We start from the raw sequence: 288,358 nt of genomic DNA on the forward strand, positions 1-288,358 counted from the left end.
AAAGCCCTATGCAATTAAGATGTAATTCCTGATAACCCAGAGCCTGCAGGTACATTCTCAAGCATAGCGCATAAACCCGGGAGAATTCCTGAGTTTTCGACCTTGACAGAGAACTGTAACTGAGTTGTGGGCAAGCACAGCATCCCCTGGACACCCTCGAGGACAAATAGGAGAGCAAAGCTTTCCTGTGTTAAAGGCCACAAGGCCCAGTTACACACTTGTCAGGCACTCCATCTTGGATGCACAGTCTCGGCTGTAGTAACCACCAATCTCCCAATACAACGGGTCGAGAGTAACTGGTCTGCTCATCAATAATTAAGTATAAGGAGTAAATAGAACGTATGGAATGGAATTGCTTCATTAGCTTGAAAAAATATATACCTAAGACTCCTTTTTTATTCCTTTCTCATTTGTATGATAGTATTTATTCAATAAAGATGTCTTGATTAATTTATTCAATTATACCCAGTATATCAAGTCATATTATACATAGAATTTGTCCACAGAGCCAAAAAACTGGCTTAATGACAAATATAACCAAGTAAATGCTTATCTATTTCTTGCTTTTTTTCAGAACCCAAAAATAAACCACATAAGAAAAGAAATTGTATTGCTTTATAGTAGCCCCTTGTTTGGGGCCCAATTAAATATTATTCAATCTCATCTAACAGTATTTACCAAACTTAACTTGACAAATTTTTACTATTTCATCCTCCTCAAAAAACAAACACTTCCCTCCTTGATGATATCCATATTAATGTGTTATAGAGTCCAAAAGGGAAATTCAGAGAATACTTTGAACTAAGAAAACATACTTAAATTAAGTATATGGCCTCCCAGGGTCACACACACACACACACACACACACACTCTCAAATGATAAACAGTGACCTAGAATGGTAAGCTTAGTGTTTTTATTAGTTCACTTGTTACTTGATTTTATGTTTAGGTTACATTTGGATGTGTAGGGAAAGAACTCATTTTTGAACTCATTTTTATAAATTTTAAAATATAATGAATACAGATTCTTCTCTCTATATAATCATGTCACTGTGTCATAGTGCCTACTACTTAACAATCTATATATATAAAAGCCTAAGGGACTGAACAACTGAACAACCAGCCAACCGGTTGCTATGATGTGCACTGACCACCAAGGGGCAGATGCTCAATGCAGGAGCTTCCCCCAGTGGTCAGTGCGCTCCCACAGCGGGAGTGCCACTCAGCTGACCCGTCCAGGTGGCCCACCAGCCCAGTGGCAGCCACACACTCCTTCAGTAGTCCTGCAGGTCCAATTTCCGGAGAACGGGCCAGGCAGGACCAACTGGCGCTGCCTGCTTGATCCCAACAGCATCACCAGCCTCCCGGAAGTCTGCCTCAGGGACCTTGACACTCCACAGGGTCGAAACGGTATAAAAGTGGCCACTAGGTGGCTCCCGACAACCGGCATGAACATCAGCAGGACGGATCCAGATGCCGGGCTGGCAAGGGCATCCCACCACCCTCCCAGAGGGCCGATCGAGTCTCAGACCTCACCCCTATCCCCTTCGGGATGGGCACCAGACACCAGGCTCACAGCACTGGCCCCGAGTGCCGCTGTGGCGGTGCGGGCCTCTCCCGATCAGGACTGATTGGGTGCGAGCCCACAGCAGGTGCAGCGGGCAGGGATGCGTGGGAGCAGCAGGTAGGAGCAGCAGCTGGCATTGGACTGCCGGTTTCGGCCCAATCCCCACAGGCCACGCTGAGGGATCCCACCCGTGCACAAATTCATGCACCAGGCCTCTAGTTGTCAAAGTCTCACACACATAGCACATCATTTAAATTTTTACTGAAAGTGCATCTTTATGCATTATTTCCAAAGTACATATATTACTGTGAACATTTTAAACTAAGCCTCTTTCCAAGAAACTATTCGATTAAGATGTCATTCTCCTTATAAGCAAATTAATTAGCTAAAATGTCCAGATATGTTTTTCCTTTACAACTATATTCTTACATCTTAATTTTTAAAGTAATTTTTCTAATTTTATTTTTCTCAGAAGCAAAGATCATTATGATACAAGACTGACAATAAACAGAGATTTCACTGCAAGTCATTTTTAATTGAAAATTTTATTGAGATAATTATAGATTTATGTGCAGTTATAAGAAATAATAAAGAGAGATCCTTTGTATACTTTTTCGAGTTTGTTCCACTGGTAACATTTTGCAAAACTACAATGCACTATCACAACCAGGAAATTGAGATTATACAATCCAGTAATCATTCCAGTTTCCCCAGTTATACTTGTGTGTGTGTATGTGTTTATTAAGTCTGATAGAATTTTATCATCAGAGCAGATTTATGAATCTACCTCCACAGATAGTCAAGACACTGAATAGTTCCATCCCCACAAGGATGCTTTGTCATATTTTTTCACTTGGCAGGCAGCTATGCTCTGGTAAATGGAAGACACCAGAGTGTTGCCTGCTTTTTCCTATATTCAGTTATCACCCAAATGTGCCTTTTTACAATAGGTGTCCATTTTTCAAATCCATTGTTCATAATCTGTCATCTCAGAAGGATCGAGAGTACAAACTGCAATTTTTTTTAACCAAGTCTTATTTTCAGCACAGCACACCTGCCGCACGTCATCGTCAGAACAGAGAGAACGGGGGCATTTTTAAGATGGCAAAGCTCATCAGAGTCTCGAGTCTGATAGATGTTCCAGTCCCCAGCAAAGTGGGTAACCACAGCCCAGATATTCTCTTGCTTTGGGTCCTGCTGCTTTGTCTCCCTACCTTTGATTCTCTAACCTGTGTTATCCTATCTTCATCCTTACCTATCTTTTAGGAAGATATTGACAAAACTTTTAGAAAGATAACGTCACAATTTTATATTTTGAACTCAAAACATAAGAATTGAAGCCCTTGGTGGTTTGACTCAGTGGATAGAGCATCTGCCTGCAGACTGAAGGGTTCTGGGTTTGATTCTGGTCAAGGGCATATGCCCTGGTTTCGGGCTTAATCCCCAGTAGGGGGTATGCAGGAGGCAGCGGATCAATGCTTCTCTCTCATCATTGATGGTTCTATCTCCCTCTCCCTTCCTCTCTGAAATCAATAAAAATATTTTTTTAAAAAAGAAGAATTAGAAGCCAAGATCTGCAGTTGATACAGACTACAGGTAATCAAAAAGAGCAGAAGAGATGGAGGATGGGGAAAGGGGAATGCTATCAGTAGCAGTGCAAGTCACTACACCTTCACGAAGAAAGAAATATCCTGGCTTAGCAGCAATTTTTAAAGAACATGGGGAAACCAATCAGAACTAAACATGTATGCAACATACAACTTAGGGACATGAACAAAGATGCTGAAGTTAAGAGCCTGCATCTAAGACTGTCAAGCTAACACATCACAGACTGTCCCCCTGTTACAAGCAAAGCTGGGTCCTCAGAGCGGGGTGCATCGTCTCTGCATCAAGGGCGCTTCTACGAGTTCCAAGGCCAGCACAGCCAGGTCAGGGCAGTTGCAGCACCTGGCTTCTCTCAGCCTGTGCCCTTCCCTGGGGGGCAAAGCCACCTTTGAGTGTTTCAGGATTGGATAATAGATTCCAATCTAAAGCTCCAACCCAAAGGGCTCTCATGAAGCTCACTGGAGAAAGACAGCTACTTCCCTGCAAGGGAAAGGCCTGGATGGTCCCCCGACAGATTCTCTGACATGGACAGAGATGCAATGGGATGCAGTTCTGGGACAGCTGCTCTCTCTCTGTCATTAAAATAACCCAAAGGAAGTTTACCCTCAGCTATATTCATTGCTTAATTGCAATTTCAACTAATTATTCCCCTCTGCATCTTCTTCATTCTATTCACAACTAAATGACTATCTACTAACTATCTATAGTTGTGCTGTGAAGAGTAAGAGTACGCAGTGAATAATACTTAATAGCATTCTTTCTACATCTTCATCTTGCATTGCATTTATACATGTTCTTATAATATTTGTGAGACTTACATAGTGTACCCCATATATTTCCAACAGTGATACTAAAAACTTCCCATGTCTCTCTCTCCTTTGCCTTACAAATCAGTTTTATGCTCATATAATTATTAGTCTATGATAACTAACCCATGTAAACTCGTATTCTAAGCTGATATGCCCAACTTTTTTACTCCACTCCAGTTCCATTGGAACTGATAACAGTTCCAAACATGATATGTGTCCATTATCACTTAGTTCGAAAGAGGGTAGGTGCTCCCCAATGGGCTCCTACAGCACCTTGAACTTCCTAGATAAGAGCATTGGTCACCTTGTACTGAAATTGTCTTTCCACTTGCCAGCTAACCCCAGTATAACCTGTCTGTGGAGTACAGAATGTATCTATCTCATACCTCGTTGCCATCCCACTGCCTGTGGTAGGCACACGGTTGTTAAATGAAGGACCATAGGTCCCGTTTGCTCTTTCTGCATGTTGTATGCCTCAGACTCCCGACACCAGTGTAACATGAACAAAGAATTCTCCCCCGCCAATCTGTAGCTAAGGTGCTCAATCATGCCTTAACACACCTGGACCCTTTGCCATGCCTTTTTCCAGCCGTTGCCTTCTTGAAAGTATAACAAATCAAAGGGCTTCTCTTCTCAATAAATCTGAAAAATAATCACCCTACAAATCATGCCAGGTGAATCTCATTAAGCTCTTTTGATGCAGTTAATACTAATTCATTAGAAAAGTCTCCTAAATCCTGACTTTCACCATAATGAAAGCTCAGGGACTCATCAAATTCAACTCACAAAATTGGGCTACTGTACTTTTTTTAAATTTTTTTTTTTTCATTTCAGAGAGGAAGGGAGAGGGAGAGAGTGATGGAAACATCAACTGAAAGAGAATCATTGATCGGCTGCCTCCTGCACACCTCCCACTGGGGATCGAGCCTGCAACCCGGGCATGTGCCCTGACCAGAAATCGAACGGCAGTCTCCTGGTTCATAGGTCGATGCTCAATCACTGAGGATGCCCGCCATGAACATAGTAAAAGGGATGCCACTGACTGAATGAAAGAAAACAGAAAGAAAGATTAGGTGATGGCACATTAAATTTGTGTTGGGGTGGGGGGAAGTTGCTAGTGTTGTAACACAGGGATTGCTTTTGAACTGGCTTTCCCCACCTTTATTAATGACTTTGGGGAGGAGAAACAAACAGCATCCCAATAAGCTCTGCAGGCAAATCACAGCATCCTTCTGTGCAGCGTTGTTAACATTCAGAACTGAGACATGAAACCCAGTCATACAGTCAGATTAGAAATGGAGGCAAAGCAGTAAAATAAAGTCTAGCCTATAAGCTAGTATCTCCACAGCACATGTTATAAAACACCTTTCTGTATTGGGAAGTACAGTCCTTGTAAAGGTATAATAGTGGGAGAGACATAGAAATGTTATAAGAAGCTAAAACGGGATTTACTATGAGTGATGACACCTACAAAAAAAAGGGACTGCCCTAACGGGTTTGGCTCAGTGGATAGAGTGTAGGCCTGCGGACCGAGAGGTCCCAGGTTCACTTCTGGTCAAGAACATGTACCTTGGTTGTGGGCACATCCCCAGTAGGGGGTGTGCAGGAGGCAGCTGATGGATGTTTCTCTCTCATCGATGTTTCTAACTCTCTATCCCTCTCCCTTCCTCTCTGTAAAAAATCAATAAAATATTTTTTTTAAAGGGACTGAAGTGTGGGTGGTATAAACACAGGCATCTAGTCCCACTTAAAAGTGATGTGGTCATCTCAAAAAGGACCCAGAGAATCAGCGTCACAGTGTTGTGCTTAGGACTGTTGGTAAGAAAAATAAAGTAAATTTACAAGGCAGAAAGTAATAAAAATGTTAAAACTTGAGGAATAATTTATATGGAAAGATTTGAAAAATCAGATCTGTGTTGTTTGCCTAAATAATGACTTTGCAGAGGTAATACTATCTAATGATATCTATAGAGGGTAAATATTTAAGGAAACAAAAATTAGAGTGATATGAAAAATATGTATGTATATATAAATTGAGGGGAAGAATGAAATTGAGGGGAAAAATTATAATGCCTGCACTTGGATTTGGTAATAGTCTTTCCACAGACATCAAGCAAACTCCACCATGGGCTAAATCTAAAGTCTTATATTACATGTGATTGGGAGGTATTTTTATGGTACAAAGTAAAATTATAGATTCTTCCTTTTTCATAAATAACTAAGGTACATTTCCCCATCCTTTATTCTTGTACTAAACACCTATGTTTCCCAACCTGTATTGAAGTTACCTACCACTCACAACCTGAAAATGGAATATTCAACACGACTGCCCAAATATTTGTCAGGTGGGACCTATTCAAGTGTTGATACCAAGGTTGGTGTTAATATTATTACAACAAACTTCCAACAAGCCAGGTTTACTCAGTCTTATATAGAATTTACTGCATAGAACAAAGAAAATTCAGACTAGAGTAGCAAGTGGTATCGATGCTGTTTTCCAGGTTTCTTCTTTAAATTCCATTTTAGCCTAAGTTTTGGCCACACAATGTGCAATATGGCCCTAATCTTTAACCATTTGTATGCACCGCAGATATAACTAAAATAGATTCTAATGATACCAGGCTTAATTTGTATGTTAAGATTTCATTTTTGTACTTACTACTAGTATAGAACCCAGTCCCTACTCTCAAGAAATTAGAAAGAATGGTCATGTACATAAAAAATAATTCATGAATATAAGCTAGGACAGAATCCTCAAATAAATGGGGAAGAAACCAGTAAGTGTCTCATTAAAAGTCAAAAACCAAGATTTTTGGGGGCACTAACCGAGCCCAAAGATTGAGGGGACACTTTCAGGAAGAATTTAGACTCCTTGTTGTTTGTTTGTCTTTTTTCGCCAATGAATATTCAGCACCTAACCCACTGAAACAACCGTTAAAATAACTGCACCTCCTCAATCTACCCATTCATACATTCAGTACCTGGCTGCATGCCTACTATATGCATTATTTTAAAAAAAACTGGAGATACAGCGATGAACAAAATTATGTCCTTGTTTTCATGGCGTTTACATGAGGAGGGATGAAGCATATTTAAAATGTGTATATAAAACATGTCTGGTAGTAAGGGGTGCTATGAATATGGACAAAGTAAAATAAGAAACAGAGAATAATGGGGGTGCCATTGTGAATTAAACAGTCAGAGAAGACTCTTCAAATGACAGGGTAATGTTAAGAAGAGGCTTGGATAAAGACAGAAAGTGAACCATGGAGATACCTGGTGGAAGGGCATTCCAAGCAAAGGGTACCATAGGTGCAAAGGCCCTGAGGCAGAACCATAGCTACCTGGCATCTTTGAGGATTTCGGAGATGGGAGCATGATAGGACTTGGGATCAGGAAAGTGACAGGTGACAAGATGCTTGAAAACCTTGCTAGCTGTAGCAAGATATTGGCTCTTACTTTGATCTGAAAACCACTGGGAGGTTTTTAAGGAGATGAAAAATCTTATCCACCTTGTGTTTTAAAAGGCTTACTCTGGATGCTCAGTGAAGAGTAAAATGCAGAGGGCAGCCGTGAATAAATGAAAAAAAAGTAAAGAGGGTATTTCACTAATTCAGGAAAATGATAATGTAAAGTGAAGTAGAGAAAACAAAGTGGATGTGGAAAGAAGAGGTAAGATTCTAGCCCTGGCCTACGTGGCTCAGTTGGTTGGGTATAGTCCCATGTCAAAAGGTTGCTGGCTTGATTCCTGGTCGGGGCACATGCCTGGGTTGCAGGCTTGATTCCCAGTGGGGGACGTGCAGGAGGCAGCCAATGGATGTTTCACTCTCACATGAATGTTTCTCTGTCTCCCTCTCCCTTCTTCTCTCTCAAAAAATCAATCAAGTATTCTTAAAAAGAAGAAGAAGAAGATTCTGTTTGGCCAGTGTGGGTCAGTGGTTGAGCATCAACCCATGACCAGGAAGTCACTATTGGATTCCCAGTCAGGACACATGCCCAGGTTATGGGCTTGATCTCCGGGGGGCTGGGGGGGGGGGTGGGGGGGGGGATTGGGTGTGCAGGAGGCAGCCGATCAATGATTCTGTCTCATCAATGTTTCTCTCTCTCCCTCTTCCTTCCTCTCTGAAATCAATATATAGATAGATAGATAGATAGATAGATAGATAGATAGATAGATAGATATTTTTTTAAAAAAAAAGATTCTAAATGTAGCTTAATAAGTGTTTGCTGATTGGAGTCTGAGAAGTAAATAGGAGTCAGGTGGGTTTTCCGGTCTAGCAATTGGTACACTGGAGCTGCCATAACTGAGATGGGGAAGGCTGCAGGCAAGAGCACATGCATAGGGCCTGGGACTGAGAGTGGGGACCAAGAATTCTCTCGTGCACAGGTAATGTTTGAACTGTATGTAGGTCTTCCAAGTGGCAGTAATTAGCAGGCAGTTAGGGACATGAGTCTGGAGTTCAGGTTGTGATTGAGCTGGAGATACACACTTGTGATCCTTCATACATAGATGACATTAATGCCATTTTACTTCCTGAGATCACATAGGAATGAGTGCAGAGAGCAGGAGGGCTGAGGACTGAGACTTGGGATACTCATTAAAATGTCAATGTTTCCTTTGCATGTTGAACCTATAGAAATCATGAGACAGTAGTCAAATGCTGAAACTCGGCTCCATTCATAGTAAAACAAAATTCCTATTTTTATCAGGTCACTGAATGGCATTGAAAGTTCTGCATTTTTGCAGGGGTCACAAATATCCTAAGAAAGGTTAAAACCTAAACTCAGATTGGTGGCCAAGACTGCCTTCCTTGACCTTCCCAGTAGAAAATAACATTTTACCTTTCTCTTCTGGTTAAAAAAAAAAGAAGAATTTTTCTATTAACGTTGGTGATCATCTGTTTTAATTACTCAAAGGCAGGCAGGATGAATTTAGATTTAAAAACACAAGAAGAATATTTACCTCTGGAAAAGGTGAGTCAGTATTTCCTGTGGTCTTAAGTCATCTTTTAAAAGATAAGTTATGAGACTAATGTGATCCTATTCATTTATCTAGCCTTTCCTTGATAGATAAAAATTTTATACAAAATCTTACTATACTGCAAGGACACAAATGCATTCAATTGCTAACTCCCAGTCCACTAAAAGTATCAATCAAGGGAATTTAAAGATTAATCATGGAAGATGGCGGCATAGGTTAACACCGGAGTTTGCTGCTTTGAACAACTACTTCAAAAGTGAAACTAAAAGACGGAACGGACATCACCCAGAACCACTGGAACGCTGGCTGAGTGGAAGTCCTACAACTAGGAGGAAAGAGAAACGCATACGGACACTCAGAGGAGGCGCAGTGCTGAAGTCAAATTCTGAGGTGCGGAGTGCGCGGAGCGGGCTGGCGGCGGAGGGCGCGGTTGGCGTTTTCAATCGGGAGGGAGTCGCAGACTCTGAGCTCCAGATACAGGGGAGTCTTTAGGGACCCAGACTCAAACGGGAGAAGCGGGACTGTCTGGCTTCGGTCAGAGCGAGTGCAGCTTTCTCTCTGAGGTTTGCAGCGGGTGCTGGGACTCAGAGAGGCAGAGCCCCTGGGGACAGGATTGAGAGCGGCCATAACTGCTCTCTCCAGCCCACCCTGTTGATCCTGTGCGACCCGCCCCGCCCAAGCCCTGCACAGAGGCATTTGCCGGATAGCCTCAGCAAACGCCAGATTAGCACCTCCCTAGAGGACAGAAGTTCTCTCACTGCTGACACAGCTGATTCTCATAGCCACTTGGCCTGGAGGTCAAACCCTCCCTGGAATTAGCTACAACAATCAAAATTTAACTATAAAACCACGAACAAAGACCACTAGGGGGTGCATCAAGGAAGCATAACAAAATGTGGAGACAAAGAAACAGGACAAAATTGTCAATGGAAGATATAGAGTTCAGAACCACACTTTTAAGGTCTCTCAAGAACTGTTTAGAAGCCGCCGATAAACTTAATGAGATCTACAAGAAAACTAATGAGACCCTCGATGTTATATTGGGGAACCAACTAGAAATTAAGCATACACTGACTGAAATAAAGAATATTATACAGACTCCCGACAGCAGAACAGAGGAGCGCAAGAATCAAGTCAATGATTTGAAATGCGAGGAAGCAAAAAACACCCAACCGGAAAAGCAAAATGAAAAAAGAATCCAAAAATGCGAGGATAGTGTAAGGAGCCTCTGGGACAGCTTCAAGCGTACCAACATCAGAATTATAGGGGTGCCAGAAGATGAGAGAGAGCAAGATATTGAAAACCTATTTGAAGAAATAATGACAGAAAACTTCCCTCACCTGGTGAAAGAAATGGACTTACAGGTCCAAGAAGCGCGGAGAACCCCAAACAAAAGGAATCCAAAGAGGACCACACCAAGACACATCATAATTAAAATGCCAAGAGCAAAAGATAAAGAGAGAATCTTAAAAACAGCAAGAGAAAGAAACTCAGTCACCTACAAGGGAATACCCATACGACTGTCAGCTGATTTCTCAACAGAAACTTTGCAGGCCAGAAGGGAGTGGCAAGAAATATTCAAAGTGATGAACACCAAGAACCTACAACCAAGATTACTTTATCCAGCAAAGCTATCATTCAGAATTGAAGGTCAGATAAAGAGCTTCACAGATAAGGAAAAGCTAAAGGAGTTCATCACCACCAAACCAGGATTATATGAAATGCTGAAAGGTATCCTTTAAGAAGAGGAAGAGGAAGAAAAATGTAAAGATACAAATTATGAACAACAAATATGCATCTATCAACATGTGAATCTAAGAATCAAGTGAATAAATAATCCGATGAACAGAATGAACTGTTGATTATAATAGAATCAGGGACACAGAAAGGGAATGGACTGACTATTCTTGGGGGGGAAAGGGGTGTGGGAGATGCGGGAAGAGACTGGACAAAAATCGTGCACCTATGGATGAGGACAGTGGGTGGGGAGTGAGGGCGGAGGGTGGGGCGGGAACTGGGAGGAGGGGAGTTATGGGGGGGAAAAAAGAGGAACAAATGTAATAATCTGAACAATAAAGATTTAATTAAAAAAATAAAAAATAAAAAAAAAAATAAAGATTAATCATGATGCTCTAAAGCAGTGGTTCTCAACCTTGGCTGCACATTAGAATCGCCTGGGAATCTTTTTAAAATCCTGATTTCTGGGCCTCATCCTCCGGAAATTCTGTTTCTTTGTTACTAATGCTGTGGCCCCACCCCATAACAAAGAAACAGAATTTCTAGAGGATGAGGTCCAGAAATCAGGATTTTAAAGATTCCCAGGTGATTCTAATGGGCAGCCAAGGTTGAGAACCACCTCTAAAGGGAAAGCTTATTCCCAAATTCTGCATGCTTCAGAATAATTTCACAATTAAAACCCTGTACTTTCTAAGATCATCATTCACTATTTAATAAAGTATAATCCCTAATAACAATAACAAGATTATCGCTTGTTACAAAGCACTTTCATTACCTCACCACATTTAAAAGAAGTCTGCAACAGGTCAGTCATTCATGCGAATAAGAAAAGAATCATTTTGAAAACCAAAAGAAAACAATCATTTTGGCAGACTGCACTTGTTAGTGCGGATCACTAAGTTTAAACTATTTCTGACCCCTGCTGCAGGTTTAAGCCTGGGAATTGTGACTCGATATCATTTGCTCTGTAGATAAATCACAGAAGACAGACCTTCCCCACCCCACGCCCACCCCTGGAAGCACTGGGGGTAGCAGAAGGTTCCTGTGCCCAAGGCAAAGGCTTGCAATTTAGTTCAATCACACATTGGTTAGGAGAATTTTGACAAGCTTCAGCAACAGTAAGCTACCAGTAAGCTTGGCAACACAAAGAAGTTCTGTGAAAAACACTGCACAAAAAGAATCGCAACTTTCTTCCCATCCCGAGATAGAAAATGTCTGTTTCCCAAGAACTGTTCTCCAAGTAGCAAACGAAACAGAAATTCCAAACAAGTGCTTGGATGGGACATGTAACTAACAAAAGGCCCTATCTGCCCCATACAATCCTGCTCATTCCGCAGGACTGACTCAGTGCCTCCTCCATAACCCCTTTCCTGTCCCACGCTCCAGGTCCACCTGCTGACCACATCCTCTCCCCCACACCCCCTGGTGCTGTCTGCGAGGTCCTACACTTAGACAGGGACTTTCCAGTTCATTCTGCGACTCCCACTACCCAGGCCCTGCACCAGGCACACAGGAGGCACTAATCAATAATTCTTAGTTGAACACTTGGAAGCCTTGAAATGCTACAGTCATTCCAACATGGCTACTCCTTTTTTTAAAACCTTTTTGGAAGTTCTTTTGGAACTGACTTTTTAAATGTTTTAATGTTTCCAGTAACAGCAGATCTTGCCCTTCCAGGTTAGATCATATTTCACTTTAGAAACGGTCAAAGGTCATACAAAATCAAGGCTATGTCTCTGTGCATTCTCTCTTCTTTCCCCCTTGATGCTACAGGATGCTCCCTTCTCCTTCCCAGGCCAACTGCTCCACAAATAAGTGTTTTGAATGAATGACGAGTGAATGAGTGAAGTAAATGGAGATCAGACTGCACAAGAGTATATGTACTCAAAAATGAGGGATACAATTGTCAAACTGCTACAACCAGGTTCTGTCCTGACCTTGGCAACCCTTGTCTTTGACAATGAAGAGAAAGGGTGAGCAAGTCCCTACCTATCCTAGGGGCACTAAGCCTTTCCCATTTGTCCAAATAAGATGCCCTTGCAGGTGAGGAATGATGGTGCAGAGAACTGATCCAACAGGTACAAGGAACTTTAACTGACCATGAATTTGACTGGGACTGAAGGGACCAAACTGGATGTAACAAGAAACAGAAATTATTGGACTCATGTCAAGGCAATAGCTGCCATTCATTTCTTATATCTGCTCTTACATCAGACTCCAAATGACTCAGCACTAATAACACATTGACCAACGACACCAGGGACTGTCTAAGTGGCTTTCAAGAGTGTTACTTCCCACTCTTCTGATCTGCCTCACTCTTCTCCTAGGCCTTACAGGGGCCTCCAGCCTCATGGATACCATTTTCTGCTTCCCTAACACCCAAGTCTAGCTCCCCATTTTCTAGCAAGCATCCAGTTTGACTGTGTGTCTCAGAAGTCAGACTTCAGAGTAAGCATTGATGGGAAATCAGGCACAGGGAACAGAGGAGGGGGAAAGAAGATACCACACTGGATTTAGGCAAATGACTGCATTTTATCCACACCACAACCCTTTCCGGTACATACTGTTGTAACCAGAAAACTGGGGCTCACAGAGCTTAAGTAGTTTGTCTAAAACCTCACACCTCTATTGAGTACACAGCCTGGGTTCTGAACAGTTACAGAACTCTAAAGTCCATGTTAGTTCCACTGTATGTGGCCCTAAAATGCAGGTTAAGCTGATAAGATTGACTTCATCATGGGGTTTATTTCTTGCTCTGAAGACCAATCCAAATAGAGCAGCATTTTTTAACCAGAGGGCTGCAAAAATTTTAGAAAACATGCAACACCTGACTGTTTAGTGAGGGGCACGGACCTCTTTTCCTTTAGATTGTCAAATAAAAAGATGACCACAGCCAACACAACAATTCATGCCATCTGCGTGTGCATGAATCAAAATTACACCCTTTTTTATCAGATCAGCAAGATATATTTTTGGGTGTGCACAGAATTTTAGTAATTAGTTTATATGTGCCATGGGACAAAAAAAAAAAAAAAAGGTTAAAAATCGCAATAAAAGAATCTTCAAAATGTTTTCCGAGCAATGGTAGTGTTATGGAAGAAGGCGATAAATTTCCAGGATTACTACTTGATCCCCATTTGAGTTTTTTCTCTAAGCATGAAGTCAGAGTGAAGAAAAAGGAACTAAAGAGGATGGGAAGGTGGGGTGGATCCACAAGGTGGGGACAGGGCTGAGCCCTACACATGTCAACCAGAACAGATGTTGGAATTTTCCTTCCTTTTTTTCCAGACAAATCCAATAATGATATCTATATCTACTATTTAAAATCATCTTGAAAGGTTTGCTCCTCCCGCTTTAAGTAACTGTATAGAGTACATAATTCAACAACAAAGTTATTTCTTTCAATGTTTTCATAATACCATTCAAAGCAAGTTTTTTAGTTATCCTTGGCAGTCAAAAGCAGGATGTCAACAATGTTCAGCATAATATCTGTATTAGAGAAAACACCATGAAACTCTCAAGACCTTGATTATTGGGGCAATAAAAAATTCATGTCCTGCTCTGGTGGAGTTAAGCTTTGGCAGGGTTAGTGAGATGCTTTCAAAGTGAACCAATGAAGTTCCCAACCTGCTGTTACAGACAAATGGCTTTCATTTTACTGTTTGCTTGTGCTTGATAAGGTTACTGGGATTGATTCGGGCTGTTGGCAATACCTTGAAGGCAAAGGATATTACAGCATCCAGTGTCCTCGCAACTCACTATTGCTTTTCTAAGGGAGGTGCTTGTCATTATACCCAAGATAACAACAGAAAATATTCCACTTCTTATCGTATATTAATTTTTCTCTGGAACAGTAAATATAACTACCAGAAATTCCCCGTGAGGATTTCATGTTGATGCTGATGTGCGTTCTCTAAGCTGTAAGCAGACTGCACGGAGATTTCTTTCCATGGTTTCAAGTCTCAGGCCACATATCAAGTCACAGGACAAATATCAAAATATATATTCTCACCTTGGATCTGAGAATCCTAATAAGGATTCTATTTTCTTCTAATCATAAAATAGGATTGTGATGGTCTGAATGTTTGTATCACTCCCAGCCCCTGGAATTCATATGTTGAAAATCTAATCCCTAATGTAATGATACTTTGAGGTGGGGCCTTTGGGCAGTGATTAGCTCCTGAAGGTAGAGCCCGCAGGAATGGAATTAATGCCCTCGTGTAAGAGGCCCCAGACAGCTCTCTCTCCCCTTCCATCATGTGAGGGTACAGTGAGGAGATGACCATCTATAACAGTGGTTCTCAGCCTTCCTAATGCCGTGACCCTTTAATACAGTTCCTCATGTCGTGGTGACCCCCAACCATACAATTATTTTCGTTGCTACTTCATCACTGTAATTTTGCTACTGTTATGAATCGTAATGTAAATATCTGATATGCAGGGTGTATTTTCATTGTTACCAACTGAACATAATTAAAGCATAGTGATTAATCACAAAAACAATATGTAATTATATATGTGTTTTCCGATGGTCTTAGGCGACCCCTGTGAAAGGGTCGTTCAACCCCCAAAGGGTTGAGAACCGCTGATCTATAAGGAAGCAGGCTTTCACCAGACACCAAATCTGCCAGCACCATCATCTTAGCTTTCCAAGTTCCAGAGCTGTGAAAAATAAATCATGATTTCTGAATTAATGTAACTTAGTGCAGCTCAGCATTCTCACTTAAACCACGCTCCTTCATCCAAAGGGGTAGAAGGTAGATGATTAGAATGGAAGATGGCGCAGGACCCAGGACCCCAAGGAAAGCTGCAGGGAGCAAACAGGATAAACAGAGTAGTCGAGATGGAGAAAGTGTGTGGAATCATCAATTTTCCTCACTGCTCCTGGGCCTGGAGTGATGAGCCCAGAAGTCTTCTACAGGGCCTCCGAGTAGCCTCTGGCTCTGCTCCTTACTCTTTTTCCATCCCAAGCATTAGCACAAATAATTGTTGACATATAAATATCTGACTGGGTGGTGGGATTTTAGGAATGCAACACCCAATCTGAATTCTACTCTCTTGGGAGTCATCTGGGTTATCAACCAGTAACCTGAGATTTTTATATTTTTTTTTGGTAGCCTACAGCCAATTTTTAGTCATCTTGACTTTCTCCTAATGCCTAGCTGAGGCTGAGGTAGAGGGTTGACATCAGAAAAGGGAGAAGCAGAGATGGCTCTGATGGGTGGAGCTCTTTAGAAGCAATCAGGCCAAGCTTAAAACCAAGAGGGATCTTGGAACAGCTCTGGAAAGGGCAGCCTGAGAGCAGAGGATGCCTGGGGGGCACCGATGACTGGTCCCCTGTCCAAACCAATCATGTCAACATGTCTGATGGAGGACCCCAAGCAATGAGTTGAGTTTTATTATGGCAAACATACATACCATAAAATTTTCCCTTTTAACCAGTTGTAAGTGAACCATTCAGTGACATTAAATGCATTCACATCACTGTACAATCATCATCACCACCCATCTCCAGAACTTCCTCATCATCACAACCAGAAGCTCTGTGCCCATTAAACATTCCCATTAAGCCATCCCCCACCCCCTGCCCTAGTCCCTGGTAACCTTATGCTACTCCTGTCTCTATGGGTTTACCTATTCTGGGCACTGCAGGTAAGTGAAATACCGTACAATATCTGTCTTTCTGTGCCTGGCTTTACTTCACTTAGCATTGTTTTCAAGGTTCATTCACTTTGTAGCAAGTACCAGAATTTCATTTATTTCCATGGTTGAATAATATGCCGTTGTGTGTATATACCACCTTTGTTCATTCATTTATCCATCAATGGGCTTTTGGGTTATTTCCATCCTTTGGCTATTGTGAACAATACTGCTATTCACAGGAGTGTGTATGTACCCTTTGGAGTCCCTGCTTTCGATTCTCCTGCATATAACCCTACCTATGAGTGAGATCACTGGCTCACACTGTAATTCTGTTTAGCTTTTTGAGGAACTGGTATATTGTTTCTACAGTGGCTGCACCATCTTAGATTCCCAGCAGCCATGCACAAGGGTTCCAATTTTTCCACATCCTTACCAACACTTGTTATTTTTCATTGTTTTAATAATAGCCGCCCTAATGAGTATATACATGTCTTTTTAATATCACTCCTGTGATTCTAGTGTATAACGGGGGAGGGTGGGAGCATGGGTCTGAAATTCCATTATTTATCTAGGTAAAATGGAATAAATTAAATCTATCTTGAAGGGCTGTTGTGATGATGAAATGAGTGCCCATAGAAGGCAATCAACAAATGTCGGTCTCTCTCACCTTCCCTTACATGTCTCCTAAACTTCCTCCCTCGATGTCTAGAGAAACTGAAGTTTTAAACTACGTAGATCTGACATAAGGCTGATTTTAACTTCTGTTTGTGCTTTACCTACAGACCTTGCCACAGATGTCAAATGTGTCCTCCATTATTTCTAACTAGAACTACACCTGCTCCCCGATTTCCTCTCAAATTAAGGACTCATCAGCTCTATTATTAAACAAACAAGGAGCAGCTGCCATGCCTGAGTAACAAGCGGGGTTATACTTTAAAATTACAGCTCTGCCAACACTTGTAGTTTGTTGAATAATCCCAACAAGTTGTCCAGTTAAATTAATAGAATGCTTTGGTACCCCCAAAGTCCCAAAATACTTGGTAATAGCGGCCACAAAATATGTTACAAGTAAAGCATGCATATATATGCCACGTTAGAAATGCTTTCAGAGATAAGCGACAAGGGTGCTTATTTTTAATTAGTGTGTTTGCTTTCATCTCTCAGTCACAAACCATGGCTTATTAGCTCATTGGTTAAACATTCATTGCATGTTCTTTAAAAATGCTGGAGCTCTGTAATAATGTTATTATTAGGCTTCTGAGAGGATCCACAGAAAGCCCCAGGAACCACAAACCAATCAAGGCAACGATGCGATGTCTAAAGCGTTTGCAACAAAACACTGAACCATTGATTTGCAACAGAGCTGGAATCAAATTACATTAAAGAATGGGAGCGCGAGCTGGACTCTCTGCAATGCGTTCTACCACCGTGGATCGATGAAATATTGGAAAACCCAAACCAAGTGTGGCTCACTGCTGTGCACATATCCTATGGTGTCATAATGTGGCAAATCAAAACAAAACAACTGTATAAAGTAGTTTTCAGAGTGAACTCAAAACAAATGTGTTAAAGCAAACAGAACAAACTTGCAATTATCAATTGGCTCAAATCAAAGTATTCACCAGTTTCACATGCTCCTCTGGGTAAATCCCAAACCTCTGAAAGTTGGGCTTTGTGTAAAGTTCTAAAGCAAACAGCTTTTGATTGGCAGGCTTCACCTCCCCGGCCATCCTCCCTTTGTCTCGCTTCCTCCTGGTGTCACAGATGCTGTGAGTGAATCCATCGGGTGGCCTGATGTGTATTGGCCGGTAGGGGAAGGTCCTTCCAATGGACCAACACAGACTGAGAACAAGAGCAGAGCTTCTCAGACTCTAAGGTGTACATGGGCCACTTGCAGGTTCTGATTCACTAGGTCTTGGGTGGAGCCCGAGTCCTACCCAGCTCCCAGGGATGCCCACGCTGCTGACCTTAGCCACCCCTTAGAGTAGCAGGGATACAAGTGAACACTCGCCAACAGAGCAGGAGGGCGTGCCTCATGCCCAGGCAGCCCAGACTTACCCGCTCACCGATCTGAGAAGAGAGCAGTGTGACTGTCACAGGTGAGCACTGGCGTAGAGATGAGGCTGAGAAGATGGCCAAGGGTCAGGTCAGTGTGTTAGTGTCCATTAGGTAGAAGGCTCCGGCTGGGCTCTGGGTGAGCAGAAGTAAGAAAGACAAGCCTAGTTCCTGCATCCTTCAAGCCTGCAGTGCAGCAGAATTACTGTGGGTGGGAAACCATTAAAGAATTCTAAACAGAGAAGAGACATGATCTAATTGAAATCTTTGGAAGATCTCTCTGGAAAAATCAGCCAAGGAAGACCCCCAAAAGAGAGTTTCAGGCTTACTTTACTGAATGTTCCTAAAATCCCACGGGACTTAAAAATAAGAAAGCTATTGGTGATTATTATGGGTTAAATTATGTTCCCCCAAAATTCATATGCTGAAGTCCTAACCCCAGTACCTTAGAATGTGACTGTTTATGGAGATTGGGCCTTTAAGAGGTAATTAGGTTAAATGAGGTCACATAGGTACACCCTAATTAGTGTGACTGTGTCCTTACAAAGTGGAAATTAGGACAAAGACAGAGGGACAACCATGTGAGGCCATGGCAAAAAGGTGGCCATCTATGCCAAGGACAGAGGCCTTGATCTTGGACTTCCAGCTTCTAGAATTATAAGACTATAAATTTCTATTGTTTAAGCCACCCAGTCTATGTTATTTTTGTTTTGGCAGCCGGAGCAGACTCAGACAAGACCTTAGCAAAAGTAGTTCAATGGACCTGGTGAAAGTGAAAGCCAAGTTGACCTGGATAAAGAGTGAAAGAAACATGAGGAAGAGGAGATCGTAAACCTGGAATACTCTTGAGGAAATTTAGGCCATGAAGCAAGAGGACAGATGGCTTGGCAGCTAAAAAGGCATGAAGAGTCAAGGGAAGCATCTCTCCAAGATGAAAGAATGTATTTCTTAAGTGAAAGATTTATACTTAAATGCTGACAGGAAACATCAAGAAGGGGAGAGATTGAAGATGCAGGTGAAAAATGGAAAAGCGATGAACAGAATCCCCGAAAAGTCAGGAAAAGGAGGGACTAGAGAAGCTGTGGAAATCCTGCAGAAGGACTTCGCCCAGAACAGGGCATTCCCTCCAAGGGCCCCGGATTGAGGAAGCTGATGATTGACAGGGAATATGGTCCATGAGCTAATACAGTCACCATGAGAATGACGTGGGCAGACAGAAGTATCTACATTGTACCTATGAAGGAAGAAAGGAGGGTCAGAAAGATGAAACGTTTGCTTGAGGTCACACAGGGGCTACTCTCAGTGTCTGCTTCAGATCACAGGCCTCCTGATATGATGTCACACCAGAAGGGTAGACTGAATTAGAGGCAATGTCAGTTATTATATTTAAAAGTTATAAATTTCTTAGACTTTTTATTCACTAACAAAGTAGCAATTAGGGGGTCAGCACCTCAACATGTTTTGTTCTACGTCTCACCAAAAACAAGTAGAGGTTCCCCTTTCTGTTTATTTGCAAGAGTTAAATAACTCCACCTGGCCAGCAAGGCTCAGTGGTTGAGCATCGACCTATGACCCAGGAGGTCACGATTTGATCCCCAGTCAGGGCACATGCCCGGGTTGCAGGCTCGATACCCAGTGTGGGACGTGCAGGAGGCAGCCAATCAATGATTCTCTCTCATCATTAATGTTTCAATCTCTCTCTCCCTTTCCCTTCCTCTCTGAAATCAATAAAAAATATATTTTTTTAAGAAAAGTTAAATAACTCTGGGTCAAATAGTGAGAAAAACTCAAATTTCCAAGTTATTTTGAAGTGATGAGAATAAAGCTAGCGTAATAATAGGTGAATGAAGTTCCAATTAAGTGAAAGATGATGTTCAAAATAAAAGTTTCACGGGGATCTGAGGTTTGGTGGAGGGAGGGGAGAAACAAAGATGACACAATCAGAAGCCTTGGTGGGAGGCCAGGGGCGGGGGTGGGGGGAACATGAGAAACATCAATTAGAAAAGCTCTTCAGACCCCAGCGGCCTATTAAAACTCTCAGATCCCTAGGACTAAACCTCAACGGGGAGAAACTCTGTAGGAAAAGATCTCCCACTCCGGTGAGATAGCAAACGTGATTTAGGTCCAAAGCTTTCAGCGTTATGGCTGGGAGGTAGCAGTAAAGAAAATGAACTTCCTGCCAGTGATTCTTTTTCAAGCATCGCCAATCGCTGTGTCTGGAGAAGCTATAAAGAGCGTCCAGTCTCCTGTGCAAGGAGTTTGCCGCCGATCCTAGCTTACCTGCGTCAGGCCTGGGGACATGGAGAGCCTGTTCCCAGCCCAGCCTGGAACGGAGAGGAGAGGCTGATGCTATTCTTCAGCCTCAGCAGGGCCACGCGCAGGTGCTGGAGAGATGCAGATTGCTGGAGTAAACAGCTGATGAAAAGCAGAATCTCTGCTCCTTGGCAGCAGGACCAACAGCATCAAGCGCATCTCTTTTGGAGCTTTCCAAACCACTTCAAAAGCTGGTTTTCTGGTGTGGATCAAGAAAGCTAGGCAGCCTGCCCGAGCGCACAGCCACCAGCCAAGGTATTGATGAGGGAAGGCAGCTGGGGACCCGTGCTTCTCGGAGTTGCCTTGAACTCCAGCAGGTGTGGGCAGCATTTGAAGGAAGCGAGTTGATTTCTATGCTCTTCAGCTCGCCAGCCAGTTCCCGAGCCTCCTTGCCTCACCATCCCCCAGCCTCTACCTGCTTCACGGTGGCCTGTCCAGGCTCACTGTCCCAGACTTGTCTTTTGTCCCTGTCAACACTGTGTAGTCCTGCGTCTGTCTTCTTTTGGGCTACGTAACTGACTACCTTGGTAAATCCGGTAAGTGAGCTTTGCGCATGGATGGGTTTGCTGAAGATGAGCAAGCTCAGTTCTGCTGCTTCTGTGTCACAGCCTGCTTACGCTAACCACTGAGACCTAAGTATGAGCTTTTTAGATCTCTATCTCAGTCCTTTGCTTTTTAACTTTCCAAAATGTTTCCTAATTTAACCAAAGAGGGACTCATCTGACGTTTGAACTATTATGGAAAAGCCAACAGGACAGAGAATTTAGAGACAGTCTTTCAGAGCCCCACGAATTCCATGAAGTTTACCAACAAAACTCTCCCCCAGGCTCCTCTCCAAGCTCCAAATATCCACTTGCAGCCACAAAGTGACACTTACAGTTGAAGATTAGTTCCTGAAGACTAATGACTTTGAGGAATCAAAGAAAGAACCCTAGTGAAGACACAGTACAAATGTGGTGGTCCATCCAAAGTCAGAACTGCTGCAAATCACAGCACCATTTCTCCCTAGCTGTGGGAGTCTCAGTCTCTCTGATCCTCAGTTTTATCATCTCTAAAATGGGACTAAGAATATATGTATCAGATTATTGTTGTGAGGGTTGAACATGGAATTATTCCGAATTATTAAATACTAGAGGCCCGGTGCACGAAATTCGTGCACAGTAAGGGGGTCCCCTCAGCTTGGCCGGCACCCTCTCCAATCTGGGACCCCTCAGGACCTCTGGTTCCTAATTGCTCACCTGCCTGCCTGCTCTCCCCTGCTGACCTGATCCCCTAACTGCTCTCCTCTGCCTGCTTGATTGCCTCTAACCACCTCTGCCTCAGCCCCTGTGGGTTGGTGTCTCCGATCTGGCCCCAGCAGCCCCATCACCGAGGTGGCAGGGTTTGGGGCTGCTGGGTGCAGGGACCCCATGCAGGTTTGTGTCTCTGATCCCACGAGCAGCCCCAGCACTGCAATGGCAGGGCTTGGGGCTACTGGGTGCCGGCCTCCCTGTGTTTTTGTGTCTCCCATCTGGCCCCCAGCAGCCCCTAGCACCGCCTGGCCGCTATGGGTGTCACCATCTTTATTGGGTTAATTTGCATACTCATCCTGATTGGCTGGTGGGCGTAGCAGAGTGAGACCAATTTGCATGTTTCTCTTTTATTAGTGTAGACTAGAGGCCCATTGCAGGAAGATTCCTGCAAGAATAGGGCTTCCTGTGGCTGGAGCGAAGCAGAGAAGGGAGCGAAGCCAGCCTCAGTAGCTTGTTTCCCTCCTGCCTCCGCTGCCCAGCTTGCTTCCCTCCCAGCCAGTATATGCAAATTAACTGCCATCTTTGTTGGGTTAATTTGCATATAGTCACTCTGATTGGCTGGTGGGCATAGCGAAGGTATGGTCAATTAGCATCTTTGTCTTTTATTAATGTAGATGTCCATGACTTTTTTTCCTTTACTTTTTTATGGAAAATTTCAAACATGTACAAAATAAACAAACAAAATAGAAATAGACTCACAGGTATAGATACAGAAAATAGACTGACAGCTGTCAGAGGGAAGGGGGTTTGGGGGCTGGTTGAAAAAGATGAAGGGATTAAGCAAAATATGTCATAGGCAGACAACAGGATGGTGATTATCAAAGGGAAAGGGAAGTGGGGAAGGTAGAAGAGGGTAAAGGGCGGATAAATGGTGATGAAAAGAGACCTGACTTTGGGTGGTGAACACACAGTACAATATACAGATGATGCATTGTAGAATTGTACACTTGAGGCCTAATATTTCCAGTATTTAACACAGTGCTGAGCACAAAGCAGGTACTCAGTAAATATTAACAGCCTTCCCAGACCCCAGAGCCAAAGAGTGGGATTTTTGACTGAGGGAAGAGGTGGTTCCCAGCAGTCCTATAGGCACTGGTGGTCTTGTTTACTGCTAAATGATCAGGAAGTAAAGTTTTTTAAATAAATTTTATATATATATATATATATATATATATATATATATATATATATATATAAAATTAAAAATAAATTTTAAAAAAAACCTTAAAAGACAAAAAAACAATTAGGAAAACCAAAACACCATTTTTATGCAAGCCTAGAACTTGGTGAGGAACGAGGCAGAAGACAACCAGGGTCCCTAAGAAGATGCTAAAGGATTTAACCCATAAGGTAACTCTTTCACTATACTTGTTTCCTGAATTTCCTTTTAGATTTCAATTCCACAAAGGAAATAAAATTCGTTATGATAAAAGTGATTAAGGTGGTATCTGGCCAGGGAACAAATCTCTTCATGATGTCTCTTAGCATGAGTATATGTACAGAAAACAAAGCATGGTAAAATAATGAGAGAGAGGGAGAGAGAGAGAGAGAGAGAGAGAGAGAGAGAGAGAGAGAGAGAGAGAGAGAGACTGAGCTTAAAGCTGGAAGGACTCCATTACTAACTCGGTCTAATGACAAAGCAGGCCGGAGACCCCTCCTTCTCCCTGAGCCCGAACCCAAGTCTGAGCTGTGGCCGCTGTGGTGTGAGGAAGGGCCGGGGCTCCTGCCAGACTGGCGAACAGGAGAGCAGCCAGACAGTGGTCTCAGGGATGCCAGGGGAGCCCACCTGAGATTGTTGTTGTTTTTTCTTATTTGTTGCAGTTAAGTGTTTGGTAGAAGAAAGTGGGTAGTCTCTGCTGCCAAAGGATGAGAATGCAGACATGTTTTGCCAGCATTTGGGGGAGCAAAGGGAGTCCCAAAAAATGATGAGACTGTCTCTCAAAAGGAGTAGCTGCAGGCTACCTTAACGCTCCAGCCTGCCCATAACCCTTTACCTGGAGTTGGGAAAGTTCTGCTCTAGCTGTGGTTCATAAAGACCCTCAAACTTGACCGACCATAGCAGTCCATCCCCTGGAGATGACGTGAAAGGGAAGGTACGGAGAGAAGCTGTGAGCTTTCTGTCCCCCGCAGACCAACTGACACATCCCCTACCTCTTACAGAGCTGGTGCGAGGCACCAGCAAATGACACTGACCCACTCACAATACCACAGGACTTTTCCTTAGCTCATCACAAATATCAGAGGCTTCAAAGAATTTTGTGTCTGCATTATGGCGCCCTATGCACAGATTGATAAAGCTGTTACCCAGAAAAAAAGTGAGATTTCAGGAGAGAGGGTGTCAGCATGCTCAGGGTCTTAAAATGCATTCTGGGAGAGTGGTATGTAGGTCCTGGAATCAGAGAGACTTGGGTTCAGATCCTCCCAACTATACCTCTTATCAACTATGAAACCTTAGGCAAGTCTCTTAAATGTAGTCCCCCAGCAACATTAGAAGAGTAAGAGTAGCCAACAATAGGGTTGCTTGCGGATTAAATTAAATAATGTATATAAGGTGCTTAGCATTAGCATTTGTTCATAAATTCTACTGTACAGTTTCAAAGCATATGCTTTGGCCTAGAATGTTATAAACCTCTTGTGATAGATGAAGCTATCAAGTGTCTTGTTGTGTCATTCTGTTAAAATTCTGTAAATATAATAAGGTAAGAATGAAGAAACCCTTAGCAGCGGTTCTCAACCTGTGGGTTGTGAACAATGAAAATACATCCTGCATATCAGATATTTACATTACGATTCATACAGTAGCAAAATTACAGTTATGAAGTAGCAACGAAAATAATTTTACGGTTGGGGGGGTCACCACAACAGGAGGAACTGTATTAAAGGGTCGCGGCATGAGGAAGGTTGAGAACCACTGCCTTAGAGGAAATAGTCAAGTATGCTTTGTTTTTAACAAGTCCGGACAGACACTTTGGGCAAAAATAAAAGCATATTTTAAATCTTTTTCTAGGGGTTACTTTATTTATTCAAGGGATGGCTGATTCTTATTCAGTACAGTGCTACAGACTGCATGCTCCTGTCCTTCTGGAATCCGTATGTTGAAGTCCCAGCCTACCATAACACAGTATTAGGCGATGGGACGTTCCAGAGGTAAACAGGGTGAGACGAGGTCATGAGGACGGGAATGGATAATGGGATTAGTGATCTTAGAAGGAAAAGAGGCTGGAGCTCCCTCCACCATGTGAGGACAGAATGAGAAGGTCGTTGTCCTCAAGCCAGGAAGCGGGTGCTCACCAGATACCAGATAGGCCTTGACCCTGGACCCCCCCCCCCCCCGCCTCCAGAACGGCGAGAAATAGATGTCCACATGTCATAGCAACCAAGCAGACTAAGACATAGGATTTCTTATTTTAGGAACACCGTTTCTTGCGGTTGCCTACCATCCCGAGATGCTGTTTCCTCTCTCCTCCCTTGCTGTACAAGCTTGGGACTGCGGCTCCACGCAGCCAACCCCCAGCCCACACTGAGGAGTCTGTCTCTGCTCCTGCTGGCTGCTTCCCATGGAGACAATCAAAGAATGCTGGCTAAATGGAATTAAGCATCTCCATGCTGCCCGGCCATGTGGCTCAGGGGTTGAGCGTCGACTTATGAACCAGGAGGTCACGGTTCTATTCCTGGTCAGGGCACATGCCCGGGTTGTGGGCTTGACCCCTTGTAGGGGGCATGCAGGAGGCAGCCGATCAATGATTGTCTCTCATCATTGATGTTTCTCTCTTTCCCTCTTCCTTCTTCTCTGAAAACAATAAAAATAATTTTTTAAAAAAAAAAACTCATGCTGCTCACCAGCCAACATCTGCAGAACACGCCTCTGTGGGTTCTATTGGGTCTCTAAGACTACTTATCAGATGGAGGACTCAAGCTTGGCCCAAAGCCCGGTTCCGGTGGCAGCCTCGCCCTCAGGATACGCGGTAACACCCAGCTTAGCACTTAGCACTGAGCACTGAGCACTGAGCACTGAGCACTGAGCACTGAGCAGTGAACGTCTGACCACCACCTCTGGCCAGTGGCCTCTCTCCCTGTTCTAAGCCATCAGCCTGACTTTCCGTCTGCCCTGACCTTCACTGAGAGCCAGGCCTGCTGTGGCCACCAATGACTCAGTCAAAGTCAGACGATGACCTGCTGGCTCCCAACCCAAGGTTTTCCCTCCAATCCATCAGTAAAGGTATTCAAAACTAGATTTGCCTTATTTCCATTTTCTCGTTTTGCCACTTCTAAGAATTCTTCATTTCAAGAATCCTGACCTCCCCACATTCCATAATCCTCTGGAAAGTGACACAGCATCTATGCCGCCCGCACCGTGCAAACAGGGGCTGATTTCATTTTCCCATCATCTAAAAAGCACACAAGGTAATTTGTAAACCAGCAGTAAAATCTATTTAGGAAGAATGCTGATTTGTTTTCTGCACTTTCCAGCACAGAGGTTCAATTTATTTCCTTACCATAAAATGAACCATTCCTTTTTTTAAAACAATCATAGTACATTTTAGAAAGGTTTTAATTTCCTCAAAAAAATAAATAAATAAATAACCAACTTGCAAATTAGAGTGGAAATAGCTTTCTCAAAATGGGCCCAGTTTGCACCCTGTTTGCTGATTGATGACTTCACTGTGCTTCAAGGCAGATGGCTTCACAGCCATTGGGTATATAATATAATGATGTTTTTATAAAGCCATCCTATCACTTACAACATAATTATTATAAATGAAATTATAAGGGGAGATGGGAGATGACTGTAACGGTGTTGAAATTTGAGCTACCTCGTTGCTGAAAATTATGTTTCTACAAGAAAAACCCTATGAATGTCTTCTATGAGGCAAACCTAATAGCACCCTGGTTTAGAGGACCTTGTGCTCTTGGAGTTGGAGGTCATGTACTATTTGAAGGGAAACAGCACCACCTTGTGAACAAATAAGGAAGAGAAACTGGATCCTTTTGCTCAAGTAGTTATCAGGTTGTATTAAAAATAACCCTGTCTACAAAAGAAGTAGGACCCTATTTGTATGTAAGTGACAACATAACTTTGTTTATAGAGATTACTAAAGATCCCAAAATGAATAAATGATCCAAAAATGTATTCAGGGAGACCCAACATCTAAATATAGCTACATGGACTCTTTTCTGAATTCCAAATTTGGGGGGTGGGCGGGGGCGGGGGGAGACAGAAGGCTTTGAATGTACCAAACCTTAAAGACAGACAAAAACCAATCTTTAATGAGGCAGTGTCATTAATGTCTATTCACACAATTCCTAACATATGGATATATCATCCTGCAGAGTAAATTCCAGCAACAAAAGCACAAAAACACTCCTAAACCCCACCCCCCACCAGTCAACAAAAAACCCCCACCCGCTGCCCTCTCACCTGAACACACGCTCTAGCACCCTCCACCTTCACATCTGATCCAGAGAAGCCTGGGTCCCGTTCAGGGAATCTGCATAATTAAAGTTCTTTTCCTAATAATACTTGGGAGTTGTTTGCCTTTTCCACTCCCATCCCTCACGGGTGCACACTGGCTTCCCAGAAGCTACCTGGCCCGCGAGAGCACAAGAAAGTAAATGTGGAGGCGAAAAGAGGAACCACGCTCTCCTCTGAGAAGCCAGCCATTAAAGACATATGCAAAAACATAAAACCATGCCACTCTTCTCATTGTTGTTTTGGAAAATAATCTATATATATAAAAGCCCAGCAACCAACCAGCAGAATGACCAGAATGACTGGTCAACCAGTCACTATGACACACACTGACCACCAGGGGGCAGATGCTCAATGCAGGAGCTCGGCTGACCAGGATGAATGGCGCTCCCACAGTGGGCTGATCCCCACAGGCCACACACCCCCACCAGTGCATGAGTCCGTGCACCAGGCCTCTAGTTATTTTAATAAAATGTCCACGTTAACTTGTAATAGGTCTATTTTCTAATACTATTTTTAATTTCTCAGTCTTCATTTTTTTAATATATTTTATTGATTTTTTACAGAGAGGAAGGGAGAGGAATAGAGAGTCAGAAACATCAATGAGAGAGAAACATCGATCAGCTGCCTCCTGCACATCTCCTACTGGGGCTGTGCCTGCAACCAAGGTACATGCCCTCGACCAGAATCGAACCTGGGACCCTTCAGTCCGCAGGCCGATGCCCTATCCACTGAGCCAAACCGGCTAGGGCTCAGCCTTCATTTTTAATATGGCAAATATAGATAGATATAATCCACGTCAACAAGAGCTCTTTGGGGGCCTCAGTAATGTTTAAGAGTACACAGGAGTCCTGAAGTCAAAATGTTTGAGACCTGAAGGTCTAAGGCACATTCTCTCTGCGGTAGCTTCCACTGCTTCATTTCCTAGAGCTGATCCTTCATCAGTCATCTCCCACCCCCCTCACAAAGCCTTGTTGCAAAGCCCAGAAAGCATTTCCAGACTCCAGACTCCCACAGATAGGGAAGTTCTCAGTATGGTGGGCATTGTTCATGAACACCTTCCACAAAGAGCTTCCTTAATGTCATTGGCCTGTTGGGAACTACTTCCCATCCTCCCTCCGTCTAGCACATATTTTGGAAATGCTCTCTTTCTCAGGACACAAGTCAGCTGGTCTCTGCTTAGAAATATGTCAACTGGAGAAAAGAAAAAACAGGATTCTTTGAGCCTCTGATAAGTGAGAAAATGATGATAGAATATCACATATCTCAATTCCTGTTATCTTGTGACTCTGTGTGATATATCCTCTGTGTATATTAGTCAGTGCTATATGTATGCTGGTGGTAAATTCATAAAGAGCCCAGTGCAGAATGTCCCAGCTAAGGTCCCCTGAAGATGTGCCCATTACAGCCTTCTGAACGCCCCTGAATATTCAATATTCCTATTGAAAATGGCTGTAAAGCATCCGTGAGATAAAGGCTAGACAAGTCAGGTTTCTTGTTCTGTACTTTTTGGCTGCTCACCACCCACTGTCCCCTCCTTCCAGTATTAGCCATTGTCTGAGCTCCTAGATCAGCGGTTCTCAACCTGTGGGTTGCGACCCCTTTGGGGGTTGAACGACCCTTTCACAGGGGTTGCCTAAGACCATCAGAAAACACATATATAATTACATATTGTTTTTGTGATTAATCACTATGCTTTAATTAGGTTCAATTGGTAACAATGAAAATACATCCTGCATATCAGATATTTACATTATGATTCATAACAGTAGCAAAATTACAGTTATGAAGTAGCAACGAAAATAATTTTATGGTTGGGTCACAACATGAGGAACTGTATTAAAGGTTCACGGCATTAGGAAGGTTGAGAACCGCTGTCCTAGATGGAGCCAAGGTCTGTCCCCAAGGCCAGGGGATGAGACGAGCCCACCCCCAGCTGCAGGCATAGGCCCCGCGGTAAGTGGGGGCTGAAATGCAGCCAGCAGCTCAGCTCTGCTCAGCTATATACTTCCTTTCTCTTTCTGCTGAAAAGGTGAAAAAGGAATCACCTCTTGCCCCTGGGGACCTCACAGGGGAGCAGGCTACCTGGGAATGTGCTCCATTGGTTTGAGGTAAATAAGTCCATTTTCAAACCTACAATAATTCCAGAAACAAGACCAAGAATAAATCTTTTACTTTGATGATACAATCCCTAGTGTTAAAATTAAAGAGGCCTTCCATAAATAGATTTGATGCCAATGAAAACACAATTTAGGAGAGAAAGGTCTGGAGATACTTTTTTGTTTTCAAAAAACGTTATCTTAAGGGGGATAAAAGTACCCTGAACGTACATAACTCGTCTATCAAATACCAGGTAAATTAACATGATGCACTGGGTTACTTAACAAATTCATGGAGACAATTGGTTGGGAAGAGTTTTCACAGGAGGCGTTTTATGTCACCTATAAGAATAGGTTTCGCAGAAAGTGTGCTACTCATCTCCTTTGTGAAGAGTGCCCATTAACCCTATGACTGACCCTGTTATTCTGAGCCAGAATGAAAAATAAAATTCATGCTTTTCCCCGATGGGGTGTCACATGGACTCCAGTGCGGGTGCCTGGATGGAGTGGTATTTTAATGGGTCTTCCCGTGGCGGGAAGGGTGGGGTAGCTCTCTTGGGCCCCTTTACTAAGGACACTAATCACCTCGCAAAGACCCTACTTCCAAATACCATCTCATTGGGGATTAGGTTTCAACATATCAATGTAGGGGGTGGGGCGGGGGCACAATATCCAGTCTATAGGGAAAAGGAGGGCTGGATAGTTCACCAAATCACTGAAGATGCTGGCGAACCATGGTAGGCCCTGGGCACCCATGAAGGAACCCAGCTGAGGGGGCAGAGCCAAGTTCATCCCACAGAAACAACCTGCTGAGGATGCCACCTCCAGGATGTTGGTATCTGACACTTGGCACCATGCAGCTGGGTGTTGCTGTGCCCGGGCACCGGCGGCCACAGGCCTGCACTTGCATCATCTCTGACCATCCCACTTCCTTTGCAACGTCCCATCAGGTTCAGTATTCCAGGAAGCAGAGCGTGGTTGAGCCCAGGTCTGTGCCCGCACAGAGCAGCCAGGAAGCTGGAAAAGGCAGCACCCACTCCCTTTCACCTTTGAGGCAGAAGGTGGGGCCCTCCCCGGCACTGAGCTCAGGATTCCAAAGGCCTGCTTGGTAAGCTGTTCACTACGGCACCCCATTAGTAAAGGAAGCAACGGTGAGACAGGAGGTGTAAAATCACAAGTGAGGTCGAAACATACTGTTAGGGGGGCTCCCAGGAGAGATTCTATTTGATTGGGGATCAGAAAATGTTTCGTGAAAGTGGCATTTAAGAAAGGCTTGATGGAGCAGATCTTTACTAACAGAAATAAACAGTAAGGGGGTTCCAGGCTGCTCAGGGGAAAGGAATAGCATAACCAAGTTCAATCTGAATGCAAAGGAGATGGCAACTTAATATCTTCCCATTAAATTCTTACACTGTTTAAGTGGGCCGTCATTTATTTCTGTTATTTGCAATGAAGGCTACAGACGGAGTACACTCTCACGTTAAAATACCGTTCCACCCAAATCCCACTGGAGAAAGTATGGATTTTATTTTTAGTTCTGGCTATTTAATTCTTACAGGGACGTTCCGCCCAGAAGTGGGGGTTGCAATGTGGCAGCAATCTGTAAATTGAAATATTTATTCACTGACTCAACATTTACTTAGAGTCTAATGCGTTCCAGGTTCTGAGATCAAGTGCACAAAATGAGGACGTTCAAGGCCCTGCCTTTGTGGTGGTCAGAATAATGCCCCTTCCGGCGCCCCCCCCCCCCCCCACACACACACACACACCAAGATGTCTCCATCTCTGCCGCCTGTGAATTTGTTACCTTACAGGGCAAAAGGGACTTTACACATACATGAAATTAAGGACCTTGAGGTTGGGAGATAATCCTTGATTATCTGGGGTGAGAAGGCAACCTAACCCCACAGGGCAGTGATGGCGAACCTTTTGAGCTCGGCGTGTCAGCATTTAAAACCCTAACTTAACTCTGGTGCCGTGTCACATATAGAAATTTTCTGATATTTGCAACCATAGTAAAACAAAGATTTATATTTTTGATATTTATTTTATATACTTAAATGCCATTTAACAAAGAAAAATCAACCAAAAAAATGAGTTCGCGTGTCACCTGACACGGGTGTCATAGGTTCGCCATCACTGCCATAGGAGAAAGGCACGTGAATAGATGCAGAGAAGAAAGCAGAAAGAGAAAGTGGGTGGCTGACGTGAAAGTGGTGTACGTTACCTAAGCTGTGACCATCAAACCCTTGCCACAGAAAGCTGAGATGTAAGCTAACGAGAACTACAAATAAGAATAAATGAAGCTAACTAGAAATAAAACAGTAAATAGCAATATTTATGGAGTGCTTACAAGGCGCTGTGCCTGTGTGACATGTAAAAATGCTGAAAGTTCACATAAACTGCGCCTATGTGCCAAAGTTTTAAAAAGTGGTATTTTATTTCTGTAACTGATCTCATTTCACTCTCTCTCAGTAGAGTGTGGAGAAATGCTTACCCTTGCCCATGAAATGCAGTGGGCTCTTTCCCCGTCAATCACTCCTCTGAGCACTCAGTCCATTCAAAGTTCAGTCTCAAGGCTGCTTGCTGCGCGGGGCCCACCTTCTGTGCTGCCCAGCTGCAGAGGCATCTGGGCAAAGGGGAGGGGTGGCACCGGCCTCAGACTCACTCGTCTCCACTGCGTGCTGGGCTCGGGGCACTCGGCGCAGATGTTTGCCAACACGTGGCAACCCTGACTTGACCTGGGCGCGTGTGATCACAAGGCACCGCGCCCTGAGGCTCCGTGTCCCTCTGCAGGCCTGGCCGGTAAGCCCCTGGCAGCCACGGCCTGAAGGAACTCGGGCTCGCCCAGCACACACAGGCTGAGAGTAGAGATGTACGTCTCGGACCCCTCTCTCTGTCCTTACTGCTCTGTCTCTCCTGGGCCACTCCATGCAGCTGAGAAGCAGAGCACCAAGGTGGACATTCTCTGACCTTCCTTTATTTGTCCCTCTTTTCTTTTTTTGTCTGTTTGTTTGTTAATCCTCACCCACGGATATTTTTTCCATTGATTTTTAGAGAGAGTGGAAGAGAGGGAAGGAAAGGAAAGGAAGGGAAGAGAGAGGCATCAATGAAAGAGACACATCGCTTGCTGCCTCCTGAACGTGCCCCAACCAGAGCCGGGCGTCGAACCTGCAACCCAGGTACGTGCCCTTGACCAGGAATCGAACCCAAGACCCTTCGGTTCTCGAGGCACACGCTAACCACTGAGCAACACCGGCCAGGGCTCCATCCTTTTCTGTCTATCTGAGGAAGTCCCCGGAGGTGTCTAGGGCTGGGTACCTTACCAGAGACACAGCAGGGCCCTCTCCTAGTCGCATTCCTTAGGAGTCTCCTCCTTTCTCCAGGGTGGAAGGTTTTCTTCCCTAGTCCAGTAGAAATTCCCTTAGCTCCACCTTTACCTAGACAGCTTGCCAAACTTTAGACAGACATCCTGACTCTACGCCTCACCTCCCTTCTCTTAGAACATGTGCTTTAGAGAATTTTTACAGATGGCCCTAGACTTCAGATGATCCCACTTAAGATTTGTCAACGTTTATGACGCAAAAGCAATAGGCATTCAGCAGAAATGGGCGTGGCTAAGCTACCATGTCCAGAACCTTAGGAGTATCTTTTACTTAGAACAGTGGTTCTCAACCTTCCTAATGCCGCGACCCTTTCATACAGTTCCTCATATTGTGGTGACCCCCAACCATAAAATTATTTTCGTTGCTACTTCATAACTGTAATTTTGCTACTGTTATGAATCATAATGTAAATATCTGATATGCAGGATGTATTTTCATTGTTACCAATTGAACCTAATTAAAGCATAGTGATTAATCACAAAAACAATATGTAATTATATATGTGTTTTCCAATGGTCTTAGGTCAGTGGTCGGCAAACCGTGGCTCGCGAGCCACATACGGCTCTTTGGCCCCTTGAGTGTGGCTCTTCCACAAAATACCACATGCGGGTGCGCATGTACAGTGCGATTGAAACTTCGTGGCCCATGCGCGGAAGTCGGTTTTGGGCCTGGGCGAGTCTATTTTGAAGCAGTGGCGTTAGAAGAAGTGGGGTACGTTCGCTGAGGTCGACCCCTCAGATTGAGGACGTTTTTAGCAAAGGCCAGCTTAGGAGGACCCTAATTAAGTAAATAACAATATACCTACCTATATAGCTTAAGTTTAAAAAATTTGGCTCTCAAAAGAAATTTCAATCGTTGTACTGTTGATATTTGGCTCTGTTGACTAATGAGTTTGCCGACCACTGGTCTTAGGCGACCCCTGTGAAAGGGTCGTTGAACCCCCAAAGGGGTCGCGACCCACGGGTTGAGAACCGTTGACTCAGGATCTTTTCAACTTAGGAAGTATTTATCAGGACACAACCCCATCCTGAGACAAGGAGGTTCTGTAAGTCCCTTCCCTGCCCGGTTGAGATGTGAATCTTTTTTAACGCCTCTGGCCAGTTTACAGCCCAGGGGTGTCTTCCTCAAGGCCCTGGAGCCATCATCCCTTTGAAACATGACCCTTCCTCCCGGTCTCTGCAGGGTAGCAGCCTAACTTCCTGGGTGCCTCGCTCCTAGCGGTAAAACCACCTCCTGTCATGAAGGCTTCAGAAACTTCCTTTTCCTTCGGGCGTAACCAGGGGGCACACAGGGCCAGAGCCTGTAGGACTGACTCACGGCCGGCAGCCTCCTGCAGACCCGATGCCCACGAGGCCTTGCCCCTGGTTTCCAGCTTCTCCTGCTACAAAGGGAGACCGGGTCCAAGCAACCCGAGCACAGCCGCGGGTCCTGCCACCTCCTCCCATGTGCTTCCACCTGCCCTGCGCGCCGTTCACTCCAGCAGCAACAGCGGTAGCCTCTCATCTTCCCCAGCACTCGGCAGACTTTCCAGAGAACCCGCCACACTCGGTATAGTCACCTTCTCAGGTCACATACATGGAACTTCATTATACAGCTACGGCGGCGGGAGAAATGGCATCAACATGCCAGGATTCCCCTCCCGGGGGAACAAGAGGCTGCCTTGCAGGTGGGGGGTAATCACCAGCTATTATTTCCTTAGGAAGGTCACGGGGCGGTGCAGAAGATGGTGTGGAGCGGGGAGACGGAGCGGGAGGTGAGTTATTAACCGCGGGAGAGGCAGGAGCAGGCAGGGGGCCCCGGAGGCAAGTGGCTGCGCTGTGCACGCCTCGCTGAGACCCGCCCGCACCCGAAGACCAACCTCCCACCCCCGCCACCCGGATCCCCGCAGCACTTGTGAACTCTGCGGCCCGAATTCCGACACGTCATTATCTTTCATTTTATTCCCTAATCGTTTCCTGTAGCACACCACGCGGGTCGCCTTAGTTAAAACGCTACAGTAAACGCTTATGTCACTGAAACGGCCTGTAAAGTCCTCCAGGGCCAGAGGATGCTCTGGGCTGCACCGGGAAGGCGGCCCAGCCCGCGGATGGCAGCACGGGAAGGAGTGATTGTTCACTCTCTCTGGGTGATTGATTCGCTCTCTCTGGGTGATTGATTCGCTCTCTCTGAGTGATTGATTCGCTCTCCCTGGCTGATCTCAGGGTGTCCGCCTCGGGGACCCCGCACACCCCGCAGGAGGCTATCCGCACAGAGAAAAGTCACCCGCGGCTGTTATACCCGCTTCGACCGCCGGAGGGCGCGTCTCCCCGGGTTCCCGAACACTCGGCGTTCAGACCCAGCGAACGAGAGGTGACGTATTTAGACCCTCCGCCGCCGCCGTAGCCGGGACTGTAAACAGGAAGTGGGACTCTGGCTGAGCCTCGGCGTTCGGGGAGGAGAACCAGCGGTTTAGCAGAGAGGCCTCCGGCCGCCGCAGCGGGCGCGCGCTTCAGGGGCCGGCGCCTCGTCCCCACTTCTGTGCCTCCCTCGCCGCCCCGCTCGGGTGGAGGTGTTCCGTCCCGCGCCGGAGCCCACCTTTCTCCCGAAGCGTCACCAGGGCCATGGCCGAGTACTCCTACGTCAAGTCCACCAAACTGGTGCTCAAGGGAACCAAGGCCAAGAGGTAGGTAAGGCCGGACGATGGCGAGGCGGACCCCTCTCTGTCCGAACAGAGTCTCCTGGAGGCCGGGACCGCTGTCAGTCATGGAGGCCCCCAGCCGGGGCCGGCGCCGGGAGGGCGGAGGCGGGGAGACGGGAGCCAGACGCCCCGCGCGGGGAGGGGGTGGAGGGCGGGACCGGCGGCCCTGCAGCCTCACGTGTGGCCCATCCCCACCCCTACTCCTCCCCGCGGCAGTCTGGGGGCTCAGGTCACAGCCCCCTGCCTTCGGGATTGTTACTTTCACCGCCGCCTCCCTCCACCCTGTTTGGGTAGGGATAGATAGGGGCTCCAGTAGGAACTCCACCGATGACCGGGTTTGTGATTTGTGGCAAGTGCGTTAATATCTCTGAGCGAATCTTAATCCACTCGAGAGGGGTTAGTGACACTCCAAAATGATTGTCATGAGGGTGAAGGAGGAGGACACGTGCAGGAAATCCTGTAATGCGAGCCTCCCGTGCGGGCGGAGGGCGGAGGGTGATGGAGGTTTTAGGAAAAGGTACCTGCCGGCTCCCATCTCCACCTCTTTAACCGGTAGGTTTGCTGGGCTGACTGTCTGACACACGGTAGCGTTTCCTCCTGGTCGCGGAGATTTAAAACCCAGTTTTGGGTTCTCTTGGGTGAGATGGGAAGAAAGTGTCCGGGAGCAGCCGAAGCCGCTGCCCTGGGATAGGTCTGCAGCTTTTCCTGTGTGAATTCCGGACGGAGGGGAGACTTCCCTTCTGAAAATGTACTTTTTCATGAAAACGCAAACAAATCCTATATAAGAAAAGCCTACTATGCCAAGTGTCCAGTCGTCCGTTCAACCAATCAAATCATAATATGCTACTGATATGCTAAGGCCACTGGCTCGCTCTGATGTGCACTGACCAGAGGGCAGATGCTCAACACGGGAGCTGCACCCGGGGGAGCACCACTCAGCCAGAAGCCAGGCTCAAGGCTGGCAAGCACAGCTGCGGTGGCAGGAGCCTCTCCCACCTTCGCAGCAGCGCTAAGGATATCAGACTGACAGCTTAGGCCTACCCCCCTGGGAAGCAGGCCGAAGTCGTCAGTCGGACATCTCCCGAGGGCTCCTGGACTGCCAGACGGCGCAGGCAGGGCTGAGGGACCCTCTCCAAGTGCATGAATTTCGTGCACTGGGCCTCTAGTGTCTTATAATGATCGTAACTACTGAGCATTAATTAACACCTATGTAGTACTTTTTATGTGCCAAGAACTGTTGTAAACACTGCATATTAACTTTTTTAAATCGCCCCTGGGTTTTTTAAATTATTGCAATATAATTCCCATAAGATTCAATATTTTAACGCACAGTTCAGTGGTTTTTTGGATATTCACAAGGTTCACCCCTATCTAGTTGCTATACATTTTCATCACCTCAAAAGGAAACCCCTTACCCATGAAGCGTTCACTCCTCCCGGTCCCCCTCCCTGTCCCTGGCGGTCACTGGCCTGCTTTCTGTCTCTGTGGATTGGCCTGTTCTGATTGGTTCACGTAAATGTAGTCATACAACATGTAGCCTTTTGTATCTGGCTTTTAGCAAAACTTTCACGAGGTCCATCTGTGTTGTAGCAAGTATCAGTACTCATTCCTTTTATAGCTGAATAATATTCCATCGTGAATGTAGTATCTATGAATATGACACATTTTGTTTATCCATTCAACAGTTAATGGACATTTGGGTTTTTTCACTTCTTGGCTATTATGAATAATAGTGCTGCAAATATTCTTATACAGTGAAATGAGAACAGAACCACCAACATCTGTGGGTCACAGGGAAGCAGTTCTAAGAGGAAAATTTATAGCGTTGCATGCCTATCTCAAGAAACAAGAAAAGTGCAAGCTCGATCACTAACTCTGCATGATGTTGCAGAAGTGAAGGAACCAGGTTTGCTAAAGTAATTGTGGTGATAGAAATGTGTTAGCCTCAGAAGCCACTGAGGTGGTTCATTCTATCCTAGTACAGTGTAAAAAAGAAAGAAAGAGAGAAAGAGAGAGAGGGGAGGGGAGGGAGGGAAGGAAGAAACAAGAGAAAGCCCCAATAAATGATCTAACTTTACACCAAAGAAACTTGAAAAAGAACAAAGCCCAGAGTAGAAGGAAATAATAAAGATGAGAGTAGAAGTAAATATTCTTATACAGTTATGAACATATGTTTTCATTCTTCGTGGGTCTATACCAGGGGTGGGCAAACTTTTTGACTCGAGGGCCACAATGGGTTCTTAAACTGGACCGGAGGGCTGGAACAAAAGCATGGATGGAGTGTTTGTGTGAACTAATATAAATTCAAAGTAAACATCATTACATAAAAGGGTATGGTCTTTGTTTTCAATAGTTTTATTCATTTCTCCGGCCCGCGGGCCGTAGTTTGCCCACGGCTGGTCTATACCTAGGAGTAGAATTGTTATGTCATATGGTAACTCTGTGTTTAACTTTTTAAGGAATCCCAGACTAATTTCCAAAGTGGCAGTGCCATTTTACATTCTCACCAGCAATACAAGAAAGCACATATTAACTCTCAATCCTCACAATAACCATAAGAGTTGGGTCAAATTATTATCTTTATTTTAAAGGTTGGGAAACTGACTCAGTCAAATTTGCCAAAATCACAGAGCTCGGAAGTGATATAATCAGCATTTAAGAATCAGGCGGGCTGGCTCCCGAGTGTGCTCTTAACAGTAACACTATATATACATGATCAGAAATAAGAGTCATGTCGATATAAATTAATAATTTATAAACCAATGTACAGCTTAAAAGATTCTTCTGAGATTCCACCTTGTGATATTTAAAATGCAAATCAGTATGCCTAAACTCATCTATACAAATTATCTCCTGTAGTAAGAAGAAAAAGAGCAAAGAGAAGAAGAGAAAAAGAGAAGATGATGAAGAAACCCAACTTGATATTGTTGGTAAGTTTTCTAAATTCCGAGAAAAGTTAGCACTGGTTGGGATCCTTTTAAAAATATCTTCCTACTTAGAGATAAATAGTAAAAAGAAAGTAGGAGCAGTTTATGACCTATTCATATTTATCTCAAAGTGCTCAAGTATTATTTATGGTTGTAGATTTATTCTCCAGCACAGTAGGTGTCATCGATGCCTTTCCATCATTATCAGATGAAAGCACAGGAGAGAGGAAACAGCTCTGATTTAATAGACACCATTAGACTACTTTTAATAGCCCAGATTCTGATACATTATTTTCAAGTCCTCATATAAATATTTAACCAAATATATTTTACAGAGTATAGTAAGTCCTAACTTAAAGTTGTCGGTAGGTTCTTGGAAACTAAACTGTAAGTGAAATGATGTATGGTATAATGAAACCAGTTTACCATAGCTGATTGATATAAATGAGAGTTAAGTTCCTTCAGCATATTTTTAGTCATAAAAACATCACCAAACTTCTACATAAAGACCCAGAATACTCTACTATTAAACATAAGATAAATACGAGCTATACATACACTTAAGAAAGATGAATATGAACAAGTAAGAGCCTTCTTTTCCAACCCCCTTATTTCAGTTCGGAGTTGCTGGTGGCCAGAGTCTATCCCTGAAGCTCAGGATACAAGGCAGGCACCAGCCCTGGACAGCACGTCCTTCCATCGCAGGCACCCTCCCACACCCTCCCACACTCACTCAGACCGGGACAGTTGAGACACACCGGTTCACCTCACATCGTTGGGATGTGGGTGGAAACCTCAGTACCCAGAGAAAGCCCACACAGACGTGGGGAGAATGTGCAGACTTCACACACACTGGCCCCAGCTGGGAATCGATTTATTTTTTCTCATCAACTTTAAACGTCACATCATTGAACAAAACAATGTTACTCAATGACTTGTTTTATTTTCTTAGAACATGTATGCATTTTAAACTAGTGACTTGTATATCCCTAAAAGAAATATATTCACAGTGAAAATAATTACTTTGTATACAGTGAAGTTAATGAAAATCTTAATTACACATCAAAGTAGCCCATAAATGGCAACAGAAATAAATTGGCCCAAATATATTTAACTAGCCTGTTTTCCAGTTAATTCTTCCATCCTTCCCACACCTATACTTTAAAGCAGTTCTTTCTTTTAAAACTTGGCAGGTTGCATTTTGAAACTTTGTAAGTTATGGTTCCTTTACATTTTATATGATACGGTATAAAGCTAATATTCCAGAAAAAATCTCACATTTTTTTGAAATAGCAAATCAACAGTTCTACAATTAAGATACATATTTGGGTAGATATCTAGGTGTAGAATATCTCTAAGGGTAGGTGAATATTTAGCTATATGAGTTAAATGATAGGTTATCCTTTAAACTCATCTATATAAATTATCTCCTGTAGTAAGAAAAAAAGAGCAAAGGATACGTGAATATTTAACTATATAAAAAGCTGCCACAAATTTTCTAAAGTGCCTGTACCACCTTACCCTCCCACCAAGAAAGTATTAAAATTCTATTCTTACTCTTTTCTCTCAGTTTGTGGTTTTACTTTTCATTTTCTTAACTGTTTTTGGATAAGTGTAAGTTCGTGATTTTTATAAAACCTAATTCTTTTCTATTATGACAGTCACCTTATTTCTCCAGTCTAAGAAGTCCTTGTTTACCCCAAGGTCACAAAGATATTCTTCTATATTTCCTTTTACAGGCTTTATAGTTTGGGGTCTTACATTAGATCTATGACCCATCTCAAATTAATTTTGGGTATGGTGTGTGGTAAGGATCCGGGTTTGGGGGTATGATTTTCCACGTTTGTATCCAGTTGTTTCAGCAGCACTATTACTTTCCTTTCCCCATTAAACTGCTTTGGTATCTTTGTCAAAAATTAATTGATTTAATATGTCTTGGTCTAGTTCTAGATTCTGTTCTATCAAGTTGTGTGTTTCTATTGTTTCACGGATATATTTGTCTTGATTACTATCACTTAACCAAGTTTTAAAATCAGGTGATACGAGTCTCCCAACTTTACACTTCTTTTTCAAGATTGTTTTGATTATTCTAGATCCTTTACATTTACATGTAATTTTATAATCAGTTTATCACTTTCTACATTAAAGCCTGTTGGATTTTCAGGAGAATTGTATTGAATATGGATCATTTGGGGAGACTCAACATCTTAATAACATTGACTCTCAATAATATGCAGTTTTAGTGTAGCTGTCATCCATGTCCTTTTTTATATCCTTAAATATTTCATAACTTTACACTATTATAAATAGAATTTTTATTTTTATTTTTCAATTGTATATAGATATGTAATTGATTCCTATATATTGAGCTTGTAGTCTGAGACATTACTAAATTCATGGATTGTATCATTGCCAATGTCCTGGTTTTGATGTTGTGCTATCAGTAGCAAAGTTATGCAAGAGGTTCCCATTGGGAGAAAGTGAGTAAAGGGTATATGAGATTTCTTTCTATTATTTCTGAGAACTGCAAAATAATGTTTTTAGAAAGTAAGTTATAACAATAGCAATAAGTAAGAACTTTGTGTCAAATCTAAAATACAAATTTTAAATATTGATTTTATTTTTTAGGAATCTGGTGGACAGTAACAAACTTTGGTGAAATTTCGGGAACCATAGCTATTGAAATGGATAAAGGAACCTACATACATGCACTTGACAATGGACTTTTTACACTGGGAGCTCCACATAAAGAAGGTTTGTGTCTGATAGAAGTGATTAAAAGGAAGGCCACGAAAGTATACATTTTATTGCGTTTGTTCACTTAGGCCAGCATCTAACTAATCCCAAGCATATTCCAAAGGAATGAATCTATTGCATTTGACCCTTCCACTTTTCTTTCCTCAACATTTACCTCTTATTGGCAACTCCCTCTTTCTAATATAAAAATTATAAAACATTTTGTATAGTTCCAGAAGGATATCTATGGAAGTCAAAAACAACATGAATAACTGAAATGATATGTAGAAGGAAAAAGAAAACATGGCTGAGTCAAAGTTTTGAATTCCTTTATTCTCCGACTTTTTGCTGAAACTAACCTGGAACACTGTAAACAATTTAAAGTTTTCTCATTCCCTTTTAGCTCATCAGAGAAAGCATTGAGATATGAGGTAATTAGAAAATAAAAAGCAATGACTTTTGGTCTGAATGGCCATCGTTTGAATTAATTAAAGCATTTAATTTTTTAATTATGACATAGTTTGTTCATGTACTGGCTGCATTTTAAAACACAGAGAAAATATCTTGAAAGTGACTAAATAAGCATCATGCTGACCCATCTTATTAAGCATGTAAAACAAATATGGCATTTATGAGAAGATAAAGTAGATCTTGGTAATATAAATACTGCATTATAATTACATCATAATGTAATATTTGTATATTTAATTTTTATATATTTTTTTCATTGATTTCAGAGAGGAAGGGAGAGGGAGTGAGAGATAGAGACATCAATGATGAGAGAGAATCATTGATTGGCTGCCTTTTGCATGCCCCGCACGGGATCGAGCTCACAACCTGGGCTTGTGTTCTGACTGGGAATTGAACCGTGACCTCCTGGCTCATAGGTCAGCGCTCAACCACTGGGCATGCCAGCCGGGCTACATTTAATTTTAGAAGAAAAATACATTTTTTAAAAAACTGTAGGCTATCTTTACATGTATATTTATAACAAATGTCAAATTTATTTCAAAATGTTTTTTCTCCTGTAGTGGATGAAGGCCCTAGTCCTCCGGAGCAGTTTACAGCTGTCAAATTGTCTGATTCCAGGTAAGCTTGAGTTGAACTATAATTAATCTTTTATTATTTTAATTTTATTTATTGAAGTTTTTAAATATATATAAGCCCACAGAGTAACTTTCACTTTAAAAAGCAAAACAATATTTTTGGAAAGTGTATTTTGTGACATTTAATAAAATATAACATTATTTATATATCCAGTTAATATGTAGGTGTTATTAAATTACATTTTCAATAACTCCATCTTTAAAAGAGAAAAGCCCCAGATAAAAGCATACATTATGATTCCTAGCAATATATAATACTATGCTGGGAAAAACGAAAATGTTACCAGTGGTCGGCAAACTGCAGCTCGGCAAACCGCAGCTCGCAAGCCACATGCGGCTCTTTGGCCCCTTGAGTGTGGCTCTTCACAAAATACTGGCTCTTCCACAAAATACCGACTTCTGCGCATGGGCCACGAAGTTTCAATCGCACTGTACGTGCACACCCACACATGGTATTTTGTGGAAGAGCCACACCCAAGGGGCCAAAGAGCCGCATGTGGCTCGCAAGCTGCGTTTTGCCAACCACAGTTATAGACCAAGTAAGATAGATTAGAAAAATCCTGTGACAAAAACAGACCTAAGACTGTTATTACTATGATATTTAAACTCACTGATTAGCAATCAAGAAACAAATAGGAAGGTAGAAGAAAGGAATATTGTTGAAACCAGCAGAGTTGTTACATAGGCATAAAAACCAAAAGGACATTTTGCTCGCTATTTTTACAATCATTTTATAAGCTGACCTTTTTTTATTCTCAAAATGCAAAAGTACAGAATGATGCTCTGTGTAGTAGAACAACTAAATTTCATATTCTAGTAATTGGCTACATCAAGACAATAATGACTTGTGTTATATTATCATTAACCTATACATGAGTATAAAGTTATCACAGGGGGTTGATAAGCTAAAAACATAGAAATCCTATTATTTTAAAAAAAACAAATTAAGATGATTATTTCTATACTTTCTTTGAATGGCCAACAAGTACACCAGACTTTTAAAGAATAAAAGTGGAAGAAGAAAAATCAGTAAACACAAACTTCTTTATATCTTTTAAGAATAAATAATTTGGAAAATATTTGCTATATAATGTATAAGCCAGGGGTGGGCAACTCCTGGCACGCGTGCCAAACATGGCACGCCAGTAACTTTTGCTGGCATGCGAAACCCTTTCTATAATCTTCTATTTACAATTTTTTTCTTAATATCGACTTTATTATTTTTCAGATAAATTCAGTGTAAATAATTTTACATAACAAGTTATCTTAAAGACCATAGACATGGATTGAAGAGAGAGGGGAAGAGCAATATCTATGCCTCTGTCTTAACTCTCTCTGCCTTCCTAGATCCAACCAGTGTTTTGGTTTCATCCACATACACTTGTGAATCTTTGTTCTCAGAGATGAATTTTGTTAAGTCTCGTAATAGGAGTAGCCTGACGGATGAAAGTAGTAGCTCATGCATATCTCTGAAGGTCACGAAATATAAACGTGATGTAAAATCTCTGTCATCAGTGATGCAGCAGCAAAAGTCCCACTGATAATATCAAATTGAGTCATAAAGTTTTCTGTCGGACTGTCAGTGTACATGTATACGTTAAAAAATAAATGTATTTTTCATCATCATATACTGCGTTCTTGTCACTCGAATGAATTTTATTATTTCTTCAAGGTTCTTCACATATGTACACCTTAAGAGAGATCAAGTAGGCGTAACATGTTCTCAAAAAATTAGGGTTGACACACAGAAGAATTTTGAGTCAGAGATTTTGCTGGTTTTGGCACACACACAAAAAGTTTGCCCACCCTGATATAAGCTATAATGCTTGTAATAAAAGTAGAATATGACATTGTATGTACAGAACTACACTTTCCTATATGGTAGTCATTAATCATTTGTGACTTTTGAATATTTGAACTATAGTCTGAATTTTTATGTACATACATATTATTTTTATGTTCTATATTTAATTTTCTTTCTCTCAGTTTTTAACATCTATCTTGTTTATTAATCTGAAGAATTGCCCTAAAATCTGGCTATGGAAAATACCTTGGTATAAATTCAGATGGACTTGTTGTTGGGCGTTCAGATGCGATTGGACCAAGAGAACAATGGGAACCAGTCTTTCAAGATGTAAGTGCTATTAATGTTTATAGAAAGCTTCTTGTCAATGTAAGGAATCTCTTTTAAGGATAAATCAACAATTTTATGCACAGAAAATAACGAGCAGCACTATTTATAATAGTAGAAAAATAAACTTTAAAACATCTATAGTAGAACATTATATATCCATTAAAGTAGTATATTTGAAGAAGAATGAATTTGGAAAATGTTTTCTATATAGTAGTAATATATAAAATATAATGCTTGCGATAAAAAGCAGAATATAAAGTTAGGTATATATATAGAATTACATTGTCCAAAATGTAGCCACTAGCCACATGTTTCCATGATGATAAATTAGCCAAGCACCCCCCAAAAAGGGAGAATTACTTAGACTTGTTCCTCCTTGCCCTGAATTAAAACCTCTGGATCACTAACTTTTTCACTCCAATGAGAAAAACATTTTCCCATTGCACATTGCAGCCTAGTACACACGTGTATAACTGAAACAAGAGTAGTACTTGGCAGTACTTATTTATCTACATGCTTGCACTCTGATCTCTTCTATTCTATCTCTGTTTCTGTCTCTTTTTATTTTTTCCTCAGTACTGGTCAGGACCCACTAAATTCAGTTCATGAACTACTAATGGGTTACAGCCCCTTGTAGATAGATGATCCTACCAATATACTGAGATGCTCATAATAAAAATTGTATCAACAGAAAAGGCTGTTATATAAGGTCAGGATGATGAGTCAGATACTAATGCTCATACAGAACTTAAGGGGCATTCATCTCACTTTATTTGGGGGAAAGACATAAAGTTTTTAAATTTTAAATTAAAGAGAGACTTAAAAGTCCCTGATATAACAAATAAAAGTGGATTGCAGAAAGTAACTAAAAGATCAGCAGTACAGGTTTAAATCACCTGGGAATATACAGCCATGTCCAAGCTCACCCAGGGTCATCCAGATGACAGAAAACCCAGCCCTTGCCCAGCCAGCGTGGATCAGTGGTTGAGCATCGACCTATGAATCAAGAGGTCACGGTTCAAATCCCGGTCAGGGCACATACTCAGATTTTGGGCTCGATCACCAGTGTGGGGCGTACAGGAGGCAGGCAATCAGTAATTCTCTCTCGTCATTGAGGTTTCCATCTCTCTCTCTGTTCCTTTTTGAAATCAAAAATATATTAAAGAAAACCCAGCCCTTGTCATCTTGAGTAAAAAATTAGATCCATGTTATTAGCACTTTCATAACTGGATATAAGGCTATTAATACATTTTTGTAATTATTATGTTTGTGGATATTTTGTTTGATGTTTAAGGTACTCATTTTTTTAAAAGAATCAACTATATACAAGTTATGATTAAACCTTATAATATGTAAGGAAATTTAATTAATCAAATTTATAATCTTGGTTCAGATACACAAGAAAATTAGTTTTCAAAGTTTTGTTTATCAGAATCAGATAATACATTGAGAAATAAACAACGAAAAAGAATAGGAATATTTCTTTCCATGCACAAAGGTCTCCCTGACGTTGATTCTTAAAGTTCCGAACAGTAAACTCAGAGGCCCCAAAAGCTAGCTTTTGTATGATACGGTCTTAGGGAGAAAAATTTTACTTAAAGCACAACTGTTTGAGTAAATTATTGTTATAATTTTTATTGTGTTTAAAGCTATTTTTTTCAAACTCAACTAAATTAGTAATATCCTCAATAGATCTTTTAGATAAAAGGAAATAATTCTATTTGATCTAGTTAGAATTTAGTCTTACTAATAGAATATACTAGAAATATTTATTGTGGTTTTCTTTAAATAATTAGATTATAGGTGGTTTTAGTTTTCTGTATTTTTTTTCCAGGTTTTCTCCAAATTCTTTTTCCTGATTCCTTTTGCAGATATTCTCATAACCATTTTTTATTGTTATTTTATTTAGGGAAAAATGGCTTTATTGGCCTCAAATAGCTGCTTTATCAGATGCAATGAAGCAGGTGATATAGAAGCAAAAAGTAAAACAGCAGGAGAAGAAGAAATGATAAAGGTAATCATGACATTTTTCAATAGGTTAATACATGTCATATATGATACGACTACATCTCTTTAAGATGTTGAAAAGTAAAAAAATAAAATGTTGAAAAGTTATTTCCTCTCACTTGAAAGACTTATTTCATTGCTTTTTATACTGTGCTCCAAATAAGCTTTGTTTTTAGCTATAGATCCCATAACCGATGGCGGGTTTGCACATTGTGGAAGAGAAATGACTGGATAAGCTCCCTTGCTAGTATTTCCATGTATTACTATCTTTTTCTGAGTACATCCACGTTTTTAGCCCTATCTTTTTTTTCCTTATCTGCATTTTTTTTTTATCCTCATCCAGGGATACGCTTACTGATTTGAAAGAGAGAGAATATTGATTAGTTGCTTCTTGTATAAGCCACACTGGGGATCAAACCCACAACCTAGGTATGTGCCCTGATGGGAAATCAAACCCAAGACCTTCTTGGTGCATCAGATGATGTTCCAACTGCTAAGCCAGCTGGCCAGGCTAAAACTTAATATTTTAAATAAATAAATATGAGCACATGATTCCAAAATTTTCAAATACAAGCATATATAAACATACGTCTCCCACCCTTCTACAGCAAGCCTGTCAAACTCGCAGCCTGCAGGCCGCATGCCTCATTTATTTGGTCTGTATTAGCCTTTGAGTTAGACATGCTTGTTCTGCAGCCTTCTAGAGTTTCTGAATAAAAATATAAATGTTTGTAATTTTCTACTTTTTTACACTAAAGTTAGCCTTCTTTATACATTGGTTTACACACTGATTTTTTTTTCTTACTTAACATTGTATTTTGGAGCTTTGCCCTTATCATTACACTGAAAGTTTTCCCTCTCCTTTTGGTTTTTCTTCTTCCTCTCTCTCATTTTTTAATAGCTACATAATATTCTATTTTAGGGGTATACCATAATTGATTTCATCAGTTCTGTACAAATGGAAATTTAGGTTATTTCCAGTCTTTTGCTGTTATAAGGAGTGCTGCAGCACATAACTTTGAATGTGCATCGTTTTGTGGGTGTGCAAGTATATCCGAGGGTAAGCTCCCAGAAGCATAGTTACAGGGTCAAGGGTTATAAACCTGTACAGTTGTTTACATACTGCCAAGTAACCTCTGTAGGGGTTGTACTGACCTACACTCCCGCCAACATGTAGGAGAAGGTTACTAGGTTGTTTGAGTTGTCTCATACTTGATCATCCGTGTTGCTAGTCACTGTATAAAATATAAAAGTATTAACAGAATTTTCAGAGCCCTTGCCCTTAAATTCTGGATCTTTTGATGAATACGTAAAAGTCTTTGCACGCATCTATCCAGTATCTGTGCGTGCTTTGTGTTAAACTCCGTGTTATATATTTGATTTTACTTTTAAATGTTCTTGGCTTTCATAATGCTCAGTTTTAGTCGTTCAGTATTTTTTTCACTTTGAAAATATCACTTACCTTTTTTTTTTTTTTTAATATATTGTATTGATATTTTACAGAGAGGAAAGAAGAGGGATAGAGAGTTAGAAATATCGATCAGCTGCCTCCTGCACACCCCCCACTGGGGATGTGCCCGCAACCAAGGTACATGCCCTTGACCGGAATCGAACCTGGGACCCTTCAGTCCGCAGGCCGACGCTCTATCCACTGAGCCAAACCGGTCAGGGCATCACTTACCTTTTAAAGCAAGAATAACACCAGTAGCTCTTCACTTCATTATTTGGAGTTGATTGGTGGAGAAAGAAATACCACTCTACACAGCACAAAAAATTAGAAATTTCAGAATATTTCTCAAAATTTCATCAAAAGGTATTTTCTCCACCAAAATCTCAAATAATTTTCATCTAAAACTTAGATCTTAATTGCTGTATCTGTCTCTGTTCATTTATGGCAATGGATAGTAAGTGTCAGTCAAAACTTAAGAGATTATAAGAAGTATTTAAAAGGGGTAGATTCCGGTCAGATAAAAACAAATTGTGTTAAGTTAAAAGTTTGGATGTATTTGGTAATAGCCTATGCAAAGTAAAATGCTACTGTCTTAAGCGTTCAGTGTTATGAAATACACACTACCTGCTGGGATAACTAGGTCCTCCTGTGTGCACTTTGAGGCCAAAATTAAATGACTGCCTAGTTGTTTAGCAAAATCTGATCTGCAAAATGTTTTTCAAGTAATTTTCTCTTTAGTGTTTCTGATGCAAGGTTCTAGAGAAACATATAATAGCAATGATTTATATGAATTATATATGTAAGTAAAAACAATATCTAGAACCTGTCTTTTTCTGAAGCTAATTGCTACGTTAATGGTTTCCTTCTTTCGCATAAGAAGTCACCTAGAATGTTCTTGTGTGATAAGAGGGAAAGGGGGGAAGATGAATGTGTACTTACTGGGTTCTCATTTCCAATATCCAGATTAGATCCTGTGCTGAAAGAGAAACTAAGAAAAAAGATGACATCCCAGAGGAAGACAAAGGAAATGTTAAACAGTGTGAAATCAATTACGTGTATGTAGTCTTTTCCTTTTAGACCTACAGATCTGACAATGACGTGCTTCTCAAGGGGCCTAAAATAAAATAACCTGAAGGACAGGAAGAGGCAGCATAATGTAAACTCCAGGACAAAGCACTGAGCTCAATGCTTTTCTTTTTCACAGTCCTTCAGTTTTCCTAATTATCCTTCTAGCTTCCAAAGCTAAGTCACCTGGCCTCGTGTGTCCTTCCTGTTAATTAATAGAATGGCTGTACCGTGTCAGTACAGACTCGCAACCCTACGCTGTTCCATAACCAGGAGATGGACTCCAGCCCGCATTCCATAGTGGAGGTGAGGCGTGTAGAGCTGCCAAGCAGCTGCCCTCTTACTGGGAGCACTAACTACGAGCATCGGTATTTGAAAAGCTGTATGTTACTAAAGAAATATACAGTAATTAGGGTTTTTTAAATAAATGAAAACTTAAAAAATATTTGTAAGTGCATCAGCAATCAGATATAATCAAAGTTTGAGATATTTTTTCAAGAGAGATATTTTCTTAACAGAAAGAAATTTCAGAGCTTCCAAGACCAGAAACTTAAAATAAGTAAAGAAGACAGTAAAATTCTTAAAAAGGCCCGGAAAGATGGATTTTTGCATGAAACACTTCTGGACAGGTATGTATATTTTTACTTATTTCCAACTATGATTAAGTACTCAGTAGAAGTGGTAAATATAAAACCCAATGTTCTTTTTCTCTTTTTTTTAATCCTCAAGGATATTTTTCCATTGATTTTTAGAGAGAGTGGAAAGGAGAGAGAAAGGCAGAGAGAAATATCGATGTGAGAGACACATCGATTGGTTGCCTCCTGCATGAGCCCCGACTAGGGCCCCTACAACTGAGGTACGTGCCCTTGGCCAGAATTGAACCCGGGACCCTCCGGACCACAGGCTGATACTCCATCCACTGAGCCAAACTGTCTAGGGCCCAATGTTCTTTTTGAATTACTTGTAGTTTTCAAATATTTACCTTTATTTCTAATTTGTGGACATGGTAATATTACCTAAAAATGACATCGTAAGTCTGGGAAAAGATCACCAAGAAAAACTGTCTAAATATAGTCAGATTCCAAGTACTTATATATTTTGTTGTAAGAAATTCAGATTTCACTGAAATTACATCATAAGTTTATTTACAACATCTTTTTATAACTGTTAGAAGAAGGCTAGAAAGAAGTCATTTGATTCATTTCAAAATTCAGTTAGTTCTATTAGAGTGACACAGGTTCCTAAAAATGAGATAAATATAGGTCAGTTTAAAAATTACTAAGTATAGCCGAAACCGGTTTGGCTCAGTGGATAGAGCGTCGGCCTGCGGACTGAAGGGTCCCAGGTTCGATTCCTGTCAAGGGCATGTACCTGGGTTGTGGGCATATCTCCAGTAGGAGATGTGCAGGAGGCAGCTGATCGATGTTTCTCTCTCATCGATGTTTCTAGCTCTCTATCTCTCTCCCTTCCTCTCTGTAAAAAATCAATAAAATATATTTTTAAAAAAAAATTACTAAGTATAAAATTAATGAAATTGAAGCACTTTTATTAAGTCAAATTCAGAAGTGTGCAGGATCTTTATCATAGCACATTATTGATACTTATTACTGTTCCTATTTAGTTAAGTAATACTCTGGATTTACAACATTAAAAACTGAGTAGAGAGGTTAAACTTTGAGCTTAACAACTAAAATCAGAGAAGTGCCAGATTAAAGAAGAATTTGCTAATATGCCACTCATTCAAGTCCAGTGTTGCAAAATTAATCTTAAGACATTTCTTCGTATTACTTGATAAAAAAAAAACAAAACACAGTGTATTTCCCGCTAACTAGTTGATCAAGTTATTAACTGAAGCCAGTAAATGATGAAAGAATTTTTCCCAGCTAAGAAAATTAGCATCTAGTTTCTAGTTCTAAGGAAATTAAGAATGAGGTATAAAAATAGTCAGGTTATGAACTCAGAAGAAATGTCCTCTAACTTTTATCACTTAACAAAATCACTACATTGTTAAATAGAAGTTTGGGCATGCTTAAAATCAGAGGTAATTAAAATTGCTCATGTGGACTGAAAAAGCCCTTAGGCACATTTGTTAAAGATGAGGAAAAGACTTTCGTAAGAATAGAATCCATTTAGTATGAAACACTAGAGGCCCGGTGCACAAATTCGTGCACCAGTGGGATCCCTCGGCTCGGCCTGGCCTGCGGGATCGGGCCAGAACCGGTTCTCCAACATCCCCCAAGGGGTCCCAGATTGCTAGAGGGTGCAGGCCGGGACCCCCACCGGTGCACAATTAGGGCCAGGGAGGGACCACGGGAAGGTGGCCAGCTGGGGAGGGACCACGGGAGGGTTCCAGGTCGTATCTGACCTGTCTTGCTCAGTCCCGATCAGCCGGACCCCAGCAGCAAGCTAACCTCCCAATCGGAGCATCTACCCCCTGGTGGTCAGTGCATGTCATAGTGACTGGTCGACCAGTCGACTGTCTGCCCCCTGGTGGTCAGTGCATGTCATAGCAAGTGGTTGAGCCGCCTTAGCATATCATTAGCATGTTACACTTTGATTGGTTGAACAGCCCACCAGATGACCGGACACTTATTAGGCTTTTATTATATAGGATAGGATAAAATTGCAAAGTAAAATTTTAATTAAAATATTTTAATATAAACGGTGTGGTAATATCATAACCAAAATTGAGAACACAGTTTCTAAGCATGGGTTTTTATTTAGTAGCAGTTGACTATATATGGAATGTTTTACATTGGTTAATTTTTATTATTTGTCTTTTTAAACAGGAGAGCCAAATTGAAAGCTGATAGATACTGCAAATGACCAGGGTTTTTTATCTCTGTCTTTTGTTTGTTTTTCTGAATAAAATAATCAGTGGAAGTGTTTTTATAGAGTTCTTGGGTTGTGAAATTATTGCTAAACTAGTAGCAACTTTAACCAGGTTCAGCTGAGCTGCTCCGTGGATGTCCTTTTTCGTTCACTGCAGGGTTTCACATGGAAATGAAACTTGGAGTCCACGGCTAACGCGCCACAGAGTTCTGTTCTTTTCTGATTTCCTGTCATAAGGCAGTGGTGCCGCTCTGTGAAGCTGTTTCTCGTGCGGCTCGTGGGGTCTGTCTTACCGCTTTACGCTTACTGCTTACCCTGCGTGGCCTGATGCAGTACATGCTACTAGGTACTGTCAGGGCTGACCAGCAGCCCCTGAGCGACGCGTGAATGGTTCCTCTGACACACGTTTGTGTGAGAGAGAGCTAAGGGACTGCTTGGCTCGAGAAACCAAACCTCCCCATTCGCCTGCCTCCTCAGGCTTTATAAAATTAACTATTAGGTACTGTCAGTAGGGTAAGCATCCTTGAGAAGACACATCCATCTGCAGGATCCTTTAAGCAAGGACATCTGAAGACTAAGCACAACAATTCCAGTGAACACCTGGGGGCTCAGATTTGTTTGCAAAAGTCAAGGCAGGGGTGGCCACCTTCAGCCAACTCCTGTCCTGTGCCTTCCCACAGGGAACCTTTAAAGGGAAGTTGGAAAGTGCCAGTCCCATCGGCCAGCAAGGCTTTGATTCTACCTCTTCAGTGTTGCCCAAGTCACACACAAGCCAAGCACATGTCCAAACAAGGGGGCTGGGCAGAGAGAAGTCAGGCATTAGGCCACAGAATGGGAACAGGAAACTTTACAGAAGAGCAAGTAGGCTCAGGACAGAAGATAAAAGTAAAACTGAGGAAAGCCCCTCTTTTGGACAGTTTAGCCACAGGATATCTGTGCAGTGCTTTCCTCTCACTTGTGAGATGCGAGGGGAGCTTGCCTGTCTTTTCGAGCTTCCAGATGTCGTCTAACCCAGGTTGTGTATCGGGCCTGGGCGTCCCTGGAAATTCTGCTTCAGAAGCACTGACGTTTCTGGGTATTGAAGTTCTTTGGGAACGGTGACGCTGAGATGAGCTTGGTGTGCAGGATTAAGTTTAGAGAAGCAGAGGGCTATTGCTCGCTCAGGCGAGTAGCAAAGCCCCCAAAGCCCTCATGGCTTTTATTTAGGGAGTACAGCAAACAACAATGGAGTACAGCAGGTAACAATGATTAACAAGCACGCTTGTGAGGTCAGCAGAGCTAAGTTACACATTACACTATTAATTTCCTGTTATACAAGGACTCTTTCCACCTGCAGCAGTGCGCCCTCCCTTGAACTTTCCATGTCCTTATGGACTATATATCACCTCAAGAAAGTTCTGCCTCTAAACAATAAGTCTTGTTTGCAAGACTTTGTTCTGACGTGGCCCGCTTGCAGGCTCCTGCCTTTTCCTGGCAGAACGTCCTCTTCTAGTTAACTTCTCATTCCACGTGTCCAGCTACACTGGGTGTGCACAATTCCACGTTGATGCCCGTGCACAGCCGGGATTGCGACCTGGCCGAAGCTGCCATGCCCTGCCTGGTTCTCGGCCTTTGTATTTACGTCGCCAGCTGTGGTTGCAAGGCCTTCATCAAGGTAGCTGAGCTGCCAGTATCTCCCTTAGGAAGGAGCTCTCACCGTAGATGAGCCAGAACTGGGCATTCCCGTTCCAATAGCTAGACATTCCCCAGCTGTGTTCTCTTTTCTGACCCTCAGATGGGGAGCATGCTTGCTACGCTGATCCTCCAAAGCAGTGGTTCTTGACCAGGGGGTGCTCTGTCTCCCGGGGGACATTTTGCAACGTTCAGAGATAGTTTTGGTTGTCGCACTAAGAGGAGAGGTGCTACTAGCAACTAGAGGGTTTGAGACCAGGGATGCAGCTAAACATCCCACATGCACAGGACAGCAGCCACCACAACAAGGAGTTAGTTCTCCACCCCAAAATGCCAGTCGTGCCAAGGTTGTGAGACTTTTAGTCTCTTCTCTACTTTTGACAGATCTCTGACCCCTTAAAACGCTAGTTCACATTTCTATGCGTAAGAGTCACTTAGGGTACCTATAGATTTCCAAGGCCCATCCTTAGAGATAGCAAGTTTAGGTTTGGGCCCCAAAACTGACATTTTAGTAAGCACTCCTGGTAATTCTAAAGCAACACTACCCTGAAGAATCGAAGTCTCCTCTCTGGCAGCAGCTTGGTCCCTGAGACGGTCTGCCGCTGATGCATTTCCCTGGAACAAACATCTGTCTGAATTCCTGAGTGTAGTGATTCCCGGGTCCCTTGTCACAGCGCTCACCCTCGTGTTCCCCCAGTTCCTGCCCCATTCCAGTGGCAGAACTATGACAGAATGAATTCCTGGCAACTAGGAAGATACATGTTTAAAAAATGCATTGCCCCTCTCACCCTGCTCGTGTGGCTCAGTGGTCAAGTGTCAGGGTTGTGGGTTCAAACCCAGTGTGGGGCATGCAGGAGGCCACCGATCAATGATTCTCATCATTGATGTTTCTATCTTCCTCTCTGAAGTCAATAAAAATATATTTTTTAAAAAATATATGCATAGCCTGCCCTCATGGAGTTTACTCATGAGCTAGTAAAGGAGGATAAATGAATAAAAAAGTCGGTGACAGATAAATGTTCCTTCCCAGTTCCCATCACTGCACTTCCTAAAAACCCCCATTTACAGCACGGAGGTCAGTCTTGGGAGAGTGGCCGGGGTCAAGAATGAATGCATCTAAACTGTCACACGGCCCACATTTTTCCATCTTATGCATGAGGAAATAAGGAGAAATTTTGTTTAAAGCACTTGAAATCTGGCCAAGCATTTTCCTGATTTACCAGTCTACCAATCTTATCTAAAAGAAGGTCATACAGAGAAAGACAAATATCGCATGATTTCACTTACATGTGGTATCTAAAACACAAAGCAAACAGATCATAGATACAGAGAACAGGCTGGCAGTTGCCAGAGGGAACAGGGGAGGGAGGACAGGTGAAATGGGTGAAGGGTAATAAAAGGTACAAAATTCCAGTTATAAATAAGTCACAAGGATGTAATGTACAGTACAAGGAATACAGTCAATAATATAATAACTTCATATGGTGACATGGTAACTGCACATCATGGTGATCATTTGGTAATGTATAAAAATAATAGAATCACTATGTTGTACACCTGAAACTAATGAAATATTGTATGTCAACTAAAATTATTTAAAAGGTGATCTACAATAAAAGCACTAACCAAAGAAAAAGACAAGTATCACATGATCTCACTCATATGTGGAATCTAAAGGACAAAATAAACTGATGAACAAAATAGATCCAGAGACATAGAAGCATGGAATAGACAGATGAATCTCAGGGATTGTGGTGGTTGGTGGATGGGTGGGTGGGTGGGTGGATGGAAAGAGATTAGCCAAAGAATTTATATGACTTAAGTTTATATGGCATAATCCATGACACAGAGTGTGATAAAGGCCTGGGTCTGGGAGAGGAGGGAGTAGGGAGCAGGCCAAAAGGTGTCAATGGAGGGACAAAGAGTGCATCTGTATAACTTCCAACAATAAAGAGAATTTTTAAATCCTTGTCCACCAACTCCAACATCCGGGTCATCTGGGGATCGTTCTCCACTGATTGCCTTTTCTTTTGAGTATGTTTCTTCATATGTCTGGTAATTAGATTGTATTCTGGACATTATAAATAATGCATTATATTGCCCTGACCGGTTTGGCTTAGTGGATAGAGAGTCGGACTGTGGACTGAAGAGTCCCGGGTTCAATTCCGGTCAGGGGCATGTACCGTGGTTGCGGGCACATCCCCAGTGGGAGGCGTGCAGGAAGCAGCTGATCAATGTTTCTCTCTCATCGATATTTCTGACTCTCTATCCCTCTCCCTTCCTCTCTGTAAAAAATCAATAAAATATACTTTAAAAATAAATAAAATAAATAAATAAATAATGCATTATAGAAACAGTGGACTCTGTTTTGTTCCTCTGAATAATTGTTTGTGTAACAGGCAATTAACGTGGTTGAGCTCACGCTCTAAATCCTGTCTCCCCTACGGTGGGCAAAAGGAAATCTCTACGCAGCTCTGTTTAGGCCGAGCTGCTTGGAGTCTGCCCCAAAGCTGTGTGGTTCAGAGATCAGCAGGAGATTGGGGCAGTGTGGCTGCCCTCTAGGTCTCCCCTTTTCAGCAATTCCTCCTCCCTTTCCAGGTTCTTTGGTCACTCTGAACTCTGTCCTCCGATTCCTCCGCTAGTAAAACTTGAGATTTCCATGAGTTTTAATTACTCTCAGTGGCACTGCCTGGGGGTCTGTCCTAAGTTGAAAAGAGTTAAGAATATGATTCCCTTCTCACCAGAGTGAACTCCCCTCCAGTTTCTGCATGCTTTGGTCACTCTCCATTACCTTTAGATAATATTTAATATTTGTCCAAAGTATAAATGTTTGTGTGTGTCAAAGGTTAGTGTAGTGAAAACTACTCCATGACTGGCTCAAACTCTGATATCAAGGACTTGCCTGGGCTTTTCTAGGTACAGATACCCTCACACCAGGTAACCCAGCACCCACCCCAACATGATGGAGTTCCTGCGTCAGGCCCAGGGTAGACACTAATCCGCCCATGGCTTCAACTCCCTGTTGCAGAAATTACGTTTACCCAGTCATTCTAAACACTGATGGCACAGAAGAACATATTAAAATATGCTGGCTTAATTCCAGATTGTATTCACCAAGTTATGATGACAGGATAGTTTTCTTAACTGAGACGGGAAATCATAACTGACTTTCTTTTCATGATGTTATTATTTTATGTTTTTATCCTAATCAAGACTATTAGCCTGAGAGGCTTAATGCAGGTAAAGCCCATTAACATATTTCTGGGCTCACACATATTGAAATCCATTTCATTTCATGAGAAGATTAGAAACCAAAAGAATAACTCCATAAAAGAAGAAATTTCATTTCCTCTTTTCTCACCCATCTATTTGTTTACAAATTTTTTAAAAGTGCACATTTCATGAAAGGAACTTGATGGCGTTAAGGCAGGTTTTGCTTTTTGGCATTTCCGTGTTCTCTACGTCAGGGTGGTCTCTGCCACTATGAGTGTATTTCTGTTTAACTGTATGGCACTAGGGCCCTTTAACTATTACTGAGGCTTCTTTCCTTTGAAGGAGAAACAATAGGCTTTCTTTCCAGTTAGCCGTGCGTTTCAATACTGCCTTTGTGTTTCTCGAAGAATACATATTCTTTTCAGAGCGTACAGCGAGGACTTATAAATCGAAATCTGCAGGGGTTTTCCTTGCAGCGTTGGACGACCTAACGAGGTTCTGGAATCCTGTGCCAAGTGCTGCCGGGAGAGAGCAGGGTGCAGTGCTCTTGCCGGTGTTTATTCTTCTCTCATGGTTTCCTCATTCCGGTCCTCAGAGCAAGTGGAACTGTAAGAAGAGAAGCAAGTAAACAAAGCAGATCTCTGCACTCCCTTAGGAAGGTGGGGACTGAAGCAAGAGTCCACAGTCAGGAATCAAGTCATAACTCCTGACCTTCGCTCCGAACTGCACCTGCCACAGACGTAGGCAATGCGCAGCGGCAGTCACACCGGAGCAAACAGGCAAAGCCTTCCGCTTCCACTGTCTTCTCTCTTCTTCTGTATGATTCCCTCGTGCCTGCCTCACAAGATCAGTCCCTGTTTTCTTCTCCTGCTCCTAAATATATTCCTTCAAGCCATTTCCCACCACCCCCCTTTTTTGTTTTGTTTTGTTTGTTTTTGTTTCTGTTTTACTGATACCAGAAAAAAAAACACACAGGGATCTACCTGGAGAACCGAGAGAGCAGTTTAGCCAGCCACTCGCACTCGTTCAGGCTGAGGCTACCTGTGGTGGCTAAAGGGTGGTGGCCTGCGTTGGAAACGACCCGTGGACCTCAGACCGGCCTCGGCTGTTCAAGGTTCCTCGGCCCACAGGCCCTCGTGTAGATCAGCGTTAAAGCACAGCAGCTGGACTGTGGGAATGTATCCCTTCCTCTTGTTGTTTAGGAAAATAACTTCCCCGGTTGCCTACAGAACCAGAACCTTCCTGCACGCTGCCCTGTTCCTCATTTTTTAACCTCAAAATCCTCTCTAGAAGGCCTTCAACATCTCCCATCACTGCCTGAACCTCTGCCACCTCTGCGCCCATCATCACCCACTGTCCTTTACCGTGTTCCCTTTGCCGCCATAACCTCACGCCACTCCTCTGGGCTCTTTCACAACCCGGAGAAATGGGCGACGACTTAAGCACTTAGCAGAAGGGTAAACGAAAATTTCCAATAAACAAACTTCCTCTCGACCCTCCCATGAAAATGTCCCTTCTGATTTTACGGCTGCTGAATTCTGCTCTCATCCTGGTGTGACTGGCCCTGGAGGATCCCACACCATGGCTCCAGGTCCCAGCTTGAAACTCCTCCTGACCCACCCACCCAGGCCTGGAGCACCTAGTCCCCACCCATGGCCACTGTAGTTCTGCACCGCTGGCCATCATGCCTGGGCCCACCTGAGACCTGGCGCACTGAGCTCCCGTCCTCCGTGCCATTGACTTCAGCACCCACACCGTTGGGACCTTACATTTCTGACTGATGGCTGCCTTCAAAGTCTGTCGCCTCTGTTCCGCTAATCTTTTACTCTACCTTACGTTAACGACAGAGCAGCTGGGTTACACATTTTGCTTTTGCTACACCTTGATTGGCAATCCTCATCGCCAGCTCAGAATGACCCTCTTGGAACATGCTGTCCACCTTTTACCCATTGCACTTTTCACTGTAAAAACTCTTTTTTTCTTTTTTAATCCTCACCTGAGGATATATTTCCATTTTTTTGAAGAGAGAATGGAAGAGAGACAAAGAGAAATATTGATGTAGGAGAAACCATTGCACTTTTCACTGTAAAAATTTTTTTCTTCTTTTTTAATCCTCACCTGAGGATATATTTCCATTTTTTTGAAGAGAGAATGGAAGAGAGACAAAGAGAAATATTGATGTAGGAGAAACCATTGCACTTTTCACTGTAAAATTTTTTTTCTTCTTTTTTAATCCTCACCTGAGGATATATTTCCATTGATTTTTTTTGAAGAGAGAATGGAAGAGCCGAAACCGGTTTGGCTCAGTGGATAGAGCGTCGGCCTGCAGACTGAAAGGTCCCAGGTTCGATTCCGGTCAAGGGCATATACCTGGGTTGCAGGCACATCCCCAGTAGGAGATGTGCAGGAGGCAGCTGATCAATGTTTCTCTCTCATCGATGTTTCTAACTCTCTCTCTTCCTCGCTGTAAAAAATCAATAAAATATATTTTAAAAAATAAATAAATATTCATTATAAAATAAAAAGAATGGAAGAGAGACAAAGAGAAATATCGATGTTAGAGAAACACGTCAATTGGTTGCCTCCTGCACACGCCCCTACCAGGGCCCAGGGAGTAGCCTGCAACCTAAGTACTTTCCCTTGACCAGAATCAAACCCTGGACCCTTTGGTCTGCAGGCCGACACTCTGTCCACTGAGCCAAACCAGCTAGGGCCACTGTAAAAGTTTTGAAGTGTACTTTCTCCATCTTAAACCCTCTGTGTTATTAGATTTAATTTTCTGCAGCTAGTGTTTTACTTCTAAGCCTAATGAATTATTTTCTTTTTAGTACAGTATATAATTAATAGTTATTGAGTTCATAGAATAAAAAGTATTTTACAATCCAATGTTGATATTTTCCTATGCAACAAACATCTTATCTATAAGAAATCCCACATCTTGCCATGTTCCAAGTGTAATCAGGATCCTGTTTTTCTCATTAATATTTAAAAAATTGCTGATTGATTTGCTATAAAGTGTAAATAAGAAATGAAAGATGAAAACTCATCTTGCATGTCTGAGGACACATTTACTACTCTGTCTCCTGCTCCTCCTCCCCGCCCCATTACTGCAACTCCCATGCCGGAGTTGGGGGATGGTGCTGATAGATCTACCACTTACTCCATACAGCCACAAACTGAATACACTGACTGCTCTTTCCTTCTTTCCTGGGATTTCTCCTCTCCTATCAAACCCAAAGAAGTGGGAAGTTTCACCTTGATTTTATAAAACCAGCACTTCCTAGTATAGCAAATAAAAAGCCATGAATGGCACTCCTTATTAAAACAACAAAAGAGCCCTAACTGGTTTGGCTCAGTGGACAGAGCGTCAGCCTGCGGACTGAGGAGTCCTGGGTTCGATTCCCGGATGTGTACCTTGGTTGTGGGCACATCCCCAGCGGGAGGTGTGCAGGAGGTAGCTGATTGATGTTTCTCTCTCATCCATGTTTCTCTCTATCCCTCTCCCTTCCTCTCTGTAAAAAAAAAAAATAAAAAAAATCAGTAAAATATATTTTAAAAAAAGAAATAAAATATCACAGGCAGTTGCAGCTCCTCACAAGCCTTTTAAAAAAAGAAAGAAAGAAAGAAATCAGCATCAAAATGAAGAGGAAACCCACCATACGGGAGAACATATTTGTCAATGATGCATCCGATAAGGGGTTAATTTCTAAAATATATTCAGTACTCCTACAACTCGACAAAAGGAAGACAGACAATCCAATTAAAAAATGGGCAGAGGACCTGAATAGACACTTCTCCAAAGAGGACATACAAACGGCCAAGAGACAAATGAAAAAATGCTCAGTGTCACTAATCATCAGACAATGAGGTATCACCTTACACCTGCCAGAATGGCTGCCATCAGTAAACCTACCATAGAACTCAGCAGCCCGGGTACAGTATGCAGAAGATACAAATAGTTATATTCATCCAGGGTTGCAATTTCACAGAATGGGCAATGAAAGGACAAACAGCAAGAGCATCTAATACACTGGCAAGTGAGGGGCTGAAATGATGGACCACGGAATCTAAGCTGGAGAGGGAAGGGTAGCAAGAAGATTGGGAGACTGACGGGTGGGAAGAAAGCAAATATGCTGCTGAAAGCAGAAAGGCCCAGCAGAGAACAGATGTAGTTGAGTGAACAATCTAAAAAGCTAAGAGGTCAATCTAGACTCTAAATGTAGCTGTTCTTGTGTAAGATAGGTGTCTTTCACTGCAGTCCTTCCTTTTTATAAAATCCTTTAAATCAGAACTTGATGGCTTACCTTTTGTGGCCCATCTACACAGTGGAATTTAGTGTAGTGGTTAGGTATACATGTCTTGGACCTAAGCATCGTTACTTAACCTATGCCTCAGATTTCTCAACCATGAGATGGGGTAATAACAGCACTTACTTCATATTCACATGGAAAATGCATATTGGTTTCCAAACACCTGACTTAAAAACATTTAGAAAATAGGGAGGCGGGGGCAGGGGCGGGGCGGGGGCAGGGGCGGGCTAGAAGAGGTCAATGGGGGGAAAATGGGGACATATGTAATACTTTCAACAATAAAGATTTTTTTAAAACTTTTGGAAAACAATCCATTTGTAATTTGGTGATACCTTATATTATTTTAAACACCTTTTGGTATGTGATGTTAGTACAGTTCCTTTAGTTGTTTTATGTATTCAGAAGTATTTGTTATTGAGTGCTATTATGTGCCAGACATTGTTCCAGGTGCTAACACAAAGTAGCAGACAAAACAAAATCCCTGCCCTGGGGAGCGTACATTCTAGTCAAAAGAGGCCAGATGCTAAACAAATGAAAAAGTAAGTATGTGTAGGCCAGATGGTGATGATGACTGGAGTCAGGTCCAGTGGGGAAAGGAGGGTGAGGAGGACCTGTGGAGCCTTATGTGACATATGATGCTGTGGGAAGGCGTCCAGAACAAGGGGCTACTTGAGCATTTGCCTTGGCCACGTAGGTATATGTGGGAAAGAACATTGCAGAGAGGGAGCACTAAGTACAAAGCTCCTCAGGTAGAACATACTTGGCATGTTTCAAGTCCGTGTGGAAGACCAGTGTGGCCAAGCTTGATGAGAAAAGGTGGAGCTGGTAGGAAATGAGATCAGAGAAGTAGCAGGAGGCTAGCCAGACGCTGGGTGACTTTGTAAGTCATGTAAGATCACTGACTTTCATTCACTGGAGGATTCTGAGGAGAAGAGTGACATGATCTGATTTATGTGGAAAGTAGATAGGGGATGGGAAAAGGCCGGGGAACCAATTATGAGTTTATTGCAATGATCCAGAGGAGAATCGCTTGAACCTATGCAGAAGCAGAAGCAGAAGCGGTGAGAAGTGGTTGGATTCTGCTATAATATATTTTGAAGGTAGAGCCAAAAGGATTTACTAGTGTGCTGGGTGTGTGGTAAGAAAGAAGAGTCAAAGGTGACTGTAAGATCTGGCCTAAAGCAAAGTAGAAAATGAGGTAGGGAAGATTGAGAAAGCAACAATGTGGATTGGGACACAGAAAAGAGAGAAGAGAGTTCGTTTTTAGACATGATAGATAAGTTTAAGATGCCTATGAGATATCCACAGTAGGTGATGTCGAGAAGACAGCTAGATAGAAGAGTCTGAGTTCAGGGAAGAGATCTGCGCTGGGGACATAGATTGAAGAGTCATCGATATAACAAAGGCATTAAAGTCATCAGACTGGATGAGATCACATAAGGGGTGAGCATAGGTAAAGAAAAATAAGGCATCTGAAGACTGAGCCCAGGGCCACCCCTACAGACAGAGGTCAGCTGATCAGGTGAAACCAACCGAGGTTGTTCAAGAGGTAGCCAGTAAGGAAGAGAAGAATCAACAGAAAATGGTATTCCAAAGAAAAATGAAGTGCTCCAATATCTAAGATACAATTGTGGAATTGGGTAGTAAGATAAAATAGAGGCCAAGAACATTGCAAGAGAAGAGGTCCAGAAACCAGAATATTGGAAGGATTGTCTCTGTGGACATTTTAATCACCAAGAATGCTGACAAGAGAAAATTAAAACATAAAAATAAAAAAGAATGTTGACGGGAATCATATTAGAAACAGTGACAGTGAGTCAGGTGTGAAAAACTAGAGGCCCAATGCACAAAATTCATGCAAGGGGCTTGGCCCTCATAACCCCAAAGCCCCAGCTTTGGCTGTAAGGACGGTCGTTCTGCTGTTTGGTCTAATTAGCATATTAGCTCTTTATTATATAGGATATGTCTGAATTGTGGTCAGCCTCTCTCTCTCTCTCTCTCTCTCTCTCTCTCTCTATATATATATATATATATATATCCTATCTAATAAAAGAGAAAGATGGTAATTGGCGTACGACCGCTACCCTTCCCATTGGCTAATCAGGGAGATATGCAAATTAACTGCCAGCCAAGATGGCGGCCGGCAGCCAGGCAGCTGATGCGAACAGGGAGGCTTGCTTGCTTCAGTGACGGAGGACTCCAATGTTCCCCGCCTGACTTGCCGGCCTCTCAGCTGCAACTCTAAGCAACTATGTTGCAAATATAGAAGCTAAAAAAACCCCAGAAACCTGCTTTACTCAGCCAGGCTTCAGCCAGCTGGACCGCAACATTGTATCAAATACAGCCGGTAAACAAAGGCCAGACACCTGTTTTCAGCAGCCGAGGCCTCAGAGCTAAAGCTGGCCCAGAATAAAAAAAGAAAAAAAGGAGCGGTTGGGAGCTTCAGTCACCCGTCAGCCTGAAAACGGCCCTCAGCCCCTCAGCCAGACTGGCCAGGCACCCCAGTGGGGACTCCCACCCTGATCCAGGACACCCTTCAGGGCAAACCAGCCAGCCCCCACCCGTGCACCAGGCCTCTATTCTATATAGTAAAAGGGTAATATGCCTCCCGGCACCGGGATCAGCGTGACAGGGGGCAGCGCCCAAACCCCCTGATCGCCCTGCGGCTCTGTGTGTGACAGGGTGCAAAGTTCCAACCCCCTGATTGGCCCTGCTCTGTGGGTGATAGAGGGCGGCGCCCCAACCCCCCCCCCCCCGCCCCCCGCATGGGCCCCGCTCTGTGTGTGACGGGGTAGAGCCATAACCTCCCCATTGGCCCTGCCCCGACTGTGACAGTGGTGGCACCCCAAACCCCTGATCTGCCCTGCTCTGTGTGTGACAGGGGCAGTGCCCCAACCCCCTGATCCGCCCTGCTCTGTGTGTGACAGGGGTTGGTGCCCCAACTCCCCTATTGGCCCTACTCTGTGCGTGACAGGGGGGAGCTCCTCAACCCCCTGATCGGCCCTGCTCTGTGCGTGACAGGGGGGAGCTCCTCAACCCCCTGATCAACCCTGCTCTGTGTGTGACATGGTACGGAGCCCCAACCCCCCTGATGGGCCCTGCTCTGTGCATGACAGGGGGCAGCACCCCAACCCCCTGATCCGCCCTGCTCTGTGCGTGACAGGGGGTGGCACCGCAACTTCCCTATCGACCCTGCCTTGAGTGTGACAGGGGGCGGTGCCCCAACCCCCCAATTGGCCCTGCTCTGAGCCCGACCAGGGGCTGCACCTAGGGATTGGGCCTGCCCTCTGCCACCCAGGAGCAGGCCCAAGCCAGCAGGTCGTTATCTCCCGAGGGGTCCCAGACTGCGAGAGGGCACAGGCCAGGCTGAGGGACCCCCTCTCCCCCCTGAGTGCACAAATTTTTGTGCACCGGGCCTCTAGTATCTACACTAATAAAAGAGAAAAATGGTAATTGGCGTACGGCACTACCCTTTTCATTGGCTAATCAGGGCTATATGCAAATTAACTGCCAACTAAGATTGGCAGTTAACTGACAACTTGCCGGGGTCCAACCCCAGCGGGTCCAGGGGTCCCCAAAGGTGTGGACGGAGTCGGCGAAGAAGGAATGACACGGAGACAGCGTTCAGTTGATCAGCAGCCTAGCCAGGATCTCCAGCCAAGTTCTGGTCTCTCTCCAGAAAGGTTCTGCTTAGGATCTCCAGCCAGGTTCTGTGTCCATGTTCTCTTGCTAGGTTCTCCAGGTTCTCCAGCCAGGTTCTGTAGTCATGTTCCCTCACTAGGTTCTCCAGCCAGGTTCGGTCCAGGTTCTCCAGCCAGGTTCAGTCACCAGGTTCTAGTCAGGTTCTCTTGCCAATTTCTGTAGTCAGGTTCAGTCTAGGATCTGTTGCCATGTTCTCTCGCTAGGTTCTGTCTCTAGGTTCTGAGGCCAGTTTCTGTCCAGGACCTTTTGCCATGTTCTCTCCAGCGAAGTTCTTCTGTCCCTAGAGAACGTTCTGTGTAGGTTCTGTGCCTAGGTTCTGTCTCTCTCTCTGTCTTCTTACATCTGTATTTATACCAGTTGATTCCAATCCTATCAATCTCTATTTCAAAGGTTAGGGCGTTTCTTATCTCCATTCCAGGGAGTAAAGATTATGTAGCTTAAGCATGATTGTTCGTAGTTAAAGTGATTAATTACCCACCTGGCACTTAGTTAAGAGGTTTTATTCCCTCCCTAACTTCAGGGGAAAATCCCTACCTGGGGAAACAACCTTTCTCAGAGACCTTGGTTAAAACACATAGTGCCTAGAAGGTGAGCAAACATATTAAGAACAGTATGCCATATATGCCAGGTCCCTTGAAACAGCAAGGATGGACCGGCTCCCGGCACCAACTAAGATTGGCAGTTAACTGCCAACAAGATGGCGGCTAATTTGCATATGTAGGCACAATGCAGGGAGGCGAAAGGGAAAGCAGGAAGAAGCCCCCTGCCAATGACAGTGATCTGAAACCCAGGGGGGAGCTAAGAGGTGGGGGGCAGGGCAAAGGAGGCCCTGGGGCCGCCTTTGCCCTGCCCCCCAGCCATGATCTGAGAATCAGGTGCCTTTTCTGCCCTGGCCAGTGATAGCAGGAAGTAGGGGTGGAGCCAGCGATGGGAGCTGGGCAGTCCCAGGAGCTAGGGGTCCCTTGCCTGGGCCTAAAGTGAAGCCCACGATTGCGGGGCCACTGCAGCTGCGGGTCCCCACTGCACGGGCCGGACGCCTCAGCCAGAGGCGTCCTGCAGGGGCAGGGGCGGAGCCCGCGCGATCGCGGCGCCCCCGGCTGCCACTGCAGGTCCCCGCTGCTCGGGCCTAATGCCTAGGCCAGAGGCGTTAGGCCTGGGCAGGGGTGGAGCCTGCAACCACGGGGAGCTGGGGGTCCCCTGCCCAGGCCTGACACCTCTGCCGGAGGCCTCAGGCCTGGTCAAGGGGCCGATCCAGTGATTGGTGATTGGAGGGTGATGAGGGTCAACTCCTCTGGCCGAGGCATCAGGCCTGGGTGGGGGGCGGAGCTGGGGATTGGGGGGATATGATGGTCCCCTTGCCCAGGCCTGAAGCCTGGGTCAGAGGCGTCAGGCTTGGGCGGGGGGTGGAGCAAGCGATCAGAGGGAGATGGGGGTCCCTGCCCAGGCCTGACGCCTCTGTCAGAGGTGTCAGACCTGGGCAAGGGGCCAATCCTGCGATTGGAGGGTGATGGGGGTCAACGCCTGAGGGCTCCCAGTATGTGAGAGGGGGCAGGCTGGGCTGAGGGACACTCCCCCCCCGCCCCCCACACCCAGTGCACGAATTTCGTGCACCGGGCCCCTAGTATATATATAATTGTCTTTTCCAGTTGTAAAGCCCCTGATCAGGAATCCATTTTTTTTTTAATATATTTTATTGATTTTTTACAGAGAGGAAGGGAGAGGGATAGAGAGCCAGAAACATCGATGAGAGAGAAGCATCAATCAGCTGCTTCCTGCACACTCCCCACTGGGGATGTGCCCGCAACCAAGGTACATGCCCTTGACAGGAATCGAACCTGGGACCCTTGAGTCCACAGGCTGATGCTCTATCCACTGAGCCAAACCGGGCAGGGCAGGAATCCATTTTTTATTGCATGTGTATCTTTCATAGAACCTAGTGATCTGCTCGGTCCTTTTAGTTGATCATACAGCACTTCACATACATACACTGTTACTATATTTGCTATTGCTGACTTTTGTTGTCATTTCAGGGTGATAATTCCTCTCCTTACCATCCAAGTTGGGAAACAATTGAGAAATAGACACAGGCATCAGATGGGGATCAACCACAGCTTTACTGCCGATTACACTGAAATAAAGAAAACAGCTCGGACCTGAGACCAAGAAGGGAACCCAACTCTTTCTCCTCTGGAATGACCTCAGACACTCAGTCACTTGACAAATGCAAACTGCCTGCCAAGGGCACAGCCAGTTTCAAACATGAACGGGATCCCCGAGGGCAGGAGAGGAGGGGCTGGGAAGCAGCAGACGCAAGACCTTACAGGGGCTCCGTTCTTTGTCTGCCTTCTCTCCAATCTCCCAGTGACAGCCCTCCGTGATGCTCTCTTTAGTCTTTGCAGCCATGACGTTACCATGGTGTTTTACACGTCTGTTGGAGAGGTGCCAATTTTGGAAGATGTGGTCAAACTACTTCCCCTGTCGCGCTGGTCACCCAGGGCTGCTGTACTGAGCTTACCACTGTGGGCTGGCAGGTCTCAATGCCAGAGCCAGAGAGGCCGGCCCACAGTGACCCTTCCCACCACTTACCATTTAGGTAAGTCACTCCTCCCTAGGGAGGTAAGAATTGAGGGAACTGGAGAGAAAGATGGACGTTTTCTCCCCCAAACATCTGACAGTAGATCCAGGTTTTGTGAGGCCTGAAGCTTATACAATTTGAATGGTCTTCTTTAACAAAACAAAAAAAAAATTACAAGTGCAAAATTAGGTAGAAGGCTAGGAAGAGGCCAGAGCAAGGGAGGTCCTGAAACTGAAGTGGTACAGTTTTACAATAAATCCTCCTCTGCTTTTGAGAAGGTAGAAATACCTATTCTAGTGAGCACATCTGTAAGGATACTCTCAGATACAATAATGCCACCTGCAATCAAACCAACTTGACCTGGATCAAATGATAAAGAAGAATGATGGCCCACGTTCATGAAGAGTCCAGCTGTTGGACAGGCTCTGTGAATGGTTGATCTAGCAGCTTAACAATGTCTTAATGACCCAGTTTCTTCCCATCTCTCTTCTGTGCTGCCCACAGTATCTATTCATCCTCAGGGTCCGCCCTACAGGTTAACAACATGAATGCCAGCAGCAATGGGAACTACCAGCTTTCTTTCCTGTTAGAAGAGAAAGGACAAGAGCCTCAATCACAGGACAAAAGCCCTGAGTTCCACACCATGGCCTGTTGGATTCAATAGTCCCAGTGGCTAAGGTTGAAGTTAAGTACAGGGGCAACAGAGCTAGGAGAACCTTAAAGGTCAGGCCAGGCAAGGCCCACCTACGGAGGTAAGACAAAGGATAAGGATGTGGATCATCCTAATCCTATGGCTGCTGCATAATGGAGGAGTGGAACTGAGGTTGGTGAAGCATCCACAACATTAAACTAGAGGTTAGAGTAAGGAATAATAAGCTAAATGTACTGAAAGTTCTCCAGCCCAGCCAGTGTGGCTCAGTGATTGAGTGTCAACCTATGAACCAGGAGGTCAGGGTTCGATTCCTGGTCAGGGCATGTGCCCAAGTCGTGGGCTCGATTCCCAGTGTGGGGCATGATTCTCTCACATCATTGATATTTCTATCTCTCTCCCTCTCCCTTCCTCTCTGAAATCAATAAAAATATATTTGTAAAAAAGAGAGTTTTTCAGATGTCCTTTGATTTACACCCCGCACCCCCGCCCCAAATCTTAATTTTCCTCTTCCACAAGCCTGTTTGCCAGGAGGGCAGGGGTCATTTGTTCACTAGTTTACCCAGCATATAGAGCAAGTGCTCAAAATTTATTGAGAGGATACATGAATTTATCACAAAGTTATGAGAAACAACTTGTTGGAGCATTAAATAGGTAACTGTAATCGTTTATGTAAAAATGAAAGTATGCAGGAATATAAAGTCATCAACAAAAAGGTTTAGAGATGATTGGATTTGAGTTGACTGGATAAGTCAGGTCAGAAACATGTGTCTTATCAAAGAAAGTGGAAAGAGGATGATAAATGGCTCTTCAAACTCGAACTTGGCTCAGGTATGAGACTCAATCCAACATCAAAAATGTTTCACAAAGAAACAGAAAGATAGCCGAAACCGGTTTGGCTCAGTGGATAGAGCGTCGGCCTGTGGACTGAAGGGTCCTGGGTTCAATTCGGGTCAAGGGTACATGCCTGGATTGCCTGCTCACTCCCCAGTAGGGGGTGGGCAGAAGACAGCCAAATCAATGATTCTCTCTCTTCATTGATGTCTCTCTCCCTTCCTCTCTGAAGTCAATATATATATATATATATAAGATTTGGGGCGGGGGGGCATGTAAATCAAAGGACATCTGAAATCAAATATATATATATATGTTAAAAAGTGACGGATAATTAAGCTAACTATTTTATTTTGCCATTATATGGGGAGGACAATTAGATTAAATGTGAGCACTAAATTAGTAGGTGTGTAATGAAATACCTTGAGCTGAAGGTAATGATTTAACATATTTTTCTATGGAAAAGTAAAGCCGAAAACAAGTACTCTTTCTTAGTGTGATAAAGCTACTGGAGAGAAAGAATTGTGTGGTAATTTTGCATGACCTCTGATTTTCCCATTTTTTACATCTTTCATTCTCCTGAAAATGGACAAAAATCTAAGCTTTGAAACGCAAGAGTACATTTTAAATATACTAAGCCTTTTTCTTTAAACAAAAGTACCGATTGGCAATTACTCTGGTAAATGTTTATATTTAGAACTATGTTTCTTGATCTAGAATACATTTTTTTTAATATATTTTATTGATTTTTTACAGAGAGGAAGGGAGAGGGATAGAGAGCCAGAAACATCGATGAGAGAGAAACATTGTCCGATCAGCTGCCTCCTGCACACTCCCCACTGGGGATGTGCCTGCAACCAAGGTACATGCCCTTGACCATAATCGAACCTGGGACCCTTGAGTCTGCATGCCGATGCTCTATCCACTGAGCCAAACCGGTTAGGGCTAGAATGCATTTTTTTAATATTCAGTTTTATAAATCAAGTCATACCTGTTCTGGTTAATGTGATGTTATTATGTGTGATAGATTTCATTTAGGGTGGGGTAATTAGATTGCAATGATTTTAAATCAAGGCTCCAGCTCAGGAACCTAGGAATGTTAGGTAGGAGATTAGAGAAGGTCCACAGCTTGCCAAGCACTTCAGCTATTCTGATAAACAATTTGATTACCGATGCTGACTCTTGCATAGTAAGCAGGTCACCCAAACCTTATACTTGATGCTTGCTGTGAAGGTAGTATTTGAACCACCCTTCCCGTGGACACAGTCATTCATTTGTCCATTTAAATACTATTTTCTATTAATATGTCAGTATACCTCCAACCATGGCAGGGTTTCCTATGGCCACACGCCTTGCCTTGGCTTTCTGTGCATTTCTAGTATTGAAGAATCGGTTAGGTTAAAAAACAAACAGAAAAAGGATGTATTGTAAGAAGAAATAATGCACAAAATGGTATAATTTTAGGCAAGTAGAATAAATTCTTAATTTGTCTGAAAATCGGATAAACAGCATATAAAAGGCCTTTGAAAGTTAAATGCAAAATTATACGAAAATTGTGCCTAAGAATATTATGACAAAATAGGGTTTCTGCATAAGGAATCTGGTTTTGCCACCAATTAACATCCTCTCATAGGAAAAAAAAAATGTTTGAAGTGCCCTCAGTAGTATTTAAGGTGAATGATCTTTAATCCAAATAGCTATTTATCTCTAGGTCCAACAGGAATTCGACCTATTTACACATTACCCATTTGCCCAGAGTGAAGCCAGGGCTTTTACAATGGCTCCTAATGGCCCATATAATCTGCCCTACCCGCCTTCCCTCTCGGGCTTGTCTACTTCTTCCCCTTCTTCCTTCTGCTCCACTCACGCTGATGTACTGCATTAGCAGGACACGCCAGGCACATTCTCACAGGTAAGCCTTTGCTCCAGCTGCTACCTCTGCCTGGAATCCTCCTCCCTGGGCATCCCCAAGGCCACCTCCCTCACCCCTTTCAAATCTCTGCTCAAACATCACTTTCGCAACAATGCCCACGCCGCCCATCTTTTTAACATTGTGCCTCTCCCTGCTCTTGATCCCCTTCCTCTGCATTTACTACGTGACATTTATTGCCGTCTAGCATCCTAAGCATCAGTAAGATGCTTATTGTCTACTTCTCTTCTAGACTGAAAACCTGATGAGGAAAGAATTGCCTTTTTTGTTCCCTGCTTGGCACACTGTACGTCGACAGTAAACATTTTTTGAATTCGTGAGCATGTCAATGATCTGCTTGCTTAATGTTGAATCAGGAACTCACTTTAATCATGTGTTATATTTCAAAAGTCAAACTTCCTCCTCAAAGAGAAAGACTCATGTTCCGGAAAAAAAAAAAAAAAGCCTAGAAAAAACGCACATACCCCCCAAAACATCAAGTTCTCATTTCCAACAAAAGGATTGTTTTTCTAAGGAAGTAATACAAAATGGGTAAAATTGCAATTTCTCTCTCTCTCTCACACACACACACACACACACAAATGTATGAAGATGTTAGTGACAGTATTCTGGGTTTTATAGGAACGAAAAAACGCTGGTTGAAATGTCAGAGACTCAATGAGAAGGCGAGGATTTCCTGCTGGACTTTTAAGTAACGCATCCTACCAGGGTGACCGAAGGCACGAATGCCAGGCACAGACACCTGTCACCTGCCGCTTTCGGGCTGCCGACCCTCCTGCAGGTCAGCTCAGTCCTGCGACCTGCAGCCCTTCAGCTAGGGGCGAGCACACAGCCGCGGAGGCTGCACACATCCGGGGGAGGGTTCACCCCGCCGGAGTCTAAGTTCCAGTGGTTCTCAACCTTCCTAATGCCGCGACCCTTTCATACAGTTCCTCATGTTGTGATGGCCCCCAATTTCATTGTTACAGATTGAACATAATTAAAGTATACTGATTAATCACAAAAACAATATCTAATTATATATGTGTTTTCCGATGGTCTTAGGCGACCCCTGTGAAAGGGTCGTTCGATCCCCAAAGGGGTCGCGACCCACAGGTTCAGAACCGCTGGCTAGGCGCCGTCACGGAAGCCTCCGTTCCGTGGCCGGTCATCTGCTGCGAAAGCCTAAGTGGGTAATTCGCAGCATGGGGTCTCCATGCCCCCCCGCCCCCCTCCCGGCCCCAGACACCCGAGCCCGTCCAGCGGCCCAGGGTCGGGATGAATAGCCTCACTCACTTCGGGCAAAGGTGGGTTTGTGGGTTGGGTCCGTTTCCTGGGAATTTGGTACCGAGCGGCCCCAGCGCAGCCCTCACCCCGGGCCATGTGAGGATGTTGCACAGTTGGCACCGGGCCGAGGGGAGCGAGACCTCCCGCCTCCTGCCACCTGTGGTCGGACCCGGGAGGCCCCCGCTCCCCAGGCTTCGAAGTCCGCGCCGGGAGCCGCGGAGCAGGATCCCGCCCGGGAGCCACCCCGTCGGGGCGGGGCTGCGGCTCGGCCCAACCACTGCCCGCGGGAGGGGGGTCCGACCACAGCACGGCCTTACCGCCCGCCCTGCCAACCATCCTGGGGGTCCCTTCTCCTCCACGCCGGGGCGGAAGGGTGACTCTGCCCCTACCGCCCTCCCCGCGACACCGAGGAGCGCCATCCCGCCCTCCTGCCCCGTCTCCTCCGGGCCCGGCCCCCCCCCGCCGCGGTGGTACGTTCCGGGCGCGCGTCACGTGGCGGAGGGCGCGGTCCGCCCCGGCCCAGGAGGTGCCTCTCGCGGCCTCTGCGCGTCTCCGAGCGGCGTCGGCGGCTGGGACGATGCTGGGCCGGAGTCGCCTGAGCGCCGGCTTCCTGGCCGTGGCCGCGGCCGTGGCCGTGGCGCAGCACGCGCCGCCGGTGGGTGAGCTCGAGGGTCGCAGGTGCGGGCGTGGCGGGGAAGCGGGGCGTGGGGACACCTGGTCCCCGCTGCAGCTGGACGGGCGTCGGCGGTTTCCTGCGCGGGGGACACAGGGGGTGCAGGTGGAGGGGGCCCCGCTGTTAGCAGCACACCTGTCAGGGAGCTCCTGGGCTCCGCAGAACGGAGGCTGTGACTTACACCCCCATTTTCAGGGGGTGCCCTCGTGCCCCCCGTTCCGGGCGCGCGCATTCTGAACCGCTGAGAAGCGAAAAACTTCCAGGCGACCTGTGTGCATGGATGGCTCACTGGAGCGACGGCCGGCCGGCCTGGTGACTCGGGCGTCCCCGGCCCCTGACGCGGTGCTCCGGGCGGTGCAGCCGCGGCCCCTGGCGCCCCCGCCGGGGCAGTGGGAGCGGCCCGGGCCCCGCGTGGCCGCGCCCCCCCCCCCGCCCACCCCCCGGGTCATGCGGACGCCTGTCCCGCGCTGCGGTTCTTTCCCCGCCGGTGACGGGAACAGGCTGGACACCCAGGCAGCAGCCCGGCGCGGACTCCGCAGACGAGGAGGAAGCGGCCGGGAGGAAATGTCTAGCCAGAGGTCACGCTTTTGTTTACTGAAGCGCCCAGACGCGGCCTCCTGACACCCGCGCTGCTGCGCTTTCATCATTCTCCCCTTTAAAAGCCACGAGACCGCATTTTTCTTGGCCAGTCGATCAGATAAGTGGGACTTGACCTGAGGCTGGAGGAGGATCTAGAACAGCTTAGAGAGGATGCTGACAAGTAGGAGCAAGATGTGTACTCTGTGGCTCTTTTGCTAGTATTTCTCCAAGGAGAGAAGCTTTATGAATAAAACATGGTGGGATTAATATTCAGCCATTGAAAGTTGTTATTAATGGCTGCCCCGGCTCAGGGGTTGAGCATCCATCTGTGAACCAGGAGGTCAGGGCACAGGCCCGGGTTGTGGGCTCGATGCCCAGTGTAGGGCGTGCAGGAGGCAGCCGTTCAATGATTCTCGCTCATCATTGATGTTTCTCTCTCTCTCTCCCTCCCTCTCTCACTGAAATCGATAAAAAAAAATAAATGTTTAAAAAGGTTATGGTGTTAAGCAAGTAAAAGCAGAGTACGAAGGAGTATGCACAATGATTTCAGTAACAGAAGGATGCACGGTATGTGCATGTGGACAAGGATTGGGAGAGTATAAGGAAACATAAAATGAGTGTGTTTAGCGTGGGTAGGGAATTGCTTTGAAGTGGTTGGAATCAGGGGGTGTTTAAAGAAATCATGACTTTGATACCATCCATGCCCTTCAGCCAAACTCCCCAGGAATCACAACTGGTAGTTCAACAAACTATTACTCTTTGTGGGGAGGGAGAAAGCACAGCATGGGTAAGGGGGGGAGGGGGCTCGCAGGACCGGCGTTAGGAAGAACCTGTTTCATAATTGAGAGTTCGGTTGTGTGATCTGGAGGTGCAGCTAAGGGATCGGGGGTTTGCTGTACATTGAATGCTTTTAGAAAGTGGGGCAATTCCCTGATTGGGTAAAGAAGACAAGTCATTCATTTAGCAAGAGAAGGGGGTGTTTGGTATTTTGTGGGTTGCATAGCACCCTTGTTGTCGTCCGCGCTGACACAGAATCATGAGTGGCCTTGCTTTGTCGGGTTTTATGCTGCCTCACTGGGGTGGGAATTTTGGGAGGTTGGTTAGATCCAAAAAGGGGAACAGAAGTGGCCTGGCCGTGGGTGTCCGACCAGCATGTGATCACACTCAGGTCTAGTTGTACATCTCAGAGAAGTTTCAGCTGTCAGGGGCTGCTTTTTTCCTTCTTTCCCAATACTTTACTTTTTTAAGCAAAAGTATTTTAAAGGCTGTTTTTAAAACAAGAAGAACCAGCTGACTCCATGACTTTAATAGTTCTTACCTAGAATAGTGGTTGTCACAGTCGAGCCCAGCTACTGAGGTCAGTTTGGGAAGCTGCTTTCCTAAGTCTTTCCTGAAATGAGAAGGAGGAGAGCATGCAACTAAAATTATTAAGTCAGAATGTTGGCTTTTATTCTGATTTTACAGCCTTCCAATTTTTGTTGTTAAGGTGTTCTTTCTTTTATGTGTGTGTGTTTTTGTTTTGTTTAACATCTCCTCCTGGGAGAATAAAAATTTGGACTCCCGTGTGCTGGGCCCCTCTTAATTGTGTTACTGATCTGGAAAACTCTGGGAGTCACTGGCTGAAAGGATCTTTGGAACCTCATAGAAGTTTAGTGACCTCGATCTCTGACAAGAGTAAGCCGTTTTTTCACTTGGAATCATTTTACATGATACACAGTGTATAGCCACATAGCAACAAAAGCTATTTCAAAACTACTCCTGATTAATGTGAATAATGAGGGCCCCCTTTAAATTACAAACAAAAAACCATTTGATTGGGAATGCCTGTGGGCGTTGTTCCTTCTTGTTTGAGGCTTTCAGAATATAGCATATTTTAAGGCAGGGGTCCTCAAACTTTTTAAACAGGGGGCCAGTTCACTGTCCCTCAGACCGTTGGAGGGCCGGACTATAGTTTTAAAAAAAAACTATGAACAAATTCCTATGCACACTGCACATATCTTATTTTGAAGTAAAAAAAACCAAAACGGGAACAAATACAATATTTGTATTTGCATGCGGCCCATGGGCCGTAGTTTGAGGACCCCTGTTTTAAGGTCTTCCTGAGTCATTCTTTACTGTTGATTCTAGAAGGAGACCTATTAAGGATGGTGGTAACGAGAGTGGTGCAAAAAGTCTGGAGAGGGAGAGGGAGGCAGAGTCATCAGGCTCTTAGACCTTGTTAAAGATTTGTTTTTATTAATTTCAGAGAGGAAGGGAGAGGGAGAGAAAGATAGAAACATCAGTGAGGAGAGAGAATCATGATCGGCTGCCTCCTGCACCCCCCACACTGGGGATAGAGCCTGCAATGTGGGCATGTGCCCTGACCGGGAATAGAACCGTGACCTCCTGGTTCATAGGTCAATGCTCAACCACTGAGCCATGCTGGCCAGGCAAGGGTTTTGGTTTGTATCCTAAAAACAAGGAAGCCATGGATAGTTTTAAACAAGATATGACAAGACAACATTTTCACTTTAAAAAGATCACTTTGGATTGAAAGGGAGCCAGGGTGGATGTGAGGAGACTAGTCCAGGGGAGAAAATGGGGGGACCTTCAGGAGGGAAGTGCCAGTGGAGAAGGAGGGAAGTGGGTCGAAGGGTTGGATGGGGATGAGAGGCAGGCACCTTTCTGAGTGCTCAGCGGGGTGAATGGTGGCATCCCAGGGAACATGGGGAGGGAAATGTTGGGGGGTGGAAGAGTAAAGATCATTTTCATTCTGGTTATGTCAGATTTTCAGCCCGAGTTCGGAGCTCCCCAGCAGGCCTTTGGGACTGGAGCTCAGGAGAGAGATTTGGGAGTTATAGGCGTATTGCTTGAAGCCATTGGAGCAGGTGAACATGGAATAGGTAGAGGGTATAGAAAGAGAAGAAAAGATGAGGCCTAGCAGGTGTGAGGTGATACGTCATTGTGTAAGTGTTGGCGAGGATGTGGAGAAGAGGGAACCCTCATGCACTGTGGGTGGGGATGCAGACTAGTACAGCCACTGTGGAAAGCAGTGTGGAGCTCCCTCAAAAAACTAAAAATGGAACTGCCTTATGACCTAGCAATTCTCCTTCAGGGAATTTATCCAAAAAAACCCTGAAACACTAATTGGAAAAAATATATGCACCCCTATGTTCATTGCAGCATTATTTACAATAGCTAAGATTTGGAAGCAGCCCAAGTGCCCATCAGTAGAAGAGCGGATAAAAAAGCTATGGTACATTTACACAATGGAAATGGAATACTACTGTGCCGTAAAAAGGAAGAAAATGTTACCCTTTGTGACAGCATGGATGGACCTGGAGAATATTATGCTAAGTGAAATAAGCCAGTGAGAGAAAGACAAGTACCATATAATTTACTCATATGTGGAATTTAATGAATAAACTGAGCTACCAAGTAAAATAGAGACAGACTCATAGATAGAGAGCAGGTAGACAGCTCTGTTGGGGGATAAGGGAGGGATTGAGCAAAAAAGAAAAAGAGAACTCATGGACCTGGAGTGTGGTGAATGTGAGGGACAGGGGAGGAGCAGGGAGGTAGAAGAGAGCAGAGAGATGATAAAGGTGATGGAAAATAAAATAATAAAAGCGTAATATGCTAATTAGACCAGATGTCCTTCCGGACAACCTTCCAGACAAAGACGGGGCTGCCAGGGAAGCCTGGGTCCCGGGTGCCAGAGGGAAGCCGGTGCCAGCAGCCGGATGAAGGAAGGCCTACTCTTGCACAAAATTCGTGCATCAGGCCTCTAGTATATATATATTTGGTAGATGAAAACCAAGGGTCCTATTTTACATGTAAGTTTTGCCTTTTCTTAAAATATATTTTTATTTATTTCAGAGAGGAAGGGAGAGGGAGAGAGATAGAAACATCAAAGATGAGAGAATCATTGATCAGCTTCCTCCTGTACACCCCTACTGGGGATTGAGCCCGTAACCGGGCATGTGCCCTGACCAGGAATCAAACCGTGACCTCCTGGTTCATAGGTCAGAGCTCAACCACTGAGCCACACCAGCCAGGCTTGCCTTTTGTTTTTAATAAAACCAAAATAGTAAAAACGAAGACGAGGCCTAGGCCGAGGCTAAGGGACCGATGCATGCAGGTGTCAGGTAGAGAAGAACTGGGCACGTTAATGCAGCAGCCAGCGTGGGAGAGTGAGAGTGTGGGACCGCTAACCTATGCTGATGCCATTGACACATCAGGTGTCTGTTGGGCTTGGCAGCTGGAGCCATTGCTCACCTTGGCCAGTGCCGCGCTGGGAGCAGGCAACAGGTTGCTGTAGGCTGAGGAGAGATCAGAGGGAAAGGAATTGGAATGGAGGAGATGGCTGTTCTCGGTAATAAAGCTGTGCAGATTCCTGAAATGTGTGAACGCAAACATAATAGCTCCGTAATTAATTGCCGAATTGAACTTATTTTCATGCATCAGCCTCTCATATGACATTAGCTACTAAGTCAGGTTTTAGCAATGATTTCCACAGAGTTTTCAGGAATCACGTAAACCCCATCTGACCTGACCAGTTTTCTTGTCAGTGCACCTGCTTGTCCTTAGTATATACCCAAAGGCAGGAACACAAAGGTAGAGTCTGTTCACTTAGTCAGTCTGCAAATACTGCACACCTAATGTGTGCCAACTCTGTTCCAGATGCTGGGAACAGGTATGAACAAGATGTAAGGTCTCTGCCCTCGTGGAGGATTTATTCACATTTCTTTTACCTGAATATCCCTAGTTTAATAGGATGCCATCCCATCCAAAGTGAGACAACAGATGAAAAACTTTGCATGCTTGCTTGAATTTGTTATATATGCAAGAAACATGCCTTTTCTTATTCAGTAGGTGTGTGTCTGCTCTGTTGTACACGGAGAACATGTAAAAAAAAAAACCTCTTTAGAAAATAGTTGTTGAATTAAAGAATTGAATTAAAATTGCCTTGCTAGAATTGTTCAGCTCCTTTTCTGATGGAATGAAGACTGCTGCGAGCCGTATCATTTCTTTACCTTTCATTGCCTTTTTCTGAGCCTGTGAATAAGACAAGAACATGAGGGCTTTCTGCACGTTTTTTGTGCAGCTTTTTCACTAGGTGCTCACTGATTCTTCACGGCTCAGATATTTTAAGGAGCTGTACAACTCCTGTCATTGCTTTGAGGTGTGGGGCATTCAAGTCGCTAATGGAAAATTTTTCCCTTTATGTATTACTTTCCTAAGTATAGTATCTCCTAGCCCAGGGGTGGGCAAACTTTTTGACTCGAGGGCCACAATGGGTTCTTAAACTGGACCGGAGGGCCGGAACAAAAGCATGGATGGAGTGTTTGTGTGAACTAATATAAATTCAAAGTAAACATCATTGCATAAAAGGGTACGGCCTTTTTTTTCAATAGTTTTATTCATTTCAAAGGGGCAGGATCCGGCCCGCGGGCTGTAGTTTGCCCACGGCTGTCCTAGCCTTATAATTAGTTTGTCTTAATGAGTGGGGAGGAAATAAAGACTAATGAATTTCAAAGAGGATCAAGTTCCTATCAAATAACCAGAATGATTAGAGAATTCACTGACCCAGAAAGTGTTCCCAGGACATTTTCAGCACTTCCTCTGGTCTTAGGAAGTACAAATGAGACAGGGGCATGAGAGAGAGATTGACTGAAATTCTAAGTCGCTTGTGTGGTTTTTTTCCTGGTGACAGAGTAGCACAGTATACCGAGCAGACGGCGTAATATGCCTAATCCATCGTGTGTAATCTTTACCTCTCATCTATTTAAATTTGTACTCACCTTGAGGTTGTCTATTATTAAATCCATGTGTAGTTAAATTTGGAGACAGCAAGAAACTTTAAATAATAAATGCGCTCATTGTAATCTATGTGTCTATACATAGATTTTGAAACCCTCTTTCCTTGTAGAAATCTCCCTTTTAGGTGAGGGTGTAGCTGTCTCCACTCCCTCATTAATCCAATTGGTTAAAATGACTTCTTTTTTTTTTTTTACCTTTTATTCTTACAGCCAGATTCTATGCAGAGTTCATGTCTGCATTATAATTTCATATTTATCTATTGCAGCCATGATGATTATAGTACAATATCTTGTTGACCTCAGACTCCTACATGTATGATGGCTAGGTGACTCTCTCACCTTTGGGGCAGGTTGGATCCTCTCCTAAGACTTGACAGAGCACTTTTAACTTCCCTCACTTTTGTCTCCTAAGAGATAAGCCTTGCAGTTTGGTTTTCATATTGGCTTTGGAACCCAGGCCAGCCATGCAGATATGATTATGAGGGAGAGATGAACATCATTACATTTCATTTACTTGCTGAGTTTACTTCCGTGATCATTAAAACCCTGAAGGAAGTGCAGATCGCTCCCTACCAGGAATTAAACGGCGGCGCCGCTTTTATTGCTATCTCTGTGGGAAGCTCTGAGAGAGAAGGGAGAGCTGGGACTGGGGCTCTGGACTCACACTCTCTCACCAGCTCTGTAACCTGCTCATCCACCACTTGTGGAGCCGGGCCTTGCACCCACAACATGACCCCACAGACCCCGATAGCTCGTGTCAAACAAACTCAGAAAGAGTCTGGAGGCTTTAGCTAGAAATAAATGATAAAGATTGATTCATTGGTCTCAGGGTCTGCAAACCATGAACACTAGGCGGTACCCAGAGTGTGCCCAAGAAGACAGAAAAGCTGAGTTCCTCCAGGAAAAGTACGTTCTTGAGCAGAATCGGCCCTGCATTCTGAGCCTTTGGACTGGTCCGTGGTGGTCATCCTCTCGACCTCTGTCTGGACACGCGCACCTTCTTTCCTGAGGCTTTCCGGGGGTGGGCAGAGCGTTAACTGAAGTGGCACAAGGGGAACATCTTTGACCCCTGTATTTCTTTTTTAAATATATTTTTACTGATTTCAGAGAGGAAGGGAGAGAGAGCTAGAAACATCAATGATGTGAGAGAATCATGGATTGGCTGCCTCCTGCACGCTCCCTACTGGGGATCGAGTCCACAACCTGGGCATGTGTCCTCCTGGTTCATAGCTCAATGCTCAACCACTGAGTTACACCGGCCGGGTGACCCCTTACCTTTTTCTCCCTTCTTCCCTTCTACATACTTTACATACTTTTACTCTTGCTTAAGTAAACATTGATAACATGACTGTAAGTGAAAGATTTGTAAATATCGGTCATTGCCCAGTGGACTATGATTACGTTCCTTTCCTGAAATTCTAAAGCCAAGCTTCTGATGGCACTGAAAGAATATTCAAATATATACTCTATTATCAACCAAAGGACTTGTATGCATGCATATAAGCATAACCAATGGACATAAGACACTGGGGGATAGGGGAGGCTAGGGGACTGTCAAGGGCAGGGGGAAAAAAAGGACACATATGTAATACCCTTTACAATACTTTAAGCAATAAAAATGTATATATATATGCTCTATCAAATACTCACACTAATACTGCAGTTTTGTTTCTTCATATCTCTATCATGCCTTTCTTACACGGATTGTTTTCCTTGGAGTTTCTGATTGCTTTCCCTTTTTTTCTCAGCAGCCGAAGGAGCCAAACCTATGCCATACTCACTATATCCTGTATTTTTTTTCAGCTTCTGACTTACTCTCTCAATATTTATTCCATTCATTCTTCTTGAAGCCTACAGAACTCCCATTGTAGCTGGGACTGTTTTCTTATTATTTGAACCATACTTTTCTGATACTACAGTTTCCCCCTGTAGTTCTGGTCGTTTTTCTTTTGCTCTTACATTCTGTTATTAGGAGAGTAAGAATATTCAGTGAGGATGGAAGGAGCATTAAGTGAGGGACCAGTAAACGGCAAAATAAAACAACAACAAAAAAAACCCAGCCCCACCCCTGCAGACAGAGCTGCATGTGGTCTTATTGAGGCAGAAAACGAAGCACAGTCTCTGCCCCTCTCTCTCTCTTTTCACACATGCGCAGCCCCTCAAAGGGTTTTCCTCTGAAGACACTGACTAGATGGTCTGGCAAGGCCAAGGATGGTTTGTGGGCGTTGGTACTTGGGTGCCCAAGTTACAGCCCCGGGGAGTTGGCGGGGAAGATGGGGGGCGGGTGGTACCAGACCCTGCCTGCCAGCCGTTCTTGGAAGGCCTTGTGAGCTAAGGACCGTTTTCAGATTTTTAAGAAGTTGGGGGGATCAAAAGAAGATTACTGTTTTGAGACATGTAAAGATTGCACGCAGTCCCATGTCAGGAACCATAAACGGCATTGTTTTGGAGCACTTCACACTTGTTTGTTTGCGTATTGTCTGTGGCTGCGCTAGCCTTTCACTGCTGCCCAGGTCACTTCAGTGACAGTGAGGCAATTCTAACTCAACAATAAGTGCCACCTGTACCAATATGCCGTGTTATTTTAATCATTTTTAAAAATTGCCAAAGCAAACCTATGATGTCAGAATGAGAAAAGAAGCAAAAATGTTCTCTTGAGGCAAAGTGGAGTATGAGTCATCTTGTTACAGAGCTAGATGGCAAACCCTGTGCTTATGGTGCAGTGACACCAGAGTTGCTATAAGAGTACAAATAGGTGGCATTACAAGATGACGCAGTCTTCACAGCATCGCCACCCATAGGGAAAAAGTGATCAGAAAAACCAGAAAATGTAAAGCAGGTATCTCATCACAGCAGAATTCCTTTGTAAACTTTGAAAGTGAAATGAGGCAGCCAAAGTCCGTCTCCAGGTAGTTCACTGGTTAGCGAAGCCAGGAGAGCCGTTTACCAGTGGCGGCTTACTTCGCATTTGATGGCAGCCTGTAAGAACTGTGTCCTGAGAAAACCTGTTCACACGATGAGCCTTCGGGTGAGAACACTTGCTCAGGACTCCGGCAGCATCATCAATATCAATTGAAGAACAAGGCAAGTGGTTCTTGACGTGACTGTTACCAGTTATTGATACGTATTGGAGCGTCAGTGCCAAGTTGGAGAGTAAGGAATTAGTCTCTATGACTAGCCTGTATGAAACAACTGCAGCCAAGGTTGTTTTCAGAGAAGTTGAGAATGCAGTCATTCCGTGAGACCTGAAGTGGAGTCTGCTGTGACGTGTAACAATTGACAGCGGTAAAAATATGTGTGAAGGAGAAAAAGGCTTAGCTGGACAAATGTATAAAACTTGTGAAAATGGTGTTTAAATGTTGTGGCTATGAATTACATTATCTGTTGGCAAACACTTTATGGAAAACACTTGAATCTATCGTGCTATTGAACAGGTGATGTCAGCCATGAACTTCTTTTGCTCTCATAGACTTAACCACCCTCGTTTCTGTGAATTTTCACAAGAAATAGATGCCGACTTCCCCTGCCACCCAGCAGTTAGACAGGCTGGCAGCAGGAACGCCTTACTGTGATTTTTAAGCTCGGGGCTGAGACTGAGATTTGTGAAGATGCACCTCCTTCAGCCACTGTTATTAAACGTTGAATGGCTTTGGAAACTAGCTTTTGCTAAGTTTATATTGGTTATCAAATTGATATTTAATATCAAATATTTTTATATTGTAATAATTTAGAAACAGAATTTAAATTCTAATGATTGAATTAGCCTTTGGTAATTTGATACTTGATAATTGTTTCTTAATAAAAATCCACCCAACATTACAAGGCAAACAGCACTCATACGAGAAACTGTAGCAAAGTTATTTTGACAGCAGTGAATGTTAGAATCACAGATAATGGCAAGCTACTTTATACATTTCCCAACTATTAGAAGTTAAAACAAGATGCAGAGGCTTCATTCTCACACAGGTTTCCTGCAGAGACCGCTTCTGGGCTCAAACTACAGACCTAGTAGTTCCTTCCTTACTCCTGTTTATTGTGAATTTATCCTCCTTTTTAAAAAAAATTATTTTACTTGTATAAGTTTGTGTCTCCAGAGGAAAGATAAACACGCTTGTTATCTTGAACCTAGTAATTAAGGAATCTTAAATCCATGTGGTCTTTTTTGTTCGTGTTGTTAAGAGCCAATTCTGTTTTACTACTAAGCTTGAACACTCTTCCTTAAGTCTCATTCATTCATTGCCTCAGCAGTGGCCTCCGTGTTTCGGGGCCATCACCTCCAGGTGCACATGTTTGGTAGTGAAGAGAGACAAACATAATTATAATGCAATGCTAAACTATGGTAATGGGGCTGAGCGCAAATGCTGTGGGAGTGAGTACACAGGAGGGATGACTATTTTCATATGGAAAGTAGATGACGACGTCACACACACACACAAGTCAGTATTTGAACTGGATCTCAGATGGTAAAGCCAGAAGTTCCCCCAGTAGAGAGCAGGCATTGTAGACAGAGGGCACAGCGCCTGTATAGGCATGGAAGGGCGAGATATCATAGGACGTGGTTGCACGTGGCTACGCGTAAAGGGGAGTGGCAGGAAGAGAGGCTGGGAGGGGAAATTATGACCAGGTTATGAAGGGCCCTGGACAGTGTGCCCTGAAAATCTGGTTTGGGATGCAAATCTTGATTGCAATAGAGCTGGCTCATAAATTCAAGTAACATCACATTCTAGCAAATAACTTAGTGATAAATCAACCTATTTGACATACATTTCCCAGCACGATATGATATATTTGCAATACAAATGCCACATTACCACACCTGGCACTAGAGCAGATGGAATTGAGACAGAACGTACACTTAGGTTTGAGATTTTCGAAGTTTTTGTAGGAGGAGAAGACTATTAAGAGGCATTGAAATGGTCTAAAAGGGCAAACCATACTTGATTTTGTCTTCATAAACTTTAACAGTTTTTGCAAATTGCCTGTTCAATTTTTTTATTTTCTGAAATTGTACATTTTCTTTGTTTTTTAGTGGACAGAAGACTGCAGAAAATCAACTTACCCTCCTTCTGGACCAACGTGAGTAAATATCAAAACGTGAGATGATCAAAACACATTTCCCTGTGTAATGATCTCATAAAAATAATGGCAGTGAAAAAATTTAAGTCATGCCCTTTATCCTAAGAAAGACAAATTTTTTTTTCCTCAAGTTTGTGTATCATGCATTTGACTAAGACCCTGGTCAAACATGAAAATACCTCATGATTAAAATGCTCATTTCTAGCCTATCAAAATCACAGGGGGCAGGGGTGGGAGGGGTGAAGATTTCCACTCTTCGCTAAATTCTTGTACCTGCCACTAGGCATTTTATTCATCCTCACAAATGCAGAGCTGACCTGGGATTTTCTGTGGTGCCTGAGTATAAACTACCAGGTTATATTGGGACAAAATAGTGTAGGGTCTTACAGGTGAAACATTCCAGCAATAAACCCTGGCATGGTAAACAAATCCATCAAGGGAAACACAGGATTGGAAAATCTAAAGGTACGGCCAATATTTAGTGTATTTAGCGTTCATATTTGTGGTCTAGATATATGGGTGGCTTTCAGATCCTCTGTGGCTGGCTACATGGGTCTGTGAGAAAGACATGAGACTAGCTCACCAGCCCAGAGGGTACCAGGGTGTGTGGGAAAGAAGGGAAAGGTATAAGGCAGGTAACCTTGTTTGCCCTGCTCTTTCTGCTCAATGAAAGTTGCCTGCGGGGCCGGGTGTGTGTGTGGGGGGGGGGGGGAGAGTAAAACTTTAACCAGTATAGCAAGATGACTGTTCGGGTTTTGTAGCCTCTAATTACACATTTTGTGCTGCACTTGCCTACATAGCCTCTGTTCCAGGTACAATGAAACTGTACTACACTAGATTCTTTTTCTTTACTGGCCTTTCTAGAAGGAGGTGCATCTTTGGCAGGAAGTAGTTTAGAACCAGTCAGTTTCCATGTTAGTCCAAAGCCGGCACAGAGTCCAGACCTCCTCGGGGTTGCTCCCCCCAAAATCTCCCTTTTGTCTCTCATCACTAACAGCATGTTAGTCCTCAGTGCCTTGTTGATTGTGCGCCTCACTTGGCTGGTCTCACTGCCCCAATTCATTGAACCTTTAATGAGTAACTTTCCACGTTCAAGGCTTTTTTTCTACTCCCTTTGCGCACCTTTTTTGGGTCTATGAATTGATTGCCCGGCCAACCTTCCCTGCTTTTAACTGGTTCCAAATTGCCCATTGTGTGAGTGTGTGTTTATACATGTGTATACACACATATCCAGATAAACACCGTTTTCTTGTATTTATACATCTACATAATAGAAATATTTTTGCACTGGTATTTCTGCCAGATTCCTTCCTAAGGAAATGGGATTTTGAGAATGCTTTGAAAAGAACAAATGTATTGATTTTGTTTGAAAGTCTGTTTCCAGAATCAAGGGTGCTCTCGTTGTCTATCCGAATCATACGACCAGCAGCTGCTGGTTCAGTTTCATAAAACCTCACACATATCCCCAGGCCCCGAGCTCAGCAGCGTGTTTAGAGAATCAAATAGTTAACTCGTGACAACACAAGTGTAACTGGGAGCACAACTCATGACTTAGGAACTAAGCCGTCTCTGCCGTAGATGTAAGTATAGGTCACGTTTTACTTTAGCAGCCTGGGAACATTGTTATGTATCTAGAGCAATAGTCGCCAACCATTGGTCTGCAGATCACTGGTGGTCCGTGAGGTCCAAAAGGTTGGCAACCGCTGTCCTAGAGTAATCCTTATGCCTCCCAGAGCAGAACACTAATGGGGCAAATGCTGGCTATTTTCAGGCAGTTTTAAGCTGACAAATCACCGAATGGCACACCCTTAGGGGCTATTTCAGTTTTGTAACAAGTGCCAGAAGATAATGTTTCCATAGCAACAGAGAGTAGTTGTTGAATTCATCCACCAGAAAGAAATATGGCCCAGGCCCATTGATGAGGGAAAGATGTTGCTGTGTCCTCCACAGAAATTGCTGTGTGTAAATTGATGGGTAGGGAGTTGGGGGACGGGGTGATCCCACAATGCTTGGGCTTGGATTTACCGCAGAGGAATGAGAAGAGGGAAGTATAGTAGGAAGAAGAAGGTAGTGAGTGAATAGCAAAGGTTTTAGAAGCCATCATGGGAAACTAATACATGTTGACACTCTGGGGTTTTGAAAGATGACCTTACTGAAGCCAACAATGATTTGGCCAAAGTGTTAGACTGTCTAAGCGGCAATGTGACTGAGAAGACCAGTTAGAGAGGTTCCCAGGCTTAGACTAAACCTTTGCAGGGACGTAGGAGGGAAAGCCGGGGCAGGTATTTTCTAGCGGTTATATTCAGGTTACACAGAACTCTAGAACCAACGATTCATTCCCGTATCCACAGTTCACATTAACATTCCAGAATGTTTAATTCTAGTCTAAGATTTCTGAAACTACTTATGATTCTGTACAGTGTAGGACAGAAGCACCAGAAAATTCGCATTTGCAAATTTTGAGTACTAATTTCTCTGTATATTTTGTTGTTATTAATCCTCACCTGAGGATATTTTTCCCATTAATTTTTTAGAGAGAGTGGAAGGGAGGAAGGGAGGATAGTGGGGGGGCGGGGAGAGAGAAAGAGATATGTGAGAGACACATTGATTGGTTGCCTCCACACACGTCCCAACTAGAGCCAAGGATCAAATGTGCAGCCCAGGTATGTGCCCTTGACCAGGAATCAAACCCAAGACCCTTTGGTGTGCTGGCCAATGCTCCAGCCACTGAGCAACACCAGCCAGGGCCTAACTTCTGTATTTTCATTAAGAATATATCTCTAACATATCCATATAGATATAACTCTCTAACCCCCATCAAAAAACTGCCTTTACCATTTCAAGATGATGCGCCTCTCCTTGCAGCTATCGGGGGCCAGTGCCGTGGTACACCATCAACCTGGACTTACCGCCCTACAAGAGGTGGCACGAACTGATCACCGACAAGGCACCTTCGGTACGCTGCAATCTTAAATCTGACTCACTGAACATAATGCATGTATAAGTGAACACTTTATGAAATTCCACACCAATACTTGAAGAATGAACTTTGGATACTTTTCTGCCATCCTGTATAATAATCGCCTGATATGTTAAGTGTCCGGTCATCTGGTTGACCGGTCAGCTGTTCAACCGAAGTGTAATATGCTAATAATATGCTAAGGCCTCTCAACCGCTTGCTATGATGTGCACTGACCACCAGGGGGCAGATGCTACAACTGGTAGGTTAGCTTGCTGCTGGGGTCTGGCCGATCGGGACTGAGCAAGATGGGCTGGACATGCCCTGGAGCCCTCCCGCGGTCTCTCCTCAGCCCTTATCATGCACCAGTGGAGTCCTTCCGCCTTGCCTGGGCCCTCTTGCAATCCGGGACCCCTCAGGGGATGTTGGAGAGCTGGTTTCGGCCGGATCCTGCAGACCAGGCTGAGGGACCCCACTGGTGCACGAATTCGTGCACCAGGCCTCCCTCTAGTTTACCATAAATGATGGTAGAGGAAAAGGTGTCATTCCTTAGAGCTTCTTTTATTTATTTGTTTGTTTGTTTATTTATTATTGTCTAAAGTTTTACATTTGTCTTCTTTTTCCCGAATTGACCCTCCCCACCAGCCGTTCCCACCCCAGGCAAGCCCCCACCGCCTCAGTGCCTGTATCCATTGGATATGCTAATATGCATGCATACAAGTCGTTTGGTTGCTCTCTAACCCCCCCACCCCTACCATTTGTCTCTGGATCTATTCTTTTTCATCAAATTATGTTGATCATTATATCCTTCTTATGAGTGAGATCATGTGATATTTATCTTTCTCTGACTGGCTTATTTCGCATAGCCTAATGCTCTCCAGTTCCATCCATGTTGTGGCAAATGGTAAAAGTTCCTTTTTTATAGCAACACTAGAGGCCCGGTGCACAAAAATTTGTTCACTCGGGTGGGTCCCTCAGCCCGGCCTGTGCCCTCTCGCAGTCTGGGGTCCCTCGGGGGCCCCTTCCACTGGCTGCTGGCACCAGTTTTCCTCCGGCGCCCGGAACCCAGGCCTTCGCTCTTTGCCCAGGAGGGGCCGGTGCAGCGGGCTCAGCGCTTAGCTCTGCGCTGGGGGCGGGGCCGGCACAGCGGGCGAGGGACTTAGCTCTTTGGGGGCTTTGCTCTTCACTTGCGACGCCGGCCTTCGCTCGCTGCACCTGCCTGGGGCCAGCGGGCTTCGCTCCACGCTTGGCGCCTACATATGCAATTAGCCGTCATCTTTGTTGGCGGTTAATTTGCATATCACACTGATTAGCCAATGGGAAGCGTAGCGAAGGTATGGTCAGTTACCCTTTTGTCTATTATTAGATTAGATAGTATTCCATTGTGTAGATGTACCACAGTTTTCTAATCCACTCATCTGCTGATGGGCACTTAGGCTGTTTCCAAATCTGTAAATTGTGCTGCTATGAACATAGGGGTGCATATATCCTTTCTGATTGGTGTTTCTGGTTTCCTGGGATATAGTCCTAGAAGTGGGATCACTGGGTCAAATGGGAGTTCCATTTTTAATTTTTGAGGAAACTCCATACTGTCTTCCATAGTGGCTGCACCAGTCTGCATTCCCACCAGCAGTTCACGAGGGTTCCTTTTTCTCTGCATCCTCACCAACACTTGTCATTTATTGATTTGTTGATGACAGGTGTGAGATGGTACCTCATTGTTGTTTTGATTTGCATTTCTTGGATGATTAGTGACTTTGAGCATGTTTTCATATGTCTCTGGGCTTTCTGTATGTCCTTTGGAAAAGTGTCTATGTAGATCCTTTGCCCATTTTTTTATTGGATCGTTTATCTTCCTTTTGTTAAGTTGTATGACTTATCTGTAAATTTTGGAGATTAAACCCTTATCGGAAATATCATTGACAAATATGTTCTCCCATGCAGTGGTCTTTCTTGTTGTTTTGTTGATGGTTTCTTTTGCTGTGCAGAAGCTTTTTATTTTGATGTAATCCCATTTATTTATTTTCTATTGCTATGACATATGTCTGCTATTTTGCTGCCTATGGAGTCTTGTAGAATTTTTATGGTTTCCTGTCTTACATTTAAGTCCTTTAGCCATTTTGAGTTTGTTTTTATGTATGGTGTAAGTTGGTGATCTAGTTTCATTGGAACTTTTTTTGGTAAATATATTTTTATTGATTTCAGAGAGAGAAAGGGAGGAGAGAGAGAAACATCAATAATGAGAGAGGATCATTGATTGGTTGCTTCCTGCATGCCCCACACTGGAGATTGGGCCAGCAACCCAGGTTCCTGACTGGGAATTGAACCATGACCTCCTGGTTCATAGGTCAGACTCTGAGCCATACCAGCCAGGCCCTTGGAACTTCTTGCTCTCTTTCCTAGCCTTTGCCTTTGTTTCCCTCTCTCTGAATCATCACCTTCATCTAAGTAGTTAGTCAGATGCCCTGTTAAAGATGTATTTTGTTTACTTATTAATATCACCTAATTTTATTTCAAAATATTCAAAATATCACCTAATTTTATTTAGCTACATACAAATAAATCAAAAGTTCTATATCTGTTTTCAGTATATCAATGTTAATCTTAAATGTCAAGACTTGTTTATGTTTCTTATTAATGAATGAATTCATTCATTTTTCAGCTAAAGGTTATGCTGAATTACCTGAGGGATGCAGCAAATATATTTGTTCCAAGTGGAAAACTCATGCAGATAGTGGATGAAAAGTTGGTAAGAAATATTATTTCCTACAATAAATTTAGAAACACACAGTTCAGAAAAGGCTCTGGTATTAAAGGCATAATTTTACAACCTCTTCTAAGGAGCTTGGACACGTTTGCTTTTTTATTCTAGACAACTGTCAAAACTTCGGGGACTGGACATTCTAGGGCAGTGATGGTGAACCTATGACATGCGTGTCAGGTGACACGCGAACTCATTTTTTTGGTTGATTTTTCTTTGTTAAATGGCATTTAAATATGTAAAATAAATATCAAAAATATAAATCTTTGTTTTACTATGGTTGCAAATATCAAAAAATTTCTATATGTGACACGGCACCAGAGTTAAGTTAGGGTTTTTCAAAATGCTGACACGCCGAGCTCAAAAGGTTCGCCATCACTGTTCTAGGGCTTAGTTCGATCAGAGCAGGGACATGAAATAGCGTGGCCAATTTTGGCTGTTAACTGCTCTTCAGTGTTTTTTAAAAGTCTTGATAATTTTACAGAGCAGTGGGCAAAATATACCTATTTCATCTGGGAGTATGGCATTTCCTTCCCCGTAATGTACACTTGGGCTTTCAAGTTCGTTATTGGACATTTGGTGTTTTTCTTAAGTGCTTTGCCCAGGACACCAGAGTTTTCGGGGGGGGGGGGGGGGGGTGGGCAGTTCGTGCATTGAAGGATGCCAGTAGCAGCATCTTTGGAGGCGTAGTACCTCTTCAGTTGTGGCAACTGAAACTGTTTCTGGATGTCACCAAATCTCCCCAGGGTTGGGGTTGGGGGGAGCCACTCCTGGTTGAGAATCACCCCCCCAGATGCCCTGGGCATATTACCCCCATGAGACTGGCTCCTGCCAACCAGCAAACTTGCCCTCCCTCATGCGCATGCTCTCCCAGCCTTTCAGGAAGGCTCTCCCTGTGGTTGTCCTAACCAGACCTCCTCCAAGTACACGTGGGCAGGAGCAGCAGCACAAGTCCCCCTCCTCTGCATGCCAGCAGGGGGCGCAGTGTGCAAAGGGTGCCCAGGCTTTACCATCCGACAACATTGGGGTTTGCGTTCTTTAAATTTTGGATTTGATTGAAGGTTGGATCAGTCACGTAATAAGCTGTGTGTCCTTGGACAGGTTTCTTATGGAACTTCAGCTTTCTCCCAGGGAGAATTTGCTAATGCACACTGTACATGGTGGTTGTAAGGATTAAATGACATACTATATGTAAAGTACAGTGCCTGGATTTGAGAAGTGGTTATTAAATGTTCAGTAAGGCATTGTTGTTTGTTAAATTGGAGGGAATATTCGTTGTGCACTGCCATAGGTCCCATTGCATATAAATATCAAGCTGGTGAAAAATGAGACTTGTACGTTTTATTTATTTATTTATATTTTTAAAATATGTTTTTATTGATTTCAGAGAAGAAGGGAGAGGGAGAGAGAGAGAAACATCAATGATGAGAGAGAGTCATTGATCGGCTGTCTCCTGCATGCCCCCCAACTGGGGATCAAGTCTACAACCTGGCTATGTGCCCTTGACTGGAATTGAACCTGGGACCCTTCAGTCTGCAGGTCAATGCTGTATCCACTGAGCCAAACTGGCTACAGTGAGACTTGTACATTTTAAACTTGTTATCTTATTAGCAAGAGGCTGTGTGAGCTTACATCTTAATCTCATTGCTGGAGAGTAGGTGCAGTTGAGGATAAAAGTATCATGTCCACCATTGAGATTGCCCCTGTGTCCATTGTTTGCCAACAGAATGCATAAAGCGTCTTAGGCCAAGATCAGATATTAACTGTAATAGAAGTTTTCATGAGTGACTAGAATACATATGTTTGCTATGTGGGGGAAGGAACTAGAAATGAGGGTATAATGCCGTTGGCTACAGGGTGAGTTTGCGTAGAGAGATAGGGAGTGCTTCTTGTGAGGTTCCTGTGTGGTGGGCCATATAAGGTCATCAAGTGGAACTATCCCAGGTCCTCAGCTCTCTGGAGAAGAGGGTGGAATAGAAACAGTTTGAGAGTCACAGGTTTCTGCACACTGCCTGAGAACAGATGAGCTCACGGGTCTCAAAGCAGGCGTTACGGTGAGTATGACGTAGATCTTTTAGAAATACATGGTGTAAAGGTGCCTTTAAAAATAAGATCACCTATTGTGGCAGCAGCATCTAGAACAAATTATATGTAAAAGAACCGAAACTCAAAGCAACCCTTTAGGTCGAATGATTGTTAATTTGTTTGGTTTTCAGCCTGGTCTACTTGGCAACTTTCCTGGCCCTTATGTGGAGGAAATGAAGGGAATTGCAGATCTTACTGGCATACCTTTTGGTAAAGTTCATTTCTCAGCTCTTAAAAAATGTAATAAAGCACTGAAAATGTTTTCTATTGAGGTATGATACACATACAGTAAAGCACACAGATCTTAAGTATACAGTTCAATAGAATTTTTAAAATACTTACATGCACGTGATTGCAACTCAGATCAACATACAGAAATTCCAGCCACCCAGAATGCTCCATCATACCCCTTCATAGACAACAGACAATACCTCGTCCCCAGGTGACGGCTGTTCTGACTTCAACCTCGATTCGTTTTGCCTCTTGAACTGCTTATAAATAGAACCAGACAATATGCACTATTGTGTTTGGTTGCTTATACTTATTGTATGAATAGGATATTTGGCTTGTTTCCAGATTCTGGATGTTAAGAATAAACAGTTATGAACATTCTTGTACATGTCTTTTGATGGGCATGCCAAAGCAAAAGCTCACACGGTGATGATAGTCCAACCCTTTCTTAAAGAAGAATTTTCTAATAATGTCATGGTTCTGTATGTTAACCAAAAAATGTCCTATCTTTTCTCATAGGAGAGATTATTTCATTCAATGTTTTCTATGAATTTTTTACCATTTGTACCTCAATCATAGCAGAGGACAAGAAAGGTAAGTATGCTGAGGAAGGGTGAGCACTGCCAAACACAGGGTCAAAGAAGAAACTTCCAAATAAGTGGAATTAGAACGTATGAAATCTAGGCTTGCCATGCAGATTCTGTGTACGTTGCATACAGTGTATGGATCTTGGTGAAGTTTTAAAAGTGGGCTGAAAACTATCCTTACTTTAAGATCATTGTAATGCCCACTGATGTTTAATTCAGACCACGAAACATGGGAAGAAGTGTCTCGGGACTGTCCTCATCGTCTACTCGTACCCACCTTCGTGATTTGATATAAGTACCCACAGGTGCATCATTACCCTGTGCGTAACCCCGTAATGACCCAGCCCTCCCTTGAAGCCCAGGACCAGTCTTCTCCCATCATTTCTCAGCCAAGGGGCCCCAGGTAGCCCCCTCATTTCCCATGTTTTTCTGGCAGTTCCTCAGAGTACAGGGCACAGCGTGATTTGCCCCAGTTCACTCTTATTTTTCACCTGTTCTTTGAGGGGCCCAGGTATTGGTGGCAATGCCCGAAGCATGTTTGCAGGTCACGTTAGGGGAGGCTAAAATAGCCATGTTCGGGCTGGACCCTGTCATAGTGGACCAAAGAATTACCATTGATCCTTTCCCCATATTCTTATCTTACCTGAAACCCTGTGTTCACGGGGATTATGGGGGGATCTGGCTGATGTGGCAGGGACAGCAGTTTGGCTTATGGTGCCAGGATGTGGCTTATTATTGTTGGATTGAATAGCTGTGACTATCATTTAACCAAAATTCAGTATCCAGCTTTAAGATCAATCTTAACTGTCATAACTGCTCCTACATGTCTCTCTTGCTTTCTTTCAATTAGGTCATTTAGTACATGGGCGAAACATGGATTTTGGAATATTTCTTGGGTAAGTAAAGAAAATGGTATCAGTCCTTGAGAAGAATAGGTTTATTACAATGGTGAAAAGTCCCAGGTCACCCTCAAAGTGTGGCCAGAAGTGACAAGAGAGGACTCCTGAGTTTTGAGAGAAGGTGGTACACTCTGCTCAGTTATTGGCAAGTGCATAACTGAGTTGTACCTAGTGAACAAAACTTTGCAGTGTGCTTGAAGGCCCAGATGCATGTCTAGTATATTGCTTCAAAGGAAGAATAGCATTCCATTTTATGACTTCTTGCTCTTTCTGGGGAAAAAAATAACAGAGCTTTATAATTAGACACCTAAATTTGAATCTGGAGTTTGTTATTTATAGACTTATATGTTGGGAGAAGCCTTAACTTCTCTGAGCCTCGCTTTTGTCATGTGAAGAATGGAGGATAAAACCACCCATATTGTTCTTTTTTTATTGAATTTATTGGGGAGGCATTGGTTAATAAAATTATACAGGCTTCAGTTGTACAGTTCTATAGCACATCATCGGTATATTGTATCGTGTGTTCACTACCCCAAGTCAGGTCTCCTTCCATCACCCTTTATCCCCCCTTTACCTTCTTCTACCTCTCCCCACCCCCTCGACATATCCAGCCACATCTGGTGATCTCCGTGCTGTTGTCTGTGCCTACGAGGATTAGTTTTCTTACTCCCTTACCTTTTTCACCCAGCCCCCAACCCCCTCCACCATGATGCCAAGTACTTGTTAGGATTGATTGTTAAGGATAGGTAAAGTACCTAGTATAATGCCTGGCCATCATCATCATATTCATCATTATCATCATTGTTCTTAAATGTCACTAAATTTGTCTTTTATAGGTGGAATATGAATAATAATACCTGGACCATAACTGAAGAGCTAAAACCTTTAACAGTGAATTTGGACTTCCAAAGAAATAATAAAACTGTCTTCAAGGCTGCAAGCTTTGCTGGCTATGTGGGCATGTTAACAGGATTCAAACCAGTAAGGAACCTACCATTACGTAATTTTACAGGTAGCTCTGTGTCCGGCTTTTACTCTCTGAGAAGGGTGTAGTCTAAGGAAATGAGGACCTAAAAGGAATATGAAGCCCCTGTGCGTCCCTTTGTACTTCCTGTCACCTTCGTAGGTATGAGCTCCACGGCAGAGAAGGGTGGAAAGGAATGAAAGTTTCCCAGCCCGTTTCTGGAAAAGCATGTGGCTGGATGTCGAGGGCTGGGAACAACAATCTGGAATCTGGTCCTGGGTCTGCCCCTTGGCACCTCAGGCATTAATTCTCTGCCCTGCAGTTAGTTAGAAAAGTGAGGCCAGTACCATCCCACCTACTTGTCTCATCCACGAGGTGTGAAAATCCTTTGAACTTCCAGAAAAGCTGTTCATACAAGGTGGTATTGTCACGATTATTATCTTTGCATTCCCCGTTACCCAGTCCAGGTCTCGATATACCATGTACAGTGCAGTGAGAGGGCCTGAAACAGGATGGTCCAAGTGTCTGACTTCACTCCCTTGTCTTCTCCTCAGGGACTCTTTAGCCTTACACTAAATGAGCGTTTCAGCACAAATGGTGGTTTTATGGGTGAGTAGACAGCTGTTAAATGAAATGGAAATTTCATAGATGTTTCCAGAGGAGGGCTGGACTGTGCGTTCTGGTGAACACTCTCACCTCTTCCAGCTCCCATGACACTGTGTGATCTCTTCCAGGTGTCTTAGAATGGATTTTGGGAAAGAAAGATGCTATGTGGATTGGGTTTCTCACTAGAGCAGTTCTGGAAAATAGTACAAGGTAATCCATTTGCTTTATTATCATATTTAGTATTTTATTTTAAAACTAGAGGCCCGGTGCATGACATTCGTGCACTGGGGGTTGTGGGGGTCCCTCAGCCCGACCTGCACCCTCTCCAATCTGGGAGCCCTCAGGGGAGCCCTCTCCAATCCGGGAGTTTCTGTCTGTCTTTGCAATCCTATGAGCAAATTGTCTGAGACCCAACTCAGTTTGGTTTGTTGCTCACAGAATAATAGAGGCAGTTTTTTTTTCTTTGCTTCATTGCTGGAGATTTCCTGGAAGTTTTAGGATATCTTCCCTTTAATTTTTCCTAGACACTCTGATTTTACTTACGTCTCTCACCTTTGCTTTCCCGCCATCCCCCACTGCAACAGTAACTTGCTCCAGGCTCACTTTGCTTTAGTGCAGTGGTTCTCAACCTTCTGGCCCTTTAAATACAGTTCCTCATGCTGTGACCCAACCATAAAGTTATTTTTGTTGCTACTTCATAACTGTAATGCTGCTACTGTTATGAATCATCATGTAAATATCTGATATGCAGGATGGTCTTAGGCGACCCCTGTGAAAGGGTCGTTCGACCACCAAAGAGGTCGCTACCTACAGGTTGAGAACTGCTGCTCTAGTGTCTAGGAGATCCATCTGCCACCAGAACTACAATTCCCAGCATTCCTGGTGCTCCCTGTGCTCTGGGCTTCTGCTTCCGGTCCTGGGGCTGCCACCAGAACTACTATTCCCAGAATTCCTGGTGCTCCCCACGCTCTTGGTTTTCCCTTCCTGCTCTGTCTCCGTCCCACAGCCTCCCACTCTGCCAAGTAATCCAGACCACCAGCTCTCCCTCTCTGCTCTCCATCTGGTGGCTTGGGGAGCCAAGTTCCCCAAGTTGCTCCACTCTCCACCGGCTCTCCTGCTCTGCTCTCCACCTGGTGCCTTTGTATGCAAATTAACCCACCATCTTTGTTGGTTTAATTTGCATACTCCTGATTGGCTGGTGAGCATAGTGGAGGGAAGGTCAATTTACATGTTTCTCTTCTATTATATAGGATTATTTTTATTGATATAATTAAAGTGTAACATTAGTTTAAGGTATACAAAATGTTTTGATATTTGTATATATTGCAAAATGATCCCAATAAGTGTAACATCCATCACCATACATAGTTACAAACTTTTTTCCTTATGAGAGCTTTAAGGTTTACTTTTAGCAACTTTAGAATATTCAATCCAGTGTTATTAACTGTAGTAACCATGCTGTACCTTACATCCCCAGGACTTATTATATAACTCAACGTTTTTACCTTTTGACCCCCTCTACCCATTTCAACCTCCCTCCCTCCCCATCACTCAACTGCCTCTGGCAACCACTAATCTGTTCTCTGTACCTATGCATTTTTTTGTGTTCATACTCCACATATAAGTGAGCTCATATGGTACTTGTCTTTCACTGTCTGATTGGTTTCACTTAGCATAATGCCCTCAAGATCCATCCCTGTCAGAAATGGCAAGATGTTTTTTCTTTGGCTGAATAGTATTCCACATTTTCTTTACCCATTTCTCCGCATATGGACACCTGTTACGTTTCCATGTTTTGGCTATTATAAATAACTAGAGGCCCGGTGCACAAAAATTTGTGCACTCGGGACGCGGTCCCTCAGCCCGGCCTGTGCCCTCTCGCAGTCTGGGACCCCTAGGGGGATGTCCACCTGCTGGCTTAGGCCCGCTCCCTGGGGGATTGGACCTATGCTGGCAGTCAAACATCCCTCTGGCAGCCAGGAAGCCCTCGGGGGATGTCTACTTGCCAGCGGGGAGCAGGCCAAAGCTGCAGTCAGACATCCTTAGCGCTGCTGAGGAGGCGGGAGAGGCTCCCACCACCACCGCTGTACTGGCAGCCGTCAGCCTGGCTTGTAGCTGAGCAGAGCTCCCTGGTGGTCAGTGTTTGTCATAGTGACCAGTCATTACCAGTGGTTCTGCTGTTAGGGTCAATTTGCATATTGCCCTTTTATTATATAGGAGTGCCTGGCCAGCCTGGGTGAGGCTGTTTGTAGGCTGGCCAAGCCCCCCAGCAGGGACCCTCACCCAATGAGGGTGTGGCCAGCCTGGGTGAGGGGCTGATGGCTGTTTGCAGGCTGGCCACAGCCCCTTCAGTGTGGGGGTCCCCACTGGGGTGCCTGGCCAACCTGGGTGAGGGGCTGAGGGCCGTTTTCAAGCTGGCTAAGCCCTCCAGCAGGGACCCTCATCCCATGAGGGTGTGGCCAGCCTGGGTGAGGGGCTGATGGCTGTTTGCAGGATGGCCAAGCCCTCAGCCACCCAAGCTCCCAGTGGAGGCTGGCTGGAAGCAAGTATCTGGGATTTATTTGTCTTCTATAATTGAAACTTTGTTGCCATGAGCGGAGACCACAGCCAACTCAGTGCAGGCGGGAAGCTTGGCTTCCTCCATCGCCCGGGCAACCAAGCCTCCTACTTGCTCCAGCTCTGTGACTTCCGGCCGCCATCTTGGTTGGGTTAATTTGCATGCAGTCACTCTGATTGGCTGGTGGGCGTGGCTTGGGACATAGCAAAGGTACGGTCAATTAGCATCTTTGTCTTTTATTAGTGTAGATCCGTGGCTGGCAAACTGCGGCTCACGAGCCACATGCGGCTCTTTGGCCCCTTGAGTGTGGCTCTTCCTAAGCCTTAGGAGTGCCCTAATTAAGTTAATAACAATGTGCCTACCTATATAGTTTACCTTTAAAAAATTTGGCTCTCAAAAGAAATTTCAATCGTTGTACTGTTGATATTTGGCTCTGTTGACTAATGAGTTTGCCAACCACTGATGCTTCAATAACATGGGGGTGCATAATTTTTTTTGGATACTGTTTTCCATAGTGGCTGCACCAATTTACATTCCCACCAACAGTGCACAGGGTCCCTTTTCTCCACATCCTCACCATCACTTGTTATTTCAGGTCTTTTGAGAAAAGTGAGTCTAACAGTTGTGAGGTGGTATCTCATTGTGGTTTGATTTGCATTTCCCTGATTACTGATGTTAAGCATCTTTTTTTTTTCTTAAATATATTTTACTGATTTTTTACGGAGAGGAAGGGAGAGGGATATAGAGTCAGAAACATCAATGGGAGAGAAACATCGATCAGCTGCCTCCTGCACACTCCCTACTGGGGATGTGCCCGCAACCAAGGTACATGCCCTTGACCGGAATCGAACCTGGGACCCTTGAGTCCGCAGGCCGATACTCTAACCACTGAGCCAAACTGGCTAGGGCAAGCATCTTTTCATGGACCTGGTGGCCACCGGTATATGTTCTTTGGAAAAATGTCTAGTAAGAACCTCTGCCCATTTTTTAATAGGATTGTTTGTTTTTTTGGTGTGGTTTATTTTTTGCTGTTGAGTTGCATGAGTTCTTTATGTATTGTGGATGGTAACCCTTATCAGCTACATGCTTTGCAAATAGTTTCTCCCATGTTGTTTTCTTTGCTGTGCAGAAGCCTTTTAATTTGATATTAACTAAAGTCTCACTTGTTTATTTTTGCTTTTGTTGCTTTTGATTTTGGTGTCAAGTCCAAAGAAATCATAGCCAATAGCATTGTCAAAGAACTTACCACTTATGTTTTCTTCTAGTTTTATGGTTCCAGGTCTTATGTTCAAGTCTTTACTTCATTTTGAGTTGATTTTTGTGTATGGTGTGAGATAGTGGTCTGTTTTTATTCTTTTGCAAGTGGCTGTCCAGTTTTCCCAAAGTCATTTATTGAAGAGACTGTCCTTTCCCCATTGGGTATTCTTGACTCCTTTGCTGTAAATTAATTGACTGAATATACATGGATTTATTTGGGGACTCTCTATTGTCTTCCATTGAGCTATATGTCTGTTTATGCCAATACCATGCTGTTTTGATTACTATAGATTTGTCATATAATTTGAAATCAGGAAGTGGGATGTCTCCAGCTTTGTTCTTTCTCAAAATTGCATTTGCTATTCAGGGTTTTTTAGTGACTCCATGTAATTTTAGGATATTTTCTTCTGTGAAAAATGCCTTTAGAATTTTGATAGGGATTGAATCTGTAGATTGCTTTGGGTAGTGTAGAATTTTAACACTATTAATTTCCCAATCCATGAGCAGGGAGTATCTTTCCACTTATTTATGTCTTCCATTTCTTTCATCAATGTCTTACAGTTTTCAGTGTACCGATCTTTCACCTCCTGGGTTAAATTTATTCCTTGGTATTTTATTCTTTTTTATATAATTGTAAATGGGATTATTTTCTTAATTTCTCTTTTGGGTAGTTCATTGTTAGTGCGTAGCTACTGATTTTTGTACATTTTTACCCTGCAACTTTACTGAATTTATTAGTTCTAACAGGTTTTTTTAGTGTAGTCTTTAGTTTTTTCTATATATAATACCTAAACAAATAGCATACCTTTCTGATTTGGATACCTTCTCTTTGTCCTAATTGCTTTGACTAGTACTGCCAACATCCTATCTAATAAAAGAGTAATATGCAAATTAACCATCACTCCCTCACTCTGTCACTCCGTCACAAAGATGGCAGCGGCTATGGAGTTGGAGCAAGCAGGCGGCTTGGGTTGCCCCGGCGATGGAGGAAGCCAAGCTTCCCGCCTGCCCTGGCTGGCCCTGAGGTCTGCTCAAGGCTACAAAGTTTCAATTATAGAAGATAAATAAATCCCAGATACCTGCTTCCAGCCACTGTGGCCTCCACTCAAGGAGGGGCTGGGAGCCTCGGTTGCCAGGGGTAACCCAGGCTTCAAGCAGGGCCAAGGCTACAAAGTTTCAATTATAGAAGTTAAATAAATCCCAGATACCTGCTTCCAGCCCGCCGGCGTGGCCAGCCTGAAAATGGCCATCAGCCCCTCACCCAGGCTGGCCAGGCACCCCAGCAGGGACCCCCACCCTGAAGGGGCTGTGGGCAGCCAAAAAACGGCCCTCAGCCCCTCACCCAGGCTGGCCACACTCCCATAGGGTGAGGATCCCCACTGGGGGGCTTGACCAGCCTGCAAACAGCCATCAGCCCCTCACCCAGGCTGGCCAGGCACCCCAGTGGGGACCCACACCCTGAAAGGGGTTTGACCCGCCTGAAAATAGCCCTCAGCCCCTCACCCAGGCTGGCCACACTCCCACGTGGTGAGGGTCCCCACTGGGGCGCTTGACCAGCCTGAAAACGGCCCTCAGCCCCTCACCCAGGCTGGCCAGATACCCCAGCAGGACCCCACCCTGATCCAGGACACCCTTCAGGGCAAACCAGCTGGCTCCCACCCGTGCACCACGCCTCTATCCTATATAGTAAAAGGGTAATATGCAAATTGACCCTAACAGCAGAACCACTGGGAATGACTGGTCACTATGACAAACACTGACCACCAGAGGGCAGACGTTCAATGCAGGAGATGCCCCCTGGTGGTCAGTGCACTCCCACAGGGGGGAGCTCTGCTCAGCCACAAGCCAGGCTGACGGCTGCCAGTACAGCAGTGGTGGTGGGAGCCTTTCCCGCCTCCTCAGCAGCGCTAAGGATGTCTGACTGCAGCTTAAGCCTGCTCCCCGCTGGCAAGTGGACATCCCCTGAGGGCTCCCGGGCTGCCAGAGGGATGTCTAACTGCCAGCTTAGGCCCATTCCCCTGGGGAGTACCGGGCCTCTAGTTATCTATAATAATAAAAGCATAATATGCTAATTAGACCAGACATCCTTCCAGATGAAGCTGGGGCTGCAAGGGAAGCCCAGGTCCCAGGTTCCAGGTGCCCACCAGTGTCTGGAAGGAATCCTGGGTCCCGGGTACCAGAGGGAAGCCGGTGCCAGCAGCCAGGGGAAAGAAGGCCTACTCTTGCACAAATTTCATGCATTGGGCCTCTAGTGTAGAATAAAATGGGCATCTTTGTCTTGTTACTGGAGGAAAAGAATTCATTCAGCTTTTCACCATTGAATAAGTTAGCTGTGGGCTCATCATCTATGGCCTTTATTATGTCCCACTTGACATGGTGTATGATTCTTTCAGTATGTTTATTTTAAATTACTCATATTAAAATAGAAAAATATTTCCCAGCTTTATCTTCAATTGAAGAATCATTTCAGAATTTTGTAGGTGAATCTCATATGGAATTCTTCATTTGTGTGTGTGGTGTGTGTGTTTAAAGTAAGGAAATTATTTGTTTAAAAAGTTCTGGAGATAGTGCCACTATGAAGGGACCTATACCCAAAATAAAAATCCTGTATAATAAAAGCCCAGTGACCGCAACAGTACAACCAGAGACCAGAACAACCACAGCTCCTCACCCCAGCCAGCCGCCGAGCGGTTAGGGGTGATCAGGGAGGCAGAGTGGTTAGGGGCCATCAGGCAGGCAGTGAGCAGTTAGGGGTCAGCAGTCCTGGATTGTGAGAGGGTGTACACTGGGCTGAGGGGGACCCTTCTCTCCCCCCGCTCCCCCCGCACAAATGTCATGCACTGGGCCTCTAGTTATATAATAAAATGTCCCTTTAAGTCATAATACCGGTTAACCTAGAACAGTGATGGCGAACCTTTTGAGCTCGGCGTGTCAGCATTTTGAAAAACCCTAACTTAACTCTGGTGCCGTGTCACATATAGAAATTTTTTGATATTTGCAACCATAGTAAAACAAAGACTTACATTTTTGATATTTATTTTGTATATTTAAATGCCATTTAACATTTAACAAAGAAAAATCGACCAAAAAAATGAGTTCGCGTGTCACCTCTGACACGTGTGCCATAGGTTCGCCATCACTGCCCTAGAAGTTATATTCTGTGCTGGTGCAGAAATCTTATAATAGCAACACTGCCTTTAGCCAGCACGACATCTAAATGACCTAGAATAAAGGGCCATCAATTCTATTTTTAATGCTTCCCAGGGAATAAGATTTAGTAATCTTCTTTGAAGATCCTCTTCCTTGATTAATAGCCCTAATTTCCAAGGTTTACTCTCTATTCCCTACGTCCTATATATATAGTAATACTACTTCCTCTTGTTCTATTGTTGAGTGAAAGGCATAGACAATAAGGGTGGAAGATTATCTCTTGAGACTGTTGTGTTTGTCCTTCAGCCTAGAGGGGACATTCAGATCTGTGTTTCACCACATGGGAGTCAGAGATTGTTCCTCCCTGAGCCATTGCTCACCATCCTTTTAAAAATGTGCTCCTCAGATACTTGTTTACGCTTCGTTTCTGTAGTTAAAAAACTTCCATTCCAAGTCAACTAAGAATGTTTCTTTTCTACAACATGTGTTTATGTAGTTATGAAGAAGCCAAGAATACATTGATCAAAACGAAGATACTGGCCCCAGCATACTTTATCCTGGGAGGCAACAAGTCGGGGGAGGGCTGTGTGATTACACGAGAAAGAAAGAAATCTTTGGATGTTTATGAGTAAGTACATTGTTAAAGCAAAGTAGAAGCTAAAGCACAGACTGACATATGTACAGGTTTAAGGCATGGGCCTGAGAGGAATCTCTTTTCGTATCTAGACTCGACCTCAAGCAGGATAGATGGTATGTCGTAGAAACTAACTATGACCGTTGGAAACATCCCCTCTTCCTCGATGATCGCAGATCAGCTGCCAAGACGTGTCTAAACCAGACAACCCAGGAGGTAAAGAGCATTCACAGTGTCAGATATAGAAAGAAATGGCCTCATTAAGATTGTATTAGTTCTGGCATTTTGATTTGGCCTTTATGGAGTTTATAAGCCTCATGTTATCTATTATCAATGCATAGTCCCCACCGAGTTTTTGTTTTTAATTTAAAGAGCAAAATTTTGCTGTACTTCCCTTTCTAATTCTGGAAACCATTTGGTGAAGCGAATGATAGACAAGAATTAAAAGGGGAGGAAAAGTCATAAAAAGTGAAACATGAGAACCATTAGCCGTGTTTCTAACAGTGACCCCAAGGGAAATTCATTTAGGGGCTGGGGAGGTTGATTGACAGTGTCTTGGTTTCTAATGACCCATTTGTGTGCATAAGGCTGTTGACGTCTGTATTTAATGGACTGAACAACCTATTTTTATGTTTCAGAATATCTCATTACCAACTATCTATGATATCCTGTCAACAAAACCTGTCCTCAACAAGGTATTTAAAATATATACATATATTTGCTTTTAGGGAAAGAATTTGGTCCTGTTTTATCTTTCCCTGTTATCATTGGAGAAGTCAGAGCTAGAATCACAAGGCATGTTCAGCTTAAGGCTGACTTTTAAAAATGTTTTTGTGTGACTAAAGTAGTAACTGTTGGGACGGAACAAAGAAACGGATCACGTGGCTTGGATGTCAGTTTGGTCAGAGTATTGTTTCTAGTTTTGCTTACCTGGCATTGAATTAAGTGTAGCGTTTTAGCCTGGACTTCTCCCTGTCCACCAGAATCTTATGCTGTACACTGCAACTAGCACCTAAAACCTGACCAGAGTCCATTCTGAGGCAGAGCTTTGTGTCTTGGTGGATTAGGGTGTCCCTTAAACTTCATTACACCCTTTTATCTTTTCCCCGCACTATAGCTAAAAATGCAGTTTCCTGGTCACCCAATGTACTACTAGTCCCCCTTGTGTATTCTGGATACACACCCTGATCTTCCCATTTGTCCTCTTTGGTCCTTCCCCCGCACCCTCCCTAAAATCAGCCTGCCTCCATCACCGCTGCCCGTAGCATTCAGTCCGAACCTGGGTCCTGCAGGAAGCCTTCCTTAAGCCCGCTGACCCGGCCATACTTCTTGTTCGGCCCATGCCATCATCATGAGAGCTCACAGTGGTTATTTACAGATCCCGTGTGCCTCCCGTGTGTATGCCTTTAATCTACATGCCTGCAGAGTGTCCCCCACTGTTTATGGTTTAAGGATAAGGACAGCTAAAGCAAAACTGTTCAGACTCCACAGAACACCATTAGGCTCTGGAAGCTGAAGGCTAGTCTTACAGCCTTGCTGGTGAAGCAGCGTGCTGCCCAGGAAGAGACCTTGCTTCTCTCCCAAGCCTATCATATTCACAACCTGGAATAATAGTCTGTTGAAGTCAGTTTAGATTTTATATTATATAACATTTGTTTTATATACTTACTTATATGTAATATTATATATTCATTGTTTAATATTAACTTCATAAAGCAGTTCCGTAAGAAATGCTAATGTGAATCAGGACATCTTAGAATTGAAAACATCCTCAAAATAAAAATCACTTTTTTTTCAGCTGACTGTATTCACAACCTTGATGGACGTTACCAAAGGTCAATTTGAAACGTACCTTCGGGATTGCCCAGACCCTTGTATCGGCTGGTGAGCACACCTGGCCTACAGAGTGCACTGTGACGTCAAGCGGGGAGCTCACAGGTGGCCCACGAGTGCAGCCATCGATCTCTGACCAAGAACTAAGACTCAGGGCAGCTTCTCTTTCAGGCATGAGCTTGCCCGTGTCTTTGTATGTTTACAATTCACAGGCTATTTGTGCCACAACAGTTGACTGTTCTTATTTACAGATAATTTAAGTACAGCAATCATTTAGAATTTGTTGAGTTTCATTTCACTTTAACATTTGGGGATGGGCAGTTAAACTATCGTGGGACCCACTTCTATAGAATAAAGCAAGAGTCTTGTGGGCGCTGAAATCAGCACATCTGCGTAATAGCTACAGCAAATTGTTTTCCACTTTTATCTATAGATTGGTGCATTTTCCTGTATAGCAGTCTTTTCCTCCTGGTACTAATTGCTACTAAAGTTAATACAGTATGCCACTGTCTCCTGTGTGTGACAGCAATGTTAATTTCACTAACTTTGGAGGGAGAAATACATTCAACTGTGTATTTCTTAATGGGCATACCTGGGCCTTTGACTCTAAATAGAAGTACTTTTTAGGGGTCATGAAGCAATCAGTATGCAACAGTCTTATATACACAGAATGGAGGTGTTTCCTTTTTCATAATGACCCTACCTCCCAGAAACCCCAGGATGTTAGCTTTAAACCGAGGCCCAGGTTCTGTGAATTAATAGTAGATAAACAGGTCAGACTTGTGGAAAATGGGATATGAACCCGTTTTTTTAACCTTCCTAGGGATTATCCACTTAATAGATTTTGAGTTTTTCCTTTTGATCAATATGTATTTTTTTAAACTAAGTAGTTACTAAAAATGTTTTTCAGAAATCAATATATTTATGAAAAATGCTAATGGCACTTGTTAACCTTTCAAACTCTCACAATGAACTGTGAACTGTATGCCGGTTGGGCACGGCTGTATCCACTTCATTTCCATGTCAGTTGTATTCATAATGTCCAGTAAAGCATTGTCAGCAGCCGTGTGTGCTGAGTGTACAGCTACGCGCTGGTTTGAGGGTGGGGGCTCTTATGGAGAAATCAAAGCTACTGAGTGTGTCTGAATGACAAGAATTGTGCAAGTGGGTTATTCAGCTCATGACTGGTTACAGTGTTACATGACAATCCTTGCCACTTCTTTTCCCACTGTTACCAGCCCCGTGTGCAGATGTTCAAAGGCAGCTTTTCCTCCCAGAATGGAGGTGTTCTTGGTTTGTTACCTCAAAATTACAGTGATGCCAGTATTGTCTTACTAAAGCAAGAAGAATTATAAGAGAATTTGTGTTAAAATAGGATTCAATTAATGTAAAAATCTACACTTGGAATTTTGTCCCTCTTATAAAAATGATGTGAGGTAAACTTTTATTATTTTTCTCAAGTAGCCTTTGATACGCACAATAAAATGGGATGCTAATTGTTTCAAACTGATTCCTCAGGACTAAATTAAAGCATATGAAGGTAATCTATAATAATAAAAACGTAATATGCTAATTAGATTGGACAGCCAAACAACCTTCCAGATGTCCTTCCGGATGAAGCCGGTGCTGTGAGGGCTGAGGCAAGGTGCCGCAGCTGCAAGAGCCGAGCCCCCTGCATGAATTTCATGCATTGGGCCTCTAATCCTATATAATATAAGGCTAATATGCAAATCAACTGAATGGTGGAACCACTGGTCGCTCTGACGTGCACTGACCAGTAGGGGCCATACGCTCAATGCAGGAGCCGCCCCCTGGTGATCAGTGTGCTCCCACAGAGGGGGTGCTGCTCAGCCAGTAGCCCTGAGCCGGGCTCACGGCTGGTGAGCACAGCAGTGGTGGTAGGAGCCTCTTCCACCTCCGAGGCAGTACTAAGGATGTCCGACTGCCAGCTTAGCCATCAGACTGCAAGAGGGCACAGGCCGGGCTGAGGGACTCTCCCCACCCCCCAAGTGCACGATTTTTGTGCACCAGGTCTCTAGTAACTGATATTAAAATTTGAAGTGGAGTTGTTCACTCTACTTTAGGATATATAGTATAGGCAGGCCTATTTATATAATACTTTATATATGCTTATGCATAAATAGGTATACATCTAGAACATAAAAAGATGATTAGGAGGAGATGTTTACAAATAGGTTGACAATGGTCCAACTGTAATTTTAGAAATACTGGATAATAATCCTGGACTGGTTGCATCCAAACCAGGGCCTATAATTTCTCCACCTAGTTTTAGGTAAGGAGAAAAAGCAAGGGGCAATCAATCATATGTGATATAATCCAAAGTGAAACTGAAAATTATAAAATCCAAAAAGTTATCTGAAATACTAATTTGTAGCTTAACTGAACTTCATTTATCCATGTCTTAAACATTAGGGGTTGGGAGGGACAGTAAGAGAATGGAAAGAGGAGAATGAAATGGAAGATAACTAGAATGGTGACACTAGGAAAACTCTAAGATCCACTAGAACGAAGGCTCTTTATCTTTAGACCTCACATCCTTATGTAAAGAGGGAAATTACAAAAAGAGTTCAGAGCCAGGACATATTAGAAAAGAACATTTGTTAAGCAAAGAACATATGGAATCAAGTGTGGGTTCTAGTATATCCCCTCCTTCCTGTGCCTTTCTTTCCTCAAACATGGATACATATGTGATGCCTTACATTTGTGTAGCACTCGTCATCAAAACATTTACATGAACGTTGGACAGACTAACCCATATTCCCTTTCTAGGAAAATACTGAATATCCAACAGGTGAAGGAGCAATGGAGATGGAAGAACTCTAATTGTCCACAGTCTCACTAAAAGAGAGGTTTAACACAAATGTTAAATATCACTAATGTGAATTGGCATAGCACTTTATATTTTAAAAGTCTATGACGTTGCCTGGCCGGCGTGGCTCAGTTGGTTGGGTGTTGTCCCTTGCACTGAAAGGTTGCCAGTTCAGTTCCCAGTAAGGCACATGCCAGGGTTGTGGCTGATGGATGCTTCCTTCTCCCTTTCTCTCTTAAAATCGATTATAAAAAATATTTTAAAAAATTCTTTAATGATGTCATTTGATCAATAGGATGGCCTTAAACAGGCTGCTATACTCTGGGAGATATAGTTCATTAAAGGTGAGGATTTTTAGCAATATAACAATATTTACAACTATTATTTATTTTACCTAAATATCAGGGATAACTAACTACACATAGCAAGTCTTAATGCAAAAATATTACCATAGATGCAGAGAGTGGGGTGGTGAGGGTGGGGGTGGGCTGAAGGAGGTCGATGGGGGGAAAAGGGGACATGTGTAATACTTTCAACAATAATGATTTTTTTTAAAAAGATTATTATGAGAACTCTGCTGTACTGAAACTTTACAACTTTTCAAAATAACCAGTTTTCTGTAAATTGCTGGCCCAAAGGTTCTTCTTTTAAAATATATTTTTATTGATTTCAGAAAGAGAGAGGGAGAGGGAGAGAAACATCAATGTTGAATCATTGATTGACCGCCTCCCACACACCTCCTACTGGGGATTGATCCTGCAACCTGGGCATGTGCCTTGACCACAATCAACCCTGGACCCTTCAGTCTACAGGTGTCAGCTCTATCCACTGAGCCAAACTAGCTAGGGCTCAAAGGTTCGTTTATGGATATTTCTGAGTCTGGGCAGATGAAATGAATTGGTAATTAAAACTCTTCTTGTATCTGAATCAAAGTCATTTGTAGGCATAGGATTCTCCGATTCCTTAATCAGAAGCACCAGCAATATGAGGAAAGAACCAGACATGTAAAGACAGCAAACGCTAAAGTAACAATTAGAGTTGTATAGCAAGTTCAAGAAACACTGCCTCTTCCAGGATAGGTGACAAGGCAACCACATTTCTACAGTGAAATAAGTGAAATCCAGAACCAATTATTTTGTTAACAGATCAAGAAATGGGGAAACCAAGATGGCGGCATAGGTAAACACCGGAGTTAGCTGCCTCGAACAACCACTTCAAAAATACAACTAAAAGACGAAACGGACATTGCCCAGAACCACAGGAAGACTGGCTGAGGGGAAATTCTTCAACTAGAAGGAAAGAGAACAGCATACCGAGACTCAGAGGAGGCGCAGTGCGGAAAATACAAAGGTGTGGAGTGCGCGGAGCGGGCTGGTGGCTGAGGGCGCGGCTGTCTGTTTCAATCGGGAGGGCGTCTCAGGCTCTGAGCTCCAGTTCTGGGCGAGTCTCTAGGGACCCAGACTCAAATGGGAGAAGCGGGACTGTCTGGCATCAGTTGGAACGCGAGGGCAGCTTTCTCTCCGAGGTTTGCCGCGGTTGCTGGGACTCTGAGAGGCAGAGCCTCTGGGGACGGGACTGAGAGCAGCCATATCTGCTCCCTCCACCCACTCTGTTGATCCCGTGCAACCCGCCCCACCCAAGCCCTGCGCAGAGCCATTTGCCAGATAGCCTCAGGCAAAGGCTAGATTAGCACCTCCCTAGAGGACAGAAGTTCTCCCACTGCAGACACAGCTGATTCTCACAGCCAGTTGGCCTGGAGGTCAAATCCCCCTAGTATTAACTACAACAATCAAGGCTTAACTACAACAAGACTGCGCACAAAGACCACTAGGGGGTGCACCAAGAAAGCTAAAAAATGCGGAGACAAAGAAACAGGACAAAACTGTCAATGGAGGATATTGAGTTCAGAACCACACTTTTAAGGTCTCTCAAGAACTGTCTAGAAGCCGCCGATAAAGTTATTGAGATCTACAAGAAATCTAATGAGACCCTCAATGTTATGATAAAGAACCAACTAGAAATTAAGCATACACGGACTGAAATAACGAATATTATACAGACTCCCAACAGCAGACCAGAGGAGCGCAAGAATCAAGGCAAAGATTTGAATGCGAAGAAGCAAAAAACACCCAACCAGAAAAGCAAAATGAAAAAAGAATCCGAAAATACGAAGATAGTGTAAGGAGCCTCTGGGGCAGCTTCAAGCGTACCAACATCAGAATTATAGGGGTGCCAGAAGATGAGAGAGAGCAAGATATTGAAAACCTATTTGAAGAAATAATGACAGAAAACTTCCCCTACCTGGTGAAAGAAATAGACTTACAAGTCCAGGAAGCACAGAGAACCCCAAACAAAAGGAATCCAAAGAGGACCACACCAAGACACATCATAATTAAAATGCCAAGAGTAAAAGACAAAGAGAGAATCTTAAAAGCAGCAAGAGAAAGAAACTCAGTTACCTACAAGGGAATACCCATACGACTGTCAGCTGATTTCTCAACAGAAACTTTGCAGGCCAGAAGGGAGTGGCAAGAAATATTCAAAGTGATGAATGCCAAGAACCTACAACCAAGATTACTTTATCTAACAAAGCTATCATTCAGAATTGAAGGTCAGATAAAGAGCTTCACAGATAAGGAAAAGCTAAAGGAGTTCATCACCACCAAACCAGTATTATATGAAATGCTGAAAGGTATCCTTTAAGAAGAGGAAGAAGAAAAAGGTAAAGATACTAATTATGAACGACAAATATACATCTATCAACAAGTGAATCTAAGAATCAAGTGAATAAATAATCTGATGAACAGAATAAACTGGTGATTATAATAGAATCAGGGACATAGAAAGGGAATGGACTGACTATTCTTGGGGGGGAAAGGGGTGTGGGAGATGTGGGAAGAGACTGGACAAAAATTGTGCATCTATGGATGAGGACAGTGGGGGGGTAAGGGCAGAGGGTGGGGTGGGAACTGGGTGGAGGGGAGCTATGGGGGGAAAAAAAGAGGAACAAATGTAATAATCTGAACAATAAAGATTTAATAAAAAAGAAAGAAATGGCCTGTTTATATTATAGTTAGCAACAAGCCGGAAATATGCCATTTAAAGTTTACATACATACAAAAATGTTTTCCACATTAGATAGTAAGAAATAGTAGAGCACACCTGCACTGTAAGAAAATGGTCTCAAGTTTAATAAATCGTCTCTCTGGCTAGTTGATATGTCATTATTTTTCATGTTTTGATTTCTTTTTACATCTAAAATTGTCAAGCCCCAATTCTGGAATAAATTCTAAGCATAAATATGTCAATTTAAATGAAAATGCAATTCAGGCGCATATGCAGGATATACATTTATTAACAGTGAAAAAGCATTTACCCAAAGTGAATGTTACAAAATACAAAGAGTACCTGCACAGTCTGTTGAGCTCACTATGCAAGCATTATCCCAACCTGTGTAGGGTTCTCTCTCATTTTGACCTTTTCTCCCTCTTTTATTTCTAACCAAATTTTTAACTTATAAATTAAGACAGACAGACAGGAATATTAAATACCTAACTCTTTAGCAACAACTACTAGAAAAAAACATATGAAACTAGTTATTTGCTCTCAAGCTCTAGGTATTTTAAAACTTAATTACCTACTAAAATGATTACAGCAGCTATAACATAAGTCAAACAAGTCTGATAAGGTTCATAGGTACTACAGTAACAACTAAGATAAGAGTACAACTCTTCCATTATATCCACCTTTAACATGCATACAGAGGGAGAGAGAGTCAATATGTGAGGCTTGGCTTGAGTATGAAAATGAAGTTTCCCCCTCCTATACAACCTAAAAAACAAACACAGAATTGGAGTATAAATAAAATTTAATTTATTGTTTCAATTTCCCTGAAGCCAAGCCAACTGGATATGAATTCCTGATTCTGGAATGACAGTCTTCGGAATAGATTTTACTCAAGTAGGAGATGTATGTCTCACACAATTCTAAATTAAGTAGCAACACAGTAAATGTCCTCATAGGAAAATGTTCATTTAATACTCCTGATTGGACATTGCAGTTTTACACTGAGGTATCAGGCAGGTAAGAATTTTAAAGAAATACCAACCAATTTTTTATAGGGTATTTGTCATTTTTTAACAAATTTAAAAGATACCTGGAATAAATAACTGTTCACTGGTTCTGTGGAGCCTTACTAAGTATATGGCAAGTTTGGGATCTAAGGTAAACCATCTTTTAAAAGCTGGCTGACTTAGTAATGAAGTCATATAGATTTTCATTACTTAATACTTCATCTCCCTCACTACTCACAGAAGCAACTGCTATGCTTTGGTCTTAAACTATCATCTCAATAGTTCATCCAAAGGCATACATAACCTTAATGTTCTGATACATGAATTTATTTCTATTAATCCACACTTGGAAGAGCTCAGTTTTCCATTGAAAATTAACTATAATGTTACTGTCTGTGCAGAAATGTGCTCTAATTATATAAAACATATTTCTTTTCAGATGGAGACAACATAGATAGGAATAAAATTCTGGAAATTATCTAGTCAGTACTAAGGACGTGTTCTAAACTTATTTATCCAATTTGCATAGAGTATTAATATATATTCTACTATAACTTCACAGATATCTCAGAAACCTTTATAACCTGTCCTACCTTGCACAGGAATAAGATACGAACATTAGACCCAAGAGCAGTAACACTGGCATTACTTGGAAGCCTGCCATAATGGCTAGACTTTATAATAGTGTATTTCTCCAACTCTCGACCACTACCTCTTTGAACAGCCTAATTATATAGAGCAGTATCTTGCTATATGGAATTCAACATAATTTCCAAAAAAGATACTTTACAGGTAAGTTCAAACTTTATTTAAAACTACATTTTAAATTCAACATTACCAAACATCACAATGGGGGGGGGGGGGGGGGTGGAGAGAAAGAGAAAACCCCACAGTGTATCAAGGCTTGAATCTCTTCAGAAGTTAGTTTCTTATGTTAACTGCCATGGGCAGAAATTAGCACACCTATCAAAAATGCAGTGTCAAACTAATATACATTTTTATACAGCTCAAAACAGATGTTTATTTAGAACCATTTTCATATATGCATTGACTATGTAAAGAGAGAGTCAGATGAGCTTCTGAAGACATCTCATGTGCTTTGGGCCCCCACTGTTTCTGAAAAACAAAATAATAAGGCCTTATAAATTACTTGAATCAAAATTTTACTTACTAGAATTTACTTTAATATTTTTGTCTTCCATTAAAATTTTCACTTTTAATATAAAGTTATTACCAAGGAAATACTAATTTACTTTGATACGATAATTCCCTGATAACACACAGTAAGAGTTTTAAAAGAATAGATGAGGGTTTCTGTTTTAAGATGGCAGACTTCTGCCGAAACTGGTTTGGCTCAGTGGATAGAGCGTCGGCCTGCGGACTGAAAGGTCCCAGGTTCGATTCTGGTCAAGGGCGTGTACTTTGGTTGTGGGCACATCCCCAGTAAGAGATGTGTAGGAGGCCACTGATTGATGTTTCTCTCCCATCAATGTTTCTAACTATCTCTCTCCCTTCCTCTCTGTAAAAAATCAATAAAATATATTTAAAAAAAAAAAGATGGCAGACTTCTGAGCAGATACTTCCTCTCTCTCTCTCAACAATGGGTGGGGTGGGGTAGGTGGTGGGAGTGTAAAAATGAATAAATCCAAACCAACAAAGGAAGAGTGGTTCTGAGAGACCAGAGGACAGAAGACACCATCAAGTTCCCAGACGCTGAAATGGAGGTTCAATGTGAGTGGGCCTGGACACACTATGAGATAGGTACCAGTTGAAATGGCAACTAGGCTGAAGACTGGGAAATTAACTGAAGGTTTGATATTTGGTCTGCCCTTCACCCCATTTCTAAAACAAAAATCTTACATGATTTTAATTAATGATAAATTGATAAACAACAAAAACCTTTGGACCTTGATTCAAGAACTGCTCCTTTGAGTGGCCCAGAGGTTGTGCTATTAAACTGTAAAGGAAATCTGGGACTATCACTTGGCACTGCGATGAATCATGTTTATATAGAACCATCTTCAGGAAAATAGAGAAGATTTTGTCGGCCTGCGGACTGAAGGGTCCCGAGTTCAATTCCGGTCAAAGGCACATACCTCAGTTGAAGGCTTGATCCCTGGCCCTGGTCCAGGCCTGTGCAAGAGGCAACTGATCAATGTGTCTCCCTCACATAGATGTTTCTCTCTCTCTGTGTCTCTCCCCATCCCTGTCACTCTAAAAATCAATGGAAAAATATCCTCAGGTGAGGATTAACAACAAAAATAAAAATAAGTGTGTTTACTTTAATAACCTTAATAATGTAAGAAATGATGAAAACTGAACAGAAGGAAAAAGGAAGAAGGAAGGAGTAATTGGGTAATGACCAAAGCTGATGAAACTAGAAAATGTATATTAAAAATAACGAAGGCAACAAACAGAAAACCAAAAAAACCCCAATATGAACATTGAAAGGAGAGGTAGGTCTAAATACCCACTTTCCATTTATGAATGATGGTGTAAGACTGAGTAAATTTTCAATATGATATGGTTAAAACTAATAACTCATACCTGGTTCCTTTAGTGTCTGAGAATTCCCAGCTAATTCTTCACTCTGCATTTCACATATTTCACCAGATAAATGGTTTTCCTGTTCTTCTTCTACCATTTTCTTCCTTAGATCTGCCTTTGGAATGAAAAAAACAAACAAAATCATTTTCATCTTAACATTTGTTATAAAAGATAAGTTTAATTAAAGAGAGCCACATACCTCTGAATATATTGTCAGTTTGAGTGGTAAATCTTCAACTTTCACAAAGTCATCTTCATCAGATTTTTGACTTATATTACCAGATTCTGCTTCCTGTAATATAAACAAATTAGCATTTAATGAAGGCAATCCACTTCATCTCTATTTAAAACCAAAGTCACCCATGCCAAGAGACAAAATTCTATCATCTTTGGTTTTCTAATGTAATTAAACTCTGTAATGAAACAGAAACCTAGAGTTCACAGGAAGGGTTGCACACTTTCAGGTAGGGAACAGACTTTGTGTTTTTGTTTTCATTTTATAAAACAAAGAGCCAGTTTCTATGGCTAAAGGAGGAAATAATTGGCTAAGATAATCAGAAGAAAAATGGTTGGTCCTTGATATGTTTACAGAATACATCAGAGCTGTATCCAGCAGAATCTAAGTAAACATTTACAGACTTTCAATATCAATCTGTGGAAGCTCACCCAGAAAAATGAGGCAGGAATTTAGTACTCATATCTGTGACCAGCTCACACTGGAACCTGAATTCTCTTATTCTCTTAGTTCTCTCAAGTTTTAATAGTATTCTTATCCTACCATTACCCAAGTGGAAACTGTAGGTTTTTTTTTTCTTGAACCATTTCTCACCCATCTCCCATTTAGCTTCTATTCTGTATTTATATGATAATGGAGACTCGTAACATTGCTCCCATGACAACATATTTTATACAGCTATCAGATTCTTCTTCAAAAACCATGACTATAAACATTTCACTTTCTTATGCAAAAACCTTCAGTAGTGTCCTTGCCTCAAATTCAAGACCCTTACAGTGGTTCTCAACCTTCCTAATGCCACGACCCTTTAATACAGTTCCTCATGTTGTGGTGACCCCAACCATAAAATTATTTTCGTTGCTACTTCATAACTGTAATTTTGCTACTGTTATGAATCGTAATGTAAATATCTGATATGCATGATGTATTTTCATTGTTCGCGACCCACAGGTTGAGAATCACTGCTTTATAATCTAATTTCAAGTTAATTTCATGCAGTACTTCATTCAGCAACTCATCAAATGGTAATAGGAATAAATCTAACATGTAACTTTAAGAGTTTTAGGTGCATAATTTTACTGTTAATGAAGAAAATAAAACAGTTGAGAATTACTTTTTCTTCTAATGTTTTTTGAAACATTTTAAGCCCCTTTTTTGATAAATTATAAAAACATAATTGTAAATCTATCTTTAGGAACAAAATTGATGTAAATTTTAAAAATACAGGAAACACATTCCTTAGACCTAAGAGTACATTGTTATAAATCCCTTCATTTTTGCTGTAAAACAAAGTATATAAAACATACATAACCCAAGAATCCAAAAAATAAACCTGTTTGCTGTAAAATTAAATTAATACAAAGGTCCTGATTTGGTAGCATATTTCCTAGCATTGTTTTCTGTCATTCAGTGTATAGGCATAAAGACCCTTTTGCTGCCCAGCTGCTGTGGCCCAGTGTTTGAGCATCAACCTGTGATCTAGGAGATCACGGTGTGATTTCCGGCCAGGGCACATGCCCTGATTGTGGAGCTCAATCACCAATGGGGGGAGGGGGAGTGTAGGAAACAGCCAATCAATGATTCTCTCTCATCACTGATGTTTCCCTCTCTCTCTCTCTCTCTCTCTCTCTCTACCTCCCTCTCTACCTCCCTTCCTCTCCCTTCCTCTCTGAAATCAATAAAAATATGTATTTTTTTAAAAAGACTATTGCTGTCAAATTGTTTTCTTTCCCATTCCAAATGTAAACTTTCAGGTTTATCAAAATTTATGAAATGCTGTAAACAGTTGAAAAGTCATGTATCAGTAGTATAAGAGAGTAATGCTGACCCAAATATCATTATCCTATCAGATCTGAATTTAAAAATGAACTCCCTTCAGTTTGCCACCTAAAACTCATCTCTTCGGCTCTCAAAATTATGAACAGAATAGCTTTTAGGTATTGAGATAGTCACCTTAATCACCCTTCTGTTCAAGTTTAAAATAAGTTTGAATAAGAAATAAAGATATTGACAGTTTCTAAACCTAAACATAAAGGTTGTGTTTACATGCTGAAATGTTAACCTGAAAATAAAGAGATATGCACAGAAATGAAATGCAGAAATATTTGGAAAGGTAAGTGGATACATACATAGTCATTTACTAACACTGGAGATTCAGTATCAGGACTTCCAGCCAGAGAACTGTCAGGAGTTTCTGGAGCAGATTTAACTTCTTTGACTCTAGGCACCAAGGTTTCAATTTCAGTTAAAGGTAAAGGCAAAGCGCTAGGCTGTTTAGATGAATCAGTGGTATTAAGCGAGTCCTTTTGGACAGTACTACTTAGAGGTTGCTCATTTTCCAAGATATTGAGGTAACACGGTTTCATAGGAGCACTATCTTGGTCATCTGTCATAAAGAAAAATCTCTGCATTAGTGTAATGTAACAGCTGTTAAATTTTATTACTACACGAAATAAAGGCAGTATATATGAATCAGAGAATTTAAGACATTTAAGAACAAAAGAAAGGCAACTATAAATTTTCCTTAACAGTTTTCAAATTTAATTGGGGTTGTTTTAAATATTAGATTCCTAAAATCCATCTGATTTCTAATGAAGCAGGAATTTCAGGAGTTAAGCCCAGGAACAGGTGTTGTTTTTCTTTAATCCCCCACATTTTTATCTAAAGATGTCTTCCTTATAGATTTTTTTCTGTGTATTTAGGTATGTCAACTTTTCTTTAACAACTGTTGGCAGAAAACAAAGCCCTAATGTTTTCTACATTATTAGGGGGAGAAAAGGGACATACATTAGGCTCAAAATACCTTCAAACTTACATTAGCTAAGAATATTTTTTTCTTTTCAATTTTTAAGCACATAAATAGCACTTTAAATCATCTTAAAATTGAATACTTATTTAGATTTCTTACCTTTACTAGTAGTGGGTTCTTGTTCTGATGGTACATTTTTGCTTTCTGCTGATTTTTCAAAGTTCTGTTGAAGAACCTAGAAGGAAAAAAAAACAATGTTTTGATACTAAGGCCTAAAACATAGGTCACTATACAGGTGGTTACTACTGTGTGGCTTTTGTCCAACCTGAGACCTTCATGCAAAAGAACTTACAAATATCTTCTAAAAGTATTTCAAGGAGGTTGTGATTGCAATTTCAAGATAACTAAGTAAAAAAGTTTCCTTTTTCTGTAAAGAACCTCAAATACACAGAACTAGGAATATTATGGATTCCACTATTTTTTATTATTTTTTTTCAGGTCAGACTCTATCTTAACCATTTGTACACCTTAAGCATTTATAGACACAAGTGGTGGACCTTTTTAAATTAAATTCAAAATACCGTGGCAGTTAACTGGTTAAATAAAACATACACCTGTTTATGTGTAGACTAGAGGCCTGCTGCATGAAATTCGTGCACGTGTGTGTGTGTGTGTGTGTGTGTGTGTGTGTGTCCCTCAGCCCAGCCTACACCCTCTCCAATCTGGGACCCCTCGAGGGATGTCCAACTGCCTTCTCACAATCCAGGACTGCTAGCTCCCAACCGCTCGCCTACCTGCCTGCCCGATTGCCGCTAACCGCTTCTGCCTGCCAGCCTGAACACTCCCTAACCACTCCTCTGCCAGCCTGATTGATGCCAAACTGCTCCCCTGCTGGTCCAATTGCCCCTGTCCTCCCCTGCTGGCCTGGTCGCCCCTAACTGTCCTCCCCTGCTGGCCTGGTCGCCCCTAACTGTCCTCCCCTGCTGGCCTGGTCGCCCCTAACTGTCCTCCCCTGCTGGCCTGGTCGCCCCTAACTGTCCTCCCCTGCTGGCCTGGTCGCCCCTAACTGTCCTCCCCTTCAGGCCTTGTCGCCCCCAACTGCCCTCCCCTGCTGGCCTGATCACCCACAACTGCCCTCCCCTGCAGGCCATCTTATGTGTTGGAATGATGGTCAATTTGCATATTACCTCTTTATTATATAGGATGATAAAAGAATGGAAGAGGAACTGACCAGGAGAAGCAAAAGATGAACAAAGCTAGGTGCCTTCAGCAGCAGGAGAAAACAAAAACTGAGATTCACCTCATAATTAGAAGTGCCAGATTCTAGAAAGGAATATTGTGGTGGGGAGTTGGTGATGAAAAGGGGGTGGTGGTGGATATATGAATTCGTTTAAGGAAAATGTGGACACCTAGGTTCCTTCCCCTCAACTTCAACAGAAAACAGGAGATTGCATTTTGGAGAAATTAGTAATTCTCAGGCCTAGGGGGGCATCTGGAGTAGGAGTGGGGTATGGAAAGCATGAATGAGGACGGGACAAAGCATCACATTGAAAACAGGATTCAGTGAGTCTATATAATGGTGAGACCCTCAGCTCCATTCTCACATCTAGCTCCAGAATACCAGCAGCCAAGGATATTTTAAAATTTTGTATTCATGAACATGAGAATGGGGAAGCTGTAAATTTTGACATCTTTAAAAAGGATCTGCTTTTAGTAGTTAAGATGGGGGAAATGTGTTAATCTACTCTGGGATACCTGATCATCGTGTTCATTTTCTTCTGTAGTTTCAGTGTTAGCCTGAAGTGAAGTCTGGACATCTACAGGTCCCTCTTCAAATTCTTCTATTTCTTCATCTTCATTCTCATCTTCTCCGCTTCCATAATTAGTCAGTGCTTGAGTTTCAGCTTTGGACAAATCTACGATGGTTAACACAATTTTTGGGGAAATTTTCATCACTTAATAATAGCTACAATTTATTGCATTCTTATATTGTCCAAGTGCTTTTTAAGAAATAAAAAATATTTTTATTGATTTCAGAGAGGAAAGGAGAGGGAGAGAGAGAAACATACATCAATGATGAGAGAGAATCATTGATCAGCTGCCTCCTGCATGCCTCCTACTGGGGATCGAGCCCACAACCCAGGCATGTGCCCTTGACTGGAATCAAACCTGGGACCCTTCAGTCTACAGGCTGATGCTCTATCCACTGAGCCAAACCACTTAGGGCTTGTCCAATTGCTCTACATATAACATCTAAAATCTTCAAAACAGTAAGTACTAGAAAAAACTGTGGTGCAGAAACAAGTAATTTAGTCAGAATTACACTGCAATTCAAATTCAGAGTTGTCAGACACCTAATTCTATAGTCATTACATTTCACCAAACTGTTTTAATAAGAGGCCTATAAAGAACAAGTACATGGCCCTGGCTGGTGTTCTCAGTAGTGAGAGCATCGACCTTTGTACCAAAGGGTGGAGGGTTGAATTCCCAGTCTAGGGCCAGTAGCTGGGTTGCAGGTTCGATCCCTGGCCCAGTCAGGACACATGTGGGAAGCAACCAATCGATTTGTCTCTCTCACATAGATGTTTCTCTCTCTCTCTCTCTCTGCACCCCCACCCTTCCACTCTCTCTAAAAATCAATGAAAAAAATATCCTTGGGTGAGGATTAACAACAACAAAAAAACAAACCAACAAAGAACAAGTGTATGATCCTAGCATGAACCCTTTAAACTTACTAATAGACACTGGACATTCTTCACTTTCTTCATCTTCCTCTTGATCAGAAATATCAGATCTCACATTTTTGGGAGCGTCACCATCATACCTCTCAGATGTTTCAGTCTGCTTAACTGTTTCAGTCTCATCCTTGTCCTAGCCACAAATTAATTTGAGCAATTAATTTCTTAAAGTACATTTTAAAAAGATACATAGTAAGTCTATCATAAAAATTAATAATAGTCATTATCTAATAAAAAACACAAACAATCATTTTAGTTTTGTTTTTAAAAGAAGTAAAGATTTGTCAGAAGAAAGGATATTTGATAATATACTTTGCTCTCAAACATTAAGGTAAAAGCTATTAAAATCATTTAATCTCATTTTGAAAGCATTATTTTTAGGTACAAATTAATTAGCACGTACTCTGTCTTCTGCATCAATTTCTGCAGCAGGTGAGCCATGATCTCCTTCAAGAATCCTTTTGGCCTATAAGCAAACAAACAATTTTAGGGGTAACCTTTCAGCATTACACTTCTGTATTCAGTAAATTTTAACAAAGGCTGCATCATCCAAAGAGTTGAATGCTTCTTAGAAATGTAAATTTAACTTTTATTTAAATCTTTTAAATTAACAAAACCAAAGCAACACTGCCAACTGACATCTCCTTAGATTCAGAAGAGGTATTTCAAATTTACTAAGTCTAAAACAAAAATCTAAATGCCATCCTCCTTTAATCTTCCCAGTCTCAGCAAATGGCCCTTCATTTACACAAACGCCCAAGTGAGGAAGCAGCCTGTACTTTTATTAAAAACATCAAAACCTATTAGAATGCCTTATTGACTCAATCATCAAAGTGTACCTGTTGCTGATCACTCAGCTAGGACACCTCATTTCTTAACTGGACTAACAATAGCCTTATAACTGGTCTCTCTGCCTCTTTCTCTACTCTCCTACAATTCCTGATCAATATGGTATCCAGACAAAAATGTTAAATTGCACATGAGATTACATCACTCCTCTATTTCAAACTTTCCTATGGATTTCTATCATGCTTAGAATAAAATGAAAGGTCCTTATCACAGTTTGTAAGGCTCTGTAATTTGGCTTAATCTACTTCTGTGAATTCACCCTCCTACACTCTCAATTCATTTAATGTGTTCCTGCCTCCCTGGCTTTCTCCCTGTTCTCCAAACTGCTCAATCCTGCCTTAGAGTCTTCACACTTAAGTGCTCTCCTCCCGGAAAGCTCATCCCCTTCAGCATCATTATAAATCCCTTGTCTTTCATGCCTTAGCTCCTATTTCCCCTCCTCAAGACAGCCTTATGAGAATGCCTATCTAAAGAGTCCTCTCGATCATTTATTATGTTATTATCCTGTTTTTTATTTTTATCAAGCTCTAAGCAATGGCTGAAACTTACGTCTAGAATAAAAACATTATACAAAGTGTGAAACAGATGGCTTGACTTTATCTACTTCATATTGAAGGAGGAAAAGTTATCCCATTATATTTTGGGTCTTGACCTGCTTTCCCTTTCAAGATTAGGGAGTCAAGAATAGGGTGCAGATCTAGAGATACCTCAAGTTGAGGGGAAAAACCTCATCCAATTTCACACGTGATCAAGACTAACTTAATATGGTATAAGAAGGTAGAGGGATGTGCAATCAAGTCCTAACTGACAAATGAGTATGTGTGTTGGCTGGGTGATACATATGCCTAGGGAATCTGCTGGGGTAGGCAAGAGCTGCAGCAGGCATCCTCTTCTCTGCACCCTGAATAAGTGACAAGAACGTGAACCTCACAATGCACACTTAGCATCATTTCCTGTCTGCACGCCTGATCTGTAGACACCAATGTTACCACATAGATTAAGTATGGGGCTAGCACATGTACTGATTTATAATGTGATTAACTGGTATTACTTTAAAATGGCTTTTCTGAGGTCAAGTATGATTTTAGTTATGAATAATAATAACTATATTTATAGGCTAATTATGATTACTTCTAAAATAAAAATGAATGCTCTTTACCTCTTTGGCATAAGATTGTATCACTCCAGCTGCTTCTATTTTTCTTTTGCATCTCTGTTTAACAGTCATACTATTATTATCCAAATCTTGCATGAGTTTAAAGAAAGCCAGCTCATTAAACAACACTTCCGATATCTCCACAAGAAGATCCTCTCCACAGTCTTTCAGTTTTCTTCCAGCAAATTTTGCCAGTGAATCCTATTGAAATAACCAAATATTTTAAGTTTACAGTGAATGTCAACTGTGGATAGAGCAATACAAATCTAAATTATAATAGTCACTTAGTAAAAAAAAACAACCAATTTTATTACTTTTTAGTATTGAAAAAAACTCAACTCTATTCAAACTGAAATATATCATCAAATGAACAAGTCTGCTATATTTCAGACACTTCTTAATAAAGCCACTTATCTTTTTCTTTCTTCCTAAAAATATGAACTATGCTGTTTAGAAAACAGGCAAATAACTATTATATCTGGTGTCCCCTCCCTCCAAAAACTATCTTATCTAATACAATCATGGAAAGAAGTACAAATAGTGGTACCTGTGGAAAAAAAATAATTGAACAGATTTCATAAGAAAAAAGTAATCTAAGCTCTAGCTCATGAAAAACTTTCAATACTTTAAGAAAGATTTAATGTACACTACCCTTATTCTTCATGCGTCCCCTTGTGAAAAAAATAAATCAGGAGTAGGATAAAAAAAAAAAGCGGATTTTCTGAGATGTAGAAAAAAAAAAATCTTATTTCCAAATTTATACTTTGGGATTTTCCCAGAATTATGATTATAGTAGGCAAAATTGAGGCAGGAGTACATGGATCTTGATAAACAAAAAGTATTTTTTTTTTAAAATATATTTTATTGATTTTTTACAGAGAGGAAGGGAGAGAGATAGAGAGTCAGAAACATCGATGAGAGAGAAACATCGATCAGCTGCCTCCTGCACATCTCCCACTGGGGATGTGCCCGCAACCCAGGTACATGCCCTTGACCGGAATCGAACCTGGGACCCTTCAGTCCGCAGGCTGACGCTCTATCCACTGAGCCAAACCGGTTTTGGCAACAAAAAGTATTTAAATTACTCTTTTAACCTGATTCTAAAAGGGAGTTATTTCTTCATGTAGAAATAAGCTAACTAAATTTATAAAAATGTATTTATTTAAAAATTATCTTAAGCATTCTTAAACAATGGATAATACCACTGATGTCTTATATTCCTTATAGGTTATATGTTAGTTATATTAAATAGATCCAGGACAATTTAAAAACTACATATAATTTATACTTTAGTCCAAATAAAAAAATGGAAAATTATAGTGATGGAAATTTGCATCAAACTTAGGGTTTTAAAAATTAGCAAAGTGCCCAGTGGTGTGGCTAAGAGGTTGAGTGTCAACCCATGAGGTCACAGGTTCGATTTACAGGCAGGGAACATGCCCAGATTGCAGGCCCGTTCCCCAGTAGAGGGTGCAGAAGGCAGCCTATCGATGGTCCTCTCTCATCAATGTTTCTCTCTCTCTCTCTCAAAAAACAACAACACTAAAACAAAAATAGCAGAGTAATAATACTGTTTGTAAAATCAACTTAAACACAGGAATAGGAAGGAAAAATTTTATAGAAAAATTTTGTAATAAACATTTTTAAAATGTATTTTATAGTTTAGAATAAAAATACACATCATAGAACTATCTCAGTGGGAAAATATACAGATGCATTTAATCACAGAGATTTTTTATTATATGGAGTATGTAAGGTACCCTTACCTAACACAGGATTCTCTCAGCCTTAGCACTATTAACATCTCACTAGATGCTGGATGCCTCCCTGCCTGTTGTGACAAATAAAACATCTACAAACATGGCTAAATGTCTCCTTGGAGGAAAAATGACCCCCGCCCCCTTGAAAATCACTACTGAACATAATTTAAGGTTACTATTACAGCCTAAGAAGTCTCCACAATCAACAGGTGGTTTCTAGCTTCAAAAATTTCCCAGATTGATAAAAAATTTGAGAAAACAGGATAAAAATTTTTCAAATAGCCCTAGCCAGTTTGGCTCAGTGGATAGAGCATTGGCCTACAGACTGAAGGGTCCTGGGTTTGATTCTGGTTAGGGCACATGCCCGAGTTTCAGGCTCAATCCCCACTGAGGGGCATGCAGGAGGCAGCTGATCAGTGATTCTCTCTCATTACTGATGTTTCTATTTCTCTTTCCTTCTCCCTTCCTCTCTTAAATCAATAAAAATATATACACATAAACAATTTTTTTTTCACAGTTCAAACTTGAAATTTCTTAGTAAGAAAAAAAATCAAAACAAAATGTTATTAGAGTTGGGAGAGGCCTTAGAGACGATCAAATTAAATGAAGACACAGGTCCTAATTCAATTTTTTTAACCAGGTAAAGGAATAACCTAAAAAGTATTAAAATGTCACCACAAATAAATGCTAGATGGAGAGCTACTTAAATGTAGAATGCCTGAAATGGCAAAAAAAATCCTAATCAGGTGGTACATATTTATGTCATACAAGTATAAACTCTTACCTGTAATATACTTCCAAGCTGTTTATGAAAGAACTTTACAAACTCTTTGCTCTCATCATTTTCCTGGGTCAGGGTCAACACCATGCGTCTTACTGAAGTCAAAAGCTGAGAAGAGCATACTTCATCCATGTGCTCCTGAGGAAAATCCTAGCTGGTTAGGATATAAACTTACCTATCGCTCAAATAAAATCAATCCACATAATATGAGATTTTATTTTTCTTGCAATAGATGCTTTTCAACTTTCAGATATACATTTGGAATAATTTATTCATAAGAATACCCAACTCCCCAACCCCCCTCTTTACATGTCAAGAGGTTTGCAAATTTTGATTCACCATAGCAGATAATAGCCAGTAAAAGAAACTGCCTGATAAAAATCTTCTCATCACTTTTTTTCTGTACCTTAAGCAGAATTACTCATGCCATAGTTTCCACATTGTCTGTCTTCCTGTCTGCAGTTGAGTTCAACTACTCTTACAACCATCCTCAGGCTTTCTCAATTGGCACTACTGCATCTGGTCTCTATGCACTAGATGCCAGCAGTACCCTCTACCTCCCAAGCCCTGATAACTAAAAATGTAGCTAGACATTACTAAATGATTTGAGGGTCAAAATGACCCCCAGTTGAGAACCACTGTCCTAACTTTTTGAACAGGCTACTTTGGCCTTACAGAGAGAATTCACCACTAGACCCTGTACAGTCTCTTTTCCTTGATCTTGTTTTTTTTGTTGTTGTTTTTAAAAAATATACTTTATTGATTTTTTACAGAGAGGAAGGAGAAGGATAGAGTTAGAAACATCGATCAGCTGCCTCCTGCACACTCCCTACTGGGGATGTGCCGGCAACCAAGGTACATGCCCTTGACCGGAATCGAACCCGGGACCCTTGAGTCGGCAGGCCAGCGCTTTATCCACTGAGCCAAACCGGTTAGGGCTTTCTTGCTTTTGCTTTATAAGCATGTTAAAACTTGCTACAATCCAAATGATGGGTTAGCTTTCCATTGTCACTGTCTTACACATTGAAAAGTACAAGTAGATTGTAAGAAATGAGCCCAATACAACATATTTTGTAGTTTGCTGTATCTGAATGAAAAGACTGGCTTTTCATTTCTAATTTTTTAAATTTCCATTTAAATTAGAATGTAAAAGAGTGCTCTCTCTGGTACAAGTCTTGCCTTCACTTTCCATTTCTTTCTCTCTTTCTTTTCTTTCTGACTGAATTTAGAGAGAGGAAGGGAGAGGGAGAGAAAGAGATTTCCCCCCTTATTTATGCATTCATTGGTTACTTTTTTTCCTTCTTTTTAAAAAACACTTTATTAAGGTATGACTGACATAAAATATGTACATTGAGTTTGAATATTTTCATTCTTGCCATCCTTGTTACTATGTTGGTCTATACGCTCCTTAAAATGTTGTCTAACATAGTTAAGGATATAGCTGGAAAAACTGGCTAAGAGTGTGAATAAACTGGAGGAGTGTTGACTGAAAAATAAAACAAGCAGATCATCCTTTGAAAGTAGCTGTATTTTTTTAACCTAGATCAGTGGTTCTCAAAGTGTGGGAATGTTCTAGAACTGCAAATGTTTTGTTTGGATCAATGTACTGGTTATTTTTCAAAGTCTGTGTCAAATTTTTAAGCTTTCTTGTTTTAGCAGGTATTTTCAAACTTCTCTTTTATCTCTTTGAAAATACCAAGAGCCCTGGCCAGATAGCTCAGTTGGTTAGAGCATTATCCCAAGATGCCAAGATTGTGGGTTTGATCCCTAGTCAGGGCACATACAAGAAGCAACCAATCCTCCTATATAATAAAGGGGTAATATGCAAATTGACTCTCACACCCTCATACAAGATGGCCACCCCCATGTGGTCACAAGATGGCCACCACAAGATAGCCTGCAGGGGAGGGCAGTTAGAGGCGACTGCTGGCGGGGGAGGGCAGTTGGGGGCGACCAGGTGAGCAGAAGAGCAGTTAGGCATCAATCAGGCTGGCAGGGGAGTGGTTAGGGGTGATCAGGCTGGCAGGCAGAAGCAGTTAGGGGCAATCAGGCAGGCAGGCAGGTGAGCAGTTGGGAGCCAGCAGGCACGGAATGTGAGAGGGTACAGGGTGGCTGAGGGACCAACGTACCAGTGCGCAAATTTCATGCACCAGGCCTCTAGTAAATATATAAATAAGTGGAACAACAAATTGATGTTTATCTCTCCTCTCTAAAATCAATAAATCAATAAATAAAAATGTAATCAACGTCTAAAAAATTGCTATTTTATACTCTTTCTCTGATAATTCCAGTATCTGAAGTGTGTGTCATTATTTGTTGTCTATTATTTCTGCATGTTCTTTTCAGGATGTCTCCTTGTATACCTGCTATCTTTGAAAATGTGCTGGAAGTTACTAGAAATAGGGTACGTGTGCATGAATACTTTGATGTTTGAGATATTACATTTCTCTAAAGATTATATTCATTTGCTTTTGTCAGTCACCTGGGCACACCACCAGCCTGATCAATATTGTAGATTTTGTAGGCTGAGGTTCCCTATAACTCCAAGACAAGCTGAATCTGAGAGACATATTCATCTCCAGTTCAACATTTTCTTGAAGGTGGTTCCATTTGGGGTTCCAGTTCAACTGTGGGGTGATTATTCAGAATCCCAGCTTTCAGCACTTTTACACTTGTATCCCTTATACTGCATGTCCACCGACCTCACAGCTGAGATTCACAGGGGTCTCCTTCTAGCAACAAATGGCTTCAGGCGAAGGCAGCCCTGAGTGTTGGAATTACAAACTATCTCTTGCTTCTCTAGAGTTTGATCACTAATTCTTCACTCCTGTTAGCTCTTTGGAATGCTTTTCTTTTCTCAACATTCCATCCAGCTACGTTTTCTATGGAAGAGTGGGTCCTAATTACCTAGGCCACCATTAACGGAATAGTAACCCTTCACTTAAGCTTTATCATCCTCCCTCCAGTCGTCCTGCACAGGTCCTTCCTATCCCGGGGAAGGGAACAGAAGGGAAGAAAGACAAAGAAGAGATGGTGTCTGTTTTTATGACTTTGTTTTAGGGGAGTAGAAACTTACACTTCCTCAGGAAAAGCTACACCTTTTCAGAGTGAGGAGATATGGTTACCTAGAGTTTCTCCACTTACCTAATTTCATATGCTCAATTTATCCCCATTTTGTCTAGTGGGTCACGCGATAGGAGATGACAGTGTCCAGCCACTGGGCAGAGCGACAAAAGAGGGGATGGGTTGACCTGAGGTGTTCTGCTATGGGGCACAAGTGGCTGCTGGCGGCCACTGGACTGCCTGGCACCGGCAGCAGGATGCTAGGCAGAGAAAGCGCTCGCCCAGTGGGAAGTGAACACGAAGTGCAGTGCACATGCCTACGCAGGCCCTGGTTACTTATATGTACCCTGACCCTGACCAGAGGTAGAACCCAAACCCTTGGAATACCAGATGACACACTAACCAACTTAGCTGCTCAGCTAGGCCCACTTTCTATTTCTTGTACTTTTATCTCTGCCCTGTCCATTGTTATTAAACAAAATTAACACACTGTATGTGGGAAACGTATTTATACGTTTTACGTTGACTGGTAGTAGAGCGCGGGACACATATTAATACGTTTTTTAGAGACTAGCGGTAGAATGCAGGTAATGTATAAATACGTTTATTTTTATACTTTTTTATTGCTCTAAAGGGATGCTAACATGCAGATATACGAATTCCAAAGGACAAAATTTGGATCTCTCACACATACAATGGTGAATTATGTATGTACTTCCAGGTATAACAGTAATCTAGTCAACTGCATAGAGTCATCCCTTCACACAATTCTCTGCCTTGCCACACATTCAGTGCGGTTCTAAGAAAAATAATTCAGTATACATTTTATAGTAAATCACAAGTTTCATTGAAAAAAAATACGTAAAACTAAAGTTATCGTAATTTTACTGAACGTTGCCATTTGCGCAAAAAAATAGCAAAAATGGCCCACACCACCTGTTAGCGCTCGATAAAAACTACCCGCAAACAGTGTGTTAATAGTACTGCTTACCAATCTCATACTCTCCCTGTTGGTAGGAATATAAACTGTTAAACCTTTCTGAGGAACAATCTATATATCTTCCTATCTAATAAAAGAGAAACATGGTAATTAGCGTACGACCGCTACCCTTCCCATTGGCTAATCAGGGCAATATGCAAATTAACTGCCAGCCAAGATGGCGGCCAGCAGCCAGGCAGCTGGAAGCGAACATGAGGCTTGCTTGCTTCAGTGACAGAGGACTCCAACGTTCCCCGCCTGCCTTGCCGGCCTCTGAGTTGCAGTTTCAAACATTGTAACAAATACAGAAGCTAAACAAAACCCCAGAAACCTGCTTTCAGCCGGACGGCCGGGATCTCAGACCTGGAGTTGATACAGTGTCTCAATTATAGAACCCAAACAAACCAGATACCTGCTTTCAGCAGCAGAGGCCTCAGAGCTGGAGCCAGAGCTAAAGCTGGCCCAGAATTAAAAAGAAAAAAAGAAAAAAAGGAGCAGTTGGGAGCTTCAGTCACTCACCAGCCTGAAAACAGCCCTCACCCCTCACCCAGACTGGCCAGGCACCCCAGTGGGGACCCCCACCCTGAAGGGTGTGTGACCAGCTGCAAACAGCCATCATCCCCTCACCCAGGCTGGCCAGGCACCCCATTGGGACCCCCACCCTAATCCAGGACACCCTTCAGGGCAAACCAGCCAGCCCCCACCCATGCACCAAGCCTCTGTCCTATATAGTAAAAGGGTAATACGCCTCCCAGCACCGGGATCAGCATGACAGGGGGCAGCGCCCAAACCCCCTGATTGCCCTGCGGCTCTGTGTGTGACAGGGGGTGGGGCCACAACCTCCCTATCGGCCCTGCTCTGTTCCTGACAGGGGAAGGCTCCCCAACCCCCTTATCAGCCCTGCTCTGTGCCTGATAGGGGGAGCTCCCCAACCCCCTGATCGCCCTGCGGCTCTGTGTGTGACAGGGTGCGGCGCCCCAACCCCCTGATCGGCCCTGCTCTGTGTGTGATGGGTTAGAGCCATAACCTCCCCATCAGCCCTGCCCTGAGTGTGACAGTGGCAGTGCCCCAACCCCCTGATCCGCCCTGCTCTGTGTGTGACAGGGGGCGGTGCCCCAACTCCCCTATCGGCCCTACTCTGTGAGCGACAGGGGGGAGCTCCCCAACCCTCTGATGGGCCCTGCTCTTTGCGTGACAGGCGGGAGCTCCCCAACCCCCTGATTGACCCTGCTCTGTGCGTGACAGGGGGCAGTGCCCCAACCCCGATTGGCCCTGCTCTGTGCGTGACAGGGGGTGGCGCTGCAACCTCCCCATCGACCCTGCCTTGAGTTTGACAGGGGGCGGTGCCCCAACCCCCCAATCGGCCCTACCCTGAGCGTGACTGAGGGTGGCATTGCAACCTCCCGATCCGCCCTGCTCTGTGCATGACAGGGGGCGGCGCCCCAACTCCCCAATCGGCCCTGCTCTGAGCCCGACCAGGGGCTGCACCTAGGGATTGGGCCTGCCCTCTGCCACCCGGGAGCAGGCCTAAGCCAGCAGGTCGTTATCTCCCGAGGGGTCCCAGACTGCGAGAGGGCACAGGCCGGGCTGAGGGACCCCCCTAACCCCGAGTGCACAAATTTTTGTGCACCGGGCCTCTAGTATCTAATAAAAGAGAAACATGCAAACTGACCACACTTCCACTACACCCACCAGCCACGCCCACCAGTCAATCAGGAGCAAGTATGCAAATAAACCCAACAAAGATGGCGGCAGCCACAGAGCTGGAGCAAACAGGAGGCTTGGGTTGCCCCTGGTGATGGAGGAAGCCAAGTTTCCCACCTGCCCTGGCCATCTGTGGGCTCTGCTCAAGGCTACAAAGTTTCAATTACAGAAGATAAATAAATCCCAGATACCTCCTTGCAGCCACTGTGGCCTCCGCTCAAGGAGGGTCTGGGAGCCTAGGTTGCCCGGGGCCATGGTCAGCCTGCAAACAGCACTTAGCCCCTCACCCAGGGTGGCCAGGCACCCCAGTGGGGACCCCCACCCTGAAGGGGGTGTGGCCAGCCTGCTAACAACCCTCAGCCCCTCACCCAGGCTGGCCACTCCCTTATGGGGTGAGGGTCCCCACTGGGGGGCTTGGCCAGCCTGCAAACAGCCCTCAGCTCCACACCCAGGCTGGCCAGGCACCCCAGCGGGGACCCACACCCTGAAGGGTGTGTGGCCAGCTTGAAAACAGCCCTCAGCCCCTCACCCAGGCTGACCACGACCCACCAGCAGGGACCTTCACCCCATGGAAGTGTGGCCGGCCTGAAAACCACCACAGGCCCCTCTCCCAGGCCGCCCCATGCCCAAGGGAACCCCCACCCTGATCCAGGACACACTTCAGGGCAAACCAGCCGGCCTCCACCCGTGCACCAGGCCTCTATCCTATTAAAAGGGCAATATGCTAATTAGACTGGGAGACCTTCCAGGAGACTTTCCGGACATTCTTCTGGACAAAGCCATGGTGGCAGGGCCAAGGTAGAGGCGGTTAGAGGCCAAGAGGGGAGCGCAGTTGTGGGTGATCAGGATGGTGGGGGGCAGGGCTGTTGGGGGTAAACAGACCAGCAGGGGGGCCAGTTGTGGGCAGGCAGGCCATCAGTGGGGGTCAGCTGGGAATGAGCAGGCCAGGACGAGGACAGCTGGGGACAAGCAGGCCAGTGGATAGGGAAAGTGGGGACGAGCAGGCCAGCAGGAGTGGCAGTTGGGGGTGATCAGGCTGGCGGGGTGGGGGGAATTTGGGGGCAAGCAGGCCAACAGCAAGGGGCAGTTGGGGGCAAGCAGGCTGGCAGGCAGGTGAGCAGTTAGGAGCCAGCAGTCCCGGATTGCAAGAGGGATGTCCAACTGCCAGTTTAGGACCGATCCCTGTAAACTGGCAGTCAGACATCCGCCGAGGGGTCCCAGATTGGAGAGGGTTCAGGCCGAACTGAGGAACACCCCTTCCCCCGTGCATGAATTTCGTGCACCGGGCCACTAGTATGTATGTGTATGTATATGTGTGTGTGTCTGTATATGTGTGTGTGTGTGTGTGTGTGTGTGTGTGTGTGTGTGTGTATATATATATATATATATATATAAAAGCCTAAGCGACTGTTTGACCAGTAGCTATGACATTCACTCTCCACCAGGGGGCAGATGCTCAACGCACAGGCATGGAAACATGAAACAGACTGATGAATGTCAGAGGGAAGGGGGAAGAGGGGAGGGTGGGAAGAGATTAACCAAAGATCTTATATGCATACTAAGGCCCGGTGCATAGATCAGTGCACTAATGGGGTCCCTTAGCCTGGCCTGAGGGGATCGGGCCGAAACCAGTGGTCCGACATCCCCGAGGGGTTCCGGGTTATGAGAGGGCACAGGCCAGGCCAAGGGACCTCACCAGTGCACGAATCTGTGCACTGGGCCTCTAGTTTAATATAATGTCTCAAAAGTCTTGAAAATATTCCTAACCTTAGAATAAGAAATTTGTGTAAGAATTACTTCTCAAGAAATAAAAATGGGATATAGTAGGTGTATTGGTTAATAATGCGGATTTTGTAATCAAAGAAAACAGTAATTTCAAGAGAAACATCCAAAGTGCATTATTCAAAGTAATGTCCATCACTAGCTACACATTTCCCCCATCTTTCAGGTAATTTATGGATACGGTCCCAATACAACTTTTCTGGTTTTGAGGCAAACAATTCAGAGACCCAATTTTCCATTTCTTCGTCCATTTTGAAGTGCTGCTCAGGAAGTGCATGCACCATCGATTGGTAAACTGAAGGAGCAAGATCTGGTGAATACAATGGGTGGGTTAATACTTCCCAGGCAAGATCTTTTAAGGTGTCTTTAACTGGTTTTGAAGTGTGTGATGGTGCGTCATCATGAAGCAAAATTACTTTGCCGTGTCTTCTGGCACATTCTGGTAATTTCGCAATCAAAGCGTGGTTCAAATTGATTATTTGTTGTCGGTAGGGATCAGTATTAACAGTTTCACATGGTTTTAGAAGCTCATAATAAACCACACCCTTCTGATCTCACCAAACGCAGTGCATTCTTCTTTCTGACGCGATTTGGCCTTGCAGTCGATGTTGATGGTTGAACTGGATCAACCCATGATTTTGTGCGCTTGGGATCTCAAAATAAATCCACTTTTCATCGCCAGTCACAATTCGATGCAAAAAAAGACTTTCTTTCGTGCTGTTGAAGCAACATTTTACTGATGACTTTTTGGTTTTCCTTTTGTCTTTCGTTCAGTTGATGTGGCACCCATTTTCCTTCCTTTAAAATCTTTCCCATTGCTTATAAACGATCAGAAATTGTTTGCTGAGCAAAGTTTTAATCTTTTTGAAAGTTGTTTTTGAGTTTGACACGCATCTTCTCCAATAATGCTTGTAATTGTTGGTCTTCAAACTTTTTCGGTTGACCTGGACATTCTTTGTCTTTCACATCAAAATCATCACTTTTAAAGCATTTAAATCCACGTTCACAAGTATCTTGAAATGGAGCATGTTCACCATAAGTTTCCTGAAGCATATGATATCTTTCAGCAGCACTTTTCTTCAAAGTAAAGTAATCAATTAAAACTTCCCTCAAATGTTTTTTTTGCATGAAATTCAACATTTCTAAGTGTAAAAATATCTATGATGTTAACACCTTCAGAAAATTTGACATATGAAGTTTTGAAGCTTGCTGTCAATATAACAAAATAGCATACATATCAAATCGTATATCAACATATGTATAACTCCATCTATTAAAAAAAATCCGCATTATTAACCAGTACACCTGGTATATTTAAATTTAGCTGTCAATTATGTATTTATAAAAGTGAAAAAAAGGATAAACATAAATATTTAACAATAAGAACTGATAAAATAATAGAGAATTCTATTCTATGAATACTAAACCCTCAGAGTAGCAATCAACATAGCTCACTACTGAAAGTCCTATTTGGCAAACTCTGGCTTTTCCTTTTTGCACACCTTCTAAATGTTGAATCATCTTGTCCTGGGTCACAGTTCTAGCCCCTTTCTCTTAGCTAGTGCCTGCTTTAGGTAACCACCTACCATTAATAGGACTTGTTAGTTTCCAAAGTATATTTCAATTGTCTACTTCTCCCCATCTCTAGTACTCCACCCTTGGTCTAAGCCACTATTATGTCTCATCTGAGTTCATTGCGCTACTGACCTCTATAATCAATTATCCACAAACAAACCAGACTTTGTTTTTCTCTCCTGGAGTTTCCTCTTGAACTCTGAACAAAGTCCTAACTCCTAATCATGGCCTATAATGTTCTACATAACTGGCCCTTGCCCCCTCTCCAATTTCTTCTCTCACGAATTTCTTACAACTCTCACAAATTTCCTACAGCATGGGTCCTCCTCTAGTTCCTTAAAGAAGCCAAGCTAGTTCCTATCTTAAGGCCTTTAACTCTGTCTGGAACGATCTTGGTTTAAGCTGGCTCCTAATTCATATCTTTGTTTAAATGCTCCCTTTTCCAAAGATATGAATTAGGAGCTTCCCTGACCATCCAGTCTAAAATAGACACTATCATACCATATTTTAATTCTCTGCATGGCACATATCACTATCTGATATACATTTACTTATTTTAAAATAAGTAACATCCTTGCACGTGAGCACCATGACAGCAAAGGCTTTGACTTGTTCACTACCATGTCCACAAAACCTGGCTAAAAGTAGGCACTTTTGAATAAATAATGAAAGAATATTGTGTAACCATAAAAATATGCTGTAGAAAGATGTTTACAGTATATGAAAAAAGCAGAATGCACATATATATGCAGAAAATATTACGGAAAGGGGAAACTAAAGGGGAATGATTTGTTCAGAGAGTGATTTGGTCAGAAAGGTTCCCAAAATGTTGATGGGGCTATCTCTGAGTGACAAAGCCACAGGTTATTTTTAGCTTTTCTTTTGTTTACTTGTGTTTTCTGAATTTATTACAATGGAATACTTTGTATGAACTAAAAAACAAACCGAAGTTTATTTTTAAAAATTATTGCTTACCTTCAGAAATGGAATGACTTCTTTCATAATTGCTTTGATTTGTCGGTCTAGCTGCTGAGTATCAATTCTAGGACACGGGACGGTAGAAATCTCACTTACAGGTTGTTGTGAACTATGATTTTCACTAATAGGAGTTTCTATTTTTAAAAAGAAAAGGATAGCAAAATAAAGTCTGACATTATATGTGTTTACGCAAAATTCTTCAGAAAATTAAATTATATTTAATGCCAAAATAATACAAAGAAACATCTATGTAATTTTAGCACCCCTAATAAAAGAACGTGATTAAAAACCCATTATTATACATCAGATGGGGCATTTAGCTTTTATATATGGAACTATATAAGATGACTTTCCCTGCTAAGGAATCCAACAACACACCTGTCCAGTTATGAGCAGCGGCCGCGGCAGCAGCACGGCTGCCGTCCTCCACAGCCCCGCAGGCACAGCTCGCGTTGGTGTCACTTTCAGGCTCAGTTTTCATGCGTTCGTACTCCCTCATTCTGGCTAATGCTTGGTCTAAGTGGATCACGGTGTTACCTGCATATGGAACAGAAACATGGCTACAAGATGTGAAATTGTTTCATGTATTCCTCTAAGTTTATTAATAAAAAACTAATGTCTGAACAGAGGAAAGGAAAACTAGCTTTAACAAGTTATAGGTATGGTACTTTCATTTAATCCTTAAAATAACTATAAAGTGGATGACAGCACCCTCATTTTCAGAGAACTTGGCTGCACAAGGTTGCATAGCCAGTTAAATGTTGGAAAAGGAATTTGAAATCAGGTCTCTTAGATGACGAAGTCAGTGTATTTCAGTACACCACTTTGCTTCATTTAACAGTACAAAAATAAATTCCAAAATGTCATGCAAATTCTGATGCAAAAACCTAAGCTAAAACAATCAATTAAGGTAAAAAAAAAAAAAGAACGTAGAATGACATTTCCCAATTTTCCTTTGTCTACTTCAGACAGAATTAATGGTGAATGATTGTGAGGAAAACTAAAAGGGAATGGATTGGTCAGAGAGTGATTTTTCTCTATTATGAAATGAATTCAGTAGAGACTTGACAGGCATTTACTCAGAAGGGAGCTGGCCTTAGAGTCCTCGATCATCAGAATAAGGCAAAAGGAAGATTCATTGCTTTGGTAAAAGGTAGATAACTAATGACAAGACAAGGTTTGGCCCTTTCCTTTGTAGTGGAAAAATGCCTTTGAAATAATCTACATCTTGTTTCCATCATATACACAAACACCAGAATAATATGACATCAGATTACCATATGAACTAGTGTCTAGCTTCTTTTGCTCACTATGTTTCTGAAATTAATCGATGCTATTGTGTTTCAGCATTGGATACTCAGGTATCTTTTGATAGGCTACAGCCTGGAAAATGAATCAAGTGGTACTCATACATTTTCTTTTCCCTAATCTCCTTCCCAATTTTAGGACTCAGGGTTTATTTTCTCTACCTTTGAGTAATGCAAGCCTCTAAAACTTCTTTCATTATTACGCTAAGAAATTTCAATTCTTACCTCAAATTAAGAAGTTAACACTTTTATTAAAAATGTGATTGGATGAAGCATTGCTAACTTAGATTTTTCCGATTAACTGAAAGACCTAAGAGGGTGACCTTTATCTTAAGAAAAAGGACATCACATTTTCTAAACTTCTATTACGCTTGCTAGAAAGTTGTGAATATTTTTCATAAGAACATAACAAGATAAGACCCCCCCCCCCATTTTCTTAGTATATGCTGTCAGAATGGTTAGATGATTTGTACAAGGTCCAAGAATTAACAAAGATTCCTGAATTTAGACTGATGGATAGATTTTTAAGTCCCTGTTCTGCCAGAACTTGTCCTTCTAGACCAGGGGTGGGCAAACTTTTTGACTCAAGGGCCACAATGGGTTCTTAAACTGGACCGGAGGGCCGGAACAAAAGCATGGATGGGGTGTTTGTGTGAACTAATATAAATTCAAAGTAAACATCATTACATAAAAGGGTACGGTCTTTTTTTTCAATAGTTTTATTCATTTCAAACGGGCCGGATCCGGCCCGCGGGCCGTAGTTTGCCCACGGCTGTTCTAGACTGTCACTTCCTTACCAATGCAATTCAAAGACTGTAGTAAAGTCATATAAGATTATAAAAAATTCTGCTTACCCAGATCATCTGTTGCAAAAGGCTCAAAATTTGAAGATACAGACAGGACACTAGCATTATCAGCATCATTTTGCTCACTTATTTTATGTGTTTCTCTCTCAAAGTTCTTCTCGTAAGTTTCCTAAGTTACAGTTTTAAGACAAATAAAAATCACTAATACTTCTTTTTAAAAGTTTGGTTATATTAAAATTATAAAAAAACTATTTGCATAAAACTATATACTTAAAATTATTATATAACCAAAGTTATAAAACATTAGAGAGTTATAGAAAACATTAAAATATTACATAACCTTGCAGAACACTTGTCCTTATGTAGATGACAATACACAGAGCCAGCTACAGATTAAATTCTAACTTGGAAAAGTTAATGTTGCAAATTATTTCTCCACCCTCAGGGAAATTCTCCTACCTCCAAACCCGAACAGTGCCCAATACCTTAGACTATGATATATAGTTGTTTCATATCAGAAGAAAAACATGACAGCATCATTCATATTTTTTAAATCAACTTTATTAAAATATAATTTATAAACAATACACCCATTAAATGTACAGTTTGATGAGTTTTGAAAAATATGTGCACCAATGCAACCACCTTCCCTAAAAATAAAGACCATTTCCATTAACCCAGAAAGGTCCTTTATCTCCACTACACCTACTCATATGATTTCTATCAGCACAGTTTATTTTGTTGGCTCTAAAACTTCATATAATTGGAACCATTCAGTATGGTACTCTTCAGTGTCTGGCTTCTTTTGCTCACTACGCTTCTGAAATTAACCGATGCTTTTGTGGGTTTCAGAAGTTTATTATTTTGATAGCTGAATAGTATTCCATTGTATGGATATACCAGTTTCTTTATCCATTTATCTGTTGATGTTCCAGTTTGAGGCTACCATGACTAAAAATGCTATGAATAATAGTGTACAAGAATTTTTTTGAACGTATATTTTCATTTCTCTTGGGTGAATACCTAGAAGAGAAATTGCTGGGTCACATGCCAATGTTTTAACTTTATAAGAAACTACCAAACTGCTTTCCAAAGTGGTTGTACAATTTTACAATTCCACCAGCAGTGTGAGAGTTCCAACTGCTCCAAGTTCACACCAACACTTCATGTTGTTTAATGTCAACCTTTATAGTGGGTGTAAGGTAACAACATCACATGTGGTTTTAATTTGACACTGGCCATTTACATATCTTTCTTCATGAAGCACCTGTTCAAATCTCTTGCCCATTTTTTACTGAGTTGATTGCCTTACAATTGACTTATAAAAGTTTTTTATAAAACAGTCTGAATTTCTCATGTATAGTTATTTGGCAACTATATATACTGAGATTATTTTCTCCTAATTGTAACTTTTCAAAAACAGAATTGAATCAATTTTTCTTTCTTTGCTTATGTCAAAATCATGAAGAATTCCTTGTTTTCTTTAAGAAGTCATAGTTTTAGCTTTTTTCCTGGACTTCAAGAAATTTCAAATTAACTTTTGTCTTTAATATGATTAGGGGGTGGCACGAGTCTCACTTGGTTTTTTTTGTTTTTTTTATCCTCACCCAGGGATATGTTTTCATTCATTTTTTAGAGAAAGAAAGAGAGAAAAACATGGATGTGGAAAAGAAACAAACATCAATCGGTTGCTTCCTATATGTGCACTGACTGGGGGTTGAACCCTCAACCTCTTGGTGTACAGGACAATGCTCCAACCAACTGAGCCACCCAGCCAGGTCTCACTTGTATTTTGACTGAAACTCATTTCATAATTATATTCTTTCCCTCGCTATTGATCTTTTAAAATTTTCTCTGATATTAAATAAAAGTTTTAGCCCCAATTAAAGAAAATTCAGGTATTGGTGAACACACTTTAGAAAATGAAACCATACTGTTGCTCCGTCAATTAAGACTTGCTGGTGGATGTGCTTTTGCATTTTATAGCACTGGGAGTAGAAGATGCAAAGTGTTTCTTCCTCTGCTCAAACTTCAATTCCTCATTCTCCTTCACTTGTAATTTCCAGATGTCTACTTTTCCTTCTCTTTGTCCTGGGCATGAAGACTCTTATACATACCCTGAAATGTGTGTTAAAGCTCCATAAATGAAGCTCAAAGGACCTTGGTCTAGAAACATGGAGAATGAGACTCTTTATCTGTCCAATTTGGTAACACTAACCATGTAGCTATTCAAATTAAATAAAATTTTAATTTAGTTCCTCAATCCCACTAGCCACATTTCAAGTGTTCGACAGCACATGTCCAATGAATACTGTATTAGACAATGCAGATCTAAAACAGTTCCATCATTATAGAAAGTTCCACTGCACAAAACTGCTCTAAATCAACAGATATGAACCTTGGATGATATTGCTGCTGCTAATTAAATGACATTAATAAGGAACGATGATGACATTAATGCTGAATTTAAGTTTTAGATGAAAAATTAGAGAACTAGTTATTTAAATTAATACTAAGGGGACTGGATGAAGGAGGGTAAAGAGGGAAAAATGGAAGACATCTGTAATACTGTCAACAATTTAAAAAATATAAATAAATAAAATAAGCCCAGCTGGCGTGGCTCAGTGGTTAAGCATTGGTCAACCTATGAACCAGAAGGTCACAGTTCGATTACCGGTCAGGGAACATGTCCAGGTTGCAGGTCCCCTAGTAGGGGACATGCAGGAGGCAGCCGAAAAATGATTCCCTCTCATCATTGATGTTTCTTTTTTTGTTGTTATTAATCCTTACCTGAGGAAATTTTTCCATTGATTTTTTTTTTTAGAGAGAGAGGGAGAAAGAGTAAAAGACAGAGAGAGACATCAATGTGAGAGAAACACATCGATTGGTTGCCGCCTGCAAGCACCCCAACCAGGGATCAGGCTAGGGAGGAGCCTGCAACCAAGATATGTGCCCTTGACTGGAATCAAACCTGGGACCCTTTGGTCTGCAGGCCGACACTCTATCCACTGAGCCAAGCCAGCTAGGGCTCATCATTGATGTTTCTATCTCTTTCTCTCTCCCTTCCTCTCTGAAAACAATCAATAAAAATATGTTTTAAAAATAAAATAATTTTTTTACATTTTTAAAAATTTATTAATACTATGATTATTTATGCCAATTCCCTACAATTATGGACTGAATCATTGTGAGGCCCCTACTCCCCCAAATTCATATGTTAATGCGATAGCATTAGGAGGTCATCAGGTTTAGATGAGGTCATGAGGGTGGAGCCCCATGATGGCATTAGTGTCCTTAGATAAAGAGGAAGCGACACTCGGTCTTCTTCTCACTGCCACTGTAAGCACCTGGGGAGAAGGTGGCCATCTGCAAGCCAAGAAGAGGGTCCTCAACAAGAAGAAAAATCTGCTAACACCAAGATCATAAACTTCTTAGCCTCCAGAACCATGAGAAATAAATGTTTAAACCATCCAGTCTACAGTATTGTGTTTACCAGCCCAAGCTGACTAAAGCACCTACTTAATTAAGCAGCATAGTACTTTTAAATTTCATTTACCAGTAACTTTAAAACCTTGTCAGGTTAACAATAAATTGTAACTCAATTTTCAAAATTTGCTATTGATGGTGCAGACCAATGTGCTCAAATCTTTTTAAATAACTTAAAATGCCCTAGCTGGTTTGGCTTAGTGGATAGAGCGTTGGCCTGTGGACTAAAGGGTCCCAGGTTCAATTCCGGTCAAGGGCACATGCCCGGGTCTTGGGCTCGATCCCAAGGAGTGGGCGTGCAGGAGGCAGCCAATCAATGACTCTCTCTCATCATTGATGCTTCTCTCCCTCTCCCTCTCTTCCTCTCTGAAATCAATAAAAATATATTTAAAAATAAATAAAATAAAATAACTTAAAGTAATGCTACCTATAAAATTTGAATAAAAAGGGAGGCACTGGAGTTAAGGATATAAAATTACTAAAAAATATTTAGAAAAAACACTTCATGCTCTCACTAAGTTATTTCAATGTCTAATAAACTTGAATGTAACCCAAGTAGCAATTCCTTACATTAATTTAACCTTGACATTGTGAAGTCAATTAAAACCATGTAGTTTTTAGACACAGGCTTACCTTCACAGTATAGGCATTGGAGCCTAGTAGAGAAAGGTTTTAAGCAAAAAAAAAAATGATATGGGAAAGTATTGTCTTAAACATGAGTATAAGTTAGAGCAAAACTTCAGAAAAAAGTCTTCGATATTGTAAAAAAATTACTATATGTGAAGAGACAAGACAATCTTCTAAAAAAAACAAATACTTCAGAAAAAAATTATGTTAACATATCAACAATGGGCAGAAACAGAGTTATATGCTTTTAACTCTCCCAAGAGCAGATATATGCTAATCAGTTATGGTACTCTTATTCATGGATATCCAGGTGCTAGAGATGGCATACAAAGCGTATTTGCTATTCCAAAACTACATATCATCTTTTATGACAGAATTAGGGTCTGAACCTTTAAACAGGTGATTTCCAAATACTTTGCATGTTCTCTATCTCCTCAGTATCCTAGTCATTTGTCATTTGGTCATTTAATAGCACCTTCCTGGCACCATAGCTCCTGTATGCTAGATAGGTGCTTATTTGGAGACCATAGTTTTTTGAAAATATATCATTTTCCTCATCACTCTTTTCCATTTCCTTTCTACTTTACTTAAAGTTTCCTTCATCAACTTTAATACATTAAATTACATTTTTGTCCTGAATGGCTTTCTTTTGTCTAGGCTTCTCTTTTAGCCTAAAGACCTGCTTTATCTTATATTTATTTATTGAAAGGTTCTGACTGAATACAACAAATTTTACTAAATGTTATGAGTCAACTCCTGTGGTGAGCAAGAGATATAAAACACAACTATTTTAGACTACATAATTGATCATTTATAATGTATTTTGATTTTTTTTAAAGCTGAAAACCAAACATTAACACTCACAATTTATAACATTTTAACATTTGTTTAACACATACTGAAATTATGTATAGATTTCATTAATCATTATCAGCTTACATCATCTGTAGTAGCAAGGCTTTCACTGGGAGTAAGTTCTGAGTTTGACGCTATCCAAGTACCAGAATTCACTGACTTTATATTTTTCACATCTTTTTCATGGTTCTCAGACATATGTGTGGATACTATGTCCTAAATAAGAAAATAAAATATTTATGTTAAAACATAAATGTTCATCAAAATTTAAAAGCAAAACCAGACAGAACAACAAATTCAATATACCTCACCTCATAGGTTAACTATGAAGAAAATAATAATACTGAAAAGTTGCTCAGAAAAAGATTTTATCTAAAAGCTATTTTAGCTATACAAGAACTTTTACACAAAAGGCAAGAAGGCACATAAAAAACAGATCAAAAGATATACGAACAAGCATATACTTCAGACAGGATCACGAAGACAGCAACACCAGGTGGGGGAGGAGAAAGAACGGGAAGTGCAGCTACCTGCAATGCGTATAAAGCCCTCTGCCTTAAGTAGTCTGTACTGAGCAGCTGAAGCTCATGGAAGAGTTCAATAAGAAAATGTGGACGAGACTCATTTTGAGAAATTAATGTAGCTACTTCAGAATAAATAGTATCCCGCAAAGCTTCGAACATGGAAAAATCACTCCCAGTTTCTGGAAGATATAAAATATCAGAAAGTTAACATTGATGCAATACATTCCTGATAATTTCTATTAACTTGTATCATTACTCTCAGCCTTAAGTTGCTTAAAAATCATAACATACTTAATTCTATTTCAGGGCTTTTAAAGTAGAAAGAGAAATCTTAAAAATACCAAGATAAAAATAATCATAAAAATATCAAGGTATGTACTGTACATTAAAGAAATATTTAAATGTATAAGTAATATTATCTACTATTACTTGGACCACAATTATTTCTCAATAAAAAAAATCTGGAAAATGTTATACATTTCATAGGACTAATCAGTGGAAATCTTTCAACATCTGGATGAAATCAGCTAAGACAATTTTCTTTTCTTGCTAATATGAACTTGTTACAAAGAAGGAAATTTCTTTAATAAGGAGAATAAATGCTACTAATAAAAGTTACTATTTTAAGTTCTATCTAGTTATCTACAAATTGTTAAATCTCAACTATGATACTATAATATAGTATAAAAACTGAATTTGCAACTATAACATAAACATAATAGGCCAATTTTTCTATAGTATGACATACTGGCACACTTACTAACATACTCAGTATAAGTTGGAGCTGCCATGGAAATTTTCAGTTTCACAGAACCCAAGTACCATTCTATTATTTAGCAAAAATTCTGCCATGTGTATTTATTGATAACAGAGAATATCACCCTTAATGATGTAGTCATACCTCTATTTTCAAGAGTTCAAATTAGGAACTGTTTCCATTTTTATTTCTCTGTGAAAAAAAATTATCTCCAAGTGGTTCTATCAAATTCTGTAAACATTCTAGAGCAATAGAACTACATGTAGTTAAATATTTAAAATTCCAAAAATCAGTAATAAGTTTCTAACAAACAAAATTTAAAATGCTGTTTTAATATATTACGTTTTCAGATAAATATGTAAAGATCATAAAGATTTAATTCACTTTTTGCAAAAGAGGAATAAGAAAATGCAAAGCCAATAAGGTTTAATAAAATTTTGCCCAGCCAGTGTGGCTCAGAGGTTGAGAGTTGACCCAGGAACCAAGAGTTTCCTGGTTTGATTCCATCAGGGCACAGGCTCCAGGTGGCAGCCAATCGATATTTCTCTCATTGATGTTTCTATCTCTCTATCCTTTCTCCCTGCCTCTCTCTCTAAAAATCAATAAAGGAAAAAACAAAAAACAACTTTGCACTAATGTCCTAAATAAATTAACATGTTCAGGTCTCAATTTCCACAAGTAAAATATAATAAAAATAATAAATACACAACTTCCCTATCTTGCCTCAGACATTTATGAATATAGAATGAAATGATATATTAAAGTTCTTAGTATTATAAAATGTCTAAGTGTGATATATTACTACAAAAATAATCTTCTTATAAGCAAGAACCCAAACTATCTCTGTAGGAAATCTCAACTTATAGGAAAAACCCAGATATGATATGCAAACTTTCTATTTATATGTTTGACACAGTTAACTTAGAAAATGTGTTATCTCAAAAATAAGAATAAGCATATTTAATCTTTTTCATGCCTCTTTATGGTAAAATTATCACTAAATATGTATCATTAAAGGTCAAATTATTCCAAAATAATTGAATTATGTCAAACACATGCTTTTTCATACCTCCCTCCTGGCAAGAGAGGGGTGGAAAGTTTTTGCCATGTTCTCCTCCAGAACTAAAGGTCATTGATCTCAGTCAGGTTTCTCTGATTCCATCTTGTTTTTGTTTGTTTTTTCTCATGGGGTTACAGGGCTGGGTTAAAAAGGTGACGATGTTACCAGACAGGGAACCCACTAGTAGCCCTGAGTGGGACTGCCTCAGGCCAGCCACTGGTATGTGGGTTCTTGACTTTGTGCAGGAAAAACTTCACAAGTCCAGGTGACTGTGAGGGTACATGTATTAAAGCTGGGGACAGTGAAATAAGGACGGGTATAGCACAGGAGCACCAACAGGAGAGCCCAGGCGGGACTGCTTTAGCTCACTAGGAAGTCAGAGAAAAGGGGGCCTTGGAGCAGGTTTGGGTGGTTAACCTGGGGAGAGCTACACTGCCCATTGCTCCCTTGGTTGCAAGTCTCATGGGTTTCCTTAGAGGTTAGGGATGCATGTCTGTGGGGGAGGATCTATCTTCTTTTTATCCTCTCTATTTTCATTGTTCTTTTCCTTAGGAAGTGCCACTGATACAATTCAACTTTGTGCCAGGTCCTTGTTTTTCTTCCTTAGATTCCCCTAAGGATTCATGACAGGCTTTTATTTTTTATTCATGTGCAGTACAGGAGGTATTGAAGAATATTTATAACTCTACTAGGGGCCTGGTACACGTAATTCATGTAGGGGGGGGAGGGGGGGGACGTGGAGGTGTTCCCCGGCCCGGCCTGTACCCTGTTGCAGTCCAGGAGCGCTCGGGGGATGTCTGACTGATGGCCGGCAGTCGGACATCCTTAGTGCTGTCGTGGAGGCAGGAGAGGCTCCAGCCACACTGCCATCATGGCTGAGCTGCACTCCCCCTGTGGGAGCACACTGACCACCAGGGGGCAGCTCCTGAGTTAAGTGTCTGCCCCCTGGTGGTCAGTGCGTGTCATAGCAAGCGATCGAGCAACCTTAGCATATCATTAGCATATTACATTTTGCTAATTGGTTGGACAGACAACTGGGCACTTAGCATATTAGGCTTATTGTACAGGAAATCACAAAGAACCATACTTCATGTAAATGCATAATTTAAGACAAAACCAGCATTTTGGAATCTGTAATTTTCCATTATCTTTATCACTAGAGGCCCAGTGCATGAATTCGTGCACCAGTGGGGTCCCTTGGCCTGGCCTGCGGGATCTGGCTAAAACCAGCTCTCTGATTGCCCCCAAGGGGTCCTGGATTGCAAGAAGGTGCAGGCCAGGCCGAGGGAACCCACTGGTGCATGATCGGGGCCGGGGAGGGACACGGGAGGTCGGTCAGCCAGATAGGGACTGTGGGAGGACTCCAGAGTGCGTGTGACCTGTCTTGTTCAGTCCCAACTGGCCGAATCCCAACAGCAAGCTAACCTATGGGTTGGAGTGTCTGCCCCCTGGTGGTCAGTGCACATCATAGCGAGCAGTTGAGCAGCCTTAGCATATCATTAGCATATTACGCTTTGATTGGTTGAATGGCCAACCAGACACTTAGCATATTAGGCTTTTATTATATAGGATGATCTCTGCATGTCACAGTTGTTTTTGTTTAATGGTTTATTTTCTATAGATGATGATTGGTAATGCAAAATAAGCAACTACAAGGCATACACAATACTTAACACTGCAAATCAAGATGTAGGAATAAAATAACTATTTATGTTTGCAAAATTTATTAATGCTCTTAAGCATTTAAGACATACTAAATTAACTTTACTAAAACATGAAATTATAAAAACATTTTCTGTTACCCATATGGATGTGTTGGTTATATTACATACACTAACAGAAAATGAAAACCAAAAAGCAGCCAATTTTACCAAGGTAAAGAATTACAAATGAACGTCTTTGGAATTTTGTGAGTATGAATTTTCTTTGACTTTTTCAAGCCAAATAACATATGCACTAAGCTAAATCTAAAAAAAAAAAATCAGAACAATGAAAAAAAACTAAGGATTTTTAGAATCAATGGCAAAAAATTAACATAGAGTGGACACCAAAACTAAACATATTGTTACCTGGCGCTTCATTGCATGCATTTCTGTTAGATTGCTGTAGTATTCTCCTAGCATGTGCTGTAGGAAAGGGCAGACATAGGATGAACATAAAATGTGTATGATAGGGTCTATAATATAAACAAGTGAATAAAAAATTAAATAAGCAAATTCCTTTAAAGCTGTTTGCCTGAACTGAAATGTTATCACGTATGCTCCATTTAAAAATAATCTCATTAGAGAAAATATAAAATGACTTGCCATAAACTTATATTAAAGTGCCTGATAGTGACCATAATAAACTTCTACCATTCACTTAGAAGTATACACATCCAGGTGAACCTTTCACATCTCTTTAGGGAGAGGAGGGCTGTATATTTTAATACCAGCAGTCATATATGTTACTCTCTAATAATCATATAAGAAAAACTGTTACATGCTACTAAGAATTTTAGGGTAATGATCAATACTAAAAAATAAGCCTTTTTAGAAAGCATATAAATACACACAAAGGTATACTTACACTATTCAAACATTTTTCAATTCACTAAAATTCAATTTCTTTTAATAAGTAAGATCTGACCAATAATCAATTTATGTAACTGATATCCTTTCAATTTAGTGCCTTTCCCTAACCTCCACCCAAACGTTTACTTTTGAAGACATCATTATTTGATAAAGGTAGTGAAAGGAGATGAAAATTACAAAATTTTGGTAAAATTTCAGGGTCAGGAAAATAAAATTGATATTTTTGCCAAAAAGATCCTAGACTTAACAGACCAGGATGAAAACTTCAGTTCTACCATTTCCAAGCAATATGACCTTGAGGAAGTCATTTCAAAAAAAGTGATGTTTCTTTTGTGATTACAAAAGTAATATTTACTGTAAAATTTTAGAAAATATAGAAGAGTTTAAAGATGATAGAACCACTATTAACATTTTGATACATTTTCTTCTAGTGTTTTTGCATTCAGATTTTTGTTTAAAGATAGTTGAAAAAAACACATAAAACAAAACATAGTTGAAATCATACAGTTCAAACAACAATAAATCTCAATTTATTTTTTCCCATTTGTTTCCTTAGGATGGATGCCTACAGAATTACTGAGTTAAAGGCATGACTTTTTGATGAAAAACTGTGCCAGTTTATATTACTGGCCCTTTTTTGAGTGCTGTAAAAAAATCAGATACCCTCTCTGACCATGTATACTCATCTACAAATGGAAATAAAAACAATTCACAGGATTATGAAGCTCAAATGAGATAATTTATAAACAATGAAGCATAATACAAATGGTAGCTGCAACTATTATTTTCACTAAGGATCTTACTGGCAACTGAAAACTGACAGTCTATATTTACTACCTCCCTTACTCTCCACATTTCTTTGAGATGTACTTATTCTCTATAGATTATTAAAGTGCTAGTGCTTATTTAAACTAAAACGGTGGCAAATACATATGACTCCATTCATCCAATAAACACTTACTGAGTGACAACCATGTGTCAGGGATCACACTAACTTTTAACAAAAATGAAAAGGCAGTATCTGTTGCCAAGGGACTCAAAAAGGCGATACAGACACTTAAACAGGTATATAGCAGATAATGTGATACAGGCAACAAAAGAGGTTTACACAGGCTACAACAAAAACAAAGAAGGGAAACCTATCCCAGCTTGCATTTGGATGCAAGTTCAGAGTTACAGAACTAAGATTTTATTTAAGAGGCCAGCAGAGGAAAGGGCTCTCACAAAGAGCAAAAAGGACTTGAGACAGAAAAAACATGCTGAGGTAACATGACAGCTATGGGAACATTTCAGTTCTGTGCCACTAGAAGAGTAGGTTTAAGGCAGAAGGTGATGAGAAATGAGACTGGAGAGGCAGGAAGGTATCTCTGCTGGCCAGATACATTACATTATGGGGTATGGACTTCCTCCTGCAGGCATGGTTTGAAGCAGGAAAATTACATGATTGTATATCCGAATTCTTATTCAGATAAGATTTTCAGAATTCCAATTAGGATTTCCAAGTTAATGTTAACTATACTTTTCTGTTTAGAAAAATGAATCAAAAGCTAATATCATAACAATACAAAAAAGTTCCGGTTTATATTTGACATAAAGAAATGTGTACTGTAATCTCTACATAAAACCTTGCAGATAGAAAAGTGTAACAGACCAATTTTCAAGACTTGTTTTAGTACAGCTTTTCAAACGTAAGATGAAGAAGTGCTTAAATTAAAGCAAACCAAAAAAGAACATACCTGAAGATATTTCTGCAGACCTACAACATTTTATTATTTTTTCCAATTGCTCATGACTCTTTCTGCTGGATACTTTTGCTTGAACAGGCTCTTCAGTCTGGGCTGAATGTCTGTTCCTATTTTTGCAAGGTTCGCATGTGCTAGACATACTGGCACTTTCATACCCTTAAGTAAAAAAAGTAACAATTGTTATCAGTTGTAACTAATTCAAACTGAAAGGGAAACTGATTTGCATAGTGAAATAGTACAGGTAACTCAACTGAGCATGCTGTGAAGGCCTGGTATAAACAGAATATGAAAGAGTAAATGAAATATCTTGGAGATACCTTTGCAACAGTCTTTGGAAGCATGGGGTAACAGTAATATATCCTATCACTCATTGTCCTTTGATACCCATCTTAATGAGCATATCTAATATGACCCAAATTCTCTACTAGACTCCAAGCTAACAACTTTTCAGTATTAGGAAATACAAGAAAAAATATTATATACAATCTATACAAAATATCCAACACAGAGAAGAATAATGGGCACTAAATAGTCAAATATGCCTGCCTTCTTACTATACCTTTTATGTAATGACTTAGTCTAAAAAGTCTTGCCCACCCATAGGTTATACATATATTCTACTAAATTTTCCTTCTAATTTTTTTTTTACATTTATTTTGGTATATGGCACAAGGTAGGAATTCAACTTTATTTTGTTCCACATGAATAGTTGGTTATACATACCCTTTTGCCAAATGAATTAAATTTAAATTTTAACCTTGCAATAGGATAGTGAAGACCCTGGGAGGGGGGGTGGGGATGGTGGGGAGGGGGAGGTGAAGGGAGAGGTAGAAACTGGGGGGGGGGGGGAGAGGGGGAAAATGGGAGATATCTGTAATACTATTAACAAAAAATATTTTTTAAAAATAAAATGTAACCTTGGTTAACATTAAATCTCCATATTTATTGGGTTTTATTCCCGGGTTTTCTGTTTAGCTTATCTGTTCCAATGCCATTTTCATTCTTTTAGCCACAGAAGCTTTACAGTGTGTTAACAACTGGTAAGGCCGGTCCTTCCTGGTTTTCCTTGGCTCTTCTTGGACATCTGTCCTTCCAGATAAGCAGTAAAAATTCCCCCCAAATTTCAAAAACCATCTTTGGGGATTCAAAATAGAACCACATTGAAAGCATTTATTAATTTGAGAAATAATATTTAATAGCTTATCTAGTCTCATCTAAGAGCATGGTTGTTTTTTCATTTGTTCATTCTTGTTTCGTGTTCTTCAAAAATATTTTATAAAATTTTACAGAACTAGGACTTTCCTTGTTAAATTTACTCCTAAGAAAAATTTCCCCCAGTAGTTTTGGATACTAAAATAAGAATATTTCCTCCCACTTCCATTTCTACTGGGTTTTACTATAATAGAGAAAATTATTTTATAACTTTAGGAGCTATTTTATAACTTCAGTATCTCTTGGGTTCTCAGAAATAGACTCAGATACAGAGAACCATTGCCAGAGTGGGGGAGGTTGGTGAGGACGCTGGGTGAAAAGGGTGAAGGGATTAAGAAATATGAATGAATTGGTAGTGACAGAATAGTCACAGAGATGTAAATTACAGCATAGGGAGTTTTCAACAACAGAAAGAGTTGCATGGATCTCCTCAACCAAATGTTTCCCAAGAACCATAGAATTTTGATCTTTGCCCTAGATATACTCTCAAAGAGCCAGCAGACCCTAAATAAAGCCTTGCTGCTTACAGCCCCCCGCTCACAGCAGCTGCTCTGCTAATAACAAGTCCCCAGTATATAGTTAATTTATTCTCTGTGATATCCTATCTGGAGTCAGCCTTCCCTTTCTATTTCTAAAGCCATTTTTCTAGTTAGGACTTATATTTAGGTTCCTGGTTTCTTCACTGGTCTCTCTGAATAAAGTCTAGCCATGCTCATTCATTCTGTTCAAAACTTACAGGAAAAAGAGCTCTCTTGGTTATGTTTGACCTTCACAACATTTATGAAATTAAGCTTCTAACTACTATTACTGAATAAAAAAGTGCTGAATGAATTCTAATAGAAAATTAAAATATACATTATATGGCATACACAAAATTCTCTTTGGGTAGCCCCAGTAGGCACTACAAAGATAAATTCACCTTCCAGAACAGCTGCAACTAAAAATTAAATAGTTATAATTAAAATGCTATAAAAAGATTACACACACACAACTATGGTGTTCTGAGTCCCAAATGAAAAACATCAAGGGCTAGATTTCCAAAGGTAAGATACTAGTGTGACTGAATTATTTCTCTCTTGGGTACTTTGATAGTAATCCTCCAGGGATAACAGGAGACTTAATGGAAGTTAATAATACTTCAGAATAACACTGGCTAAGTCAGCCAGAATAACAACACATGACATTCATTACTGTAAAGGTGTTACCCCTATCCCACTTCATCACTCCTTCCTTACACTCACTCTATTTTTCTCAGCATGAGTGGCTGACATAGCTAGAAGAAACAGTACTTCTAGTTGTGTCCACTGTAGGTAAACAGCTCAGCCATGGCACCCTTGGGACTCTGCATGTATCCACAAAAGCCACACAGGAAAGTACTGAACTGCAGCTGCCTCTAAGCCTTGACAGAAGGCCTTATAATAATCCTCCTGGAACATGGAACACAAGAACACAGGAGGCTTGTGAGAAGCTGCTATGTAGCCATTTTCACTCACCTTCCCCTTTCCCTGGAAAACTGCTGAGCGTTTTCCTTCTCCCTGATTCTGATGACATGCCACCTTTCTGCTACCCCACGGGCACAATTCCATCCCACGGGGTGGCTTAGCTACAGCATAAGCCTTGGCTCCTCACCAATAGGTGTCTACCACTCATGTATGTTATACTTGTCAGCTAGCCCTTTTTGTTTCAAGTGTTGCCCTTATGGTGTGTGGAATAAATGACATAGGGAGCTGGCACCTTTAGCTACTTCTCCTTTCTCTATTTCTATAAGTAATAAATTCTCTGAATCTAAAAAGGGCTGTTTCTTTACAGTCTGCGCCTAATGCTTAACATCTATTTCATCTCAATCTTCATTAATGAGTCATAGGAGGGGGAGAAGGGAAGAAATGAAAAGATTCAGGTATGGACAGAACCCATAAGTCAGCACAGTAACAATTCTACCCAAAATTCCAAGAAATAAAATGAGGAATATCTAAAATATATGCTCCTATTCTATTCTCTCTAATCATATCAAAAGAGGAAATGGACCTGGTGGACTATAACCAAATTATGGGTCTGGCAACCAAATGATAGGTTTGTTAACATCCAGCAAGGCAAGAAATCATGTTCAACTCAGTAAGTGTGAACGTGAATGAAGTTTAAAAGATAATCATCACATAATTTGTAAAATCTTATTTCACATACAGTAACATGCATCTTTACATATACAGAGTTTGTAAAGATTAAAATATATTACCATCACAGGAGACAAAGTTAAACAAAGATTTAGCATGCCACTTCTGTAAGACTGTCAACATTTGCAAAAAAAAACATCCAGCCGAAACCGGTTTGGCTCAGTGGATAGAGCGTCAGCTTGCGGACTGAAAGGTCCCAGGTTCGATTCTGGTCAAGGGCATGTACCTAGGTTGCGGGCACATCCCCAGTAGGAGATGAGCAGGAGGCAGCTGATAGATGTTTCTAACTCTCTATCTCTCTCCCTTCCTCTCTGTAAAAAATCAATAAAATATATTTAAAAAAAAACACAAAAAAACATCCCCATAGTTCAGTCTAGTAAATCTGCGACAGCACAACTGTCTGTACTACATCTCTCAAGACAGCAACCAAGTCCCAGTACACTGGTCTATCTGTTATCTCCCAGTCCTACCCCAGTTCCTCTCATTTCTTCTTCCAGCTTTGTTCTGACTCTATACTTTGTTTGGAATGCTTTCCAATCTTCTCTCCATTCACTTCATCTCCCTTACCACTTCCTTTACAACAGAGTAAACATTCTTTTTTCTAAGAGATTATGTTATTCCTGTGCCATCAAGAGAACAAAAACAACATAAATTATGGCCTAGCTCAGTGTTTCTCAGATTTTATATATATCTATACATATTAAGACATCCAAATCTTGCTAAAATGCACACTGAAAAACAATGCGTACCCATTCAGTTGGTATCAAGAAGAGCCAAGAGTCTGCATTTGTAATAAGCTTCTAGTGATGCCATCTGCTCTCCATAACTCACAGTTTGAATACCAAGAATTTAGCTGACTCACTTGATTTTATTACATAATAGTTTGGTTATGCTATTAAGTCTTTTATTTTTGTGAGGGTGTCTTACAAATGAAATGGGTCTTGATCAAATGTGAACACATGTTTTGGCAGGTATTTTTATACTTAAATATGAGAAAAGAGAGCATGTAGATCAGAATGTTAATCTTTGCCTTGAAGTAAAAAAGCTGCATTGCATATATAAAAAGCATAATTCCTCAGAATAAAGGGGTTTCGAGCGAAAATACAAACACACCAGTATTTCCAGGGCTAGGCAGATATTGCCACATGTTTACTAAGGATCCTGTAAGACCCTGATACTCAAAGTGTACTCCACAGACCACGACTGGCAATACATGGGAGCTCATTAGGAACGCAGACTTTCAGGTCCCTCCCCAGACCTAGTGTAACCTTCATTAAATTATTTAAAAATCATAGAAAAATGTTTAAAATCACAGAAAAAAAAATTTAAAGTGGCATGTAGTTAACACTATAAAGAGAACGTTTATGTGATATTCGATAGTGAGATGTCCAAAACCTTTTATCACAGAACCTGACATGAACAACAGGGTTCCATCTAAAAGAGTAATTTGGGAGACACCGATTTACTTACAGAAGTTAGCAAGATTCAATAAAATATAGGTTAATGTTAAACCTTATTAACTAAGGTTCAGGAAGGCTAAGAGCATGTAGTAGAGAGCTCAGGAAGTATGTCTCAGCGCTGTGGCTGTTGCAATGGTGTGAGCACACTCCACCATGACACGCTTCCTCAGGCATACCAGGAAGTAGCAATGCCCGCCTGAACTAACTCCTAGAGCCACATGCATAGTACCCCAGCCTTTCAGCCATTGGTCGCCTATAGCAATGTGTCTCCCTCTGATTGGTCGCCTATAGCAACGTGTCTCCCTCTGATTGGTCCCCTCATGCTATATATACCCCTGTAGTTCCTCAATAAAACGGATTTGTGTCAATGAACCTGGTCTCCGGGGTCGTGCATGCAGACGCCCTAGCGCGTTGGGGCCCCGTCGTCCTCACCCCCGAGGGATCCCCTGCTTCAAGAGCAGACTTGTTTTAAAAGCAGTTTCAGCCAAAACCGGTTTGGCTCAGTGGATAGAGCGTCGGCCTGCGGACTGAAAGGTCCCAGGTTCGATTCCGGTCAAGGGCATGTACCTGGGTTGCGGGCATATCCCCGGGTTGCGGGCATATCCCCAGTAGGAGATGTGCAGGAGGCAGCTGATCGATGTTTCTCTCTCATTGATGTTTCTAACTCTCTATCTCTCTCCCTTCCTCTCTGTAAAAAATCAATAAAATATATTTAAAACAAATAAAAGCAGTTTCATATGGTATTCAAAGATTGCAATGTAGTGAGAGGCCCACATTTCTTTAAATAGATCAAATCAAGGACCTAACCAGAAGCATGACTAAGTGCTGAATGTAGGACAAGATGTAATGTTAAAATATAATAGTAAAACTTGGACTTTAGCAACTTTTAAGTAACCTACAAGATTTGGAAAAAAAATCTTCTGAGTTCACAGTAACCACATATATAAGATATATAAGAAGCAAAAAAAGAAGAAATGCAATGTTTATATCTAGAACAGTGCCCACCCATCTAACCATACTGAAATTAAATATGCCAGAATAAAGTTACCAACATTCACACTGATCAATATTCAACAAATTTAAATATTTACCACTATTCTTAATTCTGCTTTTCAGCTGAGCAGAATGCCTCTTCTTACTCTTGGACTTGGGAGTTTTGTCTTTAGATGCCAGGCTGGCCTGTGCAGATGCTTTTCTTGCCTTAAATGTTTTCGTTACTGTGGTTGGATCTACGGGATCAGGCATGCTGCTAAAGCTTTCCAAGGATTCTTCATCAAACTGGCGTCTTCTCGTGCTGGTATCTAATTGATCTCTGCGATTACTATTTGTAGTTTTCTCTACAGACACTGCAAATCCAGTCTTGAATGGTTTTTCAACTTCACCTTCTTGATCATATAACCATGGTGTCCTACTGTTTTCCACCTCCTCTGTGGCCTGCTTTTGATTCCTTACACCAATGAAAATAAGCTTTTAGAGGTTACAATGACAGATTTCTATGTTTATCAAAAACTTCAGATATAGTACTTAACTTATAGTTTACTAGATTTCAGCAAATAAAATCATCAAAAGACTGTAAAAATATTTTCACAAAATATGCATTAAATATGTAAATATGTTACAGGCTAGTGTTCTAAATTACCTAACTTTAATATTAAACACTTCTCACTGGCAAAAGTCCCAAACCAAAGATCTAGCATTCATAACAGAAAAGACTACGAAAGAAAAACCAAGAAAGAATGGGATATATAAGGAAAACACAAAAAACGTGGAGGAAGAGCTGAGAAAGAGCTGAAGCAGAGGGTATGAAACATACATGGATCTGTGTCACAGTAGTTCAACTAGAACCAGAATTTGTTAAAAATAATGGCCATGCAACTAGTAATTTCTTTCTCCACACATCAAATATAGTTTAGTTTAGTTCTATTGGTCCAGTGTCATTTTCAAATTTTACCTGCTAAACACTGGCATCCTTAATATTTTAATAGGTACTCACTGGTCATCTAATTTGAAAAAAAGAGTCAAAACAAAGTTGAACAGGTCTACAGGATTCCTCAGAATTTTTAATACGCCAAAGTACTTTATAAAATGTCTTAAAAGGGAACATAGTGAGATGTCCAAAACCTTTTATCACAGAACCTGACATGAACAACAGGGTTCCATCTAAAAGAGTAATTTGGGAGACACCGATTTACTTACAGAAGTTAGACAACCTAGTTTACAGGCCAAATTGAGCCTGCTGTTTTTTTGTATGGCCTGAGAGCTAATATGATGTTTATAGATGAAAAAATACAATCATACATGGTTAAAAATTAAAATCAAAGGAGTCAAGCTTGTGACAATTACTAGTATATGAAATTTATGTTTCAGTGCCCATAAAGTGTTGTTGGAACACAGCCACTCATGTGTTTACATATTGTTATGGCTGCTTTTGTGCAAAAATGGCAGAGATGAATGGGTACGAAAGGCACAGTAATACTTACTACCTAGTCCTTCATAGGAAGAGTTTTCTAACCCTAGCTCAAGATTATAATGTTCCACCTGATCTCTTATTATCTCCAGCCATTCAATTCAGGGAACCTATACTAGTTGAGATTTTGGGGAGGAGATTAGGTATAATCTGAAGTAGGTCAAATATCTAAAACAATATTAGATAGCCATAGTCATGCTTTTTTACTACCAATTATATATAAAATATGGATAATAATGAAGTAGGAACTTTACAGAAAGTAGGAACTTTATAGAAGGTAGGCTATTTACTAAAGCTTTGAAAAAATGTTTATTGCTTATTACGGAGATTCACTCAGCCATTATTTCTGAATGACAACTGTACACTAAACACTGTTAGACTCTTTTACAAAGCACCATGAGATTTAATAGAAAAAAATGGTTAGTACCACTAATAAAAGCAAAGTCAGAGAGGTAAATCATAGGACTCCTAGTTGAAGTGATACCATATATCACTACAACTTTCTTGTCTAAAGTTGTCTCTATAATAAAACAGTACTCAACATTACATTTGGATAGGCCTTAGGAACTCATTCTTATCAGGAGTTCTGAATCAAAAATAAATGCCACCACTTTACAACTATCCTCTACTAATTAGTATTAGTTTTTACTGAAATCTGTGAACTTAGACAGATATCAAATCAAACCCAAAAGACACTGTATGGGTAAGGTCTTATCTTTTCAAAATGAATCTCCTAGGATACCCTGATCAAAACTCTGAACTGCTCTTGTACCAGGGCAGGTATATGCCTGAGAGACATCTGGTGAGATGTCAAAGTTTCAGAATCCCTACACTACCAGGCCAAACAATCACAAACATACCCCTAATTGTGTTTTCAAATTATATATAATTAGATGTAATAAAAAAAAGAGATTAATGTGATCTATTAAACATAATGACTTATGTTTACAATTGAGTTACCTTTGTTTTTCTGCTCCAATAGAAGAATTGCTTTCAAAAGGTTTTGGAAAGGCCATGTATTCTGTTTTCCCTGAAGAATTCTGGGCTAATGGTTGCTGTTGTTCAGTGGGTGTAGAAATATTCTGAGAAAAATCTCCACAATTAGAAGAAAATAAAGGGCTGAAATTCATACCTAGTAAATAAAAGCAATAAGATGACAATAAAGTACCTTTAGCCTTAATATGAAATAAGACAGTTTTAATTAAATGTGCCATTCAGATTTACCAAAACAAGAAATTGTTAATTAAAATAAACTAAGTCATTTATTAAATCACAGTTTATAGCTCAGCCCACTCTGTTTCAGCATTAGTGATAACAATGTGTCAGATTCTACTACAGGCACTCTGCATGTTATTTCATTCAATGCTTAAAACTACACTACAAAATAGATGGTTCCATTGATTAGAAAGCCTTTTCTTTCCCTTTTACTCCCTGGAAATAACTTCTATTCATTTTTTAGAGCTTAAATAACATTTTTCTGGAAAAAATGCATTTCCTGATGATCTCTTGCCCCAAGTAAGAATAGGTCACTCACCTCATTTGTATCTGTGGTACTGCACTAAGCACTGATTAACATTCTTAGCTTCCTCAATAGACATTAAATTTTTTAAAGCATTAGTCTTAATCATCTTTGAATCCCAGTCATTTATATAGTGTCTGGCACATAATGTGTGCAGAAAAAAAGTCTGAATAGAAGCCTAAGCTAAATAAAATTAAATGTAAGCCTAAACTAAGCACTCACCTTTAGTCTAGCAGTATATCTCCCTGCCGAGACATGAAGCTCCTCTACAAGAACATGTTATTCATCTTTACTCTATGTTTTACACAGTGCCTGATGTACAGTAGCCACTGGATATATCAATTCCCTTTCTCCTTAATAGTCGTTAAATAATCAAAGATATAAAACAGCAATAATTCATAATTGTTTACTTAATTCCATTAGCAACCATATTAAACTTAAATTTTCACTATAAGAATCAAAGTAGAAAAGAGTTTCTAACTTTCTTTGCAAGCATTTCCTACCAATCCAAAAGAGACTAATAAATATCCATGCAATAGACAAACAATACTCTAAAACGCTTTTGTTCTTACATATTTTTCCTTTAGGTTTTCAGTCACTTACCTGGTGCAAATGATGAAAAATTAGTAAACCCAGGTAGGTTAAACAGATTTACAGGCTGTGTTGGAAAGCTGAAAGGACAAAATAAACTGGGAGAAGGAGGGTGTGGTGCACTACTGCCCCTTTTCTTGTTTCCAGGTTTTTCTGGATGCTGATTTTGTTGGTGCATAAGTTCATTTAGCATTTGTTTCAACCTATAAAAATTTAAGAAGTTGGTAATTTAAAAATCAGTTATATTAACATCTACTTACAGTACATTCAGAAAAGATATGTGTAAGAAGTGATTCATGCAAATCAGACTGACTGCTCTGATAGTCACTACAACAAATATTTGCTTGTCCTGCAGGCTTAATTCAATAAACTTAGCCTTAGGATCAAAAACTGCACTTACCACTTCTATTAGATAGTAGGTATAACTGTAAGAAACTCTTTTTCTTGTCTTGTCTGCTGCTTTATTGAGGTATGTTACACACCATATAATTCACCTAATGTAAGTGTATAAAATTTTAAAGACAAGTCCACAATATTGAAGGGGAATATTGGACAAATCACTGCTTATAAAATTCTCAGGTGACAGAGAATATTTGCATATATAATTTGTCTCATACCCTTTGTCCCAGAAGATAACTGCAATATCTTTGCTCAGTTTTAGCACTGCACTTTTATTTTTATTTTTTAAAATACATTTTACTGATATTTTACAGAGGAAGGGACAGTGATAGTTAGAAACATTGATGAGAGAGAAACATCGATTCAGCTGCCTCCTGCACACTCCCTACTGGGGAAGTGCCCGCAACTAAGGTACATGCCCTTGACCAGAATCGAACCTGGGACCTTTCAGTCCACAGGCCAACGCTCTATCCACTGAGCCAAACCGGTTAGGGCAGTTTTAGCACTTACTATGGAGTTTCACTATTTCCAAGAAACTAATTACCTTTGTACATTATTCTGTTGCCATGTTAGCTGAGTGTAGCACTGGTTCAACTGGTGCATTATAAGGTGCACTTGAGGAGATGCAACATTGCTGGGCATAACACTGTAGGGACCGGTGAGAAGAGTTTGGAGCAGACAAGATAGAGCCTATGGAAAGGAAAATATTTCGCAATATTTTAATGATGACTTGAGAAAAATGTGGACTGCTTCAAAAACAAGATAAAATATTTTTACTTTTATAGTGAACTTTACCTGCTGGTCTTGCATCAAAGTCTGACAAATACTGACACTGAAATCAAGTTGTTTCTTTAGCTGATTAATTTGCTCTTGCCATTGTTCTTTCTCTTCTACATACGAGAGTTCTGACACCCACCGAAGGTTTTCCTGGCGCTGCATGCTGATATTCTGTTGTCTTGTCTTGGCTAATGGACGACAATTTCCATCTTCTGGAAAACGGCGACTGTTCTTCCATCTAATACAAGATTTAAAGCATTAGGTCATCATATATAATTATTTGGCTTTTAAAATCTGGCAACAAACCACAGGCCAGTATTCTCTTTTTAAGATGAAAAACTCAAAAAGCATGAAAAATAAAGGGGATAAAGATTCTAGGTTTTTAGCCTTATATAATTATCGTATTTTATTCTTTTCCAGTGTTTTTCACTAATGTCTTAAACAGAAGTGTCCATATAATTCTATATACTGCAAAATAAAAATGTACCACAAGCATTTTTCCATTCTTCATGTTATAAGCTTAGCCACATTACAACATCAGGTGGAATTACTTCATCTTTTACTCATCAAATATATTTCACTACTGTAAATAACAATATAATGAGTATCTTTGTACAGACTTTTTTCTCTATGATTTTTATTTTTTTAAATATATTTTTATTGATTTCAGAGAGGAAGGAAGGAGAAGAGATAGAAACATCAATGATGAGAGAGAATCATTGATCGGCTGCCTCCTGCACACCGCCTACTGGGGATCGAGCCCGCAACCCAAGCATGTGCCCTTGACCAGAATCGAACCTGGGACCTTTCAGTCCACAGGCCTACGCTCTATCCACTGAGCCAAACCGGCTAGGCTCTATGATTTTTAAATGTTTGCTAACCTCCCCCAAAAGAGCAAAGATCAAAGCTTATAAATCCTGATCCAGTGTAGCTGGAATATATCTCGGCAACACTCTCGTAGTATAATAAAAAATATATTTTGAGCCCTAGCTGGTTTGGCTCAGTGGACAGAGCATCGGCCCTAGGACTTAAGAGTTCCAGGTTCAATTCCAGTCAAGAGCATGTGCCTGTTTGCAGGCTCAATCCCTGGCCCTGGTTGGGGCCCTGTGAGAGGCAATCAATTGACGTGTCTCTCTGTGCAGGAGGCAACCAATCCATATGTCTCTCTCACACGGATATTTCTCTCTGTCTCTCCCCCACCCTTCCACTCTCTCTAAAAATCAATGGAAAAATATCCTTGGGTGAGGATTAACAAAAAAAATATATATGATATAAGTATTTTTTGAAAGGTGAAAGGATTAAAGAAAAACAAAAAAAAGACCTCATAGACACAGACAACAACATGGTGATTACCAGAGAGAAAGGGGTTTTGGGTGATGTAGAAGAAAATATAGGGGGCATAAATGGTGATGGAAGGAGACTTGACATGGAGTGGTGAACACACAATACAATATACAGATAATATATTATAAAAATTATACAAATAGAACTACCACACGACCGAGCAATCCCTCTCCTGGGTATACACCCAATACACTCGAAATCATGTATTCACAAAGAAATATGCACCTTTATGTTCATCACTGCATCATCATTCATGGTGGCCAAGACACAGAAACAACCAAAGTGCCCCACGATAGAAGACTGGACAAAGACGTGGTGCATATACACAATGGGATATTATTCAGCCATAATGATGAAATACTGCCATTTGCAACAACATGCATAGACCTTGATAACATTATGCTAAGTGAATTGAGTCAGAAAAAGTTAAGAACTATATGATTTCAATCATGTGGGAAATAAAACTGATAACTCGTGATCACAAACAGCAGTGCGGTGATCACCAGAGGGAAGGGGATAGAGGGAGAGAAGGGAAGGGGTCCTAATAGAAGGTGACAGGAGAAGATTTGACTTTGGATGGTAGGCACACAATCAAGATACAGATTTTGTAACATAGAAACCCATACCTGAAACCTTTATGTTCACGTTGACCAATGTCACCCCAATCAATTTAATAAATATTTAAAAAATAAAAATTCAAAAGAGAATTATACACATGAAACTTGCAATAAATTCAATTAAAAAATATTTGTCCCAGGTTTCCAGCAGAGCTCCTATAACTCTTGGCATCCCCTGAGTACCTGTGTTTTTCATAAAGAGCCCCTTTCCAGCATATCTGAGTTTCTGCTAATACCTCTTGGCAGGCCCTAGGTGGCTTCATGAGGGGGTCTGGTGGCCAGAAAAACCAGCCAGGTGATTAGAGAAGTTGGAACTTTCAGCCCTATTTCCCAAACTCCAAGGACGATGTTTCTCTCTCATCAATGTCTCTGGCTCTCTATCCCTCTCCCTTCCTCTCTGTAAAAAATCAATAAAATATATTTAAAAAAAGAGTTTTTAAAAAACAGAGAAACTAACCTATTTTTAGTTTCCTTTATACTATAAGAGTTATGATTCATGCTATTAGGAGAATACAGAGAAAAGTTATCATTGGAACTGGCATCTTGCTCTTCTTCTTCCTCCTCTTCATCTGTCCGAACAACTCCTTCAGAAAGGTAACCATCTTCATCTCCTTCTTCATCTAGTGCACACTGGGTAGAACCTCCCCAAGTTGCCATTGTTCTAGAGATTGAGACAAAAAAACAAGAGATCATTCTGAAGATGAGCTCAATACTTTACCACCATGTGCCAGACACTGTACCAAATATACAGGTACATGCACATGTGCATGTGTGTATATAAAATCTCATTTAATCTTAGTAACTATGATATGAGTAGTATTCTAAAATATATAGAATACATTTCTTCTGCCTTCCATAAAACAATTCTTCCAATTAAAACAGTAATCATATCCTCTAAATCAGCGGTTCTCAACCTGTGGGGCGTGACCCCTTTGGGGGTTGAACGACCCTTTTATAGAGGTCGCCTAAGACCATCAGAAAACACATATATAATTACATATTGTTTTTGTGATTAATCACTACGCTTTAATTATGTTCAATTTGTAACAATGAAATTAGGGGTCACCACAACATGAGGAACTGTATTAAAGGGTCGCAGCATTAAGAAGGTTGAGAACCACTGCTCTAAATATTTTTTCCTAAACAACCCTCAACGTTCCTTTCCTTGCATGACAGTTTTCTAGATCAATACCATTCTTGTCCAATACCATTCTCTGAATAGTGATGATCTATATCTGTGCTGTTCCATATATTGCCACTAGGTACATATAACCAATGAACACTTAAAATATGGCTGACGTAATTGAGAAAATTTTTATTTTATTTAATTTGAACTTAGTTACCTCTATATCTAGTGACTTTCATATTGGGTGCCACAATTCTAGAACCTATGTTCTAAAATCGTGACGCTTATCAAAACTACCCAAAGAACCTGAAGTATAAATGTGTGGTATTCAGAACAGAATAAAATACTAAAGATGTAGTTTGATCACTAAAGATGTATGGGGACTCCACAAATAGGAAAAGCTCTTCTAAGAGGAAGAAGAGTTAGGCTTGGTGCAATGTTCCAGAAATGCCATCTGAAAATATCAAAATGTAAAGTCGCAACACATTTGAATTCCAAATTTTAGATCTGAATACTACTATATAGGTCAGGGATGGGCAAACTTTTTGACTCGAGGGCCACAATGGGTTCTTAAACTGGACCGGAGGGCCGGAACAAAAGCATGGATGGAGTGTTTGTGTGAACTAATATAAATTCAAAGTAAACACATTACATAAAAGGGTATGATCTTTTTTTTCAATAGTTTTATTCATTTCAAACGGGCCGGATCCGGCCCGCGGGCCGTAGTTTGCCCACGGCTGATATAGGTAGTAATTGACTGATATTAAAGATGACCAAGTCTTTTAGAAATATTCTTGATATGAAAATTTCAAACTTAACTCCTAAAAACTAAATGTCTTATATAACAAAATGTTTTAAGATCCTTAGAAACCTTACAAATAGCAGATACTGAATTTGAGTAAAAAAAAGTGCTTATTTCTGGCCTGATGGAATAACACTACAAAGTATCAAGGTTAAAGCTTAACTAAGTTTTCTTTTTATAAGCTTAAAACTTAACTAAGAAAATAAAGGTCATACACTCAACAAAATCTAGATCACCATTTGATTAAGTGTCTTAGTAATTAAAAAAAAAGTTAATGCTATGAGAACTTTGAACAGAAAGGAACTCAATTTAGTAAAACTGAGGCACCAAGGTGATACTTAAATATTATCCTCACTGCCACAACAAATTTGTACTGTGATGCAGAGGGAAAACAAGGCTGCCTATCCTACAAGCTGCAGGTATGATGTTTAAAAAATGATTTAAATAGCTCTTACTTGTCTGTTCTACTTTGTTGAGGAGTGCACAGGTTTTCAGATCCATCACTTCTCAATGAAACAGCCACTGGAGATACAGTTTCAGCTATACCTTGCCTCCTCTGATGTTCAGCCATCAGAGCTTCAAGCTGCTTTCTTCTTTGTCGCAGCTCTTCCCTTAAAATTTCATGTCTTCGCATTTCTGACCACAGCTATTAATTTAAAAATTAGAGCAAAGTTAAAGTATTTGGATTTGTCTTCTCCTTAAAGGACAACAGGCTAATACTATTGTCCATACTTACAAATACTTCTATTCTCACTCTATTCTTTTTACACTGAAATATTCATGAAGGTTAAAAATAATGTTAATGATGAATAAGAAAAAACCAGGCAGTCATTAATTCTTAAAGAAAACAAGTAGCACCCAAATATCAACTATTTAGAAAAAGTTATGATGTTTCCTACAAATCACATATAAATGAAAGAAAATACCAAAGGATAGGTCTTTTTAACAGAAATGATTGCTATTTGTTGCAACTATCCTTTACATTATAATTCTACCAAATATTTGCTAATAAAGACCAAGACTATTTTGAAGAGATCCCAACTTACTTTTTGAAAAAAAAAAAAAAAATTTCTTCCCCAAACTAAAACACACAAACAGGCTACATTTAAAAACATGTTTTGCCAATATTGTTTCCTTCTTAAGCTGTGACTTATACAGCATGGGGAATATATAGTCAATAATGCTGTAATAACTATGTACAGTGTGAGATGGGTACTAGACTTAACAGGATGATTACTTCATAAGGTATATAAATGTCTAATAAACTATGTTATACACCGGAACCTAATAGAATATTGTACTTAACTGTACTTGAAAAATAAATTTTAAAACAATATGTGACTTAAGACTCAAGAACAACAGGGTACATTATACAATACCTCATTATTTACTACTGAAGAATCGTCAGGCTCAAAAACAGGTTTGCTTGCATTGGTTTCATTTTCATTAATAGTTGGGGTTGAAGTAACAGCTGGTATATATTTCTTTGTGGGACAATTACCTGCACTAGTAGTTGACAACTAAAAAAAGGATTAGAAACATTATGAGGAATTACAGCAATTATGTTAATTTCATAAAAACAGTTATTTTATTACTCCTCTAGGGTTCTAGTGACATATTTGTTATCAGACCTCAACTGCTATCATGATTCAAAGAAAATCTGACATAATAAAAGATAAAAGCACAGACTAAAGCTGATGAGTAGTAACCAACCTTCAGAAACGAGAGAGATAAGAGAGATAGAACATTACTGTGGAAAATTTCATATACTCAACCCAACTCAGCTTTGTATTCCTCTGGGCATTGTTTAGATTGGGGATAAGGACAAAGGGATTAAAGTGGAAAAGGTAACAATCTAGAAAATAAATTGTTACATTAGAATTATCATTTGATGTGTTTCCCTTCCTTTAAAAATAAACCTGACTGAAGAATAAACTTAACCAATAAATTTTAGGGAGAAAAAAAAAAATCTCAAAAAGAATTGGTATTTCCTTCCCATATTAACCCTACCCCTATTACCTGACATGGTCAAAGATTGTTCATTTTCTGTTCAATATCAAAGACCTAAGCATGGGATACTATTAATAAGCAAGGGTATATATAGTTAATATTCAAACTAAAAACAAAACATTTTAATTTCCTTAGATAACACATGATGGCTTAAGGGCTTTATTATATAATTTTAGGCCATTAAAGATGGAAATGGTAGTCCCTGAACTGCAAAGCTAAAATCAGAATATTTTACTCTATTTTTTAATTCTTTATTGAAGGTTTGTAGAAAAACTACTCTTTGGGTTTTATTTAACTCATTTACAAAATATATTGCCCTGACCGGTTTGGCTCAGTGGATAGAGTGTCGGCCTGCAGACTGAAGGGTCCCGGGTTCGATTCCAGTCAAGGGCATATATATACCTTGGTTGTGGGCACATCCCCAGTAGGGGGTGTGTAGGAGGCAGCTGATCGATCTTTCTCACACTCTATCCCTCACCCTTCCTCTCTGTAAAAAAATAATCAATAAAATATATTTTTTATATATATATATATATCCTATCTAATAAAAGAGAAACATGGTAATTGGCGTATGACCACTACCCTTCCCATTTGCTAATCAGGGCGATATGCAAATTAACTGCCAGCCAAGATGGCGGCCAGCAGCCAGGCAGCTTAAACTGAACATGAGGCTTGCTTGCTTCAGTGACGCAGGAAACCAACGTTCCCCGCCTGCCTTGCCAGCCTCTGAGCTGCAACTCTAAGCACCTATGTAACAAATACAGAAGCTAAACAAAACCCCAAAAACCTGCTTTCAGCGAGCCGGGATCTCAGAGCTGGAGTTGATACAGAGTTTTGATTATAGAACCTAAACAAACCAGATACCTACTTTCAGCAGCAGAGGCCTCAGAGCTGGAGCCAAGCCTCAGAGCTAAAGCCAGCCCAGAATAAAAAAAGAAAAAGAAAAAAAGAAGCAGTTGGGAGCTTCAGCCCTCAGCTCCTCACCCAGACTGGCCAGGCACCCCAGTGGGGACCCCCCCACCCTGAAGGGTGTATGACCAGCTGCAAACAGCCATCATCCCCTCACCCAGGCTGGCCACGCACCCCAGTGGGGACCCCCACTCTGATCCAGGACACCCTTCAGGGAAAACCAGCCAGCCCCACCCATGCACCAGGGCTCTATCCTATATAGTAAAAGGGTAATATGCCTCCCAGCACCGGGATCAGCGGAGCTGCGAGGCCTCCCAGCACCGGGATCAGTGGAGCCGAGAGGCCTCCCGGCACCGGGATCAGCGTGACAGGGGACAGCGCCCAAACCCCGATTGCCCTGCAGCTCTGTGTGTGACAGGAGAAGGTGCCCCAACCTCCTGATCAGCCCTGCTCTGTGCCTGATACGGGGGGAGCTCACCAACCCCCCTGATTGCCCCGCAGCTCTGTGTGTGACAGGGTGCGGCGCCCCAACCCCCTGATCGGCCCTGCTCTGTGTGTGACAGGGTGCGGCGCACCAACCCCCTGATCGGCCCTGCTCTGTGTGTGACAGGGTAGAGCCATAACCTCCCCATCGGCCCTGCCCTGAGTGTGACAGTGGCGGCGCCCCAACCCCCTGATCCGCCCTGCTCTGTGTGTGACAGGGGGCGGTGCCCCAACTGCCCTATTGGCCCTACTCTGTGAGTGACAGGGGGGAGCTCCTCAACCCCCTGATGGGCCCTGCTGTGCGTGACAGGGGGGAGCTCCCCAACCCCCCTGATGGGCCCTGCCCTGTGCGTGACAGGGGGGAGTGCCCCACCCCCTGATCGACCCTGCTCTGTGCGTGACAGGGTTCAGAGCCCCAACCCCCCTGATGGGCCCTGCTCTGTGCGTGACAGGGGGCAGCACCCCAAACCCCTGATTGGCCCTGCTCTGTGCGTGACAGGGGTGGCGCCGCAACCTCCCCATCAACCCTGCCTTGAATGTGACAGGGGGCGGTGCCCCAATCCCCCAATCGGCCGTACCCTGAGCTTGACTGAGGGTGGCATCGCAACCTCCCAATCCGCCCTGCTCTGTGCATGACAGGGGGTGGCGCCCCAACTCCCCAATCCGCCCTGCTCTGAGCCCGACCAGGGGCTGCACCTAGGGATTGGGCCTGCCCTCTGCCACCCAGGAGCAGGCCTAAGCCAGCAGGGTGTTATCTCCCAAGGGGTCCCAGACTGCGAGAGGGCACAGGCCAGGCTGAGGGACCCCCCCTCCCCCCCCGAGTGCACAAATTTTTGTGCACCGGGCCTCTAGTATATATATTTGCTAGATTTTCTGGTACATAGTCATAGTACATGTGAGTATGGTTCATTTTCTTTCTTTTTTCCAAGTCTTTGGCATTTTACTTCATCCTGATTTTGTTTTTCACTAGCTAAATGTAAAAAGTGATCTCTTTGAAGTTCAGTGGTACTAGAAATGTGAAACCAGAATATTTTAATAGTTACATTCATGTTTTGAAACTCTAGCTAGCTAACCCAACAAGTGAAAGAATGAAAATAATCTGTCAATTCCTTAGTGGTACCTTTCAGTATAGATGTGTATCCCTAAAACAATTCATTAGTTCAACCATTTCATTAATCATAAAATTAACAGAAATAAATCTATCATATCAGTACTAGAAAGAGTACTTTCAATTGACACTGGGTTTTAGACATCTTTTTCAAAGAGAAAGAGAGAAATTTCCTAATTACCTGTAGGTCAGGACATGCCTTTTGCAATGCTTGAATTTTCTCTTGAATCTTAATCAGTTTCTTTCTTTCTTCCTGCAACTGTTTGAGCTCTCTCTGTTGCTGCTGTAGTTTGGCCTCATAAAATTTCTCTCTGTAATTAAATTGACATTATATTTTGGACTCCAGTAAATCTGATAACATTAAGCATTATGTAATACAGTATACCCAGCAGAGTACTTTATAACAGGCATTGAATTTTTACTAAATGAAGGCTTAACATACCTTGCCTTTTCATTTACTCCTGCATCTTTCTGTGTTTTATTGGCATTTCCTCTATTGTTATTCGCATTTTGTTTGGTGCCTTCTTCTGCTGGGTAGAAATCATCCAAATGTGAAGTACTGGCAGAGATAACTCCTTGATCCGCTGCATCATCATCCTAAAAACACGTCATTAGATTAAAATAATCTTGACAAATCTAATTCATACCTTAGTAAATACTAGTCAATCAAAGTCATATAAGAAAAATTAGAGAAGTAGAAAAAGCAGTAGAGAACACTGAAGTTCATTCTCTACCATGGCAAGAAATGGAGTACTGAAACTAAAAATAGTACATTAAATATCTGCGCTGCCTATTATCCAGTAATGACAAATACTAAGTTGCCTTTTGTTATTTTGACCAAATACTGAGCTATCAAAGAATATGAAGATAAAAAATATACTACTGGAACTGCAAACTCCTGAATATTAATTTTTCTTAAGATTTAACTTTTACATTAACAATATCAAATAATCAATGTCCATTGTCACTTGCTTACATAAAATTTTCCCTTTCCTCATGGCTTTGGTCTGCCAAACAAGTGTCAATGGCTTGGAATACAAAAACTAATAGAATATACCATTTTAAATTAGTAATCACTCCTGGCAATACAACTGAAGTTACTATCTTCCTAACAGATCCGTATTTTATTGAAATCAATGTACTTATTAAAAGATTTGGGGGGTAATGTTCACAGCTCTTTTTGAATTTGTCTAGCTGGCAGGTCTTCTATTTTTTTACCGGAAGGCCCTCAAAAAAAAAGGGGTGGGGGGTGGGAAGTGGGTGGCAGGGAGAGGTCAATGGGGAAAAAAGGAGACATATGTAATAAACAATGAAGAATTTCTTTAAAAAAAAAAAAGATTTGGGATGAACTACTGCATTTTTCTTAAAAATATTTAATCCTAGCCCCGTGAGTGTGGCTCAGTGGTTAGCATTAACCTATGAACTAGGAAGTCATGGTTCAATTCCAGGTCAGGGCACCTGATGATTCTATATCTTTCTACCTCTCTCTTCCTCTCTGAAATCAATAAAAGTATATTAAAAAATTTTTTAACTCTATATATTTTATATTTACTCATGCTTTCTTGGAAGCCCTCAACTAAAACTTTAACCTTTGCAAATATCATTCTAATAAAACCTTAAAAAGTTAGAGATAACTTAGTTATAAAAGCACTGAATCAATTTTAAGTTTCTAGATGGTGTTATTCTGGTCTTTGTATCTAAAAACAAACCTAATTACTATTATGGAGAGGAAGATTAGAAAGTAACTGGGTTGGGACTCAGGAATAAACAAACTAGATCATGAAACATTTTGTGATAATAAAAAGTGGAAAAATTAAAGTATGAGAAAAGATACAAAACAACTGCATGATGTTTCAGATGGTAGTATGAAAGTGCCTGAACTTAAATGATATACCTCAAACACTAAAACAAAGAAGTATTGTGTTGACACACATTCATCAAATTAAGGAACTAAAAAAGATGGCCATCTGGAGACTCTAGGACACATAAGGTTTCATTAAGGGCCATGTAAGTTGTCCAAGCTAATCTAATCAAGAATAATAATAATACCTTTAGATGCTCACAACTATGTAACTGTTCAGACCATCTCCTGAGTTTCTTGGAAAGACAATACAAGTAAAGATATAAGAACATGAAGGGTACCTTAGATAAAATAAGTATAATTTAGCAATCATTTTTTCATATATATTTATATATTTTAGAGGCCTGGTGCACGGAATTTGTGCACTTGGGGGGGGGGGGTCCTCAGCCCAAGAGGGCGCAGGCCAGACTGAAGGACCCCACCAGTGCACAATCGGGACTGGGAAGGAACACGGACAGTTGGCCAGCTGGGGAGGGACCGCAGGAGGGCTCCAGGGCGTGTTCAGCCCATCTCATTCAGTCCTGATTGGCCAGACCCCAGCAGCAAGCTAACTACTGGTTGGAGAGTCTGCTCCCTGGTGGTCAGTGCACGTCACAGAGAGCGGTTGAGCGGCCTTAGCATATCATTAGCATATTACGCTTTGATTGGTGGTTGAATGGCCGACTGGATACTTAGCATATTAGGCTTTTATTAGGATATTTTCAATTGACTTTTTTAGAAAGAGTGGAAGGGAGAGGGAGAGAGAAACATAGATGTGAAAGAGAAACATTGATATTCATTAGTTGCCTCCCATATGCACCACAACCTGGGTATGTGCCCTAACTGGAATCGAACCAGCAACCTTCCAATGCATGGGACCACATTCAACCAACTGAGCCACACTGCCAGGACCAATCATTTTTTTCAATTGCTCTCTTTCAGAAGGAGACCCTTTATTCCCTCTGGGTTGCAGTTTTCTCATTTCTCATATATACTTTAGGTCCTAGGAACTCCCTAAAGCAAAAGATCTCCATTCAATATAAGCCTGATTCATCTATAAACCACCAAGTTATCATTTCTGCTCTGTTATTCCCACTGTGGGTAATACATGAGAGCTCTTATAAAAAAGGGAAAGTAATTAACAAGTACAATGATTGTAAGAAAGCACAACCTATTATTGTTATTTGCTTTAGAAGCTGTTTTAATTTTTTCTAATGGTAATATTGTCATATAATCAAAGTTCAAAAACTAAAAAAGACATTTAGTAAATTCCTTTTTCCATCTCTGTCCCCAACTGACTTCATTCTCCATAGGTAACCAATGTTATCAGTTTATGTACCCAACACATATAATTTGTATAAGCAAAAAATATTTACATGTGTATATGTACACTTACATGTGTTTGTATACATGTGTTTACAGAAAAGCCTTTCTTATATTAGGAAAAACTTGGAAAAAGCCAAAAACCAATTCCAATAATGGTTAAATAAGCTATAGTGTATCAATATAAAAAAATGTAATCAAGGGTGTGAGAAAAAGGACTCATATACCATTGCTTAGATATCAATTAATAGAGCCACTTTGGAAAGCAGCTAAGCAGTGTCCATTAAAATTGATATGTGCATAAAATCTAACATAGCAATTCCACTTCTTATATACTCTTGAAAAACACAAATGCAGCAAGTGGCTCAGTTGGTTGGAATGTCATCCTATACACTGAAAAGGTTGAAGGGGTTTGATTCCAGTCAGGAGCATATGGGAGGCAACTTATTAATCTCAATCAATCTCTCTCACAAATCAATAAAAAATATATACTCTTGGAATGCACAAAGAGAGTTGGGCAAGAATATTCACTGGAATTCTTGGAATATTTCTAGTAAAAAACTAGAAACAACAAAAGTATACATCAGTAGGAGTCAGATTAACTAAATTAAGGTCTGTTAATACTACAGAAAACTCTGTTGCAGCTAATAAGAGGTGTATTTAATATATACCACAAACACACACATACATATGCAGTATGATTTATATTTTATAATTACTTTTCTATATAATATTTCACAATTATTTATCTGTAATTATATGGGACTATATATACTAATATGAAAAGTTCTCCAAGACATTGTGAAGTGGAGAAAAAAAGCAAACTGTAAATAATACTTATATGTAGAATCTAAAAAACAAAATAAAAGAACAAACAAAATAGAAATGAACTCAAAGATACAGAGAACAAACTGATAGTCACCAGATGGGAGGGGAGGTTGAGGCCATGGGTGAAAAGGATTAATTAAGTGCAGACTGGCAGTTACAAAAGTAGTCACAAGAATATAAATAAAGTACAGCATAGGAAATATAGTCAATAATATTATAATAATTACATATAGTATTAGATGGGTACTACACTTATTGAGCTGATCACTTCATAAAATATGTCTAATCATTATTCTGTACAGTTGAAACTAATATAATATTGTATGTCAACAGTAGTTAAAAACTAAATTTAAGTGCCAAACATCTAAAGCTGGCATATAGGCTGAAACCGGTTTGGCTCAGTGGATAGAGCGTCGGCCTGTGGACTGAAAGGTCCCAGGTTCGATTCCGGTCAAGGGCATGTACCTGGGTTGCAGGCACATCCCCAGTGGGGGATGTGCAGGAGGCGGCTGATCGATGTTTCTCTCTCATCGATGTTTCTGACTCTCTATCTCTCTCCCTTCCTCTCTGTAAAAAATCAATAAAATATACTTTAAAAAAATAAATAAATAAAGCTGGCATATAGCAAGAACTTAATATATAAATATGTAATAGTATAATTATGCCATGTAATTGTCAAAATATATAAATTTTATCTGATAAGACTGTACTATTTTTTAAAAACCAAGCAGTACTTGCCTGTACCATAGCAACAAGATCTTGCAATTGCCTAAGTTTCTGTTTTGCAGCCATAAGTCTATTGATCTTCTGTTCAAATTCAGCATCCTCGGGAGCCTCATCAGCCACACTGCTCCTGTGACTAGACAATGAAGCTCCACTAGCACCCTCATCTTCTGCTTCTTCCTCCTCCTCATCATCTTCACCTCGTGCAACATGAATCCCCTGTTCTCCTTCTCTATTATATCGACAATCTGCTGAAAACAGGTACCATTGAAATCCGTAATTTCATAAACTTGAGTACTAATGAAAAATCTACTTCCCAAGAACAATATGGCAATAATTTCTGTGAATAGAGTCAATCATACCTAAAGAAGGAGGCATGTTTAAAGCCCTTATGTTGGCAGCAGATCTGTTGTTAATTTCACAATTAGAATGAACTGATCTGCCATCTCTATTATTAGAAACACACTGTGCATTGGAATTACTGTTTACTTCATTCCAGGTGGCAGCTACTTGGGGATTTCTAAAAAAAAGAAAACAGCTTAGTTATTTAAGGTAAAAATAATAATAACAACAACAACCAAGGTTTAGAACTGCTGATAAAGTACTTCCAAACTATGAACACCATTGGTTTTTCCACATTTAAATTCATACAATGAATATTTGGTTCTTGCTTTTCATTAACTTCTGCAATTTAGAAACTTAAAACATTTGAAAAATCAAAATTATACCTAAAATTAAAGAGGTAGAAAAATGCTAATTTAGATACTTCTTGTAATTTACTTGCATTTGATCTAACAAATAGCAAATTTACTAAACTACTATACTCAACTCTTCCCTATTTTTTACACAAGGCAATTAAGATTACACTGACCAAAACAGCATGACTTACAGGAGAAAAGTCAAATAAAAGTTTTTACCGAATGTTAGTAACAGGCTCAGAATTTTCATGCTCAGAATCATATTCTGACTCTTCAGTTTCTTCATCTTTTGTGTTTTCATTTACAGCATCTGTCATCATATCTGATGTTTGTTCATAATAATGAACTAATTCTCTTAGTTCATTCAACCTCTTCCGAACTTCATTTAACTTCCTGATAAAAAACACATATATATGTAATATTAATAACTATTTTAGCAAAGTAAAACATGCATTATTTTCATGTAATAGCAGCCAACACAAACAAAACTTAAGTCTAGTCAAATATCTAGGGGCTATGCCTATAAATAATTTAATTTCAAGTATAGTCTACTCAAAATCTCATCCCTTTATATTTTTCATGCTGTGTTAGGGACAAAAGCATATTAAAGAGTTCCAAGTGTTCATTTTAAGCAGGTATGGATGTTAACAGCTTAAAACTCAATGTCAGAAATATTCCTAGATTTCTTAATATGTATCCAAAATGAGAAGTACAAAACAATTTGAATACTAGCTCTCAGGCAAATCAGGTATGCAAGCATTATTGAGCATTTGCAGATGGTTCCTATAACACAGAAATCTATAAAGTATGTCATATGTTTACCAAAAAATGACCAGCTTAAGTTTTTATTAAGTGCCAGGAGGCATGCCAATGCTTTTTAATCCTTAAAACACCTCTGTGAACAAGTATATTATTATCCCTATTTCGCAGATGAAGAAACAGAGGTTAAATGAGAGTAAGTTATTTGTCCACAGTCATAGAGCCTTAAAAGACACACATACAGAGCTATTTGATTATAAAGCCAGCTTCTAAACCACTTGATTATTTTAACTGTAGTTCAGCTGTTTCTAATTCTTTATTTGAAAACTGGAATACATTTGCTCATAGAAATGATCTGTATTACAATGTCACATACCTCTTGGAAAGCCTAAAGATTGCTCATATAACACCTAGACACACTTGTACTACCATATCACTTAAGAATGCTTAACATATTAAATAAACCCAGAACTTATCCCCATTATCCAATTCTAATCTATTTAACAATATCTGTAAAAGTGTTTTACTGGAGTTTTTCAGTTGGATTTAGATGGCCTTCATTTTCACTCCCATTCTGAGAAACCAGAGAAGCGGCAGGGTAAGGAACTGATGACGGGAGGCTATTGGATTCTCCATTGACAACAGGAGCAGAGGGAGCTGAAGTTGTACTTCTTTGGTCCACACTCCTTTGTGGAGAGGCTGAAGAAGGCACAACTACACACATACAAAAAAAAGTTACCAAAAACAAATATGGCACCAAACATTTATTTATAGTTTGTTTGGATGTAGAAAAATAAAAAGTGGAAGTCATTAACATCTTAAATTCTGCATAAATTTTAGAAACTTAATAATATTAACATCCAGACCACTTATAAACATGATGCTCAACCAAATATAGTTAAAACAGAAAGAAGAACGAAAGACAAGATGAAAATTGACAAGAACTATGATATTCTACCTTTAAAAAGAACAGTATTCCTTGTTAAAGCCCCTGATAAACTTGTTTCTGGGTTAAGTTCATCAAGGCCACTGTGTATGATGTGCAATACATCGTCCACAAATCTTTATAAAGCATCCCTAGCATAGTATGTCCTTAAGAGACTACCAAATCCATAGCTCAGAGGAAATTACATCCGGTCTCCAAGACAAAACTTTCCTTATTCCAAAAAATAAAGCAAAATTGTTAAAGTGACTGTGGTATATCCATACTATGAAATACTACTTGGCAATAAAACATTCAAATTAATGATAGCTCATCCTCTGTAGTCCTTTAACCATTACATTTTAATTATTTTTCTGTTCACACAGATCAGACAAAGGTTATCTTATGCCTTCAAGGGCAGTAAATGAAGATGATGAATTTCTCTACTTCTCTGTCTTCCACCACTTTAAAACTATTGGCATCTGTCTCTTTCTCACAGCAACATCACTACTTGTTGCCTACATCATCAACTGCTACAGCTGCTTTCCAGTAGTCTCTTCACTCTATTCCTGGGCTGCTCTACCTTTGCTGCTGCTTTGCAGTTTTCCAGTGGGGAGAAAATGACTTTTTGGCATCAACAGTAAGCAGTGTGCTACTTTCCATGTGAATAACACTGATCACAAGGCCTTAAATACAACTTTCAAATGTTAAGGTTTTCTTAGTTGTGTTAATCTGTTTAGGAAGGATAAGTGTTGGGATTAGTTTATACTCTAGCAGACTAACAGAGGTCAGGGAAAAGGAGTATGTTTCAGGGTAGGAATACTAAGATTCTTTTGAACTTGGCAAGAGAAGAAACGGGGACTCCAGAAATATTTCTATCCCTTGTTTTTTCTTTAGTTAGAGAACAGCTGGAATGCTAAAGAATAATGACCAACTGAGCCTGACCCTATTGACTCCATTTCTAATGCTAGAGCTCCTACGACTGTTTGGGCAAAAGGCAGGAACCAGGCTTGTGAAGATGAGGATAGCAAATGAAAAATTAGCAACTATATCTTAGACAGAGGCAAGTAAAACATCTGCAAAGCAGAAAAGACAGTTTCTAAAGTATAACTAGGATGATTACTGCCTTTCCTGTTCCCACATGAGATGACTAGTTACATATTTTTTAAAAGGATGTTTTGGGATTTCTGCATTGAACTATTAAGTACTATATAAAAAATTTTTATATCTCACTTTTTTTGGTATAAATACTTTCGTGTTTTTAAACCAAGTATTAATTTGGATTAGTTTTTAAGGGAAAATTTTGAATACGTTAAAATTGCAGTATTATTATGTCTAAGCACCTAATTACCTTCTACTTTTCCCTTAAATTCTCCCAATTTTCAAGGTCTAACTTTATCCTTCCCCTCTGCTGAATTATAGAACAGATCTGACATCTATTTGGCTTTAATCATACTGCCTTATTATTTAAAAGCTTTTCACATGCAAGTTTATCTCCCCACAAAAAAACTGTAATTTTCTTGAGGAACTATGTGTTCATTCACTCACCAAATTATTTACTAAGGAACTACTTATATGCTGCCATTATACTTATGTGTTTTCTACCTAATATCACTAAGCCAGATTTACTTACATGATGAATTGTTGAGATGTTGATCTCGAAGTGTATGAAGTTCTCCAAGCAGTTTGTCCATTTTTTGTTTCTTCTCCTGTAACACTCTCATTTTGCTAAAAAGTTGAACTTTCTCATCAGGTAAATGTTCTGAAACTGCTGGATTCCTGCTCTGGGAAACCTCCCGAGTTAATGAAAGACTTTCTGCCTGTCTCCTATTATCTGGAACAGGTAGAGGCTTATAAAAAAAGAGGAGAAAAATAAAGACTAAGGTAATTAAAGGTTGCATTCTCATTTTTAAAAGGCATAAAAATTCTTCAAGAGTGCCCTAGCTGGTTTGGCTCAGTGGATAGAGCATCAGCCTGCGAATTGAAGGGTCTGGGTTTGATTCTGGTCAAGAGCATATGCCCAGGTTGCAGGCTTGATCCCCAGTAGAAAGTGTGCAGGAAGTAGCTGATCAATGATTCTCTCTCATCATTAATGATCCTATCTCTCTCTCCCTCCCTTAAATCAATAAAAATATATAAAAAATAAATATTCTTCCCGAGAGATATATATTTGCCTAGGTTGTATGGTGGGTAAGTATATGCCTTCCTTATTCCTAAATTGCATAGTGCTTCCTTTTGTGTCAATATAACATATAGTTTTGTTTGTTTTTTTTAATATATTTTATTGATTTTTTACAGAGAGGAAGGGAGAGAGATAGAGAGTTAGAAACATTGATGAAAGAGAAACATAGATCAGCTGCCTCCTGCACATCTCCTACTGGGGATGTGCCCACAACCCAGGCACATGCCCTTGACCGGAATCGAACCTGGGACCCTTCAGTCCGCAGGCCGACGCTCTATCCACTGAGCCAAACCGGTTTCGGCTAACATATAGTTTTATAGACACACAATGACTACACAGTGCCACACTTTATACAAAATAAGCCTTATCAATCCCTCTCTTACCACCACCATAAACTTTTAATTTCTTAAACCTATCAAAGTCTTTCCTACCACTTCTTTCCTATGTTCCTCTATTTAAAATAAAGTATGAAACCTTTCAAAAATCCATTAAGACTTAGGGAATCATATCCTATATAATAAAAAGGTAATATGCAAACTGACCCTAATGGCGGAACGGCCGATGGCTATGATACACACTGACCACCAGGGGTCAGACGTTCAATGTAGAAGCTTCCCTTTGGTGGTCAGTGCGCTCCCACAAGAGGAGCTCCAGTCGGCCACAAGCCGGGCTAATGGCTGCAAGCACAGCAGCGGTGGCGGGAGCCTCTCCCTCCTCTTTGGCAGCGCTAAGGATGTCTGACTGATGGCTTAGGCCCATCCCCGAGGAGCGGGCCTAAGCCATCAGTCGGACATCCCCCGAGTGCTCCTGGGCTGCTGGGCCCCAGGGAGCAGACCTAAACCGGCAGGTGGACATCCCCCAAGGAGTCCCAGACTGAGAGAGGGTGCAGGCCGGTATTGAATAAATGCCATTGAGCTCAGTCAAATTTTACCGTTTCGCCACATTTGCATCAATTTCTTTTTTAAAGAGAACTATAACCTCATAAATACAGCTAAAACTCTATACATAAAAATACCCAACCCCATTACTCTCTCCAAAGATATTAACACGCTTTTAGTATGTAATACCTATGTATGTACTCATACAAACTTATTAGTCCATTTTCCTGTTCATGGATGAACATTTAGGTTGCTTTTTATTTTTATGCTATTAACAATGCTGCATAAACATTCTTATACATAACATGTCTCCTTGTGAACATAGAATTTCTTAAGGTGGGACATTGCAGGATTCCTGAAAAGTATGTATTAGATATTGCTAAATAACTCCCCAAAGTGTTTGGGCCATATTCTCTTATTTTTAGTTGTTCAGCAGACAGGTGATTGTGCCTCTTCAATCATACTCAATTCCACTGGAGAGGTATTAATTCACCTTTCTTACTCAAGGCCCACAGACTGAAAAGTTTGCATTTACATAATTATTTTAAAAGGTCAATAAATTATGAACTTATTAACTCCGAAATTAAACTTAAGAACTTTCTTAAAATTGTTAGAAATTATTACAAGGACACAGATTCAAAGAAAACAAGTTTAAAGATTGTGATCATTTATCTTTGAGAGGCAAAAAGAACGTGTTATTCAGTAGCACACAAAGGGAAAATTTCACTAATCACTTCATTCAAAATAGATTTTCCTTTAATTTATTGTTTCTCAAAGTATAGTCCCTAGACTACAAGCACTAGCACACATGGAAAAAACCCACGCTAAATGTATGAATCATAATTGTAAAGGTGTGAAGAATCCTACTGAATAGAAATCTACATTATTTTAACAATCGTATCAGATGATACTTATGCTCAATAAGGTTTGAACTCCACTGTTTTAATTAATGTGATTTTACACTCAACTATCGTGAAAAAATTGTTACCTGAGAATCACGAAGCTGATTATGAAAATGCTGAATTAAATCATTCAATTCTTCATGTAGTTCAGATGTGATACTAACTCCAGATAGACTTCCTGTATTTTCTGTTACAACTGGAAAGAAAAATTAAGAACTATTAATTAAAGCAAATAAATACACCACCTTAATTTATGAGAAACTAAAAATAAATTTTGGGGAAACAGGACTTAAAAAAACGTCCACTAACATAATTTGAAACTAGTTAACCCTGATTTATCTGTCAACCAATCATTTTATCATTTCCATCTAATCTGAAAATAAAGGGAAAATGACAAAACTCTAAGATAGTGGTTCATCTTTTTCTGTCCCAACATTTGAGGAGGAATACTTTTACATCCTAATTAAGAACAGTGACTGAATGGAGGATGGGGACAGGTCTAGCAGACTGGGTCGAGGCTGTGTTAGGGAAAGTACTTGTCTAAAAAAGAACAGCTGATTCTGATAGGTCTCAATTCCCATCTCCACTAACAAATGACGCTCTAGTTCAGGGGCTAGCAAACTTTCTTCAAAATACAGATAGTATTAAATATGTTAAGCTCTACAGAAATACAATATTTGTTTCAACTACTCAACCCTGCCATTATAGGGCAAAAGTAACCACAGAAAATACATAAACAAATGGGCATGGCTATATTCCATGAAACTTTATTGCAGGTAGTGGGCCAAATCGAGTTGGCCATCGTTTACTGACCCCTGCAATAGAACAGATAATTTATTGAAGTAATTGCTTGTGCTACTAGTCATACTAAAAAACCGTAGTTTTTATCTTCCTTCCTAAGGCAGTATTCTGATGACAATTTTGATAACAGTTGGTGCTCTACTATCCAGCCACCCCATGCTTATCCTAGCTCTAAATGAGACACTGGCTATAAACTGTTTCTGTTTAAAAGGAAAATACTAGCTTTTTCTATTGAGAAATTTGAATTTCAGGGCTGCAGAGAATCCCACACAGCTAGTCCAAACTATGTTTTAAAAAGGAAGAAATTACAGTCTAGATAACACACAGCTTTCTAGTTAAATGATGAAAGGAGTACTCTTTCCCAGGACAATTACGTTGCCTCTTACATTCCAGAAAATTAAATTTAACAACTGTGGCTTTCCATCAGTATTTCTCTGCAAAATTCCATAAATACAAGAGTAAATCTGCCTTAAGATTATTAACCTAAAGTTCTTTTTGAAACAGTATATCAAATAAATTAAAACTCTTATTCCTGGTCCCTGCCTCATGACAGTACACATTTTTCTCCTTTTAAAAAATAGATTATCTGCTTACTTAAAAATAAAAGTTCATAAACAGAAGACCACTGACCTAAAACTCAAGAGATCTGATGCTACTAAAATTTCCTATAAGCTTATGGAAATCACAAACTCTGTGTTGGAGGTCCTTCTTTATAAAGTGAGAAAACAAGAAAAGCTCCTGAGACTAACCTACAATTTTGTGATAATCAAATGAGATGACATAAACTTAACTATGTCAAATAATATAACTATTACAGGAAAGTCTCTGAAATCTAACACTCCAAATCTGAAAAATGTTTAAAAGTATATTATTAACCAAACTAGTATTGGTCATTAGTAAAATATGTTTTTCCTAAATATAAAAGTTAATGATACTTTGAATTTTAAAACGGAAAGTGGGAATAAAAATCTTGTAATTATTGCCCTGGCCAAGAAGCTCAGTTGATTGGAGCATTACCCTGTGCACAAAAAGGTTGCGGGTTCAATTCCTGGTCAGGGCACATACCTAAGCTGAGGGTTCCATACCTGGTGGGGGTGATTATGGGAGGCAACTGATCAATGTTTCTGCCTGTGTCTGTCTGTCTGTCTGTCTGTCTCTCTCTCTCTCTCTCTCTCTCTCTCTCTCCTTTCCTTTCTCTCTAAAAATCAATAAGCATAGACTTGGTGAGGATTTTTTAAAAATCTTATAATTACTACTATATGTACAACTATACGACTATATACTTATTATAAAAGAGTAAGTTACTTGCAAGTTATAAAGTTCCTTTTGAAAAGGGAAAAATTAAATTATGCATATCAGAGGGCTGAGCCAGTGGGATGGGTGTGAGTAGCAGGATAAATCAAGTAACAAGGTTAACTTCAGTGAGGACCTAAAATGGAGAGCCCACAGGGTGATAAGTTATTAGAATGGGATGACAGACTACTAGAAAATATTACCTGAGTTTTAAAAAGTAACAATTTGTTTCCAACTTAATGAAGATTAAACACTTAGGTTTGAAGGTGATGAGACAAATTAAACTCAATACTAAACAATGCAATAAAATTTCCACCTAAGTGATATATGACTATTAGGGAAAAAAAGAATATTTCTGAGTCTCAGGAAGACTGTATAGGATAAAAACATAGCCCAAAGGAACTGCTGTACACAATTGGATACCTAATTGAAATAACAGAACTACTAGTAACCTCAGAAGCTAAAAAAGCTCTACAAATCTAATCTAATCACCATCTTACTTAAGGTCTTAACCCTTCCTTGGGAGGCAAGTAAAATACAGCAATCCTACCTAAATGAAGTACAAAAGGTGGAAATAAAAGCATTAACAGCACTATCAGTCTGAGGTACAAAAACAGAACTACAGCCTGTCCCTTTTACCTCGTAAGGGTACTCTCTGATGAAAAGGAGAGCGAGATGGCTGTCTGCCCGGTACAGTAGGATGGCCAGGATTTGCCCCTGCAATCTTTTCTGCATAACCAGAGAAAAGTACAGGACAAGGTAAGCCTTATATTTAGGTTTCTAAACTCGTCAATGATCAAGATCTGACTATCTAATAACCAGCATCCACCTTGCAGTACTATCACGCCTTGCTTGTAAAACAACATTCTAAGACTGTGGCATACCAGAGTCATCCATCACAGCAATAGCCTGCTCTGCTTTATGTTGCAGAGCAAGAAGAGCAGCTTGTCTTCCCTGCAGAGCTCGCAGTTGCTCCTGCTGCTGTAACATCCTTTTTAATAAATCATGTTGTTTCTTCAAATTTTCTATATCTTCCATAGGTTCCTGCTGAGGATCTCTGGCCTGGAAAATAAGACCAACGACAATTATATCTATTAAAATTCAGGTTTCCGTTTTGATTACCAATGGTAAAGTACATACATAAATAATAAATTAGTACTAAATATACAACCCTAGACACAGGTTTAGTACACTTTAAGAAAAAAAAAATGGTAACACAGGGAGCCTGCCATATTAAGAGAAGGTAGATAAGTAATTTCATAGTCAAAGACCATAAGCAATGGCTTAGCATAAAGAGGAATCAACAAAAGGAAAATAAAGAAAAAGGCATACAATAAAAGACAGGAAGGCTAAAAGGCAAAAGGAGCTATAAACACCTACATATACACAAATAAAGGAGGGATCCAGGCCTTACAGAAAAGGAAGAGCAAATCACACGAGGCTAATGCTCTAAAAGTATCCTTGAAAAAGAATTTTTAAAAAACTACACTAAAAACTAAAAAACAAAAGTTTTGCCCCACTCCTAAGAGATGTTTAAAAAAAACCCACCAAACAATTTTAAAAACACATATTTCATTTGATAATCTGATGTGAAAGGCTTTAATTTACTCACATCACATTATACAAGCAAAAGTAAAGCAGAAATTTTATATTTTGTATTAAAAATTTTTTTTTCAAAAATAAGTTCATTTAGAATACTCTGATATTCCCCCCCAAAGTAGCCAGCATCTTTGCCTAAAAGTAGAGGATCAGATTATTTAAAAACTAAGTTTTAAAAACTTAAAATTATTCATATGTAACCCAACAAGAAAAATTAAGTCAACTAAGCAGAGACAAATTTAAATATAACTAGGGAACAATAAATTATAAACCAAATTATGCCTGAACTATTTACCATAATATTTTTCATCATAGATATGCTTTTTAAAAATCTTATATTTTAAAAGTTTAATGATTCTACATATTATTTATGTAAAATGCTTCTTTAACTCAGAAACGTATGTTACATTCTTTCCTGTCATAACTCATCTTCTTCTGGCTTATTTCAACACTATTTATATCTAAAAAAAAAAAAAAGAATTTGAAAGTGAGGGGTAACTATAGTTAACTTTCTCAGACTTGATCCAAAATAATTTCATCTAAGTCCAAAGTCACTGGTAAAATGTAAAACCAGAGCAAAAATAGGTACAGATCTTAATGGAATGACTAAGAGAAATGTCTCCAGACCGATATCAAATATCCCAGCAAAGAATCAATGGCAATTAATTAGGAGAAGAAACATTGCACAAATAAAGTAAACTGTGATCTAGGAAAAAAGAAAACTTTCAAGAATGTATATAGTTCCACCTAATTTAAAAATCCTCCCCTCTCTCAAAAATAGTTCAGACCTCAAGGTAACGTGAAACCTATCTATTCCTAAAGAGTTTACTAAACAACATAATATTATGGACTTTTACACTTTAAAAAGCAAACTTTTTGAATTAACTTTAACCCGTTAGTCACATCTATTTGCAAAACTTTGATATTCTAATTATAAAGAATTCTGAACTATTTACTAAAGTAAACACAATTACCTTCAGACTTTTCACTAATCCAGAGATGCATTCCCAAACAATTTTTTACATTAGTGAGGTTTTATTACTGCTTAATAACTTTTGCATCCATAAAAAATACCATTTCAGAACAATACTTCAAAAACTGAACTAAGGGCTGTCGGTGGGGACTACTAGCAAATATAAAGGGAAGACAAGAAAATGGAAATAAAAATACTTAGGGATAAGAACATCAAGAGGATGGTGCATGGAACAGAAACCCAAAAAAGAAGCCAAGCCTAAATCCACCCTTCAAACCATACTAACCTTTCTGAGTCACTTTCAACAAGCATGCTTTTAGTTTACAAATTTAATAAAATGACTTGGGGCATGAAATCCTGAGTTACATACAGGTTAACAGTCTGATTTCAGAAAACCCCAAGTTTCCTCTACTTAGCTGAGGCTCCTCCAATATTCTTCATGAATGCAAATGTATTTTTAAAGCTAAACAGCACTTCAGATAAATATGCACTCCAACTTTATTTTTTTATGTGAAAGATGAGGAATTAAAAGCCCAGAGAAAATAAAGCTATGATTTATCCAATATCACAGTTCAGGGAAGTAAAATTCCTAGGTCCTATTTTGAGTTTTTAACACCATACTATCTGCTCCAAAATTATGCATTTAGATAGTTGTAAACACAGAGGTCTAAGGTACAATCTCTGAAGAAGCATAATCTGATTTGGGAGACAAAGTTAGACATGAAAAAAACTAGAAAAAACTAAAAATATTTTTAAAAGCCTATAAATTTTCTAAGAGCTAGGATTAAGGGTAAGGAAAAAGATGAGAATGGGAAAACAATGAGGACGTAAGTATTTGTGAAAAGGCTTCTGTTTAAAACTATGCCAAATGTCATCCTATCTATAAAATAATCCATAAAATGGACTCTGACCTTGTAGGCAACTTCAGAATATTCATTTTCCATTATGTTGAATCTCAGGTAAGATCTCAACTTTTCCCCCTACTCTTCTAATAGAATACTACATTTCGATGGATGTTAAGGAAGGAATGAAGGTGGGGTAGGAAGAATGACAGATTCTGCATAGCAGAGAAAGAATCAAGTCAGTTGGTTGGAATTATGAATTTTTTCTGAGAAATTAAAATAATTTTATGAAGAGTACTGATAGAACTACTCTAGGATGGCCCTAAGAATCAAACAATTAAAGAGACTCAAATTAAAATAAACTCCAAGAAGTTCAGGAGAATAATATTCATTTACAAGGATGTTATTAAAAGAAACTTAAAATAAGGAAGGTGGTTTTTAAAAGTATATGTAATATCTTACATTACATACTGGTATATGCAATGTCTTAGGGAAAGAACTGGCAAATACTATGCTATAGTAATTATCAACTCTTAAGTTCTCTTTGTCACTATTTAGAAGACTTAAAGAACATTAGTTCCAAAGAGTATCTACTGTGTTTCACGTTCACTTTCTCTTCTCTTCTCAAATGCCAGTAGTTTAAAAATAATCAGCTACTTTGTTGACTTTTCTGTTCAATTGGGGTACCTTTTGCTTAACATTTTATAGTAATATCACCAAAGCTGACTTTAATCTGTATCTTCAAACTCTTGTGGGAGCCATAAAAAAAAAAGACACCTAGAAGTTAAGCTTTGCCATTTTTAAACAGACACACACAAAAAAATATGTACATAACAAAAAAATATACATAAAAGAAAGACTAATCCTAGGTAATAAGCTAGTAATAAAACATGAAATTAGTCTTATCTATACTCACTTATTAAAATAGCCCTTTATTCTTGCCAAATGGATATGAGCACCTTTAGAAATGCTATTTTTATTCAAACTGTTTAACTGGAACTACACAAATAGTTGTCTTTAAACATTTACTGAGTGCCGTTATGCAAATAATAAAAAATTAAAAGAAAAAAACATTTAGAGCAAACACTGGAGGAAAAGAATTGCAAAAACATTAGCAAACAAAGTCAACTGGATTAAGTATTTTTCACACACACAGAAAAACAACAAAACAAGAATGGAAGGAGTTTCCAATAGGAACAAAACTACAAACCAAAAGGCAAGTAATGGTCAAGGCAGATATTTGGCTCTATTTTGAATTCTCAATAGCAAAAAAAAAAAATGCATTACATTTTGAGTTCTCAAAGGAAAAATGGACTAAGTTTCAGGTCCTTTGTTAATGCAAATTCAAAACATCTGCAAAATTTAACCCCTGGAGAGGAGTATAAGAAAGCAGAAAAGAATAAAAACATTAAAAAACAGCATTTTACTAAAGCAAATTACAATATAATTAACCATGTTTGTAACACATTTAAGTAAAATAGCAGTAACAGAAAAGCAAATAAGGAGGAGAAAATATGAACAAAAGAGTTGCTCATTTACAGACTTCCCAAGTTAATATTGTGAAGTATATACCTTTGAGGGAAATCCACGTTTTCGGCTATATTTCCTATTAGGCCTCAGTTCCCTGTCATTCTGAGGAGGTCTGTCACCTTTCCCTTTTGGACTTGTAGTAACGTCAATGTCTGAAACCTGTTCTTGTGAAGCTGAATTCCCTAGTTTGTCCTCAATGAACGGCCGAATTCTCAGACTAAAAGATGCCTCCTTTATTAAATAGTGTAGCATATTAATTTCTTAACACAAACTCCTGTTTAACATACAAGTCACCCTTATAAATACAGAAAATTTACGTCTATTCTTTAAAAAATCAATCCACCCTCCCACAAGTGTCAATAAACTTACAACTTTTAAATTTCTATACACTAGACTATTGCTTATTGTAATTATCTTATCCTAGACAATTTCCAAGTTATACAACTGCTGATGCATATTTTAACATTTATGTTGCTATGTTATTAATCAACTTCAATATGACTTTGTTATAAAAAAATTGTCTTCATGGTGAGCACTATATAAAAATTGTAATAACCAACTATACCATTTCCCACCCATCCCCAACAGAATTCCTTTACCCATAGGCCCCAACCCTTCCATTTCTGCTGGAATGAAAGGTGAGGAAGAAATTATTCCCAGCACCACTATAAACAGAAAAACAATTTCCTCATTAGAATCCATCCTTCTACAATTATTTTGATCAAGCCCTCTGAATATCTCCTAGTGAAAATAGTGTAGAGAAAAAAATTCAAATTTCCTCTTTAAATTAAGAAGGGCAGGGGAGAGAAAGGAGGCAGATAAGAAACTACTAATATGCAGGTCAATACTAAAAGGAAACAAACCTTCAAATTCCTAATGCTGAATAGTATGTGGAATGAAAGATATACATATACCATGTTTCACAAGAAAAGCTTTAGTGGTAACAGGTTTTGAAGTTTACTAATGCACAGTTATAGGTGCATCTATTAAAATAAAAATACTTGAAAGCAAAATAGTTTTAAAGCACACTAATGTCTCTGAACTAAGTGTATTTTACAAATCTTTCCTCAAAATTCTGTAAAATCCTGATTATTTTTCAAGATATATTTTAAGAAATCTCATTTTGTAGAGTCAGAAGTTATAGTATTTTTCTCTGTGTGAATAAATAACAATGAAAATACTACCTTGTCCAATTTTCATCTCAATTTTTCAGTCATCTGATTTGCTACAGTTCCTAGAGACTAACCTGAAAAATGAAAAATCCTAATAGCCTTAAAATGAGTCCTCAATGGCAAATGAACTTGGCAACTTGAAATAGACAATATGCTAAGCAGTGATACTCTATACTTATAGCTCTTATATCCATGATGAATTTAAACTTTCCCAATGCTGTTCAAAATGAGTAAACTTGTGCTTAACAAAACAAACTAGAAAAACCTTGTTTCTGTAAGCTGAAAATCAGAAATTATTAGATTTTAAAATCAACCATTAAAACTATATTTTAATGTTAATAAAACTTTTAAACTTCCAGGTTTAAAAAGAATACAGTCAGCATTAACAATTTGAAGTTTCTTCCCTGAAATATACTTTTCATTAAGGAATGCCTATAAAAATATAATCTTGAAAAATGGGAGAAAAGTTTAAATCTTCACTTCTAGCACTTTAATTACCAAAAGCCGCTTACCGTGGTATCTGAAGCCTCAGACTGCACATCTATGTTTAGCGATGTGCTCTCAGCTACAGAACCAGATCCCACAGCTGAATCTATAGTCCGAACATCCTCCTCCTCATTTTCTCTAGCCTGAAATATTTTAGTGGTATAAATCATACAACTATTAAAAAGGGCAGTAAAATGTTATAATGGATGGCACGATTTTCTGAAATATATCAACTCCTCTGACGTGGCACAGAATGTCATCAGTACATGTACACTGATATACTAAAAAATAACCCAATACATTATTTGAAAGGTCCATAACTTACAAGGATTTTTTGGAGAAATCTCATATACGACTTTTCTTGTTCTTTAAGGTGATCTATTAGATGTGTAAGGCGCTCAACATTAGCAGATCTTTCATTTTTCTCTACAAGATCTTCCCGCATGGAACTAGCTTTAGCAATATAGTCACGAATCTGAACAAGCCTGCTTACAATCTGCTGGGGAAATATTTTTTTAAAAAGGCATAAAAGTAAACAGAATGTAAAACTAAGCATAATTCATTACACAGCAACAAATTTATATACTTTAAACTTCAATAAGACTAAAAATACTTCTAAAAATTGTGTAAATTCATACAATTCATCAAACTTCAATATGACTAAAAATACTTCTAAAAATTGTGTAAATTCATGAATTCAAACAAATTTAGAATTTCATCAAAACATAATCAATACTAATAACTCCAATTACTCTTAATTTAAAATTTTCAAAATTTGTTTTTTACATATTTACATTACCTGAAAATTTTTATTTATAGAACTGCATATCAAACTATTTATAATTTTTTTGTTTATATTTATTTATAAATAAATATTAAATTATTATAAATGCTTTTGAAAGTACTTTTTTTTTATTAAATATATTTTATTGATTTTTTACAGAGAGGAAGGGAGAGAGATAGAGAGTTAGAAACGTCGATGAGAGAGAATCATCGATCAGCTGCCTCCTGCACATCTCCTACTGGGGATATGCCCGCAACCCAGGTACATGCCCTTGACCGGAATCGAACCTGGGACCTTTCAGTCTGCAGGCCGACGCTCTATCCACTGAGCCAAACCGGTTTCGGCTGAAAGTACTTTTCAAAAGAATTATTATATCACCATTTTTAAAATTCTTACAACAATCTATTAATCACTTTGCTCCCAAACCCCCTTTACTAAAAATTGGCAATATAGTATTTGACAGATGAACAGCATCCTTGATCTATCTGAATATGTCATTTTAGGTAAAAAGAAATTTACTTTATTTTCAATAAATCTGACAGATTAATGAAAAGTGTCAGGGAGTACTTTAATTCTACCTAACAAATATTCCTATGTGCATAATCTAATATAATTATACTAGAGGCCTGGTGCACAAATTTGTGCATGGGGATGGGTAGTGGTGGGACTATGGGAGGCTGGCCTGCAGGCCTGGATCAGGCAATCGGGGCCAGCAGGCCAGGGGGGAGGGGCCGGGGGAGGTTGACTATGGGAGCGCACTGACTACCAGGGGGCAGCTCCTACGTTGAGCATCTGCCCCTTGATGGTCAGTGCACATCATAGCTACCGGTCATTTGGTCATTCGGTCATTATGGTCACTCAGGCTTTTATATATATAGGTTTTTAATGTTAATGTTTTAGACTTTGAGGTTTGTGAAGGCAAAGAGCAAAAGAAACATTTTACCACCTGGCTGCTCTCCATTGCAGGCTCTCCTCTCCCATCTTCTTCAGACACTTGACAGTTTTGCAAAAGGTCATTACTTAAAGCAGAAGCAAGCAACTCTTTACATTGTGCTGAGCCAATAACTTCTCTCTTTTGAGGACCTGGAGCAGCATCTTTGCTCTTGTTAGTATTAATCTGCATAGGCAAGAAGTTGAAGGGCTTTCGGTTCTCACTAGGCTGACGTTTGTTATTAGCAGCTGTTGCTCGGCCTTGAGAATCACTTCCAATGCTTCTCTATATATGAAAAAGAAAACAAATTCAAACATTTACCTTACAACAATTAAAAAAATCTTAGTCAGTTTCACCATCAGACACTGATTCAGGTGTGCATAAACACCTTGTAGTAAGATATGAAATAGCTTCAGATCTACAAAATTCTACTAAAATATCAAAATTTGGTCAGTACAAATTTGATTCCTAATTTTCAGACTATTCAACTAATGAATATCAGCAAGATTAGTCTACAGAAAGTACTAGGACATATTTATAACTAACAGTGCTAGTCTTACTTGTTCACAGATTTTTGTATAGGCTTTAGATCCAATGAATCAATGTTAAATTAATATGACCACCAGCATAAAGAGTTGTTTTTATGAAGCAACGCCTGAAAAAGTACTAGGCTCAGTGCCTGGCATATAATATGTGTTCAATAATTAGTAAATAAATGACTAAATGACATATGATCATCACCATACCAGACTTGATCTACATTTATGCATATCTGGAAACCTGTTAATCTATATAAAGTACTGATGTGATAGTAAAATAGTAAGAGTTCATTATCATTTACCCAAAATGGCAAATTATTCAGCTTTTAAAAGGATGGAAATCCTGACATGTGCTGCAACAGGGATGAACCTTGAGAACACTATACTGAGTAAAATAAGCCAGTCACCAAGAGGACAAATACTGTGTAAAGCACATATGAAGTTCATTAACATTAAACTCATCACCAACAGCACAAGCTGTTATACCTAGTCCCACATGAAGTACCAAGAGCAGTCCAATTCAGAGACAGAAAGCAGAATGGTGGTTGTCAGGGGCTGTGGGGAGTGGAGAATGAGTTGTTGTTTTTTAATGGGAATAGAATCGTAGTTTTCCAAGATGAAAACAGTTCTGTAGCTGGATGGTGGTGATGGTATCCCAATAAGGTGAGTGTAAATAATGTCACTGAACTCTTAAAAATGGTGAAGATAGTTAATTTTTTATGTTATGTGCAGTTTACCACAATTAAAAAAACAAAACCTCAGCATCTTAAAGAGTTCATTATCATTTCTACTTGCTCTTATTTGTAAACTTTACTTCAGCGATTACTAATACAAACTCTAGTTTTATTCTAAATGAAGTTTATCCAACACATTCCACACTGAGCCAATAATAAATATTCTAATATGGGTCTTCCATTTTCCTTAATAGCAATCTTTTTTTTTTAAAATATATTTTATTGATTTTTTACAGAGAGGAAGGGAGAGAGATAGAGAGTTAGAAACATCGATGAGAGAGAAACATCGATCAGCTGCCTCCCGCACAGCTCCCACTGGGGATATGCCCGCAACCCAGGTACATGCCCCTGACCGGAATTGAACCTGGGACCTTTCAGTCCGCAGGCCGACGCTCCATCCACTGAGCCAAACCGGTTTCGGCCTTAATAGCAATCTTATTCAGTACTAACAAAATTTAGTTTCATACTGAAATAATTTTAGTAATAAGATACAGTAACAAAGTAAAGAAAGATATCTTTAGCAAGTTTAGAAATAAGACCTGCTGCCCTTCAAAGAACCTACAGTACCATCACTGACTAAAATTCTTTCCATGCAGAAACTAAAAAAAATAAAAAGCTCAATATTTTATTTAAAAGAAATTATTTAATCCATCTCAAATATTTCCCTTAGTCAAAACTTATTTTTAAAATAATTCACTAACCTGATCTAAATCACCGAAGTTTATCCGCTGTTTAAGTTTCTCCAATTCTGCCTGCTCTGGAACAGACATCTGAGTCATATATCTACTATGTGGAAATGTGTGTGGAGTCTTTGTCCTTCGTCTTCCAACTCCTGGTGATGACTCCGGAGAAATATCATTAGTTACCCTCTTATCACTTTCTACACCAAACTTTTTCTTATTCTTTTCTGATGATCTATTTGCCTTCTTCTGTTGGCCACCCCAATCCTTTAAAAAAGTAAAGGCAAGAGTTAATAGGGCCTCTATCAAACCAGAAAAATTACTTATGCTTAAAAAATTTTGGTAAGTTTTAAAAATGACCAAACACTTTCACATCAACATGTAATCTTAGAGACAATTATTTACTACTAGAGGCCTGGTGCATGAATTCATGCACAGGTGGGGTCTGGCCAGCCCGCCCCAATCTGGGCTGATCGGGGGCAGGACTGGATGAGGGAGGGGCTCCAGGCGTTTGGCCAGCCAGCCCCACCCCTGATCGGGGTAGGGGGGCTGATCAGGGGCGGGGCTGGCCAGGGGGAGGGGCCTCGGGCTGTTGGCCAGTTGGCCCCATCCCCTGGTCGAACTCCCTGTCGAACTCCCGGTCGCAGGGACAATTTGCATATTAGTCTTTTATTATATAGGATTACTAAACCATCAGTTTTAGATTAGTACCAAAAAAAAAAAGAAATCCCCAAACTCCAACCGTAGGGTCAGTCTTAATATATATTTTCAAAAGCATTTTTATAAATGGTTATTATTTATAAACTAGAGGCTTGGTGAACGAATTCACGCACGGGTTGGGTCCCTTGGCCTGGCCAGTGATCAGGGCTGTCTCACCCAGTCCCAATCGGGGCTGGTTGGGAGGAGGGACCGCAGGAGGTTGGCCGGCCAGGGGAGGTTGGCTGTGGGATTGCACTGACCACCAGGGGGCAGCCCCTGCATTGAGCATCTGCCCCCTGGTGGTCAGTGCGCATCATAGTGACAGGTTATTTGGTGACCTGTCATAACAGTCGCTTAGGTTTTTAGATAGATAGATAGATAGATAGATAGATAGATAGATAGATGATAGATAGATTGATTGAATATGGAAATTAATTTACAGATACCTTTACTGCCCTCCTTTAAAGTTAGTATGAATGATAAGAAGGCAGATCTGGAATCAACCTGGGTTCTAAAGTAATTACTGTTTTCTGAAGAAATACTCCATTGCATGACCCTAAGCAATTTAACTTCCCATAGTCACAACTGCCTAATCTCTAAAATGGTGTCACCTTTAAAACACAATTAAAAATAACATACAGAAAATATCTAGCACAGTGCCTAGCATATAGTAAGCAATAAACATAACTTACTGTTTTTATAGGAAACAGTGTTCTTATTATATAAGATCTGATAACAAAAAATGCTTAATGTTTTCACTAGAAAACATTTTTATTTACTAACCTAACTCATTCAACAAAAAGTCTATAAATTCCCACCATATCTAGGTTAGAAGAATCCTTTAGTTTTACAATAATAAAACCTTTGGGATATTTTCCTCATTTATAACAAAACTTCCTTCTCTACAAACTGTCCCTCCACCCCAATCCATGTGTTGGTGTTCCTGCCAATCTCTTATTCTATCAACCCCATCCAATCCTGCCATAGATAACTGGAAAAAAAGATGCATATCTAATGTAATTTGGGATATTTATACTTTAAAATTTCACTAGTCAGTGAAAAAGGTAACTAGTCAGTATTTAATTGCAGCTGTAACTGAAAACTTTAGAATCAAAGGGCAGCCATAGTGCACCATGTGGAGCAGAAGAGAAAGCTGGGCTGTGAAGAAAAAGTTGTGTTAAACAGAGGAATTCAGGAGAGTAAAAGGAGCAAAAAAGTAATTCTTGACAACTTTCTAGTTCCTTTTTTCAGTCCCTTTTTAAAACCCAACTTTATTCCTTTAAGCTGTTTTCCATAAAACAGCTGTATATCCTTATTAAAGAAACCTCTTTTTTGGCTTAAGCTAACTCAAGTTGGTATCTGTTACCTGCAAAGAAAAATGTCTTCACTAATATAACAAATGTCCCAGCATCACTTAATACCCTGGCCAGCCAGAAAACATGTGTCTCCTTTACAGATAGTTTCAGTGAATCTGATTTAGCTAAGTCAAGGGAAAGCTGCATTTTAATACCAGTAGTCAGTAACACACCATAATAAGATAATCATACCATATTGTTGAGTCGGTCATCAACATTCTCATTGCTCCAGTTTGGTAAATCCTGATCATTCATGCCTTCTTCAAAAGGACCTCCTCCTGCGGCCATACTGGCTTTAACAATTAATTTTCTGTAAAACAAGTAAAAACCTTTTAACACATAAAAACGAACTCTAATATTTAAATCACTCCATGAAACTTAGCAATATAAAAGAATCTCGGAAAAGTTGATTTTATAAAATTAAAAGAGTCACTGCCAACCACATATCACAACACGTTAATTTAGACATAGTATGATTAATATGAGTTAAGTAGTAGGAGTGATGGGGCGAGAAGGAAAACCTCTGAATATCCACTATGTAGACTTGCCTGTAAACTTTAAGGTTATTTCATTTAATTTATTCAACAGAAGTCCTAAAAGATAATGAGACAGGAAAAAGTTACTAACAACTAAAACCAAAAGTGCTCTTAGAAAAGAAACTAATACTCTCCAGAGACCCAGGCATTTGCTTTATGTCAAGGATACAGAGGGCAGAACTGCTCTGCATGAAACACAAAGAAAGGCTTGGTTTTAATAGAAAGGAAAGTAATGGTAAGCAAGACGAGGAGGTAGGAAGCAGCAGGACTAGATGGGTGGCCTATAAAAGCAAAGAATACAGTGGCTTAAATCACTTTAAAAATATTTTGCCTTTAAATTGTATTTCTAGGAATTTTGTAAAAATCAAGGAAGGCAGTGAATTTCATGCCCGAGTCAGAGATGAGAAATAGTAGCAGCAACGGGAGAAGCAAGCAAAGGTTTAAGAACAGAGATTATCATGAGAAGATTTCTACATATCCTGGATTTCCACTGAGTATGGAACTGTGCCTGTTGGAGAGAGGCTGAGTGAAGGAGAGGGTGAGACAACTTTACAACTTTATAATCCAAAGGGCAGGAAAGGCCATTAGACATCAGGGTTATAATAGGTTTTTCATTTTATAAACATTAACACCAACATTAAAAGGAGTTAGATGATTTTGCCAAGGTGATGCAGTTAAAAATGTCAAAGGGAGGAGAACCAAGATGGCGGCATAGGTAAACACCTGTACTTGCTGCCTCTCACAACCACATCAAAACTCCAACTAAAAGACAAAACAAGTATCATCCAGAACCACGAGAAGGCTGGCTGAGAGGAAGTTCTACAACTAGAAGGAAAGAAAAAAGTGCATTGAGATTGGTAGGAGGTAGAGGTGCAGAGGCGCTCGTGAAGCAGGCTGGCAAATGAGTACGCTGTTTTTTTTTCAACTGGGAGGGAGATACAGGCTCCCGATCGCTCTGAACTCCAGTTCCGGGAGAGACTCTGGGGACCCAGACTCATACCAAGTGAAACTAGACTGTCTGGCATTGGGACAGGAACATGAGGGCAGCTTTCTCTCAGAGGTGCTCGCAGCGATTGTTCCTGTGTGGGAGCGCGGGATGTGGAACCTCCCTGGTGTAGGGCTGACTGGCAGCCATGCTGTTTGCTCCGCCCTGGTGATTCCCTGAAACCCCGCCCCACCCAAGCTGTGGCAGCAGCTTTTGCATATAATGGCCTGCGCTTTCGTACCCTAGCCTAACAAACTGCAGCTGGGTCAGAGAGCTCCAAAGCTTCCAAAAGAAGGCCCAAGGCTTGGCAGCAGTAGCCTGCCTTGCTTCACAGCTGGACCTCATCTGGGCACTTCCAAACCCCAAACAAAGAGGAGGAATCTGCAGATCTTGCTGTAGCTCCTGCTGGGTGGCTTCAGGCAGTGGCTGACTTTGCACGTCCTTGGAGATCCAAGAGCCAGTGTACCCAGTGGTCAGTTTGAAACCATACTGGATTACAACTCTTCACATTCATAAGCGACACACTCAAGGAGCAGACTCAGTGAGCACCAAAGCCCCACTGAAGCAAGTCCTGCCACATAAGGGTGTCTCTTCAGCACAGTTCTTCCATTGTAGACACAGCTGGTCCTCACAACCAATTGGCCTGGAGGTCAATTCCTCCCAGGGATACCAACAGTAATCAAGGCCTAACTACAACAAGCCTGTGCACACAGCCCACAAAAGGGTGTATTCTCAACAGAAACTATGCAGCCCAGAAGGGAGTAGCAAGAAATACTCAAGTAATGAATAGCAAGAACCTACAACCAAGATTACTTTACCCAGCAAAGCTATCATTTAGAATTGAAGGTCAGATAAAGAGCTTCACAGATAAGAAAAAGCTAAAGGAGTTCATCACCACCAAACCAGGATTATATGAAATGCTGAAGGATATTCTTTAAGAAGAGGAAGAAGAAAAAGGTAAAGATAAGAATTATGAACAACAGCCTGGCTGGCGTGGGTCAGTGGTTGATGTTGACCTATGAACCTGGAGGTTACAGGTTCAATTCCCAGTCAGGGCATTTGCCCGGGTTGTGGGCTCGATTCCCAGTAAAGGGCATGCAGGAGGCAGCCAATCAATGATTCTCTCTCATCATTGATGTTTCTATCTCTCTCTCCCTCTCCCTTCCTGTCTGAAATAAAAGCAGTAAAAATATTTAAAAAAAATTATGAACAACAAAGTGACAACAAATACATGTCTATCAACAAGTAAATTTAAAAATCAAGTGAATGAAAAATCTGATGAGCAGAATAAACTGGTGAATATAATAGAATCAAGGTCATAGAAAGGGAGTGCACTGACAATTCTCGAGAAGGTGGTGTGGGGGTGCAGGAAGAGATTGGAAAAAAATCATACACCTATGGAAAAGGACAGTGGGGGGGAGTAAGGGCATGGGGTGGGGTGGGGTGGGAACCGGGTGGAGGGGAGCTATGGGGGGAAAAAGAGGAACAACTGTAATAAACTGAACAATAAAGATTTATTTTTAAAAATGTCAAAGATGAATACTAATACTAGGTGCTTTAATTCTAAGATCCTAACTTATCCCATTCGTCACTAGAACACAGTATTAAAAGGGTTATCATCCATGAAAAAGGATTGATCGCCTGGATGTTTTAATGCTAGGATATTTATCAGAATCATGTGTTAACATATTACAGAGCAGATTAAATTTTGTCATTTCAAAATAAAGTGATGTGATAAAATTCAGCACTTCAAATTTGAAAAAACATCTTAAAAGTACAAATGTACTGACAGCTCCTTAAAGCTATATTTATTTTTTATACAGTGTTTTTTTTTTTCAATGAACATACATTACTTTAATAAACTTCTGGAGTTGAAAAAGTACATTTTAAACCAATGGACAATAATTTTAAAATAAAACATTAAGGATATCCCTATTAAAATAAAGACCAAAACAAGAATGCCACATTATCAGTTATTTAGCATTGTTTCGGAAGTCTTAAAAAAAAATACAGAAAAATAAACAAATATTAATATTGAAAAGAGAGGTGGTGGTATTTTTAAAGAATATGCATTAAGCCCTGGCCAGTGTGGCTCAGTTGTTGAGTATTGTCCCATGCACCAAAGGTCGCTGGCTTGGCCCTAGCTGGTTTGGCTCAGTGAACAGAGCCTCGACCTGCGGACTGAAGGGTTCTAGGTTCTATTCCGGTCAAGGGCACGAGGGCATGTACCTTGGTTACAGACTCAATCACTGGCCCTGGTCGGGGCACATGCTATAGGCAATCAATTGATGTCTTTCTTACATCAATGTTTCTTTGTCTCTCCCCCTCCCTTCCATTCTCTCTGAAAATCAATGGAAAAATGTCCTCCGGGGAGAATTAACAACAGTAAAAAATAAAGGTCAGGGCACATGCCAAAGGTTGCAGGCTCGATTCCCAGTAGGGGGTGTGCAGAAGGTAGCCGATTGATGTTTCTCTCTTGGATAGATGTGCTTCTCTCTTTCTCTTTCCCTCTCCCTCTCCTTCTCCCTTCCTTTCTCTCCAAAATCAATATAAACATATTAAAAAATATATATATATATATGCATTAAAAAACCTAGACCACTTCAAATAATCACCAATTCTTCAGAAAATACACTGGGGAAAATTGATGCCACTATCATACACTAGGTCCTCAGGTTACATCGGAGATCCGTTCCTATGGTGAGACTTAATGAGATCTTCGCTGTCAGAGCCACCTACATAAGCACCTATGTCACTCACATGGAGCGCACACACAGCAGTAATGAAGTGAAACAATGAAAAAATTTAAAAGAAAGATAACAATTCCTGAGCTTTACTTGTGGTAAATAAATAATAAAAAACATAAAGCACATATGTACATACGTCAAAATGACAGAACTTTTTTTCTTATAAATAAATGGGAGATGTCGCGAGTCCGACATAACCTGAGGACTGTCTGTAGTGACAAAAAAAATATGTAGGAATAATATTATTTGCCCTATGTGGAGAAGCACTACTAAACTCTTTAAAACAATAGAAGATAAAATTTTATAAGAAGAAAAACAAACTCTCTTCCCTGGTAGGAAACGCATTATTACAAACATACCATTTTTTTTCCCTAAATGTACAGGCTTAATGAAATTCCAACAAAAACCTCACTGTGATTCTTCTTGGAATTTAATAGAACAGGTAAGAATAAACAAGTCAGAAAAAAAATTACTGTATGAAAAATAAAAAGCAAGAATAGCAATAGAAGTCAGGAAAATAGAAAACTAGTTCCAAGATAACTCAACCATATCGAATGCCCATATGGTTAAATTAGTACCGACCCAAAAAAGAAAATCCTCAAATATACCTAAATAGAAAAAAAAATGAGAAAAATTATAGCTAACAACTACATCTTGGTATTTTCTATATGTAAGCCAAGCACTATACTATTTGATGTGCATTTCATCATTTTAATCCTCACAAGAAGTCTATGATGCAGGATTAGTCAGTTGAGACAATTTGCTAAAGAATTTTGAAAAAGATTTATTTAGAGCTTTAACAGGCTTTCTTTAATTAGGATTCTTCATCTCAGATACAGAACACAGAAAAATGACTTAAATAAGGGTTTTCTCAATTCTTCCAAGGATGGTGCATACCTAGTACCAGTCCAGACACAGAGAGGAATTAATACACAGTAAACAATGGAGGGCTCAGAGCATCAGAGTTTAATTCTCTCCAATTGGAAAAGGCTACCTTATACAACACCAAGATAGTAAATAGATTAAAAATAAGTAAGATTTAAAAATCAAAGAACATACAAAATAGAACTTTTAAAAAGAGAGATCTTACTAATTTGGGATGCAAAAAAAAAAAGTTTGACAGGTTTTTTGTTTTGTTTTATTTTTAAATATATTTTATTGATTTTTTTTACAGAGAGGAAGAGAAAAGGATAGAGTTAGAAACATTGATGAGAAACACCGATCAGCTGCCTCCTGCACACTCCCTACTGGGGATGTGCCCGCAACCAAGGTACATGTCCTTGACTGGAATCGAACCTGGGACCCTTGAGTCCTCTGGCCGACGCCCTATCCACTGAGCCAAACCAGTTAGGGCAAGTTTGACAGGTTTTATTCACATAAAAGTAAATCCTAAGTATGCTGCAAATAAACAGTAAACGATAAATTGGGAAAAACCACTGAAATAAATACGAAGTATACAATTAATATCTTTACTATATGAAGAATTAAAAAAAAAAAAAAACCCTCCCCACTCCAAATAATCTGATCATGCAATTTACAAAAAATCAGTAAACATAAAATGATAAAGACATAAATACAATCTGGCTGAAAATTAAAATAGGAGATTATTAAATTTGCTCAATTACATATGTTACTAAATCCTAATGACAGCAAAGGGAAACCAGAACACTCAATCACTATGGTGAGAACCTAAAAAGGTATAAGCTTTCCAGAAAGCATTTTGGCAATTCTGTATCAAGAACTAAAATTGGTTTGATCCAGTAATTCTACCTCTCCATAGCTAATCTAAAAAAATATGAGTGGTGGTAGGGGGCACAGTTGAAGAGGAGGGGACTATAATAAAGGAAGTTGTTTATTATGCTAAAATTGTAATAAATTGAAAACTATCAAATGATAGACTGAATGCTATTAGGGAAGAGTTCCCTTCAAAACATGTAATTATGAAGGCTAAATAATATTCCCTGTGTTTAAAATATATCATCACCTATAATAACAAAAGCATAATATGCTAATTAGACCAGACGCCCTTCCAGACAAAGTCAGGGCTGCAAGGGAAGCCTGGGTCCCGGGTGCCTGCCGGCAGCCAGAGGGAAGCTGGTACCAGCAGCCAGGGAAAGAAGACCTACTCTTGCATGAATTTCGTGCATAGGGCCTCTAGTATAAAAGAGGAAAAAAGCAATATGCAAAATTGTATACAGATTTTAAGAAACTACAATAAAATGCTTGCATGCAATCAATTATTGGTTAGAGGGATAGGAACATAAAGTCTTTTTCCTCTTTTCTCTATCTTAAACATTTTTTGCAATAATTGATACCCACAGAGAGATATGTCCAGTAAACTGAAATGACTCATTTAAACTAAACATTTGGCAACTACTATTTTCTAGATGTATTGATATAATTTGTAATATTTTTTAATTATTTTTATTGATTTCAGAAAGAGGAAGAAAGAAACATCAATGATGACAGAACCATTGATCATATTTGTAATATTAAATAGCTCAAAAAATACCTATGCAATACAGGTGATATCATACTGAAAAGTACTAAAAGTAAATTGTCTTAAAATGTAAATTAGATTGGAAATTATTAAAGGTAAGTAAAAATTCTTAGATAATAACTTTTTCTTAAAATAGAATGTTATGCTTTCTATCAATAGAGTAATAAACCCTTTAAGATAAATTTATAAATTTATTAAGGATCTATTTTTAGGCTAATAACTGAAAACTATTAAAATAAGATTCTAAAACAATTTGAACACATTAAAATTAGTTTGGGAAAAATGGATCAAACATTTTTAAACCTTTCTAAGAAAACCACTTCCTAAATAAAGTCTACTAAGTTTATAAAATAAACAACTTTGTCTACTTTTATAATGCAATTAACAATACAATGAGGTAGAATATGTAATAACATAATACCAAATGTATTAAAGAGGCACATGCCTAGTGGATAAGCGTCAAACTATGAACCAGGTCAGGGTTCGATTCCTGTCAGGGCAAATGCCTGGGTTGCAGGCTCCATTCCCAGTGTGGGGCGTGCAGGAGGCAGCCAATCAATGATTCTCTCTCATCATTGATGTTTCTATCTCTCTCTCCCTCTCCCTTCCTCTCTGAAATCAATAAAAATGTATTTTTTAAAAAGTTATCATTAAATATTAAATAAAAAAATGGCAAATGGACCAATTCTCTTAACATTATAAAAATCTACCCCATTAAAAGTGCAAAATAAAGGCAAGTTATTTCTCTCTTCTTCATGCCAACCTTTCTAATCATCTCAGAGTCACCATTAAAAATATAGGATCTCTGCCTCCTAAATTTTATTCTGTAGACACACTAATATAAACTATTATTTATATAGAAAGACTTCCAATAATCAAAACAGTAGGTATGTAGAGAAGAGGGCCAATACAACAAGATTTCCAAGGCAGAATCAACAGGAACTGGTGACTATATATTATGATATGGAGATGAGGCAGTGAGGAAAGAATAAAAGGATGACCCCTAGAACAACCTGAAGCATGAATAACTGGGTACACGATGATACATTCAAGGTGACTTGAAAAGGAACAGGTTTTAGTTGAGAAAAAATGTTGAGTTTGAGATACCTATGGTATACCCAATTAAATTTGTCTAGCGAACAAATACGAATCTCTCAGAAGTGAAATCTAGGCTGGAGAGAAATTTGCAAGTCACACATTCATAAAAGTACTTAAAATGGAACAGAAGGCTCAGGAAAAGATGAAGAGTAAGAGAAAAGACTGAAGAACACTGATATTTAAAGAGAAAAAGAACACTGTGAAGGTACAAAGATCTAAGGGAAACCAATGTAACTAGAAATGGAGAAAAGTGTATAAAGACAGGGGATATAAGAATGCTAGATGTCATTTTGTCAGGTAAGAAAAGTACTGAGAAATGTCCACTTGGACTTAGCAATAAGATTACTGATAATAACCTTTGTTAAGAGCAATTTCAACAGGGTGGTGAGGGTTAATTCCATAATTGTAATCTGCTTATTAATGGGAAGGGTTTGAAAAGATGGTCATTAGGTAATTTTTTCAAGAAATCAATCTGTGAAGGAAAGCCCTTCCAAAAATGCCTGGTTAGCATCCTTAACTTCCTCACCTATTTGCCTATTCTGTCAATTCATTTAATGGTTTTTCTCCGCTTCCACTCTCCACCTGTCAGTGGGGAACAATTATAAAATGGCACTTCCTATGTCCATTACTACAGTATACTACATACACACATACACACAAACGCATTTTCAAAATGTAAATTTACTCCATGAGGTAAGGCACCTGGTCTGTTTTGCTCACTGCCATATCTCAAGTACTTTTCAGTCATTTAGTACCACCTGTAGGCACTCAATTAAATTTGTAAGATGAATATATTGCTATGTATCCATAATAGCTTCTCATTAAATTCCAATGTGAGAATTTCAAACCTTTTATATTTTTGCCCAGGTTTCAAATATGCTTGCCTCCTTCAGGTGGCCAAACCCCTATTGAGAAAACCAAGTTCTTCTAATGTGAGTTAGCCCAATGATTCTATGTTTTTGCTTCATCTTATCCATCTTCACTAACATATTAAAAGGAAAATTATTTTACTTTATAACTCATTTTACAATTCTTTTTATTTTACCAAAGTCCTACTTTAGTGTTAAGAACTCTAATGCATACACTCACTTTTGACCTTCCCCCAGAATTCTATTTTTCTTTTCCTATTCTGTTATAGTCTGACAATTAAAAAAAGAAAATACTACTGAGAATTATTATCCTATATAATAAAAGTCTAATATGCAAATCGACCCAACAGGAAAACAACCGGTCGCTATGACACTCAATGCAGGCCCTGCTCCCAGCCCCCAGGCCAACCAAGGAGGATGCCAGAGGGAGGCAACCGGCGGGGGGCGGGGCCGGCAAGCAGGCGGCACCAGGCTGGCCAAGGTCAATGCCAGTGGGGGGGGGGCCCCCCAATCGCCCCGCCAGTTGCCCCACAGATCGGCCCTGATCACCGGCCAGGCCTTGGGACCCAACCCGTGCACAAATTTTGTGCACCAGGCCCCTATTAAGATATAAATCCACTGTCAATCTGTATTTTCTCCTGAGGGTCAGCTTATTTCATAAGGAAGCTGAAGATCTGTCTGCTTTCCTAGAAAGCAAAAACATATTAAATAAATTTAGAAAATAGCCTTAAAATTTTCACAGAATTCAGATTAAGATTTTTTTAAAAAAGAGATTATTTCTAAAATATTTTTAACCAAAATTTCTTCTACTCCTCATCCTTTAGTTATTTAATTTCTAAATTGTCCTTAGCAAACTTTCCCTCAATGAACTTACACTGGCTTTTTTCTGCTGGTCAGAGAGTATCTTCATATAGCCAGGATTTAATAATACACTATGCATAGAAACTAATGAAAAAAATAAACTCTAGTCAATAGTATGTATAACCCAAAAAATAGTTTGTGAATAAAAACTATGAGTAATAGAGAAGTTGTACAAGATTACTTAAGAATAAATGGATTTGGCTATCCAAACAGGACAAATTCAAACTCAAATGGTCTGAAGAATTTCTATGAAAAGAAAGACATTTCAAAAGGTATTACACACTGTTCCAGTATTTAATAATTAGGAATGACACGGTTCCTTTCTAAGGAAAGTATGAAGGCGGATCAGAGTGGCATCCCCAGCAGCAGGCCACCAGGGCAGCCAACCAGGACTGTGTTCACTAAGCGGAGGCCTCCCCTGCCGGGGTTTGGATGCGTCTTCATCCTAAATCTTCAGCTGTAATACGAGGGGGTGGGGGGGTAACACAGGATGAGGTCAAATTACCTGCTTGGAAACTAGTATTTGCAGCTCAGAAATTGCTCTTTTTTGCTTCACACTTCAAAGCTGTTGTCTGCTTTTGAATAAAAAAAAAAAAAAAAGACTTTAATAAATTCTTTACACTGGGAAGTATAGAACAAGTACTATGTTGTTTAGGCCTAAAATATGTTTAGATCAACAGAGAAGAAAAATCCAATTTACCAATATTTTAAACCCAAGCTACTTTAATCCTTTTGGGAAGCAATGCGATAGACACAAATGTTTAAATCCTCCAAACTTGCAAGATGCCACCACACAGCCATGCCCGGCCTTAACATCTACCCTGGAATATAATTACCACGGAAAGACCCGCGCCAGCGCTTACTCTGCAGACTTAGCTTCCGGTCACTCGGACTATTCCAGAACTGTGTGTGTGTGTGGGGGGGGGGGGGGGGGTATTTAAAAGTTACCAACTTTCTTAGAGAGAGATGACTTTGTTGTTACAAAAACACAAGGTTTACCTCCAGTTCGGAAAGCCCGTATGTGCGTGGTTTCCTGCGGCTCTGGCCAGCAGGTGAGGGAAGGCAGGTGAGAGGGAAGGCGGGCAGCAGGTGCCCCCCAGTTCAGACTCGCAACCCCCCGCCCCCCCAGCTCAGACTCGCACCCCACCCCCAGCTCAGACTCGCACCCCACCCCCAGCTCAGACTCGCACCCCACCCCCAGCTCAGACTCGCACCCCCCCCAGCTCCGACTCGCACCCCCCCAGCTCAGACTCGCACCCCCCCAGCTCAGACTCGCACCCCCCCCAGCTCCGACTCGCACCCCCCCCCAGCTCAGACTCGCACCCCCCCAGCTCAGACTCGCACCCCCTCAGCTCAGACTCGCACCCCCCCAGCTCCGACTCGCACCCCCCCGAGCTCAGACTCGCACCCCCCCAGCTCAGACTCGCACCCCCCAGCTCCGACTCGCACCCCCCCAGCTCCGACTCGCACCCCCCCGAGCTCAGACTCGCACCCCCCCAGCTCAGACTCGCACCCCCCCAGCTCAGACTCGCACACCCCCCAGCTCAGACTCGCACCCCCTCAGCTCAGACTCGCACCCCCCCAGCTCCGACTCGCACCCCCCCGAGCTCAGACTCGCACCCCCCCAGCTCAGACTCGCACCCCCCAGCTCAGACTCGCACCCCCCAGCTCAGATTCGCACCCCCCCAGTTCAGACTCGCAGCCCCCGAGCTCAGACTCGCACCCCCCAGCTCAGACTCGCAGCCCCCCCAACACCCTCGGAGCTCGGACGCACCCCGGAGCTCAGACTCGCACCCCAGGAACCAGAAGCGACCGGAGGGCGCGGTCCGGGAAGCGGAGCCGGCGCGGGGGAAAGCCCGCTTCTCCCAGCGCCGACACAGGACCCGTCACCGGAGGGCAGAGGACACACGCACACACGTGTTGCGGGTGTGTGTGGGGGGGAGGGGTGTGTGTGTGTGTGTGTGTGTGTGTGTGTGTGTACACGGTTTGTTTCTGTTCTGCAGGAAGGCGAGCTCCCGGGGAGTGGGCCGCGGGGCTGGAAGTCTGGAGGCCCCGCCTCCCCAGCACGGGGTCTGCACAGCCCGCGACGCGGCCCGAATCGCCCCGGGCCTGCGGTGTCCCCGTCCAGGCCCCCCGGCCCGGAGCCGCGGGAGGGGCCGGCGGGGGCGCGGGGCTCGCATTCCGCTCGCACCGCAGGGCGCCGGCCCGCCTCCCGCGGCCCTTCTGCGCCACGAACAGGCCGGACAGCAGGAACCCCGCGGCGCCCAGCCCGGCCCGAAAGCCGCGTCGCTCCTCTCCCCAAATCCTGGGTGAGCGCGCCCCACAGAATGGAACCGGGGGGAGGGCGGGCGCGCAAGGACGGGCACGATGGCCACCGAGGCCCCTGGCCGTCGAGAACGAGCCTACCCGCCTCTGACAGCCCCGCCGCCGCCCCGCCTCCCGCACTCGAGGGACATTCCCGAGGCGGCCGCCTCCCCGGGCGGAGAAGGAGGGGCGGGAGGCGAGCAGGGGGCTCCGCGGTCCCCAACGCGCCCCGGACGCTCACCCGGAGATGGCGTCGGCCGGTCCGGACGAGGGGGCGGGCTGTCTGCCGCGGGGAGCAGCGCAGGCAGCGCGGAGACCCAGGAGCCCACCGAGGCGTGGCCCGAGGCCCGGCCCTGGGGGTCAGGTTTCCCGGCGCCGTTGCTCTCCCGCCCCCGGCGCCGCGCTGCCTCGGTTGCCAAGGGCTAGGGACGCGCAGGTTATTTATTACCTGGAAACCGAGCGGCCGCTCCAGCCCAGGGCGGAGTAACGGTCAGCCCCCTCGACCCGCCACCGACCGCGGTCCTCCCCTGGACACCGCAGCAGGGAGAGTCCACCGTTCCCGGGCTGCCGCGGGCCCAATGGCCGCCTCCCCTAGCTCAGCCAGGCGGCGCCAACCGCCGCAGCCACCGCCATCTTAGGATCTCATTGTGGTGGGAGAAGAGGGGCGGGGGGACTGCAGCGGGGGCTACGCGCTGGGCGACGTGCGCCGTCTCCGCGGCAACGGCCGCGCGCAGCGAGCACTGGGCCGGGGCGGGGGCCGCAGTGCGCTCCCCGCGCTAGACTGCAGTCACGTGACCGGCCGGAGTCTCTGGTATCGCCGCAGGCTCCTCCGTCAGCCGGTGCCGAGTACACCAACGAACCGCCAGAGACTACATATCCCAGGATGCCACTGGACCCGGGTCAGGCGTGCCCGCCCTTCCGCCCTAAGGGAGAGGAATACACATCCCGGCATGCTGTGCGCTTCCCGAGGCGGCTCGCGGGACTGCGGACTCAGGCCTGTGCGGAAGTGGGTTCACCACCCTCGGCAGCTGGAGGGAGAGCGGAGGCTCCTTCTCGTTTTCCGTGGGGGTGTCCGCTCCGGACGGTGCCGGATGGAGGGGAGCTGACCCAGGTCCGCGGTGGCTCTTGGATTCCCTGTCCACCACCCACTTCCCGGTCAGGAAGGGATGGGACCAAAAGGGTCTTGACAACCTGGTTTTAGGTTTACACGTGAGGAGGAAAATCCACGGGAGTTCATTGGCCGAAAGCCATGTGTATAGTTTGTGGGAGATCATGAATATTAATAATTAATGCCACCTTGGATAAATGTCCCACTTTTTTTTTTCTTTTCAGAAGGACCAGATGATTTACATCAGAATTTAATACTGAGAAATTTTCTCTAAAACTGCACTCGGAATTCTTTTTTTTACTTTACGCTCTTCTCTGAGCAGCAGCTTTTTTAAGGTTAGTAAGTTGACAGTCCTCTCGTAAAACAAAAGCATGCGACGGAGGGAGAGGTAAAGTTAAAATCGGTCCATTTTACTGGAGCGCAAGGGCACTCTATTCGTAGGCAGTTTATATAGTTCTGCTTGCTTGTTTGCTTGTTTTCAGCAAAATAAGGAAGGAAAAGTGAGTGGGCACCTGGGTTCCAACAACACATTGCGCTCAGTGACCGACAGAAACTGTTCACGACACCGATCGCCAGAACTCGCCCCAACCGTCACGGGGTGCGGGAGCGCTCAGCTCCTGGAACCCGCAGCTCCTCCGCGTCCTACATATTTTAGTGCTGGCTGTGTGCGCCCATTAATTACCTCGGTAACGGGAGCCGTGCCCTGGAAGCGCTCATGTTTCACTGAACGGTGCCACAGGGTGTGATGGAAATCGGTTCTCTTTTGTAAAAACGAAGCGCGCAGCGCATGGAGCCGCTGACCAGCATGTGCCGGTTGCAGTCCCCAGCGCCCTGGGCCCCCGATTCCGCCCTCCGGAGCTAAGGTCTGGGGCAAGTTACCCCCGCGGAGCCTCTTCACGCCGTGTCTGTTTTGTACAAGGCGCAGAGTGAAGCATCTCTCCTATTGTGATGTTATTAATTCTCACAACTACCCTGAAGGGATTGATTCTGCATTCGTTTCATTTTGCAAACAACAGGTTGAATAAGTCACCAAAGCTCTGGACTCCAAGGGGTAGAGTCCAGGTTTAAACTGAGGTCTTCTGTTGGAGGGACTTTTGGGTTAAAGAAGAAAATGCATGGGGAAACGTACTAGCGTATAAGATTTCAAAATAATTAGCTATCAGTATCATCATATTACCATTTTGTTTTATATGGCGGTGCAAAAAAATCATTTTTCTTCCTACCTTCTAAGTTGTTTTGACTGAGCTAATCAAATTAACATGAGACAGATGAATGCTGGGGTCTTTTCTGCATTTACTAGGGTTCAAGGAATCTGGAGAAGTGGCTGTGCATAAATTAATGAAGAGACTAGAGAAGAAATATGAATTTGGAAGGCATAGGGGGGCCAGACGGAAACTTCGTTCTAGTGACTAAACTCCCCAAATCTGCGGACCCCTGGCTTTCTATTCCCACATTTTGCCCTGTAGCAAAGCAGACGTACATATCAGAGGTCATGTTCGGTACACAGTAAAGGACCATCAGGTTGGGGTAACTGCCCTCACTGTCTGGCAGCAGGCAGTAACATGCAGATCTTCAGCCCTGCTGAAGGTGTCCATCAGCCTTCTAAGAAGTTCTCGCATCTTATTATGCCCGGCTGGAATTAGGTCCAGCAGATTAACAGGAGAAAAATGTCCAAACCGTATTACAGATAAACATGCAGGGGATGCCATAAGAATATGAGACCCAAAGAGGCACTGGCAATTGAGACTGATATGCCATTCTGGACAAAGGAGAGGGAGGCAGAGGTCTGGGATTTTAAAGGGAAAGCAAGCAATTTAGAGGTGGATAGAAAGAGCAAACATGTAATAAACTATGGTGGGGGGCTCCCTTCTCCACGTCCAGCACAGAGAGAGAGACGTGAACCAGTTCTTTTAAGTAGGAGGCGCTTTCGGGATTTGAGAAAATGAAAAGGCAGTCACAGAAATAGAATAAAAGCTTGGGACCAGGTGTGGCGTCTGCCCTCTGAATGGAGGGACAGAACGGCCTCCAACACCGGAAGTAGATTTAATAAATACTCAAATAACAGAAAGTTGCATCACATCTGGGAAGGCCTTGAATTCCTGGCGACATCATGAGATCCATCCCCTTAACACTGGGCGGGAAGGTCAAACTGAGTGGTGTCCCAGTCTCTTGACCACGTCTATCCCCAGGACGTGGTTCTGCCTATGCTCTGAGTTTCAGCCAACACATTTAAACCGAGTGTTAGCTAGCGGCCCTCAACAATAAACAAATGATTGCTGAGCCTCCCAGAAACAATGGTACGCAGAAGGAAGTTCAACAAACAGGCTTTGCTAGATTTCTCAGGGTCCGGCACATTTACTCTATGATATCATGCTTTAAGCAGGTTTTTCTATTTAAATTCCTTTAAGCAGATAAAGGGGAGGGTCAAAGGTTCTTTCAGAGTCTTGTTTTCTTAATAACCAGTCGAAAAATCAAAATCCTAAAAGGCATATTTTGAGGAGGCAAAACTTTGGTCCCCCTCATATCTATATATATAAAAGACTAATATGCTAAGTGTCCCTCCCCCCATCCGACTGGTTGCTATGATGCACAATGACCACCAGGGGGCAGACGCTTAACAGGAGCTGCTGTGACATGCACTGGCCATTTACAGAGAAAGTAACGCCAACAAAGCAACAGTTGGCTTCCCCCAAGTGGGACACAGGCCCCACCATTACCCCAGAGCGACAGCCCACCAAATCACAGCTGATGCTGCCGTGGCACAGAATGCGGCCCACAGCCCAGCCCAGAAACGGTGGCTGTGGGCGCTGGGTAATGATGTCACGTAGCAACGTCTGGCTTCCTCTCCCTAGTGACGACTAGCCTCCTTACAGTTTCTTCAGCCCAGGAACACAACTGGCTGGCTTCATAGCCAGGTGGAAACTTTTCACACTTCAACCAAATGTCTGTGAAGTGTTTTCCCATGCCTCATCTCATTTGATCCTCACAGAAGTCCTGGAGTAGGTAGATAGGAGACTCGATGGCATCCCATTTTCTTTTCATTAGCCAGAAAATGGAGATTTAGAAAGCTTAGAAACTTGACCCGATTGAAAAGAAGTAAGAAATGGTGGACCTTGAAAATGACTTCAGGTTTACTCACTGCACAGAATATAGTCAAACACTGCTGCAGTTACATATTTTACCCTTTGTTCTCACTGCGTGATCTACAATAATAATCTGTTTCATGTTGATATTTGCTGTGTTGCTGACAATTACCTGAAGGAGAAGTTTGGGTGCTTCACTGGGCTGGAAAAAGTTTAGCTAAATCAGAAAGCAGGTCTAATTAAGCAAGTTTATTCTTTATCTATAAAGGCTAAGTTGACTCATGCATGCACGATACATATAAAGCTCACTGGCGCCAATTGCACACGTGTTTCCATCTGTCATTGCTGATTGTGAATTTGGTTGACAATCCTATTATAGAGAAAGGGCAAATAGCGATATTAAAATGTCTTCTAATTAATTTCCTTTCAATGTGCATGAATTTGTGCACTGGGTCACAGTGTGTGTGTGTGTGTGTGTGTGTGTGTGTGTGTGTGTGTGTATAAATCTAAGCATCCAGCTGACCCTATGACATGCAATAACCATCAGGCGGCAGACGCTCAATGGACAGACATGGAAACATGGAACAGACTGATGAATCTCAGAGGGAAAGCAGGAGGGGAGAGGGAAGGAAAAGATTAACCAAAGATCTTATATGCATACTAGAGGCTTGGTGCATGGATTGGTACACCAGTGGGGTCCCTCAGCCCAGCCTGTGGGGATTGGGCCGAAACTGGCTCTCCAACATCCCCCAAGGGGTCTCAGATTGGAAGAGGGCACAGGCCAGGCTGAGGGACCCCACTGGTGCACAAATCCGTGCACTGGGCCTCTAGTATCTATAATAATAAAAGCATAATATGCAAATCAACCAAACGGCTAAACAGTAGAACAACCATCCAGACAACCTTCTGGATGAAGCTGGGGCAGCCAGGGCTGTGAAGGCCTACTCTTGCATGAGTTTCATGCATTGGGCCTCTAATATATATATATATATATATGTACACACACACACACACACACACACATACTATATACCCACTACCTACCCTAATGATTATAATAATAAAAGCATAATATGCTAATTAAACTGGACAGTCAAACGACCTTCCAGATGTCATTCCGGATGAAGCCACAGTGACAGGCTGAGGCAGAGGCAGTTAGGGTTGATCAGGCAGGCAGGCGAGCAGTTAGGGGCAATCAGGCAGGCAGGGAGAGTGGTTGGGGCAATCAGGCAGGTAGGCGAGTGGTTAGGGGCAATCAGGCTGGCAGGCAGAGTGGTTAGGAGCCAGTGGTCCCAGATTGTGAGAGGGATGTCCAACTGCCAGTTTAGGACCGATCCCAGACATCCCCCGAGGGGTCCCAGATTGTGAGAGGATGCAGGCCAGGCTGAGGGACTTCCCCCCTCTCCTCATGAACAAATTTCGTTCACTGGGCCTCTAGTGTATATATAATTATGTAGAAACTATTGTCATTAAAACAATTCATGTTAATTCTGAAGTGTTACTGAAATCAATATGGTCATTATGTTGTTTTTTGATTTATGGAACCTGAAAAATGTAAATGCTGTTATGTCTGTTTGGTGAGGGAGGAGTCTGAGAAATTTTCACATTAAATTGGGGTCCTCAAACTCAAATATGGGCATTACAGATCTTAGCAGGGGACAAGAGAAAGAAAACCCCCTAAAACTAGAAAATTATCCCAGTCTTCCAAAAACTTACCTAACTTAGAAAACAAGCCTTCTGTAAATTAATCAGTTTTAGTATCAGTGTGTGAAAATGGCAAATAAATGATACAAACAGTAAGTGCTTTAGGAATTCAGAGGAAGTATTCCCTCAAAGACAATGACAGTTCCAGGATTTCTACATAGGGTGAAATTGGGCACAACAGTCTGGTGGAAATGTAGATGGAGAACATTAACGGCTTCTAATATGAAGTAGTCATTTTAAGACTAGCAGCAATGTTTTACAACAAACGAGGAAGAGCAGAGAAGAGGGGAGAGACAAGGAGAACAGGTGGTAACTGGCATGAAGTAACTGAGGCCTGGCCTAAGGTAGTGGCAGGAAGAATCAAGTCAAGGGGTTGGATTTTAGCATATAGGCCTAACCAATGGACACAGACAACAGCGGGGTGAGGGCATGAGTTGGGGGAGGGGATGGGGGGTAATGTGGGGATAAGGACACATATGTAATAACTTAATCAATAAAGAAATTTTTTTTTAAAAAGGGGTTAGATTCTGATGGTAAACTAAATCAGTTTCTCATGCTGTAAAATATCATTTATTTCTGTTATTTAAGTATGACACTGACAAAGGGTCCCTTAAATAAAATACTGTGTGCTATATTGTTTATTTCCTTAATGTGTTCTGGATGTTCTTTATCCACGAATGCATTTTAAGCATGGCTGGAGCAGAAACCCAGCCTTTTGTATTTGTTTATATCCCAAATGCCTTACAGAGTTCATTTATGTTGATGTTCATTCATTTGGTTTTCGAAGGACAGTTCTTTGCAGTACTTAGTATTAACCTGCAGGGGGCAATAAAATTTAAAGGAAAAATCTTCAGTGGACATTGCACTGATATAACTGAATTTTATTTTATTTTAATATATTTTTATTGATTTCAGAGTGGAAGGGAGAGGGAGAGGGAGATAGAAACATCAATGATGAGAGAGAATCATTGATCGGCTGCCTCCTACACATCCCCCACTGGGGATGGAGCCGAGTCCGGGCATGTGCCCTTGACTGGAATTGAACCTGGGACCCTTCAGCCCGCAGGCCAACGCTCAATAACTGAATTTTATGATTGTATTATGTGATTTTTGATACCCCCAAGGGAATATATGACATTTATGTAAACTATAAAGTACAGTAACTTCACTCAATAACCCACTACCTACTCTAAAAAGTAGGTTGTAATCAATTATTCGAGTCCCCTGTGCTTTTATCCAAGTTCATTTTCCTTCTTTGCAGACCTAAATGCTATCCTGAATGATATTGTTGTTATCATTATTAATTTTCCTCATATAACTTATATATCCCTAAATAACATATTGTGTAGTTTTGCTTGTTTTCAAACTTTCTGTAACTGGTATCACACTGAATATATTCTTGCTTGACTTGCTACATTATGTTTCTGAGAATCATCCATGTTGATGGTTGGAAACACAGAGTCTATTAAGAGCAGAATGTGAAATTTGGAATATTCCTACAATTGAATGTAACTAATTTTATCTTTACTCTTCATATTAGCTTTGTGGGTAACTTGATGAAAGAAAAGATTGATCATGTCAAACAAGGGACTACTTAGAGGCCTCTGACCTAGTTCTTAGACCTTTTAATTAAATATAAGAACTTTACTTGTCTGCCGTAAGCTAGCCCAGAATTCCTCCATCTTGGTACAATTGGCATCTGGGGCTGGATGGCTCCTTGTTGTGGGAGCTGCCCTGTGCGATGCAGAATGCTGAGCAGCACCCCTGGCCTCTTCCCGTAGATGCTTGTAGCACCCCACCTCCCCAGCTGTGACACCCAAAAATGTCTACTGACATTGTCAGAGTGGGGGTCGGATGAGGAGATGATGGCAAAATCACTCCCAATTAAGAAACACTAATCTAGTGTTTGTATTGGGGAAAAAAGGCATATTAATTATGATTTTTCTTATGTACCTCTTTTGCTAAAAAAACCTGTACTTATAAATAATTAAATCAATTGTTATACATAATCCTATCAACTAATTATATCAAATCCACGTGCATAAATAATGTTCCCAGGCTCCTCTTACCTTCCTGTGTTTTCTCCATATCTAATTACCATGACATCTCTCATTACTGCCTACTTCACTTTTTATTACTAGATTCCAAAATACCCAATTGCTACTCTTAACACACAATATTAATGTTTGCACCAGTCTGAACTGCCCTTTCCTTCATAACCAGTTTGTCCTTTTCTTTAAAGAAAAAAAATATATAACCCTGTGATTCTGACAGTTCCACCCACATTTGCATTTCATCAATGTGTACATGGTTTTACTTCTTTAGAGTTGTAATTACTATATATTTTTTCCTATATTTTTTCTTTGGGGGTCTGTATGTTTTTCACCCACCTTCTCTATTCACTCTAAACCTAATAAGGGCTATAATAGCAAAACCCTGTGTGGAATGCTTGCTTCCCAAGTTGGAGGGTTTAAACCAGGGGTTTGGATAATTCCAAAGGCAGGGCTTATTATAATACATTTCATTCTCAAAATGGAGCTCCCAACTGTTAAAGTGTGTATACATTTGGGGGGGGGGGCTGTATATATATAAAGCCTATAGATAACCTTCTGAAGAACTTGGGAAAGTATATTCATGTGTCCATGCTAGCTGACATACATTATTTAGACCAGTGATGGTGAACCTATGACATGCGTGTCAGAGGTGACACGTGAACTCATTTTTTTGGTTGATTTTTCTTTGTTAAATGGCATTTAAATATATAAAATAAATATCAAAAATATAAATCTTTGTTTTACTATGGTTGCAAAGATCAAAAAATTTCTATATGTGACACGGCACCAGAGTTAAGTTAGGGTTTTTCAAAATGCTGACACGCCGAGCTCAAAAGGTTCACCATCACTGATTTAGACCATCAGTCATCTGTAAGATTACTATCTCAGACCAATCCAGAGGCTAAGAATGCAGGACCTATTCTTCTCAAGAATTTACTTTTTACTGTAAGAACTCTCTATTCTTCTCTTTTCTTCAGAACAATCTGGGTGTTACCTGGTAGTGTTTCTGATTTGCAAATCCTGAGACACATTAATAAATCCTTGTCATTTATTTCTCTATCAAGCCTTCTCACTTTTTGTGCTCAGTAGACACACCTATCTGAATTTTTTTTCTACTGGAATATAACTAACCCTAAATTGTTCCCTAACAAAGTGCAAAGGATGTTTTCTTATTCAATTTTTCCCCTGCAAAGAACAAAAAGAATTCTGCCAAGGAATGTTTGGGGGTTTTGGGTTTTTTCCATGTATAGGCAAGGACTTCAGAATGGCATATATTTTATGATTCTAAATAATAACATCTTTCTTATTAAACAAGAATCTCCCCATAAGATCACATCATTAAAAACAAAACAATTGAAACCAAATAAATGTTAAATTCTAATAGAAAACAGATTGTTTACATGTAACACATGAAGAAGAAATTCAGCTATATTGTGTAAAAATATGTGGAGGAAAAAGAAAATGAGCACATGTTAAGTAAAACCACATTTTAAAATATGCCTGTGCGCATTAGGAAGATGGGCGGTAGCTCAAGATGTCTGCTTTCACTATAGTCCTCAGTATGACTTCTCTGCTTTCAATAAGTTTGTTATAAATCTTTTTTGTTCAGATACCTAAATCCAATCTCTATGTATACTTTTTCTCCAGCTTTTAGATTCTTAAAATATTGTCTCATTTTAGAATATTATCCAACTAATTGGAAAACACATGATGATTCATACTTTTATGACCACATTTAAAAATAGAACCAATCCCCAGAGATTTTATCTATATGACAAAAGATAAGAGCATATAAGTAAGACTGCTATTTATTTATCCAGTTCAAAGTCTTGGCATTATCACACATCATTTCTTGCCCTCATCCTACACTTCCTTAATGGTAAGTCCTATTGATTCTTCTTCTTGGATGCCAAACTCTCTTCATCAGCCCCATTGTCACAACCTCAATGCCATCACCTTCATTTACGTCCTCACCACCTTAACATAATCTATTGGTACTTCCTGGAGGATCAATCTACTTCCTGTTTCTTTCCCATTCAAACCATCTCCTAGGCCAATGATGGTGAACCTTTTGAGCTCGGCGTGTCAGCATTTTGAAAAACCCTAACTTAACTCTGGTGCCGTGTCACATATAGAAATTTTTTGATCTTTGCAACCATAGTAAAACAAAGATTTATATTTTTGATATTTATTTTATATATTTAAATGCCATTTAACAAAGAAAAATCAACCAAAAAAATGAGTTCGCGTGTCACCTCATAGGTTCTCCATCACTGTCCTAGGCAGTAAAAAAAAAAAAAAAAAAAAAGTTACTTCTTTCCGCCAGTGATGTCTGGCCTCATTCTCATCTCATACCTTTGGTGCAATCATGCAAGGTGGAAAATTTGACCTTTCCTGATGACAGTCTTCCACCATGTTTTGACAGAGCAGCCCAGGACTAAAGGAAGAACATTCTCCCCAGTAAGTTCAGTCTCTGGCATGCCTTCCCAGAACACTGACCTTTATTCTGCCCTTCGATGAGCTTTTTCCAGGTTTTTCTCTGAAGCAATGTCCCTGAGAGACAGAATTGTCTGTTTTTAATAGTGAGGAGCACAGATTCTGAGCCAGACTTTGAATCCTGGCCACCTCTTTCTAGCTGTGTGACCTTGAGCCAGTTACATAAACTTCTGTTACCCAGTTTCCTCATTTGTGAAACGGAGGTATTAGCAATAGCTGCATATAGGGTTGTTGTGACTGAGTTATTTAATAAACATACCATGTCTGGCACATAATAAATGTGCCACATACGTTAGTTACTGTTATGTTATTGCTGTCCCTCCTCTGCGGAAGTGAGCACAGCAGTTATTAAATGCTTGGATGGGGAAAAGACAAAAGGGATACAAGGAGGAAAATATAGGTTTGTATTTCAAATTATTTTATTTCATTGTAGAGGTAATTATCAAATCAGGCAAACCCATGCTTTTGAAATGTAATGTCAGCATCTTGGACTCACTATAATTATGAATGTATCATATCTACTTCTCCTGGGTGTGTACATGTCTTCAACCTAACTGACTGTTTTTCTTTCCAGTAAATCATCAGGATTACCTTTCCCTGGATGAACTTCAAATTTCCTGAGTGAATGACAGGAAAATGTTCGATGGGAAGGCCAAACACCGGCAGTACTCAAGTCCAGAAAACGAAGAACAGAGAGAAAACACAACTTCAGTATTTTACTGGAATCTGAGTTAAGAAATAGGGATCACAGAACAAATAGCAAACAACGGCTTGGGTAACATCAGAGTGAAAAAAGGAACGATGAACCAGGATTTGCAGTCTGACCTATTATGCAATATGGCTAACGGAGCTAACAAGTCACCTCTTACACATTCAAAAATGCTCTAGAGCAGCGGTTCTCAACTTGTGGGTCGCCAACCTGTGGGTCGCGACCCCTTTGGGGGTTGAACGACCTTTTCACAGGGGTTGCCTAAGACCATCGGAAAACACATATATAATTACATATTGTTTTTGTGATTAATCACTATGCTTTAATTATGTTCAATTTGTAACAATGAAAATTACATCCTGCATATCAGATATTTACATTACAATCCATAACAGTAGCAAAATTACAGTTATGAAGTAGCAATGAAAATTATTTTATGGGTGGGGGTCACCACAACATGAGGAACTGTATTAAAGGGTTGCGGCATTAAGAAGGTTGAGAACCACTGCTCTAGAGTTTAAAACAAAAGGAACTCGTTTAGGAGATTATTGATGCTTACAGATAAATTTCACAATTTTGCCCTTCAGGGAATTCTTTTGCTTTCCTAAAGATCAAATAAACTGATTCTTTCATCTTGGCAATTATTAACTTGTCCCATTTCTATAACTAAGAAAAATTTATATTGTAGCTGAAATGACATTTTAATTCATATCTTTATAGGTAAAACGTTATCATTATTATTAGTACTATAAAGCAAAGCTTCAATTGAACTTTGGTTTTATTTAAGCTTTAAGTGAGCATTACTGAAGTTAATCAAACTACAAAACTTCTCTGATGAGCCCAGCAATAAGAGGTTAAAAATCAGAGATGTATTTTTGTGAAGACATATTATTGAATCTTTCATAAAAATTCACACAAATAGGAGAAAAATATCAGAGTACTGGGATTTGTCCTTGAACCTCCTCTTTTAGTTTTGCTTCCAGTTAAACTGATTTCCTCACATATTTGTTTCTGGATTAAAGCCAGAATCAACATTGTCCGTATTTCTAATCAAATAACGGAGAAACAATTACAAATCCTGATGCAGTTAAAGGACCCTGCAGAGTGGCTGGACCTAGCCTGCGCTGTGTCTGAATCGGTTCTGACTTTAGGCAAGGTATTTAACATCTCTTCGCTTTGGACATAATTGTAATAATGCTCATTTATTTCACAGGTGTGATGTTCAGCAGAAATCAATAAACAACCGTCAGCTACTGAGAGAGGTCAGGTCGATGAGAGAAAAGGCTGCTTCTACAGCTTGGAAAAGAGATTTCGAGTTCTAGCTCCTTCCCATTCACAGTACGTTGTGGATGAATTGAATGGGAATTTGATGCGAGTAATTATATTTGAAGTTTCATTATACAAAGTGGGAAATAATGGACCATTTTATAATTTCCACTTTAGAAGTAAAAACTTCAGAAATATTTTCCTTTATTTCTATCTTTGGGGATAAACTCATTTAGACTTTGAAAGCTTTCATTGAGTATAAATTCTTGAGATAAGTAAAGATATTGCTATTTTCTATTCTTTAAAAAGGAAAAAAGTTGGAAGAAAATAGCATATACAATCTCTACGTCCATGTCATGGGTAAATTTTGAACTGTGTTACATTAGCGTGCAGTCCATTTGTGAATGCTAACTTATTAAATATGCTCTCTGTGATAACCTTTCTTTTAAAATTTCTCTTATCTTGTATTTTTTTCCATAGTAGATCATTTAAAACATACCATTTTTTGAAATTTTACATGCTTTTATAATTGTGTTTGTAAAAGTTAAATATCAACTGTTGAACTTTTACGTTCCATACTTAAATTTAATCCACTATAGTCAGCTAACTTAAAAAATTTTAGTGGGGAAGAAATTAGACTTTATAGACTTAGACTAGTTTACTCTACCAAATAATAGAGTACATCAAAGAATAGGCAATTGAAACTATTTTACAATAATTAAAAGTTTTGAAGTAGCCCAAAGCAAAAATACTGTAAAAGAAATACAACTAGTTGCATAGTGAAGAACTAAATGATCTGATATAACTTTACCACAAGCCAGATTTGCAGAATAATAATGGTTTACACTGATGAATAATAAAGACAAGATTTTCAAAGCAAGTTTCTTAATACCTAAATATTTCTTCAATATTGTAGAAGGTGGTTAGAATTAGATGTGAGGTAAAGAGAGAGAGAGAGAGAGAGAGAGAGAGAGAGAGAGAGAGAGAGAGAGAGAGAAATGAGGGCAATGCAGAATTTTAGCGGATTTAAGATAGCCTCAGGAATTATTCTAAAGGTGGTCAAATTAACATAATGTATATGACATTTTGAAATGCCTTATTGTTTAAGGATCTGAAGACTAGAGGCTGCCTCCTTTTGCTGGGAAAAATCAGATTTGATTATCTTAATGGCAATGAGATAGGAATTTCAGGACACCAAGATGCAGAGACCTGCCAAAGTATTTCTTTGGCCCTTTATTTTATAGCAAATCTAATGAATAGCAATATGAACGTATGTTATATAGTTTCCTAGTATCTCCCAGAGCATTTTCAACACTGTTACTTATGCAAGAATCAGACTCAGACATAAATATAAAAACAATTTTTTTAAAATCGGTAGTTTCTTTTCTATAGACATCCTGAGGATTAACTTATGGCAGAACTATAAGATTCCACGTGTTGACTATGTGTTAGCACTTTTAAAATATATTTTAATTGATGTATATTAATGTATTCACATGCCAGCAGCATTCATATAAAAACAGGCTGTTACTAAATTGTTTTCTTTCATTATATAAGCTGCAAATATTTTATTTTTAACTTATGCCTTTTTGCAAAAAGGCTACGATGATTTCAAGTATGTTTTTTCCATCTAACCAATATGTATTAATTTGAATCATATGAAATTTCCTATTTTGTAGGTCAAAAATGTTCAAACATATGTCATTTCTTATCGTTTGATTTACTATATTAAGAAAGGAACAAGTAGGCACTAAAGAAAGAGACTCAGGAGACTCAAGGAGGCTCTGGAGTAGGGTTTTGTGAGAAAGAAACAATAAATTCATGAGTTCTACCCAACTAAAAGTCCCTACCTCCTCCTTAACCCTTACTTTCAAAAATGCACTTAGCCCATTGTTTTCCCCTTGACCAAAATAAGGGTAGAGGAGGAAGTATGTCAGAATAAACAAACGCAGATTTATGGCAAGGAAATCACATTTTCCCTCCGTAAAAGATTTCCCCTCCTGGGGAATATTTTCTGCAGAGGCAATAACTACGCTTTTATCTGAGTTGCCAAAGTAGGTTAGATGCTGGGGATACAACAATTAGCAAGCTGTGGCCTTTGCCCTTAAAAGTCTTGCTCTAAGCAAAATACCATGGATAAAGGGAAGCAGTTGGAGAAAGAAGGAAAAAGCTGACTAAATGAGAATTCCATCACCTGGCACAGTGCCTGGAAACAGCAGGCATGCATACCATGTTTACTGAGTGAATAATTGGTCTGAGTGCTAGATTGGTCTATAAATATAGTGTGTGATCACAGTGGAGGAAGTAATTAATTTTTTCTTGAGGGGTGGTCTTAATTAGTTTTTATATTTAATTACATACGGTGTCATGTCTACATAATTTATATTGTCTTTAATTTCCGTTTTAATATTTATTTTTTGTTTTTTCCTCAAAACACTGCTTCGCTGAGGCAGCTGTTTTATTCTCTCGCAGCAGTTAGCATAGTGCTGAGCAGATAGCAGGTGATCAGTAAATGCTTGCTGATGCGACCATTCCCTAGGACAGCTTCAGCTTCGGTGCAGCTGTCGCCTCTCCCGCCACGTGGGCCTAATGTCCCTTTAGAGAAGCATGTGACTCAAGAGCAAATAAGTCACAGCCATGTTCAGGAGTGAGAGTGATGTTCAGTGAAGAAGGCCAAGTAACAGGGCCTCTACTCCTCGCTGCAGCCTATGTCCCTGTACACAGCAGGGATATTCAGGGTGTATGGAAAATAATACAGTAATCTATAATAATAAAGGCATAATATGCTAATTAGACCAGACGTCCTTCCGGATGACCTTCCGGACAAAGCTGGGGCTGCGAGGGAAGCCCAGGTCCTGGGTACCAGAGGGAAGCTGGTGCCGGCAGCTGGGGGAAGGAAGGCCTACTTTTGCACAAATTTCGTGCACCAGGCCTCTAGTCCTATATAATAAGAGGCTAATATGCAAATCGACCAAACGGTGGAACGACCGATGGCTATGACACGCATTGACCACCAGGGAGCAGACGCTTAATGCAGGAGCTGCCCCTGGTGGTCAGTGCACTCCCATAGGGGAAGTGTTGCTCAGCCAGAGTCCGGGCTCATAGCTGGCGAGTGCAGCGGTGGTGGCGGGAGCCTCTCCCACCTCTGCGGCAGCACTAAGGATGTCCAACTGACAGCTTAGGCCCAGTCGGACATCCCCTGAGGGCTCCCAGACTGCGAGAGGGCACAGGTCAGGCTGAGGGACCCCCTACCCGGAATGCACAAATTTCGTGCACCGGGCCTCTAGTTAGTAAATAGTAATACAAGAATAAACTCTGTGTTTCATGTACTCACAAATGTAAGTCTACTTTTGCCCCACGCTGTATGTATGTAGAGAGGAAGGCCAAGTAGAGTACAGGTTGGGGGCAAGCCTTCAAGGTGGAAAGCTCAATTGCTTGGTCCTCCATACACCAGCTATGTGAGCTTAGGGAAGTGACTTAACCTCTCTGATCTAAAATTAATTTATTTGATGAGGATAATAGTACTTGCCTTATATAGTTATTTGAAGATTAAGTCTGAGGTTTATAAAATGAATAGCACAGTTCTAGGTACACAGTTATAAAAATGTCAGCCAGAAGTAATCATGTGTGAAGTAAGATTATACAGTTTATATCTAGCAGACTCTCTTACTCTCTGTAATGCACACATTTCTCATATTCTAATAATTCATATTGTATTTTACAATGCTTCCTAAAAAGGTCATGCATTTTATTTGTGACTGAATGTAAGTAATGCCTCTCCTATTCTGTAAGTATTTTGTCTGGCCCCAGGAGGACTAAGAACTACCTACTTTATTAACATAGACTAAAAATATATTGTCTATTCAGTCTTTAAGTGATTGCTTCGCAATCTTTGCCAAACATTGCACTCATAGGGGAGTCTACAAAATTCCAAGGTCTGGCTGCCACCTTTAGGCATGGAGATTATTTAAAAGCTCTTGAGAGACCCTAATGGACAGCCAAGTTTAGTAACCATTTACATAAAAAATTGAGACAGAGACACATTAAAAGGACCTAGTGATCATAGGTTCTATAAGAAAAAAAAAATTGGCTAACAAATAAGTCACTTGATTCCAATTCTTTTTTTTTTAAACAGAAACCATATGTTTTCAATTTGTTTGAAGATAATACAGATATTTCTGTCCTTCTAGGCTCCTTAGCTTCTAAAATGTATAAAAACTTACTACTGCCCTAGCTGGTTTGGCTCAGTGAATAGTGCATTGGCCTGTGGACTGCAGGGTCCCAGGTTTGATTCCAGTCAAGAGCACATGCCAGGGTTGTGGGCTTGATCCCCGGTGGGGGGCTGTGCGGGAGGCGGTTGATCAATGATTCTCATCATTGATGTTTCTGTCTCTCCCTCTCCCTTCCTCTCTGAAATCAATAAAAAATATATATTAAAAACAAAAACAAACAAACAAACAAAAAAACAACAACTAACTACTGCCCTGGCAGGTGTGGCTCAGTTGGTTGGTGTCAGACCATGCAACAAAGGGTTGCAAGTTCAATTCCTGGTCAGGGCACTTGTAGGATTGATCCCCAGTGGGAGGCATGTAGGAGGCAGCAGATTGATGTTCTGCTATCATATTGATATTTCTCTCTCTCTCTCTCTCTCTCTCTCAAAATCAATAATAGCATATTAAAAAAAAAATCACCACTGGCAGCATACAGAAGTTATTCTGAGGATGGGCAAAATTTCTCATCAAGACTAATGACTTCAAGATTGATTTTAAAAAATCTTGAGAAATGGTAAAGTGAATCTTCCTCCACAATTTCAAATAGGGCCTAAAGATTTTATATTACCTTGGTAGTTTGCCTAAACATTAAGGCAAACAATGTACATTACCTTCTACTTGTAACTTTTTTCTTCTTTTAAAAATAAAAGCTGTCTTCTACAAAATGAGTTACTATTCATCTAGCACTTATCATATGCCAGGGTATTCTCAAAATCTTTCATCAAAATTGCCACAGTCCTACAAAGTAGGAATTGGGATTTCCATTTTAGAGATGGGAAGCCTTTTAGTAAATTGCTGGAGGCCACACAACTAGGAAGCCGCTCTGCAAATATCTAGACCCTTTGTGTGGTGTAAACAGAGCCAACGCCTTTTCAGCACCAGCATACAAGCAGCACATTCGGACCACCCACAGACCCAGAGCCCCTCCTTTATATTTGCAATTGAACAGGTTCAAGTCTATTTGCGGTACAGTGAGAGGATGGTCTCTGTTGGGGAAGCCAGGCAAAGTTCAGGAGAATTTACCCGGCGACACTCAGGTGACCCGGAACTGCATCCTGCCTTCTGGATGGCCTTGAGTCTGACCCTAACCCTGCCCTCATGAAAAATTCACAGAAAATAACTTTATGAAATTCTTCTTGTTCTTGCAGTCTTTTCAATGGGGAAAATGGCGAAGATGTTCAGTTTCATTCTTGTTACCGCTGCTCTGCTAACTGGCAAGGCAAGCTGGGTAAGCTCATAAAAAGACTATTGTGTCTGTAATGCCTGCTTTGACCTGCATGTTATTTTATTTTGCAGAAAATTGATAGTAAGTTGTCACCCTGAAGAACTTAACTAAAGGGTGGAAATGAAGGTTTGTGGCAGCACCTGCCACATAATACTATAGGTACTTACCACATGCTTTAAAATTTTTTGAAGTAGAAAATCAGTAATGAGCTCTAACTGGTTTGGCTCAGTGGATAGAGTGTTGGCCTGCAGACTGAAGGGTCCCAGGTTCGGTTCCGGTCAAGGGCATGTACCTTGGTTGCGGGCACATCCCCAGTGGGGGGTGTGCAGGAGGCAGCTGATCGATGTTTCTCTCTCATCGATGTTTCTAACTATCCCTCTCCCTTCCTCTCTGTAAAAAAAAAAATCAATAAAATATATTTTTTAAAAAATCAGTATTGACAACAAATAAGTAAACCCTTTTTTAATTTACTGGGTTTATTTAGGTGATTACCTAACATTAGGAATTTAAAACTGTCCATTAAAATGGACCCTGAGCTTTCTACTGTTGAACACTATTAGTATAAGCTAGACTGATTATTTGAAAGTAATTACAATGAACTCATGCCTTCCTCCATTCACGAGTAAAAAGGTAAAAATACTCATTTACTCACAGTTCTGGGAGAAAGGGAACTCCTAGGTTTTAAATAAGCTTACTAACACTGTATGTCCAGTCTCATAAACATTGAACAGATTGAACATACTTGCCCTGTAATCCCTTCGGTTATTTTTAAGTTGCATAGTCCACTGCATTTAACAAGATCACAAACAATTTTCCACTATTAGAAAGCAACATGGAATTCCAGACACCATCAAATGTCATTTTTTTTAGACAGGTGTGACCCGGGGGGCTAAGAGGATAAACCAAAGAGAGTAAACCAAGAACAAATCAGAAATAATCCTAGAGAAATAGCTGGGAGAGAGTCAGTACTTGGGCCAGGAAATTGGAGGGGGGGAAGGGGAAGGTCTCTACTTCCCCTTCTCCATTCTCTTGTGATGTGACCTTCAGTGGTGAGGCTACACTTCTGTATTTACATCATAATCCTCCATAGGAAAGCGCTGTACCTCTTTCCTTTGTCCCGAAGAGGCTGTCAAATTGTGCTGTTCTCACTGCCTAGCAGAGGGCTGGGGCGCAGTAGGGCCTTTGGTATTTATGGAACGAATACAAGGTAGCCATTAAAGACAGGGACAGGAAGGGACGCACATGCAAATTGGGAAATGTTATGCCCAGATTTCAGGATCCCCAAAAGACCACCAGGGAGCCAGCCGTGTCCGATGCAAAAGCAAAGAGTCTTTTATTCAAACCCGGGTCTGACTCCCCTACCCTGCTTACTGACACAGCAGCAGGTGGCAGAGAGAGAGCTAGCCCGGTGTGAAGAGGAGTTTTATAGGGGGGTGGAGTAAGGGGAGGAGAGGGGACTGTGGGCCCTGCCAATTGGCCAGGCGCAAGTCGGTGTCTCATTACACAGGATGTGGTCATATTGATGGCGTGCACTTCCCTTGATTGTCATTGGTTAGTTTAGGGAAATCCTGGGTGTGGCTAGCAGAGGCTTGGGCTTCCGGGAAGAAGCCTTGCTGAGCACATGGCTCTGCCCAAAAATGGAGGACTCAGGGTAAGATGGAAGGCATAGTCCTCGCCCTTTCAGGAAATATACCTGACTATAAACAAATGCCCAATTTAGAAATTAATGTATATAAAAGTAGTGTGAAGCACTTACACATTAAAATTGATAATTTCTCAGAAGTGAACATTGGCATGTACCACAGGAGATCATGACATTGGCTGCAAATAGAGAAGTCAAGGTAAAAATGGCAAAAATTTGTCTTTTGTCCTTTTTTCCCACTCCCCCTAGTACCGCTCCCAGCATTGAGCACTCATGAGCTTTATTGCAGCTTCCTGGCCTCAGTCCCTCTTCCCAGGAGAGAGCTCTGCAAGCCTCCTTCCCCGTTCACCCACCGCATTGGCTTTCTCTTTGGAGGGTTTGCTCAGTCAGATGCCACGTTAGAAAGAAGCTAATAAATTCTCACTATAGACCGATTATTTGAAAGTAATTACAATGAACTCATGCCTTCCTCCATTCACGAGTAAAAAGGTAAAAATACTCATTTACTCACAGTTCTGGGAGAAAGGAAACTCCTAGGTTTTAAATAGGCTTACTAACAATATTCTTGGGTTATTTGCCTTTTCAGAGAAGATAAATGACTGAACTGGAAGGCTCAGGCTCCTCCCATCCCTTTTTAAAGTGATTGAGGAAAAAACAATAAGTGGGCAAAAAGTTAAAGTGAACCCAGTAGAATTTTCAGCAACAGGTCAATGGGTGAGATATTCAAGAATATGAGAGTATAAATTAAGCATTCTTTATAAAGGTGACCATATGTCTAAGATCATAAGCATTCAATTATAGTTTTAAAACATATTAATATCAAAAGATCATTCAAAAGCCTTGTTTATTTCATTTGTAAGAAGGCACTTAGTGTCATGTAGAGATTGAGAATAGGAACCTTGAGCTGGATTTAAATCTTGACTTTTCTTGCCCACTGGGAATTCCTGAGCAAGTTTCCTCATCAGGATTGAACCCATTCCCACCGCATGGAACGTTATGAGGGTCAAATGAGACAGTGACTCTAAAATTCTTAGTGTAATCATCAGATTATTTTATAACATTTTTTAGTTCAAACACGTTAGCATAAGCCATGACTTCTTATCCTTCAAATAACTAATAGTATTAGAAGTTTTAATGACTTCCTGGTTGGGATAATATTCTGAAATGGAAATTGGGAACAAAATTGAATCATTAATTTATCCAACTTACCAGGAGCATTTATTTTCCATGAGAACAACATGCACGTTACTTTGCAGGCTCTTGAGAACTGTCTCCAGGAGCAGGCGCGTCTCAGAGCCCAGGTGCACCTGCTTGAGACCCGGGTCAAACAACAACAGGTCAAGATTGCGCAGCTTTTGCACGAGAACGAAATCCAGTTCTTGGATAAAGGAGAGGAGAGCAGTGTCATTGACCTTGGAGGCAAGAGGCAATATGCAGGTCAGAATCTATTTTTCTTTCGTGTTTCAGTAACTTATATAAACCCATGTGCAATGATGATGCTAATCACTTGATCACTTCAGGTTTTGCTAAAGAGCTTTTTTATTCCAGTAACCAGCAACATAAAGCATTATATCAAATTTAAATGTCTTCCACCATATTTTATCCTTTTTTCTCTGTTACCTCTGCTGGGGACATTTAATATCAATGCTCAATATCTGAGGATTTCTATAGTTTAATAAGAGATCAAGACAACAGATTGTTAAAAATATCAGTTTGCAAAACCTTACAATTGAGCTTTGTGGGGTTTTTAAAAATATATTTTTATTGATTTTACAGAGAGGAAGGGAGAGAGTTACAAACATCAATCAGATGCCTCCTGCATGCCCCCTACTGGGGATCCAGCCCGCAAGGTACATGCTCTTGACTGGAATCGAACCCGGGACTCCAGTCTGTGGGCCGACGCTCCATCCACTGAGCAAAACCGGTTAGGGCGAGCTTTGTTTTTATTTGTGTATCTTTTCTTGGTACATTTACACAGTTTTTCCTTCTGAAACTCGGATGTGCCCTAGGGAAATAAGTAAGGTAATAGAATAAAAGTTTAGAAAAGGAAAAGGAATGAAAATTATTTAGGAAAATAAAAGAGTTGTTTTATGTGTATATTTTATAGTTTGGTGACTTTCCTTTTCATGAGGCCAGTATTTTCCCCTAGAAGCAGCACTGAACATATCATTGTTACCTACAGAAAACTACTCACCTGATTTCCTCCAGCATCTTTTAAAGTAAACAAGCAATGGTTGTAAGATCTCACTGGGCTATTTGGGTCAATCATTGTGGAGGACAGAAATGATTCACAGAGAAGGGGATCACCAGAACGGTCAGAAGGCCATTTGGTTGATAACCCTGCCTCATGGACTGAATTCTGTCCCCTACCTTCCAATCTTCACATTGAAGCCCTAACCCCCAGCACGATGAATGTGACTATATTTGGAGTGAGGGGCCTTTAAAGAGGTGATGAAGTTAAAATGAGGCCAGTAAGATGGGTCCTAATTCAATCTGACTGGTGTCCTTATAAGAAGAGGAAATTTGGACACACAGGGAGATATCAAGGATATGGGTGCACAGGAGAAAGACCACAGAAAGATAGAACAAGAAAGCAGACATCTGTTAGCCAAGGGGAGAGGGTTCAGAAGAAACCAAACATACTGACATCTTAATCTTGAACTTCCATGCTCCACTACTGTGGGCAAATAAACTTCTGTTGTTTAAGCTTCCCAATCTATGGTATTTTATTATGGCAAGTTAATACGCCTTGCATTGCCTTAGATACCAGCTTCTGGCCCAGAAAGGTAACTAGAAGTGCCTTTAGTCAGAGCTCCCAAGGACTGTGAAACCCGACAGGCAGCCCATAAAATTAGCATGTTTTGCCGAAACCGGTTTGGCTCAGTGGATAGAGCATCGGCCTGCGGACTGAGGGGTCCCAGGTTCAATTCCGGTCAAGGGCATGTACCTGGGTTGCGGGCACATCCCCAGTGGGAGATTTGCCGGAGGTGGCTGATCGATGTTTCTCTCCCATCGATGTTTCTAACTCTATCTCTCTCCCTTCCTCTCTGTAAAAAAATCAATAAAATATATTTTAAAAAAATTAGCATGTTTTGGGGAAGCTGACTCTGATGAAGAAAGCCTAGAAGGATCTTTGTTGTCAGAGAATCTTCCTAGAGGACCAGCCTGGATCTGCCCTCCCTGGATGTCCCTGCTCTTAGTCACCCAAACACATATTAACCATCTATTTTGAAACTAGGGTTGTCGTGCCCATTATTTGAAGAATGGGTTGCAGCCCTGCTAGCAGGATGTCCTCAGGCGAGTTATTTAACTCCTCCATGCCTCAATTTTCTCAGCTGTAAAATGAGGGTAATAACAGCTGCTAGTTTATAGGACTATTGTGAGGATTAAATGAATGAAAGCATTGAGAACTGTGCCTGCCACACAGTAAGTACTCACGGTATAGCTATCATTTTAAAAAATATTTCAAAGGTAAATTTGTGTTACACAAGAAACTGTGTATAAAACTGGAAGGGGTCCTAACAAAAATGAGCAGATTTATGTATCATATCTATTTCTCTCCTGTTCTAATTTCCTAGGGGAGGATGAATGTAAAGTCCTTGCCATTAAAATTCTTTTTTTCTTTTTTTTAAAATATATTTTTATTGATTTCAGAGAGGAAGGGAGAGGGAGAGAGAGATAGAAACATCAATGATGAGAGAGAATCATGGATCAGCTGCCTCCTGCACGCCCCTCATTGGGGATCGAGCCTGCAACCCAGGCAATGTGCCCTTGACCGGCAGTCGGACCCAGGACCCTTCCGTCCACAGGCTAACGCTCTATCCATTGAGCCAAACTGGCTAAGGCTGCCATTTAAATTTGATGCAACTTCCCACCTGCCCTTGAATTTGCTGCTGTCACCCTCAGCCCCTGTTGCTCTGTCTTTAGCCCCTGGATCAGAAAAGGGGTCAGGGCTGGGGGAGGGGGTTAGAGGAAACAGTGATGAAAACCCCAAGTGCGTGATCAAAACTAGAGAAAAGAGGAAAATGAGAATGGTGCAAGAAAGAGAGAGAGAAGAGCCCAGCCATTGTGGCTCGGTGGTTGAGCATTGACCTATGAACCAGGAGGTCATGGTTTGATTCCAGGTCAGGGCACATGCCCGGGTTTCGGGCTCGATCCCCAGTAGGGGGCGTGCAGGAGGCAGCTGATCCATGATTCTCTCTCATCATTGATGTTTCTATCTCTCTCCCCCTCTCCCTTTCTCCCTGAAGTCAATAAAAAAATATATTTTAACAAAGAATACCTGTTTATTTGTTGTAAAGATTAAATGAGTTAATGTACATGTACGTGATTACAAAAGCATTTAGCATTTAGCTCAATGAATGTCAGCTATCTTGCTATTAAAGGAATCCCCTTTTATCCTCAGGAAATAAGTTCCAAGACACCCTGTGGATGCCTGAATCAACAGATAGTGCCAAACCCTATACATACTATATTGTTTCTATTCATACATACGTCTTTACTTAAGGAGGCAGTTTACAGCTTCTATTTGGTACATCCACATGGCCAACAACACTATGTAGACTTTGGGGTCATTATCACTGAAATAAGGGTGACAAACACAAGCACCGCGACACCGAGACAGTCACTGTGACCACAGAGATGGCTACTAAGCGACTAACAGGTGGGGAGTGTCTACCGTGTGGAGACCTGGACAAAGGGATGAGTCCCATCCTGGGTGGGATGTAGTGGGACTCGAGAGATTTCATCACACGGCTTAGAATGGCACACACAGGTAACTGAAATGGCTTAAAGCAAACCCGTGGATAAGAGGGGAGCTACTGTATATGCTCTCCCTGGTTTTCAGAAGAGAGAGCCCACTCACCCGACCCCACAAGAGTACTACTGCACTCTCCCAGGAGCCATAGGAGGTCCTCCTCTTACGTTTCCTTCTTTTTTAAAAAAATATATTTTTATTGATTTCAGAGGGTAAGAGAGAGGGAGAGAGAGATAGAAACTTCAATGATAAGAGAGAATCATTGATTGGTTGTCTCCTGCACGCTCCCTACTGGGATCCAGCCTGTAACCCAGGCACGTGCCTTTGACTGGAATCGAACCCGGGACCCTTTGGTCTGCAGGCCGACGCTCTATCCACTGAACCAGACCAGCTAGGGCTCTTGTAACGGTTCCTTCTTATGTCACCTGGCTGAGAATGGCAGTGGGAGAGCCAGTTCTGGCATTTCCCAACATGCCCGCTGAAGGGCCTCTCGCTGGCCTTTTTTTTGTTGCTGTTAATCCTCACCAGAGGATATTTTTTCCGTTGATTCCTAGAGTGGAGGGGAAGGAGGAGAAAGAAATGGAAGGGAGGGAGGAAGGAGAGAGAGAAAAAGAGAGAAACATCTAGTGAGAACATCAATTAGTTGCCTCCCACATGTTCCCCCACCAGGGCTGGGAAACCTGAAACTGAGGTACATGCCCTTGACCGGGAACCGAGAATCAAACCCGAGACCCTTCTGTCAACAAGGCCAGTTCTCCAACCAGTGAGGCAAACCGGCCCTGGCTTGCTGGCCTTTCTTAATGCCTGTAGTTCTCGCTTTCAGCTCAGCCTGCATTCTGGGACAAGAGGAAGAGCCCATTTGGCAGGTTGTCATGTCCCTTTATGAAAAGCTTAAACATTCAGACTTCCAACATGGTTTGTTTTCTGCATGGTCAAGGGAAGTATTCACCTCGCCCAGTTTAAGGCAGTGTTTGTCAAAGGGGGCAGGAAGCCTTGGCCTCACTCTGGTATTATGTAAGTTTCCAAAAATCCCATGAACACAGAGTTCTTTAACCCTGACCTTCTCCTGCCTATTCTCCAGTGGGGTTGAGTAGCTCAAAACATTTTGAAAATTATAGTTTTAGTTCATATTGAAAACCCTACCCTGTTAGTGTGTAAGTCACATTTCCCCAAGGCAGGCTCCTATCTTATTTGTTATAATCCATTTTGCTACAGGCGCGCACGCCATTTATGTTGGGTGGCGTTCTGTGCTGTTTTTTTCCCTGCTTGAAAGCTTTCCTCTGGATCTTAAGTTGTAGTTGACATTTTCCTCTGGGAAAAAGAAATTTTTTGAAAAACACACAAACAAACTCACACTTGGCATAAAATAAAAACAAATAGGAAATGTTGGCTGAAAACTCCATATTCACAAAGTTTTCCAGATGCAAACGTTATAGCTAATTATTTCCATATTTGCCTGGAAAATAGTCTGAACCTTATGAGGCTTTACTATTCAGCATTTTGGTAGGAGGTTAAATGTAAGCAAAAAGCTTTCTTAACAAGGAAAGTTAAAGAACTTCCTTCTTTAATGAAAAGTGGCTACAATATATTTGACCACAAGATGTAAGCTTTCGAACGAACTTTGAACTAATTTTACGTAATTATTTAGGTAATCATTTCCCTATTGTTTTACTCTTGTTTGATTGACAAAACAGGATATTTCTTTATAATTCAGGAGTATCAAGAACACTTGTGTTTCTGAATCTCAAAAATAAATATGTGAACAAAGCTTAAATCATTGCAAAGATGATCATCTCACCAAAGCAATAGTGTGTGACTGGTTTCGACGTGGGGAGGGCTTTAGAAAGTGACCAAGTGTCTTTGTTTCTCTCCTGACTCCTATTGCCTATTCAATCTTTTTAAAGTGGAGTATATTTTGTTAGCAGCAAAGCAGAGTTGTAGATAGTTTGGTGTCAAAACAATGAAAATGAAGAAAAAACTTAAAAGTGTGCTGAAAGGATAGAATTATCCAATCAGGAAGATAAAATGTTTTTTAAAATATAGGAAATTAACAAAATAGTAAGAGTAAAATTTGAAAGTTAGTGACGTCATATTATAGTCTTTATTCAAAAGTCTGTGAATGAGTATTCTTGAAACTATCTCTGTATAGTAACCAATGCTTCACCTTAAAACATTGCTTCCTGGGCATCTACACCATAGCTTTCGTATTCGCCATATTCTTTAAGTCTGCACAGATCAGCCTAAATGAGACCCAATGATATTCACTTGCCTCATCCTCAAGTGGTTTAAGAAACTGGAATCACTTTTTAGTGACAAACTGGTAGCTATATTTGCTTCAATGGTCAAAGAAATACCCTGGCTAAAAAAGAATCCTGAGATAAGAATAGTAGAAACTTTCAGTTTTCAGGAAAAATATCTAAGAATACATGGACTATTAGAAATGTCAGTGGTTTAGTAAAACATCTAATGAGACTGGAAGGTGGTAAGAATCTAACAAGATTATGATTTTAGCCCCACAAGTGTGGCTCAGCGGTTGAGCGTCGACCCAGGAATCAAGAGGTCGGCAGTTGATTCCTGGTCAGGGCACATGCCCAGGTTTCAGGCTTGATCCCCAAAGCGGGGCGTGCAGGAGACAACCCATCCATGATGTTCCTCTCTCATCAATGTTTCTCGCTTTCTGTCTGTTTCCCTCCTCTCTCTCTGAAAATCAATTAAAACATATATTTTTTAAAAGATTATATTTTGAGTTCATTTCCAGATTTTTCTGAATGATTTGCAATGCTCTAAGTCGAGATAACCCATATGACTTGTTTGGTGTTATAGTTCTACTTTTCCTTTTAGCTTCCGAGGAGAGATAAGTTCCACTATTTTGTCTGATAAATCTGTAAGTTCCACTTAAATAAACTGTAATCAACTGAACACATATCATTTAAAAAATTGTGTTCCACAAAAATTAGAAATGAAAAAGCAGATCCCTATTTCACTGCTCTTTTTTTTAATGATCATATCAGGGAGTCAGAGGATAATTAAATACTAGAAAAAGAAATGCTTTCCTAATGTACAAGATGCAATTTTAAAAAGCTGATTATCTTTGCCATGTGTTCATCTGTCTCCATTTGTACTGAGTAATCTCATTCAGAGGCGCCCTTTATTAAAAAAAAAAAGAGAGACACATAACAAATGTTACATTACCTTGTTTTCTAAACAGATTGTTCAGAAATTTTCAATGATGGTTCTAAGCTCAGTGGATTTTACAAAATCAAACCTCTCCAGAGCCCAGCAGAATTCTCTGTTTACTGTGACATGTCTGATGGAGGAGGATGGACTGTGATTCAGAGACGATCTGATGGCAGTGAGAACTTTAACAGGTGTGCTAATTAGGACATAAGGGTTTGTTTGGAGTAGCACATGTGAGATTTATAAGTAAGCCTTTTTCTCCTGTCCTAAACTCTACTAATTAGACAGACTCTCACTCTCTCTAAGTAAGAATACTGAAAGTGCACTAACAAATCAAGGAAATACTGGATGTGAGAGCAGCAGCAAGGGGGTGTGGGCACCTTGGGTACTGCAAAGGTCTATTTGGATTTTGCTAAAATCAGCTTTCACTTTAAATTTTGTAGAGACTGGAATGACTACGAAAATGGCTTTGGAAATTTTGTCCAAAAAAATGGTGAATATTGGCTGGGTAATAAAAATCTTCACTTATTAACCATACAAGGTAAGATTTGCCTAGTATCGTATTCATTGGAAATACAATAAAAATAACACTAAAATGTTTTTCACTAAATCATAGACAATAGAACTAATTTGCAGATGGCAATGGTCTCTTTGGGGCAATAATTCCCTTTCTAAAATGTGGCTGTTTAAAGCTAAGATATAGAGAAAAAGAAACTAGGCCAACGCTCTATGCACTGAGCAAAACTGGCTAGGGCCATGAAATTTTTTAAACCTCAGTAAGTCAATGTCATCTAATACATTAAAAAGGAAACCACTATGATTGTTTGTTGTTGTTTTTTTTTTTCTAGGAGACTACACTTTAAAAATTGACCTTGCAGATTTTGAAAGAAATAGCCGTTATGCCCAATACAAAAATTTCAAAGTTGGAGATGAAAAGGTACTAAAATGTTCAAATAACTAATACCACCAATTAATGCATAACACATACAAGATGAACCCCTGAAGTCAATGGAAACAAACACATACCAATAGAATTCTTTTGTTTATTACATAAATCTACTTTTTAAATAGTGACAACTGACAGTAGAAATTGCCTCTGTTCCTTCAGAATTCCTATGAGTTGAATATCGGGGAATACTCTGGAACAGCAGGAGACGCACTTGCAGTGAGATTTCATCCTGAGGTGCAATGGTGGGGTAGTCACCAAAGAATGAAATTCAGCACATGGGACAGAGATCATGACAACTACAAAGGCAATTGTGCGGAGGAAGATCAGTCCGGCTGGTGGTTTAACAGGTTTGACGTCTTATAAACATAGGTGTAATGGCGTTGATGATATCTCACTGTGGGGCATTAATTATATCTGTATGAGGTCATGTTGGTCTTCTTTGTAATACTGGTATCATTAAGTAATCATCTTTATTAGAATTCTTCACCGATGAAGTATTTTTGAGGATTCGTTCATTGTGTATGTTAATAAAGCATGAAAGATATGTCTTAGAAATAAATCAAATTACTGCTTTTACAAAGATTGTATGTGACTGACTGATGTGGCTCTGTGGTTGAGCATCAACCTATGAACCAAGAGGTCATGGTCAAGGGCACATGCCCAGGTTGCTGGCTTGATCCCCAGTATGAGGCGAGCAGGAGGCAGCTGATCAATGCTTCTCTCTCATCATTGATGTTTCTATCTCCCTCTCCCTCTCCATTCCTCTCTGAAATCAATTTTAAAAAAATTGTTAGCAACCTGATTTATGGATTTGTTATCATAAACAGTAGGCCACAAATTGAAGAAAGTAGGCATGAAGAAAAAGGAAGTATTTATATATTGGAAAAAATTTTTCAGGCCTTTTAGTAACCAAGTAGCTCTTCACCTTCCCTTCTCATAGGAGATGGCCATATTATTGTTGTAAATTTTTCTGTGTAATAATACTTTTCAGTTACTGTGACTTTCATTAAATCATCGAACCCAAGTTCCTCCCAATGCAGAAATTTCCTCTACCATATTCCTGAAACCTAATTCCACTCTCTGATGGAATACTGCTATGTTACTTAATCAGCAAGCTCACTCCATTATTGATTGTATTAAGTTTTTGCTTTTATTAACCTGACATCTGCCTTCTTATACTTTGCCAGTTTTTTCCTCAGTAGCTACAAAGTAATTGTAATTCCTTTTCAACGTAAGTCTTCAGGCTCTGGCTGAGATGGTGTTCACTCTATTCTGCCATATTTTCTCTTCTCTAGGCCAGATATCCCCAATTCTTTTAACTCTTCTCCACCCAAAGTGGTTTCAAGACAGCTCCCTGTGTTGTAATCACATGTTCAAGGCAGGCATGGGAACTTCATACAACCATCCTTAAAATAAGCTGATGGGCCTCATCTGCAAAGCAGATGTGCTCAACCTGTTAGGCAGTACACCAGCTTTGAACATCTTTTCTCTTTAAAAGACAGGGGCCACCTCACAATATCTGGACATTTAAACTTTCCATTATAGTATTGTGCGTAATTATTTCTGAAATGTCAGATTGTCCATGTAATCAAGGACAAGTTTCATAATCCACATTTTCCACATTTTTTATGTAAGCACTTTTAATAAAGCATTTAAGAATCATCTACTGTATAAAGTGGAGGTATACCAGATATATGTTAATTTTCCCTAAAACCAGGAGAGTCCTCTTTATGAACATCTGCTACTGTGAGGTTTTAGAATTGTATAGTCTAGGGCAGGGGTCCTCAAACTTTTTAAACAGGGGGCCAGTTCACTGTCCCTCAGACCGTTGGAGGGCCGGACTATAATTTTAAAAAAAACTATGAACCAATTCCTATGCACACTGCACATATCTTATTTTGAAGTAAAAAAACAAAACGGGAACAAAAACAATATTTGTATTTGCATGTGGCCCGCGGGCCATAGTTTGAGGACCCCTGGTCTAGGGAAGTGGTCGGCAAACTGCGGCTCACGAGCCACATGCGGCTCTTTGACCCCTTGAGTGTGGCTCTTCCTAAGCCATAGGAGTATCCTAATTAAGTTAATAACAATGTGCCTACCTGTATAGTTTAAGTTTAAAAAAATTTGGCTCTCAAAGGAAATTTCAATCGTTGTATTGTTGATATTTGGCTCTGTTGACTAATGAGTTTGCCTACCACTGGTCTAGGGGATACAGCTAGTTGTAGATAGGGTCAAGTTAAATCTAAGCAGTTATTAAGCAGTATTTTCCCTGGATTTTGCTTTTCTAAGAGTTCGAATGTATTTACTTTTTGATCATCTGTAAGGAACTGAAGCACATACACCAGTGAGAAGGGTCAGAGAGACAAAGTTATCTTTCCTACTTAGAGAATCAAAATCAATGACAGTCTTTTCCCTAGCAATTTTCTTGTTCTTTTAGAAACCATCTTTGGTCACCTTCTCTTTCTCCTCCTTTTTCTTCCCCTGTCTTTGTAAGTTGTGTAAAACTTACCTATAATTTACAAATTGCAATCATCCCTTCATGTTTAGTTTTGAACAGAATTCCATATACAGACATCACAATTACATTGGTTAATATTAGCATAAGATCAAAACCATGTATCTGCTCAGTTGTTGGGCTTGTATTGTGTCTGAATGATGCTGGCAGACATGTGAACCTGGGCAAATGCACTATCTATCTGACTTTAAAGATAGGGTTCAGGGAGGACAAAGGCAATTCAGTGACTGGCCACCCAAGGAACCTGCATTATCCTTGGAGTCAGAGGAGATGATAAGGCTGTGCAGGTGGGAAATCAGAAAAGCTGGAGAAAAAGCCAATTATTCCAGAAGTTTAGTGTTACTTCTACTGTGCCTGCTACTACTGTAGTCTAACTTTATCAACCTCTTCCTCCTTATTATTTTTTTCTGTTACATAGTTTTTCTTTTCTTTATTTATATTTAAAAATATATTTTTTTATTGATTTGAGAGAGAGAGAGAGAGAGAGAGAGAGAGAGAGAAACAACAATGAGATAGAAACATCATTGTTTGGCTGCCTCCTTCACGCCCCCTACTGGGGATTGAGCCAGAAACCAGGTCATGTGCCCTGACTGGAATGGTACCAGTGACCTCTTAGTTCCTTTGTGGACACTCAACCACTGAGGCACACTGGCCAGACTCCATGCAGTTTTAAAAGCACAGTACACTATTGACACTTCAAATTTAGTGTACTTTTTTTATTAATTCCATCTATTTAGATTAGGATGACTTTCAGGGTGGTCAGCAGTAGTGAATTAACAAATGGGTAAATGATTCAAGCCAACCACTTGTCATTTATGGGCAAATTATATGGTGTTTTTTTTAATTCAGTAAAACCATATAATTTGGGTGCTTTCTATAGATGTTCAGAACTATTCTTTGTGAATGTTCTCTTTACATCCTATTGCCTGACATCTTTTCATTGGTTATATCAATAAAGAAACACACAGCAGTTCATTTCATAACACTGCACATACGCTTAGTCCATGCCAGGGACAAAATCTATATATATAAAAGCCAAGTGACCGGAACAACGGAATGACCGGTCACTATGAGGCACACTGCAGTGGCCAACTGACCCGATCTGGCCCTGATCGGCCCCCTCTCAACCTCCCTGGCCCCTCCTCCTGGCCAGCCCGGCCCTGATTGGCCCCCATCAGGATGGGCCGGCTGGACCCCACCCATGTACCAATTCGTGCACCGGGCCTCTAGTTTATAGATATTAAAGGAAGAAGGGGAACCTTTTAAAACGCATGATAACCTAACCACTTTACCCAGATTGGAGCAATATATTAGAGTAAAAAATTAACTCAGCAACTTGGACAAATGATTATTGGTTGCCGGCTAGGAAAACTTTAAATTGTGAGTTTCGTCTTTATTTTCGTATCCTTGAGGTTAAAATATTGATATGCTAGCGATTTTTAAAAGGGGAAGGAAAGAGTTGGAATTATGAAAGTGGTGTCTTGGCAGCAGATGGATAAATGTGTCAGTGCAAATTATGGGGGGGGGGGGGCGGGGAGCAGTGGTAGAGCACTCCGCCACACCTCCTGCGCTAACCCACGGCCAGCCTTGCCAAGGCCGAGGGTCACAAAGCTAGGCCTTTGTCTGCTTGTTTTTCTGTTTTTGTTTAAAGGCTGTTAAGGACAGAAATGCTTCTTCACCAATATGCTCACTCCAAGTGTCCTGGCTCGTATCCTCAGACTTGTTATGTGCTAAAATCCACCAGTTTTTTAAAAAACCATCTGTTGTAGGAATATCTTGGCTTCTGAAAACTGACAAATATTTCCTTGTCTGAAATGGAAGAATTCATAAAGTTGTTTTTGATCATTTGCTAGCAAAATACTACAAGGGTGGCGGAATATTTTTCTGGTCTGATTGTTCTGTGTTTGTTTTCTCCCACTAGGTGTCACTCTGCAAACCTGAATGGCTTATACTACCTGGGCCCTTATAGCAATACAACGGACAATGGGGTTGTCTGGCACACCTGGCATGGATGGTGGTATTCTTTGAAATCCGTGGTTATGAAAATTAGGCCAAATGACTTTATTTCAAATAGTGTTTAATCGTTCCCCCTGGGGTTTTACTTCTGCAATCATGTTGGTTTAAAGCGATTTGAAAAATAACAGTTCTGAACTTATACATGTTTGATGATGGTCATTGTTGTGTACTACTTTTCATTCTTACTTGTCTTTGTTACTTAATGTACAGAAATTTTATGTAATATTCACCAAATAAATGTAGATTATGTTAATATTGATTGCATTCCTGTGTAAAGAGGGATATGATGAGTTGAATACAAAATTTAAAGAGTTGAATAAAAAATAAAAAGCGTAAGAAAAATAAAAAGCATAGAATATATGCCAACTTGAGAGATAACCCAAGCTTAAATAAATACTAAATTAAGCATGAATGCAGTTGAATATACACATTAAAAAATCCAGCAAATAATGGATTACCAAATCACCTGCATGGACAATAAATATTATGAGTAGGGATTTGAACTCAGATCTCTGACTACAAAGCTGGAAATCTTATAAACACAACCCAGGATCTTAATAACTAGAAAACATATCTTATACTTTTAGGATGTTTATGTAGGTTATACTCTTCTTTCAGAAGCCTCATTTATACCAGTCCTGTGAAGTAATATTATCCTGATGAACAGAGCTGAGGATTTATGGATCTAAGGTTTTGTGACTGCTCAAAGTTACAAAGTTAGCAAGTAAGGGAACAAAGACTCACATCCAAGCCTTCTGATGTTAAATGAAATGTGTTGCCACCATGCTACAGGTTCTTCTGGCTAGAACAGCCATGGGCAAACTATGGCCCGCGGGCTGGATCCGGCCCATTTAAAATGAATAAAACAAAACAAAAAAAAAGACCGTACCCTTTTATGTAATGATGTTTACTTTGAATTTATATTAGTTCACACAAACACTCCATCCATGCTTTTGTTCCGGCCCTCCGGTCCAGTTTAAGAACCCATTGTGGCCCTTGAGTCAAAAAGTTTGCCCACCCCTGGGCTAGAACGTGAATAGGTGAGGTAGAGAGAGAACCTTTAAAGTGAGAGTGAAAGCAAGACTAAGGGTAAGATATTCCCCCAAATATTCGAGTGCCGACAAGAATCAGGCACAGAGAATCCAGTTAAAGCCCACATGAATCTCAGGTGTTTTTAGTAAAACATACACTAACCATCCTATATAATAAAAGGCTAATATGCAAATCGACCAAATGGCAGAATGACCGGTCACTATGAAATGCACTGGCCAGCAGGGGGCAGATGCTGAATGCAGGAGCTGCCCTCTGATGGTCAGTGCACTTCCACAGGGGGAGTGCCACTCAGCCAGAAGCCGGGTTCACAGCTGGTGAGTGCAGCGGTGGTGGCGGGAGCCTCTCCATGGGGAGCAGGCCTAAGCCATCAGTTGGACATTCCCTGAGGGCTCCCAGACTGTGAGAGGGTGCAGGCTGGGCTGAGGGTCTCCCCCTGGCCCCAGTGCAAGAATTTTGTGCACCAGGCCTCTAGTATAGTCATAAAAATATAATTTTAAAAGCAGATAAAAATGAAGGAAAAGTATGTGCCTCAGACATGTATAGCAGGGGGCCTGCCCTGGTTTGGGGGGAAGGATCAGAAAAGCTTCCTGGGAGAACTAAACTTTTCAGCTGACATTTTTTTGTTGTTAATCCTCACCAGAGGGTATTTTTTCCCATTGATATTTTAGAGAGAATGGAAGGGAGGGGTAGAGACACAGAGAAAAACATTGATGCGAGAGAGACACACCACATGTGCCCTGACCAGGGCCAGGGATAGAGCCTGCAACGAGGCACATGTCCTTGACCAGAATCGAACCTACGACCCTTCAGTCCACAGGCCAACGCTCTAACCACTGAGAAAACCGACGAGGACTCAGCTGACATCTCTTAATTAGGTGGATAGTGGGGCCTAGGATTGTGTGGGATTTTTTTTAGGATTGTTTTTTTTGTTTTGTTTTGTTTTTGTTTTTTAACAAGTTTCCAGATGATAGCAGAAGTTGCTGCTCTAGGGATCACACTTTGAAAATCAAGGATGTAGGAAACTGTAACCCTATGGGATAGTAATAGCTAACACAAGAATAAAAGGGCCCCTTGATACCAACACAACAAAAAGGGCCCCTTAATCAAATGAATTTAGGAGATGATTCATTAAACAAAATTCAACAGATTTCTCTTAAATATTTTCTCAGGTCCTTTAATATTCTAATGTGCATTCCCAAGTTCCAAGAGAGTTGATAGTATGCTGCATTTTTATATCTAGTTAGAAGGGTGTTCAGTCAGGAGGTATAAATCACCTGATTTGGAAATGCAAACAAATGGGATTGTTCTTATGTAACGAGAACGCCAGAGGCAGGAGGCTGCTGCCCAGGATCAGGGCTCTGCAGTGTGGAAGCTGATATCGCTGCAGCTCACTTCGCCCTTCCTTCAAAATCACAAGTTGTCCTCTGCAGTGCCTGCTTCTGGCCCATGGAAAAAGCAGGAAGAAGGGCAAAGGGCCAATGGACTTCAATTTCTGCCTTATTGGCCAAAATTGTGTCATGTGGTCACTCCATCTGGAAGTAAGATCAGGAGAGAGTACTCAGTTTTACAGTCTCTGGAATGTGCAGTGAGAGAATTCTTCCCCCGTGTTTCTGAACATTTGTTTTCTAAGGCAGTCTTGTGGGAATAGCGTTCTGTAGATCACACTTCGTGGAGGTACAAAGAATGGGGTACCAGTGACCATTTTAAAATACAGGTATCATTTGCTCAGGTAATAGCCTGAAGAACTCATACAATTAAGAGATCAAAAGAAGAAAAGCCTTACGTTTAAAGGTTAAAAAAAAAAAAAGTGAGTCTACAGAAAAGTGGGAGGGCAGCTAAACCAGCATAGTGTTACTTAAAGCTCCGTATAAGAGTTGTTCAATTCGGCAGGAATGATATGAAAATGTAAAGGCCATAAAAAGATGGAAGAGGAGGCGTTCTAATGAAAGAACGATGGATTTAGTGATCAAGTAATTTGTATCCTTAAGTCTGTTTCAATGGACTAGTACAGAGAATAACCGGAGGCCAGGAAATAAAAGCAGAGAGAGAACAGGGAGGTCACCTGAGAAGTTTAGATGTAAAAGAGGGAAATCGGCCACTTCACCTGAAACCACAAATACCAGGAAGACCCCAGTCAAAATAAGTTCCTCTGAAATGTCATCATCAGGGAGTTACTTATTAGGCTTCATCACGCTTTAAAATGCAAATATGCTTTTACTTTCTATCAGCTGATTATACATCAGGGTCTACAGACTCGAGTGTGTTCTTTTCAGTGCTCAGTCTATTAGAGACCCCGCCTCCCTGGGACAAGCCCCACCCACAGCACCTTCTGGAGCACACTAGGTGTGAGGGGTGGGGGGGTGGGAGGTGGAAGGCGGGATGCTGGGGCAGGACAGAGGGGAGGGAGGGGCCTGTCATCCTGTCCGCTGAGAAGGGGCCTGGTGAGGTGTGTGTTTGTGGCAGTGTCTGTGAAGGGGCTCTCATGTCCTGCATGGGGGGCGGTGAAGTGGTGTCCCAGAGCAGGACACGGGCCCTTCCTGTGGGGACAGCCCGGGCCGAGGGCTGGGCTCCCCGTGGGGTCTTCCCTTGGTGCCTCAGGACCAGCCCTCTGGCCCAGCTCCCTGGAAGATGATCCTCTCGTGGAGGGTCACGGTCGCACCTGCCTCAGGTTGGCTGTCTGACCCTTGCCTGGCACTGCGATCTCCCCTTGGTCTGTTTCCTCTCCTGGGAGCTGGGCTCTTAAGCTCAGAGGGAGGGGCCCTTGAGAGGGCCCTGTGGGCATGGAGCTGGTGCAGACTGGGGGGTGGGGGAGAGAGGAGACGTGGGGGACAGGGGCCTGGGCATGGGGGTCAGGGTTCAGGAGAGCCCTCCATTCTGACAAAGCTCAGTTTTTAACCATTTTACCTATTTACATTCCAGATAACACTGTGATTTTAAAAATCCGTCTGTCTGGGGGGAAGAAAGCGAAGTTGTTCTTCCCTGAAAGAAGGTTTAGACCTCTCCCTCTATAGACCGAGAGATCGTCTGCATTTTCCAGGGATTTCTGGGGGAGGACTGACTGACTCCCTTGACTCATGGAGTCACAAGCATCATCACAGACCTGAGTGTCCGCGCTTCACGTAGAGAGCGGCCTTAGCACGGATGTGCTCCTAGTAAAACCCAGTGAAGCAGTGCCCACGGGGCAGGGCCAAGGCCAGCCGCAGCCGCCAGGAGGATAAAGGGCGGAATGAGGCTTCAGTCGCAGCCAGCCGAGCCGGCTTCTGCCCAGGGAGCAAATGACACAGGGCATGGTCTCCTGGTCTCCTGGGGGTTGGCACCCCCTGCCGTTTCTAGGCCTTTCTAATGATAGACGTGCTAGAAACACTGCCTCCACCTGCACCTATAATCATCACAACATCCAGCACTTAACATTATCAAAGACCTTTCCAGCTGGAACTAATTAATTCCTACACTTTCAACCATCTGGGAGAGAGTATTATTATCCAGGTTTCATAGACACAGAACACTTCAAAAGAGGTTTCTCCAAAGTCAAATAGCACGGGGAATGGGGCCAGAGCCTATCTTAGAGGGACTAGGTTTGTAAGTTCATTAGAAGACGTCGACCTTACACCATTTTGACTTAGGGGTCATTTGAAGTTTTCCTTCAGGGTGACAGACAGATACCCCTTTGTCGGGTAGTAGCTGCCTCTCTGGTTCCCTTGGTGGCTCCTCTCCCAGAAGCAGTGATTATACCCTTCGGAATGATCGCGAACGTCATAATTCTTGGGAAAAACAGGTAGTTCTGCAGCTCTTAACGGTGGCCAGCGTGTGCCAGCTGTTTCATCTCGTTTACGCTCCTCCGTTATTACACCTGCAGTCTCTTTGCGGCTGGGTGATGTTAGAACACAGGGCGCTCGAAATGTAAAATGAAAACTCAGAGAGTCGGCTGGTTACAAAGGCTTCTCTGACCCTTTCTGTTGACCAAACGAACTGAGATTCTTAGGAATCACACGCTCCTCAAAGAAGGCTCTTTAGAGATAATAACACTAGCTCTTTATCCACTAGTTCAGCGGTTCTCAACCTGTGGGTCTCGACCCCTTTGGCAGTCGAATGACCCTTTCACAGGGATCGCCTAAGACCATCCTGCATATCAGATATTTACGTTATGACTCATAACAGTAGCAACATTACAACATTATGAAGTAGCAACGAAAATAATTTTCTGGTTGGGTCACAACATGAGGAACTGTATTTAAAGGGCCAGAAGGTTGAGAACCACTGCACTAGTTGTTTCTTTTCTTTTCTTTTTTTTTTTCCAAATAGCCCATGTTTCCCTAGTTATGAGAAAGTTAAATTTGAAACACTAAGTAGCTCATTGGTGGAAAATTGACAAAACCCCAGAAACTTTTGTCCTGTTCTAATAGTTGTGGCTTCAGAGTGTTATAGCCTTGTGCATTTACTCACATTGAAGAAGCAAAAAATTGTATACTTAAAAAAAATAGTGCCCAGCCAGTGTGTCTCAATGATTGAGCATAGGTAGACTCATGAACCAGGAGGTCATATTTTGATTCCCTGTCAGGGCACATGCACATATTATGAGCTCAATCCCCAGTAGGGGGCCTGTCTCCCTCTCACTTCTCTCTGAAATCAATAAAAACATATATGTACATTTTTAAAAAAAACAATGTAAGGGATTTAAAAAAAGAGACAGAACATTGTACACTTAAAAAATGTTTTTAAAAGTCAAAAGCTGATAGACATATGCGATGATTATGCAAAGTAAAGCAATGTCAAATTAAAATGAAATATTAGCAAGAGTTCCATGTTGACTCGGAGACCAGTAGGGCCAGAGAGAGAATAACTCTGAAAACATTCACAATATGTTAGGAATTTGGTGAGTATGATTAAGAACTTTTTCTAAACAGGGTTCTTTTGAAACTTAGGTTCAAGGAACATCTGCATATTGTTTGTGTATGAGTCAGCATGTAGTAGGATGTGTAACTCGGAGGAGCTAGAAGGAGTTTGGAAGGACAATCTGTTTTATTCTCAAGGCTATTTTTAATGTCAGCTCCACGTTGGAGGCCTGAGCCACTTAAGTTTTAACAAGTTCCAGAAATAAATCTGATTCACCCAAAAGTTTAAAGATCCTTGGTGTTATTCCTCAACACTGTTCTCACTCAGAGAAGTTGAACAGCGTGACATAGTAGTTTTAACTCAAGGACAATCTTCCAGGATGAACCTTAATGTGATCGAATGCAGACCTACATTCTCATACAGTTTTCTGAAACCCAGCAAGAAAAAAGCCATGCAACGATGATGACAGCATGCAGATGGCTCTCAGGTGCGCTCCCACATTCTTCAGCAATCCCTGGAGGACCAGATGCCTGAGCCAGGATGCTTGGACAGCTGGTGAGCTCTCCATACTCATTCCTTCGGTCAGAAAGCCTGATCATACTAGCTGCCAAGGAGGCATGAATGCCAGCTGGCCTCCTTGCTTCATAATTTAGTAAAAGACTGACTTCTGGAGCTCATTGGTCACTGTAGCTTCTAATAGGGCAATGTTCATCAAAGCTGAAGTTAGGGCAGCAAACTGTAGACCATCTTCACCATCATCCAAAACTTCCTAAAGGAGTCTATTTAGAGATGAAAACTTTTCCATGCTGGAAGTAGGCCCAGAACAACAAAAAAAAATTATTTTATTTTTTGTAAAGTGTGTGGCAGTCTCCTTGGCCGTTTTCAGTTACTCCCTTTTTCCTTTATCCATAAATAACACCCGCCAAAACATAGTCTTCCACTCCAAGAGGTGACAAGTCTTCACTAAAAAAAAATTTCCGAGTCAAAGAATGTTTTAAATAAAAACTTTTACATATTTGAAAATAAATATTTGTATATTTTACCTGAAAAATATGTTGTTCAAGTTTCCTACAGTCAAAGGAAGAAATCGTACTGGGAGGGGATCTGTGGTTGATGGAAAAGCATCCAGCAGCGGTGGGGAGAGGAAGACACCCCTGTTAGCACTGGCGTTTCTGAGCTTGGCAGGAAGGGGTGACAGACCGGAGGCTCCTCATGGAAGGGCTGTGACCTGGGTCCTGTCACCCAGTAAGACACCGCGGCCACTGTTTGCAGGACCACCTCCCGCCTGCACAACGTGGGTCCCAGCAGAGGAACTGCCTCTCTCTCTGTCCACAGGCAGCTTTGAAGGTCTGCTCTTGCTGCTTCCCAGGCAGGATTGTATCGTGAATTCACAACATGGCTTTGCTGACCCTGCACAGTGACAGAGGCAAGAATGCCACCCATAGTCCTAGCCGGTTTGGCTCAGTGGATAGAGCGTCAGCCTGCGGACCAAAAGGTCCCAGGTTTGATTCTGGTCAAGGGCACATGCCCGGGATTCGGGCTCGATTCCCAGTACGGGGTGTGCAGGAGGTAGCCAATCCATGATTCTCTCTCATCATTGATGCTTTAGTTTCTCTCTCCCTCTCCCTTTCTCTCTGAAATCAATAAAAATATATTTAAAAAAAGGAAAAAGAATGCCACCCATAGAGGACTTTCTTCACAGAGCAAATCCTAAGTTGAGTCCAGGCTTTCTCCTCTGTCTTTCCTTCCTAAATGGCTGGACCAGTGGACTTACTAGAGGTTGGCCCAAGGGCTTCAGGCCTCACCACTTGGCATTCTCTGCTCAGGCCACTCAGGGTCTTCTTGACCCTCAGAGGCTTCACGTGTGGGCCTGGGGAGAAGTTCGGTCACTGGGAACTAACTGTTAGAGACCTAGTCCCTCAGGTAGATTCCTTCTTGTACCTTCTCAGGTGCTGACTCGCCAGTGCTGCCTGAGGTGCTAACAAGGAAGGGCTAGAATGTCTTACTTGTCAGGTCATGGAAATGCCCTTCAGGAATCAAGCGATAAGCTCTATTTATTTTGGTTCTAACTTTACTGATGGGAATTTCTGGACAGAAATAGGATATTGGGGACCAACTATAATTGTAAAAATTAATCATGCTCTGTTCATCGTGATTGTTTTATTCTGATTAAAGAAGGCACACTGTCACCTGGCTGGGAGATGCAGTGGGACCCGGGAGCTCAGCTGGAAATGCGGCCCCTCCTCCCCATCAGGGAGCTGCCTGCTAGCATGGAAAGATGAACAATCTTGTTGCAGAAACCAGAGCCGCCAGCCCCTTGAAGGCCCCAGCCTTTGCATAACCGCAGGCCTTTGCAAATCTCCAGCCTGCATTACCTGTAAACTGCCCCTTAGGCATACCCTTTTGCCTACTTCCCATGCAATCTTTACCCTTCTACGTAATGTAAGCAGTTGGCTTATGGTGGGGTGGAGAGCAGATTGTGTGAATGACCTGCTGCTATCCCATCCTGCTGGCAGTATTAGAATAAATGCTCAAATGATGCAACCCTCTCTCTGCTTAATTGGCTCAAGTAGTGACAGGCAGCACAGATCCCTTGAATGTCCGGAACAGATGCAGGCTGTAAGCCACATCAAAGACATGGACAACTACGGTTCCAGTGTTCAAATCCCCTCAGTGCACACAAGATCCTATTGTCAGGAAAACTTGCTTCAGTGTTTTTGTTTTTTTTATCATGATTTGAAAGTATTGCTATAAAAGCTAAACCAGAAGTTGAATATCAAGCTTGAAAAATCCAGTAGAATTTAAGGCCTTGAGGTAGCTGTTTCTCTCTGTTCAATATAGCAGCTATCACCAAATAATATTTATTAAACTAAACCAATTAGGAAAGGGTATCTTTCTTATGTTGTTTATGTTTTTATATATAAAACATATATGTATAACATATACATATATATGTGTCAAATATAAAAACACAAACAACATAAATAGAACCGTAATCTTCTAAGCCCCTCCTACTGTATAGTTTAAGGTCCGATTCATTGCAATCTCCTGAAAGGCACGCTTGTTCTCTAAATAACTTTCCTTGGTCTGGAATGCTGGGTGACATGTACCTGCCAAGGCAGCAGAACTCACTGAAAGTTTCTACATCAGGGCTCTGTGGAACAGCTTTGTGTGTGGCTTCTGTCTTCCAAAGCTGTTACTCTGCCTTGGTAGGTGTTGAATCTGCACAGTAATCCATCCATACTGTCACATGTCCAGTGGTTGTATGGTTGGAGGCATACATAGGGCACATGCTTGACTAAGTTATTGGGTTTCATAATCCCTTTTCCTGATGTTCATAAGACTCAAATTCTACAACTTGTCAACTGGATGGTTTGGTATAAGCAGGCCTTTAGGAAAGGAGATGAGCTTATTCATCTCTGTGGGCCTCTTCTTTAAAAAACTTCTGTGATTAAGAAGTACAAATTGGTGGAGCGGGGGGGAGGGGGAAAAGGGGACATATGTAATACTTTCAACAATAAAGATTTAAAATTTTTTTTTAAAGAATTACTTTCAACAATGTAATGGTCTCATTGATATCTTAAGTTGTATATTTCTTTATATACATTCTTTAATAATGACTTCTTTTTGGCTATTGAACTTAACCTTTTAAGTACAAAAGAGAAATATCTGGTTCCTACCTCATTACATTCTGAACTTCTACTCAAATAACATTCATAAAGACATTTATTTCATTAAAAAAAAAAAAGTATAAATTGTGCTCGGCCATGTGGCTCTCAGTTGGTTGAGTGTCATCCATGCACCAGGAGGTTACCTGTTCAATTCCTGGTCAGGGCACATGCCTGGGTTGCAGGTTCGATCCCCGGGATGGGTAGGGGGGCAGTGCAAGAGATGGCTGATCAATGTTTCTCTTTCACATTGATGTTTCTGTCTCTGTCCCTCTCCCTTCCTCTCTCTGAAATCAATAAAAACATTTAAAAAAAGAAGTACAAATTGGTACTTACAAAGTAGTCACAGAGACGTAGATTGCAGCATGGGGAATATAGTCAATAATATTGCACTAACTACGTATGGGGCCAGGTGGGTACTTGAAGCATTGAGGGAACCACTCTGTAAAGTATACGATTGTCTAACCACTTTGCTGTGCATCTGAAAGTAACACAGAATAATATTGAATGTAAACCATAATTGAAATTTTTTTTTAAATTTCATGTGACATGGTACAGTGATCTTTGTTAACTAGTTCCCTTTAAAAAGCACTTTAAAGGAATAAATTCAACATTTATTTGACAAACATGTTTTGGGTAACATAAATTATTAGTCACTATAATAAAAAAAATGAAAAATTCACCTATGCAGAGCGCATAGTCAAATGTAAGAACACAATAAAATAGGTAGAACATCTTTGCACTTTGTTGTGCAATAGCAGTCTGTAAAAAATGCTATGGACCCTTCAAAGAATGAGCCACTAATTCGATCTGTATTGAGACAGTCCTTTAATCAGAATTAATACAAAATTATTTACACAGATAATGTAGCTACCAAAAATAAGCTAGTTTATGATCTTGGAGTTCATTAATACAGCATCTAAAATTTAGAATAATAGATATAGGTAGTAACTACTCTGGACATATCCAAATTTATATGAAATAGTAGATGCAAATTTTGCACCGACATTAAAAGGATATTAATAAACTTCCAAAGCTCATTCGGAAGGGACCATCCACAATGGAAATGATGAGTAATACTGAACTCAACTGAGACAGCAAGAGAATTCCAGGAGAAACATGGCAGTAGTGCGCAAAAGCCAAAGGGTTTTTATGGAAAGATGCATTATATTCATTCCACAAAAACCTCAAGAAGAAAATTAATCAATTAAAATAAGTGATAGCTGAAAACTGAAAGTATGCTCATTTTGAGTAAAGTTAGAAAGAACCTCACAAGATTCACAGCTACTTAAAAGGTAAAATAAGCCGCCTCTTGAGTTGATAAGGGTATCATCCTGGGACTGACCTAACTGCAAATGCACACAAGCGTCAGCTCGGTAGTTAAACTAAGTGATCATTTTGGTCTCTCGCAAATCTCAGATGTTATGATTTGGAGATGTGGTTTTAATATTACACATTATTGCCCTGGCCCGAGTACGCAGTGGTTAGAGCGTTGGCCTGTGCACTGAAGGACTGTGGGTTCGATTCCTGGTCAAGGGCAGGTACCTCGACTGCAGGCTCCACAGCCTCGGTAGGGGCACGTGTGGGAGACAACAAATCAACGTGTCTCTCTCACATCAATGTTTCTCTCTCTCTCTCTCCCCTTCTTCCCTCCCTTCCATTCCTCTCTCTTCTCTCCCTTCCACTCTCTCTAGAAATCAATGTAAAAAATATCTTCAGGTGAGGATTTAAAAAAAATAAATTACCCATTATTTCCAAAACATAACAAAGTAGATGAGTGTTCTTATAATATGTGCCTTTCAATTGTCTTATGACCAGTGCATGACAGCAGTGGGTAATTAATGAATCACTTAGCAAGTGACAAGCTTACCATACTGGTCATTATCTACTTCCCCAAGAATCTCACGATTTAAAACTGTTGAGAGAAAATGTTCACCAAGAAATAAGCATTGAGCTCAGGATGCTGATGCAGAGGAAAGGCTAGAGTTATGACAGAGAGAAACAGCAACAGAAGAGGCAAATTGTGGAGCGAAAGGTACAAGAGAAGCAGTCCCTCAGCAAGCATGGGAATACAGCTCACAACTGTAGTGTTTACCCAGTGCCAGATGCTGTTCTTGGTGTTTGTCTCTGCTTACTCATCCATCCTCTCAACAACCCTATGAGGTCGGCTTTGTCATAATCATCCCCTTTGGATGAATGAAGAAACATAGGCACAGAGAGGTTAAATAAGAATGCCTAAGTCACACAGCCAGTAGGCAAAGAGCTGGCATTTGAACCCAAGTATCTTGGCTCTAGAATTCACTCACCTATGTACAGTGTCTCTAAAAAGTAGAGGGCAAGGGTGAAGAAAACCACTGAGGAAAAAAGAGCTAGCAATTTCCCTCTAAAAAGATGGTAAAGAGCCATTAGACATGAATGCCTCGTTTGAAATCTGCGTAAATAGCCAGATGTCCATAACACAATTCAAATTCTTCTCTTTTAGAATCACTTCACCAAATTCACTTTCGAATGTCCTTTAGCCACCTGGCATTGGTGCCTCCTGGATCTGACCTCGCACAGCAATGAGAAAGGCTGGACAAAGGCTGGACGCATTCCTTTGCAACCTTTACAAGGACAAAGATAAGAAAGCACCTCCTTCAAGCATTGTCTCTGCACTAAAGCCCAGACTCAGTCATGTGAGTGAGGATCAGCCACCCTCTGACTCAGAGCGAATAGAAAAGGTTATGTCCCCTGAGACGGCTGGTGGTGAGCAGTGGAAGAACGCGGACAACCTCAGGACTCCATCCTGCAGGCGTTCCTCTGCCCCGGGCTCTAGGCCAGGATGACACAATGCTCGGTCCTTCCTCTGGATCCTAGACATTTCTCTCTTCCTGATTTGGTACAGTTGAGTGGGGGGAGAGCCCACAGTAGTCTTTGCTATTTCTAATGGGCTGGCCCTGCAGAAACCCTCTGCCATGCTGCCGAGCAGACACTCCAGCTTCTCCCTTCTGCCTACCCAACAGGATGTACCCTACACCTGAGGGTAGGAGCTAAGCTACTGCGACCTTTACCAGTTGCATTTAGGTGCCAGGTTAGTTCTTTCTTTCTTTCTTTCTTTTTTTTTAATATACGTATATTTTATTGATTTCAGAGAGGAAGGGAGAGGGAGAGAAAAATAGAAACATCAATGATGAGAGAGAATTATTGGTCGGTTGCCTCCTGCCCACCCCCTATTGGGGATCGAGCCTGCAACCCGGGCATGTGCTCTTGACCAGAATCGAACCTGGGACCCTTCAGTCCTTCAGTCCTCAGGCCGACGCTCTCTCCACTGAGCCAAACCAGCAAGGGCGGTGCCAGGTTAGTTTTACAGAATGAAACATACAGTACACCAGCATGTGGTTAACATGCATAGAGACATCCCAAAGCTTTTGCTCTGGTAGAGGTGACCTTTCAAACAATTTCTAAAAGCTTATTCATTGGAATCCTGTGGGCTAGATCCTAATCGTACCTCACCTAGAGCCACTTCAGCAGCAGGCAAATGAAAGTCCAAAGTAAAAATCCAACTGTTGCCGGCTAATTCAAGTCCAAATGCCCAATGTGTGTTGCATTATGAAGAAAGGGGGCTGAGGGCGGGAGAAGGTAGAGAGCTGGTCCCCAGGGAACATCTAACGGCATCTGCAGGCCCTAAGCATGTGTCATTTATTTATGCTTGTGTTGTAGAATGTGGAAAACCATAAAATCTGACAAAAAAAAACCCTCATCAGAGCCAAAACCAAGAATCCGTGGTCAGTAGGGGCACTGTGTTGGGGAAAGGTTCCACTCCCTGCTCCTCCGCATTCTGACTCACACATGACTCACCAGAAAGCAGATTCACTGTATATTCGCTATTCACTACCCTCCCCGAATGTCCCACTGGTGCATCACACATAATGCCCTGGGCAAATTGTAATATCACCATGTCAAGTCCATATGCAGCGAACTCAGCTGTGGATCCTGCTGACTAGATTAATATTCAATGTTTTCCAGTCTTTAATTTTCCCAGAGCTGGAAGTTATTTAGCATGGAAATACTAGTATACATTTCATAATATTAATCAGAGATATTAGCTTTGCTCTCTTTTTATTGAGGTGTAGCATATATGCAGTAAAAAGCATAATTTTTTAAAAGTTTTATTTATTTTTAAATTGACGTCAGAGAGGAAGGGAGAGAGAGATAGAAACATCAATGATGAGAGAGAACCATTGATTGGCTGCCTCCTGCAAACCCCACACTGGAGATCGAGCCGGCAACCCCAGGCATATGCCCTGACTGGGGATCAAACCATGACCTCCTGGTTCATAGGTCGATGCTCAACTGCTGAGCTACACCAGCTGGGTGGTAGTTAGTGTTTTTTGATGACCAATTTAAGAAATGACCTGAAGAGGATGAATTTCTGACTAAGTACAAGATATATAAAAACTCATTTCATCATTCTGGAGTTATAGTGCTCGATAGGTTGTTTAATGGTTGTATCCCAAAATAACTATTTTCATAAAGAAATAATTGAGCTAATGAAGTACTCCCTTTGGTTTTTGTCTGACATTCTTGATGATTACTTCCATGTCTATACTTGGCAAACATTCCTATTTGGATGGAAAAATTTTCCTCCTTATATATTACTTGTATGATAAAATATAACAATTGACCAGAAACTAGAGAAGAGTATAATAATCAATAAACACTCACTAGAGAGAAAGAGATAGAAACATCAATGATGAGCTCTAGCTGGTTTGGCTCAGTGGATAGAGCGTCAGCCTGCAGATTAAAGGGTCCCGGGTTTGATTCCAGTCAAGGGCACAGACCTTGGTTGCAGGCTCCTCCTCAGTTTGAGCCCTGGTCAGGGCTCGTGCAGGAGGCAACCCATCGATGTGTCTCTCTGTCTTTCCTTCTTTCTTCCATTCTCTCTAAAAATCAATGGAAAAATAGCCTTGGGCGAGGTTTAACCCCAAACAACAACAACAACAAAAAACATAAATGGTTTCAACAGAAAGTTTTGTGGTCTTTCTCACATTTTGGAAAAGAAGGTATGCTTTATAGAAACTTCTTAAAATAGGGACCTATTTTGTGTTTACATGTTTCCATTGAACCAATTCTAATGCTTTATGTTAACAATATCTTCCCTTTTAACTTGATTTTCAAATATCCCATTTAAGTAATCAGATGTACAGACTTATCATTATCACCAAGTACTATTTCCCTTACATCATGCCCCAGCCCTCAGCCTTCTACAAATTTAAAGATCTCATCACATTTACCAATTTAGTTTTCAGATTAATACTTGAACCATGTGTTATTCATTCAGTAATGCTGGAATTTATTCCAAAATTGTGCTGGAGAATACTTACTTTTAGCCTCCCACCAAGAGTTAAATTGAAACTCCTTTTTGAATTTACTTCTATTCTGTTCTCACACACCTGGCACAAAGCCAATTCACTTTTTTTAAAATAAAAAATGCAACCATATTCTCCTTCTTTATTCTCTTAGCAATGTTACGATTCTGACATTTGATCTCTGCAAGCAATTATCTGGTTTCTTCAATCCTCCTTTTAATATTCTTTAAAGGAGTTGAAACATTTAAAATAGCCCTTTGGTCTGTGCCAAAACGTTCCCAGCTGTCTCAAAACATGAACCAAATTATACCAAGGGGTTTACCTTTTAAAAATAAAGGCCACAGGAGTGATTCTAAATTCCCTAACTTAGAATTCAAGGCCTGCAATTTCTTTCTTTGTTTTTCCAGAGATCTCTCCCATAATTGAGCTTTGAGCTCAATAAAGATTCTGTTCTTTTGGTTTCCTGTATCTTTGCGATATATTTCTCTTTCCATGTCTTCATGAAGGCCATCCCCCATGGTAGCCTGTCAACTGATTTGCTACCCATATGTCAAGATTGCACTGTGTGAGCGACATGCTCTGATCACTTAATAATATTATTTCTTATTTGCAAGTGAGCATATAATACCTTATTGAACTTTATTTTTTGTTAATCCTCACCTGAAGATATTTTTTTCCATTAATTTTTAGAGAGTGGAATGGAAGGTGGAAGAGAGGAAGGCGAGAGAGAGAGAGAGAGGGAGAGAGAGAGAGAGAGAGATCAATTGGTTGCCTCCCACATGTGTCCTGACCAAGGCCGGGGATTGAACCTGCAACCCAGGTATGTGCCCTTGACCGGGAATTAAACCCCAAACCCTTCAGGGCATGGGCCGACGCTCTAACCACTTGGCAACACTGGCCAGGGCTCATTGAGCTTTATAACCACCATCTGGGATAAAAGGTGTGAGCATTGCTACCCCATGTTGCAAATGAGGAAGCTGGGGCTTAGAGCAGTGGTTCTCAACCTTGGCTGCACATTAGAATCACCTGGGAATCTTTTTAAAATCCTGATTTCTGGGCCTCATCCTCCGGAAATTCTGTTTCTTTGTAATGGGGTGGGGCCAAAACATTACTAACACAAAGAAACAGAATTTCCGGAGGATGAGGCCCAGAAATCAGGATTCTAATGTGCACCCAAGGTTGAGAACCACTTAGAGGGATGTTCTTATGCCTTCTTCTGAACTTCTCTGCACTGACAGCGGCTTCACTACGCTATTGCACCTCATAATTTTATCTTTTCAATGTGTGTATGGCTTGTCATCACAGCTCAATCTCCTTGAAGCCAGAGTTTATCCAAAGGTTCCTTGTATTCTCCCAGGGAAAGAAATTCAGTAAATAATAGTTGCTTGACTTGTTAGAATCAAAGAATCATAAAATTTTGAGCAAAAAAGGGATCCTTATAGAGCACTTAATGAATACTTGTGTTTCTCAAAAGGTTTGAGTTTTGTGTCACCCTGGGGGTAATCTGTACCATGCTATTCATTTTTATTAGAAGATTTGAAATAAAATTACCTTCATTTTAAATAAGTGCTGGTATATAATGGCTTGGAATGTAAAATTTAAGCAAGTTTTTTTTAAATTTAAATTCTTTATTGTTTAATGTATTGCATAAGTCTTCTTTTCCCCCCATTGACCTCTCTCCGACTGCCCCTCCCCGCATCACATGCCCTCCCCCGCCCCTCCTCCCCAAGCAAGTTTTAAGATGAAACATGAGACTTTGAAGAAACTCTGGAGAACTATCAGAACTGTAATGGGCTGCTTCAGGCTACCCCAGACTTCGAGGGTTAAATGTTTTCTTCTCCTCTGTAGTTGGTGCTATTTCTGTTGAAAAAGTTGAGAAGCATAAAGTGTAACACTAATTGATATTTGAACCATGTATAATTGAGGCCTGGAGAGGTTAAGCAAATTGTCCCAAATCACTCATTATTTCAACCAGGATTGATTCAGAATTTACTAGTAATTGTGACACCTGAGCTAAAATGACCAGCAAAACAGACAGGACATTGGCCTTATAAAGTTTGAATGCAGGTGGAGTGAGGGGAGGAGAGAGTCATTAAGTTCATATTTAGTGTATGTAACCCATATAAACCTGCCACTCTATTGGTTAGTCCAGAAGAACATTAAAAAAAAGCAACTCAAACCTGTATTATAGCCTCTCCAGAAAATACCCACGGGGAGTCCATTCTTATTGTACAACAAAAGATATTTAATTTTTATTTTCTACCAGAGGCCCGGTGCACAAAATTCATGCACGGGTAGGGTCCCTAGGCCTGGCCGGCGATCAGAGCCGATCGGGGCCTTACTTCCCCTGGCTGCCAGCTGCTGGCAGAGCCTTCCTTCATTCTGCCCCACCCCCTGGTGGTCAGCACACGTCATAGCGAGCAGTTGAACTCCTGGTCAGTCGAACTCCCAAGGGGACAATTTGCATATTAGCCTTTTATTAGTATAGACACCTTACACTCTCAATATGACTCCATTCACCAACAATGAAAAGCCTGGCTTTTACTATCCCTTTGGACAGTCACTCAATGTAGAATATACAGAGAGCAGTTTTAGAATTGCTAACCCACTGAGAAAAAGCAAACCTACTACAGTTACTATTTGTTACAGATTCTTCATCTTTGGAGTAAAATTTATATACCATGAAGTGCACAAATCTTATGTACACTGTCTTAGTCACTTTGGGCTGCTGTAACAAGGTTCCATAGATTGGGTGGCTTATAAACAACAGAAACATATTTCTCTGAGTTCTGGAGGATGGAAGTCCAAGGGCAGATATCCAGCAAGGTCAGGTTCTGGTGAGAGTCCTCTTTCAGTTTGTAGATGACTGACTTCTAGTTACATCTTCCCTTGGTGGGAAGAGACTGAGAGAGCTCTCTGGGGTGAATGCACTTGAAATGGCTTAGAATCCAAGTGCTTTGTTGAATACTATCATGGTGACAGTTCCTGAATGGTTCAGTAAAATGAACATTAAGGATAATGCTCATCATTAAAATAATTTATTGAAATCCTTAAGAGACTTGTGGTGATAGAGAAAAATGAAGGATATTTCACAGGTTACTTGCAATAATTTCAGATCACAACCAGAGTAATTAAGTCTAAATAAGAAAATAACCTATTAAAAGGATCATGAAATGGGACAAAATGCTTTATATCAGTGGTTCTCAACATGTGGGTTGTGATCCCTTCGGCAGTCGAATGACCCTTTCACAGGCGTCGCCTAAGACCATTCTGCATATCAGATATTTACATTACAATTCATAGCAGGAGCAACATTACCGTTATGAAGTAGCAACGAAAATAATTTTATGGTTGGGTCACAACATGAGGAACTATATTTAAAGGGCCAGAAGGTTGAGAACCCATACTTTATATGAATTTCAAACAATCATTATCTATTAGCTCTTTTCTTTTTTATTGAATTTATTAGGGAGACATCTAAATATATAAAAGGCTAATATGCAAAGTGTCCCCTTGGGAGTTCGACTGGGGAGACCAGGAGTTTGATCGCTCACTATGATGTGCGCTGACCAACAGGGGGTGGCGCAGAATGAATGAAGGCTCTGCCAGCAGCTGGAAGCCGGGGCAAGGAAGGCCCCTGATGGCAGCTGGAAGGCCCCCATTGGCCCTGATCGCCAATCAGACCTAGGGGCCCTACCTGTGCACGAATTTTGTGCACCAGGCCTCTAATTGGTTTATAAAACCATACAGGTTTCAAGTGTACCCTGTATAATACATCTTCTACATAACGCATTGTCACCACCCAAAGTCAAGTCTCTTTTCACCACCATTTATCCCCTCTTTGCTCTCTCCCACCTTCCCCAAACACTCTTTCCCTTGGCAATCACCATACTGTTTTCTGCGTCTGTGTTTTTCTCCAATATTTCATACTTTGCTATATACTTTACACAGTGGATTTTTTATAGTAGTATCTGCATATGGTAAAGCACACAGAGAACATAGTATCCACTTAGTAAACATTTTTAGATTAGCTAGAATAAAAAAATGACACACAAACTAATGCAATGTTATATGTTCACTAGAAGCCCAGCGCACAATGGAAATCATGTAAGGAGGCACCCCGCCTCCTGCCTCCCACCTCCTGCCGCTGCGAGGAGGTGCCCCGCCTCCTGCTTCCCGCCGTGCGAGGAGGCATCCTATGGGGTGCCGACCCTAGAGGTGCTCCATGCACCCCATGGTGACCAGCCATTTGGTTGTCTTGGTCCTGACGCCTCTTGGCCTTTTATTATTATGACTAGAGGCCCGGTGCACAAAAATTTGTGCACTGGCGGGGGAGGGGGGTGTCCCTCAGCCCCTCTTGTGCCCTCTCACAGTCTGGGACCCCTTGGGAGATAACGACCTGCTGGCTTAGGCCTGCTCCCGGGTGGCAGAGGGCAGGCCCAATCCCTAGGTGCAGCCCCTGGTCGGGCTCAGAGCAGGGCCGATTAGGGAGTTGGGGCGCCGCCCCCTGTCATGCACAGAGCAGGGCGGATTGGGAGGTTGCGATGCCACCCTCAGTCACGCAAAGGGTAGGGCCAATTGGGGGGTTGGGGCGCCGCCCCCGTCACACTCAAGGCAGGGTCGATGGGGAGGTTGCAGCACCACCCCCTGTCATGCACAGAGCAGGGAAGATCAGGGGGTTGGGGCGCTGCCCCCTGTCACACACAGAGCAGAGCCCATCAGGGTGTTGGGGAGCTCCCCCCCATCACCCACAGAGCAGGGCTGATCAGGGGGTTGGGGCACCTTCCCCTGTCACGAACAGAGCAGGGCTGATAGGGAGGTTGTGGCCCCGCCCCCTGTCACACACAGAGCCGCAGGGTGATCAGGGGGTTTGGGCGCTGCCCCCTGTCATGCTGATCCCGGTGCTGGGAGGCCTCTCGGCTCCGCTGATCCTGGTGCTGGGAGGCATATTACCCTTTTACTATATAGGATAGAGGCCTGGTGCACGGGTGGGTGCTGGCTGGTTTGTCCTGGATCAGGGTGGGGGTCCCCATTGGGGTGCCTGGCCAGCCTGGGTGAGGGGCTGAGGGCTGTTTTCAGGCTGGCAGGTGACTGAAGCTCCCAACCGCTCCTTTTTTTCTTTTTTTTTTCTTTTTTCATTCTGGGCCAGCTTTAGCTTTGAGGCTTGGCTCCAGCTCTTAGGCCTCCGCTGCTGAAAGCAGGTTTCTGGCCTTTGTTTACCTTCTGTATTTGAAACAATGTTGTGATCCTGCTGGCTGAAGCCCGGCGACTAAAGCAGGTTTCTGGGGTTTTGTTTAGCTTCTATATTTGTTACATAGTTGCTTAGAGTTGCAGCTCAGAGGCTGGCAGCGGCAGGCGGGGAACGTTGGAGTCCTCCGTCACTGATGCAAGCAAGCCTCATGTTAGTTTCAAGCTGCCTGGCTGCTGGCCGCCATCTTGGCTGGCAGTTAAGCCATCTTGGCTTGCATATCGCCCTGATTAGCCAATGGGAAGGGTAGCGGTTGTACGCTAATTACCATGTTTCTCTTTTATTAGATAGGATTATATCTCAATAAGGCTAGAAAAAAGAAAGGAAATGACTATTGCATATTCCCATGTATCTTTTCTATAATAATAATTGGTCTTTCTTAAATATTTACCATATCAAGCATGTAATTAACATATTTAAAATTATAACGGGCACTATTTAAATCCACTTTGTGGAAGATAAGACACATCATACACTCAACCCAAAGGGGCTCTCATAAGAACCTGGATACTTCTGAGAAACTGTGTTGCCCTAGCCAGTTTGGCCCAGTGGATAGAGCATCTGATTGTGGACTGAAGGGTCCCGGGTTTGATTCTAGTCAAGGGCACATGCCCAGGTTGCGGGCTCTATCCCCAGTGGAGGGTGTGCAGGAGGCAGCCGATCAATGGTTCTTTCTCATCATTGATGTTTCTATCTCTTTCTCTCTCTTCTTTCCTCTCTGAAATCCATAAAAATATATATATATTTTCAAAATAGAAACTGTCACGAAAAAGGTACTGAGGCTATGCCTAGCTCGTGTGGCTCAGGGGTTGAGAGTTGACCCATGAACCACGAGGTCACGGTTAGATTCCCAGTCAGGGTACATGCCTGGGTTGCAGGCTCAATCTCCAATAGGGGGCGTGCAGGAGGCAGCAGATGGATGATATTTCTCCCACTGATGCTTCTTTTTCTGTCTCCTTTCTCCCTTTCCCTTCCTCTCTCTAAAAAAAAAAAAAAGAAAGAAAGAAAATAAAAGAAAATCAGTAAAAACATACTGAACAATATATTTGCAAGGATTCTATAAATCACAAGTTTAGGTTTAAACTAGATGTAAGTAAATCTTCAGAAAGGACCTTCTCAGCTAAATAAAAGTAATTCTTCTTCAAGTGCGGCAAAAGTATACCTGTAGCCCTTAGCTTCAGGCCTCTCTGAAGGCACCATTCTTCACTGTTTGCATAATTTCCTTTTAAAACCATTAAAATCATGTCTGGTAATCATGTCTGTTTTCTATTTTAATATTCTTGTAAATAGATAAGAGGCCATTTACAGTTCAGTATCACTTGAGGTCTTCATGAATAATGAGAATATAGACTAGATGAAAAAATAAAGAGCTAAGTTCTAACATTCTGTTTCTGAAATGAGAAGAAAAATATATTGCCAGTCATGGAGTACACACCCAAATATCATTCAGAAGTATTGAACCTGCTGAAAGCTTTTCCCAAGGACAACCCAGCAATCAATATAAAGCAGTAAAGTGACTGCTTTGTTTGTCTTCCAAAATGCACTGTAGAGAATGAATATTTAATGATAGACAAGCCAATATGCTGAATGTAAGAAATAATAGCTTGGAAAAGTAGACAGAGGCATTTTGTTACAATGGAGGATCAAGTGAATTACAATTAGTCTAATGATGAAACCTTTTAAGTCTTTCCTTTATGGCTGTGGTCCTGAAATACTAGCCATGGGTTTATTATAATCCTATTTTCATGGTCCACAGAGCTCCACCACATGCATGCAGATAATATGTACTCATATTTATCCACAACGGACCCACGAACCTAAGATTGGATTTAACTTTATTTCTTTTCCTTGGCTTATCATTTTTATCTGGGGTACAAACAGAAGGCATATCAACAGTACATGCCGTTTTTAGAAAGCCATTTCAAAGACCTTCCAGTTTCCAGTTCACCCTGGTCTCTGAATGAACGATAAGGAACAATTCAATTAAGCAGCAACAAAGAAGCCTGACAGGTCAGGCCTACCTGGGAATAGTCAACCTACAGAAGGTTTGGAATCCATCTAACTGGGGAAATTTCCCCCTTTAAAAACAATGGATTTCGTTAGTCCATTTCACGAGTGATGAAATGGCCAGTCCTTTGATTTCATAGTCCATGAGGATTTTTTCTGTGGATTCTAACTATTTTCTGAGCTAGGGCTGCTGGCTTGTCTCAAAGCCTTGGGATTACTAGGGCCCAGTGGGTGTATCTGGGCAAGATGTTGAGTCAGGAGATAAAGAGGGAGATGGTTGTGTGTGTGTGTGTGTGTGTGTGTGTGTGTGTGTGTGTGTGTGTGTGTAATGGGGGAGGTGGCTGTGGAAAAGGCTCTCTTCAATCCCAAAATATGTTTACAACTTCATTATTATTTTTATCTCCCTAATTAAACTTTTTTTGGGGCTATGGTTCTATTTTCTCTTTTCAAATTCTGTATTCAATAATTCATTGTTTTGGCTTCTTGGAAATGCTCTTGAGATTTTCAGTTCTTACTTTTCTTTTTTTACCCTAGAGGAGTAAATGGGGATATTTGCAAGGGAAGCAAGGCCCAGAACTGGGGGCCAAGGGAAAGCAACCAGCCAGTAGAAATCATTGAAATGTTTCCTGAGACACTGTCACTTTGGAACAGTTAAGCTAACCAGTGTAACATAGAGTAATTTATTTGACTACTCGCAATGTTCTCATTTATGAAATGGAGCTTAAGAATAGTATCCAGGCCCTAGCTGGTTTGGCTCAGTGGAAAGAGTGTCGGCCTGTGGACTGAAGGGTCCCGGGTTCTATTCCAGCCAATCGGGCTCGGTCCCCAGTGGGGCGAGTGCAGGAGGCAGCCAGCCAATCAATGATTCTCTCTCATCATTGATGTTTCTATCTCTCCCTTTCCCTCCCTCTCTGAAATCAATAAAAATATATTTAAGAAAATAATAATATACAGCATGTAGGACAGTTGGGGGTGACCAGGCCTGCAGGGGAGGGCAGTTGGGGGCGAATGGGCCAGCAGGGGAGCAGTTAGGCGTCAATCAGGCTGGCAGGTGAGTGGTTAGGGTGTGATCAGGCTGGCAGGCAGAAGCAGTTAGGGGCAATCAGGCAGGTAGGCAGGCGAGTGGTTGGGAGCCACCAGTCCTGGATTGTGAGAGGGATGTCCGACTGCTGATTTAGGCCCGATTCCTGTAGGATCAGGCCTAAACCAGCAGTGGGACATCCCCTGAGGGGTTCTAGATTGGAGAGGGTGCAGGCTGGGCTGAGGGACACCCCCCCCCCCTCCAGTGCACGAATTTCATGCACTGGGCCTCTCGTTACTATATAATTTTATAATATGGTCATGGGCTCAAAAATGTTTTAGTTTTCTTTATCTCATAGAAACATTCATGTATTACATCTTCCATTTACTTGTCACTTTAGTTTGTATATAGTAGTATACCATGGTTTACTTAACATTTAAATATTTTTGGGCATTTTAACTGGTGGTATTTTTCCCTATTACAGGTAATGCTGCACTGAGAATTGCTATATGCTAGTGTTTTCCCATCAGAGAGAGGGAATGGGTAACGGGTCAAAGAACATGTCATAGATGAACCTCCAGAAAGCTGTAACCATTTTATATTCCTACCATTAATGTAGAAAGTATACCTTTTCCCTCCCCCTAAAGACTTAAGATTGAGTTTTACAATTAAATTTTTTTCCCCCAATTTATTATGTCTCTAAAGGAGATTTTAAGTTGGTTGTATTTGTCTTTTTCCATTTTTTAAAATTTGACTTTTGGAGAGAGAGAAACGTCAATGTAAGAGGAACATCCATGGTTGCCTTCCACACAGGCCCTGACCATGGCTCATACCTGCTGCAAATGTTTAACAGAAGTCCCTCAAGAGTAAAACCAAAGCAAGGGACAGAATAATTACAAATAGCAAAAACAAAAACAAAACAAAACATAATTAAGGACACATTTTTGAAATTAAAAAAATATATATATTTAAAACTACATATTAGAAAGTTATACTACATACCTGTGAAAATTGATCAGAACTAACAACATCAATACATATTACAATATAATTGCTATATTTTAAAGAAAAATAAGTTGGGGCATCTAGACAAAAAAGTCCACTTAGAAAAGAAAAAAACAGATCTGTCACCAAACTTTTGATAGCAATGATTTTAGACAGAACAAAAGGAAGTAACATTTAATACATTCAAAGAAATTAAATGAGAGTTGAGGGCTCTTAGTTATAAAATCTGCATACAAAATATTATCACTGTGCTAAAACTCAGGGAATATTGCTTTCTTTTTTTCTTCAGTTCTTTCAATTCCTTTAATACCTGCAGAATTTCAGAAGAAATTCACTGGCTGGGACTGAGCTATAATCACAAGAGAAAATCCAGCAACTGTATTACAGTTGTATTTTTCCTTTTTTATGGAAACTCTCCCTTGTTCCCAGATAAATATCTTTGTGGTCTAGCCACAGGGTTTTCAGACTATATGATATTTTATTTAGCCAACAACACTTCTTGAGGAATCTACTTGAGAACAAGCTTCAGACAACCATCATGATGAGAGACGTTGACATATGAATTGGGGGTAAGCATTAATCACACACACACAAACACACCTCAATGTGTGTCTGAAAGCACAATAAGACTAGAGTAATAAGGATGTGTGAGTACAATCTGTAATAGCAATACACTTGAAAATATGGATAAAACACTACTATTAAAAACATGAAAAGATGACGGAGATAGCAAATGCAAAAAAACTTCAGTTTTTTTCAGTGATCTTACTGGAGTTGGTGTTAATGGTACGGTATTCTGAGGTCCTAATGTGTGCATACTGTGTGATTAAACAAATAAATCATCATGCAATAGTCTAATTCCATCACCTCTTTTGTTTTTGTAAACCAAGATTAGCAATGTGGAAAACTTACTAAGTATAGGTAGAGACTACCTATACATAAAATATTGCCTACCTCTCCCTAGAAACAGACACTAAGTCAATCTGAATAAACTTCCTTAGCACCCAGAACTAGCAATACTTCTATTGTGGTCTAGGAATACCCCTCATCACTAAGAGAAACCAGCTTCTTAGAGAGATGCTAACTCCAAGTCTGGTCCGGAAATGTACAAGCTAGTCCAGGAAAATATTGTCATATCAGATAGCAAGGAGTTTCTCAAAGGTCACTAATATTTTGTGACAAGGCCTCAGGAGCCAACTTAAAAAGGCTCCCAAAGGCCAAAGATGAGAACATTTGATTCAGGTCTTTTGCCCATTTCTTAATTGGATTGTCTATTTGTTTGTTGGTTTTGAGTTTTATAAGTTCTTTATAAATTTTGGATATTAATCCCTTATCAGATGTATCATTGTCGAATATGTTCTCCCATTTAGTGGGTTGTCTTTTCATTTTGTCGATGGTTCCCTTTGCTATGCAAAAACTCTTTAGTTTCATGCTTGCTGTCAGAATGAGTATCATGAATAAATCAACAAACAACATATGTTGGTGAGGATGTGGAGAAAAGGGAACCCTTGTGCATGTTTGGTGGGAATGCAGATTGGTATAACCATAGTAGAAAGCAGTATGGAGTTAGCTTTAAAAAAAGAAAATAAATAAAGAGGAACTGACTTGTGACCCAGCAATTCCACTTCTGGGAATTTAGCCAAAGAAACTGGAAACACAAATTTGAAAAAATATATATGTACTCCTATGGGCATTGTAGCACTGTTTACAACTAGAGGCCCGGTGCGCTAAATGTGTGCATGGGTAGGGTCCCTAGACCTGGCTGCTGATCAGGGCCGATCTGTGGGGTGACTGGCGGGGTGATTGGGAGCCCCTGCTGGCACCCAGGTTGGCTGGCCTGGGGCCTGCAGGCTAGGGGCAGCTCCTGCATTGAGCATCTGACCCCTGGTGGTCAGTGCATGTCATAGCGACCGGTCATTCCACTGGTTGTTCTGCCATTCAGTCGATTTGCATATTAGGCTTTTATTATACAGGATAGCCAGGATTTGGAAGCACCCCAAGTGTTCATCAGTAGATGAGTGTATAAAAAAACTGTGGTACATGTATACCATAGAATACTCCTCTGCCCTAAAGAGGAAGAAAATTTTATCCCTTTGTGACAGCATGGATGGACCTGGAGAACATTATGCTAAGTGAAATAAGCCAGTGAGAGAAAGACAAGTATCATAATTTCACTCGTATGTGGAATTTAAACTGAACTACCAAGCAAAATATAGACAGACCCCTAGATAGAGAGCAGGCAGACAGCTCTGGTGTGGTAGTGGTGGTGGTGGGGTAATGGGGTGGGTTGGGGGAATTCAGCAAAAAAGAAACAAAAAGAGAGAGAACTTACGGACAACAGTGTGGTGATTGGGGGAGGTAGGAGGAGTTGGATTGGAAGAGGGCATATAGGGGATAAATGGTAATGGGAAAAATAAAATAAAATAAAATAAAATAAAAGAATAAAACAAATAAGAGAAATATATTTGCTCTTTAATCCTGGTTCCTGGCACAAAGCTCTTGGAATTTCCAGAGCGATAGGAGTATCCTTTGTCATCCATAAGAAGCCCCTCTTGAGTATACCAGAGTTTATGTGAATGGGGGACTGAATAGGGCCCCTCGATTGACTCAGGTTGGGGCTGGCCACCAGAAGGACCAAGTGGTCAGAAGTTTGAACCTTCCAGCCTCTCTAGCACATTGGTGGAACTTGAGGAGGAAGTCCTGGGAAACTCCAACTTATAGCCAGTCGTCAGAAGCACAGGTAACAATCTGGACTTGCATTTGGCATCTGGAGTTGGGCAGTCTTAAAAGACTGAGCCCTTATCTGTTGGATCTGATACTAAGGATTGCCCTGGCAGGTTTGGCTCAGTGAATAGACCGTTGGCCACAGATTGAAGGGTTCCGGGTTCGATTCCAATCAAGGGCATTCACGTAGGTTGCAGGCTTGATCCTCAGCCCAGGTTGGGGTGCATGCAGGAGGCAACCAATCTCACATTGATGTTTCTCTCTCTCTGTCTCTCTCCCTCCTTTCCATGCTCTCCAAAAAAGAAAGTCAATGAAAAAATAGCTTCCAGTGAGGATTAAAAAAAAATTGAGTTAAATTGATAAGACACCCAGTCAGTGTTTGCTGAGAACTAAATTGCTTGTGTTGGAAAAAACACATTGGAGCCCTAGCCAGTTTGGCTCAGTGGATAGAGCTTAGGCCTGCAGATGAAGGGTTTTGGGTTCCATCTGGTCAAGGGCATGTACTTCAGTTGCAGACTCCTCCCTAGTCAAGGCGTGGGCAGGAGGCAACCAATCCATGTGTTTCTCTCACATCAATATTTCTGTCTTTCCCTCTTACACTCTCTAAAAATCAATGGAAAAATATCCTTGGGTGAGGATTAAAAAAAAACAACACACATTGGAGAAGGTTAAAAAAAACTTTATCTGTTGAACAAATATTCAATGGAGTAAATTTAAAGATCTAATTAGTTTTATTGAATGATTCATGAATTGGGCAGCATCCCATCTAGTAAATATAAAAGTGCTTTGAGGAGCCATACAAAAGGGAAGGCTTTTATAGGCAGAAATGGGGCCGAGACAAGAAAATGAAAAGAGTGGATTATTTCAGCAAGGTCACCTGCCCCTAGGACAGTGGTTCTCAACCTTCCTAATGCCGCGACCCTTTAATACAGTTCCTCATGTTGTGGTGACTCCCAACCATAAAATTATTTTCATTGCCTCTTCATAACTGTAATTTTGCTACTGTTATGGATCGTAATGTAAATATCTGATATCAGGATGTATTTTCATTGTTACAAATTGAACATAATTAAAGCATAGTGATTAATCACAAAAACAATATGTAATTATATATGTGTTTTCCGATGGTTTTAGGCGACCCCTGTGAAAGGGTCGTTTGACCCCCAAAGGGTTTGAGACCCACAGGTTGAGAACCGCTGCCCTAGGGGAAGGCAGAGGGTCTTCTCAGGGAGATTCCCTCACTAGGGCTGACCAGGAAATTCCAGACTGATTGGTGCCAGTGGTCTTGATCCAGTATCAAGAAGGGTTCAGCAATCTGGAGAAGGCGCTATGGGTAAATTAAATGAGTCTAGAGATGAAACATAATTTTGAAAGGCATTATAGGGAGTCAGAGAAGACTTAGCTTAGGCAGCTAAGTTCTCCTCATCTCAGGACCCCTTGCCTTTTATTAATACAATTTGTCCTAAGGCGAGGTAGATATACACATCAAAGGGTCGGGTTTCTATACACAGTCCATTGTCAGATTGGGGAATTTGCCTACGGCTGTTCAGGTGTTTGGCCAGTAGGAAGCAATAACATGTAGATTGAAATGCCCTAAACTGTCTGGCAGCAAGCAATCATCCTTTTCAGGTTTGGGGAAATGCCTTTTAGCCATTCCCAGATGATTCAGCCCTTGCTGAAACGCTGGCATTGGCTTCTGGCAGATTGGTTTAAAATTCCACTCCTGGGAGAGGCCGGAACTACAATTAGGTTAGACATTAAATTTGGTGTGGCTTAGCACAAGTGACTCCATTTTGGACCTGTTGCCTCTTTTGGACACACCCCATCTTTCTGGATACAAGGTTTGGACTAGTTAAATTACTATTTAAAGGGTAGCTTCCAGGGGCACACATCTTAATGGAAACCTGTTAAAGGACTCCAAGCTGTTGAAATAGGTAACACTAGGTATTTACATGAAAAGTGATGTTTATTTTTGCCTTTTAACTTTTCAGCAATGAAAATTCTGCTACAATACAGACAATTAAGAGAAATAGGATTGTTTCTTGGCACCAGAAGGTATCTGGTGGGATATGGGAAGATAATATGAGAACTTCTCTCGAGCTAGCTATCTAAATTTTTAAAAAACTTTTTATTATTTATTTATTTATTGCTGTTAATCCTCACCCAAGGATATTTTTCCATTGATTTTAGAGAGAGTGGAAGGGAGGGGGAGAGAGAAACATTGATGTGAGAGAGACATATTGACTGGTTGTCTCCTGTATGCACCCCAAACCAAGGCCAGGATCAAGCCTGCAACCAAGGTACATGCCCTTGACCAGAATCAAATCCAGGACTCTTCAGTCCACAGGCTGACACTCTATCCAAACCAGCTAGGGATATCTAAACTGGCTAGAGATAGCTATCTATTTTTTTATCTTACCCTATTCTATTTTTATGTGTAGTTTACTGTGTACATAATATATTAGTATTCTAGTGCTATATGTAATCTCTCTCTATATAAAAGCCCAATATGCAAATAGACCGAACAGCAGAACAACAGAACAACCGGTCACTATGACGTGCGCTGACCACCAGGGGGCATGGCAGCAGGTGGCAGAGTGTGGAACATGGTGGGTGGTGGAGCAGGTGAGTGGGGGCGCCAGTTGCTGTCATCGGGGTGAGCCTCTGGTGGTTACTGAAAATTCTTTGCTCCCTCTCACACCATGGTCCCACCCAGAGCTCACACCTGCTTGCCAGCGCTGGAGCCACTGCTCGCACCCACTGCTGGCACCCAGCGCCGGTCCTGATTGCTCAGCGCCATCAGCAGGTGCGAGCAGCGGCTGCCGGTCCCAATCACCCCTGAGGGCTTCTCCATTTCCCCCTGCTCCTGAGGGGAGATTGGGGCAGCAGCCACCGCTCACACCTGCTGCTGGCGCTGGCCCCAATCGCTCTGCTCTATCAGCAGGTGCGAGTGGGGCTGGCACTGTCAGTGCTTGCAAGAAGCGTTGGCAGGAGCCGGGCTGTCAGCAGACAGGGGACCAGGAGCCGCAGTGGGAGGGGCTGGGTGGGGGCGTGGAGGATGGGCTGAGACCCACCCCTGTGCCCACCATTTCTTTCAAGGTGCACGAATTTGTGCACTGGGCCCCTACTTTAGAAATAAATTTAGAAATACTTTAGAAATAAATGTTGGGCATACATATTCAATTTGTTTTATAGATAGGGAAGTATAAGTGAAGAGGTCTACTCACTTGAATAGTTCAGGTGTGAGCTGAAAGGCTGAAGTGAGGAGGATGGCAGGTGTTGGTATACTGACAGGAATGACGTTTTGGGGAAGACAAGTTTTTCCGTAGCCTCAAGTTCATAGGTCAGTGGGAAGGGATCTGAGTGATATCAGTAATTCCAAACATGTTCTCATGCACAAATCATAAATGCATAAATAATAATATCTCATATTTAATCTCACAATAATTCCACGAGATCTAAAAAATGAATTTTATAAAAGGGAAACAGAGATGCAGATAGGCTGATTCAACAAAAACATATCTAGGTGTCAAAATGAAATCTTTTAACTTCAATTTGCATCTTAAGTTTTGGCGTGATAATGGTATTTTTGGTATTTGTATTCTCCTAATGAAGATATGATATGTAAAGATATGCAGGCAATAAATTTTTTTTTCTTAGATTAAACAACAAATGACAATTAGCTGTGAGTTTCTAGAGCAGATAATCAGAATGTGAATTACTGGGGACTAACCATAATTTTGTAGCTATTGAAAAAGAGGTCGGAAGAATACGTATCTAAAATAAATCTTTGGTGTTAAATTTCTGTCCTGGGTTAGCAACCTGACTTCTCAGTGTTCTAGATACCCAAGGGTAAGGTTGTCTTACTTCTGGGAACTAATCGGGCACTGACTTGCAATGTTGGCACACTGCATTGTGATTGAAGCAAACAGTATTAGCCCTGCTCACTGTATGGAAAAAATAATGATGATAATGTTTTCAGTGGCTCTTTCCTGAATTGCCAACCTATGTTTAGAAAAGTGATTATATTTTGAAGAATGCTTATGCAACAGCATGACGACTAATTGCTACTATTCATTTAGTTAATGACTCTTCCTACATTGTTATGGTTTGCAAGCATTTGTAAAGCTCAGAGCACCAGGTCCACTTGGTTGCGAACCTTTTGCCAGGGATTTGGAACTCAGAATCAAATATGGATCAGAATCTATGAATCAAGACCAAAAGCTGCAAAAGGAAAGAACCAAATGTCCATCAGTAGACCAGGCCTAGACACTGGGTACCAGTTACGATGCGGCAACACTGACCCCATTAGACTTCATGGGTCTGCGCTCTGCATTCTTAGCAGGCGATCACTGATCATTTGGCAGGGCCCAAGGGGATGGGGGCAAGTCGGGAGGCTGTCCCCAGCTCTCTAAGGGCTTACATTTGGCCAAGGGAGCAAGGCCAGGGCCATACATTGAAAGCAAATTCAAAAAGTCTAAGTAGATTATGACAGTCTCAAAGGTATGAGACTTCAAAGCCATAGACTTGTTATTGAATTTGTCACGAAGCAATAAATACTTTGAAGTTGAAAATACATCCACTTTTTAAGGGAAGACTCCATCTGATTAGAGCAAAGATTAACCAATTCCACAGTTATGACTCATTGTCAAGAGTAGATGACACAGACCAGTGGGTTTTTTTTAGTCATGACATTTTGAGCACTCAAAGTAAACATTTTCAAAGTGATTGCACAACAAACTGGTGGTGCGATATTACTCTTAATTTCTTCCTAATATGAAGAGGTTAAAAGCAGAATTACAGAACTACTTGTTTGTGTATGAGCTAAAATAATTTTGGCACCATGAATGGTTCCTTCTACAGAGTCTATAAATGGAAGAAGACTGTTGAAGATGCCTTTCAGGGTTTGGGAGAATGAGTTTCTCAGATGCTCTCGGGTCATTTTGATAAGAGGAAGCTATATTTTCTTATTACTGCTACTGCTCTGAATTTGCAACAAGAAACTCTTTTCTTTCTTGAGATACTTTATTTAGAAATCTGCAGACTTCTACACCAGAAGACCTCTGCTGCGTTAGTTACCCTTCTGGAACATTGAGAGGAGAGGCTGCTTGAGTCTCCAAGTCCACTAGAAATAAAAATGTAGGAACTCAAGAGTTATTTGTAAATAAATTAGGGCCATTGACTTCTTCTTTTATTATTATTATTTTTTTTATTGACTTCAGAGAGGAAGGGAGAGGGAGAGAGAGATAGAAACATCAATGATGAGAGAGAATCATTGATCGGCTGCCTTGAGCCTGCAATCCAGGCTTGTGCCCCTACCAGGAATCGAACCCATAACCTTCTGGTTCGCAGGTCGATGCTCAACCACTGAGCCACACCGGCTGGGCATTTACTTCCGTCATGCTGTTTCTTGCTGTGCACTCATTGCTACAGCCAGTCAGTTTGTGCATTTGACCATGCATGACTCACCATCTTGAGATACAAGGATTAAAAATCATGTGGATATTTGTAATATACGTTTTCTCTCAATAGAAATAGGAAAACAGTCATCAGCAGTATCACAGAATTCTGGCATTCTGGGTCTTTGTCATTTCTTGCAATTAATTCTTCAGCTCGTCTCAAATGGGTGGATGACAGGAAAATTTCTGGAATGTTGTATACAGCAAGTGTGTCTTATATCTCAGTCAAGGGATTTGTGAACATGTTAGAAATTTACCATGAGCAAACTTGACTTTTAACAGCTTTTACACACCTCTATTTATGGTCAACCTGGATCCCAATATGCTGTTATACGGCTTGGCTGGGTAAATACCGTCATCAAGTTGAGTTTTATTATAATATTTTTGGTTTATGTTCTAGGCCATTATGAAAAAAATCATTTAAAGTTTCTTACATAGTATGAATGATATATTGTTTTTTTTCCTATTCCAGAGTCTTGATCTGAAATATGAGTGAAAAAAACTTCTCTTTGAATTCAGTGCTAGGTAAAGCATTGCTTCCCTTAAAGAACTCCTTCGCCCCTTTTGAAAATGGCAGTTATGTAACTGGTTGTGGCATTTGGCAACCGAAAAGCTCAGTGGTTTAATATGTTACTCAATGGTGTGTTTACTCTTATCTGTATGTTTTTCCTTGGATTCTGTTTTAATATTTCCAAATATTTATTCTGCCTGTCCTTTAGACTTCATTTAAATCCCTCTTCAGTGATGTGGTGGTTTAAATAAATAGAAACGAATAACAAATTAAAAAGGGGGATCAAGTTTGGGAATAAAATAAAATGATCCCATGGAATTCCCATGGGGTTACTTCCTCACTACTCAAATCAATGTACCAAAAATACACATTTTTTCCATTTCTGATAGAGTGTGACTGGGAAAATTAGCTGGAAGCTCTACCCCAGGGAAATATCAATGCTTATAAAATTCTAAGGAGTTAGCTAACTCATCATTTTTCACCAAAATCACAGCATGTTAGAGTTTTAGGTACTAAAGTCTTCCTTGTCAATAAACTAGAGAAGAAAAAGTTTGAAAGCATGTTGGGGCATTTTGCTTTTTTCTCTCCCATTAATGCATGAGAAATGTATTGTGAAATTAGTAGGGAAAGAATCTTAGTCATTTCTGATGGCAAAACAATGCTTTAAATGTTGGAATGGTACTCTTATTTACATGGTTCAAAATTTTAAAAAATACAAAATTATATTTAATGAAATGTTTCTCTTCAAACCCAGCTCTTCAGCTGTCCAGCTTCCTTCTTAAGACCAACCAATTTTATCAGTTTCTGGTATATCTTTCCAGAGATATTTTATGCTTATACAAATAAACATATGTACATATGTATGCATACAAATGTATATAATTTCTCCCTTTTTAGTAGAATGTAACATACTTGTTTTGCATTTCAAAAAGTTGTGCACATACTGTATCTTTTTTCACATAATGTATCTTGAAAATAATTTCATAATAGTACAAAGAGCATTCTCATTTTTGAAAAAGATACTTCATAATATGTAATTTTATGGCTGCTTTGTAAATCACCAGTCCTTTATTAATGAACATTTATACCTTTTTTGACTTTTTCTTATTATAAATAACTAGAGGCTCGGTGCATGAAAATGCATGCACTGGAGGGGGTCTCTCAGCCTGGCCTGCTCACAGTCTGGGAGTCCTCAGGGGCGGGAGGCAACCCGGCCATCAGGGGAAGACGACGCCCCCATCACACCTCTGCTGCTGCCACTGCCGGCAGCACTAGCCTCAGCTGACCCTGGTTACCTGAGCCTCGGGCAGCCCTGGGCGGCTGGACAGCCACCATCCAAGACTTGCCTGCACCTCAGGCCAGCCCTGGAGGGCTGAGGGTGGCTGGAGTTCTGAGGGTGGGTCCGGCCGCACCATGCACCTGCCGTCCCCCTCTCCCCCACCCAGCTGGGCTGAAAGGAGTGTGGGACTCCGGCAGGGCTGAGGGGACTGGGCGCCACCATCTTGTGGTTATGGGCACCGGCATATGTGATGGTGTGACAGTCAATTTGCATATTCCATTTTTATTAGATAGGATGCTGAAATGGACAAGCTTATATATACATGCCATTTCTCATGTGTGTTGTCAGAGAAATTCTTATATGTAGACTTACTGGCTCAAAAGATATGAGCATTTATAATTTTGTTAGATATTGTGAATTTCTCTTAAGGGAGGTCATTTTAATTTACAAGCATATCTGCTTTGTAACTGCCCATTTCTCACACTTTTGCCAACATACTGTGGTTATCAAACTTTTTAATTTTTGCCAATCTGAGTAAGTGAAAAAATAAATTTTCAATGTAGTTTTAATTTGCAATTTTCTAATGGAGAAAATAAATTGGCGAACTTTTATTTTAGGACAAAGAGCTACAAAGTTATGGGGAGTTATTATCTGAGCCTTAATGTTGTTTATGAAGCCTGTAGCAGGTCAGCATTGAAGGTCAGAGATCAAGAACATGGCCACATGCCCAGAACAAAGATGGAAAGAAAAGTCAGCAGGCCCCCATTAAAGCATATTTGCCTCCACAGAGTCCCTGATGATGTCCCTAGAAGGTAACCTTTCTTTTTATGTGGATGCAATTAGAAGCTAAGTTTCAGATTCCCTGATGGCCACAAAAGTTGCTTCTAATTACTTACAGATGGTGGTGTTTTTTTTTTCTTTCTTTCTTTAATCGATCCCATGGAAAAATGAAGTAAAATAGATTCTATATTTATAGATATAACTAAGGTACACAATAGAACTGTTGGGGGACAGGGGTGGACTAAGTCATCTGGGTCACCTGAGGGTTATAAAGATTAAATGGTATGTCTAACCCAAGGAGTATTCTGCTAAGGAGGAGGCATGCTGCTAATTAGCATAATTGCCTGATGACTGACAGAGACAATGTCAGTGGTTTGTTTTTATTTTGTGTTTGGTGCTTTTCCACAGGGACAATCATTCAATGGTGTCTAATGCCGTCTCCCTAAAAGTAACCACATGCCTTTCCCTAGAGTCATGTATATGTTTAGTTACATGCCTGTCTTTACAACAGGAACTTCAAAAGCACCTGAGAGTTGTCATCATGTAATGAAATAAAAAGGGAAGATTGGGAGTTAGGCCTGTAGGGTTTGCTCTTGCTCTTCACTAGCTGTGTGACCTGGAGCAAGTCACTTGACCTTTCATTTCTATTAAAAATTTTTTTTTTAAATCCTCACCTGAGGATATGTTTTTAGAGAGGAGAAGGGAGTGAGAGAAACATCAATAGGAGAAACATCCATTGGTCGCCTCCCGTACCCACCGCACGAGCGGGTCAAACCAGCAACCTCGGTATATGGGTAGGTATGTGCCCGGAGCAGCAACCTTTTGGTGTAAGGAGGACACCCCAATCCACTGAGCCACCTGGTCAGGGCAAGCCACTGACCTTTCTGAGCTCCCATTTCTCCAGTTGAAGAATGGAGATAACAGTCTGACCATAGGCCCCTGGTTCTTGCTGAGGGGATAATGGAACACTGAAGGCATGAAAAGGCTTTACAACCGTAAATCGCAACACATCTGCTAGCTGATCTAATATTGACAGTGCAGAAACTTCGTCAGACACAGTATCCTCAGATTAAGTCTCCGGAAAAGACTGCTCCTCTTTGAAAGCTTTTAGCACGTCCAAAACAGGTCATTAGAGAAAGATTTGGATTCAGGTTGTCTGACATTTAATGATCAGCAACATCCCTCGTAAGTGGTAAGCGGAAGAGCTCTGTGGGAAAGCGTTGCATTAAACATAGGCTCCGAGGAAAAATGACTAGTATTTCATGGGCCTAACAGACAGCGAGGGATGGGATTTGTCCCATCAGCAAAGAGCAAGGTCTTAGTGCAGTGGTTCTCGACCTTGGCTGCACATTAGAATCACCTGGGAATCTTTTTAAAATCCTGATTTCTGGGCCTCATTCCGGAGGATGAGAACCACTGCCTTAGTGTGTGTGCATCGAAAAGTGGGTCGCGCCTGCTTCCCAGGTGCTCCAGTGTTCTTAGCACTTTTTCATTCGAAGATCTCACAGCTCTGGAGCTCACGTCTCTAACCTTTAGCAGGTATTTGCTAGTAAACCTCTCAGAAGTGAAGATAACGCCTGGTATTTGCTAGTAAACCTCTTAGAAGTGAAGATAATGCAGATAATACTACCGACGGGGAGTCGGACACTGAAGAAACAGTCCCCGCTGGTTCCTCGAAAACCTCGGTCCTGATAACTCCGCCAACTTCCCACGCCCTGCCACCCCCGGGTCGCTCCCCGCTGCCAGGCGCCCCCGCTGGCGGCCGTCGGAGAGCTCGCTCGGGGCACCCAGGTGCCGGGAGGGCCGCGGGAGGCAGGCCTTCCCCGCAGCCGGGCCCGGGCCCCCGGCACTGGGCGCGGAGGAGGGCGGATCGCCCGCGGGGCCCCGTGCGGTCGGGACGGTGACGTTCGGCCAGGTGCGCAGGCGGCCGCCGCGTCGCACGTGGCAACAGGTGCAGCGCGGTCCCGGGCGGAAGCCCTGGGCACGGAGCGCGCCCGCATTTAGCCCGAGAGCGCGCGGGGCTTCGGGATCGGCCGCCGGGAGCGCGAGTGGCGGGAGCCCGCGGGCGAGCGGAGCGCGGCGGAGCCCGGAGCCCGGCCGAGGTACCGCCTGGCGCGTCTCCCAAGTTTCCCGGGGCGCAGCCCGGCCTCGGTCGCCAGCGGCGGGGCGCGGGCCGGGGCGGTCTGGAGGGGGCGGCGGCCGGCGCGGGGGCAGAGGCGGCCTCTATTTACAAGTTTCCCGAACTCCCCGCCCTCGCTCCGCCCCGCGGCAGCCCGAGAGGCGGGGGTGCGGGGGGGGGGGGGGGCGGAGGCTGGGGCGCCTCTGGGACTCCGGGATCCCTCCCCGCAGCAGCCACGGCCGCCGGCGCGCGGGTGGGGGTGGGGCCGACCCGCGTGTCCCCAGGTGCCCGATCGCACCGGGGGTGGAGGCGGGGGGGACCTGCAGCGCCTTCCGAGGGTGCAAAGGGCGCTGGGGCTGGGAATGCAGCTCTCCCGCCTCCCGCGTCTGGCTCCCGGGAGGGCGCGGGGTTGGATCCGAGGCGCAGAGGTAAGTAAGTGCGGAGTTGGGTCGATTCCGCCCCGCCTGTCATCGGTGGGGATCGCGGGCGACGGCGGGGGGAGGACGTGGTGAGCGCCCCCGGCCTCGGGTGGCGGGGCTCGCCTTGGGGGCGGGGGCGGCTATTCTAGGGGCTCGGGCGCCAAAGTTGGGGGAGAAGTGGGGAGGCAGTGCCGGCCGAGCGGAGGCTGCAGAGAGCAGGTCTCACGTGGGCACCGCGCAGCTGGTGCGGAAGGGACGGATGCGGACCTCGCCGCTGTCACCTTGAAAGTGACCGAAGGGCTCACTGTAGACTGCGTTCCCTGTAGACCGACAAGCTGTACCCTCGGCCGGAAGCCGCCCACCAGACACTAGACCCGCCAGGGCCCTGCAGCCCAGCCCTCTCGCTGGGCGGTTGGCTTGGGCCCATTCTGGGTATAAGTAATGGGGTTGAAAATGGCATTAATGGGGTTGGGCAGCTCCCCACGGCCGCTCGCCCCGCGGTACTACTTTCTGCGGGTCCCTGGGCTTCTCTGGCTCTCAGGCCACCAGGTTGGACTCCTCTAGAATGATTAGTGGATGTGTGTGTGTTTGCTTGCCTTCAAACTCTTTTTGTCTTTTCAAGACGTACTCTTTTTAAGTTAGTTGTTGTTTTTTGACTCGGATTAATTATTTTGGAGTAAACATGGGGAGATGAATCCTTCATTTAGCCTGCATAGAGTTTCACATACTTTGTTAATACTGCTTCAGTAGTCAGTGGGCTATTAAAGGAAATCCCAGTGTGTTGTGTTTTGTTTGAATAAAATCAAAGTCTCAGGCAAAACGGGGAGGGGTGCCGGCAGATGAAAGCTGGGATGAAAGCCTTCATGTTTTGCCAGGTAATGGGGATTCAGTCACCATCACGCTAAGGCCTCAGGCCTGGGCCGGCGGGTGGGCTGGAGGGGTGAGTCTCCCTCCCTACCACCACTCCTAGGTGGGTGGGGTGGTGTGGGGAAGAAACCAGAGGTTCTGCCTCCTGGGAGCCTGGGACTTCCTTAAGGAGGGCAGATACACCCAGATAACAGTGTTTGGTTAACACTACAAGGAATCGCATAGTTGGAATTGCAGTTCTGTAGACAGACTTCTTTTTCAGGGATAATTAGGGCAGGAAATGATGGGCAATTTAAACAGGAACAATGATGCCCTATTTGTATCGTGCATTACAATGTGCTTTCATAATTTTTTTCTTAGGTACAATACTCCATAGGAAAGTTATACGAAGAAATGATTTAAAAACTACTTGTCCTTAAGAAAAACAAAAACATGAGGAGAGGAATTTAGTTTAAAATAATGTATAGTTATACATTAAACTCACACCAACTTTTTCACCTATTCTTTTAAAAATCTGCTTGGTGTGGAGCAAATAGTGCTTGCACACGACCTGCACCTTTTAATTATACATCAGTAATTGAAGGTTACAATTTTGAGTATTTCATAGGATTCTAAAATTATAGCTAGATTTCTTTGGGTATTTCTTGGAAACAGTACTGCAGTTACTTGATGTAAGCATTTCAAAAGCATGTCCCTCACTGGCCCTATTTTGTTGTCTTGTTTGTTATGATTTCAAAAGTAATGCATGCTTGCTGTATAAAAATTGGTAGATTCAGAAAAAGTATAAGAGTTAAATAATCCGTCCTGGCCCGTGTGGCTCAGTTGGTTGGACATAGTCCTGTGCACTGTAAGGTTACAGGTTCCATTCTGGATCAGAGCATGTGCTGGGGTTTCTGGTTCGATCCCCAGTAGGGGGCATGCAGGATGTTTTGCTCTCACATCAATCTTTCTCTCTCTCTCTTTCTAAAAAATAAAAATAAAAAAGGAGTTAAATAATCATATCATCCAAAGATAATCACAATATAATAAAGATTTTTTTTACAGTGATGGCATAAATATACTGTTGCATGCTGATTTTTTTACTGCTTAACACATGAAAAGATCCTGATGTTTTCATAGTTCTTCAAAAATATTATCTTAGTGACTACATAATATTATGTAGAAATAACAATTTACTTAACCATTTCCTTATAGCTGAACTTTTAATTTATTTCCTATGATTAAATATATACTGATGCAACCAATATTCTTAATGAAACTTGATCTACAGAGCATAGTTCCTTAGATGGAGTCCTCCAAACACAGTTGATGATTCACAAATCTCTTTATTATTTATTTATTTATTATTATTTTTTTTTATTGTCTGAAGTTTTACATATGTTTCCTTTCCCCCCAATTGACCATCCCCCTAGCCATTCCCACCCCGGGCAAGCCCCCACCACCCCAGTGTCTGTGTCCATTGGTTATGCTAATATACATGCATACAGGTCCTTTGGTTGCTCTCTAACCCCCCCCCCCATTTGTCTCTCACAAATCTCTTTATACAGATTGATTATTTGCTTTCCAAAAAAAATGTTATACCAAAGTGTGTTCCCACTGGCACTCTATGAGAATACCTGTGTTACTATATTATTGTTAATACGGGGGAAGCATCCTTAAAAGGAAAAATAATTCTTGATAGCTTTATAGGTGAACAGTGCTATCTCAATATTTAAATTTCCATGTCTTTGATTGCAAATAATGTTGGAAAGCAAAACATCCAGTAATTTTTCATTTTTCTTCCCTTTAAGTTGAATGTAGTGCCATTTTTTTTTCTCTTGGGACATTAGCATTTTTCTATCAATTTATAAGAGCCTTTTATGTCTTGATAATAATTTTTTGCCTTCATATTGCAGCTATTTTTCCCAGTTTTGACTTAGCACATATTTGGAGTGGTTTTGACTTGTAGAAGTTCTATACTTTAGCAGTCCATCGCCTTAACCACTTGGCCACCTCGTCCGCTAGAAGTTCTATACTTTTTTTTTTTTTTTAAATATATTTTACCGATTTTTTACAGAGAGGAAGGGAGAGAGATAGAGAGTTAGAAACATCGATGAGAGAGAAACATCGATCAGCTGCCTCCTGCACACCTCCCACTGGGGATGTGCCCGCAACCCAGGTACATGCCCTTGACCGGAATCGAACCTGGGACCCTTCAGTCCACAGACCGACGCTCTATCCACTGAGTCAAACCGGTTTCGGCTCTATACTTTAATGTAGCCAAATTTGTTGACTTTCTCAAAACAAATTTTTTAACACTCTTGAATCATAGTTTAAGAGCTATGTATGGCAGTGACAGAAGATGACTTTCAAAAGAACCCTCTCGCCCCAATTCTGGTTTAGATTCTTATCAAATCCATTGTCAGAACCTGCATGTCCTGGAGTAGAGACTGCTCCAAAACAGATTGTGTTTGTTGATGAGAAATAGTGTGCATGGTATATACCGTTAGGGATAGCATTCTTGCAGATAAGAACAGAAAAGTTTTAAATTCCAGGGAATGAAAGTCTTTCAGACCTGTTGTTCTGTGGTTATGTAAACCAGGCTCACAATCCATTTATTTTCAGTAGTTCATCTCTAGTATTACTGTTTTGCCAGAATCCTTTTTATATCCGTTATTGTACTTTTGTATTGTTGACACGAGTCTCTCCTGCTGTCTAGTCGGGTGTATATGTAGTTCATAAGTTTTCCCAGATTGATTTCGAATACTACTCCTAGATTAATCTACTTACTTGAAGAGGAGAAAATGTCTTTTAGATTTCCCAAATGTGAGTTACCTTTCCATACTGTGGAAGCTTCAGTATACCCTGAGGACTTGTGAGTGGTCCCCATCAGAGCCCAGGCCCTTTCACGCTCCATCTTTTAGAGCCTTAGAATAAGCCAGGGGACCAATAAGAGCCCGGAGGATGAGGCCAGTGTGTGGTTAGGGTGTTCGGGGACACTTAGAAATGGGCCCAGACTCTCTTTGAGGCCACGTGGTGACCACCACACTTAGCTGGCCGGTCCGTGGGCAGTGGTGGCTTGTGGCCTGCAGAGGAGTGACTGACTGAGGATGGGTGACTCCATTCTGGTTTTTTTGTTTGTTTTTTTTTAGAAAGAAAAAAGAGGGATTAGATGATATAGTCTGACCTTAGCCAGCCTGACACGTGGTTGAGAAAAGCCTGCTTTGACCAGGCTTCTTTATCTTTGGCCTAGGGCCGTTCAGTATAACCAGGAACTGAATTTGACTGTCAGCTACTGCTTCTAAAAATGTATTTCTAAACCAACTTTATAAAACACTGCCCTGATGATAGTTATTTTTTTAAATGACCTCCATCTTCTCTGAAATCAGCAGTTCTTACTTTTATGTGGGCAGTTATCCATGCATGGCTTTTCCTTGTTCACTTGGCTCACGATGAAATGGATTTTTCGCCTTGGGGATGACAGACTTGGGGGCTACTCCTTACTCTGCAGATAGATAACAATAAGACGTCGCTTTCACACACTGTAACCTAAGCTGCTATTTGTGATTGCTCTGATGGCTGACTTTTATGCAATCAAGGAAGAAATGTTGAGCAAATTTACAGTGTAAACCAAATTCAATCTAGAGGAACTTTACGTAAGCAAATAGCTTGAAGCAGTTCACAAGTACATATTTGCATATAAATCTTTGATTCCAAAACCTTTTAGTACATTATAGCTAGTAACTTTTCCTTGGCCTTCAGTTTAAGCTCCATCCTGAAGAGAAATAAAAATGTATTTACTTACAGATAAACTCTTTTTAAGTCTTGTTAGTAGACCCAGATCAAAATCGATGAATGTTCTTGTGTGCCCATTACTTACAAGGGTAAAAGAAAGAAAACCCACACATTCTCCCGTTACTCGCACCTGGAGATTTCATTTCATTTTGAAGCTGTAAAACTTAGAGTTTTAAAGTTGCTTCAGGCCTGGCTAGTGTCGCTCAGTGGTTGAGCATTGACCTATGAACCAAGAAGTCACGGTTCAATTCCCCGTCAGGGCATATGCCCGGTTGCAGGCTCAAGCCCCAGCAGGGAGCATGCAGGACGCAGCCAATCAATAATTCTCCCTCATCATTGATGTTTCTATCTCTTTCTCCCTCTCCCTTCCACTCTGAAATCAATAAAAACATAGTTTAAAAAAAATGAAGTCGCTTCAAGTTTCTCTTGAGGAAATGTGCACTTTTTAGCAGGTTGAATAGATTCCTTTTGAGCAGTGAGAGAAGATGGGCAAGTGCAGGTTATAAGATTCTCAAACTAGCTGGAAAGGGTGAAGGGTCACAAGGAAATGACTTCCAGGTAACGTGATTTTGTTTGAATATTGTGCTCATTTCATGTTTTAGTAGGAGTTGGGCTGAGCAGAAGTGTGGGCCTAGCGGTCCCCCACTGTGTACCCACAGCAAGATGGGGGGAGGGAGGGGGGAGAAAACAGACTGGCCCTGCCAGCGTGGTTCAGTGGTTGAGCATCAACCTATGAACCAGAAGGTCATGGTTCAATTCCCAGTCGGGGCATATGCCAGGGTTGCAGGCTCAATCCCTAGTAGAGAGAGTGCAGGAGGCAGCTGATAATGATTCTCTCTCATCATAGATTTCTCTCTCTTCTCTCTCTCTATCTCTCCCTCCCTCTCCTTCTCCCTTCCTCTCTGAATTCAATAAGAATATATTGAAAATAGAAAAAGAAAAAAGAAAACAGACTGGGAGCGCATCAGTCTTCCAGGGAAGGTGCCCTGGAAAGAGGGGTTTAAAGCCATCAGATTCCTTAACATTTCCTTTGAAGACTTTAAATTATTTGTTGTACCTTGTCAGCTTATATTTAAGCTCAATGCAAAGAAAAGAAAATTAGTGTTAAAGTTTGAGGGCCAATCAGTCATAGTTACTCTGATCCCTTACAATTAACTAAAACATTGTAGGACGTTTTAGGTCCTGAATGGTCATTGAGAAAAGGAATTTCCCCTGGGAGAGACACACTTAATCGGAGGAGCAGGCAGAGAGGTAGAAAAATACATTCCTTTGTCAATAAACATGCAGCCTAAAGAATGGGTATGCCAGTGTTCGCTGGGTCTGGACTGTCGGGTTAGCTGGCTTCTATACTTTTTCTGGAGTGGAAACTTGGTAATATTTAACTCCGGCATTGTTTACTTACAGGCCGGTTCTGAAGGAAAAGTCAATATTTCTTCACCTTGTTTCAGATAAGCAGTTCCTAACCTGTGGTGTGTTTACAGCCTTCAGTGACAGAGGAGAAGTTGTCTGCATGGCCTTTTAAAACCTAGGTCACTTGGTTAGCTTCCGGAATAAAAATAGAAGCCAGTCTAGATATAAGTAGCCTAGGAGATGACATTCCAACATGGACTCCCCTGCCCACCCCCTCAACCTGTGTCATCAAGTTGTTTGAGTTGTTTTTACTAGAACTACTGGTGAAGTCACCTTGCACTATAAAGTCTATATTTTATTATACAGTAACCCACTGCGCCATAGTTATCTCATTCTTAGGCAAATTGATGAACCGAACCATATTTGCACATTTCTGCTCAGCTAACCCAATAGTCTATAATACCACAGAGGATTGTGGAAGTCCTACTCATTGGAGAGAGAGTAAGAAAGATTGGAGAAGTAGGAATGGGTTACAGAAGGTACATTTTCTACTACGAAAAAGGCACTTGTTTTATCAGATATTCAACCTAGACCATTTATGTAGAACCACATATGTATAGGGGATAGTTAAGATTATGTGTGTTTTTTTTTTTTTAAAGAAAACTCTTTTTTAAAAAAAATATATTTTTATTGATTTCCGAGAGGAAGGCTAGTAGAGGGAGAGATAGAAACATCAATGATAGAATCATGGATCAGCCGCCTTCTGCATACCCTGTACTGGGGATTGAGCCCACAACCCAGGCATGTGACCTTGACTGGAATCGAACCTGGGACCCTTCTGAGCCAAACTGGCTAGGGCATGTTTTTATCTTAAATAGTAAATAAAAGGCTTGAGTAAAATTCCTTGCTCTTAGAATCTTTTTTTTTTATATATATATTTTATTGATTTTTTACAGAGCAGAAGGGAGAGGGATAGAGAGTAAGAAACATCGATGAGAGAGAAACATTGATCACATGCCTCCTGCACACCCCCTACTGGGGATGTGCCAGCAACCAAGGTACATGCCCTTGACCGGAATCGAACCTGGGACCCTTGAGTCCACAGGCGGACGCTCTATCCACTGAGCCAAACCGGTTAGGACCTTGCTCTTAGAATCTTAAGTTTAATTTTTGTATTGAGCGCTTTCTATGGGCCAAACACTGCAAGGCAGAAGTGCTGAATCTGGAAAAAATTGGCCCTGGTTCTCAGGGGAGTCTGTCAGAGAAGCCTCAACCGCTGTGAAAAGTGCAGTTTTGGACATTTTCGTAAGTGTTCATAGTTGCTACGAGTATTCTCCCCAGCCGTTAACACTGTGCCATGCACTGGGGATTCTGCTCCCTGGACTGAATTCTCGCAAACCTACGGCTGTTCTGACAATTCTGGTTCTGTAAAGACTCGTGATCTTGGATCACGTTTCCTTCTCACGGAAAGAGCTGAGAGGCGCTGCAGTCTGTGGTTGCACCTACCTTCTCTGGAGAAGCTTTTTAGTGACTTTTCCCCCAATATCTTTTTGTTACATCTTGTATGTGTCTTGAGAGGAGGGTCTGAACCTTATGATACTGCATACATTTGCACTTTTAGAATTATTTGTACCAGATGTAGCCTGGAATAAATCATCGAAAGCTCCTAAGGCATGGAGTTTGAAATTCTTGCTCCACTTAGTCATAGCTCCTAGAAGGTCTTTTAAGCCAGAGATATCAGTGTCCTTCTTGCTTCCCTTGACCTTGTCTTCTTTGTCCTTGTCCTCTCCTCATGCCGGCCCCCTCATCCCCTGATACACGCAGCAAGCCAAGAGCGAGTCAGCTCAGCCTGTGAAATCGGTGCCATTAGTGGTTAGGCTAACGTCGAGCTGGACGGTGGGAGGTTCCCATTCCTTCTGAGTGATAATTCTGTTTTTAATAAAGTACCTGGCATGCCTGTACGCATATACTTGTGCAGAATTAAGTCTACTTGTGAGAATTTGTGACATTTCCACTTGTACTGTCAGTCGCAGGTTGACAGCTGCTTGTGAATGGAGACTTGGGCTGTTCCTTGTTTGGAGAAATATGTATTTACGATTTAAAGAGGAATTCAGATGGGTTTTCAGTCTGGGATTGCTCTTTCTCTTGTTACATTAATAAGATGTGTGTTTCAGAGTAGTTTTGCATTTCTGGAAAACTTTTTGATGGTTCACCAGAATTGCTGGTTATTGAATTTGATTCAGGACTCCCAAGTATGGAATGTTTTGGTTTAATGCTTAAAAACTTCTGATGTTGCTCTATGGAGATATTCATGACAACTAGGCAGAGGGATTTACTAATTAATTTTTATTCCCAGATAAGAGCTAGTCTAGTCAATGAAAAGGGAATGGAGATAGGAAAAAGCCTGTATTCTTTTTTCTATACAAAACTTTAAATGATTTTATATTGCACATATGACTATTATTGTAGAAAATGTTGGTTATGTCTTGCTACACTAAATATTTAAAATTTATAACTTTGTAGGTACATAGTCAAATGAAAATTATTTTCTACTTATATTGTATAAATAGAAGCCTACTGGGCAGAGTATTATTTTTCCCCCTCTCCTTCCTCCTGTATTTTTTTTTAAATAATATATTTTTATTGATTTCAGAGAGGAAGGGAGAGAGAGATAGAAACTTCAATGATGAGAGCGAATCATTGATCGGCTACCTCCTGCACGCCCCCTACTGGGGATCGAGCCCACAACCGGCATGTGCCCTTGACCGGAATCGAACCCCGGACTCTTTAGACTGCAGGCCAACGCTCTATCCACTGAGCCAAACCGGCTAGGGCTCCTCCCTCCTGTTTTTATTAAAATTGGAATAGTAAAACAAATAGAGGCGGTTTTTTCTTACCCTAATGACCATTATGAAACCTTGGAGACATACTTGGTTATAGAACTGGCAAAAATGTTACTGGTATCTAGAACATTGGGGACAGGAATGTACTGGAGTGTGCACAGACTTCTAAGTTAGACCAAGTTGGGTTCCTGTGTGAGGTCTGTGCTAGGCCACGTCATATTCTGCACCTGTGGCCTCATTGGGACAGTGGGAGAATACCTGTCTCATGGGGCTGTTCTACCTCAGTGCCAGGCATAGAGAAAACAACGATTTAATGCTAATCACAGCCTTCCTTTGTTTCTTGTTTTAAACCTCTTCCGATCATGGAATTTAAATTCCTCCACTCCCTTCTGGTGGAGGTGTTTCTTGACTCTGCATAGGAGCCTGGAATTTAATAACTTTCCCTCTTCCGTAAAAAGAATCAGTGTGTACCAATAACAGTTGAAATTATTTATTCTTGGACTCGAGCTTTTGTAACCTCTTGATTTTCTTGAAGGTTCGAGTTTAGCGAGTTGCTCTATTTTGCTATATATAAGCTGCATTTTTTTTTTTTTAAATCAAAGCCGATACTTTCATCTTTGCTGAAGTCTGTAAGTTACGTTGCTGGTTTGCTATCAGCACATTCTAAAAGCACTTAGAGTTGAGTCATCACTTTGAACCAATAAGCACTTGTGGCTTTTGAAGTCCTGCCATCCTCGGCTCTAATTTTTAATTTGTAGTTTAGTCCACCAACATTTATATTTAAGAGTTCTGGTTGTAAAATGTGATCATTCATCTATTTAAATACTAAGGCAGTTCTGAATTTTCATTTTTCAAACAGAGCGAAATAATAACTCCATGTGTTTTTGGCAAGTACCTTGTAAATACGGCATTAAGGACATGTTCATTCAACTATCACATCAGCGCTGTGAGGTGGGCGAGGCCAGTTGTGTGAGGTCTGTTCTATGCAGGAGGACGCTGAGCACTGGAACTGTTCGGGTAGATGTTTTGTATTATGATGAGCAAGCTGTGGAACTAGGACAGGGACCCAGGTCTTCTTCCCTCCTGGTCCATTCCCCACTCCCAGTGTGATATTGCTACTTGACTGCTTTCAATTCCATCCGAAGTAATACATTGTTGTTGGTAGGATTTTCTTCACATTGGTGCTGAAATGGGATCAAAGGCATGCAGTAGTTCGGAAATATAACATTTCAGATGACATAGCTTAGAATTATGATTTGTCATTTTTTTCCCATTTTCTAACCACAGAATAGAAACCAGAATGTTAAAATCTAGTAAGCCATTAAATTGCTGGCATAAATTGAAAATCAACAGCTACAGATTATTACAATGATATATATTACATTTCCATGAGATTTTATAGTTGTCAGACTTTTTTCAAGAAGAACCAAATAAAGTTTTATCAGAACAATCATTTGAATCATTCCGTTGGTTGTACAATAATACATTATTAAAATGTACCCATGTACAGAGAGCAATCCAAGGTCACATATCTTTTAAAAAAATATTTTTAATTGATTTCAGAGAGGGAGAAAAAGAGCGAGAGAGAGAAACATCAATGAGAGAGAATCATTGGTCAGCTGCCTCCTGAATGCCCCACACTGGGGATGGAGCCCACAACCTGGGCATGTACCCTGACCAGGAATTGAACCATGACCTCGTGGTTCATAGGTCGATGTTCAACCACTGAGCCACACCGGTGGGGCCAAGGTCATATATCTTGAATAGGGACTAATATTTGCTTTTCTGAAACACTTTTTCTATAGAAATTTTGAATCTTATTTCCTTATTTTAAGCTGCAGGGAGGCAGGTAATTCTTAGGTAAATGGAGCTAATCCCAGGTAGAAATTTAACTAGGAGATGAGGCCTGCTGTCAGTCAGAACTGGGAAGAGAATGTCCATAAAACCACAGTTACATCCTGGGTATCAGTCATGGTTTCTAGCCTGAAGGTCACCAGTTTTCTATTACCAAAGTGACTTATAAGGAAAGTACAGTGTTAGGCCTTGAAAAGTCCTTTTGCATAGATTGGCTCTTCCTTTGGGCGGCTCCTGCAAGCTAGATGTGAACACACCTTAACCTCTACTAAGGAACTTTTATTTGCCAGTGGAAAGCCTAACATAGGTAATCATTTTCAAGGAAAGGGTACAGGAAGTTGGTGTTTAGTGAAGGTTGGGAGATACAGTGTGAGGTGCCTGCCAACTACACACACAGGACATTTTTCATTTGGCCTTGGCCTGACTCAAATGGAAAATTATTTCCTTTTAGCCAAGTGGACTTTGAAGAGATATGGCAACTGTCTGAAGTGTTCTAAACAAGGAGCTGTTCATGGTTATTTAACACTTTCAGGGGAAAGATTTCATTTTAGCTTTAAACACTGCCCTGCACACCCAGTCTACCCTACTTCCCCTAAACAACCTGTGCTACCTTTTGGGAATTTTTTTTTTTAATTAATAGAGTTTAAAAGATATATTTTTATTGATTTCAGAGAGGACAGAAGAGGGAGAGAGAGATAGAAACATCAATGATGAGAGAGTCACATTGGTTAGTTGCTTCCTGCATGTGCCCCAACCAGGGTCAGGGATCAAACCTGCAACCGAGGTATGTGCCCTTGACCAGCATCAAACTTGGGACCCTTCAGTCCACAGGCTGATGCTCTACTCACTGAGCCAAACCAGCTAGGCCTTGGGCAATTTTTTTTTTTTTATAACTAGCTGTATATAATTTAGAAACAATGCAGAGTCTTTACATCAATTTTTTTTTTTTTTCTTGGCTCAACTCTGCAGTCCTTGACTGTGGCCCTTGATTGGTACTGGGTGTAAGTGGGGGTTTGGTTTTACTTGTTTACTTTTATGGGGACAGTCCAGTCTGTGTTGGCTCAGTGATATGCTGGAACTTTGTCTTATTGTTTTGACTCTCACAATTCTTACTGCTCTTCATGAAAAAGCCTACTTTTTGATAAAATTCTGAACGTTATCTACAATATGATGTAATATCCACACAAGCAAGAAATTAATTTTGTTCACCTCTTTATCAGGAGTACATAGAATCATGTTTTATATTTAGTTGCTCAGGAATGTGTTGAAGGAATGCTGACTTAGAGAGTATTTTAGATTCTCAGTTCTACTGGTTTGGGATTATAGACATCTGGTATGTGGTCCTGACCAACTTTACTAGTATAAGGTGATTGTTTAGGTCAGTGGCTATAGAGGGTAATAGCCAGAAACCAACTCCTCAAGGGGGGGTCTTTGTGAATATATTCAGGAGGTAACAGTAAAGCTTAAAATTCTACATAAGTAGGGCATATTTGATGTCAGACAAAAATGGTAGTTAGTAGGTGTAGTCAACATTCCAGGTTTTAAATTGGGTAGGAAGGAATTAGTTGGAAGGTGGATTACAGAACAAGAGCCAAGGAAAACATCTTTAGGATCCAGTGCAAATTAACAGATATCTTCTGGAATATGCACTGCTGTCTGCTGGCCACATGATCTATGAGACAAATTAGAGATAAAATTAAGTACCATGAAATGCACCTGGCTTAAATGTACAAAGGTGAATTTTGACAAATGCAGATCTGTATAACCAATACAGTTGAGATAGATCTATCTAATCTAATCATATCTATCTATCTATCTATCTATCTATCTATCTATCTATCTCATATCCATTACTCCAGAAAGTTCCCTTGACCGTATGAACATGTCGCTAAGCTTTGGTCATAAGTTAAATGAGGATAAATAATAAAGCTTCTTTCAAAGGTTGCTGCCATGATAACAGTAGCAACTAACAATTCTGAGTTAGAAATTTTCAGAATTGTTAGTTGCTCAATTCCTGTTAACTCTTAAAACAACCCTTAGGAGCTGTATTGTTATTGTGATATGCATTTTTACCCATGAGGAAAATGTGGCCAAGATTATATTTGACTTGCCCAAGGTAGGGAAGCCAGTTGTTGAGTAAATGTGGGAGCTCCCCATGAATAGCACATGCTCTCCGTGTCTGGGCAGCTGTGGGTCCATATAGCTTTCTAGAGCTGCCAAAGGTTAGTAGACTTTATTCCTGTGGGAAGGAGGATGGAAGGGAGATCAAGATTACACATTTGAACTGGGTTTAATGGCCATTGCTATTTATTAACTCTGTTTCTTGGACAAGGTACTGAAGTTGTGGAAATATCAAGTTTGACTTCTATAAAAGGAGAGGAGGCTTAGGAGGAAGGTGACGGTCATGGGACCCATCTGTCCCATGGGCTGTCACTGGGAGGAGGACTGTGAGAACGCTTTGTGGACTTTGAAGAGCTGTGTGTTGCCTTTGTTATCTTTATCCACAGGAGAAGTAGCTGCCCGCTGCCCCATCCTGGCTTCACACACTTGGCTGACTGTGGCTGGACAAGTAGGAATTGACAACGTGTCAGCGAGAGACAGTCCCCACTTGTCAGCCGCTGATGC

General features: G+C 41.3%; 4 protein-coding genes across 11 annotated transcripts; 3 read left to right on the top strand and 1 right to left on the bottom strand.

The window, feature by feature from the left end:
* Window positions 1-34,679: 34,679 nt before the first annotated feature.
* Window positions 34,680-51,955, top strand: FRG1 (FSHD region gene 1). The gene is made up of 9 exons (XM_081084714.1): window positions 34,680-35,619; window positions 38,494-38,564; window positions 41,190-41,315; window positions 42,329-42,386; window positions 44,423-44,537; window positions 46,447-46,551; window positions 48,958-49,049; window positions 49,578-49,688; window positions 51,849-51,955. Exons 1-9 carry the CDS (start codon window positions 35,558-35,560, stop codon window positions 51,883-51,885), a joined length of 777 nt encoding a protein of 258 aa, XP_080940840.1. The 5' UTR covers window positions 34,680-35,557; the 3' UTR covers window positions 51,886-51,955.
* Window positions 51,956-72,558: 20,603 nt separating this feature from the next.
* On the top strand, window positions 72,559-105,755 carry ASAH1 (N-acylsphingosine amidohydrolase 1). 5 transcript variants are annotated; one of them, XM_081084716.1, is made up of 14 exons: window positions 72,559-72,696; window positions 84,124-84,170; window positions 87,036-87,126; window positions 89,792-89,878; window positions 92,107-92,185; window positions 92,726-92,800; window positions 93,644-93,689; window positions 94,529-94,673; window positions 95,211-95,265; window positions 95,391-95,472; window positions 102,723-102,854; window positions 102,953-103,076; window positions 103,499-103,555; window positions 104,659-105,755. In XM_081084716.1, the coding sequence occupies exons 1-14, from the start codon at window positions 72,619-72,621 to the stop codon at window positions 104,746-104,748; spliced, it is 1,188 nt and encodes a 395-aa protein (XP_080940842.1). In that variant the 5' UTR covers window positions 72,559-72,618; the 3' UTR covers window positions 104,749-105,755. The 5 variants fall into 5 exon arrangements, with proteins under 5 accessions (XP_080940842.1, XP_080940843.1, XP_080940846.1 ...); XM_081084720.1 differs by having other exon boundaries at window positions 72,590-72,696; window positions 87,015-87,126; XM_081084719.1 differs by having other exon boundaries at window positions 72,596-72,719.
* Window positions 105,756-110,539: 4,784 nt separating this feature from the next.
* Window positions 110,540-205,314, bottom strand: PCM1 (pericentriolar material 1). The gene is made up of 43 exons (XM_081084715.1): window positions 205,049-205,314; window positions 202,802-202,871; window positions 192,893-193,010; window positions 190,668-190,913; window positions 188,709-188,978; window positions 187,304-187,474; window positions 187,005-187,121; window positions 185,363-185,551; window positions 181,261-181,438; window positions 181,016-181,105; window positions 178,369-178,478; window positions 175,954-176,170; window positions 173,926-174,112; window positions 172,859-173,032; window positions 172,304-172,461; window positions 171,957-172,192; window positions 167,670-167,824; window positions 167,409-167,538; window positions 164,097-164,237; window positions 163,173-163,363; window positions 161,247-161,450; window positions 158,847-159,066; window positions 158,596-158,741; window positions 157,665-157,855; window positions 156,503-156,674; window positions 154,167-154,522; window positions 148,224-148,388; window positions 145,984-146,040; window positions 142,104-142,276; window positions 141,658-141,789; window positions 136,654-136,774; window positions 134,871-135,029; window positions 134,490-134,626; window positions 124,415-124,549; window positions 121,874-122,071; window positions 120,269-120,331; window positions 119,863-119,998; window positions 118,883-119,043; window positions 117,287-117,362; window positions 116,508-116,764; window positions 114,343-114,435; window positions 114,144-114,258; window positions 110,540-112,712 (listed from the first exon to the last, which is right to left on the bottom strand). Exons 3-43 carry the CDS (start codon window positions 192,986-192,988, stop codon window positions 112,687-112,689), a joined length of 6,549 nt encoding a protein of 2,182 aa, XP_080940841.1. The 5' UTR covers window positions 192,989-193,010; window positions 202,802-202,871; window positions 205,049-205,314; the 3' UTR covers window positions 110,540-112,686.
* On the top strand, window positions 204,445-237,886 carry FGL1 (fibrinogen like 1). Of its 4 annotated transcripts, none has more exons than XM_081084724.1 (10): window positions 204,445-204,605; window positions 215,620-215,775; window positions 216,968-217,092; window positions 222,440-222,519; window positions 225,415-225,595; window positions 232,123-232,282; window positions 232,535-232,632; window positions 232,940-233,028; window positions 233,200-233,387; window positions 237,477-237,886. In XM_081084724.1, exons 4-10 carry the CDS (start codon window positions 222,448-222,450, stop codon window positions 237,634-237,636), a joined length of 948 nt encoding a protein of 315 aa, XP_080940850.1. In that variant the 5' UTR covers window positions 204,445-204,605; window positions 215,620-215,775; window positions 216,968-217,092; window positions 222,440-222,447; the 3' UTR covers window positions 237,637-237,886. The 4 variants fall into 4 exon arrangements, with proteins under 4 accessions (XP_080940850.1, XP_080940851.1, XP_080940852.1 ...); XM_081084725.1 differs by lacking the exon at window positions 204,445-204,605 and adding an exon at window positions 205,933-206,043; XM_081084726.1 differs by lacking the exons at window positions 204,445-204,605; window positions 215,620-215,775; window positions 216,968-217,092 and adding an exon at window positions 215,985-216,910.
* The last annotated feature ends 50,472 nt before the right edge of the window (window positions 237,887-288,358 follow it).

This window comes from Myotis nattereri (genome assembly GCF_964212035.1).
Source record: "Myotis nattereri genome assembly, chromosome: 2".
Taxonomy (NCBI): Eukaryota; Metazoa; Chordata; class Mammalia; order Chiroptera; family Vespertilionidae; genus Myotis; species Myotis nattereri.

Excerpts from the sequence above, each read along its gene's own strand:
- FRG1 (XM_081084714.1), top strand. The coding sequence starts at position 35,558 with ATGGCCGAGTACTCCTACGTCAAGTCCACCAAACTGGTGCTCAAGGGA. Across the intron at positions 35,620-38,493 it reads AAGGGAACCAAGGCCAAGAG|TAAGAAGAAAAAGAGCAAAG; the intron begins GTAGGTAAGGCC and ends TATCTCCTGTAG. Across the intron at positions 46,552-48,957 it reads GAGAAGAAGAAATGATAAAG|ATTAGATCCTGTGCTGAAAG; the intron begins GTAATCATGACA and ends TCCAATATCCAG.
- ASAH1 (XM_081084716.1), top strand. The coding sequence starts at position 72,619 with ATGCTGGGCCGGAGTCGCCTGAGCGCCGGCTTCCTGGCCGTGGCCGCG. Across the intron at positions 92,186-92,725 it reads TCTTACTGGCATACCTTTTG|GAGAGATTATTTCATTCAAT; the intron begins GTAAAGTTCATT and ends CTTTTCTCATAG. Across the intron at positions 93,690-94,528 it reads GATTTTGGAATATTTCTTGG|GTGGAATATGAATAATAATA; the intron begins GTAAGTAAAGAA and ends TGTCTTTTATAG.
- PCM1 (XM_081084715.1), bottom strand. The coding sequence starts at position 192,988 with ATGGCCGCAGGAGGAGGTCCTTTTGAAGAAGGCATGAATGATCAGGAT. Across the intron at positions 185,552-187,004 it reads CTGAGGCTTCAGATACCACG|GAGGCATCTTTTAGTCTGAG; the intron begins GTAAGCGGCTTT and ends TATTTAATAAAG. Across the intron at positions 124,550-134,489 it reads AAGTCATTCCATTTCTGAAG|GAGCACATGGATGAAGTATG; the intron begins GTAAGCAATAAT and ends GATTTTCCTCAG.
- FGL1 (XM_081084724.1), top strand. The coding sequence starts at position 222,448 with ATGGGGAAAATGGCGAAGATGTTCAGTTTCATTCTTGTTACCGCTGCT. Across the intron at positions 222,520-225,414 it reads TAACTGGCAAGGCAAGCTGG|GCTCTTGAGAACTGTCTCCA; the intron begins GTAAGCTCATAA and ends GTTACTTTGCAG. Across the intron at positions 233,029-233,199 it reads TCAAAGTTGGAGATGAAAAG|AATTCCTATGAGTTGAATAT; the intron begins GTACTAAAATGT and ends CTGTTCCTTCAG.